Source organism: Paramormyrops kingsleyae, chromosome 4 (genome assembly GCF_048594095.1).
Source record: "Paramormyrops kingsleyae isolate MSU_618 chromosome 4, PKINGS_0.4, whole genome shotgun sequence".
In the NCBI taxonomy this organism is placed as follows: Eukaryota; Metazoa; Chordata; class Actinopteri; order Osteoglossiformes; family Mormyridae; genus Paramormyrops; species Paramormyrops kingsleyae.
The window spans coordinates 28,979,585-29,220,722 of NC_132800.1; the positions used below are offsets into that span (position 1 = coordinate 28,979,585).

The 241,138-nt window shown below is 46.6% G+C and overlaps 7 protein-coding genes, 1 long non-coding RNA gene and 1 other non-coding gene across 13 annotated transcripts; 3 read left to right on the forward strand and 6 right to left on the reverse strand.

The window, feature by feature from the left end:
• Positions 1-66,142: 66,142 nt before the first annotated feature.
• ccr12a (chemokine (C-C motif) receptor 12a) lies at positions 66,143-68,221 on the reverse strand. The gene is made up of 2 exons (XM_023792839.2): positions 68,106-68,221; positions 66,143-68,021 (listed from the first exon to the last, which is right to left on the reverse strand). Exons 1-2 carry the CDS (start codon positions 68,109-68,111, stop codon positions 66,954-66,956), a joined length of 1,074 nt encoding a protein of 357 aa, XP_023648607.2. The 5' UTR covers positions 68,112-68,221; the 3' UTR covers positions 66,143-66,953.
• A 1,781-nt stretch (positions 68,222-70,002) lies between these two features.
• Positions 70,003-106,057, reverse strand: LOC111833998 (uncharacterized). Its single transcript, XM_072711711.1, has 30 exons — positions 105,539-106,057; positions 98,622-98,717; positions 97,750-98,319; positions 95,726-95,891; positions 95,314-95,539; positions 94,492-94,665; positions 93,638-93,715; positions 93,249-93,260; positions 93,076-93,159; positions 92,568-92,621; positions 91,926-91,979; positions 91,772-91,825; positions 91,617-91,688; positions 91,185-91,244; positions 90,891-90,926; positions 90,655-90,681; positions 82,394-82,447; positions 80,877-80,921; positions 80,317-80,370; positions 78,859-78,912; positions 78,680-78,733; positions 76,733-76,804; positions 76,486-76,521; positions 75,931-75,975; positions 75,495-75,527; positions 75,039-75,185; positions 74,891-74,945; positions 72,517-72,708; positions 72,100-72,177; positions 70,003-71,156 (listed from the first exon to the last, which is right to left on the reverse strand). The coding sequence occupies exons 2-30, from the start codon at positions 98,701-98,703 to the stop codon at positions 70,966-70,968; spliced, it is 2,859 nt and encodes a 952-aa protein (XP_072567812.1). The 5' UTR covers positions 98,704-98,717; positions 105,539-106,057; the 3' UTR covers positions 70,003-70,965.
• Positions 106,058-111,126: 5,069 nt separating this feature from the next.
• On the forward strand, positions 111,127-117,129 carry LOC140588808 (uncharacterized). The gene is made up of 2 exons (XR_011990006.1): positions 111,127-112,215; positions 112,395-117,129. It is a non-coding gene; the product is annotated as an uncharacterized lncRNA (long non-coding RNA).
• A 7,058-nt stretch (positions 117,130-124,187) lies between these two features.
• Positions 124,188-151,585, forward strand: LOC111834003 (zinc finger CCHC domain-containing protein 2-like). 3 transcript variants are annotated; one of them, XM_023792849.2, is made up of 14 exons: positions 124,188-125,230; positions 127,930-128,041; positions 128,449-128,519; positions 138,026-138,097; positions 138,417-138,517; positions 139,842-139,936; positions 142,776-142,865; positions 144,514-144,574; positions 144,687-144,822; positions 145,276-145,346; positions 146,827-146,924; positions 147,538-147,648; positions 147,782-149,035; positions 149,503-151,585. In XM_023792849.2, exons 1-14 carry the CDS (start codon positions 124,433-124,435, stop codon positions 149,562-149,564), a joined length of 3,132 nt encoding a protein of 1,043 aa, XP_023648617.2. In that variant the 5' UTR covers positions 124,188-124,432; the 3' UTR covers positions 149,565-151,585. The 3 variants fall into 3 exon arrangements, with proteins under 3 accessions (XP_023648617.2, XP_023648615.2, XP_023648616.2); XM_023792847.2 differs by having other exon boundaries at positions 147,782-151,585; XM_023792848.2 differs by having other exon boundaries at positions 142,776-142,859; positions 147,782-151,585.
• Positions 151,586-152,226: 641 nt separating this feature from the next.
• pigm (phosphatidylinositol glycan anchor biosynthesis, class M) lies at positions 152,227-155,488 on the forward strand. Its single transcript, XM_023792851.2, has 5 exons — positions 152,227-152,873; positions 153,280-153,827; positions 154,065-154,323; positions 154,788-154,889; positions 155,137-155,488. The coding sequence occupies exons 1-5, from the start codon at positions 152,679-152,681 to the stop codon at positions 155,293-155,295; spliced, it is 1,263 nt and encodes a 420-aa protein (XP_023648619.2). The 5' UTR covers positions 152,227-152,678; the 3' UTR covers positions 155,296-155,488.
• Positions 155,489-156,338: 850 nt separating this feature from the next.
• On the reverse strand, positions 156,339-168,343 carry exoc3 (exocyst complex component 3). Its single transcript, XM_023792850.2, has 13 exons — positions 168,187-168,343; positions 167,028-167,183; positions 165,040-165,259; positions 161,840-162,521; positions 160,924-161,041; positions 160,612-160,737; positions 160,425-160,525; positions 159,794-159,904; positions 159,473-159,614; positions 158,055-158,177; positions 157,745-157,906; positions 157,108-157,229; positions 156,339-157,000 (listed from the first exon to the last, which is right to left on the reverse strand). Exons 2-13 carry the CDS (start codon positions 167,169-167,171, stop codon positions 156,820-156,822), a joined length of 2,232 nt encoding a protein of 743 aa, XP_023648618.2. The 5' UTR covers positions 167,172-167,183; positions 168,187-168,343; the 3' UTR covers positions 156,339-156,819.
• A 609-nt stretch (positions 168,344-168,952) lies between these two features.
• Positions 168,953-215,725, reverse strand: LOC111834002 (uncharacterized). The gene is made up of 9 exons (XM_023792845.2): positions 215,692-215,725; positions 211,708-211,800; positions 209,513-209,694; positions 177,318-177,418; positions 174,798-174,887; positions 173,009-173,141; positions 172,789-172,922; positions 171,690-171,889; positions 168,953-171,577 (listed from the first exon to the last, which is right to left on the reverse strand). The coding sequence occupies exons 2-9, from the start codon at positions 211,767-211,769 to the stop codon at positions 170,593-170,595; spliced, it is 1,887 nt and encodes a 628-aa protein (XP_023648613.2). The 5' UTR covers positions 211,770-211,800; positions 215,692-215,725; the 3' UTR covers positions 168,953-170,592.
• Positions 203,961-204,149, reverse strand: LOC111834013 (U2 spliceosomal RNA). Its single transcript, XR_002835882.1, has one exon. It is a non-coding gene; the product is annotated as a U2 spliceosomal RNA (small nuclear RNA).
• A 654-nt stretch (positions 215,726-216,379) lies between the features above and the next one.
• mcm6l (MCM6 minichromosome maintenance deficient 6, like) lies at positions 216,380-223,991 on the reverse strand. 3 transcript variants are annotated; one of them, XM_023792841.2, is made up of 17 exons: positions 223,757-223,991; positions 223,495-223,641; positions 223,197-223,307; positions 222,810-223,059; positions 222,141-222,306; positions 220,825-220,970; positions 220,466-220,616; positions 220,190-220,331; positions 219,908-220,049; positions 219,709-219,816; positions 219,206-219,361; positions 218,621-218,749; positions 217,702-217,863; positions 217,326-217,434; positions 217,010-217,180; positions 216,744-216,859; positions 216,380-216,640 (listed from the first exon to the last, which is right to left on the reverse strand). In XM_023792841.2, exons 1-17 carry the CDS (start codon positions 223,849-223,851, stop codon positions 216,518-216,520), a joined length of 2,424 nt encoding a protein of 807 aa, XP_023648609.2. In that variant the 5' UTR covers positions 223,852-223,991; the 3' UTR covers positions 216,380-216,517. The 3 variants fall into 3 exon arrangements, with proteins under 3 accessions (XP_023648609.2, XP_023648608.2, XP_072567162.1); XM_023792840.2 differs by having other exon boundaries at positions 216,720-216,859; XM_072711061.1 differs by lacking the exon at positions 217,702-217,863 and having other exon boundaries at positions 216,720-216,859.
• Between the last annotated feature and the right edge of the window lie 17,147 nt (positions 223,992-241,138).

Genomic DNA, 241,138 nt, shown 5'->3' on the forward strand with positions numbered 1-241,138 from the left:
GGGTGTAGAGGATGCCATCCTGTGCCTGCTAAAGGTGGGTGTAGAGGATGCCATCCTGTGCCTGCTTCACAGGGTGTACGCTCATGTACACGAGGAGAATGGTGCTGTGAGGACCACGTTCTGATTTCTCAAGCGTCTTCAATGCAATCCAGCCCCTGCTCCTGATAGACAAGCTAGCAGGGATGAGGGTGGACTCTCACCTGTGTCCTGGATTGCTGACTACCTTACAGGGAGACCACAGCTCCTCTGAGGCTGTGGTCACCAGCATGAGTGCCCCCCAAGGGACTGTGCTTTCCCCTGTCCTGCTAACCCTACGCACATCTGACTTCACCTACCACATGCAGAAGTTCTCGGATGACACAGCAGTAGTGGGGTGTATTCAGGATGGATGGTCTGGAGGGGGAGTACAGGAGCCTGGTGGAGCCCTGCATAGTTTTTGGTTCACCTTCATTTAACGCTCCTGATTCAACTCCTTGTGCTAATTACCACACAGCTCTTGAGCTGAATCATTTGTGGTAAAACAGAGAAAGAACTAAGCTACACTGGACTGGAGTCTGACATCCCTGCTCTGCAAGGAAGACCAAGGCAGACTCTATTCCCCAAGGAGGCTGGGGTCCTTCAACATCTGCAGGAGGCTGCTGCTAATGTTGTACCAGTCGGTCACGGCCAGCACCCTCTTCTATGCGGTGGTCTGCTGGGGACGCAGTATTAGGAAGAGAGACACCAAGCGACTGGACAGGCTGGTGAGGAGAGTTAGCTCTGTGGTTGACACTGAGCTGGACTCCATCCAATCAGTGGTAAAGAGAAGGACCCTAAACAAACTTCTGACCATCATGGACAATGTCAGTCACCCCCGGCAGAGGCGTCTGTTTAGTGGCAGACTGCACGGCACGGTCTCCAGGCAGAGGCGTCTGTTTAGTGACAGACTGCACGGCACGGTCTCCAGGCAGAGGCGTCTGTTTAGTGACAGACTGCACGGCACGGTCTCCAGGCAGAGGCGTCTGTTTAGTGACAGACTGCACGGCACGGTCTCCAGGCGGAGGCGTCTGTTTAGTGACAGACTGCACGGCACGGTCTCCAGGCGGAGGCGTCTGTTTAGTGGCAGACTGCACGGCACGGTCTCCAGGCGGAGGCGTCTGTTTAGTGACAGACTGCACGGCACGGTCTCCAGGCGGAGGCGTCTGTTTAGTGACAGACTGCACGGCACGGTCTCCAGGCGGAGGCGTCTGTTTAGTGACAGACTGCACGGCACGGTCTCCAGGCGGAGGCGTCTGTTTAGTGACAGACTGCACGGCACGGTCTCCAGGCGGAGGCGTCTGTTTAGTGGCAGACTGCACGGCACGGTCTCCAGGCGGAGGCGTCTGTTTAGTGACAGACTGCACGGCACGGTCTCCAGGCGGAGGCGTCTGTTTAGTGGCAGACTGCACGGCACGGTCTCCAGGCGGAGGCGTCTGTTTAGTGACAGACTGCACGGCACGGTCTCCAGGCGGAGGCGTCTGTTTAGTGACAGACTGCACGGCACGGTCTCCAGGCGGAGGCGTCTGTTTAGTGACAGACTGCACGGCACTGTCTCCAGGCGGAGGCGTCTGTTTAGTGACAGACTGCACGGCACGGTCTCCAGGCGGAGGCGTCTGTTTAGTGACAGACTGCACGGCACGGTCTCCAGGCGGAGGCGTCTGTTTAGTGACAGACTGCACGGCACTGTCTCCAGGCGGAGGCGTCTGTTTAGTGACAGACTGCACGGCACTGTCTCCAGGCGGAGGCGTCTGTTTAGTGACAGACTGCACGGCACTGTCTCCAGGCGGAGGCGTCTGTTTAGTGACAGACTGCACGGCACGGTCTCCAGGCGGAGGCGTCTGTTTAGTGACAGACTGCACGGCACTGTCTCCCGGCGGAGGCGTCTGTTTAGTGACAGACTGCACGGCACGGTCTCCAGGCGGAGGCGTCTGTTTAGTGACAGACTGCACGGCACGGTCTCCAGGCAGAGGCGTCTGTTTAGTGACAGACTGCACGGCACGGTCTCCAGGCGGAGGCGTCTGTTTAGTGACAGACTGCACGGCACGGTCTCCAGGCGGAGGCGTCTGTTTAGTGACAGACTGCACGGCACGGTCTCCAGACGGAGGCGTCTGTTTAGTGACAGACTGCACGGCACGGTCTCCAGGCGGAGGCGTCTGTTTAGTGACAGACTGCACGGCACGGTCTCCAGACGGAGGCGTCTGTTTAGTGACAGACTGCACGGCACGGTCTCCAGGCGGAGGCGTCTGTTTAGTGACAGACTGCACGGCACGGTCTCCAGGCGGAGGCGTCTGTTTAGTGACAGACTGCACGGCACGGTCTCCAGGCGGAGGCGTCTGTTTAGTGACAGACTGCACGGCACGGTCTCCAGGCGGAGGCGTCTGTTTAGTGACAGACTGCACGGCACGGTCTCCAGGCAGAGGCGTCTGTTTAGTGGCAGACTGCACGGCACGGTCTCCAGGCAGAGGCGTCTGTTTAGTGACAGACTGCACGGCACGGTCTCCAGGCAGAGGCGTCTGTTTAGTGACAGACTGCACGGCACGGTCTCCAGGCGGAGGCGTCTGTTTAGTGACAGACTGCACGGCACGGTCTCCAGGCGGAGGCGTCTGTTTAGTGACAGACTGCACGGCACGGTCTCCAGGCGGAGGCGTCTGTTTAGTGACAGACTGCACGGCACGGTCTCCAGGCGGAGGCGTCTGTTTAGTGGCAGACTGCACGGCACGGTCTCCAGGCGGAGGCGTCTGTTTAGTCGCAGACTGTGGTCACTGTCCTGCTCGACAGACAGACTGAGGAAGTCCTTTGTCCCCCAGGCCATACAGCTCTACAGCGCCTCACAGTGACGGAAGAGCGAATTTAGGCGTGAGTCTGCTACTGTGCTCCCTCTGCATTTCTATGAAAGTGTATTTGCATATCATGTTTAGCAATCTTACATCTATATTTGAAATTCATTTTTAATATATATGGTCTAAATAGTTTACAGGGTATGTGTATTTTATTTCTATATTTTTATACATGCATAATTATATTTCATTTACTTCATATACAGTATTTCATATATATCATACTATTTATTTTGTTTGTTTATTTAATCATCGGCGTGTGCGCACACACACACAAACACACACCTATATATATACAATATGTATATAATGTACAGTAGTATTATCAGTGTACATAGTCATCTATCTATCTATCTAATAAACAAACTGTTGTGTCTTTCTGCGAACAACAAACAGTGAAACATGGAGATTCCTAAAAAAACCACAGCTGCTGATTTCGCTTCCTTGTGCCGACACGGCTGAAGAGCAGTGAGGATGCAGCTGTTGAAAGGCAGCCTTCACCTGCATCCGTGTGTGTTTGCAGATGTTTGGGGTGGTCAGCCATTGCGTCTCAAGTCCTGTGGTCACATTCATGAAAACCAAAGTCCCACACAGTCACGGAGATAGTCGCTCTGCTTGTATGAAGCTGAGGGTAGACAGGACACACATTAGTGCCAGCTTTCCTGTTATGATGCCAAACATGAAAGCAAGTTTCTGAAGAGAAAAGAACAAGCACTTACAGTGCATCTTTGGGGTTGTTATGGACACATTTCATTTGCAGTTTGTCTGCAGTTACATCTTAATCAGCGATTACAGATAAACCAGCGCACATGAATAGCTGAAGCAGCGCTCCGTTTATATCCAAGCATTCGCTATGAGGTCGTTTCACATTTGTCCTGGAGACGGGGAGGCAAAGGCTGGGGAGGGTGGCAGCTCTGTGCCGGAAAGTCACTGGTTCGAGTCCTGCAGCTGGCGGAGGGATTTCAGCGGTTCCTGAGGCCCTAGCTTTCATTTGTACAGTGACAGGCTGAGTCTGCATTCTGATCCACGCTCACACATCTCTCTGGACAAAAGCTCATTCGAAATAAACGGCCGGGAATGTACAATGATATGTCCTAATCAGCACGTGCATTTAGAAATGCAATATGGATTGTTCTTTGTAAGAGCTTAATGTGTCAGTCCTCAGCAAAAACATCTCTGCTGCCTTTCGGCATTGTCACTGATTAACAAGACTGCGTTTAATTTGACTTCCGCAGGTTCAGTGATTGTCATTTACAGTGAATATTTCCAGGTATCGTCACCCATTTGAAGAGAATGTGCATTACTATTCACCCGGAAAATATTCACTATTTGCCCTTTTCACAGGTATGACTTCAAAAGAATCAAAATATAAAACTAAGCATGAATACAGAGCTTGGGATGCACCAATTAAATGGGGGGGGGGGGGGTGTCCTGACCCCTGGCCACTTTCTTCTTTGAAGGTCCAGTTGGACTTGGTGCCTGATGTAGCCCGATAAAGCTGAAATACTCTGCTTTGTGGTAACATTGCACTGTGACCCGCCTGGTTTCATTTCGCTGACGAGCACGGCTGGTTCCTTTATGCTAACGTGATCTGAGAAGAGAAGCATTGACTTTTCAAGGTAAATATTAACGCCTGGCATCTCAGTGCCATGTCCCGATTCCCCAGGTACCACCCCTATCAGACGGGGGGGCGGGGGGGGGGGGGCACTTTGCACCTTGGTCCATATCACAGAGCGTCAAGTGGAATTTTAATGCGGGCGCGTACCTTCAGGAAGACATTTTTCAAAAGATTAATAAAAATGAAACTACCCTTGCTGTCAGTTTTAGCCCCGTATCCTCGTTTGGTTGGATATCTCCCGTTTGTCAAGGTCTTTCGCATCCCACACGCTGCCTTATGTTAGACATTATCACTGCGGCTGCTGAACGTAGCGTTTCCGTAATCCTGCCGCTCTCGCCCTGGGCAGACGCCATCAGCAGAGGCGCACAGAGAGACAGCACGCCGCGAGCAAGCCCTGTGAGCGTTTGAGCGGGCGGCAGGAAGCGGCGCCTCGTCAGAGCTCACGCCAGAACCACTCGCTTTGGTCCTCAGGTAGCCGAAGCAAGAGGCTGCAGATCATTCCGTTAATAAGGCAAGTCGTTAGAAGGTCCGGGTAATAAGTTTCACGTCCACCCATCCATCGTCCAAGGCTGTTACAGGGTCACGGCTAAGCCTGCAGCCAATCCCATTAATCGGCCAGTTCCCAGACTGGAGACGCACTGCACTGGATGCTAGGCTGTTGCTGTATGCACATACATGCTGACACACCGTAAGCAAATCTGAGACTCGCCGACCTGTTTTTGGGTAAAACTGGAGTTCCATCGGGAGCCAGAAACTCCACACACAGATACGGCACTGGAATACTGGAATACTGGAATGCTGATTCCCTCGAATATGAATACATAAATCCCAGACGGATCTTTTCGTCCGGGTGGGGCTCTGTGTGTCGTTCTCAGGAGGCCTCTCCCCCCCCCCCCCCCCGCTGTTAAGAAGAGGAGGTGACACTGTACAATGGAGCAGGTCAGATGCAAGTCCGCCATTACAAATACATTATTCCAGACTGTGATGCTGAATGCCAGGCATCGGATGGCGGTGAGATTTCAAAGACTAGCAGAATGAGATTTTCACTAAATCAAATTACAATTGGGGGCGTTGGTATACTTTAACTGTCCCTGGGGATACTCTTCCGCAGCAGGTCAGCGTTCATACGGCAGAACAGTCACCCAGATATGTGACAGAATGCATTCTGGGATAGCAGCAGAACAGTGGCTCACACGGAAAGGACATTTCTTCCCGATGAAAGTGGACAGTGCTACTTCATCACATCGTGAAGCAAAAACAGAGGCACATGGCATATTCTGGGTGTTTCACTCAATAGAGGACAGAGGTTCTCCATGTCCTGTCCCCAGTGGTGTTTCAAGGGGCCCCAGTGGTGTTTCAAGGGGCCCCCCTTGCCTGCCTTGCCTGTCGAGTCCCCACAGTGCAGTGGGAGCTGCTGGCCTGTAGGCGGATACATGGCAGGCCTCCTTAGGCAGAGATCACAGGCCGTCTCCCAGCATGGGTCTCTCCGCAGGGTCAGCTGGCGTGGGACGTACCCCCACCACACGAAAACAGCGTTAGCCCTGGAACCTCGGGGCCAAACTAAAACGAAGCAGACGGCATTCGCAGAATCTTGTAATTACCACGCCTTGTAAAATATGTTTCGATGAGTAGGAATATTTCCAGTGCAGAACGACTAGGCAAGTTAATGTGTTTCCTGTCCCACAGCTATATCCTCTCAGTCACAAAGGGAATTACGAGAGTAAAGATTAATAAACAAGCACAGCTTGCATGTTTTGGAGACCAGCCTTAGAACAGATTACAGAGATAACAAAATATACTACAAAGTTCATTAACAATGTTAACATTTACTAGAAAAATTAAAACAGATTAAAACACTGAAGATATGATGAAAAAATAAAATTTAATTTAGAAATAATTGTGTGTTGGTATGAAATATAATGTATCACATGGACTGTATAAGAGCAAAGGTTATTTCATTTACCTGCTGGCAGGCATCGTGGAGTTTGAACAAACAGGCACATATCTTGCTCGTACTGTGCAGCTGCTGGTTGGACTGTGTTTCTAAATTAAAGACACAATCAAAAAACAGGAAGATAGAGGAACATATTTGCACCTCTGGCACTGCACAGGACAAGCAGGTATAGAAGATGGATGGATGGATGGATGGATGGATGGAGGAAGGCAGGGGAATGATGCCCCCGTGTGGTTGGTGTCCAGACCTGCCCTTTTCATACATTGTTCCTTTTACATCAGTTCTAAGTGTCAGATTTATACTACATGGGCCATAAAATGAAAGAAGTCAACTGGACAAGGAAACTCGGGTAAAGGCAGAGCTGTGAGCGTACAGTAACAAACACGTATCGCTTGTTTATATTTGATTTCCTAGGAAGCCTCTGTCCACCTGCTGTGAGGCGCAGGCAGCCGCTCTCGTATCCCGAGGAGCAGGAAGTGTGTAGCCGGCGCTCCGGCTGCATCTCATCGCCGCTTTGTGCTTTAATAAGCACCTGAGCGCTCAGGATACCGCTGGCCGCCCTCCAGTGCTGACGTGTTCATGAGCGTGTAAGCGTGTTCATCAGCGCGTAAGCGTGTTCATGTGCATGTGAGCGTGTTCATGAGCATGCGAGCGTTTTCATGAGCGTGTGAGCGTGTTCATGACTGTGTAAGCGTGTTCATGAGCGTGTAAGCATGTTCATGAGCGTGTAAGCGTGTTCATGTGCCTGTAAGTGTGTTCATGTGCATGTGAGCGTGTTCATGAGCGTGTAAGCGTGTTCATGTGCCTGTAAGTGTGTTCATGTGCATGTGAGCGTGTTCATGACCGTCTAAGCATGTTCATGTGCATGTACAGGTAAGCATGTTCGCGTGCCTTCAGAATGCAGGGTTTCCAACTTTGATTAGTTGGCTGGAGTGAAATTCGAGACAAGTCTGCACACACATTTTCATGTATGTAACAGTTTCATTAGTCTGTAGGGTTTGCAAGCTACCCCAGAGCTTTTGATGTAGCCAATTTTAGGTTTATAATGGAATAATATAGATTTGCCGTTTCTTGCTTGTGAGACTGAAAGCATGAGTGTCACACCGGATGCATGACGGTTGGCAGTCCTGAGCTTGTGTTTCCACATTAATCATTAAACATTCAGAAAAACACAGCTCTGAACAGCGCCCAGATGTGACATAATGGGAATTTAAATGAGCAGGATTAGCAGTGACAATGGCATGGTGATCTCCTCTGTGAGAACATTTCTGTCTGGACCCACTTTCGTGCTGTTCTGGGGGCACGTTCTAAAACATGGCATCTGGACCACATCTCCAGGAAATTTTGGAGCAACCTATCTTTTAAATTATATTAGCTCGATGTTCAGGTTAATTTGACCAACACTTGTTACAACGAGACAGTAAGAAAAGAGGAGGACACTCATATTTAACTTAGAAAACATGTTCAAAGATCATAACCAATGGTAAACTGTCAGTAGGAATTAGTCGGTAGGATCAGTAGTAGGTGTGTCTCCTCTTCTCTCCTCCCCTCTCCTCCCTCTCCTCCCCTCTCCTCTCACCTCCTCTGCTCTCCTCTCTTCCCCTCTCCTCTCCTCCCATCTCCTTGGGACCAGCCAAGTTAGAAAAAAAAAAAACAGATGAGCCACAGGATCGTCACACACTCTAATTAACCTTACACCCTTCCTGTACATGACTGACACCCTGAGTAATAAGATCAAACAGAGCCAGAAGCTACAGACGCGCCGCACAGACCACCCCGGCCCGCCGTGGGCGGTTTGCTGGGTCCCAGTTCCACCCCATCTGCACCCTCATTTGCCAGGTGATGATGTCCTAATGGGGGACCTGCAGCCTCGACCCGACAGCCAGGTGCGTCTCCTTGGCGATGTCTCCAAGACGAGGAATGCAGCAGGGGTTCAGAGCCGAGGCGTGTCCACACCAGCCCGGGTGTCAGCGCTGAGACATTCAGGCCTTCTGAGTGTTTGAAGTCTGCCGCTTAACTGGCTCGCGGTTCTCGCCCTCGTTCGCGTGTCCATGTGCAGCCGCTGGCGTGCAAGACTCTTGTTTACTATCTGCTAAGTTTATTGGCGTTCGGTTTAACTGCTGCCTCCGTTGTGCAGCTCAGCGCGACTCCCTCACCTGAAATCAGCCCCCTTAAAGTCACACAGGGAAGGAGCGTGCTGTCTGGTCCCCCTTCTACGGAGTAACGCCTGATGTTTACTAAGAGCTTCTCTCTGCGTCTATGGCAGTACCCCTTCCTCAGGCCTTCACAGATCCTGTGTCATACGAACCTGGTGCTGGTGAATGATCTTCCAGTCAAAGCACATGGTAAAATCGCACTGTGGTCTGCATCGTGGGGTGGTGGCACGCTCGCCGTCGCAGCGTAGATCCGGAGGCATTCGAAGGCGACACACGTGATGGGCGTGCAGTCTTCGTTCCCCACCCAAGCTTGGCAATTTCTCTCCATTTCACAGATAAGTGTGACACGAGTGTCTGTAGCTTATTGAGGGTGCAGAGGGTGTTTTCAAGTGAGAGCGAATCTGGCCGGAATCTGAAATGAGCATCTGTAATATCCCCGTCATTAATGGACGTTAGAAGTACGCAGTGCATTATGGGGAATCCTGCTACTGGCGTACACTATTATTGTGTGACAGAACTCCAGGGAACCACAAGGAGAAAATGGATTTCATTATCGTTTGGTCTGATTAAAATGTAAATTGATGTGTCCATTTATCATCCAATCAAGATGCAAGTGAGCTAATTTCTACAAAAAAGGGGGGAAAATTAACATGATTTTTAATTATTAATTTTAGGTGAATAATGCTTCTGTGTAAATGTCTTTCATTTCCTTTTCAGTGCCAATTATAATTTTGTACAGTTTTGTGCTGTGAAATCTATAAAATTCATATCATCCGCAGAAAATGTTCAAGAATTAATTTGGTATTCTGTTTTTACACAAAGCTTTTAATTTCCCACAAATGAAAGACAGAAATACCCCAAAATCACAGAAAACAGAAGTTAATCAACTGAAACGCCAGAATGTTTCCTTATTTCTTGAAAATGTAACATCTGTTACAAACCACACTGTAAAGAGCTGCCGCAGTGCAATGTAAGTGTCCGCCTCGAGGCACTGTGACGGAGACAAAGCGATTGAGATGTACATCAAACCATCAGCGTCATCCAGCTTGCACTGCCGTTGTAGAGCCCTGTTTGTTCAAACTCCAACATTAGCAACACCAACAGCGATAAGTAAGGGGCTAACCACAGTGAGGTGTGTGGTAGTATGAAAATAATCCACGACAGCATAGGGTAATAATCCACGACAACATAGGGTAATAATCCACGACAGCATAGGGTAATAATCCACGACAGCATAGGGTAATAATCCAAGAGAACATAGGGTAATAATCCACGACAATATAGGGTAATAATCCACGACAGCATAGGCTAATAATCCACGACAGCATAGGCTAATAATCAACGACAGCATAGGGTAATAATCCACGACAGCATAGGGTAATAATCCACGACAGCATAGGGTAATAATCCACGAGAACATAGGGTAATAATCCACGACAGCATAGGGTAATAATCCACGAGAACATAGGGTAATAATCCACGACAGCATAGGGTAATAATCCACGACAGCATAGGGTAATAATCCACGACAGCATAGGGTAATAATCCACGACAGCATAGGGTAATAATCCACGAGAACATAGGGTAATAATCCACGACAACATAGGGTAATAATCCACGACAACATAGGGTAATAATCCACGACAACATAGGGTAATAATCAAAGACATATAATCAATGATATATATAATTTTCGAATAACTGTACATTTGGAATTGGTTTATCTGCTTATATCATGGCAAATGAACAAAAAATAAAAAGTAGTCACTGTTCATTTTTCAGAAGAAAATTATTTCAATTATTTCAATTTCAATTCAGTTTCTCAATTATTAATAAAGGTAGAATGTACTGTTAAAAATATAGTCCTTAAAAAGATGGTCTGCTCAGGTCACTCATGGCTACTTATTACTGGAAAGGCAAGTCTGTTAAGTGACCATAGAAATCTTCAACATGTTTTTATACTAACGTCTAATAAAACATTAAAACGCAAAAACACAGAAGTGCTTTTAGGCAGCCGGAACTACTTGCGCAGTTACACAAAAAACAGCCTTGTGACATCTCAGGTATAATTTAGAATAATGCACCAACCCAGACTACACCTCAGACATCAGGCAGATCAGTCTCCCTCCAACCCAGACTACACCTCAGACACCACATCAGGCAGATCAGTCTCCCTCCAACCCAGACTACACCTCAGACACCAGATCAGGCAGATCAGTCTCCCTCCAACCCAGACTACACCTCAGACACCAGGCAGATCAGTCTCCCTCCAACCTGTTCTCCACATCGTGACACCTGCCACTGACAGTTAAGTAAAAAGTTTGTGTTTTTAGCTTTGATAGAATGTTTTCCACATCTTTTCTTTAACTCTTCCCCATACCAAATCCCTACATTCTGTCCGATTCCCTCTTATTATTAGCAACCCAAACAAGAACTTTTTAGGTGTATTTAGGTGGTAAATCCATCCAGTAGAAACTCGTAAGCGGCTGGTGTCAGCAGGTCACGGTGGCTTTGGCACTTCTGTAACCTGCCGTGTTCATAAAGCTGGAGGTAGGCCTTCAGACCTGGTCATGTGGGCATCCACCACATTTCCCAGCAGACCCAGGGGTCTTCTGTTTCTCGGAGTGTTGAAATCGGCCACGAATAGCATAGGCTGATCCTGGACTTAAACCGTTCTAACGGCACATGCAGTGAGTGCTAGGACTCCAGCAAGCACTTCTCACAGGGACTCAGCTGCCATTAAACTTTCACAGCAGGCCGGTGTACTATGCTAAGTCATTAATAACAATAATAAAAAATAAGAATCGCATCATCGCCATCTGATAGCTAAGCAGCCAGTGAAGTTGCCAGCTTCATAGTGCCTGGTGTAACCATGGCGTCCTGAGATCCAGCAGACCTACGACGGGAAGCGGCAGGGTGCTGAGCGCTGAGGGGGATCCCGTGCAGTATGACATACAGGCGACGGACCCTCACAGGAAGTATCAGGCCGTTTTCCATTTCCAAAGCGCTCAGGAGGAAAACGCCGCTTGGCGATAGGAAGGGGAAGCCGTCTCTGAGTGAGGCTGTCGGCACCGCTCCCTGAATACTGCTGATTTTGTGAGCGAAGCTTTGATGGTAAAAGTGGATTGAGCTTCAAATTAGTAAGCATTATAAATAATTCATCCGCGTCTTTCACACTTGCTTCGGCTCCTTAGTTGGCTGGTTCTTTTCTGCTGTGTTTAATTGCTCATTAAATGAGAAGAAGTTTGAGAAGTCAGCTCTGTGTTTCCTTATCAATCGTTGTTAATTAAAACACAGGAATAAAACAACTTATTTTTGATCATGAAATGTTGTGCGGCTATATTTGAAATTTTAAAAGCCTAATCTAATATTCGTCCCACATAATTTCTCCTCTGCCAGATGTAATTCATATCTATCACATGTAATTCATATCTATGGTGTAACATACAGATTTTCTTTTTTATATTAACTCAGGCTTACTAATGCAGTCAGTAGCCAACACATGTCTGGGAGTCGCATAATGATCAAGGAGGGGTGTGGGAAGTATATGCCAAGCAAAGACGCATTGAAACACAGATATATATACATACAAACACAGATATATATACATAAAAACACAGATATATATATACATACAAACACAGATATATATACATGCACACACAGATATATATATACATAAACACACAGACACACATAGACACATCTAAATGGGGACTTTTCTAAGGGAAAAACCCTAATCCCAATCACAACACCCTTATCCCCACACTGTGTATGTAGATGGAATGGTGAGCAGTATCATGGTTTCTGAACTGTGTATGTAGATGGAATGGTGAGCAGTATCATGGTTTCTGAACTGTGTATGTAGATGGAATGGTGAGCAGTATCATGGTTTCTGAACTGTGTATGTAGATGGAATGGTGAGCAGTATCGTGGTTTCTGCACAGTGTATGTAGATGGAATGGTGAGCAGTATCGTGGTCTCTGCGCAGTGTATGTAGATGGAATGGTGAGCAGTATCGTGGTTTCTGCACAGTGTATGTAAATGGAATGGTGAGCAGCATTGTGGTTTCTGCACTGTGTATGTAGATGGAATGGTGAGCAGCATTGTGGTTTCTGAACTGTGTATGTAGATGGAATGGTGAGCAGTATCGTGGTTTCTGCACAGTGTATGTAGATGGAATGGTGAGCAGTATCGTGGTTTCTGCACTGTGTATGTAGATGGAATGGTGAGCAGTATCGTGGTTTCTGCACAGTGTATGTAGATGGAATGGTGAGCAGTATCGTGGTTTCTGCACAGTGTATGTAGATGGAATGGTGAGCAGTATCGTGGTTTTTGAACTGTGTATGTAGATGGAATGGTGAGCAGTATTGTGGATTCTGAACTGTGCATGTAACATTTTATAGATATATAATGTTAGCTTCATATTTTTCCATTAAAAGGTATAAATCGATCTCTTCCTTCTATATATAATACCCATAGCCGTCAGAACAAAACGCAGCAAATAATTTTGTATTCTAAAAAGCCATCAGTGCCTTCCAATAATGTAAACATCAGTGTTTTTTTGTATTCCATTTTTCTATACTTCCGTGTAGCACAGAGAAGATCAATTCAATTCAAAACAGTCTGCATTATGTGCAAGATCTTGCTGCTGTTCCCTAATGGGGAATGTGCTTTTCATCAGGAATATTTAAAACTAGACTTTATTTGGCTGGATTTAATGGTCTGTATATTGTTTTACATAACAGTGAGATTACCCTGTGGACACTGTAAACACAAGGACAGAAAATCATGTTGTTCACTGGACTGGCAAACGTACTGATAATCTGACCTTGAGGAAACTTTGCTGTATTAGATTTGCAGATCCGCACCTTTCTGTGGGAAATCCATCTCAGGAAAATCTGAATTTCTGAAAGCCTTTTGGAATTCAGACCCTTTACCAATGACACTCGCAGGAGCCTTTCAATTTCCCAGCATAGTTGCTAAAGAGAAGCAGTGAACTTTTCATGTGGCTAAAATATTCACTTAGATATTCTACATGCTCAGAAGATACACTGAATATGTCAGGAAGTGAATAATCGAAAGGAGCTGCTCTTAATTTAAAGCCATGGTTACCGACGGCTCTCTCATGTCCTTCGTGCTCCAGAGAGCCTCGTCTCATATCAGCAGCTCGCATCACAGGCTCCTTGAACCCACCACAGTCACATAACTGACATTCTTGCACAGACTGTGCCCGCCCTGCTGTTTATATTTCACTTCTATGATATCTAATTGTCCCTGAAGGTCTTGTATTCCGCCTCTTTCACACGCCGCACTGGGGTTGTCAGGAATAAAACCACACCCTGTCATTCAGGCTAAAATTCAGGCCATTCTCTGCTCCCAGGGATTCCCGTTTCTCGTCAGATCTAAAGTGTGGCTAAGGTGTTTCCCCAAAAACACCAAATAAAATTATTATTTCATATTCATTCAGAATGGTTGTTTACTAATTTTTCCATCATCAAAAGAGGAAGATTATAGACACAGAAGCACAGATCTACACATCATCATACTGAACATGAGGCAGGCTGCATTTTATCTGACACAGATATTCAGGTGCATTATAGGCTGTAGATATGCAGGTGCATTCTAGGCTGCAGATATGCAGGTGCATTCTAGGCCCACTCACTCTGCTGATCCTCTGCCCTGCTTCTGATCGCAGTCTAAATTTCCTTCCTCTGTGTCATGGCCTTAGAAACCTATTATGCTGCAACAAGAAATAAAAAAGAAAAGTGGTAATGAAAGATAATGTGGGTTTGTGGTGTATTTCCTTGAGGTTGCTAGATACCCCAGAGCAAGCGAAACACGGCCTGATCTGTTCCAACATAGGGTCAGGGGCTGCATAGAGCCTATCATTGTGGCATAAGGCAGGGGGACTCCTGTCTGTCCCCAAGGTGGCGCTGTGCTGCTTTTTAATCATACTGGTGCTGATAATCCCTGTCTCACTAATGCATGACCATGCACACCATGTCCCGAAAAAACCTCAGGGTGGCCCGGTTATCTGGGGCAAGCAGGGGAATGTGCGCACACTGCAAAACAGCACCTTCGTTTCCCCCCCGAAATCAATCAGCACTGATAACAGACAAAGTGTAAAAGGATGACTGGCAAATCACCATTAGATTCTTCTAAACAGGCTACTCTGACTGTGCCGTGACTAATCTAAAAGGTACAGTATACATGTATAGCTAAGATCTGCCAGGTGTCACTGCATTGAATGGGAATGTCCTCTCGGTTCATGACGCTGTCCAGCTGGCTGGCTGATTGCACTGACATCGCACAAGAAAGACTTCTGTCCCAAAGTGAGCTTATCTCCCATAAAAGCTGCAAATGATGCAGACTTCCAAGTGGTGCGACTATCACTCTGCGAAAGTTTATCTATAGAGACGTACAGTTTTGTGCCTCTACAGCATAGCCTACACGAGCAGCACTCTCTGCTGCAGCTATGTCTGTACTGGGATTTGAGCCACCAGTATTAAGGTCATAAAACCATCACCTGCCCTCCAGGACCTGCTCTTATACCTGCTCCTGTGACTGCCCTCCAGTACCTGCTCCTATACCTGCCCTCCAGTACCTGCTCCTATACCTGACCTACAGTACCTGCTCCTATACCTGCTCCTGTACCTGCCCTCCAGTACCTGCTCCTATACCTGCCCTCCAATACCTGCTCTCCAGTACCTGCTCCTGTACCTGTCCTCCAGTACCTGCTCCTATACCTGCCCTCCAGTACCTGCTCCTATACCTGCCCTCCAGTACCTGCTCCTATACCTGCTCCTGTACCTGCTCCTATACCTGACCTACAGTACCTGCTCCTATACCTGCTCCTGTACCTGCCCTCCAGTACCTGCTCCCTACCTGCCCTCCAATACCTGCTCTCCAGTACCTGCTCCTATACCTGCTCCTGTACCTGCCCTCCAGTACCTGCTCCTATACATGCTCTTGTACCTGTCCTCCAGTACCTGCTCCAGTACCAGCTCCTGTACCTGCCCTCCAGTACCTGCTCCTATACCTGGCTCTCGTTCTTCCTCTGACAAACTAAAGAACCAATGAACCAATGAACAACGGTCGTTATATGACCAGTGCTTATTGGTTATTTGATTTTTCAAACAGTCCTCCATATACAAAAAGATCAATTTTCTAATCGAGACACACAAAACTCACACGTCCATTCTGAGCCGAAGATCTGAGGGATAAATCTATGATTAAAAGCAGATTATGTCACTATATGCACTTGTAAAACATTGTCCAGCTGGATCGTTAACTGAACCGTGTGTATGTGGATACAAGGATGAAATGGAGGCTTTTTGTGTACCGAATGCAAAATACAACACTTTTGGAAAAACCGGGTCTGGCCAAGAGGTCTGAGATAAAAAGTCTGTTTCTATGGCTGGTAAATATGCATGAGTGACTGACGGGCTCGTCACCTGACCTCTCTCCCATCTCATGCTCTAAAAGGATCTTTAATAGGACAAACAAGCTGTCAAACTGAGTAAACATGGATTTGTTGCCATGTATAGGCAAATTACTTGGTGTAGGAATTTTTATGCCAATAACTGATCTGGATGCTGAATGGCGGGAGGTGAGGCATTTAAGTGCAGTTTGATTCTCCAGTGATTTTTCCAGCCTGTCCTGGTGTCTGAGGGTAGGGGAGCAGGTAAGGTTTCTGCTGATAAGCGTATCTCTGCGTCTCCCCCATCGATCTTCATGTTATGCTGCATAATGAGAGTGGCATGTAAATATCCCAGCCCAGTCACAGGCTGTGCCACGCTTACGGAGTTCAGCCTCGCCGCATTTTCAGCTGATCGCAAACTAGTAACCTGACAGCAGTAAACCTCAAGTTACAAAATAAGTTTAAAAGGCAAAATTAAAGTAAAGATAGGCATACTAGAATAAATAATAAACAGTAAGGCAATTTTCATGTAAACAACTGTCTATTTCAAGTTTTATAAGAAACACTTGAATGCACTTTGACATGAAAATTAATTCTTGGCTAATTTATGTGTATTTCAGAATTTAAGGACAGGAGGTTATGGGTCTCCTCAGCTTCAGAATGTTGTCAAATGTATGGGTTCTGTGCCTTTAGTGAACTGAGAGCTCACAGTCATCCAGGGATATGCATAAATCATGTGACAAGGGGGAACAAACACAGAACCAGAGGCATCGATACCCTGGGGGACCCCAGCACATTATAGGGGACCCATAATATAAATCTGGGGGCCCGGTCACTCGAAAGAATGTACTAATGGAACCTAGTGTGACTTTTTGTCAGGGAGTCCAGAATTTACAGCTATTGCATAATTCTTTGGAGAAAACATGTACCACTACTGTAATCATACTGATAGACCATGATTATATATAAACAACCTCCTGGCTTGCTAAAATGGCTGGATTGTCCGGCGTATTCCATCAGCTGCTAACATGGTTCTGAGAATGTGAGGTGTGTTCCATACTCTGAGGTTGGGGATCAGTGGGTGCTGGACAGGGCCGTGCTTCCGATTGAATATTTTGTGCTTTTTATCTAATCGTTCTGATCAATCACTGCACTTAAAGGGTCTTTTTCATGGTCGTGCCACATCAACTCTTCCTCCAGGGCTTCAGATGATCCGCTTTTAAAATGTTAAAATGTTTAAAATCTTCATGAGCCCATCTACGCTATAGCTAGTGCGTATAAGTCCTCTAGTTGACCCAGAGGTGGGAATAAGTCATTAACTTTCAAGTAACAAACAAGTCTCAAGTCCTTTTACTCAAGTTTGAAGTCAAATGCCGAGTCAAAACAGGCAAGTCTCAAATCTAGTCTTAAGTCTAACACCAAACTCAGTCCTGAGTCAACAAACCAAAGTTTCGAGTAAAGTCTAAAGGTTCAAGTGAGTCCTAAGCTGCAATTCTGAATATAATATATTTTTTTCTAATTTAATACCACAGCAAAGTTATATAGTATACAGTAAAACCTTGGACTGCGAGTATAATTCGTTCCAGAAACGTGCTCGTAATCCAAAGCACTCGTAAATCAAAGCAAATTTTCCCATTAGAAATAATGGAAACTCAGATGATTCATTCCACAACCCAAAAATATCCATATAAAAATGATTAATACAAAATATAAAGTAAAAATACATAAAACAAATTAACCTGCACTTTAAATTTGAAAAGAATCATAGATGGTGTGAGGGAGACGAGAGAGGAGAAGAGGAGGGTAATTTTGTAGGACGACTCTCTATAACTAACGGAATCACTGCTATCTGTTTGCTCACTGGAATCTTTTTCTTTTTGTGCAACTTTAACAAGGAACCTATCCTATGACAGCTGCTTTTGCCTCCTTTTTGATTTCACGGAAATGTGGACATTGCATTGTCGTTAAACAGATTCATCGCTCGCACTGCTACACCCTTATTCAGGTGGTGCTTTTCTACTAAATTCTGACTATACAAGTGAGACACGCCGACTGAGACCAAGCTTTGGAAACGATTACCAACAATCCCACAGCGAGAGAGAGAGAGAGAGAAGAACCATCGGCTCAGTTGTGATTAGGTGAGGTTCGGCAGACAAAGGTTATACGTAATACTTGTATTGCAAGACCTCGCTCGTTTATCAAGTTACAATTTATTAAACATCTTTGCTCGTCTTGCAAAACACTTGCAAATCAAGTTACTCGCAATCTGAGGTTTGACTGTATATTGGTTATAGTATATAACTTCGACATGATATTATATTACTTCACTTGAGACTTGACTCGAGACACTGGTTTGTTGACTCAAGGATTGACTTGGTGTTAGACTATCTGAATTGAGACCTGCCTATTTTGACTTAGGACTTGATTTGGGACTTCAGACTTACTTGTTACTTGGAAGTCAATGACTTGTTCCCTCTGACAAGACCAGTGACCGTGTGGCTTCCCTGGTGAAGGCTGACAGAAGAACACTGGGTGATGTGTCATTCTGAGTCTCTCCAACCCTTGCTCACTCTAGTGGGTCACTACAGTGGAGCGTGATTACGAGCACCAGCACAGAGCAGCCCGTACCCCGTCATGAAGATGCACACCAATCAACTTCCTCTACAGATTACAACAGAGATCACCCATTGATTTGGGGGCGTTCTCAATGTAATAATCGAGATCAGAGATCCAAGTTCAGTTGTGGTTTAACGAATCGAAATTCAAAACATCTGGTTCAAATCATGATGCAAGAATCAAGGTCAAGAGACTGGCTCGGGTCTCCAATGAGCCAGAGTAATATGTTACCCAGCAACCAAATCACAGTCTATAAGCAGGATCTGAAGACATCCAGGAAACCAGACTGGACGCTGGTGCGGCACCAATGATAATCTTATGGAACACAAAATGCCGATGTTTTCAGTTTTAACTCTAAAGAAATGTAAACTGTTAAAGCAATAAAAAATCAAAATAAAGGGTTTATTTGATGATAGCAATCATAGTAATTAGAAGTATTACAAGGGAAAGACGAAAAGTTTTTTTAACACAAAGTTATTAAGAATAAAGGGAAATATTTTGAATGAAAATAACTCATAATTGTGGTTTCCCATTTATCTTAAAGAAAGCTGACTACGCTTCAGATGCATTTTCTTATTCATTATAAACAAAAAAGTCCACTATATCAAACAGCAAGATGAAACATCCTCCTGATCAATAAGGGCCGTGCAGAGAAGACCATCCTTCAAAGTAAACACAATTACCAATGGATGTGAATACACTGACAAGAGAGCTGTCTTTCAAATTCCTCCACATTCTCCTTCCAGCCAAAATGAATAAATCTATAAAAAAAATACTTGATATAGAAAACTTGTAGCATCAGTTAATTTATTTCATTATTCATTAAGAAATGAAGTGAAGAGAGAATTGTTACATAGGTATGTAAACCTCACTTTCATACTGAGAGCAGCCAAAGCCTAATAATTTGGGATGGGTACTTATGATCGGAAGGTTGCTGGATCAAATCTCTGCCCAGTAAGGTACTCTGTGCAATGTTCTGCTTCCTGGTACCGACTGGATTCATATAACATGTTTGTCCTGTAATGTATAATGTGTATAGTACTTAAATACGATGCTAATCATTGTGCATAACTAATATAACTAATATTCAACACAAAATCAACTTCACTAACAAAGGCAGTGCTTATATTTTAATCCTAACTTTCTTGTTTACTTTCTGATTTTTCTTTCTTAATTAGGATTTATTTTATTTTTAGATGTATCCTCTGGCTGCTGTTTTTTTTTATTAATATAATTTCAAAGAAATATTGTACAAAAAGCACTGTGCACCGGGGAATGGTTAGGCAGACCAAAAGTGAGTATCCCTTCCAATTCCTTCTTCCCCTTGTCACACACAAGATTGCAGTACATATGTTCTCTTGAACTTTGTTTTAATTAACATCCCTCAGACTTACCAGGACAAACTCAAACAAAAATACTGAAGCCCAACAAGATGTCTCCATATTGTGGAGTGTATTAACAGTGCTGAGCATGCTGGGAGATATTCTAATTAGCCCTTGTTTGTGTTATTGTACAAAGTTCCTGTGTTCCTGATTGTCATGTGTGCCATTGTCTGTGTCCTGTGTGAATCCCGTCTGATCCCCACGTATTTCCAGCTATTGTGTAAACTCCCCACCTTTTGTGTGTGTGTCTGTCCGTCCGTCAGACATCCCAGTGTTTCTTACGTGTGTTGGAGATGTGGTTGTTGTCTATGTTTAGGACTTATAAGGGCTACAATAAAAAAGTTTGTCTTGTCTGAGACCGCCTGGCCTGCCGCTGCGATGCCCGGGCCCACTGTGTTCTCCGTGACTTTGGCCTCCAGAAACTTCCTGTTACCCTGTGTCGCTCCAGGTGGACCTTTCTGTGTGATACTTTTCCTTTCTTTCTTTAAATAAAAAGAGTTTTACAGATTCCCACTTACTGGGAAATTGTCTCCAAAACAACTGTCAATTGTGGTATTTTTCCAAAGAAGGCTACCTCTCTTTGCTGTTTCCAGCAGGCAGATGTGTGCTTTGTATTCAGAAGCTATCTATGGTGAGGGTGGCCCTACCTTTACAATAAATATCTTAATATTGCAGCATGTTTATGAAGTTGAACGCATAAGTAATCAGTGGGCTGTTAACAGCGAGAGCAAAAAAATTTCAGAGAATATACATTTTATTCACCATTGATTTCCTATAAAAATCTGAACATAAATGTATTATGGAGTGTTTTCAGAAAACAAAATGCCAATTCTTTTTCCCCATGAAGTCCAAGTAGTAGCACTGGCAAATCACAGGTCCCCCTCTTCAATGTCCTGGGAAAAATTATTTTGTCTGGTGATGAACAATATAGCTGTTTTTGACATAAGGTGTAATAACAGAGAGATGAGGAGCAAAAGGGAACCAGTGACCCTGGAAAAGGGTGACCTTAGGAAAGGGTGACCCCAGGAAATGGTGACCCTAGGAAAGGGTGACCTTAGGAAAGGGTGACCCCAGGAAATGGTGACCCCAGGAAAGGGTGACCTTAGGAAAGGGTGACCCCAGGAAATGGTGACCTTAGGAAAGGGTGACCCCGGGAAATGGTGACCCTGGGACCCGGTGACCCTAGGAAAGGGTGACCCTGGGAAAGGGTGACCCCAGGAAATGGTGACCCTGGGAACTGGTGACCCTAGGAAAGGGTGACCCCAGGAAATGTTGACCCTGGGAACCGGTGACCCTAGGAAAGGGTGACCCCAGGAAATGGTGACCCTGGGAAAGGGTGACCCCGGGAAATGGTGACCCTGGGAACCGGAGACCCTAGGAAAGGGTGACCCCAGGGTGCTTCCCTTAGTTTAAGTTAAATGAGTTTTTAAATTGAAACATCTTCCTGAAATCCTTACATATCATAAAACCTTTGTTTTAAACTATAATTAGACCATTCCCTTGGCACCTCGTATTTCAAGAACCCAGTTAGAGCGCAACATTTTAGTACATAAATTTTGCTGATGTACTCTTCAAAGAGGTTTTCGAGACTATAATTGGGGACACCACTGTGGTACTATGTCACATGACCGTGGGTGTTCGTGATGCTTGTCAATTATTGACTAATGAACTAATTTACCCATTAAAAATACAATAACGTGTCCATAATAACAGGGATATCAAAAAATGTTATCAAAATATACTCCATGAACAAAATACCTGACCTGACAATAGCTTGATCTGACAATCATCCTTTTTGCCAAGGATGAATAAAAAGGTCCATCCATCCATCCTGCAAATATTTGGTCAGGGAGATTCTGGAAGTATAGGACACAAGGCAGGGGACACCCTACAGTAGGTGGGATGGCAGTCAGTAGCAGGGCACAGGGCAGGGGACACCCTGGATGGGATGCCAGTCCATAGCAGGGCACAGGGCAGGGGACACCCTGGATGGGATGCCAGTCCATAGCAGGGCACAGGACAGGGGACACCCTGGATGGGATGCCAGTCCATAGCAGGGCACAGGGCAGGGGACACCCTGGATGGGATGCCAGTCCATAGCAGGGCACACACTTTTGCTTATGCATTTCAAAATTATTTTTTTTTTTCAGATAAAAGATTCTTGACTCCATAATTTAGTAAATCAAAACCAACAAGCCTTCCAAATTGTACTGCATTAGACTGTCTCCCGTTCCGCTAACGGGTGTTTAACACGGTCATTCATACCCATTAGGCCACACAAATCCACACACTCTATGGTGACTTCTTCCTCAGGCGCCAGGATGGTATGGCAGACCGGCGGTGCAGAGAGGGCCTGTGTGCTCACTGCTGCCCCCTGCTGCTGCCTGCCTCTCCTGCACCACCTGGAGTGGAGCATGGGCCCAGGGCATTGGCTCTCTGAACATCCAATCAGAGGAGCAGCATGGTGCTGCTGAGGCAGCTCCATCTGAAGGAAGAGGCGCTGAGGTCTGGGCTTCTGGAAGCTCATTCTGATTCATATTGAGATGATGACAGATTCAGAAGAAAAAAACTAATTAAAGTAGTAACCTTAGGTGATACGGGGCTTCTAATAAAATCAGCCTTACCGACTGTTCAGATCGTCTCTAACTAGTGAACACCTTTATGGTGACTACCTCCCACTCATACAGTAACCTGTGAAACAGCCGATAACCAGCTATCCTAACCTTCAAAACAAATTAGCCTTTTCAAAATGCCGGTTTTCAGTAATATTTAGACCGCTGTGTTTACACCACAGATTACTATCACGGAAAATAAAGATGCTCTTTGGTTTTCACGTGGTATGTTTGTGTTTCACAGCAGAGCATATTTCATCATCACGTGAAAGGGCCGTGATTACAGGCGACCGACCAGCACAGGTGAGGACAAATTCAGAGTAGCTAAGCATCATGGGCAATGGTATCTGGTGTACATATCAACCAGGGACCCTACCAACCCCCCCCAGAGCTGACCCCTCAGGTCTGCATCATACGTGAACCCGGTCTTCATTTTGAGCATGTGATTAGAATTAACAGCTGAAAGATTTCATTAAAAAGTGAAATACAGACAGGGTCAAAAGTTTGCATCGACTCTACGTGGAAAGGAGACGGGACACTGGAAATACACTTCGTGAAAATTATGCTGCATAGTTCTCCAATAACTGGAGGATCAAAGTGATTTCATAAAAACTGAGGGACAAAATAACATGAAACTGCTATTCATAGGTTAGTCAAGAGCTAAAGGAAACGTTGAAAATACCTCTAAGTTAAGCAGTGATCTTTTGGCGGGACGCCATGCAGTCACTCAACCGGACTCTGAAACGGGATCAAAATCAGACTACAGTGGTACCTCAGAACTCGAATTTAATCTGTTCAGAACTGCGGATCGAATCCTAAAAAGTTCGAGTTGTGATCGAATTTAAACACAAAATGAGCTGCCACACAGCAAAGGAACCTGGTGATGTTTACGTTGTTTACATCTGTTCCTGTGAGCTCTCACGCATCTGGCGTTACACTCGCCCTTCCAGACTCTCACGCAAGGAGTCTTACGACAAATATATTATTCCGTTAAAGACCTATAATTAGCTACATCAAAACCCTACAGACTATTTATAGGGTAATAAAATTGTTACACACGTGTAAATATATCTGCATGTGTGTGCAGACTTGTCTCAAATTGCAAATCTCACTCCAGCCAACTGACCAAAGTTGACAAGCCTGCAGCACATTAGTAACAAAGTACACATTTGAAATTTGTTATAATCGCAGTCGTTTCAGGGGGTAGATCATAGTTACAGCACAATTAATTTTACTAAGGAAAATACAAGCTGACACCTTCCTCAAAAACACAATAGAAGAAACATTTTGAGACTCAATGTGCAACTCGTCACATTTACATTTCGCTGCCAGACTACAAATCAGCAACACACTGAATACATTTCCAAGCGACGTAAGTGACGTGCATTTATGTACATGCTGACACTGCATACGACTCTGCATTCTAGCATTTCAGAACTGAGAAGCAGCTCCATTCAGAGATTTGACTTTGACGTCTTTTTGCCCATTGCAACATCTTTAACAACTGCTTTACATGCTACTTAGCATACAGCTAAGGGTTTCAACAGCATCGAGAGGGAAAAAAACCTGAATGCTTTTTCCGAGTTCCAGAAACAAGAGCAGATTGCCAATTTAAAGTTCAGCTCTCTCTTCTTGCCAAGGCCTTCTGAGTCAGCGGGCACTAACCACTTAAATTAATGCCGCTTAATTTAGAGCGATCCGCCGGCTCTTTCCCTCCGCTGGTATCAGTCTGTTCACCAGCTTCCTGAAATAATTTAATTTCCCACATAGCCAAATTGGGAAACCAGTGTGGCTCCTGGTGGGAGACCATAACACAAGCTAACAAGGCCAGTGGGATTTTATTGAAATTGCAGTGTTCTGTCAGATTGTTGCTACTTGAGAACTAATTCATCTCTGTACAACACGACTTCCATGCAGAAGCCAAATCAGCTCTGCTATCACAAAACACTATAACATTATAAGGCATACACACTATAGCATTATAAGGCATACACACTATAGCATTATAAGGCATATACACTATAGCATTATAAGGCGTACACACTATAGCATTATAAGGCGTACACACTATAGCATTATAAGGCGTACACACTATAACATTATAAGGCGTACACACTATAACATTATAAGGCGTACACACTATAACATTATAAGGCGTACACACTATAACATTATAAGGCATACACACTATAGCATTATAAGGCGTACACACTATAACATTATAAGGCATACACACTATAGCATTATAAGGCGTACACACTATAGCATTATAAGGCATACACACTATAGCATTATAAGGCGTACACACTATAGCATTATAAGGCGTACACACTATAACATTATAAGGCGTACACACTATAACATTATAAGGCATACACACTATAGCATTATAAGGCGTACACACTATAACATTATAAGGCGTACACACTATAGCATTATAAGGCGTACACACTATAACATTATAAGGCGTACACACTATAACATTATAAGGCGTACACACTATAGCATTATAAGGCGTACACACTATAACATTATAAGGCGTACACACTATAGCATTATAAGGCGTACACACTATAGCATTATGAGACGTACACACTATAGCATTATGAGACGTACACACTATAGCATTATGAGGCGTACACACTATAGCATTATAAGGCGTACACACTATAGCATTATGAGACGTACACACTATAGCATTATGAGACGTACACACTATAGCATTATGAGGCGTACACACTATAACATTATAAGACGTACACACTATAACATTATAAGGCATACACACTATAGCATTATGAGGCGTACACACTATAACATTATAAGGCGTACACACTATAACATTATAAGGCGTACACACTATAGCATTATAAGGCGTACACACTATAACATTATAAGGCGTACACACTATAGCATTATAAGGCGTACACACTATAGCATTATAAGGCGTACACACTATAGCATTATAAGGCGTACACACTATAGCATTATAAGGCGTACACACTATAGCATTATAAGGCGTACACACTATAACATTATAAGGCATACACACTATAGCATTATAAGGCGTACACACTATAGCATTATAAGGCGTACACACTATAACATTATAAGGCGTACACACTATAGCATTATAAGGCGTACACACTATAACATTATAAGGCGTACACACTATAACATTATAAGGCGTACACACTATAGCATTATAAGGCGTACACACTATAACATTATAAGGCGTACACACTATAACATTATAAGGCGTACACACTATAACATTATAAGGCGTACACACTATAGCATTATAAGGCGTACACACTATAGCATTATAAGGCGTACACACTATAGCATTATAAGGCGTACACACTATAGCATTATAAGGCGTACACACTATAGCATTATAAGTCATACACACTATAGCATTATAAGTCATACATACTATAACATTATAAGGCGTACACACTATAGCATTATAAGTCATACACACTATAGCATTATAAGTCATACATACTATAACATTATAAGGCATGCATACTATAACATTATAAGTCATACATACTATAACATTATAAGTCATACACACTCTTAAGAACTAAGCAACACCAAGCTGAGTGACATCAATAACGTGCAAAATTTAAATCTTACCATTACCTCCAAAAAATATATTTTCTGAGGAAGCAATATTACTCCAGATTTATATCAATATATATACGGCTCTGGCCCAGAAAGGACATGCACATTAAAGAGCTCATTTTGAAAGGCTTTTCCTGCAATTTATCTTCTCTTTCTTGTATTTGCTTGAAGTGTTAAGTGCTGCCCCAGTTTGGGGGGCAAAACAACAGCGGGGCACAATTCACTGTTCTGCTGTATAACTGGCAAACCACAAGGGTCACATCAGAAACAGATGGGGTGGGGCTGTCAGGTACAGAGCGCAGGGGGGGGGGTCCTCAGTTAGCCTCTCTCAACATCAGATCATTAGTTATTATAGATATTTATAATCAATCTTATCGATGCACTATGTTCATTTGCCGGCATGTTCTGTTAAAACAGTACTGATGTTTTTGGTTTGATTGATGTGGATATAGTACATGTCTCTTGGTTACATAGTAACATTTTTTGAAACACAACATGTAAGTGAAACTTAAAAATGCACCAAAATGGCTTCAAGTAACATTCTTACTTATTCATTTGTAATGTCCTTGTGAAATTGCAATAAAACATCAAGTTATCACAGATTACTTCTTATACACATCATACCTCTAGCAGAGTTTAGCTACTAAGGGAAGTTTTGCAAACAACAAACTTGAGAAATTACGGCAAGTAATGAAAATTAGTATTAAAGCTGATGGAAAAACGTGATTTTTAGCGCATAACTAACCTTTTATTAAACCATTCACTTTGAATCTTTTACTAATTTTGGAAGTTTAAGAAAAAAAGGTTACCATTGAATGGGTGGAGCTGCACTCTGGCAAGGTGAGACTTGGACGTACGATGGTGGACCTGCGCGTATACCTGTATACCTGTATGCCTGTATACCTGTATGCCTGTATACCTGTATACCTGTATACCTGTATACCTGTATGCCTGTATACCTGTATGCCTGTATGCCTGTATGCCTGTATACCTGTATGCCTGTATACCTGTATACCTGTATACCTGTATACCTGTATGCCTGTATACCTGTATGCCTGTATGCCTGTATGCCTGTATGCCTGTATACCTGTATGCCTGTATGCCTGTATACCTGTATGCCTGTATACCTGTATGCCTGTATACCTGTATACCTGTATGCCTGTATACTTGTATGCCTGTATACTTGTATGCCTGTATACCTGTATACCTGTATGCCTGTATGCCTGTATACCTGTATGCCTGTATACCTGTATACCTGTATGCCTGTATACCTGTATACCTGTATGCCTGTATGCCTGTATACCTGTATGCCTGTATGCCTGTATACCTGTATACCTGTATGCCTGTATACCTGTATACCTGTATGCCTGTATACCTGTATACCTGTATGCCTGTATACCTGTATGCCTGTATACCTGTATGCCTGTATACCTGTATGCCTGTATACCTGTATACCTGTATGCCTGTATACCTGTATGCCTGTATGCCTGTATGCCTGTATGCCTGTATACCTGTATGCCTGTATGCCTGTATGCCTGTATACCTGTATGCCTGTATGCCTGTATGCCTGTATGCCTGTATACCTGTATGCCTGTATACCTGTATGCCTGTATGCCTGTATGCCTGTATGCCTGTATACCTGTATACCTGTATGCCTGTATACCTGTATGCCTGTATGCCTATATGCCTGTATGCCTATATGCCTGTATACCTGTATACCTGTATGCCTGTATGCCTGTATGCCTGTATACCTGTATGCCTGTATGCCTGTATGCCTGTATACCTGTATGCCTGTATACCTGTATGCCTGTATGCCTGTATACCTGACACAAAAATAACAACCAGAAATGGAACGGCAATGCTTTCAACTTGCACTTTTTCTACACTTTTTACCATCTTCCTTCCAGGTTCACGGTAATTTCATCATCATAGCAACCAAAACATCGGCAGGATGAAAGAATTTCAAAGCTGAGCAGCACTTTGTTAAAATATTCATGAGGAAGGGATGTGACTTAATTGTTCAAATATCAACACCATTGTGCAGTTTCACATCACCTCACATCACGGGTATGGCAGCATCCGAGATCAGCACACGTGTTCCTCCAGAGTGAATGGCTCTGTTTCAACGCAATACTGTATTTTCATGCAGAATAGCTTTGTGTGGATAGAACTGTTTGTTTAAAAGAGTCTTTCTTCATGAATGGTTTGGGGTTCAATACCGTAATCACTATGCTTACATGCACACTAAGAAAATAGAATTATTGTGTTAGTCTGACTTAAACCGGACTTTCAAAGTACATGTAAACATGTTAGTCTGACTTAAACCGGACTTTCAAAGTACATGTAAACATGTTAGTCTGACTTAAACCGGACTTTCAAAGTACATGTAAACATGTTAGTCTGACTGAAATTGTACCAAATTGACTTTCTCAAAGTCAGACTAATACACCCAGATAATGCGAATGGGAGTCGATTTACTCCTGCATGTAAATGTTCAATCAGACTCATTCTGGCCTAGGCGCTATGTGCATGCTCCAGTCCCCCTCCCGTGCACTATAACTGCAGCTCGACTTAGCTGTGCATGTAAACGTACTGAATGTAAAAAGCCCATCCCTGCTCTTATATAACCCAAAATCAATAGACGACAGCACACACCATTAGCACTGATCTTATGTCTTTTCAAAGCCTGAAATCAAAATGTTCTGATGATGGATAGAAGTTTTACTTCATAGTTTAGCGGAAACACGAGACCCTGCAAAGGTTGAAGTTGTGAAGTAACATCGTTTCCAGTTGCCTGCTGCTGTGTTCGTGGGGACCAAAGCTACCCCACCCCTGCCAGCCTTTCAGCCACCTGATGACTAAAGTGCCCTCGGCATGTTTTACTCTCTGGGACAACCATGACTGTTTTGTGTCTTCAACTCTTCAACTCTTCAACTCAAATCCCTCTGTATTGTACGGTACGGCAGCGGTCAGATAGCTAAGTACCGAGAACAATTTAAAAAGTCTGAAAAAAATGACTGAAAACTGCTTTGGTAAAAATGCAGTGAATCAGAGAGCGAAGGGGATCAGTTAGGATAATGGCGCCTGCTGAGCACTTTAATAATGCAACACTGTTACAAAGTAACAAAGCGTAAGACACCTGAGGGCCAGTGAGAACAAAGGAGCCTCTTTGGCTCACAGTGGCACCTGCAGCAGCCTCTTTTCCCATGATCCCTCTCTACCGACCGCCGCCAGCTTTCCAGCACGGCCTCCATTCAGAGGCGTGTCAAATGAAGCCAGGTGTGTGCTTCACTGGCACTGGAAGCAGTTCTTCTGTTTAGCGGGATCAAAATGAGGCCACTGACAAGGCAGCACACATCACCTTCTCCTAATATGGAGCCATGGAAAATGTGACAACATTCATATCTACTGGCAAAAGCTTGTGCGCTTTTATCCAAGACAGGAACTGAGAGGCGGCTAGAGATTGTCCAAGTACAGGGCACAGGGCAGGGGACACCCTGGACGGGATGCCAGTCTATCACAGGGCACAGGGCAGGGGACACCCTGGATGGGATGCCAGTCCATCACAGGGCACAGGGCAGGGGACACCCTGGACGGGATGCCAGTCTATCACAGGGCACAGGGCAGGGGACACCCTGGATGGGATGCCAGTCCATCACAGGGCACAGGGCAGGGGACACCCTGGACGGGATGCCAGTCTATCACAGGGCACAGGGCAGGGGACACCCTGGACGGGATGCCAGTCCATCACAGGGCACAGGGCAGGGGACACCCTGGAAGGGATGCCAGTCCGTCACAGGGCAAAGGGCAGGGGACACTCTGGAAGGGATGCCAGTCTATCACAGGGCACAGGGCAGGGGACACCCTGGATGGGATGCCAGTCCATCCTAAAATAGTCATACCAAGCTATGGAAAGACTACTTTTGCATATACGTTATCCTGTGGTTGCCACATTGTCGCTTGATGATATTCTGCATAATCCATCCCTTCATCCTTCCTTCCATCCGTCTGTAACTGCTTGTGCTATTCAGGGTCTTGGGTGTCTGGAGCCTATCCTGGGGGCTATGGATGCATTGCAGAGAGCAAAGCTGGACGAAAAACCAACCCATCGCAGGGCACACTCACACACCATTCACTCTCACACTCACACACCATTCACTCTCACACACACACACACCTACAGGCAATTTGGTAACTCCAATTAGCCTCAGCATGTTTTTGTACAGCGGGGGGGAAACCGGAGGAAAGCCCACGATGACATGGGGGGACATGCAAACTCCACCCACATGGAGCCGCGGCAAATACACGCAGTACAGTGCAAGCATTCCTGATTTGCGCTCTGCAGATACTTTTATGAATACATGCTACAAACAGGTTGGGAGATTTTACCCATGGGATTCCTTCATTTAAAGGCAGATTCATACATCTGCTACCTGGGGCAACTTTTGCTAGAAAGAGAGGAAGCTTTTTTTTCTGAAAACAAATAATTAATTTGCAAAACAGAACTAAATCATTTAGGACCAATATCAATTTATAGTACAATGAATTCTCAAAAGGAAGAACAATGCAGCAGTTACAAAATGTCAGGGGAGTGTAAGAAAAGGAAAACTGCAGCCTTCAAAAATATCTTATTTTATCAGTATATTTCAATATTGCACTGCACATTTTTCAGCCATATTAGCTGTATCCTGTTATTATTTTTATTATAATTATTACTATTAGTACTATTATTATCTATTTATTTGTTTGTTTGTTTTATTATTATTGGTGTTTATCTTTTGTATCGAGGTGTGAGTCAACAGTGCCAATCACTGCGCCGTAGTGCAACAAAAAAAATGTATATATGGCTGAAAAACAGTCTAGCACTGTAAACTGCAAACAGAAAATACAGAGAGAATAACTGCTGCAGTGCTGGTCTCACATTTTGACAGAGGAATGGAATGCATGTAACGGCCAATGGCTGAGCAGATACCTCAGACAAAGACTGAGGTGTGGAAACACTGAGAGAGGAACTACTGCAGTCAGTCCTGCTATAATGCGATTGTGTTCCTGAAAAACCTCGCATTCACTAAAATCACACGCTAAAATACACATATCCAATGGGGAAAATACGGTTATGGCAATGCGAATCCAACACTTATTAACTTACACCAAACAAAATGAATTAAATAATAACAGTAATACCAGCGGCCAATAATGTAATTATGTGCATTTAAAATTATTGTTGTACTGGTGAGATGGCTCAGAGTAATGGAGGCCATTTGCATAGCCCGGTGTGCTCGCCAGCTGTGTTAATAGCCCCTGTATGTAATGTTACTGAAGTACTTGTGTGTTTCCCAATCGTCGTCTGCGTCATATGTGACCCTTTAGCCATTGTATAAAATACCGCCTTATTGTCCGGCATCAGACCTCTCTATGTTCCCCCGTTATGTTTTGTCTGGGTTATGGTGACTGTTTGTGTTGGTTATTTTAAGGGCTACTATTAAAGATCACATTTTCTTTAAGTCAGTGTCATTTCTCTCATTTCTCTCATTCCTGCAGTGCAATGCCTGGGTCTACTAGTTATTACAATAATAATACATTAATAAATTATGTTATAACATCTCCTATGGGTCTTACAAGTCTCACAAAAATGGCACAGTAATTGATGCAACCGAACGTGCCGAACTCCCTAACTTGTCGATAGTCTGAAGTAGAGATGGCCAAACCGAAATTTCATGAACCATTTGCTGTATTTTCAGAACCCACTGTCCGCAACAGCAGGATCGTCACCGAGGCTACGAGCTGGGGTACTGAACCCAGGACAGCTGGATCGACACAGAGGCTACGAGCTGGGGTACTGAACCCAGGACAGCAGGATCGACACAGAGGCTACGAGCTGGGGTACTGGTCCCAGGACAGCTGGATCGACACCAGAGGCTACGAGCTGGGGTACTGGACATGCTATGCCTGATCACCAACCTTCACTTTCCAAGGTGGTCACAAGCCCCCCCCCCTCCCCCATAACACAAAGCCTCCACATCCAATAGGAAATTCATTAAGTTTATCTATTAAGAACGACTCATAATCTACAGCATAATCAACAAGAAAGAGCAAATATCCTTTTATAAACCACAATGAATGGTTATAAGTGTGTTTGAGCTCAAAGAGGCATTACTACAGTTTGTTTCTGCTTGAAATGCTGCATTTGTGTTAGATATTTTTGTGTCAGTCATCATGGTTTGTTGTTGACGCATGCGGCAATGAAACCGTCTCAAGTCTGATACTGCAATCAAACTGCCTCTCAGTGATGGAGTCTCTAGACACCACCAGAACACCGTAATAAGGCGTGAATCACACTACCTCTCTCACTCCCTTGCATCAAGGCAGCATACCTGAGCTCTGGGTGGCTTTGAAGTACTTCTTTGTGACACAAACAAAAACACAAACCATTTCATTCAATGAAACTATGAAAAATTCAAGTTCTTGCCTTCGTATTTCATAACAATTTGCTGACATGCATCAAACCGTATGTACCCATGGCCAACATACTGTAGCAGACAAAGAGTTTGACGTGGGATGGTTGACACCAAAACACTTTAAGACATTCTGAACTATTGCCACACACAAGCCAAGCTGAGCCAGTTACATGCTGCAGTAATACATGCTTATTAAATCTTTAATAGGATGCGCTAGTAGGACTTACCAGATCATTCTTTCACATAATCTGCACCTGTGTGTTTCCGCTCAGTGAAAAACCTGCTGGCACCTTTCACTTGCTAAAAGCACTGCCTGAACTTCCAAAAAGCACTGCATGCCGTCACACTGCACTAATCACACCGAGTCATGCCCTACAACTGACTGCTGTGTGATTCACTGGCTTTCTACAACAATGTTCACAGGCAGTGTTCTGGACCCCCCCCCCCCCCCCCCACATGACATATTCCAAGTTCCTTGAGCAGTTTGACCTGGGGGTTCATGTTGGGGAGGGCTTGCTCAAGGAACTAAACCTCTAAATAATCATTTACACTGCAAAGGCATAGAGGAGATCTACAATCAACAGACTGCAGTTTTCAGGTGCTCGTTTGGAGAACTGCCTAGCTATATTTTCATGCAATTTTCATACAGTTTTTATAAAATTAACAGCGTATTTGTTCTTGTAATTGTTAAGCTATCAATCACGAATTAATAACATTAGTTTTGTAATTAAGCAGCCCAATCTGCCATCCTTACAAGGTGGCCTTTCACGCCCAACCCCCCCGCCTTTGCAACACTGTGAGATTCGATTTCTTATTTCTAATCGATCGTCTTGCACGGTGCTGATCTTTCAAGGGAATGGAGACGAAGGGAAAGTTACAGATTTATCGGGTAGCTAAATCAAGGGCTGACCGCAGAACTTTTCTTATTGTCTAACAGTTACCAAATAGTACAGGCGAAAAAAAAATTAACTGTAATTATAATATTATAAAAATCACTACAATCTCAACTTGTGTTTTCATTCTTCGACATTTCATAAGAAGCGGAGAAAATTTTGCCAGAAGAAAAGATTAAGAATAGCACTTTCTGCACCAAAATAGTTTTTAGGAGATTCGCCGAATGACGCATGACGGATCCCCGTTTCCCGGTGGCTGTCGGGCTCGAATCCCGAGTGCGGGCTGCAGGCATCGCTTCTTATGCCAGATGCAGCCCCTGGCGCATCTCGCATCCTCTCAGGCATGTCCGAGGGCTTGATTTGAGGCGAGCATCTGCACCCCTGGTCCCTGACATTTCAATTACACCCTGCCTACCAGGACACTTGACAGCCAGTCGGCCAGCTATCGTTGCTGTTCCGCCTCGACAGATTAATTGCGTGCACAGCGCCTCGCGTCACCCGTCCCGGTAAAAAGTATGTGTATATGACACCTTGCAAATATGACATGCGAACGACCCAGGAGCAATGCAACGGATAAATCTGGATGCGGAGAGAAAAGGCTTACTGATGTGCATGTATTGTTTAAATCTGATATTTTACTGGGAAGCCGCAAACCTCAAAACATACGAATCGCCCTGCTGATTCACGCCGTATTTATACAGAGTCCTGCTCTGTATAAATACGGCGTGAATACAGTGTGGACTGTCGTTCTTAAAAGAGATGCAGCAACCCATATAATTGGAGTATAATAAATTGACGCATTTATAATTAAATAGTGAATAACTGAGCGGTTCTGTTCATGTAATGTCGCAGGTGGCGATGTGAAGATGATTTAATGTGGCGGCCGGGATCTATGTTTGCATTTAACATAAAACACAAAAGGTTATAGTAAAGAAAACAATTAGACACATTAGTATGAAAGGGATCATCTCTTTGTACACAGCAGCATTCATGCAGACATTCATCAAGTGCTGGGGCAATACACCAGTACATCGTTAGCTTTGGGAAGATTTTAACTATTTATGGTTGCGTGCCATCGCTATGCCGAAGGCACTGTCTGAAAGCGACAGGCGTACGTTAAACGAAAAACACGTAAGAACAGATAGCAAATAATCATTTGCATTTTCCTAACGTCGTGCAAAGCAGCTCTTCTGCATAAGGGATTATATACAAACTTTGGAATCTAAAAAAAAATTACAATGACAAAACATGGCTGGCAAAACAGACGCTGTTTAATAATGCTGGGATGCGAGCTTCCATCTTAAAGGGCAGCATCTTCCACAACAACGCTTCACCGTGGCGGCTTCATAAATGCTTTTTATAATTTTGTTGAAAAATCATGCGGCCGTAGATATGACAGTGGTGTGCACATCTGCAAGGATTCGGTATTTGGTTGTGAAGCGTTAATTGGCACCGTTCAGTGTTTAATAATTACTTATCTTGTACTTTGCGTCACATGATTTTGATTAATTAGATGAGAGATGAAATTTTACTTTTATTGATCCCTGGAGGAAACTTAGGAAATGAATAGTGGATCAATGGGGAACACAGTTGCCTCACAATTCCAGAGTGGGGAGTTTTAGTCCACTGAGATTTTGCAGTTTCTGCGCTCTTCCTGTGTCATGAGGCAGATGCTGAACGACTGATTCCGTCCGCAGCACTAACTGAATTATTAAGCAGCGAGGCTGGCTGTGATAGGCAACATCAGAAAGCGTCGACCACAGAGCTCCAACGCCTCCAGAAAAATTTCACAAACAACATGCTAGCAGTGATGATTTCTGCAAAACGATGCTGTTTTCACCAGACTTGTTTGCCTGTCTAGGAACCGAACAATTAACAATGTTTCAGAAATGTGTAAGCAGTGAAATGGAATAAGGTGGGATTCAGGCTAAAGTGGGAGCGGGAGAGCCCAAAGGCAAGTGTTTGGCATGTCCGCAGGCTTAGGTGTCCAGCTCCAATGTGTTCTGCTGCAAAGATGCCTGTAATTAAATTAGAAAGCTCCTTAGCTGTGTCACTGCATCTCCTGCAGGTTTAGGAGTGACAAGGCGAACAAACAGCTTGCATAAACAGTGCTTGTGTTTAATCCCTCTAGATGGGCCCTCTGTGCAGCTAAGCCAAAATCTGTCGATGGATTGTGCTTCAATGACGGCTGACAACACAAGGCAGAATCTGGCATCAGAGGAAGTTGTTTTTGATTGGGAATATTTGTAGGGTTTCTCAGATCGCATCTTCTTATGGGTCTGTTTCTCGTGCTGATTCTGCGAACACGGTAATACAAACAAATATCTCGTGAGTCATTAAAGAGTTCGGGGCCCCCTAGGATGCACGATTCGTTTGCCCCGCTTCTGCCCCCACTCCCCAAAATTATACAGCAATTAACTATAAAATTAGTAAGCATTATTAACTGTAAAATGATTTTTACAAAGTCAAAGAGAATGTGATGCTGTATCAAACAAGAACAATCACATGAGAAAAACAACAAACCGGCGAGATTACACTTTCACATCAGTCATTTGCAGCTACCAAAAAGAGCACAACAGAGACTCACTGAATAAACGCATCACAACATCGGTAACCTTAAAACTGTCGGGGTCAGCACCTGTTTGTCCCAGTCTTTCGTGTCTTCTCCCTGTTTGGCCAGCAGGTGTCACTGACCATCCTGTCCTCCCTGTAGACAAAGTCTTTAGTGTGTTTCTTCTGCTCCCCAAACTGCCTCATAGCTCAATGAGTTGAGTGTGTGGCTACCTGTAATTCTCTCAGTTGTGTATTCAAATCCTGCCTTCTCTCTTTTTATATTTTTGTAGATTTTGTTCCTTAGTGTTTCATTTGTATTAACTTGTATTCGGTTTTGGTTTCCTGTGCCTGTGCTTGTGTCTTTGTTCCCTTAGTGTTACATTCTGTCTCTTAGCTTCCCTGCTAGTTTCTGAGAGCCTTGATTTAATTAGTACTTTCACCTGTTGCCTGTTCTTGTGTTACCTGATTGCTCATTGTCCTGTATCCTCCATGATTGACTAATTGTCTCATGTCTCACTCCTGCTGCTTTGTTACCCGGTTCAGTTTCTGTATTTAAGTTCCTACCCTAGTTCAGTTCCCTAGTGGGTTGTTGTTGTATGTCGTGATATTTCATTTGGTGTATTTTATGTGTATTAGGTATGTTAGAAGGTCCCCAGTGCTGTTTATTTTTTGGTATTTTGATCCCTCCCTGCCTGCCTGCCTGCTCCTTGTTGCCCTGACCTTAATAGTTAGTCTTTGTTCCTATTTTGCTTTTGACTCCTTGTGGTCCTTTTTATTTAGTAGTATTCCCAGTTCTTTCTGTCCATGTAATAAAGCCTTGTGTTCCTGTGGTGCCGTAAGTGGACCGTCCACCTCCTTGTCTGCTTGCACCATGCCCTGTCCCTGTGCCACAAACCCTGGAGTCCATGACAAAAGCATTACAGTGTGATCCAGTGCGTGTCAACTGCATCCACAATGTGCACTCAATACACATTCACCATAGATAGCAAAGACCATAGATGACTTTAAGGAGATGGGCAAATTCAAACAGAATATAAAATGTGCCCCATTCAGTTTTAACCAATCACCAACTCACAAACAAACAAACAACCAATAATGGATCATTCCTCAATTAATATTTAAAAAACAAACGAGCCAGCCAGTAGGGGCCCCCTGATCACTCTGGGCCCCTGGGCTGCAGGCTAGGTGACCCTGTTCATTAATCCGCCCCTATTAAAAGCATAAGCTGCTACTTCAAGAACTATTCGGAACCATTTTGGATTTAGAGCAGGAGGTACGGTAACAAGTCTTGGCATTTCAGGCGCAGAAGTGCTACAAAGGCGAGGAGCTCCAAATGTCAAACTGACATGTGGACAATGCACACTTGTTCTTTTGTTAAGGGTTACTACTGGGAGACAATGTCAGAAAGCTCAATAAAGCTTTGATCACGTTAAAGAGAGATTTCATACTGAGGGTAGGGATCTTTCTTACAGTGCTGCTTATTTGAGGAGAACTGTGTCTAACGGATACCTCCGGATCCTTTTCCCATCTCCGTAATTCCACCTCCCAGGCTCTGTCCCATTTTGACTTACATCATTGTGAGGTATTCTGGGGGTCACACCGGGGACTCTGCACTCTGCGGGGTCCTGCACACACAGCTCAGCCCAGGCACTCAGAGGAAAAATGAATGTACTACTGGTCATGTGACTCACATGGGCAGTCACGATCTGAGGTATGCCTACTATATGCCTAATGTAATATTTTCCTTGCTATTTGGAGTCCTGTGTGGGCACACTGAAGGTTCATTCTGTGTTCACTAACATTGATCCTAACCTTTTCTGTATACAGATATCCAGAGTTTATTTAGGGGCAGATTAATAGCATTTTGTTTTATTCTGAATGTACTTACTGTGTTCTTACGACCACCATAACATATAGTATACAGTCATTAATATTTGTATGTCAGTCAATATATGTAACATAATTGAGAATGAGGATATTGTAAATGAGTTTAACGATTACAGGCTCTCCTCAGGTTACGATTGTGTTACGTTCTGATAAACCTATCTTAGGGCGAAAACATAGTAAGGCAAAAATGCATTTGAGTACACCTAACATAACAAACATCATAGCCTAGCCTACCTTAGCCTAGCCCACCTTAAACGTGCTTAGAACACTTACATTATCCTACAGTTGGGCAAAGTCATTAACACAAAGGCTATTTTCTAATAAAGTCTTAAATATCTCATTTAATTTATTGAATAATGTACTGAAAGTGAAAAACATTTACCCATTTTAAAGTCAAAATATCGTAACACGGACCATCATAACCCAGGGATCGTCTGGACTTCGCACAGGTATTTACTCAAGATGACATAAGCAATTCCAATTCGGTTCCACCTTTGACCAATATATGTATAACTGAAGCTGATGTGTTACATGGTCTGGCTAAACTCAAAATTAATAAACTCCATGGCACTGATGGCATCTTACCTGCATTCCAAAGAGAAGCATGTGACTATCTGTATGTGTATAGAATACCGTCTGTATGTGTACAGGATACCGTCTGTATGTGTACAGGATACCGTCTGTATGTGTATAGAATACCGTCTGTATGTGTACAGGATACCATCTGTATTACTCACCCCCCTGCACACCATGGCCTGCTTATTAACTATGTGCTCATTAAAATGTTTATAAAATATTTCACAAAAGTCGATCTGACAGGGATATTTGTCTCATCTGCGAAAGTAGGTGGAGACAAACCATGGGAGGCACATAGTAACTGAACATGTGTGTGTGTGTGTGTGTGTGTGTGTGTGTGTGTGTGTGTGTGTGTGTGTGTGTGTGTGTGTGTGTGTGTGTGTGTGTGTGGGGAGGGGCGCTCCAGGTACCTTTTCTCCATCCCCATAAGGGGAAATTCAATTATTATACTTATTATACTAACTTCCATGTCATTCATTCACCATTTAGTCAGCAGCTAAGCTAACTGCCAATCCATCCATTCACCATTTAGTCAGCAGCTAAGCTAACTGCCATTCCATCCATTCACCATTTAGTCAGCAGCTAAGCTAACTGCCAATCCATCCATTCACCATTTAGTCAGCAGCTAAGCTAACTGCCAATCCATCCATTCACCATTTAGTCAGCAGCTAAGCTAACTGCCAATCCATCCATTCACCATTTAGTCAGCAGCTAAGCTAACTGCCAATCCATCCATTCACCATTTAGTCAGCAGCTAAGCTAACTGCCATTCCATTCATTCACCATTTAGTCAGCAGCTAAGCTAACTGCCAATCCATCCATTCACCATTTAGTCAGCAGCTAAGCTAACTGCCATTCCATTCATTCACCATTTAGTCAGCAGCTAAGCTAACTGCCAATCCATCCATTCACCATTTAGTCAGCAGCTAAGCTAACTGCCAATCCATCCATTCACCATTTAGTCAGCAGCTAAGCTAACTGCCATTCCATTCATTCACCATTTAGTCAGCAGCTAAGCTAACTGCCATTCCATTCATTCACCATTTAGTCAGCAGCTAAGCTAACTGCCATTACATCCATTCACCATTTAGTCAGTAGTCTTCTCTATTTATATTTTTATGAATGAATGCTATTCATTCACCATTTAGTCAGCAGCTAAGCTAACTGCCATTCCATTCATTCACCATTTAGTCAGCAGCTAAGCTAACTGCCATTCCATTCATTCACCATTTAGTCAGCAGTCTTCTCTATTTATATTTTTATGTTATCTAATCTTTACATGTGTATATCTTTTGATGTCGAGCTCCGATCAAACAAATGACTAATTCAAACAGAGTTACGTTTGCACTGAATAGCTCGTCAAGGGTCCCCTGTCCATGCAGTTCTCTCTGTTTGCATGAATGGCCAGTTAATTAGCTAAATACCAGCAGTGTCTGCCAGTGGTGTCATGCAGGTCTCTGAAATCAAGGTGAATAGGGCTTTTTCTCTTTCATATTCACTCTGAGAGGCAGTTAAGTTTTGACCTGGGAAACAATATTATCATTTATTTGAAAAAAAAAAACCCAAAAACTTAATTTAATTCCAACTAATCAAATCTCCACTGTATAGCAGAAATTACTCCTTGATTCACTTTAAAGGCTTTGCAGCGAGTAGTTGGCATTTGAGCTTTAATTATTGATGAAGTGCCTCATACAAAGGAAAGGATTTATGTTTGATTGTGTTGAGAATGTCAGAAATGTTCCCGATCTCTGCCATGTGTTTGTTTCTGTGTTTTTCTGTCTCTCCTTTCCAGCAGGAGGTAGGGGCTGCCTTTGTGGTTGGCTGATGGGGAATGAAGCTAAGTATTGGTGGTAACATGACCTCCTCTTGGAATTCTGTGTGGCCGCTCAGCCTTTGAGCTGCTCCATGTAGCCGAGCCTCAGCACTTAGGGAGTGCAACTATGTTTCATGTAATATACACAGGCATGTAGCCGAGCCTCAGCACTTAGGGAATGCGACCACCTTTTGCGTGATATATACAGGCATGTAGCCGAGCCTCAGCACTTAGGGAGTCCAACTATGTTTCATGTAATATACACAGGCATGTAACCGAGCCTCAGCACTTAGGGAGCGCAACATATACACAGGCATGCATGTCAATAAACTGGGGAACTGAAAAATTCATGCACCTTTTCAACATCAGGCTTCAAAACCACAAACAATTTTTTTGTTTCTTTAGGGAACAGAAAACAGCACTGAAAACACAGCATCCTGCAGTGTCGATGTTCGGGTCTGACATGGACTGACTGGGGGTCCCGGGTTGCTGTCAGATTGTGCCGTAAATCACTGGTCTGCTTCTGGAAGGTCTGACTCCCGAACTCCCCATGTCAATATATACAGCAGCTCTCCCCCTCATCTTACATCAGAGGCTTCGTAACCCAAATTATCCCAACAAATTGAAAGTGTGTTTATCATCAGAAAGGCTTTTGAATGCCCATTCTGTCCCCGTCACGCCTGTTGGAAATGGCCCTGACGTGGCACGCGCTTTCGGATCGGGTGCGAGCTTTAGCGCGATGCCAGCTGTGTCTCACACAAAGCCCGGCTTCTCCGGGGGCTCCGTGGGTCATGGTCCCGCCTGATGCCACGCTGTAGGTCCAGCCTGTGCTGCCTTTCAGCCTGTGCTGCCTTTCAGCCTGTGCTGCTCCTATTCGAATCCTCAGGCTTCTCTCACTGGCCGTCACTCCTCTTTCAGATGACTCATTCATCAGGTCCACCAATCATGTTTATAGTGGTATGTATTGATTTGGGGTTTGACTGGCACAGCTGGAAGCATTGTACTGGAAGCCTCTTGATTGCCTGGGTTTTGAAGAGCAATTTCGCAGTTTCCCCTCGCCATTGGCGAGCAGCCTCACAATGCGGCCGTTGTTTCTGACGCCATGCTGACACGAACGCTCCCCACATGGATGCACATGGATGCACCACAGCTAGCAATCAATGTGTGTACGAACAGAGCCAGTACTATTTTGAAGAGTTGGTATCTCTGTAGTTTTTGAACTGAGATTGTCTTTGAATCAAACCAAGCTAATCATTTGGTACTATGCACGCATACGGCCTTAGTATTTTGCAATTAGCTATAAGTGAGGGTAGAGTCATGTTTCTCAAATTGTTGACCCAGTGCTATTTACCACATTGCTTTTTGCACTTTCCCTAAGCGCTACTGTGTTTCATTTCTCGTGATTATACTGTTCTGCAGTGTGGGTGTTTTCGACTCAGCTCCATCTATTAAGAATTACAAATGATTCTTAATTAAGATCAATATTGATACATATTCATGCATCTGAGCGGGTTATAAAGCAAGCCGCACCTTTTCATTAGCGCAGAGACACAGCGGACGTCTTCCACAAAATATGTACAGCAAAAACAGGCAAATGTCACATCCAATTAGTATTCAATCAACCACTCAATCTCGTAATTAAACCCTGCATGCAAAAGAATACTGTAGAAAAATAATCAGCTAGGATGTCATTCATTCATGAAAAAAGATTGTGTTTGCAAACCATTTAATTTAATTTTAATAGCAGATTAATCATAATAATCAACTGGATTCATAACTGCAATACGTTGATGGGTAAAACTAAATTAAGTAATAAATCTACTTATTTTATATTTGTTTACCGTGAAAAAGCTTTTCCTTGGCTGTAACAATACTCTAGCTACATACACCTATCACTGAACATGGTTTTTCTACTTTTCATTAACTCACTTTTGCCCTGCCGAAAATATGGCATGTGTCATTTTTCATGACCATAAATTGGGTACAGCCCTATTCATAATTAAACTCCTGATAGTGTATTACCTCTGATTGCTTAAACAACGGACACTCCAGAAATTCCAATCAAGTTAAACAAACATATTCCATCAGTCATTAAACTTAATGCTTCTGCGCTAATGAACTCACTCTCGTGGCACAGAGATTACTACCAAACGCACAAAACACAAACGGCGTTGTGTAACATGCCTAAAACCCGCACGCAAACACTCCTGGTCCCAAAGTAAATTACCTTAGGGTCAGTTTTAATGATTTTCATACAAGCTGCAAAAGCCTTGTAATGAGAGGACTCCAAGCCCATCCTACACGTGGGCAGTCTAGATAGAGGTGTGCTTCTTATGTCTATATATACACACACACACGCACTAGCAGGATAGTATATATACTAATGGGTTTTTGAAGACCTGTCTGTGAATATTTCTACAGCTCTCACAATGAATCAGCAAATATTACCTGGATTCACAAGCATAACATAAATGAGAAAAACAAACTAACAAAGCATTTCACGGAACAATGAGGGTGACACATTCCCCTTTACAGGTGACACATTCCCATTCCCCTTTACAGGTGACACATTCCCATTCCCCTTTACAGGGTGACACATTCCCCTTTACAGGTGACACATTCCCATTCCCCTTTACAGGTGACACATTCCCATTCCCCTTTACAGGGTGACACATTCCCCTTTACAGGTGACACATTCCCCTTTACAGGGTGACACATTCCCCTTTACAGGTGACACATTCCCATTCCCCTTTACAGGGTGACACATTCCCCTTTACAGGTGACACATTCCCATTCCCCTTTACAGGGTGACACATTCCCCTTTACAGGTGACACATTCCCCTTTACAGGTGACACATTCCCATTCCCCTTTACAGGTGACACATTCCCCTTTACAGGGTGACACATTCCCCTTTACAGGTGACACATTCCCATTCCCCTTTACAGGTGACACATTCCCCTTTACAGCTGGCTGTATGTGATCTGAATGAGGTGCATTGATCAGGTTTGCTGTCATGTCACACAAGAGCAGATGCTCACAGGAATCAGCACAGAGCTGGAGGAGGTTCCTGCTTCCTGTTCCCACCAGCTACATGCCTGCATGCACATCTCTTTGCCCAGAAAATTTCTCAAAGTCCAGCGACAGAAAGAGCTGAATGAGTTTTCCTGAATTGGGTCAGAATGCAGACATGCTTAAAAGGAAATCAGCCGAACACCAATGTGCGCACAAAGAACAGAATGTGCTTTCACAGTGCTTCTCTTCACGGTGCTTTCACGTTTATGACTTCCCAGGGTCTTTCCAAGCCAATAATTCTGCCAACTTAAGTCCAAGGAGAAAAGAAAAACAGCAGCCTAACAAAGAGATGTGGCTTAATGATGAAATACATAAAATGCTGTGTAATACCGCAAAGTCAGATAGTCATGAATTTTCACAAAATTATGATTTCGGGGTCATAAATAGTGCAACATGTCTGGGAGGATGGGCGTCTTTATCTACACATTATCAGGAAGTTTCATTTAAGGAAATCAGCTTAAGCACAATATCAAAGTGATAGGAAAATGATGTATTACGTGGGTCATGCTCCCTTGGAGATACAGCAAATGACTTGATTATAAATGATCTACGGTGGGAGACAAAACTGTGAGATCATCACAATTATCTCTCTTTCAGTGGGATATCTCTGTCTGTTAACAGGATTAGAGGTTGATCTTAAGGGATGTGAAATAGTTGAGTCCAAGTGGCACCTATTCATAAGAGCAGAGATCTACACCAGCTGGTGATCGTTACCAAACCCAACCAGTGCAGTTATCCTGGCATACATCTGACTGACGGTCTGTAATATAGATCTCTACTCTGCACCCAAATAGTGTAATACGTACATTTATCATATGATCTAGAAATGTAGCTAACATTTCAGAACCCTTTACTTAGACAAAGTGACATAGGAACAGACTGCAAAGTGACATAGGAACAGACTGCAAAGTGACATAGGAACAGACTGCAAAGTGACATAGGAACAGACTGCAAACTCTTTTTTAACTTCCGAGTTGTTAATGGTGTCAGATAAGAAAGTCAAGGTTCGAAATAATTTAACTTTATTTTTTTTATCATAAAATTGGACTGTGATAATGGCCCTCGAACCCTACAACAAATCAGGCTAAATGGTGGATTACAGTCAAGCTGTGACACTGATTGGAGAGGCTACAACATCAACCTGGAAGCCACTCTGTGGCGAGAAGAGCAGAAACGCGAGAATCATCACGAGCCCTGCGGAGTACAAGGGGCAGCGAGAGAGTTTACCGCAAAGATTTCACTTTACTTGACATTACTTGGGCAGTGTTACTGCTCTATAAAATGCCCAAGTTATTGTGATTCACGTCACGTGATCATCATCTGCACACTTCTAAGAGATATCCCTGCATAACAGGTATCACTTAAACATATTAGGCCCCTATTTGAATAAATAAATCTGCTATGCAAGTATATATTACATGTATTACAATGAATTACTAATTGGTGTGTATCCAACAGATGTAATTATTGGATTCATATTTGCATGATAGTATGTTTGCAATGAAGTTTTCTTATTGCATCATTTGCTGTCCTAATATGTGGCGTAATGAAGTGCTCAGACGAAGGAGCAAATGCGTCTAAATCTGACTGACATTTTAATCTTGCTCTCTTAATCTTCCCCTAATTCTTCAATTAGCTTTTCGAATGAAATAGGACTGTTTTCCTGACACAAAGATGAGATTCCCCCAAACCATCCCCTCATGCAGGGGATCTCAGTGAATGTGTTTAAGTTAACGTACACTTAATTTAGCTTTTATCAACATACTCTTGGTCGAGCCGAAGAGACATCACAAAATAGAAGTCTGTCACAGTATTATCTATGGGGTGGGACATTACCAGTTCTCATGCTTTCTAATTTTCCATGAAAATCAGTTGAATTGCACTATTAATTACAGGCTGAGGAAAGTACATCCATCTTGCCAGGGAGATACCAGCAATGACGTCTCTCTGACCTTAGTGATAGCAGTATTGGTAGTTAATGCTTAGACTCCATTCAAATGGCAGCATCGGTCCCTGTCCTATAGCTGTTCCCTCTTTGGCCAGCAGGTGTCACTGGCCATCCTGTGTCCCTAGCTCCTACCCTGTTCTCCTGCTCACTTGGCCACCATGTGGCTTAATAGACTGAGCGGTCAGCTGTGTCATCCAGGCTCCGTTTTTGTCACTGGTTCAACAAGTTTAATACTCAGCGTTTCTCGTTTTGGTTTATTTTTCTGTTATTTACTCCCATGTGGTTCCTTGTTTTTGCTGCCAGTTGCCCCCTGTTTGTAGTAATGTTTAGTTACCCTTGTTATCTATTCTCCCCTGGTGTTTGACCCTTTGTCTGTTGATTGCCCTCAGCCGTGCTTGTGTTCCTAGTGCTTCTCACTGCCTACACGTGCTTCTTGCTGATCCTCGTCATGTATTTAAGTGCCGGCCAGTTGGTCCTTGTGGATGTTCCTGAGTTTGCTCCCATTTAATTTCTGTGTTGCTGCTTTTGTTCCTGTGTTACTCCTTGATTTATTCCTGCCCATGTTTAAACCCCCCATGGCCTCTTTCCTTTTCTTTACTTGTCCGATCTGACTGACAAACCCCTGTTCTGGTAAGACCCAGAGTGGATTGTCCATCTTTCCTGTCTGCCCTTCCTTAACAGCAACTAAATAACATCAATAGATGCTTGGTGGAATCTGGCTACATGGAAAGGCTTGTTTTTGAGTCTAGGCCTCGTACTGAACAAAAAATAGTTACCACATCACAAAAGAAATACAAAGAGATTTTCAGATGCTTGCATTAGGTGAACCGGGTGAACTTTGCTTTTCATAAAAACACACCACTGAAGTTCACCGAGTCTGAAATCAAGGAGGGACGGCTAAGAAAGCAGCTCAGCATGACATGAAAAAGTTTTGTGGTTAAACCCCAGCACAGGAAGTGGATCTCAAACTGACCTCCAATCAGTACGTGCTGTAAGATGCAACAAATTAAAGTAATTAAAGTGCAGTTAAATACCATTTATTCAGACTTCAGAGTTGCTGTACTGTTCTGAATTTTACTTTGCTTAAAACATAATTGATGTGAACAAAACATCTTCCAGGTAGGAGTGACCATAAATGGGTACAAATTAGACTCGTGGAGCAACATGTAGTTTTTTGAGTGCTTTAGATGGAGGCTTCGAGCGTAAAGAAGACATTAGCAGTCATGGTAAGTATGTGCTTCTCCACTGAGCAGGTAGGCGGGGCTTATTGTGCATCACCCTCGGGGGGGGGGGCTCTGACAATGACCAGTGGCTATCTCCACCTCAACTAACATGTGAAGATAGCTTCACCCCTTCCTGGGGGTGTTGTGGCTCAGTGCCTTAGCACACCTTGCCTGGGGTCAGAAGGTCACTGGCTCGAATCCCCTGGCTGCCTGTCTGTTATTGCTTTCTCATTTGCACGGTGCTTTTGATAAAAGCACCTGTTGAATTAATAAAAGGTTCAAAATAAAAATATACTTAGAATTCTGAACATGATAGGACATTGGAACACCAAAACCATTCAAAAAAAGCAACCAGTACTTATAGAACAAGGGTAGATTATGAATTTTAGTCACATCTTATAGGGGTGTGATCACATGATCACACTTTGATCTTAGGCAGCTAAATATTCTTTTTAGGTAAAAAAAAAAAAAATCCCACATATGCATCATTATATATTTATGTGCTTTTCCAGAAAATCAAGTGAAAGCTGTGCATTTCTGCATTACCATAGAATAAATGTGACCATTTTCAGGTTTTCCTCTTATTAAACACCCCCAAAACACATCGACACCACCGCCCCCCCCCCCCACTCACTGGACTACCGTTACAGAAGCTGAGAAAGGAGACTTTTCATGTCATTTTTTAACAGAATCATATGTGGTCACATAATCAGTATTCACAGGAATCATTAACAACAGTCTATTCTCAGTAAATGTCTATTAAATAACGTTGAATTATGAATATCTGCATGTCTGTAATAACCTAACACTGTTTTGTTCAGATGTTTCATCTGGTTTGCAACATAAATAATGTTTTTTTGATAAAGTACCTAGTCAGGAATGCTGAGCATGTGGGTACAGATTGTGCTAAAACGTTACTGCTGTCTTGTGTTTTCATAGCTGAGTTGCCACGTCAACACAATGCAAAAAGTAAAAAAAAGAAAATTAGAATTTGCAACTTTTCTTCTCTTTATCGTGGCCCATGCTGAGTGTTTGCAGGTTGAAAGCCAGCTATTCCAAACGTGCACAGAGCAGATTCTGCCCGGGGGCATGGACAGCTCCCCACAGTGTCACTGCAGTGAGGCACTTTGTCCGGAGGCTTGTGCGTCAGGCAGGACCTGAAACAGCTAATTATCAGGGAAGATGAGAAGGGCTGGCAGCACCTTAAGGTAAGACGACTGCCGCACGATGACTGTTCTCGAGTTTCACAATTCTGACCGCATGAGGAAGCAAGCAGGAAAGCTTGTCATTCCTCTCTGACTCCTGAGCTATTTGGAAGATTTTAGACCCCAAATGTTCCTTACTACAGCAAGAAATCGTCCTTAGTTCCTTAATCTGACAAATGACGTGGTGATGATGCATTTCAGGAGACGTAAGCGATTGCGGCGACACGCCTTTGTGAAGACAGCTCATTTTCCACTGCACAATGGAGACATTGTGAGGACACCACACAATCACAGGCTCTGATATTATCCATATTATCCATATTATATGAGTAGTGCCTTTATTCCTAGACTAGTGTGAAAATGACTTTGGGCAGCTGTTAAGACCGTAAGAGACTGATGAGGAAGTGTCAACCTAGGAACTGTGACTTCACAGAGTATTGGCCAATCGCACTTCCTGCTTCCTGTCATATTGCGAGTGCACTGGGGGGCCGATTTCCTGCTCGGGTTGGCATGTTTGTGTGCTATGGCCGTGTCACAGAGGCACGTGCCCCTCAGGGCAAGCTGGGGGCCCGTGATAGCTTAGTTTGTCTGAGGGGCACGCTGACGGGGGGGACATTGTTAAAATACCTTGACTTCGAATTGTGTGAATAATTTATCTTTCCCGGGGCTGTTTATCCACATGGCTATTTTTGTTCCAATGTGAAAAGGGGAATTGTGAGAGAGTGGCCAGCCTCCTGGGGCTGCCATGATCTAATGATCCAATCCCCACTAAGGGAAGTGACATCGTGCAATAAGGGGCGGGGCTTCCTGTCAGCCGGCTCCATGGAAGGGGGCGGGGCACACACCCCAGTGGCCCGTGAGCCAAAACCAGCCGGACGGCCTTGCACATCTCTCCGTGTGCCTGTCTGGTAAACGCAGCCCATTGGACCAGGTACAGCTACACCCTCAGCAGGGCCAATCGTAGCCTTGGACATGAATCACTGCAGCAGAGACAAGCAGCATAGTGTGGGCGTGTGAGAGAAGCGGCTTGTAGGTGAATCCAATATGCAAACGTTAATTTCACCTAAAAGTCGAGTGAGCTTCACATTTGGGGCCCAGTTTGTAATGGGGTCAAACTTTCCTTGGCAAAATTCTATGAGTCTTGGACCTCCATTTGAAAAACTGAGAAGCATGCATTTCTACCAAACAAACTGGGCTAAAGCATTATTAGGAGTTTAGCCATATTTCACATCGATTTCATCTGTCTGCTTCATTGGCTACTTCATTATTCCAGTGCTGGATTTGACTGGATGTAAAAGGCCTCTTAATTCGACTTTGCAGAGTTGGCCTGGGCTTTGTGTTGTGAGTCTTTTGAACAGAAATACATTGAGGAAAAGTCTATCTAGATGTTAGGTAAGGGCTGTTTCGACCTGCATTAATCATTTATTTATTTGTTGCATTGTTTCATTTATTTTTTATTACATTTATTTGTCCAAAGTGACTTACGAAGGAGGAAGGCTCATGCTCAGAGATCCAGATCAGCCAGCATCCAGTGACCCAGGAGCAGTTGGGTTCTAGGCCCTTGCTGGAGGATATAATTTTTCCACTGGCCGCAGCATTCAACTCCATACAGACTTGGGCATCAAACCCCAACCCACTGAGCTACATACCACCCAATTGCAGGAGCTGGTGACAGTAAAAGACATTCAGCAATCCATCCATCCACCCACCCACCCATCCATACATTTTGTTCATAACCCCTTATAAAGAACGGGGTGACACTGGAGTCTATCTCAGGCAGTAGGCAGTGCCAGCGAATGGACACACAGGACAGGAGAATCAGGAGGAAACAGGAGGACCAGGAGCAATCAGGAGGATCAGGGGAAATCAGAAGGTTCAGGAGGAAACTGGAGGACCAGGAGGAAACAGAAGGATCAGGAGGAAACAGAAGAACCAGGGGAATCAGGAGGATGAGAAGGAAACAGAAGTAGTAAACAGACCAGTAGTAAACAGAGGGACCAGGAGGAAACAGGAGGACCAAGAGGAAACCCATGCAAATGCAGGGAGAACATACACAGCAATAGCTATGCCTGCTTAAACTATCCAGCATTTGTGAGCAAACGTGAATAATTTTCATGCAAATAAAAGCCTAAAATCTGACGTGAAATGAGAGCCATTGGTAGGCAGAGTTTCTAGGCAGGCCCCTTGGGCCCCCGCCACACAACACGCAGCCCTTGGGGGGCGCCGCTGGGCTCTGACGAGCAGCGAGAGGCGTGACCCCATCAGCGTTTCTCTTTGAGAGCACCAATCGCTGAGCCCTGGCCTTTGCTCCCTCCCATTCCTGCTGCTGGAGATTAGTAACCTCATTAAAATATCATGCAGAGAATACAGTATGAGGGCAGAGCGTGTGCCTGCTACGCCCCCGCAGGCGGAAATGTGCAGTGCGCGGCTGGGAGAGCACTGGCGGAAATGTGCAGTGCGCGGCTGGGAGAGCACTGGCGGAAATGTGCAGTGCGTGGCTGGGAGAGCACTGGCGGAAATGTGCAGTGCGTGGCTGGGAGAGCACTGCTCAGTCACGTTTCCCCTTAACATCATAAACGATTAATGATGGCTCTTTAAATTCATAGCCATTTCCCCCAATATCTATCTATCTATCTATCTATCTATCTATTTTACTTATTTGCACAAGGTCCAAATTTAGGTATTTAGGTCTAAGCGTTGCGATGCTGTGCCTATGCAGTGCCTATGCAGTGTCTATGCAGTGCCTATGCTGTGCCTATTACTCCAGGGATATCTGATCCTTTCTTTGACGAAGTTTAGCTTTATCCTCTTTATTTTTTCCACTTATTCTTGTTCCTGATATGTTGCCCATGGCCTGTTACACACCATCTGTGCTCGAGTCCAGAAGGTCATATCTTGTGGTCAGCAGTTTCCATATCGCCAATGGGCCCGTGAGCAAGGAGACGCTGGGTGATCTGATCTCATCCAGATTCTGTCAGCAAGGGTGGAAAAATACACAAAAAAAGCTAAAGGACAATAAGCATTGAAAGCAGGAAGTGGGAGTTCATTGCGTCCAAGGCCACTAGAGGCTGCAGTAAAATGTCCTTGTCCAGCAGATGGAGAGACGTGAAGCTGCTCTTCCAGCCCCCGTGGTCACAGACAGGTCTCTCTCGCTGCCTGCTGCTTTTCACTCAGCGCTCGAAAAGGCCCACATAGGCCATGCAAGCGCTTACTGCCGCAGGTGTCACATAAATCAGTTCTGACACCTTGGTGGATCGATGGCATTTGATTAAAGATGGAGATTAAGTGAGAAGCCCAGATTTAAAGACCTTGGTTTCCTTTCCTGCCATGTCTCTAAGTGTAAACGGGAAATGAGAAATTAGGAAATTAAATGGGCCAAAGGAATACGGCCTATGAAGAATAAAATGGGAAGTGTGGCGGGAAAGCAGCCGCTCCGCAGTTTCTGCGGCCAGCTCACGCCTGCAGCGTTGCGGGTTTGATCCTCGCATGTGGATTCTGCGCATTCTCCCCCGTTTGAGGGGCCCCACACCTGCAGCGTTGCAGGTTTGATCCTCGCATGTGGATTTCATGCTTTCCCCCCCGCTTGAGGGGCCCCACGCTCTTTCAGTGTCCTCTTCTGGGTAGCAAACAAGCAGCTGGATGAATGGATGTCTGCAAATCACACTCTGTAGTGGAGTGACATCGTCCAGGTCGCCCTCTGCCCTATGCTGCTTGCAGTAGTCTTTAGCCCACCTGCACTGCATAAATGCTTCTGGGGGAGAGACAGATGGAAAATCACCTGTTTAAGCTCATGGTAAGTTCTGACACAGATCTGCACGCTAATAGCAAGTGCATTTTCAAGCATTAGACTCTCTGAATGTTTGTACTCTTTCTGAGGGACAATGCCTTTGTATAGTGCTATGTTGAGTATTTCCTTCACTTCTCCCCTGCATGCTACATCGAAGCAGATCATTGGATATATGAAGAGGAAAGATAGCTGCTGTCTATTAAAGGGACGCTACTTTATTTTTGGGAATGTGGAAGCGAGACACTGTGTGGCACTGCATGACACTGTGGGACACTGCACAACACTGCGGGGGTTCTGTACAGTGCACTGCAAAGTACTCCAGGCACTGCAAGGCATTACGAGGCACTGCGCTCAACACTTTCCGGGGCGTGACACGCCTTGTAGCCGCTCGTGAGATTATGGTCCACTGAAGTGTCTCAGAGCAGTAACTCAAAGGGATGACTGTGGCTGCCTTAGAGTACACGCTTCACATAGCCAGATAAAATATGTGTAGTGCTCACCTGTGAATCAGGGCGTCCGGGGGCCCAGTCCGGGACAGCAGTGAGCCTTTGCAGGCTCAGAGAAGGGCAGTGTGACTTCAGACGTGCGGATGATCAGGAAGCTCTTTATGTACACAGTCACCAGTGCAGCAAGGAAGTGTTTCTCCTGGGAAACATCTCCAGAGAGACCAAGGCTTCATGACCAGGACAAACTGGTGGGAATGAAGCCCAGTCTGCTGCAGTTATGCTGTATGCCACTGCAACTTAATTCATGCCTTTTAATTATTTATTACGACATTTACTCCAGTCACAGGGGTGTGTGTGGGAGGGGGGCACCCTGGACAGACTCCCAGTAAATGTTACTACTCTAACCCTTAGAAGGAAACAGGGATGATGGGTCTTTGGGATTTCATTCTATTGGCAATCAGCACCCATTTTCCCCCAGATCACAGGGTGTGGGTGATTAAAACCTGAGTCATGGTGAAAAAAACAGCCCAAACCCTTCAAACTGATATTTACTCCCAGCATGTAAATTATTGTTCCTGAAAATCACATTTACCCTCCATCTAAGTAAATGCCTCAGTAGAGAAATTGTTCATTTAGTTAAATAATCACAGGTTGTTTTACAGCCTGGATGAAATGTGCCCCGATATGGCAGCATTCTGAGTTCCCACAGTAATTACTGTCCATTAAACGCGATCTTTCTTCGTGAAATTTTAAGGAAGTAACGTACAAAGACGGGCTATACAGCAACTGTTAGGTGCTGACAGAGCAAATTCATTTCAAGATGAGTCAAGAAAGCGGTTTGGTGTCACGAAATGTTATTTTTGATATTTCAAAAGCTATTTTTTTTTTTTTCGCTCAGCAGATGACAAGAGGTAGAAATTTTGTCAAATTACTAAGGTTAGGTAACATATGCGTTTAATTAACTGTGAATTCAACAACCCACTGAGTCACAGCGTATCGCCCATCACATAAGTAGGCAAGAAACAATCAGTGCCACTGTGCATAAATTAATCACAATGCATTCAGAGCTAATATGAAACTCTCACAGAGTTTCAAAGTGCTATAACGATGTCATGGCCTGTGCAATGCCAGGCTGCTCCCTGATAGCCAGCCACTCAAATATGTACGATGCATGATAAACAGCCGTCATCTGCAGATCTCCTCAAATAAAGGGGGCATCCTTTGTTTGACTTTGTCATTTGTATAAATTACATTCTTCTCTCCAAATCACTGCTTATGTTCTTAATTTTGTCCTATGGTAGCAGTGGGATTAACAGAGAGAAAGACTAATAGTCCATTATAGAGAAAGCCTAGAGGCAATATCCATCTCTGTAAAGCGCTTTAACTGGGATATATAAACTGTAATAGATTTCCAAGGGAATGATTATGTCATTCTTACAGGCTCAGTCACTAGCCGGTGGAGTAATAAGCATAATGATTGTAATAAAAATGCAGAACCATCTCTGAAATACATCTACGCATGTGTGTCTGGGCAAAATATGAATCAGTATCAGATGCTGCTGGTATTATACTGGCATTATACTGGTATTCTGTAAAGAGGTGCAGGTACTGGACAGACAGGATGCCAGGCCTAGTTGTATTTCTGTAGTGTTGCATGCCAGGCCTGGTTGCATTGCTGTCATGTTGCACGCTGGGTCTGTTTGCATTGCTGTCGTGTTGCACGCCGGGCCTGTTTGCATTGCTGTCGTGTTGCACGCTGGGCCTGGTTGCATTGCTGTCGTGTTGCACGCTGGGCCTGGTTGCATTGCTGTCGTGTTGCATGCCAGGCCTGGTTGCATTGCTGTCGTGTTGCACGCTGGGCCTGGTTGCATTGCTGTCATGTTGCACGCTGGGTCTGTTTGCATTGCTGTCGTGTTGCACGCCGGGCCTGTTTGCATTGCTGTCGTGTTGCACGCTGGGCCTGGTTGCATTGCTGTCATGTTGCACGCCGGGCCTGTTTGCATTGCTGTCGTGTTGCACGCCGGGCCTGTTTGCATTGCTGTCGTGTTGCACGCCGGGCCTGTTTGCATTGCTGTCGTGTTGCACGCCGGGCCTGGTTGCATTACTGTCGTGTTGCATGCCAGGCCTGTTTGCATTGCTGTCGTGTTGCACGCCGGGCCTGTTTGCATTGCTGTCGTGTTGCACGCCGGGCCTGTTTGCATTGCTGTCGTGTTGCACGCCGGGCCTGGTTGCATTGCTGTCGTGTTGCACGCTGGGCCTGTTTGCATTGCTGTCGTGTTGCACGCCGGGCCTGGTTGCATTGCTGTCGTGTTGCACGCCGGGCCTGGTTGCATTGCTGTCGTGTTGCACGCCGGGCCTGGTTGCATTGCTGTCGTGTTGCACGCTGGGCCTGGTTGCATTGCTGTCGTGTCATGCAGATGAGGGATACCCTGTCATACAGAAGCGCAGAGACAGCCCATCAGGACTTGTTCCAGCTCCTGTCGCCTCTTTGCTGCCTCATTGCCCCCGTTTCCATCCACTCTTTAATCCCAAATTGGAGCCCTAAGCCAGAAGTGCCCCCTATGTTCAGTATTGGGTAATGCTGCTGGTGTGTGATCTGTTAAGGGTGGGCATCCTGCACTGGGGGAGCCCCTTCACTGCGCCTTCCCTGGAATAAACTCCCAACAACACTGGATGATGGATGAATTGGTCACATTGCCTTTAAGCATCCATGGCTGAAATTTAATTACTTACTTACTTCGATGTTTTTAATTGAGCCTTTCACTCAGACATGTTAATGTCATGCTACATTCATGCCCCACAAGGCTGAGGGGGAAATCCAGCTGACACTGATCACCTGACCAGGGTGGCAGAAAAGCCCCTTACTTGGGAGATAAGCGGAAGTGCTGGGAAAAGAGAAGTAGTGGAGGAAAAATTGAGCAGATAATATTATAGTTGTATCTTAGTTACAGTAAATGCGTTTTTGCATGTGTGTCTCCATATTTCTGCATCGAAAAATTTATTCCATAACTGAAGTACTTCTGTGTAATATTTCTGGTGCCCAGAGTAAAACTTACCATCGTTTTTTTGTTTTATGAAACCGAAAGGTTTGCTAGCCAGATTTAATAATGAATTATAAACATCGCAGGCCATATAAATAAAATCATAAACTGACTGTCGGTCAGATAAATCAGTTGATCATCATTAATCGTATTCACTGGGTACTCCGAGTTGCAGGACCCTGTTCTAAGGAAGCGTTAGTTTCCTTCATTTATCATCATAAATTTAGCCATGTTGTAGTTAAGATACAGTCAGAGGCACCTTAAGGTTTTTCCTTACTTTAGTTCTTAAGGTCTTTATGTGTCAAGCTTTTAAGGGATTCCATAAGTATAAGACCAAGATAAGGGAAAAAACTTACATACTTCAGTGAACATTTTAGGGAAACCTTAAGAAGAAGACTTAAGGGTGTTTCGAGCAACCAACTTTATTTTAAGGAAACCTTATCTCGGACTTTAAGGAAAATATTAATATAAGGTGTTTTGTGCAACCAGCCCCTGCATTTCACTTAAGCAGTGAGTCCTTGCTGTGTGCTGATTGGTCAGTCTCCTATAATCATTCATGTGTCACTAATGTTAATGTGAAACAGCTGGATGAGACTTTTTAACAAGGAAACTAACCAGTTAAAGCATAAGATGAACCGAACTATTTAGCTGAGCACAGGAGCCTTTCAGCTTTAAAGTAGGTTGTAAAACCTGAAGTAGCTCATAATGCCCCCCCCCCCCCCCCCCCCCCGACATGGATTAGGTGGTCATCCTACCGCAGTGTGAATCACGCTCATGCAGGTCAAAGTGAGGAGCATGACTAGCCGTTTGGGACGCCGCCGCCGTGACGATGGCGTTAATGACTGCCTGTAACCTGGTGCCTTATCGCCTCGACTTCCCCTAAAGACATTCCCTACTCCCCATCGCCCGACGACGGTCCCTACTCCCCATCGCCCGACGACGGTCCCTACTCCCCATCGCCCGACGACGGTCCCTACTCCCCATCACCCGACGACGGTCCCTACTCCCCATCGTCCGACGACGGTCCCTACTCCCCATCGCCCGACGACGGTCACGCGCCCCATGGTACCATTGCTAATACACCACTTCTCAATTCACTTCTGAAAACACCCCCTTATTTCCCACACTGCACTGCATGTACTATAGTGTAGCAGACAGCCTCCGCATCACTGCCCAAGACTAATAACATCTATCATTGGCATGGGGGTGGGGGGGGAGGCATTCAGTAGATTGACTTCCAAGAGGGGCAGCGTAAAATGTAAAATACTGATGAACTCATGTCATTAAAGTGTGTTTCAGCACAGACAAGCTCCTCTGATTCTAAATGATAGATGGAAGGGGAGAGGAGAAGACAGAAAGGAGGGGATTGGAGGGGAGTGGAAGGAATAAGAGGGGATGGTAGAGGAGGGCAAGAGAGAGGAGAGGAGAAGTATGGAGAGAGAAGGGAGGAAGGAGCTAGGAGCTTATACCCTGAATCGCTTGGGTAGACCACCACCTGTGTGACTGCAGTGACCTCACACAGAGTCCCATGTGGCCCTGATGTCTGGCCATCTCATCGCATTCCATCATGCGTTTGTGTCGTTAGCAGCTGGGGGCGATCAGGTCCAGATTGTCGCATTCGATCATGCGTTTGTGTCGTTAGCAGCGGGGGGCGATCAGGTCCAGATTGTCGCATTCGATCATGCGTTTGTGTCGTTAGCAGCGGGGGGCGATCAGGTCCAGATTGTCGCATTCGATCATGCGTTTGTGTCGTTGGCAGCGGGGGGCGATCAGGTCCAGATTGTCGCATTCGATCATGCGTTTGTGTCATTGGCAGCGGGGGGCGATCAGGTCCAGATTGTCGCATTCGATCATGCGTTTGTGTCGTTAGCAGCGGGGGGCGATCAGGTCCAGATTGTCGCATTATGTGTTTATGTCGTTAGCAGCGGGGGGTGATCAGAATCATCTGGACCTGACCTTTCTCATCTTGTACATCTGTCATACATGGTCTTCCCATTCAGTTTTAGCCAATCACTAACTCACAAACAAACAAATGACCAATAAAGGATCATTTCTAAAAAATAATCATTAAAAAAAACAAATGAGCCAGCCAGTAGGGCCCCCCCTGATCACTCTGGGCCCCCAGACTGCAGCCTAAGCAAGCCTGATCATTAATCCGGCCCTGCTTGTGTAGGACCTATTCATTTTTGGTAAAATGACGTGATCATAACAACTAAATCTGTAGATAGTTGATTGTTTTGGATGCAGCCTTGCTTTCAAGACTTATTAATGATGTTGAGGGACATTCAAGTCAATAGAAATATTTAATCAGCTGCGAAATGAGGTGCAAGTGTTTAGCAGGCTTGATTCCTTGTTGGGGTCAGGAAGTGCGGTTTGCCCCGAAGTTCAAAACAACAGATTAAGAAAATGCAAAAGCACAGAGTAAATGCACAATGATAAAGAAACGCATAAACCGTGAGAAATCACAAAGACGATTGTATTTTATGAATGTTTTTTGCATTTTCTATGCATGTTGTGTTTTGCATTCGGGGGGGGACACACCATGCTAAAGTGGGCAAATGTGAGAGAAATACAGTCATGAAGAGGCTATATCATTACCAATGTGCAGCCCAGGGATTAATAAAAGGAGTGACAATGTTGTGAACACTTTTGGCAATTTCAGTTAAAAAAACGATGTCACTTTAAGGCAGCATATGTAAAGAACTTACTAAATGAGCTTATGAATAAATTATCTGGAGACCCCCAGTTTGGGAGCCTGTGGCCAAGAATCATGAACAATAGGAGCGGGAGAAGCAATAAGCTTCTCTTGGAAATCTGTCGGCCGTTTCCAAATAACAGCTTCAGAAACAGAACAGAACTATTCGTGAAGAAGATATAATCACAGTCTGTGTCATACACAAAAAACAGTTTCAGGAACAGCAACCATTTCATTAAAACATTTTGAAAAACCACATCGATCTGAGCATCTCACTTTCTTAGGCAGCTGTTCGAAGGGGACCCTTTGTGTTTCAAAGTGGTTTCTTATTTAGAAACATAATGCATCACTGGCAGGAGCCGTTCTTACTGATTTCATTTTTCATCTTGATTTCATTTCACAGAAATGTTTCATAATAGAAAACATTCAAATTAAGCAGTCTGATGAGGATCGAGAATAAGTTGTGAAACAATCTGCTTAGGGTCTACGGTCAGCTGGATGCCCGGTGTCAGGCAGCTATAGAGCAGCGTGATCTTGGGGTGTGCACCACATGAAGACCACATGAAGACCACATGAAGACCACATGAAGAGCACTGGGGCTGCCCTCGGTCTGCTTCTCAGCTTCTCACCAGCATTGCGGTGGCACTGTGGCTTCTGGGAAACAGGAGTTAGGTTGTCACAGTCATCTGCGGCCAGACAAGGGCCACGTCGGCCTGGAAGCTGCCGAGGTGCCTGGCTTGTGACCCTGCACCTTTGCATTTATTCGCTCATGATGATTGATGGTGATTATTGGCAGCAGTGATTGACAAACCAGGCCCCCCCTAAAGAATCTTCCATGTTCCCACACGGAGCTCGAATTATAGCCACTGTTATTCTGAGGGCTGCACTTGTGCCTATTGTGTTGTTAAAAGCTGAGCTCTGCATTAGTCGTGCACCATTATTCATCATTTGCAGCTGGGTGGTAAAGCCACAGCCCTAATGAAGAGCTATCTCAGACAGAATGGGATAATCCCTGCACAGCCAGCTCGCCCCCCCAGACTGATACGAGTTATCGCTGGACCGTGAGTCACACTTGACATGTTACTTAGTGAGTTGATACTGCAGAAGAAGCAGAAATTATTACAAGAAATGTAACTGTTCATCTTGAAATCGGCTTTGTAATTTCTCTGTCTACTTTTGTGGACTGCAACGCGTTAAGCTTGCTACACATCGGGATCGCTTTGGGGAATACAGGTTACCGAGGCCGTCAAACATCTAGGGTTTGTTTGTGGGATGGGCGGGGAAAAAATGATATAGAATATGACTTCGGATGGCTTCATTGCCTTTCTGCCTGTGGTACTAAGAATCACTGCTGCTGAAAATAAATGAACCTCAAAGACAGTTTGGGAAATGAGAAGGAAGGGTGGACTGGGCCCCCCACCTAAAGTGATGTGGCGAAAGGTGACCTTTTCAGTATCCTCTCAAAGACAGGTTGGGAAATGAGAAGGAAGGGTGGACTGGGCCCCCTGCCTAAAGTGATGTGGCGAAGGTGACCTTTTCAGTATCCTCTCAAAGACAGGTTGGGAAATGAGAAGGAAGGGTGGACTGGGCCCCCCGCCTAAAGTGATGTGGCGAAGGTGACCTTTTCAGTATCCTCTCTAAGATAGTTTGGGAAATGAGAAGGAAGGGTGGACTGGGCCCCCTGCCTAAAGTGATGTGGCGAAGGTGACCTTTTCAGTATCCTCTCAAAGACAGTTTGGGAAATGAGAAGGAAGGGTGGGCTGGGCCCCCTGCCTAAAGTGATGTGGCGAAGGTGACCTTTTCAGTATCCTCTCAAAGACAGGTTGGGAAATGAGAAGGAAGGGTGGGCTGGGCCCCCCGCCTAAAGTGATGTGGCGAAGGTGACCTTTTCAGTATCCTCTCATGAGTTTATTTTCTCTAAATCTCTCTTACCCACCCATGAAGACGGTTGTGAGCTGCCGCAACCTGTTACATCAGCATGGGTATCTAAGAAGAGAAATATCCAAATATATTTCAGAAGAATTGCAATGATTTTCCAGTAGTAATGAAAAGGTATATTGTTCATTATTAGTAGTATCACACATTGCGATTGATTGATGCATTCCGAAACTTGCAACTCGAAACTTGAAAATGTCCCACCTCCTACTTAAAAAATACTATACAAGAGCTGAATTGAATGAATTCGTAATGCAAATTTACGCAAGCACATCCTAATTCTACTACCATTTGATGCTAATATAAGACAGCAATTCTCACAGACTTGCTAGCGTAAATTAGCACACAGTAAATCATAATGTACACTGTGTGAACAGTAAATAATGATAACACTAATAATCTTAATAATAATAATAATTGCACACAGTCCATCACTGTCGCCCTCCAAATCTGACAAGGATTTTCCCGAGCCGACCCGTCTGCAGTGGAAAACCGAAGTGAGCTGGGCCCGCAGTGTAACTGGTGTCTCTTCTTCATACAGCTTGGTTCCTGGGTGCCAGTGGAAAAACACTGCATCTGTAACCAGATTAGCTGTCTCAGTTTCCCTGGAGAGCCCTTGTGAGAAACTATGACAAGGCAGAGAGCAGATAGCACTTTGGGTTTTCGTATAAAACATTTCAATTTGAATTCAGTCATGCCATGAAACATTCTGATTAACCACCATGAGCTTTGATTGAAGACGCCTTGCAGTCAAAGTATGACCTTGTACATTTTATGCATAAGACAACTGTCTTTGCTGTTACAAACGGCTCTTTAATCCATATATAGACATCTGTTTAATTAACATATGGCAGTAACGATTGCTTGTATAAGAATTATAAGATCCCTCTGGAAAGAGAATCTGCTTACTTAGAATTTACATTCCTCTGTGATGGGTTATAATTGCTCATGTAATTAAATGCTAATGAACTCAGCCATTCAGTAATTACATAGGTACAGACCTCTAAATATATCTCTTGGTGGAAAACACAAGTGTGGAAAGGAACACAAGCCAGTGCAAATAGCCACAGACACATACAAAAAAATGCTGCTACAGTCCTGCATTCGCATAAGGAATTCTCACTGCATTATGGTTTTTAGTTCGAAGTCTGACATTTTCCACATCACTTAGGTCATGCGTAGGTGCTGGTTTGACAGGGAACCATCACCTGCCCAGGTTCTGACCTTTAAATAGTTGTCCTTAGTAGAAACCATCACTATTAATATTTTTTTTTTGGGGGGGGGGGCTGGTGTACAGTGCCCAGAAAACTCTATCTGTCATAGTAGAGCTTGCGCTGAAGGCTGCATTTTTAGCCCTTGCCCTTGTATCTCACAGCATGTTGCCTTAACTTGCTACAATAAGCATATTAAGGCTCTCCAGTTAGAAATGACACTGGAATAATGCGGCTTAATTCATTCTAATGCACACAGCCCGGAATAATAAGCCCTTCTTAATACTGGGATCAGTAAGTGTGTATCTTAGACACAGTAAGTAATGAACCTTATGTCCACAATGTTTGGTGCTCAGCTACAATGGCTGATTACATCCTCTGATATTTCAGGATCTATGTAAGAACAGTGAAAGGCCAGATGCACGAAGCCGTCGGGAAGGAAAGCCATTTCACATCACGCTTCTGACACTCGCTCTGCGGGTTTTAACGCTGCTTGCAGGATAATGTCACGGAGCGCTTGCTGCAGGTTGGTTGCTGAGGTTGGGGGGTTAATTGCCTATAATTCCCCACAGGCTCTCAAAGGGCCGGGTTTCTAACAGCAGTGGGGACTGTAGCCTCAGCAAGTAACAAAGAAATACAAAGTATCTTTTATTGTTATATTTGAATTTTTTGGATCAAAATGAATGTATATCTTGGGGAAAACAATATAAAATTGTAAAGCCTTTGTTTTTTTTTCTCTTTGTTAATTGTGCCCCCATGAAAAAAAGAAAACTTGGAGATTCATGAAGTACAAAAACAATTTGAGTACCAGTACTTGAGAAATATGATTTTTGTATAAAATGCCAATACGAGGTAAATAGAAATGAAAACTGTGCAGCTATTTAAAGGAAACACATTCGGAGGGAATGCATAGACACGTGTGAGCTGAAAGCCCGCATTCATTCCTACTGCTAATCACACGCAGTCATGGGATTGCGTGCCTCTCTGCTGGTGTCACATTCATAAAGTGATGCTACCCACACGTCTCCCAAAAGCCCGTAACCTGAATCAGCGTGCAGGGCTCACAGCTGTCCATGAAAGATGTCACTGTAATTTGTCACTTAACGACTTAGAGGGTGCCTTGTATAACAATTACGAGTAAAGGTTAGTGTCTAATTAAGCTATTATTCCAGCAGGGACCTGACAGCACAGGAGAGACATAAGGCGTGACAGCTTGTGTTTTACGACGTTGGCAATAAATCGCCCTGCCTGGAAGGCAGGCTGCGGGTGTGGCAGTGCAGTGCGGGAGTGGCAGTGCGGCGCGGGAGTGGCAGTGCGGTGCGGGAGTGGCAGTGCGGCGCGGGAGTGGCAGTGCGGCGCGGGAGTGGCAGTGCGGTGCGAGTGTGGTAGTGTGGTGCGGAAGTGGCAGTGCGGTGCCCCGATTGGCAGGTCCCTGGTGGCCCTTGGGTGAGGCCCTTTAGCCCCGATTGGCAGGTCCCTGGTGGCCCTTGGGTGAGGCCCTTTAGCCCCGATTGGCAGGTCCCTGGTGGCCCTTGAGCGAAGCCCTTTAGCCCTGATTGGCAGGTCCCTGGTGGCCCTTGAGCGAAGCCCTTTAGCCCTGATTGGCAGGTCCCTGGTGGCGATTGACTGAGGCCCTTAAGCCTTGATTGCTCCAGGGATGCTGGCTGACCTGCTTTCTCAGGTATATGTTACTTTGGATAAAAGAATTTGCTAAATAAATGCTAAATTTTCTCCCACTGAACATCAGTGTAAAAGTTAAATTAGCAAAATTCGTTTTCATGCTAGAGTTTTACTAAGCATGACAAATTTCAGATGCTAAATGTTTTTTTTTTTTTTGGTTGTTCTCTACTTAATCTCAATTTTTTGCCAGAGTATTTAAAATTTCTTAATGTTTTACTGCTTAACAAAATCCCACGTGAATCAAAATCATTGTCAAATTGATGTGCTTACTTTGTGACATAAAATTCCCTAAAAAGACCAAAAGATGGCAGTATTATGAAGACAGGTAGATCACGTCATCCTTCGAAATGAAACGGTTTGTATGTTTTCAGAGCATATCGCTGTATTAGGAAAGCAAGGAAATAAAAGGAGACGGAAATGGAGAATTTGCTGGTGAGATAAGGAACCTTAACAGCGAGTAAAATGGTGTTATGAGGCAGCACCGCTCTGCATGACCTGTACGTTCTGCGGAATCTTTTAGCATAATTATAACAAATCGTCTTTGACCCGAATTCACACACATCAGTGTTTCTTATTGTGAGATGTTCTAGCCCCGTATTATTATAGAGCTGGGAGCTTTAGCCTGGATTTAAAGCTTTTCAGAGAGGCTGCTCCATAAAGGGGGGCTCACTAAGGCGGGGGGGGGGGGCACAGCAGAATTATTATCTGTAACAATCCCTGAAATCCTAAAGCTGGCTAAATGAGAGCCTTTCAGAAAAGAGGCTCTTCCGAGGCAGGAAGGAGCAAAAGAGGCAGGAAGGAGCAAAAGAGGCAGTAAGGAGCAAAAGAGGCAGGAAGGAGCAAAAGAGGCAGGAAGGAGCAAAGACCCACATTTTAATGTTCATGTTTATTGTTAATTTAAGTAAAATAACTGCAATTACGACCAAACTTTTTTTTTTTTGTTAAAAAAAGAACAATTATCATTGTAATCATTTCACTAAGCAGGGGCTGTCAAACTGCCTTATACATTCATTTAAACTCTCAAATAAAAACGAACAATCAGATATACACATTTGTAAAATCTGACAGATCGCAATGGGCTGATGAGGTGGAAAAGCAGACTGGAGAATCATTTTCTGAGGCACCGTGACCACAGCTGTTTTGTTTCACATATTCACCACTACATTCATATTATAACAGGATCATTAAACGTTTTCTGAAGTGTTAGTGATCCAAATTTCCTGAAACAATGGCCATTACGCTTTAGAATTGTCTAAAATGCCTTCGAAATGTTGACATAATGGGAAGACCCCATGGTGCTTTCAGTTCCTTTGGTTGCTGCTCTTACAACATCGACACGCATCACAGAGGAGAACCGACATTCCCAACCTCGTCTACCTTGGGTCCTGTACTCACAACTGTCATATCAATGATATCAATACTTAAACATTCAAAATCCATCCATCCTTCCATCTTCCAACTTTTTATCCTCTTCAGCTACATAAAAGAGATTTGAGAGCAAAAAAAAAAACGTACTGGAAACTATGACTGTGTCCAAATGGCGACAGAGAGGAGGGTTAGCATTGTGGGAAAGGCTAGTGCTCGGATGCTGTGGTGCAATGCGTCTCCCAAAGCACTGCGCACAACAGCGCACTGCATGGCTGTCCCGAAGTACATTCTCTCAAAGCACTGCACACAACAGTGCACTGCATGGCTGACCCTAAGTACATTCTCCCAAAGCACTGCGCACAACAGTGAGGTACCCTGAGCAAGGTACTGTCCCCAAGCACTGCTCCCCGGGCGCTGAATTAGCTGCCCTCTGCTATGTCACGAAAGTCACATATGGGTCAAATGCAGAGGTCACATTTCGTTGTTGCGCACTGTGTGCTGTGGTGTGTTGACAATGACCACTGATCACTAAATTCTAATTCTAAAATTCTAACAGCGCACTGCATGGCTGACCCTAAGTACATTCTCCCAAAGCACTGCGCACAACAGCGCACTGCATGGCTGACCCTAAGTACATTCTTCCAAAGCACTGCGCACAACAGCGCATTGCATGGCTGTCCCGAAGTGCATTCTCCCAAAGCACTGACCATAACAGCGCACTGCATTTGCATGAGACAGCAACCAAGCAGCAGTAGTGAAAATCATTTCAGAAAGGCAGAGTGTGTTCATGTTTTTGTTCATGTATTTAGTCATAAATCCATTTATTGGCATTCCGGTCATTCTTTCACTTACTCACACTCATTAATTCATTATATTTATGTACTAATTATATAACAAATACCTTTACAGTATAAAAATAATTATGGCAATATATTAATGTACCAAACCTTTCTTTAATGGACTTCTGAGCTATGAAATAATGATAAATGTTTTGTTAGTTAAATCCGAGAAATCAGTTCTGCCAACTCCTTCCATGGATAAACCGCCGTGTTTGTGGTTCCCATAAAAAAGCAGAAGCTCTTCATGTTATTCTTAGTTTCATTGTGATTACAAGAATCCATGCAGATATCCTGCAGTTATGCAACTGCGATGTTACTATATACTGCATTATCTATGGCTCGCTTTTATCTATCTATCTATCTATCTATCTATCTATCTATCTATCTATCTATCTATCTATCTAATGCCTGTCCATCCATCCGTTTGTCCATCGTCTAACATATGGCTACGGAAATCTTGTGTCCAGTTGCCAGTTGCCCTGCTTCTTCCATTCCACACTCAAATAGGTGATGTTCGCTGTCATTTTCTCCCTCCTGACAATGATTTATGGCCTAACATAGTTCTGCTTCTGCTTTACCCACAATCACATGCTCCATTTCCAGAGAGGTGTGGTGGCACTGATGCTGAAACGCAGCGATGGTCTGAAGTTACTGGCTTAGCTATAAGTGTCTACACTTTGAGCACAATACAGAAATTAAAAATCTTGAAATCTTAGAAAAGAACACCTGCTGTTAATAATTAAGTTGTTATTGTTTAAGTCTGACTGCTGTAAAAATTATGATCGAGTCAGATATTAAATATAAATGATGAAAGCAATATTGTACTAGGAATTGCAATTTTATGCGATGAAGAGTTTATTGCATTTATTTGATACAGTGCATATGATCTAATTATCCACATCTATTACTTTGCCCATCCATGGATCTCCTAAGCTTGGCAGGGTCGTGTAGGGGTCTTGCTTCTCTTCCACATGGTGCAGGACATGAGGCTGAGTTTCACCTTGCACTGTGGACCTAGACACCAGAGACTGGCAGACAGAGTGAGCACTAAGTCTTGTGCTGAAAGACAGACACGATTGAGAGCCAAGATTAAGCAGAGAGGTCCACCAGTGGTCAAGAGCAGGGCCCAATGACCTTGTTCAGCCACAAAGTCCTCAAGGTAGGGGGACCAGCTGGAGAAGACCTTGCAGATAACCAACTGCACATGTACATTTATGATATGTAGTGACCAATGTTTCAGCAGACGAGCTATAAACCAACACACATTTTCAAACACAAAGCCTGCAACTTTATTACCAATGAATTCAGAGCACATTCTATACATAAAAAAATTATAAAAAAAAAAATAATAAAAGCAACAATTTATACTTTGTACTTCTGATATGTATGTTACATTTGAACTTTAGGTTAACTGAGATGAACACAATGACATTGATCAAGACATCTGCTGCATGTTCTCACCGTGTTTGCTTTCGTCCCCCCAGGTACCACAGTCTGAAACACTCTGATGTGTGATTCTGAATGTACATCCTGCTGCACATGGCTATTACGGCCCCCTGAGGGGGGGGGGGGGCAGGCCTCCCACTAGCAAACGCTCGATAATGAAAAAGCAGAAAATAAAAGGTGCTCTTACAGGTACTATGCTACATAAGCGGCAGCGTGAGACCCATGTCTGCGCAGATTATTATGCAGATTTCAAACTGCTTTAACCCCCCTCCCAGTATGTAACCCCCACTGGTGAGAATTGACTATGCCTTTGATCCCATTCACAGTAAGTACAACATCTCCCGTCATTGAACTTCGTACCATAGTCTGTTTTCTGGGATGTCTCATATCAAAGCATAAAATAAGCATTTTTAAATCAGTTTGTCATTGTTGTTATAATAATCTGCATGAATTATTCGAAAATTAATCCTGCCACAACACTGGAATCACAGTTTTCATGAAAAAAAGATTATCCAGAGATTACACATATGTTGATATTTTTTTTAAAATAGCTACATAGCACATAACTCATCTTACAGGTAAAATAATTCAGTTTACACCGTTCAGCATTACTATGTCCTTTCAGATCTATTAGTATTCGTGCACGGTCGGCGGGCTCCTGTAAGATGTTGTTTTACTACTCTGACTTGTCGAGACGTATTCCTTTAAACAGGGAATGTGCTTCGCGAGCAGCCTCCGGAAATGGTTCCGGAACTTTTTACCCACGAACGTGTAGAAGACAGGGTTTACGCAGCAGTACAGGTAGGCGATATTGCGGGTGATATACAGGGCATAGTCAAGCTCGGAGGTACAGGAATCAAACTTGCTCGAGATTTGCTCAGCTCTCAACATAATGACGACATTGTAAGGTGTCCAGCAGATGAAAAACGCCACGATAATCACAAATATCAGCTTCACTGCTCTGCATTTCTCCCTCATTCGTGTGTGAATAATCCTGATGGTTATTCGAGTGTAACAGTACAGAACTACAGCCAGTGGGAAGAGAAAAAACAGCACAAACTGCTGATAGTACCCTACAAGCTGCCAAGTATTGAGAATGTGTTTCGAAAAGCCGGTCTCCTCGCAAAGCATGCCGCTCTGCTCATTCCTCTGCACATTGTACAGAACAAACTCCTTGACAGTAGCTAGAATGCTGACGCCCCAGACCACCAGAGAGGCCACGACGGCGTACGCGTTCCTCCGGCTCTTGGCAGAGGTGATGGCGTGAACCACCGCCAGGTACCTGTCCAAGGTCATGAGCGTCAAGAAGAGGATGGAGCTGTAGAATCCCACAAAGTAAAGGCCGCCCACCAGTTTGCAAAGTATCCTGCCAAAGATCCACTCTGAAGAGTGATATACGGCCCAGAAAGGGAGACTCAAGGAAAACACCAGATCAGAGATGACCAGGTTCAGCAGAAAGATGTTGGTGACCGTCTTCAGTTTCTCATATTTGTAGATGATATACAAGACCAGTCCATTTCCCAGTAAGCTCAGCATGAAGATGGTGTAATAGAAGGCTGGCAGGAGTTTTGCACCAAAACGGTTGACATCTTTCTTATCGCATAACAGCACAAAGTCATTTTTAATGTCATATTCCTCACCATAACCTGAGGTGTTGAAAAATTCAAAGAAATCTTCAGGGTCCATCTGTGACGAGTTCTGTCAACAGAGATTTACAGATTCTGAAAAAAATTGACAATTAAACGTGATTAAGCAACTTGTGAGAATGCGGCCCCCCCTTACCTTCATGCTCCCCCGAAGGTAGGTATAGATGTGACACAAGGATCTGTTCAGTCTGCCCTTTAAACTTTTCACGCCTCTAAGTTTTCCGAAAGCTTTTCTGGGTGCTCTGGTGACTCATAGTGGGTGTTACCGAAAAAAAAATGACACTTAGTGCTCCTGGTTTCAGTAATAGAACTTCAGTGGCAATTCGTTTGTATTTTATATAGTTGTCTTGGTACAAGTCTAATAATTTTTGCACATAGCCCTTTGCACATTGCCATTTGCACATTGTCTTGTTTTGTTTTTTATTGCAATAAGTTAATGTTTACACTGTGGTCCCTGAGCTTCGCCATTTCGTCTCTCTGTCTACTTGTATATGGTGGGGATGATCAATAAAGTTCACTTTGACTGTGAATTGTTATTTTTCTTTGTTAAATTAGAAGCAGAACAAAACGAGTTTGCCTCATGGGAAATATAGTAAAAAAAAAATCTTTTACATGCTATAAAAATTCAACATCATGGCTTAATTAAATCTTCAATGTCTTTTATATCTCCAATGGTAAGATGAAGATACATTTTGAAATAATCAAAAAATGTGCATGTTTTTTCCTTAAGTACAGTTTGGGAATGTTTAGGGATTTCATTAGAAATTCTCCACATGGTCAAATTGTTATGTGTCGTAAAACATACATTGACAGTAGCTGAGCTGCAGAAATGACAGCTAGTGTGTGATTTAGAGGAAGCTGGATTATCTGCCAGAAAATGACTGCAAAGCATATATTAATGAGACTAGTACCGTGCATTCAGCAATGAATCCACCTGCTTGATCTGATATATTGTCACTCAAACGTTCTGGAAACCTCAATATAAATAGTTTGATTTTGGTGACTATAATTGCAGATTTACTCCTGCCTTCTTGGTAGATTTATAATGTTTTTTTTTCTTTGCAAACAGATTATTTTCACGTCTCACTTTTCAGTTTCAGGATGAGACGTTGCAATAAGCTGATATTAGGTTTGAAGACAGCTGCTTTGCGGAAGTCTGTTTTTAACAGGTTTGAAGACAACAACAGAATTTGGCCAGGAAGCACTTTTGTGGTTTGGCCAAGTTAAACTGCGGTGTAGCTGCTAATATTTTTAAAGTTCTTAGCGAGAATCTCCACTTCTGAGAAATTAGCTGAGGCTGGGAGATGGGTTATGGCATTTTATTCTGAGTTTGTTTTCACCAAATAATTACTTTTAATTTACTTTTATGGAACAGATATATAGCAAAGACATCACAAGATATACTCAGACGTTGACAATGAACACCAACACCATCCATTATAATAGGAAGAACCTTAAAATAATTACCTAACATAACTGCCATATCTTCAGAATGTATGACATGTATACAATTTTATATGGAGCAATTTCTTTCAGTAACACAGAGATATCGGGCTTAGTTTCACTTAAACCAGTGTGGCCGAAACAGGTACAATGGCTGTGGTTTCGGGTGAGTGTGGCTGAACAGTGCAGGACAGCTGAGGTTTCCGGTTGAAGTGGGCAGAGCAGTCAAGGTTTCAGAGACCCACGTACACCTGCAAGGGCACTGTTGCCAGTGCTGCCTGTCACTGCAGCTTCACATCACTGCACATTTAAAGTCTGTCTTGCACCGCTGCACCTGTATTAAACAAAGGTTCCGTTTAATCCTGATAATTCTTAGAAAAAATGTACATATAGACGTTTTCCTTTGTAAGAAAAGAGAGATGACGCATAGTTTTAACAGAATACTGCAAAGCCACTGCAGGAAATCAGAGGGTGTCTTACAGGAAGCTAACAAAAGGCAAGGTGCTAAAGCAAACCTATGACTGGATGATAACGACACTGACACTGTCTTACCCCAGCTGAGCACAGGTCCCGTAAACACCCAACAAAAGAACGGTAATTCACATTTATTATATTACAGATTGATAATCTTAGAAGGGGATTCAGAGTTCACAAAAAACACCAAATACATATATATTTTCAGTGCCCATCTTTAGCTATATGCTTCCATTTCCCAGTGGAGAAATTCTCTCTTGCCCCCCCCTATCTTACTCTCCATGAGACACATATAGAAGTCAGAGTAAGTTTGGGGGTGACAGCACAGGGTCACCCAGCACCCCTCACTCAGGGGACCAGGCATGTAGCTATTCAGCAGAGGCCGGGGCTCGAACCAGCAACCTTCCGATCACAGGCACTAAGACCGAAGCGGGGGTGTGACACACGACCCCACCACAGCATCCCAAAGCACACACCTTACCAAACACCGTCATGAGGTAAGATTATATAAACCTCATCTATTCAAGGTATGCTTTACAATGTAATAAAAACATAGGCAATTAAACAATACTATGCACTTCTGGAAAAGTTCAGTGCTGCATAAATGAAGTAAATGGCAGGGGGGGGGGTCGCAATCCGGCAGGTTTAGGATGCTCGGCACTTGAGGGGTGGAAAACTTAAATGCGACATTAACTAAAATATCAAATAAATACATAAATTTCATAAATAGTGGACAATGTACATACACTACAAATATCTTTAAAACCCATGTATTTGATCTTATGGGAGGGCATGTATAGATACTCAGTTTAGGTCGGTAGACTTTAAATAAGAAAAACATATTTATATTATATGTAAGCCATTAAAAATAAGCGAGGTTTTATTTATCTACACACATCTGAATGTCTGGTGTCCAGCATAGAGGTAGCTTTCTAAGGTGATGCGTTTCTGATCGGAGGTGACATGCCACTTTATGTTTTTATCACTAAAATGCTCCATTTCAATCGTTGTCACATCTCATCCGGAGGAGCTGTTCTTCGGCTTTAGGTCTGAAAGCCCTCCAAGATGCTGCGGTGGGGCTAGGGACCAGGCCCCTTGCTGAAATGCTCGTCTCTCAGGCCGTAGGCTTGGTAGCAGAGTGCGACGTCGCAGGAGCCGGCTGGACCGGGCAGGCCTCGCTCCCCTTGGATTCCAGGAACCCCCACCTGGCCAGGGCAGCCTGGGGGCCCAGGCAAACCCTCCCCATCACTGCCCGGTGGTCCTGGAGGTCCTGAAAATCATATGGGAATAAGCTGGTGGTAGACATACTCACAGCCCTAAGCCAGTGGTAGAGATCCCTGCTGCCCCAGGCTAGTGGTATAGATCCCCGTGGCCCAAAGGCAGTGGTACAGATCCCCACAGCCCTAAGCTGGTGGTACAGATCCCCGCAGCCCTAAGCTGGTGGTATAGATCCTCGTGGCCCTAAGCTCGTGGTATAGATCCCCGCGGCATAAAGGCAGTGGTAGAGATCCCCATGGCCCTAAGCTGGTGGTATAGATCCTCGTGGCCCTAAGCTCGTGGTATAGATCCCCGCGGCATAAAGGCAGTGGTAGAGATCCCCATGGCCCTAAGCTGGTGGTATAGATCCTCGTGGCCCTAAGCTCGTGGTATAGATCCCCGCGGCATAAAGGCAGTGGTAGAGATCCCCATGGCCCTAAGCTGGTGGTATAGATCCCCGTGGGTCAAAGGCAGCGGTATAGATCCCCGCAGCCTAAAGGCAGTGGTATAGATCCCTGTGGCCCAAAGGCAGTGGTAGAGATCCCCATGGCTCTAAGCTGGTGGTATATATCCCCGTGGGCCTGAGCTGGTGGTAGTATTTACAGATCTTTAGGGGCTTTTGTGTATAATATAGCCATTCTGGTGCACTGGTCTCAACAATGCCAAAGAGACACACACACTATTCACCATTTTAAGACTTTAAGAAAGCCTGCTGGGGCCTGAACATCCAATCGGTTCAAGCACAAGGTTGGAAAGACAAATGAAAGAATGGTGAAAGAATTTGAGACAAAAGATCTTTGAATATAACCCGATGTATTTCGGTCCTTGAGCTGCTTTCTTCGGTAGTGATGGTACAGACATTGCTTAGGAGTATCATTCTGCGTTACAGTCTGCCGGAGTCAGGATGACCCCCTAACCATAAGCTGTAAGCTCTTGGAGAAGGTCTCTCAGCTTACCCACAGGGCCAGGAGGACCTGGGAGTCCTTCTTCTCCATCCCCTTTGGGTCCTTTTGGTCCCACTGGCCCGACATCACCTGAGCACATGACCGCACTCGTCACATTTCACATCTGAACATCACCTGAGCACATGACCGCACTCGTCACATTTCACATCTGAACATCACCTAAGCACATTACCACACTCGTCACATTTCACACCTCAGCATCACCTGAACACATGACAACACTCATCACATTTCACATCTCAACATCATCTGAGAACATGACCAAACACATCACATTTCACATCTCAACATCATCTGAGCACATGGCCGTACACATCACATTTCACATCTCAACATCATCTGAGCACATGTCCATACACATCACATTTCACTGTCTGTGTGGAACCAGCAGCCAATTGATTCTTGTACCTTTGATTCCTTGGGGTCCTTGTACACCGGGGGGGCCAGGGAAGCCCTGAGAGCCAGCACTTCCCGGGTAACCTGGGGCGCCACTTGTGCCCTTAGGCCCTGGGGGCCCCGGCTCGCCCGGGGGGCCTTGTTTTCCCACACAGGTCTGGCAGCTCGGAGGAGTCATTGTTAGCAAAAGCTGAGACAACTCATCTAAGACAGACGGAGGGAAATGACAGCAAGTCTTTCATTTATAAACTCCTTTGGAGAAGAGGAGCAGGTGCAGCTTCACTCCTCTGGAAGATGCATGTTTCCTGCATCAGTACCACTGATAATCCAGGCATAATTTGGTAATGTGTTCAAATATTTACGCTTTTCCTCTCCTTACATATGTAAATATCAAATAACGTAAATACAAATACACACAGCATGTCCTGTGCATTCTTTAATATAATGCTGTACTCATCTGCATCACATTTTATCCGCGCTATGTCTGGTGCTGAGTGTTTATATGCTTGTGCTCCTATAAGCACGACATTTACTTTGGGGTTCCCTTGCATTTTTACGTTTCTGTATTAGGGAGACACTTTACATGCAGCGTACTGCTGTCATGGAACCAACTAGGTACCTATGCAATTAGGCTGAGTTTCCAGTGAATGACCAGTAACAAGTATGAAGTTAGCGTCAGAGTGAGAGGTCGACATGCTACAAGAAACATAGCAAGAATCCAATAAGAGAGCAAATCTGGGCATATGGATCTCCTGACAATAAGCTCATGGCAGCTACCTACAGAAAAATGTTCTGGGGGCAGAACAAAAAATGATTGGTTCAGAGAGATGACCAATAAGATTGCATAGGAAGTGGGCCCAAGCATGGTCCCGCCTCCTCTAGTTGCTTGGGTCCACCTCCTCTGCAATAATTTTTTGTTCTGCCCCCGGAACATTTTTCTATATGTAAATCACACACAAGCTGACAATAAAGATCAACTGACTATAAGCAGCATGAAATCATCTCGATATTACTAAAAATACTTTTTAGTTAAAACAATGCAGTTAAATGGCATACACAAACACAACCTAACACCTCTCTCTATATGCATGCCGCTGTTCTTAATATTTAAGGGAACACTGCAAAAGTAATGGAAACACTGTTAGAGTCACCACCAATATACCAGAACTTCTATTCAGAGAAAATTGAGCAACACATTTCAGAAAATTCACCCTCCCCTTGAAAATGAAGAAATGAAAAATGCATTGGTTCCTATAGCATGCAAGGTGTTTCCATCTTGGGCTTAACTGAAGCAATGTGTGAAGCTGGTGATGCAATCAGACACACGGCCCCTACACACCATGTCCTTTAACTGACATTATATACCGTATAAGCAGCTATTAAGCACGGTGATCATGACACGGGGAGGCAAATTTTCATGATGCTTTAGAATTCCATGCTAATAAGATATACACCATATAATTACAGTAATATTGCTGTTAATGCACCACAAATGCAGCCTGCTTCACTCAGACTGCTACAGATATGGCAATATTGCTGATAATGTCCCAAAATCACAGCCTTGGAAGATTCACTTCTGCTCCATTAGAGAAGTTCCAGTCCTGGAGGACCAGTCTGCAGTCTGCAGTTTGCAGATCTCCCTGCTCAAACACACCTACTAAACCTGGAAAAAGCTGGTGAGCTGAATGAGGAGTGTTTCGTACAGGGAACTGTGTTGCAGATTGACCCTACAGGACTGCGAATGGGCAGCCTTGGCATAGAGGAAAGTGCCCTGTAAGTTGGCAGTGACAATGCCCCAACGACACCCAGCTGACAGTGAATTATTACTGTCAGCGGAAGACAATTGAGCTAACTCTCCCTCGGTGTTAAGGAGCACTTTCACATCACGGCAGGGAGAACAGAAGGATTCCTCTCTAACAGGCTGCATGAGCAGCATGCTGAGTAACCAGGATGTGTACTAAGAGTGCAGTCTGCCCTGTAACTGCTATAACTCCAGTAGTGCTATTGCTCATGTACTAAGAGTGCAGTCTGCCCTGTAACTGCTATAACTCCAGTAGTGTTATTGCTCATGTACTAAGAGTGCAGTCTGCCCTGTAACTGCTATAACTCCAGTAGTGTTATTGCTCATGTACTAAGAGTGCAGTCTGCCCTGTAACTGCTATAACTCCAGTAGTGTTATTGCTCATGTACTAAGAGTGCAGTCTGCCCTGTAACTGCTAATTCCAGTAGTGTTATTGCTCATGTACAAAAAGTGTAGTCTGCCCTGTAACTGCTAGAACTCTAGTAGTGTTGTTAATGTGCTAAAACTGTAACCTGTTCTATGGACACTTTTAACGGAAACTGCCAAAAAAAAAGGAAATGAGCACTGAGAATGAAATCAGCTTACTGTGTAGGACATTTCTGCACAGCTTCATCAAGTGCTCATCCGAGGGCGGCTTTCCCTGGAACATACAATAAAAAAATGACCCTGTTATCAACTGGAGGTTTCTCCTGTTATTGCATGGGGAAGTAAAAGAGAAAAAGGACAAACTCACAGGCTTTCCTGGATACCCAGGAGCGCCCGGATGTCCTGGTAATCCATCCGGGCCCGGAGACCCACGTGGCCCGGTGCCACCTGCAGGTCCCGTGTCTCCCTTTCTCCCCTCTGGACCCCGGAATCCAGAGTCTCCTGTCACTCCTTTCTGGGGGTGTAACAGAAGTGCAAGGGTTTGCAGAAAAATACCAAACGTGAAACCCAGTGAAATGGAATTTCAGCCACAAGGCTCTTATCACTACTGCATGCGCGTACTTCTTTGTAAAGACAGCATTGACACATCTGCACAACTGTGTACTTCTCCCTTAACATGGCACTGACACATCTGTGAAACGGCATACCTCTCCTGAAACATCTTCCGTCGTGCATGCGTGTGTGTGCTTGTGACCGTGTGCATGACGCCGTGTCCATGCATATACGTGCACCACTTACAGTACAATGATCAAGGTGCACCCACCTCGCCTTTAATTCCTCTGGGACCAGCATCACCCTGCAGAGAGCACACGTTAGACATGTCCAGTGCTGTGTGACAGTGCTGTGTGACAGTGCTGTGTGACAGTGCCTGCGTGTGTGTCTAACTCCGCCACTGCGATCCCAGGACATTTAACAGTGAAATATGCCCTCCAGCAGTGGTTCCGGAGGCTCAGTCAGAGATCTAAGCTGTTGTTTTTCTCTTTCCTGTGGCCAAACAAGCGAATGACCATAACAGTACGTGAAAATACTGGACAAGGTTGGGAAAGACTGAATTACAAGATGACTTGTAGACTTTGAATGGACATAGTGTATAAACCCTGGTTCTCCAGTAATATGCAGCCTCTATTCAGTTAATTAAACCACACGCACACTTGTGTGCTACACAGACACACACACACTGATGATCAACGTGAACTCACGGGTGCCCCTGGCCTCCCGGGTGGTCCGTCACCCCCCCGCTCACCCTGAAACAAAGGCCAAGTCAGAACAGCATCTCCCCCCCAAAGGACGACGTTAACTTTTGTAGTCAGACAATGTCCCTGAGAAGACCCTTGACAGGCACATGGTATGTACACGGTATGCAGCAGTGACACATATTATCTCCCCTGTTATTCATCTAACACACGCTGAAGGGTGCCTTTCCGTAATGGTGCCAGTGGTATTGAGCATCACCAGATATATTTATTGAATATTAATAATGAAGCAGCATCCCTGTTTGGGAGAGGTGTTGGTGCGCTGCATGATAATAAACAGATTGATTTCCGACTCTTCTTGTGATAATAATGTCATGTGAGGGCAGAGAGGGGTGCTGTAAGAGGGGGGGGGGGTGGAAGGGGGGAGCGATGATTCCAAAGGCCTAAAATGTTTAGCTGCGCTCCTGAGGACAGGGAGACCAAAGCTAGACTGGGAATAAAAATTGGGCCTGGTGAATTTTTCCAACTCACGGGGCTCGGGGGGGACAATTAGGCTATTACCTGACTCCCTTTTGGTCCCGGTTCCCCCACTTCACCCTGCAAAACACAGCATCGTTATTTAAGACACGAAAAAATCCTGTTTTGCCACTTAGAAATTTCAATAAGCTGTTTGCATTGCAAATCTACACTCACAGTGACGAGAACATGTGCATTCAAACACATCCAATGCAAACATGGTGTAAACATGGTGTTAACAGAGTTAAAACAGAGTTAATATAGGGGTAATGTAACAGGAGATCCAACCCACCTTGTGCCCTTTAAATCCTGGCATTCCCATGATTCCTGGTGACCCCTGAACCCCAGGCTCACCGGGTTCACCCTGCAGCAAATGTATAGCCTGTGTTCATTGATGCACTGTAGCATTAAAGCATCTTCTCAGTGTGTTGTACATAGTGATATGGTTCTCTCTGCTGGCCTGGTCCACCCAGACCCTGTGTGATGTGGTTCTCGCTGCTGGCCTGGTCCACCCAGACCCTGTGTGATGTGATTCTGTCTCTGGCCTGGTCCACCCAGACCCTGTGTGATGTGATTCTGTCTCTGGCCTGGTCCACCCATACCCTGTGTGATGTGATTTTGTCTCTGGCCTGGTCCTCCCAGGCCCTGTGTGATGTGATTCTGTCTCTGGCCTGGTCCACCCAGGCCATGTGTGATGTGATTCTGTCTATGCCCTGGTCCACCCAGGCCATGTGTGATGTGATTCTGTCTCTGGCCTGGTCCACCCAGACCCTGTGTGATGTGATTCTGTCTCTGGCCTGGTCCACCCAGGCCATGTGTGATGTGATTCTGTCTCTGGCCTGGTCCACCCAGGCCCTGTGTGATGTGATTCTGTCTCTGGCCTGGTTCTCCCAAGCCCTGTGTGATGTGATTTTGTCTGCTCTTACACCAGAAAGAAACTCACAGTGAGCTCTGCCTTTCCTGTTACACATTCCATACAAAAAAACCTGTATATCAATATAGCATAAAGGTAAGAGTTCCATTTTTTTCCATCTATCATGAGACATTTCTGAAAGTCTCATAGAAGGTTCTAAAAATATCTAAAAAAAATTCCCTGCAAGATCTTATCTCCACTTCAAACATCTCAGGTCAACATGAAGCACAACTGCAATAATATCTCAAGCACATTTTTTTAACCCCCGCCACCCATTTTACAGACTCACATCACTCACTAACCTTACATGCAGTGAGCTATTTCTCATGCTGTTTATTGCTCCAAAAGTAATTACATTAGGAAAAGCAAAGACAACAAAAGCACTTAAATCAGATGTAAATGAAGTTTTGTTCTAATAAATATTCAGTGTTTTTCAAGTAAAATAAAACAGCTTTATGCAAGATAATTTTCCTAATCAAGTTCATGCAGTTCAGCACCAAAGTGAAGCCATACAGTTCACAGATGAAGCTGCTGTTTTGGTTTTTAAGGGCCTGCAATTTTCAGAGGCTCAGAATCAGAAATACTACAAATTGTTATTATAGATGAAATGGCCTTTGGTCAATCTCTTTATGCTCTTTTTGTGTCGTGTGTGAAAGTACAGGCAGCCAGTCCAACATGAGTGAAACCGCGGAGCAGTGGTAGTGTCAGTGTAGACGGCGGCTGTGAATTCCCCTTCCACAGCTGCCGCTCTCGTTCAGCGAGCTTTTGTTTTCCCCGTCGCCTAACATCGTTATATCCCTTTCGGCACTATGCAGGTGATCTAATGATGCCAGATAACGAGGACACGCTTGCTGCTGCCTCATTCCACGCCTGCTTCACCTCCAAGAGCTTAAGTGGAACAGGAACAGTTGTGCTAACATAGATGACGTGCTGGTGCCGTTTCACCTCGCGCATGAGCACGTCCGTTTCCTTGGGCGAAGAGCGACATCGTAATAGCAGTCCGCCGTAAAACAAGCACCGCTGCCTTTTAAAGGTGAGGTGACTCGCCGTTCTTGTTAAGCCCAAAACACGGCAGTTACAAGACAGTTACAACAACCTTCTTGCGCTTTGTGTTGGCACAAAGACTGTTTTTTCCGGCGTCAAAATAGCAAAATGGATTTTGTACACGGCCATAGATGTCAGTTGCGTTTTGCATGTTACACTTTGTGTTACACCATCAAAACAGAGCCCACAGTATCAGTGTTAAACCTTACAGCAGTTGTCGTGTCACCATTAAACTGGGAAAGGTAAGAACCCAAGGCGGCGCTCCCAGAATCCCCTGCTCACCTTGGGTCCGAGAAATCCCTGAGGACCCGGTACTCCGCGATCCCCAGGACTCCCCTGCACATGAGCAAACAGAAACACTGTCAGCCTTGGTGGACAATGGGATGTATACGCAATCACAAAGCCACGAAACACACACCACACACACGCACAGCACAAGAGCCTGTCCCTGTGAAATGCACCTTGGAGCCTTTGAGGCCTTCAGTCCCCGGAGGGCCGGCAGAGCCAGGATGCCCCTGCAGGACAAAAGCAGACAGTCATTACGCTGAGCTTGGTGGATAAGGTATAAGGACAAAGTCACACCTGAGGAATGCTTCCTGGGGGTGGGCAGGTTACAAAGGCATCTACGCTGTTTGCACAGATCTCCACACTGTCTGTAGAGGCTTGTGCAGGAGAGTAGGTAGACAATCAGACACTGAAGGGGTGGAATTAAACAATGAAATGTCCGATTTTTAAGATTAAGATTGAATTTCCTGGGGGAAATTCTGCTGTATACACAAGCAAAAAAGTAGTGCACAGGCAAACATGCATAAAGTGCCAAACAGAAAGAGTGCAAATGCAGTTTTCATAGTGCAAACACAGCATGCATGGTGCAAACGTAGTATACATGGTGCAAATGTAGTATACATGCTGCAAACGCAGTATACATGGTGCAAACGCAGTATACATGCTGCAAACGCAGTATACATGCTGCAAACGCAGTATACATGGTGCAAACGCAGTATACATGGTGCAAACGCAGTATACATGCTGCAAACGCAGTATACATGGTGCAAACGCAGTATACATGGTGCAAATGCAGTATACATGGTGCAAACGCAGTACAGTCGGCCCTCGTTTATCGCAGTTAATCAGTCCTAGACGCTACCGCGATAAGTGAATTTCCGCAAAGTAGGATTCTTTATTTATAAATATTTTCATAGAGCATAGAAAGCCTGTTTACGACCTTCTAAATACGGTTCTTAACATTATTACAGCCCTCTAGACATTAAATAACACCCTTTAGTCACCATTACACTCGTATTACCCAATATATTAGACAAAATAAGAGAAAAGACATATTAGACATTACAAATATATTATTATTATTGTACATTTAATTACGCACATACACAGTTCTTACACACAACCACTAACCAATGAAATCCATGAAAAGCCATCATGGGGCTTAGATAAAAGTTCTCAGAAATCCCAAAGACAACACCAAAGATGCCCGATTACAGTTCTAAATTGTTTAATTCGATGTTAACTTAGACTCAGCAGAGTAATAAAGAACTTGGAAAAATGCCACACACTGAAATCTTACGATGATTAGACAGGCATTGCTGTTTGACTGTATGTGTACTGTGTCAATACTTCTGAACTCTAGCATATGTGATGTTTCATCTTTCCATGTAGAACTTCATGCAGCCAGGAGAGGGCAGCAACACAGCAGCTGAACATGGAAGTGTCTCGCGATCTCCACATTATCCTCTAATTCAGACCTACAAACCTGCCACGACCAGGCAGCATCCCCACGGCACCTGATAACTGATGTCTGAGTTGCTTCTGGTGGTTCAGTTGCTGGCATTGTTGCCTCACGCCTCTAAGGATGGGGTTTAAACGCTGCCCCCACTGTCACGATGCACACGGTCACCTACCGCCGGTCCCTTTGGTCCTGGCATTCCGGCGGATCCGGGAATTCCCTTTTCTCCCTGTCACAGACACCACGGAGAGAGCAGGAATTCTCACATCAGCAGCAGCCAGAAGCGCAGCCTCGCCGCCCCCCTCCCTATGCGGCATGTAACTGCACCTCAGCTGCACCCGCAGCCAGAAGCGCAGCCTCGCCGCCCCCCTCCCTATGCAGCATGTAGCTGAAGCTCAGCTGCACCCGCAGCCAGAAGCGCAGCCTCGCCGCCCCCCTCCCTATGCGGCATGTAACTGCACCTCAGCTGCACCCGCAGCCAGAAGCGCAGCCTCGCCGCCCCCCTCCCTATGCGGCACGTAGCTGAACCGCAGCTGCACCCGCATTTTCACCAGGCGCTCACCTGCCACTATTATCCTAAGAGACTGACATTTATACTCCTGCATAAAGGGGACATGTTTAAATATGCAGGTCAGGAAAAGCTACTATAGCCCTCCCTGGATACATGAGGTTACAGGGACCAAACAGTTACCCACTGTGGTACCATGGGGGGGGGGGGGGGGGGGGGGCGCTTACCTGAGGCCCGACGGGTCCCGTGTCACCAGGGAGGCCCTGCAACCCCTGTGAGCAACATGAAGCACAGACATCAAGTCAGCACAGGCTTCATAGTCAGGCCAGCACAGGCTTCACAGTCAGGCCAGCACAGGCTTCACAGTCAGGCCAGCACAGGCTTCACAGTCAGGCCAGCACAGGCTTCACAGTCAGGCCAGCACAGGCTTCACAGTCAGGCCAGCCATGCACAGGACCCCAGCATGCGACACGCGACAGAGGACAGCAGTCATTTCTGTACCATTATCAATAATTTAGGTGAGACAGACGGAGGACTACTGCCGGTCAACAGAACAGAACATAACAAACAAGCATGATCACACGGACAAACAGGTTCATCCTTCCCTCGGATCAGGTATTCTGCTAGTTTCCCTTGCGGTGAAGTCAGATATTACACACACATGACTAAAGTTACATTCTGAGGCTGTAAAACACACCAAGCTGGCATGTTTAGGGCTTATGAAGACACACAGGGCTACGATTATTATCCCGTCCACTTCCTACGCCCTGGGGACGCTAATATTAGGGCCAGTAGGTGTCAGACAGTGACGTGATGAAACACAGCCGCCGTCAGCCCTGTCTGTTTGAAAACCCCGGGCTGCCACATCACCAGCTCAAAGGCGTCTCTCCGCACGCAGCTTCGCAGTCCGTGGGCGTTGGCTGCGGCCCTGAGACTCAATAGACAACTTTGGATGCTTGAAATATTGGGTGTTATAAATTAGGGAAGGTAACCAATGAGGCATGTTATTCCAGCCTGTTCTGAGCCCCCCCCACCCCCCCACGAACCCCACCCCCCCAATGTCAACACAAGCAGCCCAGCTATTTCGAAGTAAATATCCGCGACTTATTTTAGCTGCCGTCACGGGCCGTGCAGGGAGAGCGTGAATGCCACAGGAATGAAAACAGAACCACACCGCTTCCGTATCAAAGTGCAGGTGCCGGCAGCTGGGGGGGGAGGGGGGGTACAAGGCAAAGGGGCCCTTCGGCTCGTACCGCGTATCTGCTTTTAATCTCAGCTGCCCACAATGAAAGTCACTGCAGGAGGAACAGCAGTCGGCATTCATGCTTTTCAACAATATCACGGGAGGAGACTGTTTCATTCAGTTTACTGACAGCTAAAACTGTCGAAAATAAAGGGATTTATTGTAGTACTGCTACAGAAAATTAGCAGAAAATGCCCTTCTTTTAAAATTAATTTCCAGTATGTTTATGGATGCACAATCTGTTTGAGGCACAAATCAAGGTAACTGTGAAAAATCTGATCACCGAGCTGGACAGGGGATTGGCTTCTACATGAGCAGGTATCGGCAAATGATTCTATACAGAAATATCCAGCAATACCTTTAATCCCGATACTACACACAGTAGATCATAATACAGTTGAAAATCACAGACTAAAACTGTGCCTTGGTCTTCAGCCAAGGCAGTGATGTCTGCTAGCTGCTGCGTTTCAGGGATGAGACATTTGCGCAGGTGTGACTCACCGGGTCGCCTCGGGGGCCTTCAGAACCAGGGAACCCAGGGTCACCTTTCTCACCCTGCAGACATATAAACAGACTCAGTAAATCCACAGCGATCATTGCATTAAGAGTTCTGGTGCTCTGTGGGTAACGATGCCTTGCCCATGATCAGAAGGTTGCTGGTTTAAATCCCTTGGCTAGCAGAGTGATGTCACAATTGGGCAAAGTCCTTAACCCTGTTGCTTAAGGCACTGGCTAACCTGCTCCCTCAGTCGTATGTTATTTTGGATGAAGTGTTCACGAAATAAATGTAATCTAATGTTAAGAAATTGGTCAAAATATGTATTTTTTCCAATCTTCCAACTGCTTATCATGATCAAGGTGGAGGGGGAGTGTGGAGCTGCTCTTGGGGACACCCTGGATGGGACAACAGTCCATCACAGGACACAAGGCAGGGGACAGTCCATTACAGGACATGGGACTCAATAGACATCTAATACTAAATCTATATTAATTGCGAATCCTGTAGGTCCCACGTCTCCGGCCAGTCTCTCTGAAGGCGGGCCTCACGTCTCCGGCCAGTCTCTCTGAAGTCAGGCCCCACGTCTCCGGCCAGTCTCTATGAAAGCGGGCCCCGCGTCTCAGGCCAGTCTCTCTGAAGTCAGGCCCCACGTCTCCGGCCAGTCTCTCTGAAGGCGGGCCCCACGTCTCCGGCCAGTCTCTCTGAAGGCGGGCCCCACGTCTCCGGCCAGTCTCTCTGACGTCGGGCCCCACGTCTCCGGCCAGTCTCTCTGAAGGCGGGCCCCACGTCTCCGGCCAGTCTCTCTGAAGTCGGGCCCCACGTCTCCGGCCAGTCTCTCTGAAGGCGGGCCCCACGTCTCCGGCCAGTCTCTCTGAAGTCGGGCCCCACGTCTCCGGCCAGTCTCTCTGAAGGCGGGCCCCACGTCTCCGGCCAGTCTCTCTGAAGTCGGGCCCCACGTCTCCGGCCAGTCTCTCTGAAGGCGGGCCCCACGTCTCCGGCCAGTCTCTCTGAAGTCGGGCCCCACGTCTCCGGCCAGTCTCTCTGAAGGCGGGCTCCACGTCTCCGGCCAGTCTCTCTGAAGTCGGGCCCCACAGCTCCGGCCAGTCTCTATGAAGGCGGGCCCCGCGTCTCCGGCCAGTCTCTCTGAAGGCGGGCCCCGCGTCTCCGGCCAGTCTCTCTGAAGGCGGGCCCCGCGTCTCCGGCCAGTCTCTCTGAAGGCGGGCCCCGCGTCTCCGGCCAGTCTCTCTGAAGGCGGGTCCCGCGTCTCCGGCCAGTCTCTCTAAAGGCGGGACGTGCATCTCCGGCCAGTCTCTCTGAAGGCGGGTCTCGCGTCTCCGGCCAGTCTCTCTGAAGGCGGGTCCCGCGTCTCCGGCCAGTCTCTCTGAAGGCGGGCCCCGCGTCTCCGGCCAGTCTCTCTGAAGGCGGGCCCCGCGTCTCCGGCCAGTCTCTCTGAAGGCGGGTCCCGCGTCTCCGGCCAGTCTCTCTAAAGGCGGGACGTGCATCTCCGGCCAGTCTCTCTGAAGGCGGGACGTGCATCTCCGGCCAGTCTCTCTAAAGGCGGGACGTGTATCTCCGGCCAGTCTCTCTAAAGGATTCTGCCTGCTGCTGCCAACTCTCCGCTAAATCCCTCAGCTTAGACATGCCCCCACCTCCTTTCCTGCTCTCTGCCTCCCTGTCTTTAATCCATCTCTGCCCTCTCCTCTCATTCCTCTTATTTCCCTCACTATTGAAAGAAACGCGGTGGCCTTTTGCATCCCTTCCATTTGGAAACAGTAGGCCTCTTTAATAACAAAGACTTTAACGAGATGTAGAGCACTTGACAAGTTTCCGAAAACAAAATACTGCCAGATTTCAAACACAAACACAGGCAACAATTATCTCACCTACAGTTATATTTACAATCCTTACTCATCAAAATGGCTCCACAGTCACATTTCTACAAGATAAAAACACAAATTCTTACGGGTTTCAGCTTACTGGGGGCATCTGGGTCTGAGGTGACAGACATCGATTTCATAAACAGGGGCTCGCCTCTTTGGGTGGTTACAGCGGGCGGTTAGGGGTGCGTTTTGGGTTTGAGTGGTATCCAATCAACACGCATACATAAAAGCAGCCATACCCAAAAACACACAATTTCAAAGATATAATTAGTCAGCTAGAGGGGGCGTGGCCTCTGGGGCGGGGCCTCAGCCGGATAATTTTTAACCAGATGTGAAACCGAAGTCGGCTGCTCCAGAAGTGGTTACATGATGGTGTAGATGGCAAATAAAATAACCAAAAAGTTTTATACATAAAGATCTGTATTATGTAGATGTGTCATTCACACATAATTGCACCGACGAGTGAAACCTGTAATTGAATTTTGCACTGGGCATCTTTAATTTTATTTTCTTATTTGAATCTGCCCCACAAGCTGTTTGTGGCCTGAGCTGGCCCCGTAATGCTCGTACTGGGTAAACTGGGCCGCTGAGCGGATAAGTCAGCAATGTTGCCATTGTGCCTCAGGATGAATCCTTCCCAAAAAGCTTGTGACACACAGTTTTGTTTTCAACAGACATCACATGATGATATACTTGATAAAAATGCTGGCAAAGGCACTTAAGCCACCATATATGTGAAAGGAATAAAGGAATAGAATCCTGGATTTAAAAGAAAGCACAGATATCCAGTAGGGCTATGAAATCATTATTTTCCATTATTCAGGATCAATAAACCATTTTCAAAAGTCCAACAATAACATGGAACTCAATTGTGCAGCGCAGCAGGCTGTAGAGCTGGGAACCGACTGCAGTGAAAGCACGTGCAAACTGGCGCTGCGAGAGTGCAGAGCGGAGCGATGTTCGAAGCGAGCTAGCTTCTTCGTATGAGCCCAATATACGCAATAAAGCCCCGACATGCTCTTCAGCGAAAGTATTCACATTTCGATTTAAAAAAAAATGCTAGACCAGCTCTTCTGAAATTATAATCACAAAAGCTGTTTGCTTGCATTGCTAAGTTTAAGTCACAGAGTAGAATCAGCAGCTCTGAGATCCGTTCCAAGATCAATTTTGAGGCAAGCAGAGGGAATCTGCTGACAGCTCCGATTCAATATTTATTCAAAAGGGTTATGTTCCATTAAGCTTCTGTCACACAGAAAAGCCATCCAAAATTAAGCAATTCATTATAAAACGCGTTCAGGTTGCGTGTGTGAAGTGGAAAGTGGAAATCACAACTAAATAAATTAAGATTTAAAAAAAACCCCACGACCGTATACACAAACAGAAATAGCTGTGGCCTTTTATGTTGGGAGTCACTGACAGAGGGGAATTTCACTCTGAAATAGCTGTAGCCTTTTATGTTGGGAGTCATTCGCAGAGGGAAATTTCACTCTTTGCTGAAACCTCATTTCTCATCCTGTTATGTCACTTGACTGCATTGCAAACATCCAAAGCTAATTCGCTTTTAATGTTCACTGAATGTCCATTTAAGTCTCTGTATACCAAAAGCTCAGTCCTACTGGCAGCCCTATTGTCTCTGCTGTGTGTGTGTGTGTGTCCGCGCGTGTGTGTGTATGTGTGTACGTGTGTGTGTGTGTGTGTGTGTCCTTACAGCCAGCTCACAGCCTGCGCAGCCGGGGTGTGTGTGTGCTGTCTTTTCGGTAGGCTCGACCCGAGGAGAGCGCCTGATTCCGACCTCACTGCCCACATCAAGCCCCCCCATAGTCAGCAGAAGGCTCCACATGCGGTTAAGGCTGCCGGTTCACATTCGGGGGGGTCGGAGCGCGGGCCAGGGCCCTTCTAATCCAAAATGGGAGGAAAACCCTGGAAAAGGTTCAAATAAGCTGTACAATCAAAGGCTTCTTATGCTATATAAATATACAGTCAGGCCGTTCTTGGAGACTGCAGGACCTGCATCGCCCGACCAGGAGGTGCATGATTTATGCAGGATCTGCATCGCCCGACCAAGAGGTGCATGATTTACACAGGTCCTGCATCGCCCGACCAAGAGGTGCATGATTTACACAGGTCCTGCATCGCCCGACCAAGAGGTGCATGATTTAAACAGGTCCTGCATCGCCCGACCAAGAGGTGCATGATTTACACAGGTCCTGCATCGCTCAACCAGGAGGTGCATGATTCCTTACGCATGGTGTATATATGCAACCTTTAATGACTTAAAATTTACAAAACTTGACTTAATCAGTCAGTGCAACATAAGCGGGGAAGGTCCATTTCCCTCAGGGTGAGCTGCAGGCCCGGTATCGGGCAGGGAAGGTCCATTTCCCTCATGGTGAGCTGCAGGCCCGGTATCGGGCAGGGAAGGTCCATTTCCCTCAGGGTGAGCTGCAGGCCCGGTATCGGGCAGGGAAGGTCCATTTCCCTCATGGTGAGCTGCAGGCCCGGTACTGAGCGGGGAAGGTCCATTTCCCACAGGATGAGCTGCAGGCCCGGTATCGGGCAGGGAAGGTCCATTTCCCTCATGGTGAGCTGCAGGCCCGGTATCGGGCAGGGAAGGTCCATTTCCCTCAGGGTGAGCTGCAGGCCCGGTATCGGGCAGGGAAGGTCCATTTCCCTCATGGTGAGCTGCAGGCCCGGTATCGGGCAGGGAAGGTCCATTTCCCACAGGATGAGCTGTGGACCCAGTACCGGGTGAGAAACGTCCATTTCCCTCAGGCTAAGGTCTAAACAGCTCTACACAAGCCAAGGTCCCTTGCCTGACATTTGAATGTCAGTTTCGCATGAGTGCTTAGAAAAGGTCCAGGAGAACCACGTTACTAAGGATCACACATCGGTTCTGGCTGTGCTCCAAGAACAAGCTGCATGGATGAAACTCTGCACTCATTTAACATATTTCTTGTTTCCCATCTTTGTGTAACACTGAGTTTTCCTTTCTCTCCCAGTAAATGTGCTCTCCTCCTGCGGTGCCTCCGCTGTGGCCCTTTCTGCTGCTCCCTGCTGCTTGGGTGACACACGTTTCCACTGCCAGGCCCAAATAAAGTCCCTGTTCCTGCCTCCGAAAGGAACCAGTGATCAAGAAGGCTGCAGCTGCTCACACATCGCTTACAGTATAAATGTGACGTCGCATTACGGCGGCGCACGAGCTAAACAGGCCCAGTTCCTCGCAGATTTGTGGCGCCAGCAGCTGTCTGTGCCCGGGGCCCCGCGGGGGGGTCGCTCTGCGCCAATCAGATTAAAAAAATAACTCAAGAGATTCCAAACCTTTTTCTCATCCGCTCATCAGCTACTTAAAATGCCAATTTCTAATATCAGGAATTCTATTGCACCTACGAGTAGCTTTGTAACTGAATTATAACGAGCTACGGCTGCATTTCTGATCTCAGAAATTGGATTTTCAACTAGTTAAAATCCTATTTCTGGTATCAGTCATTGGCACTTTGACTAGTTAAAACTGAATTCCTGTTATTAGAAACTGGCATTTTATCTAGTTCCAAATAAATAAATGAAATAATTGAGAAAAACGTTTTGAGGCTCACCAGCTAAAATAGAATTTCCAATATCAAGAATTGGCATTTTAATTAGTTAAAACTGAATTTCTGATATAAACAATACACATTTTACCTAGTTAGAACTGAATTCGTGTCGTCTTCTAGAATGAATTAAAGCGGACACAGCTTGCCTTACACACGCGGGTCTGTGCCGAGGACTAACTGAGGGCCAGTCGGTCCAATCGCCACTGACCATTTCCGGTGGAAGTAGCTCTGACTTCCTGATAAGTGCACTTCCTTACCATCCATCCATCCTTCCATCCATCCATCCATCATCTGCCGCTTGTCCGGGGTTCGGGTCGCGGGGGCAGCAGCTCTACCAGCGACCTGCACTTCCTTACCATTGTCCCCAAGGCCGGCTGGAAAACTGCAGTGGTTCACTGGGTCTTATATAACTTCTAAAGTATATATGTGTGTGTGAGGCTGTCAATGTGGAGGTGAGATTAAATCATATTTAGACGTGCTAGCTTTCTCCAAAGAAACGCGCGAATGCTATCCTCAGCGCCATACCTTCCGGCTCTTTCTAGGCGGCTGCACCCTGGCTGCTCGCCGGCTCACGCCCTCTGCCCGCTGCTGCCCTCCGCCCGCCCACGCCCTCCGCCCGCCCACGCCCTCCGCCCACTGCCCCCGTCAGCCTTTATGACAGGAGGCCCTACCCTCTCTCCCACGGGTACATGTACGAATGACGAGCGAAGCCACAAATATCAACTGCTGGAAAACTTTTCCCACGGGAGCGAAGGCAAGTTCTCCACCCAAACTGGAATAGATGTCAGCCTTCTGTGCTGTCAGATACTGTGTGACAGAGTACAGTGTCTCTTTCATACGTCTTCGTGAATGCAGTGCATTTCCTCTGTACTAATGCCACTCTTACGCTTAAGGTTTGAACCATCTCGCCTAGTTTTAATCTATTCTTATTACCCAATCAGAATTCAGAAGCAGACACTAAAAATGACTTTTTAGTGTGAAGTGCTGATGCGTATGGTACAAAACTTCTAACTTCATTCTAACTTTATTTTTTTATTATTTATTAGTTTGCTGCAAGTCTTATGGTTCTCACCAGTTAACAAGATGAGATAGGACCGGTAGGTATCATGGCTGATTCTAGGACTTCGTAAGGACTTTAAAGGGGCCATAATTCATACAGTGGGGTCAAACTTATCATTAGCCAATGATGTGCTTGGAATTGGTGAGTGACAGGGGAGGTGGAACTCCGGGGCCAATCAGCTTTCAGCTGGGGGCAGTGCCCCTGTGGCCCCACCCCTGTACATGCCACTGGTAAGTGTGCAGAATGAGATCACTTAGGGGCTTTCGGTTTAGCCACGCCAGTTCGAATGTACTACCACTCCTCACCATCGGGAGGAGCTCTGTCAAACCCGACACAGAAACAGCCGTTAGGCCAGCTAGGGAACATGTGAAGGATCAGACCACCGCTGGGGGCGAGCAGGGCGGGCTGGGGGGTCACGGAGGACCACACAGGCGTCCTGGGGGTGTCCCCCTCTGATCTCAGCGTGAAATCTGGCAGCACGCTGATGATCTGATGATCTGCCGACAGGCCGAGCGGCTAGAACACTGCCATTGTGCAGTGGCAGGGGAGATAAAGCGACGAAGCGAGACTCAGACCTCGGCCCGGCGGGACGGGTCACGGGGAGCAGGGGACGGGTCACGGGGTATCTAAGACATCAAAGGGCCACCAAGAGTGAGCGGCCCTCTGTCACGCCTTCGTTACCCACCGCTACATCCTGCCTGTCGATCTCAGGAGCTGTCAGCCATAGCACGAGCACGAGCACGAGCACAGCCCCTCTGCTCCGCAACTCTCATCTCGAGGACCCTTAAAGGGCTCCCTGCTACCTACTGAACACAACATTCAATCGATGCCCATTTCCCTCACGCTACCTGATTTTATTTAGCCCTTAGTGATAAAATATAAATATGCATAAATAAACATGCAAAAATACGAAAGCAGAGAAGTAAGTAAAACATTCAGAACTGAGCATCTGACAGCAGAATATTTAGATTTAAAGATTACTAGGTATCATGAGCACGTTCTTGGAAGTTCCGCATTTCAGTGGCGTGCAGTCAGGTCTGGGAGTGAGTGCAGCTTTTCCTGATAACAAACGGAATCATTTACGCTGGCAAGCTGGCTCTCTGTGCTGGAACACAAAAAACACTTCTGTGTGATATGGGGTCAGGCGGGCGGAGAAACACGCGTCTGGCTTTTGCATGTACTGTAAACACCGTCAGAGTTTTGACTCCCTGACCTTCCTATCGCTGTTCATAACAGAAGCATAACCGTCTCTCAGCAGCTCTGGCTTCATTTCAAAGGCAGGCCTGCTCTAGAGAGCCGCTGGCGTGTGTAATGTTCCCTGACACGGTAGGCCTGCTCTAGAGAGCCGCTTGTGTGTGTAATGTTCCCTGACACGGATGCCTTTTGTAGATCGGCTGATTAGCGTATCTCCATCAAGCCGCTTTTGAGTGAATCTATCTCACAGGCTCTTATCTGCGTTTGACACCTTTCACTGCATTCAGATGTTACTCAGATACCCACCGACCCACAGACACTCAGATACCCACCGACCCACAGACACCCACTATTATAACACGAGTTGTAGCAGCAGTAGAGATCACTACCGTGTGCATTACAAAAACAGAAAAAAATGTACATTTTTAAGGTGTGAGAAAATAAAATGAACTGAGGGGTGGCCTCAGTAGTGCCTGAATGCAAATGAGCATTTCAGTGCAGTGGGGAGTGCAGCTTCTGAAGGTGTACGGCAGGCTCACCTTCTGGCCCTCCGCGCCCGGCGTGCCCTGTGGGGAGAGGGAGGACACTGAGGGTTACGCTGGGGAGGCACCGCAGGGGGCCTGACGCGGGAGGCAGTCGCCGCCAGACGGCCGCACGGCTCAGAAATCCGCAGCCCGGAAGTCGGGGAGCTCCAGTGCGTCTGTCTGAGAGGCCCAGTGAGCATCCATATCTGTATGAGGCCTGTCCAATCACTGAACACACGCCGAACACTTACGATTGGTCCGGGCAGGCCGGTCTCCCCTGGGCTTCCCTAGGAGACAGGAAGGAAGCACGTCTTCCAGTTACTTCATGAGAATTTAGCGTTGATTATTATAAAGTCCACACAGACACCAACGCACGGTTTACGATGCTCTTTGCTTCATTTAATGTAAAATAAACCCACAAGTCATCCTTGGCTGACTTTGTCAGAAAGACTGTTTCAATTTCTGCCTTTATAACAGAAAGTTCAGAAAATTCCAAAGTCTCGGGTGATACATAATAGCTTAAAGGTTTGTTTCCTCTCCGGTACCTTTTTCCAGTGGTGCGCCATGGCGGCTAAGTTTAATCGCGTCACACCTGGCCCTTTAGTCTGAAAGAAAGCAATGTAACAGAAGCAATGTTCCTTTCACTCTCTTCCATCTGCATGCATGTGTTCCTTCCTAAAAGTTACGTTACAGCAGCTATAGCAGCTTGTAGCATTTACACAGTTTGTTTCCCTTTCCATCTGTTCCATCTGCTTTAATTTCATTTTACAATGAATGTCATAAATACTCGTATCGACTTCTTGCGGCAGAGGCCTGTGATGCTGAATATCAATGAGATGCACATATTTCGGGGAGAAACCAGCTCGCTACAGAGGACAGAAATGTGCCATTAGCCAGCAGAGAAAACATAGCAGTGCCCGACTTTTACTGCATTACAGACTCGCGGGCAAGCGGGCTGGCTGAGCACAGGGCCTCACCACGGGTCCCGGGGGCCCGGTCCTCCCTGGGGGCCCGGTCCTCCCTGGGGGCCCCTGCAGTCCTCCATCACCCTGCGCACACAAAATTATGAGATTGTCTCACACCGAACACCGGACTGCCTTTCCCTCGTTCCCAGCAGGATGGGGGGGCTTGCCTTCAGTCCTGGGGGTCCGGGATATCCTCTTGGTCCTGGCGATGCCGGTTCACCCTGTCACACGGGCAGAGGGACAGACCCTGGGTGTTATTTAAGGGGCTCGATGTCACGCCACCGCCTTTATGGGAGCGAGTGTATTCTGGGCGCCATTCACCTTCTGCCCAGCCGGACCTGCTTCTCCGGGAGCTCCTGTCTGGCCCGGCTTCCCCTTCAGAAAGACAGGCTTGTCACACGCCCAGCGAGGAAATCCCCCCCAGCTCCATGCTGATACGCCACTGATACGCTCGCAGAAGATAATTAGTTACAGTCGGATGATGCGTGAAATGTGACCCTGGGATGCTGTGCGTCTCTGTGGGGTAAGACTCCGTAACCAGGTGGTAACCAGGTGGTCGCTGGTTCCAGACTCATACCCCGTTTGGCCCAGTGCGGGTCCTGCACACTGGCTGAGCTCCTGCTCTGACACAAACCTGCTCTCGCCTCTTTATACAGCTTTGGGTTTTATGGAGAACAAGATGGGTTATGAGAAAATGACTCATATTCCCCATGGAGATGAGTGAAGTATCGCTATTATTACATCAAAAATGTACATTGTGCGACATTTGAAATGCAGACGATGCATGGTCGCAGCGCAAACACACGTGTTAATAAGCTTCAGCATTTGATGAAGCTTATTAACTTCAGCACAGAAACCTCAGCAGCGGTTAAGGGGATTCGGTCAGTTTGACGCTTGTCACCAAAGTTCCACCAAAGGTGTGTGGGTGGAGAGAGACATGGCGGGGGGGGGGGAGGTACTCACAGGCTTACCGTCAGGGCCGGGGGGGCCTTCGCGGCCCTTCAGTCCATGGAGGCCCTGCAGGGACAGAATATATGCAGCCACATTGGCGCTGTGCAGGCCGGATTTTAACGGCTACGGGTCGGAAGGAGCAATGACTGTACATGACTTTAACAACTCTGAGCTATTAGTTAAGTTCTCCCCAAACGAGCTTGATGGGCCGAATGGCCTCCTCTCGTTTGTAAATTTCTTATGTTCTTATGACTGCCGGTGTATATATATATATATAGATATATATATGTTTGAAAAGTAGACTGTTCAAGGTTACTGGGGGTGTTTTTAAATGTTCATGACAAAAATGCGGAGTTTGTTAAATGGTTTGGCTAAATTTCTGTGTTGTACCGCGTGCAGGAGAGCCGACTCCAGAGGGTTAAGGTCCATTTTCAACTGGCAAACCCAACTGAAAAGCAGCAGTCATAGATATTCACGTAGCAGAAGGACTGCGATTTAGGCTGGGGGTGGGGATGCTTACCATGGGCCCCGGAGGGCCAGGGGGGCCTGGATACCCGCGGGGGCAGTGACAGTGCGCCGCACTGGGGGCTCGGTCTGCAGGGCACTGAGTAGGGCGAGACACAGCACCTGCTGACTGGCACAGACTGGCAGACACGCGTGGCACACGCACAGCTGCAAGGACCGGCAACTCACCCTGCTGTCCACCTGTGCAGAGAAAGATGTAGAGAATGAGTCGACAGCGGCATGCTCACGCCGCACTGACAGCCGAGTGGCTGGCAAGCGAGCAGAGGGCAGACAGGCAGACAGACAGACAGGCAGGCGGGCGAGCGGCTGGCAGGCAGACAGACAGACAGACAGGCAGGCAGGCAGGCGAGCGGCTGGCAGACAGACAGACAGGTAGGTGGGCGAGCGGCTGGCAGACAGACAGACAGACAGACAGACAGGCAGGTGGGCGAGCGGCTGGCAGACAGACAGACAGACAGACAGACAGACAGACAGGCAGACAGACAGACAGGCAGGCGAGCGGCTGGCAGACAGACAGACAGACAGACGACAGGCAGGCGAGCTGCTGGCAGACTCACCACGGAGACGATCTCACACGCCGCCTCTCTCTCCACCTGCTGTGGGTCACAGTACAGCCTCAGCTTCTGCACCTCGATCTGAAAGGGAGGGAAGCAGAGAAGCACACAGAGGTGACTCACGCTGGCTTTCTTGCCCGCTTCCATTACCCAATTACGCCGCAGCAGAGAGGTCCTTCACTTTAGAAACACCTGAGGAGCTCTAGGGCAGCGGGGGGAATCCTGGCTCTGGCTTCAAAGCTAACAGCATTAGCACTGAGAGGGACCACAGACTGACATAAATTACAAATGAGATTAGTCAAACTGAATGCTTCAGCGCTTAGTCAGAATGAAAATCTGCATAGCGCTCTGCCTAGTGGAACCTGACCCGCGCCGTGGGCCTCTCTCTCCTCTGCAGAGCACAGGGGGCCCTGACATAACCAGTAGTGATGAGTCTGGTGATTAACAGGCGGACCAAAGCACTTTGCAGCTGGGGAGGCGGGCACATCTGTCAATACAATCACCTAACCACTGGTGATTGACAGTGTTATTAACCTATAATATGCAAGAAGAACACTGGATATTTTTCCTAGGGAAAAATAAATATGATCATACTGTAAGAGCCCTAAACCAGTGTTTCCCAATCCAGTCCTTGGGGACCTGCATACAGTCCATGTTTTTGCTCCTTTTTTTGGAGCTGGGAGGGAGCAAAAATGTGGACCATCTGCTGGTGTTGGTCCCCACATGCCGGGTTGGGAAACACTGCCCTAAACTGTGAGGAAGCGATTAAATATAAAATCACTGAGAACAAACTCTGCCCAAAAATGTCCCTTTTAGCCGATGACACGGATGGAGACGCGACTCTCTGGCCGACCCACCGGGACGCTGACTCCTGTCCTGGTTGCCTTGGCGACCTGTGTCCGGCCGTTGATGTAGATGGGCATGACCTGGTCCAGAAGCCTCTCCGCCACCAGCACGTTGTCCAGGAAGCAGGCGACGCCGCGGGGCTGAACCTGCAGCTTCAGGTGGTGCCAGTCGCCATCGAACAGCCTCTGTGGATGAGCCGAGCTCAGCACGACACCCGCAAGCTCAGCGCGACACCCCCGAGCTCAGCACGACACCCCTCAGCTCAGCACGATACCCCCAAGCTCAGCACGATACCCACAAGCTCAGCGTGACACCCGCAAGCTCAGCGCGACACCCCCGAGCTCAGCACGACACCCCTAAGCTCAGCACGACACCCCCAAGCTCAGCGCGACACCCCTAAGCTCAGCACGACACCCCCGAGCTCAGCGTGACACCCCCACACCCTTCCCACGACAGCTATTGCACTTTATCTGAAGTGAGAGGTGAGAGTTACTGTAATCTGTGGGCGTAAATGATGGGGGCCTGGGGGGGGGGGGTGGCAGTAAAGGTCTTTTGATCGTGAGTGTGAAAGCATCACTCCACGCACCAGGAGCCCCGCTACAACTCTTTGCAGATAATTTGTCCAAACTGAATGCAGCATTTTCTCATTCATTCTGGCCCTGACCTACAGACTGCCAAGAACTGCCTAATTCTATAGTATATCTGAAAGCGTAGTAAGGTCACCATCCAACTCTGTGTTTTATATCTCTGCCCCTTTCCTGCTGTGTTTTCGGGCCGGTCCCCTGTTCTCCGCTTGCACACTTTGCATGTGTTTTTTAGCCCCTTCAACAGACCTTAATGGCCCCCTCGCTGAAGCGAGCCGATTGCAGCTGGCTCTTGGTGCTGGTGGTGCTGAACGCGACGGATCCGCTTTTGCCGTCGAGCGTCACGGCGACCTGCGTGGTGCCGTCCCTGGACAGGATCCTCCACAGGTCGAACGCTTCCCGGTCGGTGGGCTCCTTCAGCCTCAGCGTGGCCACGAACACGTAGGCCGGGGGCAGGCCCTCGGGGAAGACCCCCCTGCAGACAGCGACATGTACCAGGAGGAGATAAGAGTCAAACCCACCCCAGGCTGTGAATATGAGCAAGGAGGCAGGTCTTGGCCTGCAGGAGCATGTCAGACACCACAACTTTCCAAACACACATCGACTCTATCGCAGTGATAGCCTATGGGGGTCAGTGTGGGCCAGACAGAGGGTCACCCACCTGGTGCTCTCCGTGATGTCCACCGCGTGGCTCAGCATGTAGGCCCCCTCCGACTCCAGAGAGCCCGGCACCTTCGCGGCCTTCCGGTCAATCCTCATTCCCGATATCAGCTCGAATCCCTTCTCGTGTTTCGAACCCACAGGGATTTGCGCTGGACAAACAGACTCTGAAGGGTTAAAAATAACAGAAGATTAAAGTTAGCTCAAGTCCTAAAAGAACTGGGTCACTCAGTGATAGGTATTAATAAACCTAAATAAGTAGCAATAATAATAATATTACATTTATATAGCGCCTTTCACAACAACCAAGGTCGCTTTATAAGGAGGAGAAAAGAAAAGCTATACAGGGAGAGTAACGTTCATCAAACAGGAACGATTTTAAGTGGAACTTGTAATAAATGCAAACAAGATTAGAGAAAAATTTCATTTTACAAAAAATTCTTCGGAGTCAGTAATATGAGTAACGAGTAACAGAAGGTACTGCTAAATCTGAGCCGCTCTGTCTAATTATCAAATGCTCCAGAACATTCCGGCTGCCTTGTGGTCACATCTGCTTCTCACATGTGTAAGAGCCTCCGTGAGGCTGCTGCTGTCCACTCGACTCCCTGACCTGCTTCTGTGAGATGGGGTGCACATTGTAGCCCCCCCCCCAGCTCCCTGCGAGACACGGACTGTCCAGGTGTTCCCGAGAAGCAGACTGAGAAACATCACTCTTTATAAATCAGCGTCTCAGTCGATGGCGATATTTAAGGAGTAACACAGCTTATCGGCATTCTCAGTCTTACAGTATTATAAGGCAGAAAATGTCAAAGTGCACTTTCCACTGGCTCAGCTTTGTAGGTGATTATCTCACTTCCTGTTATTTCTTCAGCGTGCGCGGGAGCAGAGGTTTCGGTGGCTTGGAGATGACACCCCCCTCCCCCCACGAGAACAGAGGTTTTGGTGGCTCAGAGTCCCCCCCCCCCCCTCCACCACCACACGACCAAAGCCATTTTTATTGAAAACCACCTTCTCTGCTTCACTTGGCTACGTGGAGAAAAAAAGCAGAGTGATGAGTCGTCCTGCTTCTTTAAGCACCACCCGCCACGCCTGTGCTCTGTACAGCGATGAGTCGTCCTGCTTCTTTAAGCACCACCCGCCGCGCCTGTGCTCTGTAGAGCGATGAGTCGTCCTGCTTCTTTAAGCACCACCCGCCGCGCCTGTGCTCTGTACAGCGATGAGTCGTCCTGCTTCTTTAAGCACCACCCGCCGCGCCTGTGCTCTGTAGAGCGATGAGTCGTCCTGCTTCTTTAAGCACCACCCGCCGCGCCTGTGCTCTGTAGAGCGATGAGTCGTCCTGCTTCTTTAAGCACCACCCGCCTCGCCTGTGCTCTGTAGAGCGATGAGTCGTCCTGCTTCTTTAAGCACCACCCGCCGCGCCTGTGCTCTGTAGAGCGATGAGTCGTCCTGCTTCTTTAAGCACCACCCGCCGCGCCTGTGCTCTGTAGAGCGATGAGTCGTCCTGCTTATTTAAGCACCACCCGCCGCGCCTGTGCTCTGTAGAGCGATGAGTCGTCCTGCTTCTTTAAGCACCACCCGCCGCGCCTGTGCTCTGTAGAGCGATGAGTCGTCCTGCTTCTTTAAGCACCACCCGCCGCGCCTGTGCTCTGTAGAGCGATGAGTCGTCCTGCTTATTTAAGCACCACCCGCCGCGCCTGTGCTCTGTAGAGCGATGAGTCGTCCTGCTTCTTTAAGCACTACCCGCCTCACCTGTGCTCTGTTTTGGACAAAAGCATCCACTAAGTAAACAAAAGCTGACATGAATGCTGTAGTATGACACTGTCGACCGTAAAGGTGATTATACACACCACAATGTTGCCAGGCAACAGCCAAACAGGTGAGACAAAAGAGATCTCATCCGAATCTGGATGATATTGAAAAGTTGCCCGCTGCCAATGAAAGTTTTTCAAATAAAACCCTGGTGCCCAGTATTAATGTGAAAGTAGCTTGAGCAGCATTGGTGTATCGTCTCCCTAAGAGCCTCACCCTCACACAGCTTCTGCTGCATGGCACCCAGGATGTGCCCAATGGTGGTGTAGTCCTTTGCGTACAGCACGTACGCGGACGAGGGCCTGTTGGCAAAGGAAACCAGCTCGGAGCTGGCCACCTCGCTGCCCACACCCACGGCGAACAGCACGATGTTCTGGGCTCGGGCTTCCAGAGCGGCATCCACCACATCATCCTGCGACTTGCCGTCTGTCACCACCACGGCGATGCGGTGCCGGGCCGGCCTCGGGGACGAGGCACTCGAGGGCGGGGGGAAGACGTGCTCGCTGGCAAACCTGATGGCACGCCCCGACTGAGTGTTGCCACCCAGGTAGCTTATGGCGCCGATGGCCCGGATGAGGTCTTGAGCGCTCTGGTGCAAACCCAGCGGGACCTCTAGCCGTGGCGTGTCGCTGTACTGGACCACCGCTGCTCGTGTGTACTGGGGGCCCACCAGGAAGCTGCTGGTGACGTTGATGAGCCACCGCTTGGCCGTGTCGAAATCGGAAACACCCACGCTGGAAGAGCCGTCGAGGATGTAGACCAGGTCCATGGCTGCCGTGCTACAGCCTGCGAGAAGGACACCAACCTCAACCACGGGGATCATCTATACGCCAGCAGGCACTCTCAGGAGCATTATAGAGCAATATAATCATAATATTCATATGCAAATTAACCTTCCATCCACGTTCACTTAACCTACTGTGTCCTCTACCCTTCTAAGGCATAGAGTACCAGCTCCTGGGCTACACAGGAGAGGCACAGAATACCAGGTACAGAGTACCAGGTACAGAGTACCAGGCACAGAGTACCAGGCACAGAGTACCACGCATAGAACATCAGCTCCTGGGCTCCACAGAGGAGGTCCTTACCAGCACGGTTTTCCACCTGCGTCGGCTGGGCATGCTGCAGCAGCAGGAACATTAGAGTCCACCCCAGCATCCATGTCTTCATTGTATCTCAGCAAGCTTCCCAATATAAAATAAAAAGAGATGTTTACATTCTTCAGCAGACTCTTTTATCCAAAGCTATGAACGTTTATGAGAAGGCAGGTTCAGTCAGTCCCTGGAGCAATAGGGTAACAGTGGGCCCAACAGTGACATCACCATGCCCACCCAGGGATTAGACCCAGGAAGCGTCCAGTCACAGGCACAGCATCCCAGCGCGCTGAGCCACACACCCATTAATGAAAGCATTTGGTTACGGAAAACATGCCTTTGCATTCTCTGTTACTGAAAATAGGACACGTGGTGAACATGAGATGCACAAGTGCAGAGGAGACTGGAAGAAGGATTTGCTGTCCTGCACAATTCTTCAAGAAGGAAACGAATCCATGAGAAAATCTGAGTCTTACTGTCCAAAGAACATACAGCAGCTGTCAGCCCTTCCACGCACATGGGGCTCAGGTCGCCCCGACTGCGGCTGCGCCAGGACAGAGCCAGGGGCCGATTCCTTCGCTCAGGCTCTGAAGGCAGACGCTCTGAAGGCAGACGGACGCTCAGGTTTCCCAGACTGCGGCTGTGCCAGGACAGAGCCAGGGGCCGATTCCTTAGGTCAGGTTCTGAAGGCAGACGGACGCTCAGGTCTCCCAGACTGCGGCTGCGCCAGGACAGAACCAGGGGCCGATTCCTTGGGTCAGGCTCTGAAGGCAGACGGACGCTCAGGTCTCCCAGACTGCGGCTGCGCCAGGACAGAACCAGGGGCCGATTCCTTGGGTCAGGCTCTGAAGGCAGACGGACGCTCAGGTCTCCCAGACTGCGGCTGCGCCGGGACAGAGCCAGGGGCCGATTCCTTTGGTCTGGCTCTGAAGGCAGACGGACGCTCAGGTCTCCCCGACTGCGGCTGCGCCGGGACAGAGCCAGGGGCCGATTCCTTTGGTCAGGCTCTGAAGGCAGACGGACGCTCAGGTCTCCCCGACTGCGGCTGCGCCGGGACAGAGCCAGGGGCCGATTCCTTTGGTCAGGCTCTGAAGGCAGACGGACGCTCAGGTCTCCCCGACTGCGGCTGCGCCGGGACAGAGCCAGGGGCCGATTTCTTTGGTCAGGCTCTGAAGGCAGACGCTCTGAAGGCAGACGCTCTGAAGGCAGACGTTCTGAAGGCAGACGGACGCTCATGTCGCCCAGACAGCGGCTGCGCCAGGACACAGCCAGGGGCCGATTCCTTTGGTCAGGCTCTGAAGGCAGACGCTCTGAAGGCAGACGCTCAGCAACTATGGGCAGCATCTCAGAAAGCTGCAGAAAAGGCTTCTCCTGTGTTTGCTGGTGTCCATTAATTTAGGCTGAGCAAATGTAACAAGCACCCCCCCCAAAACCCCCCCCCCGCCCCGCCCCACCCACGCCACCTCCTCAGTTATTGGTTATTAATATCAACATGTCCTGCCCATAATTTAAAAAATCTGACTGCAGCAGCTTAGATTAGTTTTTAAAGAACGGAAAGATAAATGGTAAACAGGAATTTGCAAGGTAGTACCTGTGACTATTTCCCACACTTTGGTATCTCGTGCGACAACGACATGTGGGAGGGGGGGGGCAGTGGGGGCTTTCACAATCTCACATCTCAGATGTAACACCTCTAATTTCACAGACACATCTGTAGCAGGTTCTACAAAAATCTTGTAACATTATGTGAAAACAAGCTGTCCACGCAGCAGATAGTCACAGCGAATGCAGCTTTGACGGAGAGCAGCAACCCTGATAGGCATTCGGTCTCGTAACAAGTACACTGTTCACCACAGTTCTGCAGCACTTCATGGACAGGGGTCTAGCACTTCTGTGCGTTTCTTGTTTCATCTCTTGCACTACATCAATACCTGCAAGCTCCATCAAAAACATCCACTGCAATAATAAAGCTTCACTGCACTGATAAATAGTGCACTGAATGAAACAATTATATTCACTGCAACGAATTCCATATTTACTGCACTGATTTCACATCATGGACATTAGGCAATACAAAAGGACGGACTGGCAAACAAAAACTGGCAGTTGATTCAGAAAGCAGAGTGTAACCCATCACTGGCTCGGCAAGCCATCCCCTATCACCATACAGAGCTTATGCGAGGTCTGTGATCAGGTCACTGGGCACTTATCTCGACCTGCACTGCAACTCTGCTGCCAGTCAATCATTTCACAAAATGATACACTGGGTTAAGCTATTCGGCAAGCCGTCACCTATCACCATACAGAGCTTATGCGAGGTCTGTGATCAGGTCACTGGGCATTTATCTCGACCTGCACTGCAACTCTGCTGCCAGTCAATCATTTCACAAAATACATTGGGAGAAGCAGGCACTTCTTGTGATATTTCCGATTTTCTTTACTTCAGTTTCATTGCGGCGCCAGTGACAGTGCAATTAACAAAGCAGCTTATAACTGCAGGCAGCAGCACCGAAATAACTAATGAGATGGGTGAGTGAAAGGGCAAGGTACGCCCTGAGATGGGTGAGTGAAAGGGCAAGGTAAGCCCTGAGATGGGTGAGTGAAAGGGCAAGGTACACCCTGAGACGGGTGAGTGAAAGGGCAAGGTACGCCCTGAGATGGGTGAGTGAAAGGGCAAGGTAAGCCCTGAGATGGGTGAGTGAAAGGGCAAGGTAAGCCCTAAGATGGGTGAGTGAAAGGGCAAGGTGCGCCCTGAGATGGGTGAGTGAAAGGGCAAGGTACGCCCTGAGATGGGTGAGTGAAAGGGCAAGGTACACCCTGAGATGGGTGACTGAAAGGGCCAGGTATGCCCTGAGATGGGTGAGTGAAAGGGCAAGGTAAGCCCTGAGATGGGTGAGTGAAAGGGAAAGGTACGCCCTGAGATGGGTGAGTGTAAGTGAAAGGACAAGGTACGCCCTGAGATGGGTGAGTGAAAGGGCAAGGTACGCCCTGAGATGGGTGAGTGTGAGTGAAAGGGCAAGGTACGCCCTGAGACGGGTGAGTGAAAGGGCAAGGTACGCCCTGAGATGGGTGAGTGAAAGGGCAAGGTACGCCCTGAGATGGGTGAGTGTGAGTGAAAGGGCAAGGTACGCACTGAGATGGGTGAGTGAATGGGCAAGGTAAGCCCTGAGATGGGTGAGTGAAAGGGCAAGGTACACCCTGAGATGGGTGACTGAAAGGGCAAGGTAAGCCCTGAGATGGGTGAGTGAAAGGGCAAGGTATGCCCTGAGATGGGTGAGTGAAAGGGCAAGGTACGCCCTGAGATGGGTGAGTGAAAGGGCAAGGTATGCCCTGAGATGGGTGAGTGAAAGGGCAAGGTAAGCCCTGAGATGGGTGAGTGAAAGGGCAAGGTACGCCCTCCCTCTCCCTGCCATCGCCAGCCTCTCCTTGGCAAATATTATTTTCCTTCTTGCCACTTCGTTTAAAGTAACGAAGGAATCAGACGTCAATCTCTCAGCTGGGCGGCTCCCCGCCGAGCTAAACTGGCTGTTCATTAGCACGGAGAACGGGGTATGGAGTTCTGCACAGGGCCGGAGGAAGGCGAGATCTGAGGCCCTGACTATGTGACCATTACAAATGAGAGTGATTAGTCAATTGAGTAATAATGCAAGGCTGTAGGTCTGTACAGTCACACAGAAATGTAGCCAGCATTCCAGTAAGCTGGACCGCTTCTTCACACAGAGCTGTCATTATCTGACTCGCGGCGTCATGTTTAATTTCTATACCTTCCCTAATTACATCTTATGGGAGCATTACAACGATTTAAACGGGAGAAAAAGCAGCGAGCAGAGTCCATTAATTGAATTAAAAACTCGAGGACCGGAATGCCACCATAGACCTAAAACAGAGAACAAGCGCCTGTGCGGGTTTGTTCTAACCCCACCCACTGTCCACGATTGGCTGACGAAAATATGACGCCACTGGGTTGGTCAGCAAGAATAATTATGCAGTATACTATGCACTGCGTCGCACTTATCTCTAAACAGTGTAAATATGAGTATTTGTGTATTTATGTTTTAAATAGTAAACGTCGTACCCGTGTAATGCGTGCGTTTCGTTAGCGTGTAACACGGAGTGTCGTGTGAATTGTTGGATACTCTCTCTGTGCCGCTGCTCGTACTAGAGCAACAGTGGCTGTTAATAAAGAGAGTAACCTCCATTTCGGAATAGCTGGCATCTCCTGTGTTTTAAAGAGTCACACGGCCGCCATAATCCGTTTTATTACGCCCTGTATGTGGGTCTGCTGCATCGAAAACATTCTGCGCCTATCTATGGTTCTGGAGTTTGTAACACTGACTAATGTACCCATCCCCCGCCCCGCCCCGCCCCGCCCCCATAATAAATCAGATTATTCGATTATCAAAATAAAACTGCACAAGGTCCCACTTGTGACCAGGTTCTGTTTTAACAGTGAGCTGGTTAACTTTTTAACTTCTTATATGTTCTAAAAATATATATTTAAAAAGGTAAAGATCAAGTATTCCAAAACCTGTTTTTCCAAAAGTAGTTGCTGAAAAAGTGCCGGGTCGGCTTATAATCACGACTGTCTAATATTCTAACCAAAACGGTAATAAATTCATCACATCTGGCTCACACACCATCTCCTATTAAGACATCTGTTGCATTCTCTTGTTATTTTTATTAAACTGTCAACAACTGCCGTCTACAACCTCGGCTGGCTGGTTATCATTAAACCACAAGCGCCATCTGGCGGACAGCAGTAATATTTTGTGCAACAGTGGCGTGCCGCATATTTATTTTCTGTCTGTTTCTTTGCCTGCTTATTACCTCACAGAAAAGAAGAAAAAAAAAAACATGTTACGACAGCAGTTTACACTTTGGTAATCTTAGAGATGCCAGTCAGCCTGAACTTCAGACTACCGGAGGGACCCTGTGTGACATGGGAAGAACATGCAAACACCACACACATGCTGAACAATGGCAAGATGCTAACCCACAGCAATGGAGGCCTACTGACATTGCTACCCACTGAGCAACTATCTCACAACAGGCCTGCCTCTCAAAAGGCCTGATATGAATAATTAACAAGTATTAAAGATTATTTGAAAACATTTTCCTATTAATATCATCCATGAATAACACATATATGCCTACATTTCCCCTCCCTGTGCTGTATATGCCATATAAGTAATTAAGGACCATATTCCTGCATGGATCCTATGTATGTTTCACTTGTGAATACAGTCACGATAAAACAGATACTCAGCCTCTCCACATGCTTGGGCAACAGCGCGAAAAAGTCTGTCAAAGAACATTTATTATTCAACTGAATTCTGGCAGGATCTGATAAGAAAGTAGTCTGAAGTAAATTGTCAGTATTTCGAAGCTCAGTGACTGTTTTGGGTCACAAAGAGTTCATTTTTGCGTGTCCATAGCTAAGCACAGAGTAAAATTTTACTGTCAAAGATGTATTTTTAATTGCTTAAGCAAAGGTCTAAGTTTCTAATTTTTAAGTCTTTGTTCTGTTAATCTAAATTTAAAAAAAAATGCTTCTAGAGAGACAGAAAAAAGAGACAATCGAAAAGAGGCAGCGACGAGTCACATGGGGAGATAATTGAGGTTATGAGTTATATGATTAGTGGGGGTGAAGAGAAGCTGAGGTTTTTCAGTCATCCGTCTGAAGGTATCGGGAGCCATTCGAAGTAGAGATAAGTCAGACTTTTCCAGATCCATTTTTTTACATCCAACCAAAGCACATGCAAGATTTTCAATGATGATTCCTCACAAGAAAAAAAAAATTAAGAAATATATCAAGTTCCATCTTCATATTGCAGCAGGCTTATTGCTGACTAAAAATTCAAAGAGAAACGTGGTCCATGCTTCTCCTTGACAATGCTGCTGAGGTGCTAAATTATCAGTGACATTACAGAGAATCCACAGCCTGCATATCCATCCCTACATGATACCATGGAAACACTAGCTTTCGAATGGCACCAGCAAGCCTAATAGTTTGTATACATCAGAACATACAGGGTTCGGTCATGTCACTGTAACCACAAGGTTGTCTGTTCAGATCCCCAGAGGGCAGTTACTGCAGTAACCCTGAATAATCTGACCCGCTCCAGCAATCCACTCCAATTACTGAAACTTTCACTGCTCACTCGTGGTCGATGTCAGTGTGAACGACCACATGGGCCCGAGCCGTCTTCCGGAAAGCTCTCTGGAGCCACACGGAAGAGCAGGCAAGCCGACTGTGGCGCTACCTGCCTCTGCGTCACAGGTAGCTTCCATAATGGTCACTGCAGGGTGGCACGTCATGTGGGACGCGGCGGCCAATGGGAATCCGCCACACCCCCAGAGTGACCAGCACCACGCATGTGGACCCGGAGGCCGCTAATGGCCAAGCCAGAGCCCCGCCGTACAGGGATCGGACCTCAGCTGGACTCCGGTGTGTCGGTGGCTCTGTGCCTGTCCTTTCAGGGGAAGAGGTGCTTCACCCCGAATACGTGTCCACAGCCCCTTCATCGCCACAGCACTCCCTAAATATCACCCCTCGGGGGTGCTTGTCCAGGGCCTGGCCTTGCAGCACACATGCAAGACAGGTACCGTACTGGGAAGCTGGCAGCTTCTGAAGATTCTGGAAACTGCATTGGGGGTCACCCAAAAGGGCAAGTAAGTCCCAGGGCCAGAATGTCCCCTGGCACCACTGCCAGCTGTAACGGTACAGCCGTACTCAGTAATAGTTTGGAAAATAAAAATTTTAAAAATTAAACATATATATATATATATATATATATATATATATATATAAACACACTTGTAGGTATTTGTCATATTCTGTTTGCTGTTCTGCATTATTTGGTAATAATATAAAAATATCTTACTTTAAAAATGTAAATTTTGTTACATACCTCTATTCCAAATGCCAAATTAATATATTCGCTCGCGAAGAGAATATCAAAAGCGGCTGTAGTAGGACTGACACATAAAACTTACAGGAGCGCAGGGTTTGATTCGCAGCCAGGAGGAGAAGCGCGTTTTATACTGAACCATCTGGTGACGTAGTTCTTCACGGGAGTTACTCCCTCTGTTATGAATGAGGGAGGAGATAAAAAAGAACGAAAGTATATTTTTCTCCACCTGTAAAATACCGTGTCGTACACATTCCCGTTAAACCGAATGAGCCTGGCATCAGATATAAAATATTTTAGAAATATTAATGAATTTGTATGTTGGGAGTATACTGATTATCCTGAATATTATTAGTTTTCTCATATACAGTAACAATTTAATTTCCGTATTTGTCTAAAGAAGTATAGCAACACTTATTCCTGCACATATAAAGTGTAATTAACATATATTTCCTTATTCCTGCACCTACAGTGGCCCGCGTCTCGGGCGCCTTTACTGCGTGCTATCGCTGAAACGGTCCTTCGGTCTCGCTCGTGCGGCGCAGCGCGCGCGCAGGCGCGCGAGGCAGACAGCGAGGCACGCCACCGAGCGTCCACGCCCACGCACGCAACCGCGGCGGGCACAAACCCCAGAATTAGCGCGACTATTTTTGATCAAAGGCACCGCAAGACATGTGTAACCGTTTCCAAAAATGAACACGGAGAAGACAAGAAGACAAAGCCACATCAGAGGTGGTTGGAGGTGACTGCTGAAAGTGAACCCCGAGAAAGCGCCTGTAATTAATACCGCCACTTTCTTTAGAATACCGTAGTCCTCACGGTACGATTGCATGGCAGTAGACCTACATTTCCTTCTCCCTCTGATCCATAATTGATATGCAGTCCCATTGCTTTGTAATTAAGCAGAGCTTTATATGCATTCGCTGTAGTGTAGTATTCCGTTTCATTTCAGATACAAATATGTTTGGGACATGAATGTATTACTGGAGTACACGGGACGAAACATTTAGCCTAATTTTAAAGAAACGGGCTCATAATCTGTTAAATGTTTATTAAAAGTGCAGTGCTTTGCTGGATATTTTCTCTTTAATCTCCCTGCGGCCTGGTTAGTGCGAGTCGGGGGGCTTGTGTTGACATGTTACCCTTTAATTCTCTGAGGAAGTGTAGTTAGTGATGATTAACGGTAATTAGAGTTCATTTAAAAAATAATTATAACAACAAGTAAATTATCCGCGTTTCACATGCAAAGAGGGGCGTTTTGCATTTTATGGTGTACAAAAATATCACCAGGGCCATATGTACACGTGCTTCATATTGCTACACCTCAACTTAAATAAAAGGCCAGGAATAGATTGGTATGAATTGACACTGTGGTGAGTATATCCTGTGCATTAGGCCAATATAAACATGTGTTCCCCATGTTTTAACAGCAAAAGCGTTTCTTCAGAATGATGTGTGTTTTTTAGTGGAAAATGGTGAAAAATTTGGGGGAAAATCTTACCTAGTAGATGGTATTTATAAGACTGGTCCTAGTATTTATGGATTCCTGTTGGTTCAGTGCCAGAAAAACAAACATGAACAAAAGAGGAACATTGTTTGAGAACTTTCAGTTGGCATGACCCAGCCGTCATTCGGGGAATTCTTGAAAACCTTCAAAAATATTTCTTACTGAGAGAAAATTCAATTAAATTTTATACATTTTAATATAGTGCCTTTCACAACAGAGTCGCCCCAAGGTGCTTTACATGGATGTGTTGTGATACATTGAGCATCATTAGAGAGAGTAATACAGAATGGGGAAAAAGGAAGGAAAGAAATGAAATAATGAAAGCCAGATGACAACGGAGGAGAGAAACCAAAAACTCACAAGTGGGGCAACGAGGCACATTTTTTGTATTTTGTATTAACGGAGATTTTTAAATTAGGAGAGGTAAATTAATGAAAATATTTTTTTCAATTCAACTCTAGAGTGCTGAACGGTTCAAATAAATCATTAAAAGCCCAAAATTAATATGATTTTCATGCCCCTGAAGAGTGTATGTAAACTTCTGACCACAACTGTATTGTCAAAAATGTGTGGTTGGTACCCCAGTTAGTTCTGATCCTAGTGATCTTGTCTGTTGAAAATAAATGTCAAACCAAAATTTTACCATTGTGTGTAATCCTGCTGTTTGTACATGAACAATAAAGAGCAAGGGAGTAAAATCTGTGAATCATGGAGAAAATGTACAATAATAATATTGAGTATCATATGAGAAATTACCTAGTAACATAAAAGAAATGCTTACTGAACACATACTCACTTCATATGAAAAAAAATAATATATTATAAAATAAGAACAGTATTTTCTAATCTGAAACAGGAAAACGTACAAGAAATGTATTAAAAATGTATCATATCCCTACATTAATATGGTGTTACATGTGCATTTCACATAAAATTAATATGGTACAATATAAAGAAGTATTAGAAACTTTTTATTCTATTAATGTAAGCACAAGAATCCCATGTAAATTTCATGTGGGATTTTTTTGTATGGATGCAGCCATAATTATATAAGAAAACGCACTGTTGTAGGGAACTTATAAAAACATACAAAGTAGTCATACTAGAGATGTGTAAGAAAACATTCTGCTAACCATATATGAACCATTCAGTTTTTTTAATGGGCTGTATGTTACAAAAAAAATGCCTTTGTGTGTGTGTATGTGTGGATTAGGTTTATATTACATTGCCTGGACGAAATAAACCCCACAATGTAATAAAAGCCTGTTATTTTGACATTGTGGGGACGATGTTTCAGGTCCCCACAAGGATCTGTGAATACAATCAAAAAAGTTAAAATGCCAAAAGTCTTGTATTTTGTTTGGGTTACTTATGGTTAAGGTTAAGGCTGGGTAGGGGTTAGGGTTGTCATGTTGGGATTAGAGTTTTCCCTATAAAAATGAATGGAGAGTCCCCACAAAGGTATAATTACAAACCTGTGTACACGTGTGTTTGTGTGTGTGTGCTTGTGCATGACAGACAGCATAGCCTGGAAAGGCCAAATTTCGCTCTAGGCCCAAATTTTTCATAGAATTACTGGTTTTAAATATTCATAAAAATTGAGGAAGCAAAAACTTGCAAATGACGAACAATTGGGAAAGTTGTGGGTGGCGAAGACTGTTTGCAGTGGTCCATATATCACAGGAATCATTGGCACATTTCTGGAGCTGTGACATTTTAAAGTGGGACCACTATAGTGCCCCTTTTCGTTTCCAGTGTCAAAGCTGCGGGAAATCAAAAGCTTTTTGAAGTTTTCCAAAGCCTACACTCACCAGATTGGTCTGTCTGGTGTTATTCTGCATGTTGAATTTGCATTTTCCTCTTCTGAGAGTAAGTATCTGTTTTTGCCAATCTCGTACCCGGGCCCTGGGGACTGCTTGGCATTATTCCTAATATCCATCCGTATTCATATAGCACTGTTTTAACCACAGGGTTTACATAGTGTTTTACGGACATTTTAAAAGAAGAACGGAAATGTAAAACACAGATGAGAATGAGCACAAAAAATAAAATAGATGTAGAAAATAAATGAATACAATAACTGAAATGACTGAAAATGAATGAATACAATAACTGAAATGACTGAAAATAAATGAATACAATAACTGAAATGACTGAAAAATTCGATCAGAACTCGAACTTTTTAGGATTCGATTCGGAGTCCGGAACGGATTAAGTTCGAGAACCGAGGTACCACTGTACTCAGAAATAGTGTATTACACGTACTAAAAATTATGTAAATAGTGAAAATAAGATTTCTTTAATATCTGATATTTTTTGTCAAAATTTTACAATAATTTGTTGCATGTCATCAACACCAAAGAAGTCCAAGTACCTAATGCTAGTCTTTCCCAGATAAATGGTTGAGCCTGTGCTCAGGCCGCAATCTTCACTGTCAACTGTGTCCAGATCTCAAAGGCGAAAAGATGGGATATGTGAAAAGAAGCATTCCGATGTGCTCATGCAAATGGCAAATGAAGCATTGTTTCATTTCACCAGTGTGTAACTTGGTGGGAATTTCACCAAAGGCCAGTGTGACCTCAGCACCCATCTCAGCCATCGCATTTGGAATGAAAACCTCTGAATCACCATCTATAATCAAATTTGAATCCCCTAATTAGAACATGGCTAGGAAACTGAGTTCTGTGTCATATGTACAAAACAATTCCTTTAATTATTCTGTTTTTTTTGAAAGGCTGCATATCTGAAAGTCTGACCTGTATGTTTGAGCTAAAAAAAATGTCAATAGGAGGAATAAAACTCACCGACCACTTAGCATGTAAGTCAACAGTACTCTTTATTTTTGCTTTCATAGCCCTTTCATTATGAACATACATGAGGCTGGTGTCTGGGCTGCCCCTGTCCTCAACATACATCTCACGGCTCTGTTCTACAGTTCTGTCATGGCTGGACTCTACTCAGTCTGACCTTGTCGGTCTCACCAGTTCCATGTCAGACTTCGTGTACATTGGGAAGGGTCTTCTCCTGTTAAACTGCCTCATAGGCCTTCTCCTCTGCTTCTCCGGGGCTTCCCTCAAATCACTTTCTGATTTGGTTTTTCTCATGTCCAGTCTGGCTCTCAGCCGCTGCATGTTGTCTGGCTGCTTTGACACGATGCTCCTGCCCAGCCTGCTCCTCACAATCCTGTGTCGAAGCTGCTCTCCATCATCTTTCTCTTTCACCACAGAGTCAGCCCTGGCCGGTGGGCTGCTCACCTGCTGATTTTCTTCTTGATTCTCAGCAGCGGGACAATCATTGGCCATGTCATGGCTCACTTCATCCATGTTAACCATGTCTCCCTCTCTTGGCCTAGTCCTTCTCAACTTCCTGCAGAAACTGAGAAGACAACACTTCTTCTTTGGGGTCTGAACATTTTCATGTTCGAGGTCCTGCACCTTTGTGCAACTTAAGCCCATAGTGACAGAAATTATGCAAACGAAATAGCTGAGCTTCTGATTCATTAGTGCTTTCTTTGAGATAGTCTCTAAGAATGAAATGTGAAGGTGAAAGGGCCCTCCATATACGGCATCTCATTTCATTGTTTATACTAGTACAGGGTTGCTGATTGGTTAAAAAAATATTACATCATTACTTAGAAAAAAATTGATGTGTGATGTTTTTTTTTTTTTTTTAAATATTAATAATGAACAATATTATAACATTCAGTAGCTGCCACCAATAGAATTACATAAATAGTTTGGGACAACATTCCAGAGGCTATTCTGATTCTTAATATATTATCCATTTAATCTTAAATGAATTATTAAGTAAACCAAAATCTATAGTTTCTAATCCTCCATGTTCTATTTGTAGGGACCTCTAGACTAGAATATCGGTATTATTGCTGTATTAACTCCATTTACCAGCATGCTTTGGGGTTCAATTGACGTCACTGTTGACCAATCATAATTGTTCTTACCGGTAATTTTTTTTTTAATTAGTTATCCACCAATTATACGGAGCAATGTCTAATGCCCGCGAAATCGCGACCGCGCGGAGAGTCTCGCGTCTGAGGAGAGGAGAGTAAGGTGGCGGTTTTTTTTTTCGGTTATGGTTGGCAGGTGAAGAAGGACGGAAGTTTTAAGCCCTGGAGTGCGACAGTCGAAGGCGCATAAATTGTTTGAGGAACTCCGGTGTGGTTCCTGTGGTAAAGTTTTTTTTTTACTGGCGATAGCTAACTTAGCTGCCGGCGCTAGCTAAGTTAGCTTGCGTGAGGACTCGCTGAATCCGTTCACCGGGTTGGTTGGCTGGCTGAGCACCGCTAGCCTAGCTCTACCGCTAACTTTCCCGCTGTCTCGCAAAGATATCGACATTTTTGTAATGGACGCTGTAGGAGAGAGGAATAATGTCATGGGAGAGACAAAAAGTGATTAAAACCACCCCAGACACGTTTAGAACTTTCTTCTGTCGATTTTTATATATATTTTTTTTATTATATATCATAATTCCAAACCTTCTTCTTTATCCGGGCTCAGGACTGGCAAAAGGGACCCCAAAGAGACACTCTGGCAGAGTTACTTTTTTAAAGTTTGCTTAAGTGTACAAGTCACAGTAAACAAGTGAACAGTTAACATTTTTACCCATAACATTTTTTGTATAAAATCTACATTAACAATCTAACCGGACCAAAAAAGGATAATTGAAAAAAACTGTCAATGGCAATGTAAGAAGATGATGCACATCTCCTGCTATGACTACAGCTGGGCGGGGCTGCTGTGGGAGGACTGGCCGCCTATGAGTGCTGTGGGATAGGAGAGGAGCCCACGGCAGCACCCGCTGCTCAGTGAGAAGAGTAAGAACGATACACGCGTGCTTTGTGTCTGTGAAGATTCTCAGTCAACCAGGTCATGGTTATCTCAAAAATAGGTTACTCAGTGGCAACTGGACTTGTTTAGTTCCTTGAAGATGTTTCACCCTTCATTCCAGAGGGCTTTCTCGTCAGAGTCTCCAATAACACCAGAAAAAGTTGCTGGATTTGTCGCTAGACGCTTTTGAAAACAAGTCGCTAGAAGGTTCTAAAAACTTGCTAAATATAGTGACAAAGTCGCTAAGTTGGCAACACTGGCTGGATGAGGACTGAGACCAAATCCCTGGAGAACACCCAGAAAGCACTGGAGGGCTGGCTCCCAAGGTGAGGCTGCGGGGGAAGGGCCACGGGGACTGCCCGTGTCCCCGAACAGTAACTATTCCAGAACTATTATTATCATTATCATTATTATATCATCATTACTGTGCTTGACCTCACGATTTCAGTTGTCACTCAATGGCATTCTGCCACTTGGCCTCTTCACCCTCCTGTCCGCCTCTCAGCAGGCTGACCCAGCCCTCTGTGCGCCCCCTACAGACAGTTGTGGAGCGAGGTTAACTGGCTGCTAGTGGGCTTCGGCTGCGACGGGGCAGTAGAGGCACACCAGCCTCTGGTAAAGTAGAGCCTGATCTTCCCTGAGCTGAGGTCTCTATATCCCTACTTTCCTAAGGAGGGAAAAGGTCGCTTAAGTTGTCTGAGACCAGAGTGGCATGCGTTCCCCAGGAACTGCGGCCGGAGGACAACCCCCGTTCTTGCTGCAGAGGTGCTGCTGTGACACACTGCTTACTGATGCCTTGTCTTGTATTTTGTTGGGTTACTTATGGTTAAGGTTAGGGCTGGGTAGGGGTTAGGGTCGTCATGTTGCGATTAGAGTTTTCCCTATAAATATGAATGGAGAGTCCCCACAAAGGTATAATTACAAACCTGTGTACACGTGTGTGTGTGTGTGTGTGTGCTTGTGCATGACAGACAGCATAGTCTGGAAAGGCCAAATTTCGCTCTAGGCCCAAATTTTTCATAGAATTACTGGTTTTAAATATTCATAAAAATTGAGGAAGCAAAAACTTGCAAATGGCAAACAATTGGGAAAGTTGTGGGTAATGAAGACTGTTTGCAGTGGTCCATATATCACAGGAATCATTGGCACGTTTCTGGAGCTGTGACATTTTAAAGTGGGACCACTATAGTGCCCCTTTTCGTTTCCAGTGTCGAAGCTGCGGGAAATCAAAAGCTTTTTGAAGTTTTCCAAAGCCTACACTCACCAGATTGGTCTGTCTGGTGTTATTCTGCATATTGAATTTGCTTTTTCCTCTTCTGAGAGTAAGTATCTGTTTTTGCCAACCTCGTACCCGGGCCCTGGGGACTGCTTGGCATTATTCCTAATATCCATCCGTATTCATATAGCATTGTTTTAACCACAGGGTTTACATAGTGTTTTACGGACATTTTAAAAGAAGAACGGAAATGTAAAACACAGATGAGAATGAGCACAAAAAATGAAATAGATGTAGAAAATGAATGAATACAATAACTGAAATTACTGAAAATAAATGAATACAATAACTGAAATGACTGACAAATTCGATCAGAACTCGAACTTTTTAGGATTCGATCCGGAGTCCGGAACGGATTAAGTTCGAGAACCGAGGTACCACTGTACTCAGAAATAGTGTATTACAAGTACTAAAAATTATGTAAATAGTGAAAATAAGATTTCTTTAATATCTGATATTTTTTGTCAAAATTTAACAATAATTTGTTGTATGTCATCAACACCAAAGAAGTCCAAGTACCTAATGCTAGTCTTTCCCAGATAAATGGTTGAGCCTGTGCTCAGGCCGCAATCTTCACTGTCAACTGTGTCCAGATCTCAAAGGCGAAAAGATGGGATATGTCAAAAGAAGCATTCCGATGTGCTCGTGCAAATGGCAAATGAAGCATTGTTTCATTTCACCAGTGTGTAACTTAGTGGGAATCTCACTAAAGGCCAGTGTGACCTCAGCACCCATCTCACCCATCGCATTTGGAATGAAAACCTCTGAATCACCATCTATAATCAAATTTGAATCCCCTAATTAGAACATGGCTAGGAAACTGAGTTCTGTGTCATATGTACAACACAATTCCTTTAATGATTCTGTTTTTTTTGAAAGGCTGCATATCTGAAAGTCTGACCTGTATGTTTGAGCTAAAATAAATGTCAATAGGAGGAATAAAACTCACCGACCACTTAGCATGTAAGTCAACAGTACTCTTTATTTTTGCTTTCATAGCCCTTTCATTATGAACATACATGAGGCTGGTGTCTGGGCTGCCCCTGTCCTCAACATACATCTCACGGCTCTGTTCTACAGTTCTGTCATGGCTGGACTCTACTCAGTCTGACCTTGTCGGTCTCACCAGTTCCATGTCAGACTTCGTGTACATTGGGACAGGTCTTCTCCTGTTAAACTGCCTCATAGGCCTTCTCCTCTGCTTCTCCGGGGCTTCCCTCAAATCACTTTCTGATTTGGTTTTTCTCATGTCCAGTCTGGCTCTCAGCCGCTGCATGTTGTCTGGCTGCTTTGACACGATGCTCCTGCCCAGCCTGCTCCTCACAATCCTGTGTCGAAGCTGCTCTCCATCATCTTTCTCTTTCACCACAGAGTCAGCCCTGGCCGGTGGGCTGCTCACCTGCTGATTTTCTTCTTGATTCTCAGCAGCGGGACAATCATTGGCCATGTCATGGCTCACTTCATCCAAGTTAACCATGTCTCCCTCTCTTGGCCTAGTCCTTCTCAGCTTCCTGCAGAAACTGAGAAGACAACACTTCTTCTTTGGGGTCTGAACATTTTCATGTTCGAGGTCCTGCACCTTTGTGCAACTTAAACCCATAGTGACAGAAATTATGCAAACGAAATAGCTGAGCTTCTGATTCACTAGTGCTTTCTTTGAGATAGTCTCTAAGAATGAAATGTGAAGGTGAAAGGGCCCTCCATATACGGCATCTCATTTCATTGTTTATACTAGTACAGGGTTGCTGATTGGTAAAAAAAAAATATTACATCATTACTTAGAAAAAATTTGATCTGTGTGTGATGTTTTTTTTTTTTTAAATATTAATAATGAACAATATTATAACATTCAGTAGCTGCCACCAATAGAATTACATAAATAGTTTGGGACAACATTCCAGAGGCTATTCTGATTCTTAATATATTATCCATTTAATCTTAAATGAATTAAGTAAACCAAAATCTATAGCTTCTAATCCTCCATGTTCTATTTGTAGGGACCTCTAGTCTACAATATCGGTATTATTGCTGTATTAACTCCATTTGCCAGCATGCTTTGGGGTTCAATTGACGTCACTGTTGACCAATCATAATTGTTCTTACCGGTAATTTTTTTTAAATTAGTTATCCACCAATGATACGGAGCAATGTCTAATGTCCGCGAAATCGCGACCGCGCGGAGAGTGTCGCGTCTGAGTAGGGGAGAGTAAGGTGGCGGTTTTTTTTTCCGGTTATGGTTGACAGGTGAAGAAGGACGGAAGTTTTAAGCCCTGGAGTGCGACAGTCGAAGGCGCATAAATTGTGTGAACTCAGGTGTGGTTCCTGTGGTAAAGTTTTTTTTTTTTACTGGCGATAGTAACTTAGCTGCTGGCGCTAGCTAAGTTCGCTTGCGTCAGGACTCGCTGAATCCGTTCACCGGGTTGGTTGGCTGAGCACCGCTAGCCTAGCTCTACCGCTAACTTTCCCGCTGTCTCGCAAAGCCATCGACATTTCAGCGGATCTACTGTGCCGTCGGGATGACGCCGTCGCTAGTCGCTTTTTTGAAAACGAGTCGCTAGAAGGGTTTAAAAAGTCGCTAAACTGGCAACACTGAGCTCTGGGTCAGTGCTTCTATACAAACCATCTGCGCACAGCAGCCCAACCGCTTCTAGCTCAGTGCCCAACCCGCAGCCTTGGCGCACTTTTCAAATCGCGCCACTGATCTTCGGTTTGAACAGCCGCTCTTATGCGTTTGACGGCGAGTAACGTACGCTGCCCACCCGCATATCCACGGTAAGATCTTCAGTGCCTTTTAAGGAAAACTGAAAACGTGAATTCAGTAGAAATTTTCCTAACACTATACGTTGTGTATTGTTAGATAAATACACTAGAATATTCACATTTTGTAAATGTACAAAAGTATTCACATTATACACATTAAGACGTGGTGGCTCTGACATTATCCCCTTTGCAACTTCACAATTGTATTCAGGTCCGTATCTCACCTATACGATCACAGGCTGTTATATTTTTTAACACTGCATGTAACGAAGTTACACACTGGTGAAATGAGAACAGAACCTTCGTCCTGTTAGCTTTCTGTTCCTATCCCTTATGTTAAACGGGTCAAATCAGCCATAAAATACCCTCAAAACAATTATTTATCATCCAACTTGCTTCTTACCTCTTGGTTAGGCTTTCTTATCCATGAAAATATTGGTTTTAATATTTCTGGTGTGGCTTTCTGGATCTCTTTTGACAGCATACCTCTCGTTTTCAATAATAAAATAAAGGTAAAATAAACCAAGACAATATTATAAATTATATAAAGAAACTGAATTGGTCTCATCTCGGGTAGCCTCCTCTACCTGCTGTCCATATCCTCTTTTCCAAGTGGGAAACCGAAAAAATCTCGTGTGGTGGTCCACCTTTCTGCCATTTGTACCATGTGATTTAGTATGACAGCCTTTCACACAACACGAGTGTCCCATCTTACCAAAAATAATGCTGCACGCAAATGTTCGCTCTAGCGTTGTATACAACCAAAATGGTGATTTGACCCACAATACAGTGTGGCTAAAGCGAGTGTGACGTCAGCTGACAAAGACCGATTGTGGGGCTTTTTTGCCGCCGTGATGGTCTTTAATTTTTCTTCTTAGAGGTCTTGAATGCATAACAGTGTTGAGCCAATTTAGCTGCCTTTCTTAAATGGACAGAAAGTTCATTAATAAAAACCGTTAATGTCTTTAAAATTTACAATCTATTTCTGTCTGGTTTTTCGGAATAAAGCTTGTGAACGCCTAAGTTAGTCTGTTTTCACTTTGACATTAAAGGTTTTTTTTTTGTCAAAAAAAGCCAAATTATGTTGATTATGATTGATTTATAAAAGCAATAAAATGGTAAAACATCCAAGGGGGTGAATACTTTTTATATGCACTGTATATGTTCAGTTCTATGTCACATGACAATAAATATTGTCAATGTTTTTGAATTGTACTGAATTAATTTGATTTGACAGTCAGGTATTGATTACATGCAATGTTGATACAACTAATAGGCTACTTAAATATATATCACACTAAATAGTGATTATGATCTTCCGGACCTTTGCTTCAAGAAATTCTCTCTAACTGGAATTTTAGTTGAATATCCCTGATGTAAAATAATTTTTTTTATCATGATTTGTCCTGTGTTGTGTTTGATTTTATATGGAGTTATGCATAAATAGAGGCAGTGTGTTAGTTCAGTTTGATTTGGCACATAAGCACAGATACACACTAACCCAAAGTGGGAGACCATATGACCATTAGACTGTCAGGCAGCTACAGCAGACACAGGCAGAGGGGAAACAGCCTGAAAGCTGATTAATACTTCTGCGTAGAACCTACGTTGTAGGTAGCCGCACAGCCGCATACCCTACACTGTGGTCTGGCGCTGTAGACCTTCCCAGAAACGTAAGTACAGGAATCAGGTGAAGGTGTAGCGTGCACGACAACCTACAGCATAGATTCTACTCAGAGGTATAAAACTGTCTGAAAGTGAGGACCCCACTCTGTGAAAGGCGGCATGCAGTCAAAGGAATGACTGCAGTCACTCAGGGCCACTCCCCCCAGGAGGGTGTGAAATTCACAGCAGGGGGTGTGACGGTGATGCTCCAGCTGACTCACCCTTTTTGTATCCCTGCATGTATATGAAAACAGAGAGGTGCATGCAGAGCAGAGCTGCAGTTACAGTGACCACTGGGATCCACAGATATAGTTGCATGCAAACACAGTGTGGCACATGTGGAGCCACCTGGAGGGAAGGCAGGAGAAGTACATTAAGCTAGATGCTTTACCGCATGAACCCCATCACAATATGGTGACAGGAATCACTAGGGGGCACTGTTGAGCAAATCGACATGTAACATGATTTTGCCGATGTCTCAGTGAAGCACCAGGGTCTTAGAAATGGCTTCCCAACCTTCTTCAGAGTAATAGATAAAAACAAGCTTGGTGTTCAGGAAATGATTTTGATCACATCATGATCTGTGTGCTCACAACTCCCTCTGTTGGTAATAGAGTTACTGGAATATTCACTGGACAATGCTAGTCCAAATCAGGACAAAATATTCAAACAAGTGAATCAAATGATCTACACACTTTGATTTTCTTAAATTTGGGGTTTAATAAATGTTTCACCTTTGATTACCATGTGAACAAACTAATGGAAAGAGCAACAAATTTATTGTGGATGTCAATATTCTATTGACAAAAGATATGACCAAATGTGAAAACATCCTTAGCATTAACATACTTTTAGGGTTTATGTACTGTGTAATTGTTTTATATTTAAAAGTATTTACCATGACAGAAATGGAACGATCAGAAAGATTCAGCACCTAATTAATTTTTCTTGTTTAGTAATATAAATATATTAGTGTAAATATTATTTTGTATTATTATATGTATTTTCACTTATGAGTAAAAAAGTATAAAACAAGAATGAAAAATAAAAAAGAAATGAGAATGTTTTCTAACGATATCCATTATATTTAGCTTTTAAATATACGGTTGAATAACTTTTGTTATTGTTCATAATATATTATTTCATTCTTTTAAATTTTTCCCAGATTAACATGAATGGACTGTCCATGTACATCATATGCATGCATGTAAATATATAGCCTTTGTTACTTGTTTCCCTATTATGGTAACTGAGAGTTGTATAAGAAAATTAGCATGAATAAAAGAGTAATACCTGTGATGGGTTGGTGCCCCCTACTGGGTTGTTCCCTGACTGACGCCCGTAGCCTCTGGGAGATGGTCCGGACTGCTCACAACCCTGAATAGGACAAGCGGTTAAAGAAAATGGATGGATGGAGAAGGTAATAAATTAATTTTTAGATTTTTAGAGGCACTAAGGCCCTCTGGCTTGACCCTGCTCTGTTTTTGGACTGGTCTGGACTTTTCAGTTAATGGTCTGTACAGTATATTTGTAACGGCTTCTTTGTTAATCCTTTTTTGCTGCCTTATTAGATGTTGTTACCGGTAGAAGGAGTTTGTTACCAGTAGATGGGTTTCTCGCCGATTACGTCATAAGCAGGAGGGGGTGTATCCCTTTATTCTGATTAGTCCAGGGGTTATACCCAGATATGCTTGCGCCACGTGTTGCATTTAAGGGGGCCATATGGTTTGGGGGGGAGGGGTCATTAAACTTTAATAGAACATAGAATATAGCAGGATGAATGTAAGCTTGCCCGGTATGCGCCTGTCTACTCCTAACAGTATGGCTAGCTTACATTCATCCTGCTATATGCTTTATTATTCCTTAAAACGTAGCTAAAAATAACACATGAATAAATATATCAACAATACAACAATCAGTAAAATATATAGAGTACTTGCAATTATACAGCCATTGTGGGCTTTAAAAAAAATTAAATACTGAAAAATATTTCATAGATAAGACAGATAACATCATATCTATACAATATTTCTCAGTTGTATTATTTTCAATTAGGCGTATTTGTTTTGACAGATATGAATATTTTTTAATGTAGGTACTGACAAACTTATGCAATTATTGTGGCATTTGTTTATTTAATTGTGTTTTTTACTAGCAATTTCAGTTTAAGTCTAGGTGTATGTAAACTATCAGCTCCCCCTTAGTGTAGGCTATTTTGACAGTCTGCATACATAGCTGAATCTAAATAAGATTAAGCATTCCGTGCAATGCAGCCCTATCATTTGTTTTGCCCCTGTGTATTTTATATTGTTTGTAGATGATTCCCCAAGAGCAGCAACGCTCACAAGATGCCTGGCAGAGATGATTGTGAAGGACCTCCAGCCTCTGTCCATAGTGGAGAACCAAGGTCTCCAGAGCTTAGTGAGGGCTCTTGACCTAAAATATAAACTCCCAGGAAGGAAAAAAACTGACAGTCTCATCTTGTAAATATGTTTGATGAATGCAAAGGCAAAGTAAGGGCATCTTTGCAAAATGCTTCTAGGGTCGTACTTACCACTGATACGTGGACCTCAGTATCCACAGAGGCATATTTGACCGTAACATGTCATCTTGTTGAAAACTGGCAAATGAGGGAATTTGTTTTGGAAACCCACACTTTCCATGGGCAGCATACAGCAGATAATATCACCTTAGTGCTTAAGCAAATCACAGAAGAATGGGGCATAACTGAGAAGGTGGTTGCAGTTGTGACAGACAATGGTGCAAATATGGTTGGATGGAGGCATCATCCATGGATAAATGCAGTGCGATTGTATCCTTTTTTCACCACAGCACAAAGGCCACAGAGAAGCTTGGGGATATTCAACAACAGCTGAAAGTGGCAGAACACAAGCTAATTCAGTCAGTAGATACCCGCTGGAGCTCTGTCTTTTACATTCTGGGGAGGCTCTGTGAGCAAAATGAAGCTGTGACCATAGCCCTCTGACTTTTGGGGGAAAATGTGGGAGAATTATCCCTCATCAAGCAAACAGTTGATGCACTACGGCCGTTTGAAGAAGTAACACGGGAACTTTCCTCTGAAAAACATGTTTCAGTCTCCAAAGTGATTCCACTCGTGTCGCTCATTCACAGGGCTGTAGCAGCCTGTGAATGTCAGGGCAGCTCCCTAGCCAGTGCAGATTCAGGGGTATTGAGAGCATTCACTGTCTAGCTGCCAGTACATTTCTGGATGTTAGCTTTAGGCACCTTTGTTTTCGTGACAAAGACAATGTTGAGGTAATGAAAAAACATCTCCACACTGAAATGCAGGAAGTCTATCAGACAGGACAGTCAGCTCCCACTCTAACTCTAAGCTCAACACCTACTGTTAGCTCTACATCAGGGCTTTCTACTTCAGGGTCTAACCGGAGTCCTGGTCAGATTTTGACATGCAGGTTTTGTCAGGCCAACATCACTGGTGCTAACAATCAGCTGCTAATAATGTACTCATTGAAATACGCTGGTACTCAGAGGAAAAATTGATTCCCTGAGATAAGGATCCACTGGTTTTGTGGCAAGAGCATGAAAAAACCTTCCCAGCCCTAAGCAGACTTGCAATGAGTTATCTGAGAATTGTTGCTTCTTCTGTACCTGCAGAGAGAATATTTTCAAAGCCAGGAGACTTAAAGGGAAAAATGTAAATATGCTGTTGTTCCTAAACAAAAGCCTGGGAATGGGGGAAAGTGTGAAGTTTTTTGTTGAAATGTTCAGGCAAGTATTTACATGTTAAATGGTAAGATATACATGTTCAAATAGCATAATTAACATGTAACTTTTCAGTTTTTACTTGTATGATAATTCTTCATAACAATAAGAACATGTTTATTGTATTCATTATGAAGCTGTAATTTGAAATACACTTTTATTTTGATTTTCCAAACACCTTAAGTTTTTGTACAAAGTATCGGTATCAGATCAGTATCGTCAACACCAACCTGAATTTTACTTGGTATCGGATCGGAAAGGAAATCATCGGTATCACACATCACTAGTTTTAATCTTGTTAAATAAATTGTGTGTCTGTGTGTGTGTGAGAGAGAGAGTGAGTGTGTGGGGAAATTGAGGAGGGATATCTACTATGGTTTAGTGTGGAAAGTGGGTGGTTTATCGGGGAATGTTTTATGTATTGAGTATTTAACCCAGTAATTATCCTTTTAAGAGTGACTGTTTGCTGTATGGGAGGTATTTTCTGCAAAAAATAAAATGAAAATGATAAAAAGAAAATACAATCTCCACTTTGCCATTTCGTTCCCAATATCTGCGCAAAAATCCTGCAAAAATTAAAATGAAATAGCACCATTTGCATTTCAATTTTCCACTCGTGAGTCAGATGTGAAAAATTAAAAAAATAAAATTAAAAACCCTTTTTGTCTTTTCATTTTCCAGTTTGACTTTTCATTTTCCAATTTGAATTTCCAATACAATGATTCAATTTTTGTTATTTTTAGGCCTTTAGTTTGTAGTCATCATTGTAATTGTTAATTGTAATTGTTATTAAAGTTTTTATGCCTTCTCAAAATAATTTGCCTATTGAATCTCAGATGATATCTATAGGAAAAATGCAATGTTGAAATGATTAATTACAACTAGAACATTAAATTGAGTTTCTACATTATATCCAATTTTGATGCTCACTTGACATCAGCAAGATCTGGTTCATAATCTGTATCAGAATCAGAATCCTTTTTATTAGCCAAATACAATATGTATCCATACGAGGAATTTGCCTTGGTGGTGCTTTTAGAAGACATTACAAAGAACATACAACAATTAGCAAAGGTATGTATAGAAAAGTAATAAACACTAGATTGGCAATTGGTAATGCGATAATTATATGGTAATTAATTTTAACAGTAGCAGTAATGATGATAAACATGTAATTATGTAAGTGTATGTATGTACATAGTAATAATTGTAGTATAAATGCAATGTTGAAATGATTAATTACAACTAGAACATTAAGTTGTGGTATATGTGTACGTGTAGGTACAGTTTCTTACATGTTTTGGCATTAGGCAACACATTCTATTTTTTTGGCATTCAAGTTCATTGGCGTTCAAACTGTAATTTAAACTACTAATCATGATGCAAACTTGGTACCAAAACATACAAGTTTAGCAACTGATATTTACATTACTTGAAAAAGGAATCCTGACATAAAGCAGCCCTCTGTATCTGTCTAACTGTCGGTCACTCCATAAAACACTGTGATTCAGGGGAACCTATACAATTGGATGTCCATTTTCCAGCAAAATTCAAAGGGGGTGCATTTCCCGGCAGGTACCCTGCCGTAAATGGCACCCCCCCTGTATCTTTGTCTTAGATGATCATATCATAATTTTTTTTGATAATACACACAATGGACCTAAAGTTGTTATCTGAGCAAGCTTCGCAGATTCAGTTTCAGTGCAGCTAGACTTGAAAACGGTGCATACACTTATGCATAAGGACGCACCCCGACACCCCTGCATGTTCCTGTCAGCTGATCTTCTCCTAACATGCTTTTCATAAATCTACTCAATAGACCAACATCAATAAACAGTGCGAACTTTGTTTGTGTGTGTGTGTGTGTGTGTGTGAGAGAGAGATTTGGTAAAACTTTTTTCTAAAAATAGTTGCCAAAAAGTGGGGGGTCGTCTTACATTCAGCCCAATACAGTATACAGGTTGTTCTTTTCATTTAAATGTGTGTTTTGTTTTCTTATGTCGTGACATTATATGGTGACTAGATCGATGCACATCCTTGGAACTGCTCTGCAAATTTCATTGTGCAAAAAATGTGCAATGACAATATAAAGACAATCTACTCTTCTAATGTATTCTATTCTAGTTTAATCATTGATTGCCAGCAGATGGCAGTGTATGTTAACGCTATCATAATTAGAAGAATGCTCTCACTATTACTTACGTTACTGTTATAACACAGTCCTGCAAATGGAGACACTGATATTTCATTCTGAATTTTCTAGCTTTATACCTTAATTATTGCCTTCTCTTTAAAATTAATGAGGACTGGGCGCTCTGAGAACTCAAAATTTCTCCCATTTCATGTTTTTCCACTTATAGTTCTAATAAACAGATAGTATTTCTTCACGTGAAATTAAAACGGAGAGCTCATCGATTCAATTATTTCAAGAACAACACGGATTACGACCACAATCGTCAAGTTGTTACTGCTTTGTATTGTAGCGCGTTTGTGTTTATAACAGAGACTTAATTAAATCTAATTACTTTTTCACATCAGTCCAGGGCATCCATTTTATACAGTTTAGCATAAAATCTATGTACTCTGACCCACAGTACCTATGGACTACGCGCTTTGGGAGTACGTATTTAGAGTACTACGCAATATGGGTTACGCATTCGGGATAGTTAACAGACTACGTATTCAGGCTAGATTACGTGCGTTGAGCACCCGGGGTACTTTACGCACTTTACGTTGGCAGCCTAGATTATTAACTCAGGGTAGTTTGCGCACATGTACTACGCAAAAGGGGTAGTTTAGGCACTTTGCGCACTGAGGGTTGTTTAGGACCCGGCGGTTCAGATAGAAAGGGGAGGAGCCGCTTCCTCGATTGACGTGAATTTGGAAAGCAAAGCAGACTCCCTGATCGAGTAAACTAGTAAGCTGGCTATAGCCATAACGCCGAGTGTCACTGTGATTTTTTTGGGTACCAGTTGTCGGGGGGAAAAAAAAAAAAACTTTCCCGTCGATTTAGCTCTGTGATACAAAGGAGAGAGTAGTGCGAATGATGTGCTTATATTCTTGATAGTCGCTTTATTGGCGATCCCGCAGAGTTGATAATGTTTAAAATGAAGCTGCCCGGGAGAACGGCGGAGGAAGGAGCGGGGAACGCGGCCGAGAACGTGCAGGATGTGACCGGCGGTGGTCTGCACATCCCCGGGTCCGCTCCGCACACGCCTTCCAACAGGTCGGAGGACGCCGCACGAAGGCTGGCATGCCCCTTGCTCCAGCTGGATAAGGAGGCGGTCTTCGAGTGGTTCGGCTTGCACCTGAGTCCAGCCAGGCGGATCGAGTTCATGTGCGGTCTGCTGCACATGTGCCAGCCGCTGGAACTCCGATTCTTGGGCTCTTGTCTGGAGGACCTGGCGCGGAAGGACTTTCACGTCCTCCGGGACTTCGAGATCAGGGCGAACAGCCTGGGCGAGCTGGGCCTCCTGGCGGACATCGGCGACCCGGTGGTGCGCTCCAAGCTGCTGGTCTCCCTCTCCCTCTTGGGATCTGAGAACCGGGAGTGCGCCGGGATACTCTTTCGCATTTTGAGCCATGTGGATGCGGCGCTGAGCTGCAAAAGCTACGGCCTCACCGTGCCGTCCTGCCGGGACTCCCAGCATTCCCACATTCGTCCTTCGTGCGACGACGGCAGCGGCGCCGACTCGGGCAGAGCGGAGCCCTGCTGCGGGCCTAAGCCGGAGGCGGGGTACGGTGCTCCGGAGCAGCTGGCGCTGCTTTTTACCATGGCCTCCCTGCACCCGGCGTTCCCGTTTCACCAGAGGGAGACTATCAGGGTTCAGCTGGATAAAGTGGAGAAAGTGATGGAAGAGGAGCGGAGAGACCGCCAGCAGGGTGCCAACGCTCGGGTAATGGGCGATCGCCGCTCCGCTATGTCTGACACGTTTGGGCATGCGGGCTAGTGGCCGCGTAATGCTGCGCTCCGCATCGCCTTTAGCGGGGCTGTAACCGGCTCGCAGGGTGTCAGATCGATTATGAAACGTCATTGCCAGCCTGTGGTGGGTAGCACTGGGGTAGGCCTGGGGTATATCCGGTGACTGCCCCGTGCCCAGTGAGGTGTCTCTGCCTTACACGGGGCTTAATGGGTATTTCGGGAATGCCTACATCGGCGGGTGGCTCTGCCCTGGGGGTTCTGGCCGGCCGTAGCTGCCACGATCGGCGGGATTTAGGCCAGATTAAGGCAAATTTAAAAATGCCAAATCCCTTGTTGACTGGTTTATTATGTATTTATGCGAAAATCAATATTAAATAATGATACTCCCGTTTGGCTTTCGCAGGGCTTCTCTCGTGTGGGCGGCCAGTCAATCCGAGATTGCAATTTAAATAATGGGCGTTAGCATTTTTGTGAGTCGGGCCAATCAGTGCAAAGCTTCTGCGCGATTGACAGCTCACGGGAGAAGGCCTGGGTCGAAACATCAAAGTGTCACTTGAACGCTCAACCAATGACGATCGCGGTCTGTGAGAATGGGTGCCGCCCTGCGAATTTCATTCCTGATTATTTAAAATGCAAGTATTCCGGAGGTGGCTATTTTCGGCAGGGGTTCCTCTGGAAAGGGACAGAATCTGCACCTTGGTATCTTTAGATAGCGTTCGGCAAGAACAGTTCTTCATCCATTGTTGCTGGTTCTTCTGTTATGACCAGTATGTGCAATACTGCTCATGCCAGATTCGGTTAAGCTCTATACCTGTATTTTTTTGTGGTAAGGTGTTAATACCGAAACCCAAATGTCAGGTGACTTGATAATAAACATGTAATATGTGACCAACTAGCTAAAAACGCCCAGAGCAAAAATATGTAAGGGTAGGTTAGAAGTCTGAAACTGGGGGGTATTCATACTTTCCTGATAGTTTTGTGTCAGTGCTATCAAGTCTCAGGCACTACATCTTATTCCGAATAACTGGACTTTCCGTTTGTAAATGTAGTTACTCTGTGGGGGCTGTGGGTCTCCGCCGGATGTTTTCTCGGGGAAGCAGGCCATTCTCACGTACTCTCTGCCGGCGTCCTCCAGCCCCCAAAGTGAGATGTTGTCATTTGTATTTATCGTCGCTGGCCGTTTGAGTCGTCTTCCTGAGCTCATCTCTGGAGTATTCTAGCTGACGCCCGTTTGTGATGCATTTTCTGGAACACTTTCCCTGCTGCTTCCTCTAATGACCGTCTGCTGTAAGGCCCCTTCGGCTGCATCCGCCGTCTCCTTACCCTGCTTAATGTCATCCACATTAGCGCTGCTCTGCTGTGGATGGTTTGTGCCTGTCACTCTCCTCTTTCTCTCCACCTTCATCTCTATTCAGGATGCCCCAGGTCCATGCTCTACTCTGTGTTTGGTAGTTAGCACTTTACTCCTAAATAGGGGGCTGCTGTTCTCATCTATTGTTGGTCTGGAATTGATTCTCAACGTCCATCCATTTCACTGTGATGTCCCTGCTGGTTCTGTATTTTCCAGTAGTTTCCGCTTATTTCCTGTCTGTCAGCCAGAAGCTGACAAACCACAGGGCGTTTGGTAAAGGGTGGATTATGGAAACACCCCTGATGACTGCTTATGTCAGTCGCTAATCACTGACGTCCGTGAACTTATGTTCAATATCAATGAAGATCAAAACTATGGCATGTATAATTCAGGAATCTGACATAGTTCTATTTAATAATTGAACTGTTGATTGGTGTTTAAGTAAACACAACTATTTTTTTTGTCTGTTTGTATTGGTGGGTTATTTAGTTAATTTAGCCCTTTGGCTATACATTTGATATGACTTTGTGAGCTAAGCCAGAACAGGTTTGCTAATCGCTGTCTGCATAACGAGGAGTTGTCGCACATGAAGATTGTTGACTTTGGGCTGTGGCTTGTAACCTTCTGTCGTAGATGTAACTGCATAGTGGAAGTCCTGGTGTGCATCTTAGGTGTGGTTGCACATCACGTTAACCATAGCTTGAGTTATTCAGCCTCTTTTGGTCTGTCTCAGGCTGGTACAGATGCTGTGTGGAGATCACAGAGATCACAGAGCGACTGGCTGCGTGGTGGCCGGCCAGGAGACTAGTGCTGGATGGGTGGCCGTTGGCCGCCTTTCCCTGCAGTCACGTCAGCAGCAGTCATCAGTGTGGGCGATTGACTGTGGTGGGGACTGTCTGTAGCCTAATCCCCCCTGCTGTGCTTAAAGGGCCCGTAAGCACACTACTGTCCTCTGCTTAATCCTGCTCCTGTGAATAGAGGCGACCCCCAACCCCCTCTGCCCCTCCGAGAGAGAGTCTGCTGCTTCTGGGGTCGCCTGGCTCCCCCGTACGTGACACCCTTTGGGCAGAAGTTGCCCTGTGCTGACCTGCTGTCCCACTGCTGTCAGATCTGATTGTTTTTTTCACTCTAATGAGCATGGGGGATGTTTCTAGAAGCATGTCCCCCCCCCCGAGAGAGGTGGGCTTACGAGGGTCTCTTTCCAGTCTCCTGACTGTTGTGGTCGCCCCCCCGCTTCCAGGTTTGACGCGTGTTACTCTATCTGATCAGCCGTGTGACTCTGACGTATTCCCCCCCCACCCCCCCTCCCCTTTCCTCTACAGAATAAGCTTCCAAAACGGGATTACCTCTCCTCCGGCACTGAGACCAGAATGACCAGTAGAGCTCAGTCACCCAGACCTGGCCAGCCTCCGGCAAGGAGCTACCAAAAAGAAGGTAAAGCCCTTGCCTAGTAGGCACTGTCATCATGTGGTGAAGCAGCACATCCCCACCCACAGGGCACTGTCACTGTACAGTGAAACTTCACATCCACCCACGGGGCACTGTCACTGTACAGTGAAACTGCACGTCCCCACCCACGGGGCACTGTCACTGTATGGTGAAACAACATATCCCTGCTCATGGGACACCGTCACTGTACAGTGAAACAGCACTTCCCCTCCTGCAAGGCACCATCACCATACAGTGAAGCAGTGCATCCCCGCCTGTTTGACGCCGTCACTGTAGAGCGATGCAGCACGTCCCACATGGTACCTGAATATTGAGGCTGCCTGTAGACATGCCGGCTCTCATCCCTGACCCCCTGTGTGTGTTTCCTCCCTCTTCTCTCCATGTGCCTTCAGCCGTGTACATCGAGAAGATCGTGCTGAGGGGGGTGTCACGTGGCAGGACCGAGAGGGAGTACAGCTTTGTGGTATGTTTGCTCCCCCCCCCCCCCCCCCCCCTCTGCTCTGGATGTCACCGTAAACGGTGTGTGGGTAGGGAGAGGTACCTTCTGGGTCCTAAGCAGGGAAATTACTTTCCGTGGCAGGTATGGGGACATGCAGCAAGTTTTATAACTACACAAGTCAGGATAAATACGTAATGCATCATCTTATGAGCGGAGATGCCGTTGGAGCAGCCTAGAGTCTGCTGGCGTACGCTGACCTGCTGGGAGAGCTGGCTTTCCGATGGACCCTGACTGTCACACAGTGCACACCTGGCTTTTATTAAAGTAGCCTCATCCTACAATGTTAGCATGCCGGGGGGGGGGGGGGGGGTTCATCTTGGACCCCCAGAGGTTTATTTTCTCCTTACTTGAGTTTTTGGTTCATCTGTCTGTCTCTTTTTTTCTTTTCTTTTCTCCTTTCTCTCTCTCTCTTCCCTGTTTCATGCATCATTTTATATAAATGATGTACTAATAGTTTGCCACAAACTTCTTGGAGTGTTATGAGTTATAAGTGTCAGAATAATGAAATGAATAATGTCTGCAATTAATAAATGCAGTGTGATGCAAAAGGTACAGTCATACAGCGTAAGGCCACCTGACAGTTACTTGGGGGTGTGGCTTCTCAAACTGCAGCCCACGACCTCCACAGTTAGTGTTAGAGACCCGCGGCCTCTGTTTCGGCAACTGGTGGGGGGGGGCACGCGCTTGTCCCCCACAGTAGTAGTCCCTCGCCATTAGGGTACGTTAGCAGGGTATGGTTAAAATGGACTCTGTCACATTCTTAAAATTTTATACATGCTTTCTGGAAATTGTCTAGGGCCCCCCTTTCCCACCCCCCCCACCCCCCACGCTTTGAGGACACCAACATCACCAACAACCAGCAGGGAAATCTGAGTTGGCTAATGGCAAATTTATACGTAGTGTGTAAACAGCACCTAACCCCCTTCACTACAGTGACATCGCGGTGACATCGCTGGCACAGTGGCACTAAGCGGCCGGGACACTTCTTCGATTACGGCGTATTTTAAGTACCTGCGCTAATGAACTGGACACCGCGCTCTGACACATGTTTGTCTACTTAAGCGCATTCTGGACTGTTTTGGGAAACGAAAATGAGCGATATCGAGGTCATTCTCATCCCCCAGATTGCCGATTGCTGGGTGTCTGAGTGAGTCTTCATACGGCAGGAGTCTGACTGGGGAGACGTCAGCGGCCGGGTGGGGCGAGGTGGGTGGGGCAGGGCGAGGGGGCGGGGTGAGGCAGCGGGGTGAGGCGGCGGGGAGGGGTGAGGTGGGGCAACGGGGCGAGGCAGCGGGGTGAGGCGGCGGGGTGGGGTGAGGCGGCAGGGTGAGGCATGCTCCAGGAAACGGGGGCAGTAGGATCTTGGTTGTGACGGGACGGGTTTGACTGCGAGACTCGTAGCAAGAGCCCAAGGATGTGGCCAACTTGATAATTTTATCTGTTTATCTGTTCAGTTGAAAGTACAGTGTTGGTTACTGTCGCCCAAAGTGTTACAAATACAGTTGTTGATAAAATATAGTTTTGGAGCATTTCAGCCAGTCAGAAACACAGCTGCCCTGGCCAGTCGGTGTGGCTCTTCCATTTATTGTGAAGTGCTTCATGGACCAGACAGGCCATGACTCCATCTCCCGGGTGTCGGGGTGTAAGGGAGTACCCCCCCCCCCCCACGCTCCGGAGCGTGAGGCTCCCCGCCGAGTGATGGTCACGCTAATCCTTACAGGCATGTTCTTTCCTTTGAGTCTCGCTGGGGCGGGGAGAGTGGGGGGGCGGGGGGGGAGGACAGCCGGGCCATGGGACCTCACTCCCTTTCTGTCAGTGGTCTTCATTCTGTCCACGTAGAGACCTGGAATGAGAGCGAGTTCCCGAATCGCCCCTGGCTTCGTTTCGGGAGTCATGCCAGGCTTAAACAGTCCAGTTTTATCTTTTAAAAGGAGACTGGCTGTGGGGTTGGGGGGGGGCAGGCCCCTGTCGGGCCCTGGGGGCGCCAGGGTGTCCGCTTGTCCTTCCCAGCCTGCTCGCTCCAGCTGGACGGAAATGCAGTGGCGACTCTGTGTGGCTGATCCAAAGCTGGGGGGGGGGGGGGGGGGGGCTCTCGGCTCGGCCTGTGTCTGTCTACCGCCAGTAACAGGAGTATGACGCACTCTCCGTACACGAGGGACCCCCGGAAAACCCACTCACGTTTGTCCGTAGGCATGCCATCGTCATAGAAACCAGTGCTGCTCACACTGGAAGGAAAAAGTGACATAATGTCAAGCTAAATTGGCTAATGGGGAGATTATTTCGGCTCCGTTTCCAGGGCACGTTCCGGGACCGTGCCGATTGGCTGCCATAGATCGCCTCGCCAAAACTTTCAGCACATAATTAATGAGTGACGAGCAGAAGGACACAACTTATCTGAGCCAACATGTGCTGGTGGATTTTTGTTTCCTTTTGTAAATATTTGGCACCCCAGAGTTGTCTGTGATCTGCACAGCCGCTTTTGAGCCATTGAATGACATGGCTGGTAGGTTATTTAGACACTAGACGTGCACCACTACCAGTCAGAGGTGTGTGCACCACTACCAGTCAGAGGTGTGTGCACCACTACCAGTCAGAGGTGTGTGCACCACTACCAGTCAGAGGTGTGTGCACCACTACCAGTCAGAGGTGTGTGCACCACTACCAGTCAGAGGTGTGTGCACCACTACCAGTCAGAGGTGTGTGCACCACTACCAGTCAGAGGTGTGTGCACACCACAGGTTTTTATCACTTTTCAATTCAAACTGAAGATTTTTTTTATTCTTGTTAAGCATCGGAAAGTTGAGTGAACAATTAAAAATATGTCAAATAAAACAAGTTTCCTTTATAACATGGAAAGAGTGTGTAACAGCACAAACAGTGTCTATTAACTGGTTGTGTGGTGATGTCATAGTCAAATTCTAGGCTGTCCTTTGACTTTAACAGCCATTACCCTGTGCCGAAGTTTGCTGTGTATCGCGCCGCAGAATGAGTAACTTAGGAGGGACGAGGGAGGACTCGCGTCACACGGTGAAAAAGAAACTAAGTACGTCACCCTCAGTTACATTTTTACTGATACTCCAGTCAGAGAAACATACAGTCACAATCCGTTAATACGATAGCAGTTTGTGTTACAGGTTCACTCCGAATGAACGGTAAAGTATTATACCGGTAATAACCAAGGAGGAAAATGCTGTTTAATTTACCGTTTTTTTGCACCATGTTATATAAAACTTAACGGTTTTTGTCAGCTCCAAAGGATCACGACGGAGGCACATATGGCGCTTAAATGCACTAGTGAACCATTTCACCCCATTTCACCCCATGAAACGGAGCAGCATTTAATCTCCCTTGTAGAAAGAATGCCCTGAATTTTCTCTGCTGTTATAAGTGCTAGAGGAGGTTACTTTCATGAATCAAAGGTATGACATTTTCTTGCTAATAAAGGTACTCAAATGGTGAACATACTGTGACTTTGTTAGCAAAGAATACCGAGTATATTTTTAGTAAATATTAAGTGAGTAACATGCAAATGTAGAAAATCTAACTGTGTGCAAAAACCATTGACTAGTGGTGCATGTGCATTCCTGGTTATAAAATATAGTGCTCTGTGACTAGTATGTCGGGGTTTATTGTCTTACCGAAAAATAAATACTTTTTCATGTCTTTGTAATTAAAATAAAATTTATTTGGGTGGAGTGTCTTTATTTAAGCAGAACGTCCCAAACAATCAGTATCAGATTTTGAAATCATCGGCTATCAGTATCGGCCAGAAATTTCCTTATCGGTGCATCACTGTTAAAAACCAAGAGAAATGCTAAGATTGACGATTGATTGTGGCGTAGTATAGTCATATATGGTAGCTAATTTTCTGTGTGCGGAAAAATGTAAATATTTGCACCTGTTGCAGTCCTGAACAGGCAAAATCATTACTGCGGCTGTATTCTCTGAGAATATTTGAATAATTTGAGGAAGTCCAGGCATATCCAGCATTCGGCATTTTATGTGATAAAGAATCGTAAAGAATCATAAAATCGGGCGACCCTAACCCGACTCTGCATTTCATACGATGCTCTCCGGTCCCTTCACCGCCGGCGGCTGCCCTGAGTTGGGCTCACAGGCAGTTGGGCACTTTTCAGCTCACTTTGTGAGAGACATGCTTGCCCCGATGTGTCCCAGTGGGGGGTGCACTGTCATTTCATCACTGTGCACACTGTCTGCGGTGGATTGATGGCACCCATTGGGCCGTTGCTGCGGAGACGGGAGGCGGGTTTTCCACTTCTGTCCAGCGAGCGCATCAAAGGAGCAGAGTGCTTGCTTGCGACAGGAGGAGGAGCAGAGCGATCAGAGACCGTCTCGGGGCAGAAGGTGCTGCCTGGGCACCACTATACCGATGCTGTCCACAGGGGGGCATCTTCAGGTGTGCATGGTAGCGTTAGGATTAGGACATGGCCACCAGGACTGGGAATTATAGCCAGAGCTTTTTGAATGGAGCATCTCTGCGCCTGGCTCCCACCCCCCCCCCCCATTCCGCATCTGTGCCACAGGCCGGGAAGCACATGATTTTTACGCGTGCCTGTCTGTCTGCGTGTGCGTCTGTCTGTCTGTGCGTCTGCCTGCCTGTCTGTCTGTCTGTCTGTGCGTCTGCCTGCCTGTCTATGTCTGCAGTTCAGGCCGCCTCCTTGACTCCAGCTTTGACCTTGGGCTGTGGCAGTCGCTGTAGATGGGGCATTTCGCTGGGTCACATGTGCGCTGCGTCTGGTAGGCGGCTAGTCAGGGTGGGAGTGACAGCGGCTGAACAGTGCTGGCCCGTACTACTGTCAGGTGGTTTGTGGTTGGTGTCGATGTGTCCCACCGATTTTGCTCCTCAATCCCAGCAGAGCCTGACGGGGCTCGTGGCTCCCCAGTGCAAGAGCCCCCCCCTGTGGAGGTAAAGAACCTCAGTGACATGGGTGCTGTGCTCACTGTGACATGGAGTATAAATGTTATCGCTGTGGCACTACTTGCCACATCAGATCCGTGTCGTAATGAAAAAGAGGGTGATGCTCTTCAGTGCAGTGGAAACATAAAGCCAGTCACCTGGTAATTCTCCATTTCTCCCACAGACCATCTGGCACAGTCTTAAACTTTCTCTTGGCCTTTCGACAGGAAGAAGTCGGCATCTGTTTTCTGCATAGTATACCGAAATTAATTTCTGAAATGTGTCTTAGGAAGGCGTTTCAGGGAGCAGAGCAGAGCTCCACATTTAGTATATTCAGAGCAAAGGTTTTCGCCTTGGGGTCTCTGATCCCCCATGTGCCGTAGCGAACTCGGAGGAGCTCTGCAGAAAGCCGTCGTAAACGGACGAAATGTCGGAGTGATCGTTCTGTTTAGCCGACGTTGGAAATGGTGACCACCAGCCCAGGACCTTAGTTCCTAGTTATGAATCTGTACTAATGGCTTAATTTCACTGCTCTGTCAGCATCTGGGGCTCCCTGGTTTAATTTGATTTCTGTGTTATTGCCTGTTTTTCCAGTGAACGCTCAGCTGTGCTTTTCCGCGATACAGCTGCCTCTGCTCCTGTAGCTTACAGAGCAGCAGGCTGCTGTTCTGACCTCATGTGACAGATCAGCATCAGGCTGCTCCAGACCCATGTCGGTCTGTCTGCTAACTGTGGCCAAAAACTCAACATGGTGCCCTGCACTTTCTGCAGCAAAGACCATGATAAGTAGTTTTAAGATGTTTATTCCATATTTTGCCGGGGGGTGGGGAATGCCGAGCTGGACCATGGGCCACTGAGTCCTTGGGCATGAAGGTGATAGGAAGTTACTGCCGATTGGGCAGATTGGGTCCAGGTCGTACCAACAGGTCTGCCGGGGGGTGGGGAATGCCGAGCTGGAACGTGGGTCACTGTGGCCTTGGGCATGAAGGTGATAGGAAGTGACAAGCTGGCCTTCCTGGCTCTCATAAGCTTCTCTTGTCCTACCAAAGGCATGTTCTCTCCTGCTCAGGCGGCGGTCGGAGCTCCTTACTTTGCCTTGTCTGTGGTTTTTGTATTTTTTGTTTTATTTGTATTGCCTGTTGCAGTGAGTTTTTGTACTCATTGCTCCCTCTGGACAGAATCACGCACTGGAAACGGCGTGAATGCACTGTGCTTTATTTGGGTGTGTTATATAACGGCTGCCTCCAGAGTTACATGCCCCTGTTGACTTTGTTAGAGACACTGGCAGTGACCCAAGTGGATATTTGGATATCTTTGGGTTTTGTGTGTTGATGTTCCTCAGCCACAGCGCCCCACTGGCTGATGCCCTCAGGTTAAGCGTGGCCTCATACGTGTCATGATATGAATATTAATGCAAGCTAATGCAGGTTTTGAGTTTTAGGCTAGCAGATCTTGCCATCTTTTTCCGCCGCTGTAGGTCTTGTTCACAGGCAGTCCTGAATGACAGCATGGAGTTATTTAAGCCATGAAGGAGCTGCTTGTTCCCCAGATCCTTCTGCGGATTATGAGGGCTTGACGCTGGCCTCCCGCTGGCCTCCATGATAAACAGGAAGTTCCCCAGTCAGCTGGTCCACACCCACTTTTGTCTATGAAGTTTTTCTTGGTTTTTTTTCCCTAAGCCTCCTTTTCATGTGTCCGCATTCCTCTAGCAGAACCTCATTTGCATGTGCTCATCTCTGGTCCACAGAAGGCGAAGATGTTCATTGACTCAACTGGGCACGGTCTGTGTGTTGTTGAGGTCCAGGAGGTACTCAAACACAATAATGCTTTAAAAGGGTCGATTGCTTGTTCAGATGATGGACGTGTCACTTTGACTGACTGCAGGATATGTTGCGATGTGGCCTGGTATTGCACTCGGAACGTGCCTCTGCATAATCAACCAAAGCTGGTCTGCTGCAAGGGAGAGGATGTTCTCTCTACATTGTTCTGTGGAAGAGTATTTGGAAAGCTTTGGCTTTGTAGGCAGTGTTGTGTGCAGTGTTGTGTGCAGTGTTGTGTGCAGTGTTGTGTGCAGTGTTGTGTGCAGTGTTGTGTGCAGTGGAGTCCGCTGAGACTTGGTGCTGTCGATTTATCTGCAGTGTTTACGTTGGGAGCAGCTTAGTGGAATAGCGCTCTTCAGTAGAGCCTTCCTGCGATTATGGCCACTTTAGGCTTGAGTTGCTGTTATAGATCTACCAAGGGATTTATAAATGGTTTGGACAGCCTTCCTGACTGGGATATTATCCTTTTTTATGAAACAACTTGATATCTACTTCATTTCAAATTTTGTATTCAGGCTGCTTGAGAAATACAGAGGATGGAAGATTTTCGCAGGTCGTGTGCTCCAAGAGCTTTGACCAAAGAAGGTGTGGTTTTTGAATTCCAGTGTGTCACTGTTGCGCCAGTTTATAGATCTCGATTAGTCCTGAGCTATTGACCGCACTGGACCGACTATTTGCTTCTGCGTTTCTGCAGGGTGGTAGCTGCTCTTGCTGGTTAAGTGGTGGGTGATTCATAGACATTGACTGTATAGGAAGAGATGATCACAAAATTCAATGTCAGCTGTAATACTCTTGACCCTACTAAGAGGAAGTATATTTCAGAGCTTTCATAGGGCGTCCTCATCACCCTGACCAACCCAGAGCCTTTTCCAAGGTGATTTCAAAGTGTTTAATAACCCACTGCCTGTCCTCTGATTTGTCACCCTAACCCACTGCTTGCCCTGTTATTGGTCAATCTACCCACTGACTGCCTTCTGATTGGTCACTCTAACCCACTGCTTGTCCTCTGATTGGTCCCCCAAAACCTCCTCCATTATGTGTATCTGAAACCCATCAAACGTCGGCCACCTCTTAAGATTCCTCTAACAGCCTTACTATATCTTCTGTACGACTCCTCTATGTTCTCCTGGTTTTCTGGCAGGATTCTTCTGAATGCTCTTGAGCTGCCCGTACTGCCCTGGGACTCGCCTGCTTATCACGGTCTTCTGGAAGTCGCCCACACGGTCTATTGGGATGCTTGTGATCCAAAAATCACTTCCCTACATAAACACAAAAGATGATACAAAGAAAATAATTGGTGTGTTTTCTTTGGTTAATGGACTTAGTCTTTGTTGATAGTTGTGTCTGCACTTCAAAGCTTCACGCCGGTTTCCCTCATGCAAATATACTCTGGTGCATTTCGGCAAATCCTAACTGAAGCCTGGATGAGGTCCTGCTGCAAAACATGATCTTATCTTTTCTTTTAGTCTCATTCATGAAATATTTTGACGTTTTACAAGGGCGTAGAGTCTAAAATCTCCTTCTGTGAAACTTCAATTGTCTGGTAATATTAGAAACATTTAATATGTTGACATTATAAGGAAGTAACCAGCAGTTAAAAATCTGGTACAGCAATCCGGGAGATGCAGTAATACTTTGCTTATTTGTTCATGAAATAACTTGCGTCAAGACGCGCTACGTTTCTAAGAACGCCGGATCTAGGAATGTGTCAGGATCTCATGATCATGGTGATGCGTCTGGTACAATAAAAAGTTACAATAAAAAGCTGATTTTCTAAATAAAATAACATGGTTGTTACAGATGCAAAGCGTGGTTGTTAAGGATATAAAGGCTCTGAAAGTGTGTGAGGTGGTCAGAATCATCCCTGGAAATGTGTCGGGATGGCTGAGCCGCTGAAAGGTTGTTAGGTTCTGTTTAACACCAGCCACACGGACGGGTCCCCTGTGCTCGGTGTTCCCCTGCTTTATAGCAAGTCAAACATATCTGATGTCTGGCTTTATTAGGTGTTTATTGTTGCTGGGAATATCTCCAAGTGCGTCTCCATTCCGGCACAAAACAGAGCTTGTGCTGGTTGCTAAGCGACTGCAGATGCCGGGAGGGGTGGGGGTTGGGGGCCAGAACTTCACCGGACTGAGCTGTGACTCATTTTTCCAGAAGCAGTCTTAACCCCCCCCCCCCCCCCCCCCGGCCCATATGTACACACCCAGGTCAGGATGACCTCCCCTCCCCCACCTTTTGTTTGTCCGTTTGGTTGGTTCGTTTGTTCGTTCGTTCGGCAGCCGCCATGGTCCTATCTGACTGTTCACGTGTGATTCACAGAGCCAGTGCCGTTATGCATTGTAACAATGTTGAAGGTCAGCAAACATGTCTTTGGTTGGCTGACTTTGTAATTTGTTGGAAGTTTACTCTCTTTGGCTTTAAGGCTTTGGAATCCCCTCTGAACATCCCCTGAAATGGCTGTTCTTATGTTTCATCTCGGACTAGTTTTGTTGAGTTCCTGTCGGTTCCCATTAAACTCCATGAATGCCGCACATGTCTGGCACTTAAAGCAGACCTTTGGTGTTGGGTTCCTTTAGATAGACTGCTCTTCTCGGGGGAGCTGCTTGTTCCAGCTTTATAAACAATCAACTTGCCATTTTATTATTCTGTTCCATTATGTTTTCTGTTAAAACGTCTGGAGGACTAAAATTAAAAATCTGAGTTCTAAGGATATTGTTTTTTCCTCCCCTTAGTTGAAGTGGTCTGATTCCACATCAAGCAACGTAACGAAAACTCATCTTGAACTGGAGAACTTCTTGTTAAAGGTAAGGAACGTTTTGAGAGCATGTCCGCTTCTCGGCTCGGTGTTTTAGGATCGAGCTCGAGTTTTTGGGTCAGGGGCTCAGCTCCGAGTTCGCATGCTCTCCTGCTTTCATGGGGGCTCCGTCACTTCCGTCAACCTCAGCCCCGAAAGATGTGCTGTTCTGGTTAATGTGTCTGCATTGTCTCTTGGGTACATGGCTACGTAACGTTAGAAGGTGTCCTGCCTCTCCTAGAGGTAGCTGGTGCTTCCTGCCTTGGTGCGGTTCTCCTTGGGTAGGTCTAACATCTAACCCATCACTCCTGCTGACCTCTGAAACGCAGCTTCCAAAGGAGCAGGCTGTGGACTCCTTTGAGAAGGCCATCTTGAGGTTACTCAGCCAGGGGGACGCGCTGGAGGGCAGGGAGCTGGAGGGGACACTGAGGTGGGTATCACTGCTCTCTCCCTCCTTTACTGGCAAGGTGACCTTAGCCAGTGACAGCAGGCCGAACAGCTTGAGTGTGAGAGCCGTGACATTGCAAGGAGTGTTATTTCTGTAATCTCTTAAAAATGTTTGTTTTCTTACTGGTTTATGGCGTTGATAGTAGTTTTTATAGAATTTGTTGTTATTGTGCTCTGTGTGTGTGTGTGCGTGTGTGTGAGATGTATATAATATTGTGGAGACCAGATGTCCCCACTGTGTGATAGAAACCTGTTATTTTGCCTTTGTGGGTCAATTTTAATAAAAAACTGTGACTGCAGTCAAAAAACTAAAAAATTCTTGCGTTTTGTTTAGTTACTTAGGGTTAAGTTTAGGGCTGGGTAGGGGGCTTGTTGTTGCAATTAGGGTTTTTCCCCATAGAAATGAATGGTCAGTCTCCACACAAATAGGAATACAAACATGTCTGTGTGTGTGTTTCTGCTGTGAGTGTGTTACTGTGTGATATCCTGGCTTCCTGAATGAAACTCGGCCCTGTAGCCCAGTGTCACTGGAGTTGCCCATATTTGGAGTTGGTGCAGTGTGAACATCAGCCAGGCTGCTCTTCCGATGGCTCCCAAAGGCAACAATACCACCGTCTGGAAGCCAGCAGGGCTCGGCCTGCGCTCTGCCGTTTCGTTTTCTGCAAAACGAAACCATTCCGCCAGCAGTGCCCTGGGGGGAGGCAGGGCTTCAGTTCATGTGCGCTGTCCGGACCCCTCCCCCCAAAACAAATAAGATGCACGTGGAATTTTAACATCTGTGTGACCCAGGCTATGCAGTTTCATTCTTAATGCATGACCCCCCCCAGGAGGGCAATTTTGCAGAATAAATTATCGATTCAAGGGGACCAGATTCCTGTTTGTTGCATCGCATTTTTTAAGCAGATATTGCTACACGCCACAGTCGTTGCCTGCAGTGGTGCTTGATGTGAGCGGAAGTGCCCGGTGGTTCCAAGCTGCGTGCTTCTTAGCGAGGGTCTCGCGTCGTAGAAATGGAAAGTTTCCTTTTTAAAGCACAACTCCCGCTTTCGGTATGTAGGTCAGCGTCGCTGATGTCATTGCCTTGGGCTTTCGTCTTCCTCTGCCGCTTCTGAACGGCTCCGTATCCATTCAGGTTCTCCGTTCGTTATTACTCTGTGTCTGGCTTCTCTCTCTAAAGCATGAAAACCTTTATTTAAGCTGTAATTACTGGTACCGTATCGCTGGTGTTGCTCGAGTGACCCGGAAGGGCCCATGTTGGGAGACTGGCCTCTAACCTGCTATGTCTGTCCCGTTTCTGTGTGCTACAGGGAGAGGTTCCTGTCCACGCCGCCTGCTTTTCGGAAGTCTGCCAAGGTCTGTAGCTTCTTTCTGACGGACTCGTCCAGTCCAGGCTGCAGCCACTGTGAGTACCTACAGGCCGTCTGCACTGTAAAGGGGGCTGGGGCTGGTATACAGTCCTCCAATGAGACGGCTGCTCTCGCGTCAGCCCGCTTAATGAAGCCGCATGAGGGCTCCACCCCGGCGCACGGTCCCGGTCCACAGTCCCGGTCCTCAGCCAAACAGTGACGTTTCCCACGGGGGGTGTGAGGTGTCCTGTTCTGATTGCTAAAGATGTTCTCAAATGGAAATGACACTTTCACTTCAAGCCATTGGCTCCCTGTGCCCCCCCCCCACACACACACCTCAGCCATTGGCTCCCTGTGCCCACACACACACACACACACACACACACCTCAGCCATTGGCTCCCTGTGCCCCCACACACACACACACACACACACACCTCAGCCATTGGCTCCCTGTGCCCCCCCCCCCACACACACACCTCAGCCATTGGCTCCCTGTGCCCCCCCCCCCACACACACACCTCAGCCATTGGCTCCCTGTGCCCCCACACACACACACACACACACCTCAGCCATTGGCTCCCTGTGCCCCCACACACACACACACACACCTCAGCCATTGGCTCCCTGTGCCCCCACACACACACACACACACACCTCAGCCATTGGCTCCCTGTGCCCCCACACACACACCTCAGCCATTGGCTCCCTGTGCCCCCCCCCCCCACACACACACCTCAGCCATTGGCTCCCTGTGCCCCCACACACACACACACACACACCTCAGCCATTGGCTCCCTGTGCCCCCCCCCCCCCACACACACACCTCAGCCATTGGCTCCCTGTGCCCCCACACACACACACTTTAGCCATTGGCTCCCTGTGCCCCCACACACACACACCTCAGCCATTGGCTCCCTGTGCCCCCCCCCCCCCCACACACACACACACACACACACACACACCTCAGCCATTGGCTCCCTGTGCCCCCCCCCCCCACACACACACACACACACACACACACCTCAGCCATTGGCTCCCAGTGCCCCCCCCCCCCCCCACACACACACACACACTTCAGACATTGGCTCCCTGTGCCCCCACACACACACACCTCAGCCATTGGCTCCCTGTGCCCTGATTATTATTTTGTGTGATTTGTGCACAGTGTAAATATTTTCATGGTCGTTAAATTGCATTAGTGAGCATAACACCGAGTGCAATATCCCTGCTTCCTCAGCCACAGTGCGTGTAATCAGCTTAACATGGGCGGTTTATAAATACAGAACGAGTTTCCTGCTTTCATATCGGCATCTCCAATTGCCTCTCATTAAAGCTAATGAGAAATTCTGAATTAAAAGAAATTAGCTTTGGTTATCATCCATGGTATAAAAACCAGTGTGAGATGTAATTCCCCATTGTTCTTCCAGTTAAGTACGTTTTTGTTTGCTTGTTGATTTTATTTGCTCTTTACCTCAAAATTTATTAGTACTGCAGAGGAATCCTTACCAGAAAATAAATGGTGGTGATCAATGAAAACCAGGAATGGAAAGTCATTTTTTGAGAAGGAATGGCCGGAAGAACTCTGTATTTTCAGAGGCAAGAGAGAAAATATTATTGTGTCACTCTGTGTACAGTGACTGTGACACACTAATAAGACATAAGTGATAATAAACAGTATATAACTACAGCATTCACTTCTGCTGATGAAGGGAGCAGCCATCTTCAATTCTGAGGTCGGGGTTGTAGAGGTTCCTCTAACTTTCCGAGTCGGAATTCCGACTTCAGGGGGGGCGTGTCTATTGGAATTTCCGACCAGGAACTTGGAAATTCCGACTTCCCAGTTCAAATGGAACATAGCATAAATCACAGGAGGATGGAGTGGTGCATTGTGGGATAAGAGCAGACAGAGTGTGACACCTCCAACCACGGCTGGTGCGGGCGGCTGTGTCAGGAGGAGGCCGCTCTGTGTCTCTCCCTGCTGTGTTTATGAGGATACAAAGCAGGGGAGTATTTATCAAATGTTTTTGTTTTACCGAGAGCCCAGAAACCAAATATATCCCGGCTGTGGAGGGTGACATTCCAAGTGCTATCCTACCAGTGCTGGTGGGCTTGGTTCTGTGAGGTCCTTGGGCTCTCTGATGTTCTGCAGTCCCCAAACACTTATGTTTGAAGGCACAGTACCAATGTTTCAGTCCACAGGCTGCGCTTAGATTGGGGGCGACTTGTGTGTATTGAGGAGATATCATGCTTTATGTGTAGCAATACGTCTGCCCTCTGCTGGTCTGGTGGAGTATCACTGCTGTGTGCATGTCCCGACCACAACCATGCACCTCCGCAGCTACATGCAGACCGTCCCCAGCCCAAAACATGCAAAAGTGAAGTATGTGTCACTAGGCTTCAAGTACACTCAAGCTGATTTCTGTTATTCTGAGTATTTTTAACACAAAAGGCAGAAGTCAGAGGGTTTTCACACTCAGAAAATGGGAACATTGACGGGTTTGCTGAATTATAGAAATACTGTGGTTGAGATGCATCTTTTAGACCTGAGAAAAAGTTTGTAATGTTGGTGATTCACCTGAAAATATCGGAAAGTACAGACTGATCATCAGCAGGTTAATGCAAGGCGGGGAGGGGAGCATAAATTTATGTGCATATTTCTGTTTCTTTTGAAATAGCCGTCACTTCGATGTAAACAGCACCTTCGTGCTCCGATCATAGCACAGTGGTTTTGCCTTCATGTGGTTGAACATCCAGCTGCTCTTCTGTTAGAAGCCATCCTGGTGAACACACACCAGAGCACAATGGCTGTGCGATTCTAGTGCTCCTGGTGCTCAGGCCCTAGCCGGACACCTTCGCCCCTCACGGCCCCGGCCGCTGTCATCTCCTTCTGCAGGTACAGCGCCCTCCCTGGGGAAGCCTGCTACAGCAGGCGAGCACTTCGTGGAGGACGGTTCCGAGGCCTCGAGCCAGGAGGAAGGTGCGCGTGAGTACTACCTCTGCCACTCCAAACACGGAGTGAACCACCCTACACAGTGGGAAGGGGGTTAGGGTCTGTGTGTCACCACATGACTGTGATCAGCCTCCATCTAATGCTTCTGAGATGGCGTGAACCACCTTACACAGTGGGAGGGGGCTTCAGGGTCTGTGTGTCACCACATGACTGTGATCAGCCTCCATCTAATGCTTCTGAGATGGCATGAACCACCTTACACAGTGGGAGGGGGGTTCAGGGTCTGTGTGTCACCACATGACTGTGATCAGCCTCCATCTAATGCTTCTGAGATACCGTGCTGTCCTATTACATTATACAAAATACTTTCTTTCTTTTCATGCTATCCTGATCTCTGGTTCTTCCGACCAGATCGCAGTTTAGGCTTGGGTCACTTCATTTGTCCATGCATCTATTATTATTATTATTATTATTATTATTATTATTATTATTTGACCTTGTTTATCGTTATTTTCTAAGTTCACGACTGCTTTCAAGACGCTGATTATATTGCGTTTCAGAGGCAGGCTATTTGCATAACCGTTCGACAAAGAAAGCGTTTCAAGTCCCACCCCAAAGTACCAAAAAATTACCCATCTGACCCTTTTGTTGATGGAACATTTGGTCTGGCTGTCTTGGTTGCCCTAATCGAATGGCCAGTTGAGTGTTTCTTTTCTGTTGTCAGGAGTTGATATGCTGGTCCTGGATCAGTCACACGTTTGGCACAGTCATGTTTTGTTGTTTCCTTCTGCAGTTTGAGCGCAATAAATGTTAAAATTTAAGAACAAAAAATTGTTACAGAGAATCTAATTCTGAGGAAAACAATCATGATTCACCCTTTTTGTCAGAATCGCGCAGCCCTACACAGGCCAAGGCGCTATATAAGCACTTCTAGACACAGAAACAGTAAAGCTTTTAAAAGCACAGCTCATTACTGTGTGTTTAAATAAAGCTCTTTGTACCATAACGCTGCTTCCCGTGCCTGATTACGGTGCTTAACGCAGCCTGAGACGTTCTCTGCTCGCTAATTACCGCTGGCGCAGCATGGCATGTGCCGCACTCCCAGATTTCACCCCTGCCAACCCCCATTTTCCCAAATTAATCTGCGTCGGAGAGTGGCGCACACGCTCTTTCATCATGTACATTTTTATTAGATAAACTGTAATTATGAAGCGAGGTTTAAACCTTGTCCCCAGTGACTGCCTGCAGTGAGTAAGCTCAAGCAAACCTCTCTCTCCCAGGGACCGAAGGAAGCAGACGTTTCGCTGTGTGTGTTTTTCTTTCACAATTGTTCATTTCAAACGAGACTTGATTGATTTAAATGATCAGTTCAAGCTGCAAACACTGGAAATCCTGTAACGGAATAGTGCTGCTTGTACTGTAGTTGTTGTACTACTCGTGTTATTGCAAATGTATGGGCTCTATGTGGACTAAACACTAAAACGATTCCGTAAATCTGATATGGATGCCTCTGCACAGCCGGAGCGGGACAGGAAATGAGAGCTGGGCATTCTTGCTCTCTGAAGGAATGTCCCAGGCTGCCGTTTCCCCAGCGACCTGTGGGAGGCGGTGTGACGGCCACGCTCACTCTGCTCATGAGTTCCTCTCTTCCTCCCCCCCCCCCCCCCCCCCCCCCCGCCAGACATGGAGTCTTTCATTCTTGGGTACCGCAAGAAGCCTGGAAGCAAGAGCCCGGGCCTGGGGTGAGCCTGCAGGGGGCAGCACCGTGCCGCTGCTTACTCTGCTCATAGCTTGGCTTGTGCTGAGGGTCAGTGTCCCCCATATACTAATGGCCCCTCCCTGTCCCCCTCAAAGCCTCCAGGGTGTAAGGAGCCCACAGACTGACAGTCGGAGGCCCCCCCACCCAGAGCTGAATGGAGTGACAGACTGGATGAGGAAGAATCCTGTGCAGAAGTCTGGCCCGGATCCCTGTGGGGCGGGACCACAGAAGGTATGTGAGGTTAGGATGGGCCGGGCATACAGGTGTGTGCAGGTCAGAACCGGCTGGGCCCCAGCTTGCTACACACGGGTCAGAACTGTGTGCGGGTCAGAACCGGCCGGACAGAGACCTCAGCCTGGCATTATGGAATGGGGGGAGCCTGCTGGTCATTGCCATTTTCTGCCACCCCCTTGTATTTTCACCTGCGTTTATTCTTCCTTTGCCATGTGTGCTTTGTGGACCCCCCTCCCATCAGTTTAGCTGATGGAGATGGATGATGGTCCAGTGGGTGGTAATGGCAGGTAGCGTGAGGGGGCTTTACTCCAGGTTCAGGGATGTGGTAGGAGCGGCGAATCCAGAAGTGGGTCTCCTGCTTCCTCAGTGCTCAGACCCTGAGGAACCCCCCCCCCCCCGTGCGTCAGCTGGCTTGTGTCCATGGCTCCTGAGTCTGTCTTCCGTCAACAGCACCCCGGCGATGAGAAACGAGCCGGGCCACCAGCCAACAAGAGCAAAGTGAGAGCTTCGGCAGCAGACCGGTAAGGAGCATCACACTGGGGGCCGTGGGCCAGCGGGACAGCTGGTCACTCAATTAGGGGAAACGGCACAAAGTGGGCCATTGTTACCTGGTTAACCCATGGTTTAGTAACCCAGGGGAGCATTCCAGCATGGTAACCTGGTTTGGGCAGCTGCCACAGGTTCCCCAGAGGACCTGAATTGCTGGTGGTGGTGTCAGAGGGAGAAGGGTCTGGCTGCAGACACGCAGTGAGGCAGATTCTCGGTAAGGCAGAAGCGCAGTGAGGCAGATTCTCGGTAAGGCAGAAGCGCAGTGAGGCAGATTCTTGGTGAGGCAGATTCTTGGTAAGGTAGAAGCGCAGTGAGGCAGATTCTCGGTAAGGCAGAAGCGCAGTGAGGCAGATTCTCAGAGATCTTCCATGAGTTATATCTTCTGTGAGGCAGACACCTTGTGAGGGAGATCCTCTGTGCGGTATATTCAAGGTGAGGCAAACACGCTTTGAGGGAGATCCTCTGTGAGGCAAACACGCTTTGAGGGAGATCCTCTGTGAGGCAAACACGCTTTGAGGGAGATCCTCTGTGAGGCAAACACGCTTTGAGGGAGATCCTCTGTGAGGCAAACACGCTTTGAGGGAGATCCTCTGTGAGGCAAACACGCTTTGAGGGAGACCCTCTGTGAGGCAAACACGCTTTGAGGGAGACCCTCTGTGAGGCAAACACGCTTTGAGGGAGATCCTCTGTGAGGCAAACACGCTTTGAGGGAGATCCTCTGTGAGGCAGACCTGCTGACAGACCGGAAGTCCACTGTGGTCCCAGTACTGTTTTATTTTCATTCAATATGGAGAATTTTTTTGTTATCTGCTACATTGTAATTGATGATGTGCACTATTTAAAATGTAATTCTTACAGCTATTGTTTTGTGTTGGATATATAGAAAAACTACACCAATTAATGTTTGAGTTTTAAATAACGTACCGTTAAGGAATGATTTCTCAAAGGACAATATTTCCTTCTGTGCAAGTTATGCTGCTGCTGTATAATGTCTGTATAACTGAAATTTCTCAGACAACGCTAAATCTTAATGGTAAGGGTTACGATAAACACGCGCTATTCAAAATAAAAAGTTTGTTTTGAGTCAGGCTGACTTACACTTAATGTATATATGTATGTGTATAACACTATTCAATAGACCAGAGCAATCTACACATGATAGTGAATTAAACTATTAACCAAATGCAGTTACCTAAACACAATTTGTTTTATAGCAGTCAAAAAACAAAAACCATCCCCATACTTATAGCAAATAAAACCATTCCACTTCTAAACAGAAGTGACGTCACTTCCGTCAATACCGCGGAATTTCAGAATAAGTCTCATGTGGATCTAACGTCCCACAGTGGATCAGCCACGTAGTAGATCTGCAGCCATATTCTTGTCAGAGGGGCAGGGTCTGTGCGCCTGGCCCCATGGTGACATGTGACAGCCCCCTGTTTGTCTCCTCAGGGAGAAGCTGAAGAAGCCAGAGGCCAAGGCGGCCTCTGCCTCTAATGGGGTGGGCAGACTGGGCCCTCCGCAGCTCACGCGGCAGCCGGGCGGAAAAGGTAAAGGTCGCGAGCCCCTTGTGAGGGCAGGCTGGGCCCTCGGCAGCCAGATGGCAAAGGTAAAGGTCGCGAGCCCCTAGGGAGGGCAGGCCGGGTACTCTGCAGCTCACGTGGCAGCCGGGCGGCAAAGGTAAAGGTGTGAGCCCCTCGGGAGGGCAGGCCGGGTACTCCGCAGCTCATGTAGCAGCTGGATGGCAAAGGTAAAGGTCGTGAGCCCCTCAGGAGGGCAGGCCGGGCTGTAGCCATTGTGAGCTCCTCTTCATTCTCTGCGCAGGCGGCTGCTGCTGTTCCTGCCAGCTTGGATTGGGCCGGGCATGGGCGGGGCAGTCCAGGGCTGGGAAGGGTGGGGCGAGGCATGGGGAAGGGTGGGACCTGGCAGGGCCAGGCATGTTGGCGTCTCCACACTAATACTCACCAGCTGCCAGGTTTCGTTGCAGATACATTCTTGTTTAATTAACTTTCACTTAACTGTCAGTAGGAAAGAGCCATACAATCCAGACCTCGCCATGCCGAGCACTGTCGATCGTTCTGTAGCTGAGGAAGAGCCTTACATAAGGGGCAGTTGTCTTGATTTAAACTCCCATATGTGAATGTGCTGTGCTTGTGGCCACAGGGCTGGGCCCAGATGCCTATGGGGAGACGTCCTCGGAGAGCTACAGCTCCCCCTCCAGTCCGCAGCATGATGGGCGGGAGAGCCTGGAGAGCGAGGACGAGAAGGACAGAGGTGGGCGTGTCTCCCGCAGTTGGTGCTCGCGGTTAATGCACACCAGGGCGGCGCCGTTAAATCTGCACCCTGGTGCCTTCCTGAAGATGTCGGCCCTTCATGATGAAGCTCTGCATTCTGATCCTTCCCGCAGAAACGGACAGTAACTCCGACGACTCCAGTAAAGGCAGAGCAGACAGCATCCTGCTCGGCAAGCCTGTAGGGGGCGCCGTCGTGGCCACCGTGCGACCCATGCCGCCCGGAGCGCAGCGGGATGGGCCCCCGGCTCCTCCCGAGCTCCCCCCGATGGCCTTCATGCAGCCTGTGGCATTTGTGGTGCCGAACGGCACCAGCAGGACAGAGAAGCCAGCCGGGGGTGTGATGCTGCCGCTGCCCGCCGCCTTCCGCGAGCCCCTCCCCACGGGGCCCCTAGGGGACGTCGAGAAGCTTCCGCCGGCACCCCCCTCGCAGCTGGGCCTGCTGCCCCCCATCAGCACGGTCAACCAGCCCCTGGTTCAGCGCTTCAAGACTGCCCCCATCCCCAGCCCCGCTCCTGGCCCTCCCATCTCTGATGGCGGGGCCTCCGCCACAGTGCACCAGCCACCAATGGGCGCCATCAGCGTGATCCCGCCCAGCCCCGCCTACGTGTCCCCCCTGCAGGCAGCCTTCCCCAGCACCGAGCCTTCCCTGCCGGAGCCCCATCACAAAGCCCCAGGGATGTCTCTGCCGTCCGCCCTGCCCTCGCCCTACAGCCTCGCCACCCCCACGCTGACCGGGCCCCCCGCTTCCTTCGGCACCTCCACGCCAGGCCAGTCGCAGGCCGCCGCGGTGCCCACGCATGTTCCTGGCCCCGCCCCCACGCCGAGCCCCGCCCTGACGCACAGCACCGCCCAGAGCGACGGCACCTCCTTCATCAACGGCCCCGCCCCTCAGCAGCCGCAGCCCGGCCCTCCTCAGCCAGCGGGCTGCGGTGCCTGCGGCTGCCGCGGCAGCTGCGGAAACATGCACCCGCCCAGCTACTGCTATGCACCCCAGATGGCGCAGCAGGCATTCAGCATGCAGCCCTTCCTGCACCTGACGTCGCTCTGCGGCGGTGGGGGCGGTGCCTACCTCAGCCAGGGGGCCGGGAGCTCCGGCGCCACCCAGCTGCCCTTCTTCCCAGCGGCGCCCTCGCCCTACGGCAGCAGGCTGCCACTGTACACATCCTCCGAGCCCGTGCTGGGGGCCCAGGCCGGCTACGGCCTGCAGCACCTGGCCGCCTTCGGCCGCATTTACCAGCCGCTCTTCCCGTCGGTGGGATTGCTGCCCGGCCTGAAGAAGGGCACCGGCGCGTCCTGCTACAACTGTGGGGTCAGTGGGCACTATGCACAGGATTGCAAACAGCCCTCCATTGACGCAGCGCAGCAAGGTAATGTTACCACAGTCAGGGGGAGGGACTGGAGAGGACCCCTACTAACCCTGCCGTTCCCCCCCAAGTGAGAAGAGCCTCCGAGCTGCCTCCCCCCCGCACAGTCAATGCTTAGGTGCGCAAGGTTGACTTTTCCCTGCGGGGGGCGCCCTCCACCAGCCTACAAGACTTTAACAGGAGGAAGGGGCTGTACAGTGGTACAGCAGCACGCCCCCCCCACCCCCGTTGACGCCCAAACTGTGGGGTCTTTTTTCCCCCCTTCCTTTATTTATATATCTGAAAAGAACCCCGAGCTGAAGCGGTGTAACTGCGCGGGACTGGCTGTCTGTAGGCGCCCATGTGGAGTTAGGGCCCGTAGAGCCTTCCGTTTTTGCCTCATTTTTTTTTTCCATTTTTCTCCTTCCTGCCATGGTCTCTCCATGTCTCCTGGCATGTGAAGTGATCCTCCCTCCCTCTCTGTCTTTCAGGTGGCTTTCGGCTGAAGATCGTCGGCCCTCATGCTTCAGACGGACTGGACAAAGCCGACTGAAGAGCACTGCAGCTCCAGTTCAGCCACAAAAAAATATTCCAGAGGCCTGTAGTTTTTAAGGGTCTGTTTTGTTTTTTGTTTTTTTTTTTTTAAATCCTACCACCTTTTAGAATGTGCTTTGGGGGATTGGAGAACCTGTAAACATTTTGTGCCTGAAACTCGCCTCTGCCAAGGTGAGAGGAAGCCCTCGCTGAAGGCGGACTCTCCTCCGCGGCCCCCGGGACTTTGCACTGAAGGCCGGCGAGTGACACCTGACACCTGTTTACAAAGTTATTTTCTTAAATTGTAAAAATCACCATGTCTCTTAAAGGAGTATGAAGGCCTGGAGATTTGATCTTATTCAGGGGGTGCAGGGGAATTCTATTAGGGTTTGGTTTGTGTGAGGGAGACTTTTATCATTGTATATGTCTGCTTCCTGTTCTCCGGTTCTTTCTGTATGAACAACTGCAGTCTTTGTATCTATCGCTACAGGTCCGATGTCAGCTCATAGTTCAGACAGATTTCATTAACATCTCAATGCACAATTTGCTTATTAAAAAAAAAAAAGAAGAGAAAAACTCTAAAACAGAACCACGAATGACTGTGTTGTATCTGTGCCCTGTGCCTCTTGGAAAGAATGGGTATGTTAAATTACAGATGCGGAGCTGTTTGAAAGGTGGGAATGCAAAGGAGGGAAGGAAAACTATCAAGGACTGTTACAGCAGCTAATTGTCTAAAAATGCAACTTTTATATTTATTTAAAGTACAATGTGTAAATGTTTAAGGATATGGTTTGTATGGACTTCTTTGCATACCGCACACATGTCCTGTGTTCCGGAATTTCTTTGGAAACAGTTTTGAATGTACAATGTTTTATTTGAATTTCATACTTTTCTGGCAGTTTCTTGATGTTACAAAGTAATTGTTTCAAAAGCATCTGCAACTTGATAAAATGTGAAGCGTATATTAAGGAGTTAATCGTCATGTGTACGTCACGTCATTACGTTTAATGCTGCTCTGTTGTAATTGTCAATATGCACTATAGCTACTTGGAGTTAATCCCCTTGGTCCGTAAGTGCACTGAGGCAGCCCTGCTCGGTGTGGGGGCGCTGCTGCCTACCCACGTCGCCGTTATGCATTCAGTATACCTTTTGGACATTATGCACTCCCGATGTGGCCAGAAGAGGGCGTAGTTCAGAGGCGTCATTGATTTCCATGCGAGCGTATTTGCAGTGTCTGTGGCGAGCCGACCGTAGCCTCTGTTGTGGTCACCCTGGATGCAAATTAGATTATTATTCTCTTTTTGTTGTTTTCTTTTCTTTTTTCCCCTCCAGCGGCTCTGTCCGGCATGCTTCGTGTACTTATGCACGTGTTCACATATGTTGAGGCACACACACTAAAGCATAAGACACGTCCAGGCTGGAGAGGATTTCTGAAATTTGCAGGAACATTCGAGAAGCACATCTGTGTTTACTCTGTGGTGGGGAATATACACGTCCTGTTTGCTTGATTCTAGCCAGTTCCAAGAAAATGGGATTTTCTTTTTTTTCTTTCTTGGAGGTCTCTGACCGATTGTCGGAGAGAACTACTTTATCGTTAGTTTCTTTAAAATGGTGAAAATGGTTTTTAAAGTATTTCTTAACACTCCCGAGTTGCGCGTACAAGTCCTTCATTTTGTAATGGCGAAAACTGTCATTTATATTGACGTAAAATGAACAGTGGGGTGATGTGGAATTTATTTTGATTAAAATCGCAGTAATGCATTAAAAAATAAGGAAGAATAAATGTGGACTAGGTATTTGAGCTGAGTGACCTACGTGATTATATAGACTACATCGGAACCTCCCGTTTGTTACATTTCTACGAAGGATTGAAATGCTGTGTTACAAGGAGGGCATATTACCTCCAGTCTGTTTACTGTACTTTGATATTTAAATGTTGTGTACTAACTAGTAAGGTAAATATTTCTAAAGCAAAGTTGACTTTTATGCAAATTGACCCCCTCCCCCAAGATTTTTCAGCAATAAATAAAATTTATCACACTCTGACTTTGTATGTCACTAATCACATGCGATCGATAGACCGTCTCTTGCTTGTTTGTTTCGCTGTTTTGTGCTTGGTGACAAACATTTCTTACAAGGTCCAAGCGGCGCAGTGCGGCTTATGCTTAGCCGGTGCGCCATGTATCTGTAATGTGCAAGGGAGTAGTGTATGTCCATTTAAGTAATCATATAACAGGCGTTCGGAACTACACCACTCCATTCTTTAAAAAGGAAAATACGTAAGACCAAGTAGGCAACTGATTTAACGCGTTTTGAGTCGCTTCATACTAAGGAATAATGTCAGTCATGAGCTTTTACGGCGCCAGTGGGCGCTCATTCTGAAGGTTCGTTGCAGATTATTCCTGATTATTTTTCAGACAGAAAATGTGCGTTTTATACAACACCATAATTTGGAAAACCTCATTACTCAAGGCGACACCGCAGAATGGCAATGGAGGTTATCCGTCCGCTCCCTACTTGTGGGGCTTGACAGGAGCGATAAGTCAGCTGCATCCTCGCCGAACGAGACCAATCCCATGCTTTTCTTCGTCTTTGGTATTGAGACTCACCCCAGCATCCGGGGACTTTTACCGTCCTCTGCAAGTATTGAAACTGGTCTTCGGCCAGGGAAGATGACGTCAAACGGGTACGCGAGGAAAAACACCAGGTTTCCACAATAATCTCTCCCATTTTAAAGAAAATAGCAGGCCCACATTTTCCCTAAACATGTGGGTGTCGTCGCCAGCGTCTGTCCGTACATGCGGCTCATGTCTCGCTCCATATTAAAGCACTGACGCGCGGAAAAGCGACGGAGAACCACTTTCGGGGTCGCAGGCTTCCTGCTTAAAGCCATTGGCGCACTCATACGGAAGTGAAGGCGTCTTGGCGAATCGCAGGCTGGGGGCCCGGCTGGCGTCAGGACACCCCTGTTTAGGTTTTTTCTTACGGCGCATCGGAGCGGAGGGCTAGCTGTCTGTGTTGTGTATGGTTATAGTTATGATAGGTGAGGGATGTAGCGGCTTAAGGGACGCAGTGTCATAGCAGCATGCACGGCGTGCATCACCTTTAGGCTTATAGGTGCGGGTCAGGAGCCATGAACACAGTCACGGTCCCCGCCATGGACCGGGCGGGCGCCGTCCTGACCGGGAAGCGGCTGTTATTCGCTTCGGCGCTTCTGATGCGAATTCTCATGACTTTCTTTGGGATGTATCAGGATGAAACTATGGAGGTGAAATACACAGACATCGACTACCACGTATTCACAGATGCATCCAGATTCGTCACACAGGTTGGTTACGTCTGGTTAAATTCTGTATTCTGGCGCTTTATAAATACGTTCTGTGGCTTGTGATATTGCACAAAATCTGTATATTGCATGCAGTTCTAAGAGAAATCACAATGAACGTGTTCTTGCAGTCGTTATATTGTTTGTCAATATGCAGAGCAATCGATTGTTGTGACAGCTCACGCATCTGCACTAATATGACAAGAAATTATCGTGCATTTTAATCTTTATATACTGATTCGTCTTCCATTTGCGGTATAAAGGTAAAAATGCACGGTATTTTCTCGTCACAGCAGTGCAAATACACATAAAATATGTATGCGCTGTTTTACCAATCGAATGCCGCACATTTCGCTTTTTAAGGTGAATGCGGACTTACGTGCATCCCTGCCTATGTGACGTTTAATAGGGCGCGTCGCCGTACAGGAGATCCACTTACCGCTACACCCCCCTGCTGGCCTGGATGCTGGCCCCTAACATCTACCTGAGCGTGCACTTTGGGAAGCTGCTCTTCATGGCATGTGACCTCATCTCTGGCTACCTGACGTACAGCATCCTGCGCCGGCGGGGGATGCCGTGTCAGCTGGCCTGTCGGTACTGCTCCCTGTGGTTGCTGAACCCCCTGCCCGCTGGCGTCTCCAGCCGGGGGAACGCGGAGGGCCTGCTGGCCGCCCTGGTGCTCGCCACGCTGGCCTGCCTGGAGGATGGGCACCCGGCCCGAGCAGGCGCCTTCTACGGGCTCTCGGTGCACATGAAGATTTACCCGGTGACCTACGCCCTGCCCATCGCCCTGTCACTCCGGGCCGCCCCGGGACGCGGCACCTCGGTCACGGTACCACCCCACTGTGGAGGAAAGCTGGTGAAAGCCCTCCGGAGGTTCTTAAACAGGGACCTGCTTGTGTTTGCCGCTGTTTCCGGATCGGTCTTCTGCGGATTTACTTTACTGTTCTACCAGATGTAAGTGAACCTGGCAGAAAGGAACGAACCCGTCAGTCGGGCAGTTATACGCAGCATTTTGGGGGCAGCCGTGGTTTATATTTTGGAGGGAACCATAAGCCATGCTAAGCCATGCATCTCCATTTGAAGCTTCCTCCTGCTTCATTTGAGCTTGAAGTTTCTGCCGTCGATGATGAGGCTTATCTGCCGGCCTGGGTCCTGCTCGGCTGTGATCCTCCTTGTCTTTCCTTGGCAAAGGTACGGCTGGGAATTCCTGCAGGAAACTTACCTCTACCACCTGACCAGGAGGGACATCCGGCATAACTTCTCTGCCTACTTCTACATGCTGTACCTGACCGCGGAGAGCTCCTGGAGCCTGGCGCTGGGCCTGGCCGCATTCCTGCCCCAGCTAGCGCTGCTCCTGCTCACCTCACTGGCCTACCACTCTGACCTGGCCTTCTGCTGCTTCCTGAACACGGCCATCTTTGTCTGCTTCAATAAAGTGTGCACGTCCCAGGTACCAGCCCCCGCTCCATGTCTGTAGCCCATAGAAGTACCTTGAAATTCATAATGATCAAGTCAAAATAAATTGTCTCACGCAAATAATTGTGATAGGAGAATATTATTCCAGTGAACGTTGTTGCGGGAGATAATGGATTGATGGATGGATGGACGTTGTTGCTTCCAGCCAAAATACATATAGTTATAAAAAACGTACTGAGCTGCAGGTTGATGCACAGATTGACTTGTGTGCTGTCTGTTACAGTGCTTCCTGTGGCACCGTTAACCCTGCTTCCTGTCTGTTACAGTGCTTCCTGTGGCACCGTTAACCCTGCTTCCTGTCTGTTACAGTGCTTCCTGTGGCACCGTTAACCCTGCTTCCTGTCTGTTACAGTGCTTCCTGTGGCACCGTTAACCCTGCTTCCTGTCTGTTACAGTGCTTCCTGTGGCACCGTTAACCCTGCTTCCTGTCTGTTACAGTACTTCCTGTGGTACCTGTGCCTCATGCCGCTAGTCCTCCCTCGGCTCGCCATGTCACTCAGGAGGGGACTGGCTCTCCTGGTGCTTTGGTTCGCTGGACAGGTAACTCCGGTTCGGCACTGGCTGTGATTTACCAGCCACGTAATAGACGTACAAGACGCTGCACTGCAGTTATTTACATACTTCAGGAAACTGCTAGATTTCAGCACAACTCCCCAAAACATTTGTCCTGGACATATCCATTCAGCCGTGTTTTTGGCCGTAGGGCATCATTCAAAGTCCTGTGACAGACAGTGGATAGATGAGGAATGTTTATCCTGACAGTCGTGTTGTTGGCTTTGTCTCCCAGGCGGTGTGGTTAGCCCCAGCATACCTCTTGGAGTTTGAGGGACAGAATACCTTTGTGCTCGTCTGGCTGGCCGGCCTGCTCTTCCTGCTCATAAACACATATGTCCTGGTGGAGATCATTTGCCATTATAAGCCAGAGCAGAGGACTAAACTGGATTAACGGGAGGACAGAGTGTATCACTCATACTCCCAACTTAATCACAGCTGCTTCAGTGTCCAGATATGCTGACAGCCCCAGTGCAAGTTTATATAAATTATTTTTTTGTTAATCTTTGGCTAGAGTATAACTGCATTCCTAGAGCAAGCAGGCAGAAGAGCACTTATTAAAAATAAAATATTGGAAGTTTGTTGTAGTTCCTGAATTTGTCTCATAATTCGTTTGTGAATGAATGTACCTGAGCATACCTTTAAAAATCACAAATATATATATATAAAAAAAATGCACTTCAGTGTAGCGTATAAATTGCATATATTAAATTATCCAGAAGGGGGCAGTATTAGACAAGTACAGTGATGTAAGGGTGTTTTCCATCGCTTTCATCACTCTGAAAGCCAACTGCAGGATGGCCTCTTTCCAGCAGAGTTCATTCATTAGGCTTGATCCATCTATTAAGTGAATTACGGTAAACAAATCATCAATCCAGGATTCCGCTCCATAGCGTAAAGGGTGCTGCTTCACCTGGCCACACGTGCGTGAATGAGCACACGACTGCCCCTTCTTAGCCTGACCTACCTCGCCAGTCCGGTTCTGCCCTTCCCAGTCTTCCCAGACCTTCCATTACATTATAAAAAACAGTAGGTCCTATTTCCAAGCAAACTGCCAAGACTAAAACGGAGCGGATCATTGATTCACGGGTTTAAAACAGTATCAGTGGCTGCTATCTGAGTCACTTTCCATGTTAGACCAAACAGGATCAGAATAACAACAACAATTAGCAGAGGTCACGCAACTCAGTGCCCGACAGCTGCCTTGCTACAGCTGTCGGTACCGTCACAGCGCCCCCACCTGGCCGCTGGCTAGATTGCGGCTTTAAAATCAACTGCCACAGGGCTTTATTTTTACAACCTGACAGAAAGAGGAACAGCAGCTCTGCGAAACAAGGACAAAGCAACATGCAGCCTTTCAATACTGCAGGGTGGGAACTAGACCTTTGAATGTTACAGAGGAAATCCAAGGATGTTCACCATCTATTTCACACACCATTCCATACTGACAAGTGTTATTTTATTAAATATTCACAACGACAACAATCCTCCGGCTGAGCCAGGTGGTTCGGGTCCAGGGAGTACAAGTCCAGACCGAGATTTTGTTTCAGCCAACCAGTTGAGTATAAAGAGTCACAGTCAGAGAGTAATGAACTGGTTGGTTGAAACAGAATCTTGGTCTGGACGTAGGAAGCAGGCAGATGATAAACTGTGAGTTTTAATAAAAGATTAAATACTTTCCGAAGCTGTTAAACCCACTGACCAGAGTTAAGCCACTGCCCGCATTCAGGTGGATTAGCACGGCTCCGAGCACGGAGGGTCTCTGTCCTTCAGATGATTCGCTTTGACTCGTCGCCACGTCGTGCCACCCGGGTATCAGACCCTCCTGCAGATCGTCAGTCAGCTGCTCCCTCAGGAGATACCCGCTTTTAGGGAGGGCACGTCCATGCAGATACCGGGCACGGCGCCGCACCCACACCTACTTCAGCAGCTTGGGCACGGCCATGGAGGTGGTGGAGGACACGGTGATGTCCTTGAAGATGGGCTGCGCGGTGGCTGGCAGCGAGGACTTGCTCTGGGTCAGCGTCTCGATTATGGTCTGCCTCATGTCCCTGGAGGCGTCCCCGCGTACGGCCAGCAGGGCCACCACGTGCTCGTCCCTGAGGGAGCGCAGACCATCAGACGCTCCTCGGGGAATCGTGTTACCCATCATGCAATGGGGGCCAACGTCAAAGTCCTGATCACTTCGGGGGGGGGGGGGTCTCACCTGATGTCAGGGTACTTGGAGACCAGGGTGGAGACTTCTAGGCAGAGAAGAGAGGGGTCCGTCAGCTTGAAGACCTCAGCGATGGCGGCTATGCTGTCACAGAGACGGTCGGTGTCCTCCCCCTGAAATGCATCAGGAGAGCTTTCAGTGCAGGGCTACTCAAGTCACGGTCCTCAGGGTCCGAGCCCTGCTGAGTTTCCAGCCTTCCTTTACCTGTGAGCCAGCTGTGAAGCCTCTGGCCAATCAGAATCAGCCATTAGTAAACTAAGTACATGGCAGAAGTGAGAACGCGGACTGGAACTGGAATCGAGGTCCAGATTTGAAGCTCCCTGACTTAGTGCCTCTGTCTCAGTGGAAGCGGGCCACCTAGTGGCTTCAGGGACTTGCAAACGAAAGAGCTTCAGGTTTTAGTCTGAGAACAGGCCCTGCCACTGAACAATTATGCCAAGGACACCCATCTGTGAAGTAGCTATTAGAGGTAAAGATAGAACGAATGTGAGGAATGAGCACACACACACACGCGCGCACTACGCACACACACACGGTCCCAGAGAACTCTGTGAACCTGACACAGACATGACGAAGACGATGGTGAGATTCCAGGTTAAGGGCACGTGAGGAAGGCGGGGCTACTTGCAGCGGAGAGCTTCCTGAAGAGGGACTTGAACTGCTCCGCCTCCTTGATCATGCGCTCGGCGCCCTCCCGCCGCTCGTCGGCGTTCTTGAAGGTGACGCGTTTCTGCAGCACGGCCTTGAGGTACTCCTGCACCACCCTGCGGTGCGCCTCGCGCGTCATGTCCTGCAGGGCGGCGTGCACAGCCTTGGTCACATCTCATGGGGGAACCATCAGGTGCAGGGCTCTCGTCATCTGGGCATGGCGCCCCAGAGCAGCCTCACGCAGAAGCCCGCGTCGGGCCCGGTGCCGCGCTCCGCCTTACGCGACCTACCTGGCTGTAGGGCTTCTTGATCTTGGAGAAGTCGTTGAAGTAGTCCTCCAAGGTGACACAGATGGTGTCCACGGCATGAGAGCCACCCAGCCACTTCCTGGTCAGGAGCTCGCTGAGGTGATGCTGGGAAGAGGAAAAGGTCCATGAGCAGCCACAGTGCCAGGCCTGGACAACAGAAGATGAGAGGAGCCAGGCTCTGCTCCACAGACAAGCGGGTTCTGGGGCCAGGGTCTGCTCCACAGACAAGCGGGTTCTGGGGCCAGGGTCTGCTCCACAGACAAGCGGGTTCTGGGGCCAGGGTCTGCTCCACAGACAAGCGGGTTCTGGGGCCAGGGTCTGCTCCACAGACAAGCGGGTTCTGGAGCCTGGCCAGGGCATACAGGACTTCGGAATGATTACCTATCACATCCCAGACAGAAGTCCCCATTTTTGGAATTCCTCAAACGTTAGACTATTAATTTAGCCCTTATTAAACGTGGAACATGAACAGCGACACCTCTGGAAGTAGAACGTTACAGTGAGGGTGTAATAGGGAGGAAATTCATAAAAGCTGCTCAGTGACCTTGAAAAACGCATTAAAAAGTCACGCTGCAGATTAAAGATTCCTGTTCTGTGAATATTAAACTTATTGCACCCTTATTGCACCATTTTATATTCCATTCGATTTTGTGCTTCACCCTAATACTTCATAACGTATTGAAGTACCTTAAGCTCAATACTGTCACATTCAATGGGACTTTAACCTCAATTTACGGGATTCTCTGCATTTCCTACGAGGCACCTGATGGAAATGCAGGACAGTCACACTGACGGTGTCACGGGGTGCTGGCATGGTCTCCGGTCATCTCTTCTCAGACCACAACTTCAATATCACAGAAACACCCCCTCTGTGGCCACACCCACAAGGCCACACACCCTGTGGCCACATCCACAAGGTCTCACATCCTTTGTGGCCACACCCACAATGTCACACACCCTGTGGCCACACCCACAAGCTCTCACATCCTCTGTGGCCACACCCACAATGTCTCACATCCTCTGTGGCCACACCCACAATGTCACACATCCTGTGGCCACACCCACAATGTCACACATCCTGTGGCCACACCCACAATGTCACACATCCTGTGGCCACACCCACAATGTCACACACCCTGTGGCCACATCCACAAGGTCTCACATCCTCTGTGGCCACACCCACATGGCAACACATCCTCTGTGGCCACACCCACAAGGCCACACCTCTCCTCTTGCCCCAGCTCACATCTATACGTTCCGGGTAACTGCCGCCTGCCCATACGTTCCGGGTAACCGCCGCCTGCCCATACGTTCCGGGTAACCGCCGCCTGCCCATACGTTCCGGGTAACCGCCGCCTGTCCATACGTTCCGGGTAACCGCCGCCTGCCAGCATTCCTACCTCCAAGTCCAGGAAGACCTCATCCAGCAGGAACTGGCAGCCCTCCCTGGCCACCTCGCTCAGCGTCCCCTCGATGGCAGCGTCGTGCTGCGTTGGCTCCGTTTTAAGGGTGTACTTCTTCTTTAAGCTATTAATTGACTCCCTGGCGGAGAGGCAGAAAGTTATTTTCATTAATATGCAAAAACTCACCATATTACGAAAAAGCACCTAGGATGTACCTGCCCTGCATCAGCTAAATGACACAGATATAACGAGCTCTTGGAGGCTGACACACCCCGGCAGCCACCATCCCTCACGCGGGACCCTGCAGCACCGACTCACTTGAACGTCTGGCAGTTGTTGATGACGGCGATCATGTACTGAACGTAACACTGCGGCTGCTGGCGATCCTTCAGGTGGTCGTTCTTATAGGCGACCGCTTCTTCTTGGTACCTAAACCAGTTCATATCAACGGAACTTAACGTCCACAACCAGGACTGTCTGCAAGGACATTTACAAGTCAGAGATTTACGGAATAAGCCAGATAATCCCTGTATAGGTGAAAGTAAAGAGTAACGCTTTACATTAACTACACCTTCATAATGTCTTTATAATACATTAATAGAACATTCAGTTTAATACACACTAATAGGCAACATTATATGATAACAACAAACATTATAATCACACAATTGGTTTATGTTTGTTAATAGTGCACATTACAGCTGTTAAGGTAAGTTAGGATACTTACATGCTGCTTATGAATGTTCTATGAATGCATTATAAAGGCATTATGAAGGTGCTGTTAATGTAAAGCATGAAGTTACACAGGTTGTACTATATAAGCACATATGGGTAAGATACAGATAACGGGCTTTTTAGCGGTAGCCTGTGTGTGATGCCAAGCTGGCAGCCCCAGCTGAAGCGCGACCCCCCCCCCCCAAACGCTAACCCCCCCTCCAGGCCCCCTCACCTTAGGAGGAAGGAGCCCATCTGCTTCAGGCACAGATGCAGCACCTGCTCCTTGAATGTCTTGTTTATCTGGGCGGCCACCTGCAGATTCTGCTCGAACATCTAGGGGGACACGGCGGGTCTGTGTAAGCGTCAGCGCCTGGTCTGGGTCCGATGCTCCGGCGCCGGCCGGCGAGGCGGCGGCGTACCTGGAAGACGATGGCAGGGAGCGAGGTCTGGTAGTAGCCGTCCTGGTCGGCTTCGGGTTCTGTGTCCTTCTGCCAGTCTTTCCTGTCGGTCTCCAGGGCTTTGCCAAGCCAGCCTGTGATGTTCGACTGGGACGGCAAAGCCGGACAGACAGACGCTCAGTGCCAGAGTGATGGTAAAACACAACTATCCACGTAAACCTAATTCAGGACTAGAGTCTTGTGGAAATATCGGCCAATCACCAAAGGCCTCACCAAGCCTGAATTAATCTGACCTCCACTGGTTATGGTGACACACGGGGAACTTGGACTCACGGTGATGGTCTGGATGTACTTGCTGAGCAGCTCGTCTACAACGTCCTGAGTCAGCAAGGGCTCCAACTGGTTGATGTCGCACTCGGTGGCCAGTTCGGGGTCGCCCATCATTTCCTCGCTGCAAAAACAGGGTGTTCATGGCCCAAAGGACAGTTGGGGACCCAGGACAGGCCCGTGCCTGGCCGTAGGCTTTCTATTCCAGCATGCATGGATCAGGAGTCAGGATCACGCCTTCCTAAGCTTGGATTTACTGCACTGATCCCCCAGTAATCCCTGGTTAACCTCTACAATTACTGAATTAGTACAACCGAGTAAACACAACAAAGAATCATAAATTGTGTTATAAACTGTGATTTAAAGTCCTACAACCAAACTTTTAATGCAGACAAACAAATCTGCAGAAAAGAGGCTCATCTGAAAAACTAAGGAAGGAGGGGTCGCCTGGACCTCGTGAGAAACACAAAGTCCGACCAGCAGCACAAGACGGGAATGAGGCGGACGCTCATCGCACTGAAGAGAGCGCCGCCTCGGGCGCCCAACCTGCAGCCGCTCACCGCCACCATTTCCACCGACCGTAATTTCACTCAGATCGGCCTGAGAGCCCCTGCCACACTTCCAGAGTCACGTGACAACATTCCAAGCTCCTGTTCCGAAGGCAGACGGTGGTTGTTCTGCTTAATATTCATATATAAAATAAACACTCCCTTAAATACCTGCAGAGTGCTTTGGTGGGTTTATTTTTATGAAGCAAGCAAAAAGGACTGAATGTAAAGACCTACTTCAGCAAACTAGTGAAGACCTACTTCAGCAAACCAGTGAAGACCTACTTCAGCAAACCAGTGAAGACCTACTTCAGCAAACCAGTGAAGAGCTACGTCAGCAGCAGCAGGGATCAGGCAGGGCGGAACCCAAATACCTGCTGTACGTGTTGAGCACCCAGGTGAGCAGAGTGACAATCTCATTGGCCTCCAGCTCCTCGGCGGCCAGCTCCTGCACCCTCACCGAGACGGCATTGTGGTACAGGTCGAAGAAGATGCGGAACGTGTTGTAATGCGGAGGGAAGCACTGCACCATCAGGTTCTTCACCACCAGCAGGTCATCCAGCACGTATTTGCGCGTGATCTCCAGCAGCCGCACCAGCCACATCTTGTCGAGCTCGCGGGTCTCGGCCTGCGTGCTCTCGATGCGCACGCTCACCGTGCCCTCCAACACCGCGAACATGCGCTCCTTCCAGCGTTTGGGCCGCCCCGGGGGCAGGAAGCCGGTCTGCCGCTCGCGGTCCAGCATGCGGCGGTCCACCTTCTCCTCGCGCTCGATGATGCGCACGGCCGACACCAGCATGGTGGGGTCGCGCCTCACCGTCACTATGGCGCGCTGCAGCACCATCCACAGCTGCTTGCCCAGCTCCTCAGAGAGCACCTGTACCTCGTCAAAGTAGCTGCGGATCAGGTTCATGTCGTGCACGTTCTTGCTGTCCACGCGGTACTGCTCGTACATGAGGTCGTCGCGAGAGCACTCCAGGTCCATGAGCCTGCGGTGGGCCTGCAGCAGCTGGGCTTGCTCGATCAACTCCTGGGTCTCCTGCACAATCTCGGGCACTGCAGGAGAGGGGTGAGGAGAAGGGTCAACAAGAAGCTTTATGTTTCACATCACATGCAGGATCTCAAACCTGTTCGGAAAACGGGACTGAAGTGGTGAATTCCAGGCCTCAATACCTGCTGGTCCACACCTGTCATTCAATACATATCAGTAAGTACCTAACCGAAGCCAACAACCAGCCACACCTGGGGTCACATCTCCAGATGTGAGGAGGGCTGCAGCTCAGCACCCCTCCTCTGCAGCAGGACGAGCCGTGGATGAAGGCAGCACAGAGGCGACCCCGGCAGAGCCTGCCCAAACCCCTTCAGGGTATCGGCGGCCCATCACGACCGCAAGCGGATTACGGAACCATCCGGAGTGCCGGTTTTCTCCTTAAAGGGCACAGTACCCGTTTTCTAGGGTGACGCATTTTCCGTTTGCTTAACCGGAGCCCAGGAAAGCCAGATATCAAGCCCGTGCTGTTACTTAATTCAGCGATTCGGACCCCACTGGTTGCCATTTTCATGCTGAGGATTTGCTTGCCGGTCCCGGACAGGGTGGTCCGCTCTTTCCTCCACAGCAGGATAAACAATTCAGCAGCTGCCAGGCTCATTCCGACATCTATTGGTGATTTATTTCAGGGGTCGAATTAAGCCGTAACAATTAGAATTAACCCCCCGTTTCCTTACGCAAAACGGTCACGTAATGTTTACAATGAAGCATTGGTGCCCCACCAAGAGAGTTTCTCAGAGCAGCAACGGCGGAACATTCTGAATGTGCATCGCCTGAGGCAGCGGGAGCGCTGTCAAGCCGGCCGGCTCGCCTACACCCGCCTACAGCGGGCACAGGAACGGGGCTGACGCAAGCAGCTGAAAGAGCGAGAGGAACCAGAGAAGGAAGCAGACAGGGCAGGAAGGAGGAGACTCAAAACGAGTATCAAAGGGAGCAAGATTAAGGCGGGAGAGAGCGTCCATCGCCCGGGCTTTACGGCGGGAGAGAGAGTCCATCGCCCGGGCTTTACGGCGGGAGAGAGAGTCCATCGCCCGGGCTTTACGGCGGGAGAGAGCGTCCATCGCCCGGGCTTTACGGCGGGAGAGAGCGTCCATCGCCCGGGCTTTACGGCGGGAGAGAGAGTCCATCGCCCGGGCTTTACGGCGGGAGAGAGCGTCCATCGCCCGGGCTTTACGGCGGGAGAGAGCGTCCATCGCCCGGGCTTTACGGCGGGAGAGAGCGTCCATCGCCCGGGCTTTATGGCGGGAGAGAGCGTCCATCGCCCGGGCTTTACGGCGGGAGAGAGAGTCCATCGCCCGGGCTTTACGGCGGGAGAGAGCGTCCATCGCCCGGGCTTTATGGCGGGAGAGAGCGTCCATCGCCCGGGCTTTACGGCGGGAGAGAGCGTCCATCGCCCGGGCTTTACGGCGGGAGAGAGCGTCCATCGCCCGGGCTTTATGGCGGGAGAGAGTGTCCATCGCCCGGCATTACGCCGGGAGAGAGCCAATTGTGATAAATTTACCAAGGAGGACCCCCCTCCCCCAATATTTCATGGAGCAAAGTGGGGGTCACGGGTCTCTGGCACTGTCATTTTCGGAGTCGTAGGCTGAAAGGTTTGGAAACCCACGATGTAATGGATAGAGAATTTACAAAATTCAGAAGGTAAAAAGCAGCTTGTGTGAGCAGAGCTGCATTAGAGGTCAGCAGCTCCTCAGTCAAACTCTAAGCAAAGGTGGGTTTGATACTATGGTTACACTCCAATGGTTGTGAAATAAGCTTAGAAACAATACAAATCATTTCTGTGCAATTAGCCGCGGATTGTTCCGTGTCACTGTAGTACTGCTACATACTAACAACTACATTGCAGGTAAATGGGGACCTGAACACTGGGCTGCTTTATGAGAACTTAACACCCAAACATCAAGGCTGCTTCAGCGTTTTCCTCTAAAGCAACAGGCCAGGTCTTAGGGGCATTAAGCAAAGACTGTTAACTTACACAGAATCAGTTATGTGCAGTAAATCATACTAAAATACTACAGATTATAAAATATTACAAATAATATCAAAGTATAAAACTCTTTATGAAAGATAGTCTGTGGATGAAATGTTATGTTGCAGGTGTCATAGCAAATCTTCCAAGAAATATTGAAACAGGAAACATTTCATGAAGTTCATTAACATCGCATGCAGCAATCCGTGATTAAGGGTTCTGGTTTCAGAAAGATACAAAGATACCAAAACTGTGAAAAACTACTGCTACAATCACCGTACATCATCCAGAGTGGATCTGTGACCCTGCTCCCCAGTGCAAGCCACTGGCATCTCTGTACTGCCTACTATCCCATCAGCAGCTCATCCGCCACCCAGTTCAGCAGGACCCCCTTTGCGCCACGGTGAAATGAAAAAGGTCTTACGTGCACATCTGCAGTCCTCAGTGTTTCTACACCACAGTGCAACCGAAGATCAAGAGACCTTCTGTAAGTGAGTTTAAGGTGTGCTGTCACGGAAACCCCCACCCGTCCCATAAAGACCGGCCCAGTACGCCACCTGAGAAGATGTTCTTCAGGTTCTCCACAGCCGACGCCAGCTGGCTGTGCTGCACCACCGCCTCCTTCACGTCCTTCAGGTTCTCGATGGTGTTGATGCTTTGTCTCCAGTCCTTGCTGACGTCGGCCAGGGAGCCCTGGATGGCTTTGACTTCGTTCAGGGCATTGTGGAGCTGGAGGAGGCCTGTTCGGACCCCGTCCAGCTGGGACTGGATGGCCGCCTGACAGAGGAGGAACGGGGATGAGATCCTACTGTGAGAATGCGGTGAACTGCGCCTTCACAGAAAATGCACAAGCCCAGATCTCTGCAATCCCTTTCCCCCTATAACCAGTGCAGTCTGCTCTCACCCACTGCCATCCAAAGGGAGATCAACCACGGTGTCAGAGTCACATGACCACGAAATGCCACCGCTGATCCTTCATTACTGATGGATAAGGAACCGGGCCATCAATGCATTCACAGGAACATATTCAGTGTTTAGATACATAGAGGGGTATCACGATCATTACATTTTAGTTGACGACTATTTGTGGTCAGCCAAATAATTGCGATTAACAAATTGTCTTTGTTCATTTTATAATACTATTATATGGTTAGCCTAATCATAGTTTAATTATACGCATACATACACCTTATAAAGAAACTATTTATTGGCATTAAATACTGGAATATATAAATAAAAATTGCATTGGCATTTTAAGCTTTGTGTACAAAAATTGTACAGGGCAGATATGACAGAAATAATTAAAAAGATAAGTCCTGGAGCTGAAGAGTCAGTGTTGTCATGGCCGATCTGTCCCGCCTGCCTGATTTACACCTCGCAGGTCTGCGCATGCGCAGAATGCTCAGGCACACGTACACCGCGTTCCGCCACGGCCCCGTCGGTTCACCCCGCCATTTTACGGCAAACCATATCGTCTGCATTTACAGCAAACTACGGTGGTCGTTTTATTGAGAGAAGAACTGGGGTCCGTATCGTGAAGCAGGATTTCTTGCTTAGCCAGATAACTTGTCAAAGAAACAAAATGCTGTAGAAGAAAGTGGTAAAAACCGGGGACCGTTGTAAAGTACGTGAGGTACGTACACATACGGCAGGCGGTACATGTCGCTACCCGAGCCGTACAGCCTATCTATACCCGATCTATACCTGGTCTGTGGAAACAGTGACATTCTGTTTCATCCAGCAGTTTTTATACAGATGAACACTGAACACTGAACACTGCAGCCAAGCCCTGGCGGTGATCTGCAGTAAGAGCAGTAGAGCCTACACTGCAGTCAAGAGAATAACAAGGTTCAGGGCTGCCTGTATCACACTCTGTTCTCAAAGCGAGTGAGTGACACACCCAGCAGCTGGGAATGGGACAGCACAAAGGGCCGCTGTCACGCACGGCAACTGGGACCAGACCGCAACAGTACTGGAAGGCTTACAAGATCCATCACACTAAACCGAGCATTGTGCGTGCTGAGGAAAACAGCAGGGCTGGCCACAAAGGACACATGCAACATTACTTCCAGAAAATTCTTCTACACCCATTACAGCAAGTACCTGCCAGCAGAGTGGATATGGCGTATGTCTGTACAACATAACTATAGAGAAAGAAAAGTATAATGTGCATATTATACAACTTAACAACTTATAAGCCGAACGGATCATCGGTGCCCCCCTGCCTGTACACTTCTAGAAAAAGGAAAAGGGCAGGAAAAATCATCACTGGCCCATCACACCCTGGACAGTCTCTTTGATCTCCTCCCCTCTGGCAGACCAGGACCAGTCGCCACAGGAACAGTTTCTTCCCTCGAGCCATCACCCTTACAAACATCTGACCTGCTACACCAACCTACACCTGTTTCCCTGACTGCTGCACCCTGCTCCACTCACAACACACCACTGAACTTTGTTTGCACTTCATGTACATTTGTTTATGTCTGTCTATAAATAAGATAAATAAGCGAGGCAGCGACGTGAAGGAGGGCTGAGCCCCGCCTACCTTCAGCCTGGCCTCCACCGACGCCTTCTTCCTGGCCTCCCGCCTCCTGTACTGCTCCACTTTGTCCAGCTGATCTGAGCGCTGCAGCATGCCGGCGACTCTCTGTACCGCCGTGGCAACGGCCTCACGGTCAGTCTCCTCCATGGCGACAGCGAGCTGAAACCAACAAGAAGAATCATTCAATAAGACAGCTAAGCAAAACAGTTCATTTTTAAAAGAGAAGTCCAAATTATGCTAAGAGTTAAGTTTAAGGCGTTTATTTTACTTACAGTTATAACTAACGTTAAAGGAGACCATTTACATAACTGCCGGCTTTATTCGTTAAAATTTATCAGAGCTCGTTTTATTTTATTACACACGCCCAAACGGTTAATGTAATATAAGGGACAAAGGTAATTCTTATGGTTGAATTACCGTCGCGTACTGCAATCAAAATTGGCAAAATTGTGTTTAAACGGCCAAATTTGCTTGCTAGTTTTTAAAGCAAACAAATTAAAGCTCAGTAAGTCAGCTCTTGATGTGACAGCATTGCATTACTGAATGATTAATTTTGCCATTTTAAATGACAGATGGAATAACCCAAGCTGGGGCTGCGCTCGCGGCATCTCGCGGACACTGGAGCCACGAGCCGGAGCCGATCCATGTGACGTCACACGGCCTAGCGGACACTGTAGCCACGCGCCGGTGCCGATCCCTGTGACATCACACCGCATAGCGGTTTCTGCCCCGCGCCTATTTCCAGCCTCACTGACCTACATAACCTCCGATGCTCACTGAGACCTACGTGCCACCTCGCCTACTCGATTTAGCCATAGACGCGAATACTATTCTTTTATATCCATAAAGCCAACCGATAAATAAACGACGTATTCAAACCGCATTGTGTCTAACGCCGCCATCCAGTTGCGGTTACAGTGTCTCTGTATAATTTCCGCAGTTACCGCTTATCTAGCGTATGGCATACCGCACTATGTAAACAGCTGACTAATACTATCCCAATTCATTATTTGCATTTCGTGCATGTCACTGGCGGCTACTTAATTACAAAAACACTAAATATAACAGTCACAGCATAATAAAAATAGGGCCTCGTTACAGGCAGCAATGCATTTTCTCTTAGACAAGAAACCTTAATAAAAAGACAATATTATAATCCTACCTGTGCAAAATAATCCGATTTTATCAACAATTCACTGAAAACATTGGGGGAACAGTTACGTATTATATAATAGCGGAGAGAAGCCGTCCCCGGTGGTTGATGTCTTCTGCAGCGCCCGAGAGCGGCAGCAGCTGACCGCTGCAGGCTGATCAGACCGGCTGCATTATGGGATTTGTAGTTTTCACATCACCCGCATGCGCACGTTAACGATACTGTAAGCACGATGCAAGCGCATTGGCATTTCAGTATTTTAAACGGCAAAAACAGTATATATAAAACACGACATCGTAAAAGTTTAAAATTCAAATATGTCAATACAGATAGAAGTAGAGCATTTAATTGCGTGTCCTGCTCTCACGATACATGGTTTTCATTAGAGCTGAACTGTTTATTAGTATTAATGTAGAAAGTATCATTTAAATACATTTCTGTTAACGCTTAGTAATTAAGTGTTTACCTAGCAACAGCAGAGTGCCAAAGCCATGGTTCAGAAACAACAAAGTAATGGAATAAAGTTCTAGGACCTGGTATGTGTCATATTTAGCAAACACCAGCAATAAACAATGCAAGTGGCTTGCTATGTAAAAAGACCTTTAATGCACTGTAGGAATTAAGCCCGTTAGTGAGCTCTAGGGCCTCAAGGCGCAACATTTATAGTGCAAGCTAAACAGTATGACCTTCAAACACAACACAAGCTGACTGCCAGGGGCCACGATCTGGCCCCGTCCTGCACATGTAAACACAGATGTAAAGAAAAAATGACACATTTAAGGAAAGTTTGTATTTTTATTATTACCCCAAATTTATGAAAATACACAGAAAAACGTAGAGAAAATGCTGAAATAGACATTGGCTGCTTCGCAGCTACAAAATCGGCCAAGAGCCAGTGAGCTTTTCCTGCTGATGCTTTCTTATGTACTACAGAAAATAAACCAAAGCACATTTCCCTAAAGCAGTCCATTTACACATACAGGTCTGCTCTTGGTGACAATAAATATGACAATGTAGATATATATTATTAATTTCTACATGACTTTACTGTCTACAAAAAAAGAATACCAAATGGATATTAGCCAGCCTATAAATGAAGGCAATGACCCAAATTGAAAGTGCAAAGACATCTGGCTGTAATGCACAATAAATCGACTTCTATATCAGATGTTAACTCTCAAGCACAGCTTAAAAATTCACACCAGTAATGATCTGGCAACACCGAATCAGATCCATACAGTATAGAACATTTCACACTCCTTCCCTCATACTATTCCTCACACAGATAGTCAAATTAAGCACTAACATATTTGTTTTATTCTAATACATTTTTCACAATCTGTTTCCAAAATATTAAGGCACATCCAGTGGCCGGTGACGGCCGCGCAGTGACGCCCGACTCTGCCGCGCAGTGATGCCCGACTCCCAGTGTCACACAGTCATACTGGGCCCTGTCCGTCGATACCTTCATTTGGACGTCTTTCGTTTTCCTCTGAGCGGGTACTGGTCTCCATCTTCCAAAACCAGTATCAGTAATGGGAATAAGCTCAGCGTGATTACCCGGTGAATCCTGAAGGACGTATATAAAATGGAGCTATTATTTTAAATATTTGTGTAAAATAACTTTTTTATTTTTATTTGAAATTTAAAAGGTAAAAATCAGGGGATAATATGTTTTTGTAAACCTCGTTTCACGCATAGCAGAATAAAGCAGGACCTTTAACTGGTAAGTGTATGTGGCTGAGCTGCCTTTCAGGAAGGTGGGGGGGGGGGGCTCATTTTGGCTTGAAGAATACGGTCCTTATCTGACCACCACAAGCCTCTCGCGCTCTGTCTCTCTCTCTCTCTAAGTCTCCCTCTCTTTCTCTCTCCCACTCTCTCCCACTCTCTCCCTCCCGCTCTCTGTCTCTCTCTCTCTCTCTAAGTCTCCCTCTCTTTCTGTCTTTCTTTGTCTCTCTCCCACTCTCTCTCTCTCTCTGTCTCCTTGCACTGTATTGTGCTCATTTTTACCCTGTGTGCAACTTAATGACTAACACAACAAAAGCTTTACCCATAACACAACAAAATAACAGGAAATTGATCTAAAACAGTGTTAAGCAGTGATGTGCACAGATGGGGGGGGTGGGGTGGCGGTGCTCAAACTCCCACAGATTCCATTTTTGCGATCAGAGGTGGGGGGCCATCGGTTATCAAAAAAGGGCACTTGTAAGGGCAAAGGGGGGGTGCTCTCCTGTGTGTGTAGAGTCACAGTGAGTCTGGGTGCTCTCCTGTGTGTGTAGAGTCACAGTGAGTCTGGGTATTATTCCAGGAAGTCCAGGACATGAAGGACGGGACACCCAGGATCTGATACTAGTTCATCACGGAGTGTAAATAGTAACAGACACTGTAAGGTTTAAATAGAAAAGTCAGCTATACCTATTGCATGTACACATATGGGTTTGACTTGTTGGCCACTGCATTCATAAACATATCTGGGACACCATTTCGCAGTGGGAACACTTGGCCAAAATGCTGATGGCTGTCAGGCCAAGGCGGGGAGTCGGCAGGCTCGCACTTGATGGCGTGGAGCAGACCGTGACTCCTGCACGTAGACTTGTAGCCAAGCTCCACGTAGTCTCTGTCCTCCACTGACAGGTTGCCGTAAAGGTGACTCCCCGTGCCATTCCTGGCCTGGCCGTCTGGGTATGAAAAGCACTGCACACTGAACTGGGGCACTTTTGCTGAAGGACACTTCTCCGGCCTGTGCCCCCCCCTTGCTGCTTGGTAGAACCCGTCACACGGAGCACCGGTGCCGGCTCTAGCCGTCTGGCACGGTGTGTAAACACTGCAGCTATACTCCCTCTTGATCGGAAGGCTCAGCCCGTAGCCCATATCACAGTTCTGCTCCGAGAGCCCCTTGCTCATCCACGTTTCACCGGGGGGCATCCCATAGATATCACAGCCGGTGTCTGAGTCCGAGTCCGGCTCCACCTTGATGGGCATGTCCTGCAGTATTCGGCTGCCGTAACACTCGCCTTGCAGGCTCAAGCCGCTCTCTTCCTTAATGCCACCTGAGCAGAAGCTCTCCTGCTCTGTGGTCTGCATGTTATTGTACAGTGTGGCCAGCTGGGCATCATCCTGGTAGGACCCGGCCTTTCCGAAATGGCCCACTTTGCCGGGCCGGTTTGTAAGGTGGCTGCAGTTCTGGCCCAGCATCAGTGCCCCTGGAGATGTGTGTGCTCTCCACACACTCTCATGTCCAAGAGCTTTCTGCACATCCACAGCAGGTCTGCAAAATTTCAAGGGCTCCTCACTGACGTAAAGGCCCTCGTTCCTTGATGGAGGTGTCCAGGGGGTGTGGTTTACAAGCTGTGTCTCCTCGCTGAACACCTTACCCCCAGCACCTAGAAGCCTTTTCTCACTGTAGGAGACATACCACGAGTTATCATACATCAAGCCGTTCAGAGCGTGGACACAGTAATCCATGTATAGTGTATATGCAGCACCAGTCACTGTCCACAGGGGGCGCTCACCTGTGTTCCAGAACAGACAGAGCTGAACTCCTGAGTTTGCTCCTCACCACGGCGCCCCGGGACTTGACCCCAGCAATGGGAGGCAACTGCAAGGGCGTGACCATGCAGAAGAGAGCCAGCTGGGGGGGCATGGGGGAGCCCAAGGCCGTCTTCCGCTTCTGCCCCTGGAGGAGCTTCAGGCGGCCCTGGAACTGCACCGCCTGGAAGCAGCATGAGCATTGCTTTGCTGAATGCAACCCGAGCCCCATGACAGTGTGTGACGTGCAGTTCCAACATCAAGAATCACGCTGCACTGTGAGGTGCAGCTCCAATATCAAGAATCACACTGCACTGTGAGGTGCAGCTCAAACATGAAGAATCACACTGCACTGTGAGGTGCAGCTCCAACATCAAGAATCACGCTGCACTGTGAGGTGCAGCTGCAACATCAAGACTCACGCTGCACTGTGAGGTGCAGCTCCAACATCAAGAATCACGCTGCACTGTGAGGTGCAGCTGCAACATCAAGACTCACGCTGCACTGTGAGGTGCAGCTCCAACATCAAGAATCACGCTGCACTGTGAGGTGCAGCTGCAACATCAAGACTCACGCTGCACTGTGAGGTGCAGCTCCAACATCAAGAATCACGCTACACTGTGATGTGCAGCTCCAACATCAAGTGTATCAGTGTGCCCTGAGATGTGCAGTGATGATGAAACAGCGCGAATCGGTGTGCCCTGAGATGTGCAGTGATGATGAAACAGCGTGAATCGGTGTGCCCTGAGATGTGCAGTGATGATGAAACAGCGTGAATCGGTGTACCCTGAGATGTGCAGTGATGATGAAACAACGTGAATCGGTGTGCCCTGAGATGTGCAGTGATGATGAAACAGCGTGAATCGGTGTGCCCTGAGATGTGCAGTGATGATGAAACAGCGTAAATCTTGTGTTACTTAATTAAGAACATTCTGAAGAATTTAAACAGCTTATTTTTTCAATTTGTTGATCTAATAGATTAATAGATACAAAGCACTTTCGTGGCCAAAGCCGTCACTGATTCGCTGTCACTGTTGGGTGGTCAGATGGGAGGAGCCTCCCTGTGCCCCGCCCCCTACTCACCAGGAAGCCAGAGGTGCTGTCCAGCAGGCACCGCATCCGCACGGCAAAGCAGCGCTGCAAGAACACCTGGAATTCGGGGGGGATGAAGTCATAGTCCTGGGAGCCGAAGAGGGAGCCGACCACGAAGTCCTCACCTGCGTACACACACACACACATGTAGATATGTACACACACACATATGAATACACACACGCACACACATATAAATATGGGCTCCCACCTGCCCCCGCGGCCGGCTGCGGCTCCAGGCCGCCCTTCAGTGACGGCTTCATGGCCCAGTGCAGCTGCCGCCTCAGCTCCCGTCGGTCCTCCAGATGGATGTAATCGAAGACATTCTGGTGCATGACGTCAGTCTAACCAAGAAATGAGGCGTCAGCATCTGACTGACCAGCTCTGCCCCCCCCCCGTCCAGCTCGACTTGTCCAGCCAGTGCCCAGCATGCAGTCACCAAGGCCTAAACCCGCCAGACGCACAGTAAAAACGTGCAGGAAACATGGGGAGCGGCACAGCGAGGGCTCTCCCCTCGCCCTGCGCGGCCCAGCACCGGCCAGACCTGCTCCCACGCGCCCCCGGAGGCTCACATGTGTTATTACAGCTATTCTCCTCATCGTGGCCCTATCGGTGAAATTCACCACCACCATTTTCCCGGCTTTTGTAACCCCCCTTTCCAGCTTGGCTTCTGCTTGGCTGCTCTGGGAAATGTCTATTTTCTCCAGTTTCCCACCTGAGAGTCTTTGGGTCCCACAGCCATATCCCCAGTAACGACAGCATGCCACCCTTAAGGATCCCACTGAACATATTAACATCAAAGGAAGGCCCATTATCTGATCTTTGCTGCATTAAATATAATTTATTCTTTTGTTTCTTATCCACTTTGCTCTGAAAGATTTGAATCATCCATCGGAAAATTAAACGATTAATTCTGAAAAACAATTAATTGTTTTCATTGTTAATCATTATCAGATACTTCAGACATGGTCTTCCTAACTGCAAAACCCATTTTGGATTTAACCTTCAATGATTCCAAGCAGAGGTTTTGGGGTCCAGGAAAGTGTTTCATATTGGGCCCCCTACCCAGCCAATGCAGTTATGTTCCATTATGTCACTCAGGGCCCCCAGAAAGGTCCTACTATAACTTCCTCCCCCTTAATGGCGCCCCTGACTTCAAGGACAATGATACTGTCACACCTGAGTTTATCTAAGATGTCTTTTTGCATTCAGGTTATCCCAGTGGCTGTTTACAGAGACCATGTGACCAAAAGACCATGTGACTTGCAGAGACCATGTGACTGAAAGGTGGTCGGTACTTAGCATAACGCATCCTAACAGAGCAGAAGCAATCCTGAGCTTGCAGACGCTGCTCTCAGCTCACGCGGCCACAGAGTGCATAGTCAGAAACAGAAAACATGCGGCCTAAATAGCAATTCGCCCCGGAGAGGAAATGCTCTCTGCAGCCATAAGGGACCATCGGGAACAAAAACACAGAGAAGCTGTGACACACTTCAAAGGCATGAAGAACAACAAAATACCTCTGTGGCAAATACATATTGTTTTGTACTGATTAATGACATCAGTATGGGAGCAAGCGACACAATGAGAGCTCAGCCATAAAGCTAGACTCTGTCGACCAGACTGGGGCCATCGTGTTCGGGGGGGGGGGGGGCGGGGGGCGAATGTTTTAATGATCATTCTCATGCGTCAGTAATGGACACGTCAGATTTTACTAAGTATTTATTCACTAATTCACGGAATGATTTGCAATCATATGTTTGAAAATAAAGCATTACCCTGATTGGGCTCAATGCAAATTTCTCATATGCAGAATAATATTTGTAATATGTATAATATTATGAATATTACGTGGTTGATGTTTATCACTAGCCAAACCATTACTGGGAATAAACCGTAAACAGTCTGGCACTGTAATGCAGATACAATCCCGCTGAGCCTGAGGTCATGTGACCGTGACCTCACCCCGCTGAGCCTGAGGTCATGTGACCGTGACGTACCTGATGGAAGCCCAGGCACTTCGCTATGGTGGGTGAGACGTAGAAGATCATGCCGTCGGTGCTGACCACCAGCGCAAATCCAGGCAAGGACTGTAACAGACAGCCGCAAAGGTTGGCCTCCATTTTTTACACGCCGACACAAACAGCAGAGTGTGTCCCATAGCCGGCCATATGTACATTCTGGACCCTTGTGGGCAGTGGTGGCTTAATGGTTAGGGAAGTGTACTTGTAATTGAAAGATTGGCACCACTGAGGTACCCTGAGCAAGGTGCCGCCCCCAAGCACTGTTCCCCGGGCGCTGAATTAGCTGCCCCCTGCTATGTCACATATGGGTTAACCCCGGGGAACCCACTGAGTCATATACGACCCTTCCTTTCATGTCTGCCTTACATTCAACCCACTCATCAAACTTGAGAATTTTTTTTCGCTTTACAGCCCATTGTACCATATACGACCCAGTAACAGTCACATTTAGTGGTTACTGACTGAATTAACCAGATTTTTTTCCACAATAAATATGGCCCCCAATGCGTTTGAGGTTGTTGCTGTACATGCTGCAAAGATTCACCTGTCAAGCTGTGAATAGGTAAGTGGCAGAAATTTTGCATCATCAGTTATAATGTTTAGATGTTATAGAACATGTACAACTAGGTTTTGGATGTTTTGAAACTTTTCTGGCAACTGTGATGATCATGTTCCATGTGTTCAACACCAGCCTCAGACAAAAACAGAGGGAATACAGGTGTTGCACCAGACCTTACAACCCACCACAAGTAAACTCTCTGTGTGTAGTACACCTTTTGGCAGGTCTGTTCACTTGACCTGTTTCTTGATGGGTTGGCGTGTTTGAAGCATGTGTTTTATTGCCAGCACATGGTGACTGATGAAAAGGAAAACTCAATAAATGCATTTTGAAAATGAGAATGTTGCAAAGATTTGGTTTTTCCTTCTTTTCTGTCCTTATTTCATAGGTGAAATGAACAAGTTGGAACAGCATGAACAGTCCAGTGGGTCGTATATGGCACATTCATAACATGGACTGGGAAAGGGTTATTTTTACAAAACACCTGTTTTTGATTTCACTGGGTCTGTATGATCATTTTAGCCAATGGACATATTTTTCCTATAATGATAAGGTGGGCTGGCTTCCCCAGGGATAAACATGTTTTTAGAATATGAAAAAAGAATTACATGCTAAATATACTAAATAATAACACACAAGTATAAACATATTTCTTGAACTATATTTGCAATATTTATTTGCGTAATTGGGGAAGTGACAAAAGATTAACTGTATTATTAGAATTTTTAAAAAAAGGTTGTAAAATGTAGGATGTGGGTTTGCTGAACATTTCCTGCCACCTCGCTGTTTTCTCAGAGTCCCGGCAGGATCACACGGACATCAAAGCAGGCCGGCGCCTCACGGCGTCTTTCACACGCCTCGCGTGTCTTGGCCTTCGCCCAAATAACGTAAAGCTGGCATCCCTGCGCCTGCTGGGACCTGGGGAGCCTGATGAATGGGCGCAGGGCCCGAGTCACGCCATGCCTGCAGTAGCTGCAGCGGTTGCGTTGAGGCCTGCGACCTTCTGCTGTCACTGCGACCTCTTTTGTTTATTGTTTATACAGCGAGGGCAACGCAGGGGCCAAGCATTCTCTCACGCTCTCACACACTCTCTCACGCTCTCACACACTCTCATGTGGTCTCACGTGCTCTCACACACCTTACTCACTCATACACACTCTCACATACTCCCTCACGCTCTCACACACTCTCAAGTGCTCTCACACGCTCGCATGCATACACACTCTCACATGCTCTTTCACGCTCTCACACACTCTCATGTGCTCTCATGTGCTCTCATACACTCTCACGCATTCTCTCACACTCTCACACACTCTCATGTGCTCTCACTCGCTCTCACATGCTCAGAAACGCTCACTCACTCATAGTGAGTGATGGATTAAATCATTCAAATATTTTTGAGCTTTGTTGGTCTTGATGATTTAACTTATCACCAGATCTAATGCATTATTAGTGAGAGGCTATCTGTATTAATTCATGCTCATTCACATCATTTTCACACCTTCTGCTTCTCCTGGCAGTGAACTAACCATTTACCGCTCATTTTCTTTGGAAGGTCTCTACACTGTGATGATGATTTTGGGATCCTTTACGTCACATATCCTGCATCTCATTGACAGCTCCACCACCACTACTGAGAGACTTACCACACTCACACTGCTGAGAGACTTACCACACTCACACTGCAGAGACTTACCAGACTCACACTGCTGAGAGACTTACCACACTCACACTGCAGAGACTTACCACACTCACACTGCTGAGAGACTTACCAGACTCACACTGCTGAGACTTACCATACTCACACTGCAGAGAGACTTACCACACTCACACTGCAGAGAGACTTACCATACTCACACTGCAGAGAGACTGACCACACTCACACTGCAGAGGGAGCCACCCCTACCCCCAGACCCAGCAGCCAGTGCTCCCCGTACCTCCAGTAACATCTCGCTCTCCATGGCGGTGGGCATCTCCAGCAAGGCCTCCTTCCTGGCTGGCTCAGAGTCGCTCTCTCCGGCCGCTTTCTCCTGGATGGCTGCCAGCCAAGATAAACAACCAAAAGATGGTTATTCACCTGAACATGTGACGGCTGAACTGCAATCAATTCAGTTATGGATCCATCATGGGAACAAACGATCTTGCCATGTAAACAGAAAATCAAGGCCCACGAACCCCTGGCAGAAGTGAGGTGAGATATATGAGGAAAGTGTAAGCTCCCTGAAATCATTTCAGCAAACATCGTGGCTGATTTAATCTGTTTATTTGGTTATTAAATCTACATGTGGCCAAAATGAATAACTGCATGTATAAACATCAAAAATTTGCCAAGGGCAAATTTACATGCTGATATGCAACAGAAACCAATGGCAACACAGGCAAAATGCAGACCAGGGTTCAGGAAAGGTTCGGCTGTACTCAAAAACTCTTAATTCTCCTTCATAAAAGTATTCCAGGTACACTAAATCTTTGGGCAAGCTAATAATGTCGCCTAAGACTTTCTAATGAAAAATGAAATATGAAAGTTTATAATGGAAAGTTAATCGAATTATTAGACCTTGAGATTTTGTATCACTGGATAATGAAATGTTTTGTTACTGAATTAAACAAGTGACTGGAAAGTGGCCAAACGCGCAGGTAGCAACCCAGCACTGGATGAGTGGCGGGAAGATGGACAGATGGACGGACGGATGGATGGACAGATGGGTGGATGGATGGATGAACAGATGGGTGCATGGATGGATGGATGGATGGACAGATGGACGGATGGATGGATAAAGATCAATTTACGTCAGTTCCATGGTTATTTATATTATATGAATTGCAGGCTGTGGGTCAGACTGATAAAAGCTAAGGGCCGCACGTGTTTCTCTGTGCTGTGGACAGTTATGCGGCAGTGCACATGTGTTTCTCTGTGCTGTGGACAGTTATGCGGCAGTGCACATGTGTTTCTCTGTGCTGTGGACAGTTATGCGGCAGTGCACATGTGTTTCTCTGTGCTGTGGACAGTTATGCGGCAGTGCACATGTGTTTCTCTGTGCTGTGGACAGTTATGCGGCAGTGCACATGTGTTTCTCTGTGCTGTGGACAGTTATGCGGCAGTGCACATGTGTTTCTCTGTGCTGTGGACAGTTATGCGGCAGTGCACATGTGTTTCTCTGTGCTGTGGACAGTTATGCGGCAGTGCACATGTGTTTCTCTGTGCTGTGGACAGTTATGCCGCAGTGCTGTGTGGTTACATTTCTGTTTTTGAGACGGGCACAAACTATTCTAGACCAAGGCGATAACTTTTAATGGTCTTTAAGTGATGTAACTGCCTTTTATGACAACGACCCTGCAGTGTGACTGGTTTTATATGCTCCTTATTTCAATATACAGAGTAACTTTCATACAGAATAACTAGCAATCATTAAAAAAAAAAAACTTCAGCCATTTATTATGTCCAGCCAGCGCTGTAAGTGCTTCTCCAGTGGGGGGGCGACGGCGAGCGGCCCTGAATCAGCATTTGGATAAGCTGTAGGAGGGAGCTGCAGGCCCCCTGCGCTGCGGTGCGAGCCTTCAGCAGAGAGGCAGAGGTGGGGGGGCGTGTGCCCGCGTTTGGGTTATCACTCTCACGCTGACTGCACATGTACTGGTGTTATTGCCGAACACATGCGAAAAGCGCCACCTGTGATTGGCCGGACAGAATCACATGACCGGGGCTCTGGAACACCCTTATGTCACCTGGTAGCAGGATGGAGGCCGGGGAGGCCAGCCCACCAGCCGGGAGATCACATGACTCCCTGTGAATACTGGGAAGTGTCTCTGCCGTGTGATTCGGAGGGGCCCGATACAGGTGCAGGTCCCACGGCATGTGTCAGATGGCCAACGTCCAGCTCCCCCAGCCGCAATACAGCTCCCTGCTGCCCCCCATGCAGCCTCGGGGCCCAGACCCCACAAACATCCGGTGTGAGTGAGACCTACTCAGGCTGCGGCCGTTTAAACGCCGCTGGTCCTCATCAGTGCTGCGACTCACCGCTGTCAGTACATAAATCCGGCCTCATCCCATGTTCCACACAAGGAATGCAGCCCCCCTCCCCCCCACAAGAGGAAATTACTGCGCGCCATTTTACGAGCACATCACAGCATCTGCAGGTCTGTGACGGACTTTTATGGGTCAGATGCCTCCTTTCATGTTTACAAACCACTTCCTTTCCGCAATGCGCTTCTCTGTGATGTTCTGCAGCTCCGTGTCTGCTCAGAGTGCCCTGGAGTGACACGCGCCTCGTCCCCGTGTTTGTCACCATCAGCACACGTCTCTGGTGTGTGTCAGTCAATGCGGGGCAGCTTTTCCACCTCATCAGCCACATTCACTGGAGTTTTGCTGAAAAGCACGAGTGGCTGTGGGTGTGGCTCCAAGCCTTAGCCCCGCCTCTTATGCTATGCCCCGCCCCCTGGCCCACTCTGTCACGCGAGTGTCGCCCGGCCTGGCCTCACTTCAGAGCCTCGCGTGCAAACCCACAGGCCGCATTAGACTATAAAGAATGACATAATAAGAGCCGCCGTTAAATATCGATAACTGCTGGCGAGAAGCGCGGGCACTCCGCGGGGGGGGCGAGAGTGAGTGTCGCCATGGAAACCCGCTGCTATTAAACGCGCTCACGTCGTGGACGCAGACGTCTCATTTTCGTGAAAATCATGAAGTTACACGCTGAAAGAAAAAGGCTGTCATTTTATGTGAAAAGACAACAAAAGCCGTAAGTGATATCTGCACCGGCGTATGTCACACATCGGCGCTGCTGCGTATCAGGTTTCCTGCTTGGAATGGTAATTATGTTAGATATATAGCCATGGATTACATTACATTTATTACATCTATGTATGTCAGTACCAGTTACTTTGTATTGAATACGCTATGGACATACTGAAACATTCCGGGGGGGGGGTACCGCTTCGCTGGGGGAGTCAGGTGACCAGGGGACGCCGGCAGGCTGATTGCTTCCACCTGCCGCTCGTCCTTTCGCCTCTTTTTTATGGTCCCTGCTGAGAGGTCAGTCTTCCTTTTGTCTTTTCCTGGTGCCTGTCGTTAGTCCCAAGCCAACAGGCACCATCCGCCCCCCCAAACCCCAGTCCTGCTCCCTGCCCATGTGGTTCTGCTTGCGGTCGCGTCCTGAGGCGCTTTCACGCCATGCATCCCCTCAAAACCACGGGGATGCAAACTGCACACGTGTACAGCTGTCCTGCTCCTTGGGCGTGAGGCACCATCGGCCCGGCTCCTCATTGTACTTGTATATTGTACGTTTACTCATTTATTTTCACTTGCACATAGTAAATAAGGTCAGTTTTGTTCATTTACAGTATGCCTGCTTACTAGTCTGTTCACACAAACTTTTAAAACAGTCGGCGTTTTGAGCCTAAAACGACCTGGATACCGAGTGTCCCTTGAGTTACAGTGACTGTTTTCTGATTCCATTAGCGACAAATGCACTCAGTCCCCACATGACATGTCGACCTGCTTTGGTGATCCCACTGCTGTCCACTACATCAAAACCGAACGTCTACAGCATCATGGAGGGATTTTTTAAAAGCCACCTCAGTCTTCTGTTGACATCACTAAATGCATTATGGGTAATGTCCGGCCAAATTTCAACCCGTGCTTACCTCTGGTGGGACAGTGAGACACTGGCATTCTCTATGTACACGGAGGACACTGCTGCAAGTGTCCTGAAGGGGGCAGGGTTCCTCATGTGGCGTTCAGCCTTAAGATTACAGGGCTAATGAAATGTCAGAAACTTCCTGTTTACAGTCCTGCTGTTATCGAGCACATGTGAGTAAGTGATTTTCTTGCCTGATTTACTTAACACACTGTGCTTGGAGGGGTAACATTTCCAGCTAACTGAGGTTTCCAGTGGCATCGTCCAAACGGTGAGACGAGCTGGGCCAGGGGAGTTTCCAGCTATCGAAAAGAGTCAAATTTACCTGGGGCTTCACTTACTTCTTTTTTGAAAGAGGATTGGCTTTGGGGCGAAATACTCAGGGCTATAGCCCATAATGATCAGACCTCAGGAGGCCCACGAGCTCAGGAGGGCCAGGGGAATTTCTTATCCACATTCCAAAAGTCCGAAAGACACTTTGCTCCTCTGCAGCGCCCCCTGCCTACCTTCAAAGGCAACTGATATAGGTAATGATTAAATTAAATGATAAATCCTTTATGAGCCATTTGCACAAATACATTGGAATTCTAGTCAAACACCACAACAGACAGGAATATGCAGGTGAGGACGTGATCATTGCTGTCAGACCCGGTCCGCTGCAGCAGGCCTCGTACCGTTGCCACGTGCTGATTGACTGACATTACACTGGATATTTATTTATTGATGTTAATGCAGTGAGCTGTTCCGAGTTAATAAGTTCATTGACGAGCCGTCTCATTGGGTGCTTTTTAATTAGTAAAACCTTTGCAATAACACTAAGCACCAAATGTTTTTCTTTGGCATCCCTCTGGGGAGCAATTAATAGCAAAACTGCAAAAAGAGAATTGAGTCAGTCAAAAAAATTACTAAATTACTACAAAGAAAATGGCTGTGCAGAGGATATGTGCAGTTATGTTAGACACTGCTTGTTTGCTGTGAGACCCATAAATCTGCAACATTTTTAGAGGGTTAAGTAAGCGTCCAAAGACTTTCTGTGAGCTCTGTATATAGGTTACTGGGATGATGGCCGTACACAGGGGTGTCACTGTGTTTTCAGTGCTGGGGGGGCAGGGACGTCGTATACTGTACCAATGCATAGGCTACCTGTCAGCAGGCAAAGCAGCTGGACAGAACGTCAGACAAGCAGCTGGACAAAGTCCACAACTGAACGCACGTCTGTGTTGTCAAACACTGAATGCTGGGCATTTGTCACACAGTGTTGTCTGCATTTTCCAAGGGAAATACTCTGTAAGGACGTCATCAGAACATCCGGGACATTACAATGCAGGGTTTCAGGCGACTGTTCCAACATTACCAGAGGTATCAGAGCTATGAAGTCCATCAATTCTGACCAAAGGTTGCGTGTCACACAGCTGCTGCAATCAAACCGACCTTTTTAAATGTCCGGAGTGGCTGCAGTTGCCTGACAGCGATACAACCAATCACAGCAGGGTAGCGTTTAGATCGTCCCTCCCCGAGTCCCAGTCTAGTGACACTATCCCCACAATCCCTTTCACTGGTAAACGCTGGCGTAGATATTTACGCATGTGCGACTAATATCGTCGGCTAAAAGTGTTTCGTCTTGGTCAGTAGGTTAGATGAGAAATGAATTCTCCTGACAAGTTTATTCATATTTTTAATAGCGGGACAAACATCCAGTGTAATATCAGGCAGGCCATCAACACAGCCTTGAAATTGTTAATCCTTCATCAATCACCAAATTATTCATAACTGATTTTATCACAACAATATTTAAAACATATTTTATCTATTTTGTTGTTTACTTATTAAATATTAAGTGAGCATTAAAACTTTGTTTATTAGAGAATAACAACTATAAATCCTACAAGCGGACGTGGTCACTAGGCGCAGTTCCACTCACACGAAGATATGAAACAGCTTTCTGGGAAGCGGTGAGACTCGGGGGGCTGCTTTGGTCAGAACAATCCACCAAGAAAAAAGCGCGTTTCATTAATCAGCTGGCATGCAGAAGCGTGAGTAAGAGGCGGAGACCGCAGACACGCGTACAGAGGTGCACTGCGTGTGAGAAGGAGACACGCAGCCGGCCATGGTGAGAGGACGCGGCGAGCAGGTGCCCTGCTGTCACCTGACCACCGCACTCATGTGATCGCCACTCCTGGATCTATAGGGCACCATGTGCAGTGGGCAGACGGCACAAGCTCATTGGCCCTCAGTGAGGAGAGCCAAAACCTCATTGGCCCTCAGTGAGGAGAGCCCGAAGCTCATTGGCCCTCAGTGCGGAGAGCCCGAACCTCATTGGCCCTTAGTGAGGAGAGCCTGAACCTCATTGGCCCTCAGTGCGGAGAGCCCGAACCTCATTGGCCCTTAGTGAGGAGAGCCTGAACCTCATTGGCCCTTAGTGAGGAGAGCCTGAACCTCATTGGCCCTCAGTGAGGAGAGCCCGAACCTCATTGGCCCTCAGTGAGGAGAGCCCGAACCTCATTGGCCATCAGTGAGGAGAGCCCGAACCTCATTGGCCCTCAGTGAGGAGAGCCGGACCCAGACGCCAAGAGCTGAAGGTCACTGCTCTGAGTCCCATGTTCAGCAGAGTAGCCACATCTCCACTAGGACCTTGAGCGAGGCCCTTAATCCCTGAAATGCTCTAGGGGCTCTGAGTAAATGGCTGACCTTGTGTTCAGACCCTAGGGTGCACTCTCACCTCTACGTGTGTGAGGGGTGTGTGTGTATCTTTGTCTGTGTGTATCTGTGTGTGTGTGTGTGTGTGTGTGTGTGTCTGTGTTTGTCTCTGTGTATCTGTGTGTGTCTGGGTGTGTGTGTGTGTGTTTGTGTGTCTGTGTGTGAATCTGTGTTTGTCTCTGTGTGTCTGTGTGTCTGGGCTCCTTCCCTCAGTCTTATTCCCATCCATTGCTGGGCAGCACTGCCGAGCCTCGTTGAAATGTGCCTGTTTGTGAAATGTGCCTGTTTGTGCACCACACTGAAGATGCTCACATGGTCTCTCCCCGGCTAATCACAGGCCACCTCATCACACCGCCTATCCTGGCCGGGATCACATCCTCTGGGTAAGGAGGGATTCCCTGGTAGCTTTCCACTGATTGGTGCTGCTGCTCATGACAGTAGCATGGACAGAATACACACACATACACACACACTCACGGAGAGGTTACCAAAGCTATGTAAAGTCAAAATTGTGCAAGCTTACTTCACTTACAGGTTGTAGAGTCCAGTACGGTTTGATACCAAAAAGAGAGTCAACTTTCACTCAGCGAACAGCCTTATAACCACATGTCCGGAAACTGCCCAAAACCTGCCGACGGGTTTGGCTCACGCCCCGTGCCTCATGAGCATTCCGCTCTTCACGGACACCCTGCCCTGCAGTCACATGCTGAAAGTGGGCAGCTCTCCGGGCCACATGGTGCCTGCCGGGTTTCAACAGCAAGACCCGGCTCCTTCCCTTGAGTCACAGCTTCCGTTTCCGTTTGTGGAAAACTGCAGACAATAATCCTAGTGGGACGTCATCTCCTGGGAAGACTGGGAAAGGCTCCCTGGGAAGACTGGGAAAGGCTCCATGTGGATTCATAGGAAAAAGCTCAGTGAAATGACACTGTCTCACATGGAGGACTGAGACTGGAGAAAAAGGCGTGTGAGTGTTCATGTCACTCACTGGGATGCAGACTGATCCATGCAGGGTGGCATGGGCACACGTGCAGATCACTAGAGGGCGAAGCCGGGTGGCATGGGCACACGTGCAGATCACTAGAGGGCGAAGCCGGGTGGCATGGGCACACGTGCAGATCACTAGAGGGCGAAGCCGGGTGGCATGGGCACACGTGCAGATCACTAGAGGGCGAAGCCGGGTGGCATGGGCACACGTGCAGATCACTAGAGGGCGAAGCCGGGTGGCATGGGCACACGTGCAGATCACTAGAGGGCGAAGCCGGGTGGCATGGGCACACGTGCAGATCACTAGAGGGCGAAGCTGTCTATGGAAGCATCAGGCAGCCAGACGACACGGATGAGTCAGTCAAATCTGAAGCCTGACATAATTCAAAAGCCAACATGTTAAAATATAATCTTGTGCATTTGCATGAAGATGTGGGCCAAGTTCCTTTATTTGACTGTAAAGATATGACTTTGGGAACGTTCCCACACTACAATGGGATCAGTGATTTCCTCTCTGCTGACTGGAAACACTGCAGCAGCCTAGAAACCAAAACGTTTGTTTATGCTACAGACCATAAACAACTTATCGCCCCCACCAAACAGGCAAATCACATTGGAAAGTTATCATGGTTCCACTGGGGCTAGAACCCAAAACCTGCAGCACATAAAGCAGACATGACAACCACTACACCATAGAGCCAAGCACAAAAAAACAAACCTCATCACTGTTATTATTCTCTGCTCTATAGTTCACAGCATACAACAGAAGCCTTCAAAATTTATACGCACACAAATGACTATTTATAATCTATTCTTTATGAATTTGGAAAGTTCTGATATGTCATGCCTGCTTCATAAAATGCCCAGTGTTATCAGCCTGGGAGCTGGTAACAGACTCTGAACAGCTAACTCTCACTCTCTGACAGCAGGGGGACCACTGTCCCTGTGCAACCACTGTGTTCACTGGCAGAGGGACATCCACAGCCAGTCGCTCTCATTCTCTGACAGCGGGGGACCACTGTCCCTGTGCAACCACTGTGTTCACTGGCAGAGGGACATCCACAGCCAGTCGCTCTCACTCTCTGACAGCAGGGGGACCACTGTCCCTGTGCAACCACTGTGTTCACTGGCAGAGGGACATCCACAGCCAGTCGCTCTCATTCTCTGACAGCGGGGGACCACTGTCCCTGTGCAACCACTGTGTTCACTGGCAGAGGGACATCCACAGCCAGTCGCTCTCATTCTCTGACAGCGGGGGACCACTGTCCCTGTGCAACCACTGTGTTCACTGGCAGAGGGACATCCACAGCCAGTCGCTCTCATTCTCTGACAGCGGGGGACCACTGTCCCTGTGCAACCACTGTGTTCACTGGCAGAGGGACATCCACAGCCAGTCGCTCTCACTCTCTGACAGCGGGGGACCACTATCCATGTGCAACCACTGTGTTCACTGGCAGAGGGACATCCACAGCCAGTCGCTCTCATTCTCTGACAGCGGGGGACCACTGTCCATGTGCAACCACTGTGTTCACTGGCAGAGGGACATCCACAGCCAGTCGCTCTCATTCTCTGACAGCGGGGGACCACTGTCCATGTGCAACCACTGTGTTCACTGGCAGAGGGACATCCACAGCCAGTCGCTCTCACTCTCTGACAGCAGGGGGACCACTGTCCATGTGCAACCACTGTGTTCACTGGCAGAGGAACATCCAGAGCCAGTCACTCTCATTCTCTGACAGCGGGGGACCACTGTCCCAGTGCAACCACTGTGTTCACTGGCAGAGGGACATCCACAGCCAGTCGCTCTCATTCTCTGACAGCAGGGGGACCACTGTCCCTGTGCAACCACTGTGTTCACTGGCAGAGGGACATCCACAGCCAGTCACTCTCACTCTCTGACAGCAGGGGGACCACTGTCCCTGTGCAACCACTGTGTTCACTGGCATTAGAACAACCACAGCCAGTCGCTCTCATTCTCCGACTGCCTGAGAGTCCCCAGCGGGGGACCACTGTCCCTGCGCAACCACTGTATCCACTGGTGGAAGAACATCCACAGGCAGTCACTCTCATGTAGCTTGAATGTGAAAATGAGAGTCTGACAGCGGCCCGGTGCCCCCACGAGAGTCTGACAGCGGTACCGGCCCGGTGCCCCATGAAACTTGCAGCTATATTTCTGCTGATAGGAAAAGTACAGCCTGCTGCCTGTGATTCCCAGAGGCTGCATAGTTTTTATTTGTGTTTGAGTCACCTGAAAACCATCAGTGTAAAACAATCTCAGCTGAGTGGGGATCTTCACTTGTTTGCACCAGGAGGCAGGAACCACGGTGGTTACAGACATGAAGGGTGGTGGCTGATGGATGCTGGCCCCACATAGTCGCGTTTCAGGTCATCACTCAGTACAGTTCTGATTGGTCACTGACCAGCGGTGGAAAGCGATACATTCACACTTCAGCTCCTGCCCTTAGGAGTTCCTGCGGCACAGCGTCTGCGGTAAACCATAGCCCGTCTGCGTCTCTGTTTCTGCTTTTGAGAGTTCCCAGCATGCATTTCTGTGGTTTCAGCCATTGCACACAGGCCACTGTGAGCTGACGCTGAAATTTACTGGAAAGCGAGTATAGGGAGTACAAGGACTTCATATAAACAAACATAGACTAGGGTGATCAGATAATCCATGTCAGGGAGGACACTTTGAGATACTTCGGGTTTTACAAACTACTTTCAAACTGAAAGGCTCCTGTGCTCGGCTAAATAGTTCAGCTCTTCTTGTGCTTTGACTGGTTTGTTTCCTTGACTGAAAGACTCATCCAGCTGTTTCACATTAGCATTAGTGACACATGCATGATTATAGGAGACTGACCAATCAGCACACAGCAAGAACTCAGTGCTAAAGTGAAATCCAAGTCCTTTAAATTGAAATGGTAATTTACAATTCCTGTCGTAGCTCAAAGTGTCCTCCCTGACATGGATTATCTGGTCACCCTAACATAGACAGATAGACAGACAGATAGATAGAGCAACAAACAAACAATCAAATAAATAAATGAATACATAAATTTTCACCTACACATACGTGAAAAATGTGAAATGTGCCTGTTTGTGCACCACACTGAAGATGCTCACATGGTCTCTCCCCGGCCAATCACAGGCCACCTCATCACACCGCCTATCCTGGCCGGGATCACATCCTCTGGGTAAGGAGGGATTCCCTGGTAGCTTTCCACTGACTGGTGCTGCTGCTCATGACAGTAGCATGGACAGAATACACACACACACACACACACTAACGGAGAGGTTACCAAAGCTATGTAAAGTCAAAATTGTGCAAGCTTACTTCACTTACAGGTTGTAGAGTCCAGTACGGTTTGATACCGAAATGAGAATCAACTTTCATTCGGTGAACAGCCTTAGAACCACATGTCCGGAAACTGCCCAAAACCTGCCGACATTTCACAGATCTTTCTGGATTTTTTTATATTTTGGTAACACTTTACTTGATGGGGCAGAAATCCCTAGTAATAATTCGGTTATTACTGAAGTACAAATCATGAACAAATATAGTTTGATATAAGATGTGTCATGATTCATTAACGATGAACAAACATGAGATCAGTATTTCACTTGTGTTATTCATGACTTGTTCCTTCAGTAGTTCACAGAGATTTGCAGAATTAAATATCGTAACTGCTTGAGATACAAGATTCATCACGACTCATTAATGATAAATCAACATGAGATTCGTATGTAACTAAAATAAGATTTAGTTTGTGGTTAATTAATTAATAAGAAATAGCATAATACTGTATTATTTGTGTGCCGTCAAGTGTTTTTACATCACTCGCCTAAGCCAACTTGATACGGCAGCTGGCAAACCGCCAGCGCTCTTGCTAAAGGCTCATTTGCCGTTTTTTTTCTTAACTCTTAACTGCTCATTGACACACGCGCCTGCTGTTTTGTTCACAAAGGAGAGGAAGCCAGCGATCTACGGGGAGAAAAGCCGTATTCATCCTGCAAGCATGCTGCGTAATAACAGAACGCAACGCCTCCATGCAAATCATGACCACACGCAAATCCGGTGTTTTAAGTGAAACGAGGGGTCTGAGAGGGCAAGGCTCTCAATTTTACTCACTTCACAGGCAAAATTTCACGTCTTTATGACATATTACAAGAAGCAGGCGAAGTGCTGATGTTGGTAAGGAGGTAAATACTGTCTGGGATGAGCGTGGAAGACTTTGCATGACGTGTCGATACCGGCGGCGATTGAGTTTGCTGGCTTTCACGCTGTCCTGCCTGCTAATAATGCTCATCCAGACAGAATATCTAACATCATGTTTAATCGTATTTAAATTATTGAAATCTGCGTTATGTAGGCAACACTACCGTGTCGTCATCTTATATTTGAAACCTTCGTCATTAAACCAAAAATAAGTGTTTTTTTCTTCACTGAATTGTCGCTAAATTAGTAACAAATGCAAATAAGAAGCAGGAGCCGATATTTCAGGGAAGGGAAACGTTCCTGCAGACCGGAGCGTGGAGACGGAGGGCCGTCAGCTGTAACGTCTCGCTCCTTGATGTCGTTGCTCGCCGCATTTATGACGATTTCGGCCCCTGGGGGGACAGTGTGGCAGACGAGAGCTCCTCTGTGCGACTGTCCTTTACAAAGAGGCTTTCACACAGGTTTCATGCTGCATTTGCTCGGCATGTGGAAGAGCACAGCTGATGAAAGTGCCAGTAATATGCCTTCATGCAGGCGTCTTCGCCGTACATCTGGATGGGCCAGATGCAATAACGTTCGGATGCCAGCAGGGGGCTTCCTGCTGCGCGGTACTCGGTTTGATTGCCAGTATGAAAATATACTACTACTACTAAAAGTAATAATAATAATAATGATTATAATAATCATTATTATTATATAAAGTTAAAAGTCCAATGGGCTGGATTTTGAGAAGCATTTAAAAGGGAAAATTTTGCTGTAGCATTGAAAACAAAGGTGGGGGCAATTTCAAGATCAAATAAAAATTCCAGAGAAAAACCTGCGGCCCTAAAATTCCCCAGCGTAAGAACGACGGCCCTGCATCGGCGCCTGGGCAGGTCTCACACGACGCATTACAGGTAATCAAAGTGCACACGGCAGCCATTTGGCCCTGAGTGCCAGATCAAAGGGGCCCGGTCTCCGGCGACTTTCTGATAATCACGTCTGTTTTGTAGCAAGGTGGGAGGCTGGCGTGCAAGCTTACGAAACCACAGCGCAAATTTCAGCCAGCCAGCACCGCCCGCCCCCCCACCCTACAGAAGCCTTCATATCTGGGTCAGAGACAGCGGGCGCAGACTGGGGGGGTGTATTCTGGGGCCCGCACATCCCGGAAAAATTGCGGCCGCATCCTCCTCAGCGACACCCGCATCCATGCACTCGGCGGCCGCGATGCGCGGGTGCCATCCTCAGCGACGCCCGCCGCCGCCTCCTGTCTCCCCGGTAGCTGCCAGACGCGTGAGCCTGAGCGATAACAGCCCCAGCGGCCCAGGGGGCGTAAATCAGATTATATCCAAAAAAAAATATGGAGACAGCTGACAGAGGAAGGTAAATAAATGTCTAGGGGCTGGGGGGCCGTGAACGACCTTCATGAACATCACCGTCACCTTGTCACCAGTATGCACGTCCTCGCAATGGGGGGGGGGGAGGGGGGAGATACTGCAGAGCATGTGACGTAAAGGGGCCGCTGGGGGATCTCATTTAGCAGTCCCTCCCCCTCCCACCCTGAGCATGTGAGCCCCCCCTTTATTTGAATGTAAGCTGCTAGGTGGGGTACCCCACTCTGCTGGATGATAGTCAATGAAAGTGTCTAGTCTGACCAGCAAAGGTTGATGTTTATGATCCCTGTAGTGAATAATAATCTGGTCACATGACTGGGGGGGTGGGGGGGGGCTGTGACTCCAGAGAGCAGGGCGTCCGTGACCAATGCGCTGTAGATATTATGAAATCATACAGGAGGACCTTCTGCTACCTTCTGACCTGCCACGGCTCTTCAGCTTTACCTGAGATTAATGACAGGAAATGCTGGCCTTGTATAAACACAGGCATTTTATAAATGTATACCATGTATTCTGAGAAATGCCCGTGTGTATCTGCATGTTCATATCTCAGCGGCTTCTGCAGTGTGTATCTTTCCTAAGTGTGTTTGCATGCTCATGCGTCCATGTGGCTTTTACGTGTGTCTGTGTGTCTGTGTGTGTGTGTCTGTGTCTGTGTGTGTGTGTCTGTGTGTGTGTGTGTCTGTGCGCGTGTGTGTCTGTGTCTGTCTGTGTGTGTCTGTGCGCGTGTGTGTCTGTGCGCGTGTGTCTGTGTGTGTGTGTCTGTGTCTGTGCGCGTGTGTGTCTGTGTCTGTGTGTCTGTGTCTGTGCGCGTGTGTGTCTGTGCGCGTGTGTCTGTGTGTGTGTGTCTGTGTGTGTGTGTGTCTGTGTGTGTGTGTGTCTGTGTCTGTGCGCGTGTGTGTCTGTGTCTGTGAGTGTCTGTGTGTGTGTGTCTGTGCCTGTGTGTGTGTCTGTGTCTGTGCGCGTGTGTGTCTGTCTGTGTGTGTGTCTGTGTCTGTATCTGTGTGTGTGTGTGTGTGTGTGTCTGTGTCAGTGTGTGTATCTGTGGAGCGGATGTGTTTCCTCCCTCGGGGACAGGGCTACCCTGACTGTGCACCACAGAGGAAGCCAGCTCATTTGTCCCCGCCTGGCCTCCCCTGCTCCTCTGATCGACAGATCATTTTCATAACCACTTCTCTGAGGTCAGAGCCCAGTCTGCTGCAGTCACGCAACGGCCTGCCTGCCTGGCCGGCTTTACCGCGGCCTGCCGACGCGAGCGGCTCTTAAAGGGACAGCGCACGGCACCTAGCCCCGAAAGCCTGCCTGACCTTTGACGTGTGACTGCTGCACGTGGTGATTGCCCAGGGGCCAAAGGCTTTGCACAAAGAGGATTTTCCAGTTACGATCAGACAGGAGCAAATACTCAAAGTGAAAGCACTGTTTCTTAATATTTTATTTATAATGGATGAACAATATTTCTGTATATTACATACAGAGATTTTGTTTCAATCTACTAGTTGAGTATAAAGGGTCACAGTCACAACTCAGCTGGTTGGTTGAAACAAAGCCTTTTTCTGGATTTGAACATTTTGGACCTGAACTCCCCACCTCTGCAAGATAGCGTGTGTCTGCGGGTATGTCTGTGCCAAATGATAGACTGGCATCCCGTCCGATGTGTGCCCCGGCCCTGTGCCGTACGCGGCCTGAGAGGGGCTCCAGGCCCACCTGCCCCGGCCCTGTGCCGTACGCGGCCTGAGAGGGGCTCCAGGCCCACCTGCCCCGGACCACAGTAAGCAATTTTTGCATTACATACTTAAAATAATCTGGTTACATATGTATAGTAGCGAATTAAAAAGCCAATCACATTCACTAAATCAGCATATATATATATATGCGTCACCGCCTTTACACACTGTGCGTGGTAAAGGCACAACTGCCCAGTAATAAACCTAAAATTAGCTACATCGAACGTGTTTGGGTTGTTCGCAAACGCTACAGAGCATTTGAAAGGTAAAAAATCTATTACATGCATGTAAATGCGTGTGCATTTGTCTTGACTTGAAAATCTCACCCCAGATAGCTGACCAGAGCTGGAAACATTTGAAATGTAAAATGCACCGTTTTCAGCTCAAACCGCTTGTTATTCCCTTTGCGACAAATATAAAACAAATATGAGGAAGCATCACCTATGTCACTTTTTAAATCATTGCGAAATAAAACCTTCCATACCCAACTCTAATTAAAGTGTAAATTAGCTAATCAATTGCACTTAATATGTTATAAAATATTTCTTTTAATTTACATAAAGGGACAGAACTTCGAAAAGAGTAATTTGGTGATATAATACCGTCACCTTTCAAAAAGTGAAAATACCGTGGTGATAATTTGAGGCCACATCGCCCTCGCCGATATGAAACCCATGTCCTGTGACTCTGACCCCCGAGCTGCACGTCTCAGGGGTGGCTACCCCAATCCCACACACCTCCACGGCAGATAGAGCACTCCCCTGCACCTCCTCCTCCCCTCCAGCTCCTGCAGAAAGCGCAGCATCTTCAGCCAGCAGGGGGCGCCCTCCCAGAGCAGCCGGCCTGCGGGACACCCATGTGTGAGTCAGCCCTCATCAAAGAGCAAGCCTGCATGTCTGACACGTAGGAGACGGTGCAGCGGAGAGCGGCTTCTGCTGGGCTCCCAGACGAGGAACTTCGGTACGGGGCTAATAAGTCAGTTAGAAACGTAACCAACATTACCATACTGGGTAGCTGTGATGGGAGACAGAGATCCAAAGAAGAACCACTTCCTGTTTGTGCTGGAGATGCAAGTGCAGTGCATGTGTGCAAAATTTTTATACTTTTTATACATGTATCTGTCTTATTTAGTTATGGTAATACAAATCACTGCCTTTACGACTGCCATTAAGTTTTCTTTAAAATGTGCGTGCGTACGTTAGCTGTAGCCGCATAATACAATACAACACAGATATAGACATAAATTAGATATAATGCGTAACGCTGGGTATTTTGTCATTAGGCCTGATTTAGAGAAGCTTCAGCGTTGTGACCACACTTGTTGCATAATGTTGAATAATTCTGTGACGAGTTAAAGTCATACCGAAATGACAGATATTGTCACATATCTGCCACCAATCTGATCATTTCTGGAGTATGAAAACGCCCGCAGTACAAACCGCGGTCTGTCTCAGCGCACGGACACCACTGCAGCACCTCTGCAGCACCGCCTGCCTCCTCAGTTAGTTCCTCAGTAAGTAATTCATCCAATTTGTGAAAGTCTGCGCAGCGGGAAATAAAATTAACCTCACGATTCCTCATGAAATCTGCTTCCTACAGCCGAAAGTGCACATATGGAATAAGGTCGGATATACAGGGATTAAACAGAATAAAATAGAATAAAAAAAAAACACTGCATGATATATTCTGATGAAAGGTAACCAAAGTTACAAACCAGCTATAGCTGTAGTCTGCCAATTGGCACTTTGATATGTGAATTTTCAGGGCAACAACAGGCAACTAACCTCTTCCAAACAGGCCAAACAGGCAGGAGCAGCAGCACTGGTGTCAAAGGAAACAATCTCTAAACGGTAACAAAACCTAACAGCACAGAGGAACCATCATTATAAACAAGGCTGACTGGCATGAATTGGCCAATACGTAACAGGACAATAAATGCCACAGAGTAGCCTTAAAAATACCATACCGTACCGTACCACTGTATTTATACAGCACTTTAACACAACAAGCGCTGAACAAAGTGCTGCACAAAGAGCCAACATAAGAGCCATTCAGGCCAAACAAATAAAAGAAAGAAAACACCGAGGAGTTTTATAATACTAATAAAAATTATAGCAGAAATGAATCAGCAGCTCTGTGAATGAGCATAACTGCAGACTGAATAAGAGTAACTGCACACTGTGAATGAGCATAACTGCACATTGTCAATGAGTATAACTGCAGATTGTGAATGAGCATAACTGCACACTGTGAATGAGCATAACTGCACACTGTGAAACAGCATAACTGCACACTGTGAATGAGCATAACTGCACACTGTGAGCTCCGTGCTCAGTCGCCGGCTCTGTTAAGCGTAGCTCTCTGTGGGCAGTGTGCCTCGCCGCGCTCCGTGCTCAGTCACGTTAAGCCAGGGCTCTGCAGACGGGTGTGAGAACCATATGCTGCACGCTTGTGTTTCTGCCAGGAGACACACCTAAGCACGTTATTTTTGTTGTGGCTCAAACCTGACAGAGCATAAAATCCACTTCCAGTCACGATTACTGCCACTTCCTGTGCCAGTGGCTCTGCAGTGAAAAGCTTCATGAATGGTTAGAGCCTTCTGTCTTTCTCAAAAATATAAACCAACATTTGAATAAACAAATACAGTGCGTGGGACAGCCACTTTTCAGCACGTCTAATTCACAGTGAAATTCAGGCTGGTATAACTCTTCCGGCCTGACAGGCCGTACCCCCCAGTCCCTGTACCCCCCAGTCCCTGTACCCCCCAGCCTCCGGCCCGACAGTCTGTACCCCCCAGTCCCTGTACTATTTTGATCGGTGGTAGGTTAGCCTGGTGACGATGCAGTGTGTAATCGCTCAGTCTGCTTACTTATATTCTGGCAGGAGGGGCTCATGTGACACTTAAATGTGAGAGAGATGGAAAAGTCCCCCCCCCCCCCCCACCAGTTCAGGTAATTCCAGATGTACATAGAGAGCTGGTGAGATTAAGTTCATATCTAAGGGTATCTGTGCTCTGTTGAATAAAGTTGGAAGCTGGGTACATAATTAGCACAAATCTGCTTCTTTTAGCTGCATTAGACAGTGCATCAAATTATCACGGCAATTTCAAAGATTCGTGATACTGCACTAGCTAAAGAATTACACAGAAAGGACTACAATGGCCAATATTAATATGTTTAATTAACCAAAGCCCACACACAAGCAGTGACCTCACCGCCGAACCTGCAGCCAAAGTCCTGCCTGAAATCAAACCGCATAATTATTCAAAGCGCTTATCTCACTGGAAGTGACTTAAACTTTCTGTAACTATAATTACTTTAAGAATATTATTTTTTTCTGAAATCCATGACCTCTGCAAAGCCTATTACTACGAAGGTAATGTGATTACAGTGGAACTAATTAGTTTTTTTTTTTTAATGAACACTTGCATAATAGTGTTGATATGCGTATTGTGAATGAAATCTCCTTAAACTTCAGATTGTGCTTCACTACTGCGTGATTCTCTCTGACCAGTGCACCAGTGGTCAGTTCAGAATATTCCTCCGAAATAGTTTTATAACCAAAATGTTTATTGCAAATACACCAATAGGTATGGTAACAGGAAACCAGCAACGCTCAAAAACAAACTGGTATCAGGGCGTCGTGCACAGCGTTAGAACTGGTTTGCCTGGTTCACGCTAATCCCCAGACTCATTTGTGGCCTGATATCTGCTGGCATGCTAGCGATCCCTCTGCTATTATGAAATAGATTAAGAAAAGGTCTGTTTAACAACAATCTAGAGGGTAATGGATAGCAAAGGGCACAAACAGGTTAGCAAAGCCGCAGCAGATGCAGAATGAGAGCCGGCGCTTGCCAAGGGGAGGAGTGTGTGGGCGGGGGGCGGGGGGGGGTTGGGCGGCCTGCATGCGGAGACGAGTCAGAGATCAGAGTCGTTTTTCCTAGCTGACACACCATCGCGTGCAAGCGCATGGGAATGCAGTGGCACATACAAAGTGTCCTTCTCCGCGGAAACACTGCCCGGGAGTGACGGGAAAGTCACAGACTGAACTCTCCCCAAATGGGCGGATCTTAAGCAGCTTCGGGACTCTGCACTGTAACATGACGGGCTCTGCAAGGCCACTGCGCTGCTTCATGCTGATACCCCTCACTGGAGATGAATGAATGTGTTTCTGTGCGTTGGAAGGCTTCTGTGCAGAGGAGAGATGTTTGTTCCTGCTTAACAGCAAATGATCGCAAGGGCTCACTTTAAACTACCCCCCCCCCCCCCAACACATATCAACGGAAAGAGGTTCTTTAGGTGCCTGTTATAACATATTAAGGTCAGATCTGAGAAATAGTGCCACAATAAATGCATCCACTCACAAAGTCCAACCCGAAGCTTCATAACATCCATTCATCCATCTTCAAAATGCTTATCCTGGACAGGGTGATGCTTCATAAACAATAACTGCCAAAACATTATGTTTTGTTAAATAATTAACTCAAATGGCTTCTGAAATCACAACTAAAATATATTTTGATTTATACAGTAGACGCTTTTATCCACAGCGACATACAGTTTTAGCAGAAAATGCACAGCATATAGCTGACAAGGAGTCAACTTGGAAACCAGTGCTGCCAGCCTGAGTTCCCAGTGAGTGAGCAGTGATAAGTGCACTGCCAGCCTGAGCTCCTAGTGAGTGAGCAGTGAATAGGAGCAATGCAAAAACCCCATTAGGACTTCACACTTTAACACTAAAAATCTATTATTTGTGTCTGTAGAGTATAATTTCTTGACTAGCATAATGCACACTTAAATCATGTGATCTGATGCAAACAAACAGTAATGGTGTTTTGTTTGTTGTAAAAGCCAGTGGACATTAACCTAAAAAGAGACCTATTTAAACATGATACTCTGGGCTAAAGGAGAATCACTCACTTCTCCATTTGTGTCGCACTTCCTAGTAATGTCTATAAAATATAAGCCAATAAAATCGCTTAAAGGGAAATTCAACACTGAACAAACAAGTCAGCAGTCAATCTTTGATGTCCCAACCATAAGCGATCCCTTCAGAGAAGAGCCGTTCCCTTCATGAATGAAATAGAGATGTGAGGACAGGAACACGTCACTATCAACAAAAGTCTGATTACAGCATTTGCGTTCTTTCCAGGAATCGGCCTTTTCTCTAACAGAATCACTCATTGTTGTTCTATATGGCAGTATTTAGTAGCGAGTTCCCCTTCGGGGTTCTACCATTGCTGTATTTTGAGTTATGCGGGAGTATGCAAGCAAGCCCCGCCCCCTGCTTGACCAAGAAAGTACGGCCAACAGCAAGCTTCAGTTTCACAGGGAGTCTGAGAGAGTAGCACACAAGAGGAAAAATGAAGAAGACCTCGGGGCCGCTAGCGGAACCACCAAAGCACCAGCCAGGATATTATTAGCTCATTTATTTATTGATAGATTACATGCTATTTATAAGCAAAAACAATCAAACAGGCATTACAATAGTTTATATCTTACAAATCATCTTAATGCATTCTGATAATGACAAGATAACTGTGACTAACAGGCCTTTGTGAAAAAGGATTTCTGTTCTGTTTGCAAAAAGGATTTAAAGGTTGTGAAGAAAAGTCCAGTAATTACCAGAGAAATCCAACCCGTTACTGACCGCACTGCCAAATCATTTATCCCGTTACTGACAGCACTACCAAATCATTCATCCCGCTACTGACAGCACTGCCAAATCATTCATCCCGTTACTGACAGCACTGTCAAATCATTCATCCCGTTACTGACAGCACTGCCAAATCATTCATCCCGTTACTGACAGCACTGCCAAATCATTCATCCCGTTACAGACAGCACTGCCAAATCATTCATCCCGTTACTGACAGCACTGCCAAATCATTCATCCCGTTACTGACAGCACTGCCAAATCATTCATCCCGTTACTGACAGCACTGCCAAATCATTCATCCCGTTACTGACAGCACTGCCAAATCATTCATCCCGTTACAGACAGCACTGCCAAATCATTCATCCCGTTACAGACAGCACTGCCAAATCATTCATCCCGTTACTGACAGCACTGCCAAATCATTCATCCCGTTACTGACAGCACTGCCAAATCATTCATCCCGTTACTGACAGCACTGCCAAATCATTCATCCCGTTACTGACAGCACTGCCAAATCATTCATCCCGTTACAGACAGCACTGCCAAATCATTCATCCCGTTACTGACAGCACTGCCAAATCATTCATCCCGTTACAAACAGCACTGCCAAATCATTCATCCCGTTACTGACAGCACTGTCAAATCATTCATTCCATTCCGTCAATTGCAAAGTGCCCCAGGGGCTTAATCCTGTGTTGTTTGATAAGTAGAACAAAAATGAAAGAATCAACATGACTGCCAAGCTTCAAATGATATTTGAAGGGAAAATTACTTTGAGCAGCTTTTTAAAACTGACCCTCCGGCTAGGATGTTGGACATCTCTGGGTCCACAGTTCTCAAGGCTGATGCTCCGGTCAGCTATAAACCACCCAGTCTCACTGAGATTGCACGGGTGCTGAATCAGCTGGGGACAGGGAAGGCTGCAGGGATCTGTGGTATCCGGGGTGAACTTCTCCAGGCTGGTGGTAAGGCTGTCCTCCTGTCATTGCAGGCAATCTTTGCTTCCATTTGGGAGTCTGGAAATCCCTATCTACTGCCTATATACTCTGTCTCATGAGAGAATCCTTGGGTACCGCTGGTTTGACTTTGTGTGGATTGAGCGGTTGCTAGAGGACTCCTGAATGAGGCATATTACCTGCATTGTGAGGGAGCGTCAGTTACGGCACTACGGCCATGTGGCGCGTTTCCCTGATCCGGCTCGCAGGATCCCCATTGCTGGGGACCCGAGCGGCTTGACCAGGCAGAGGGGACGCCCACGTAACACCCGGCTGTGGCAGATGGATGGTCATTTCCGGAGGGTGGGACTGAACCGTGTATCTACATGGAGGGTCACCAGGCGGGATCTTGAGGAGTTTCGTTATGTAGTGGGTGTGGCAACACGCTGATCTGACCTTACTAACCTCCATCCATCCATCCATCCATCGTCTAACAATGTACCTTGAGGAAGGTTGCTGTGAGCCTATACCAGGCAGCAGTGACCCAAGAATCCACATCATATTGGGCCCCCTACCCAGCCAATGCAATTATGTCCCACACTTTTGAAGGCCCCCTCTTGGAATCGCCATAACGTTCCATCTTCACAGTGCTCCTGAGTGAGGCACCTTATAATTATAAAAGTTATAATGTTAAACTCACCAATGTCAGTCACATTTTATAAGGATGTAACAGTATAACTAACGAATGCAGTAAATACACCACATTCTCTACTTTTTTTTTGCATTTTCGTGCATCTTTGGCCTCATGACCTTAAAGTCTTGAGTCTGAAATACTAAATAACAGAATTTGCATTCTGCCCACACATAATGACGGTTCTGCCACCCCCCTCTCTCCCCCCCCCCCCCCAATTTTCACTGCTGGAACTTCAAACCCAGTGGCTCTTGTCACGCACAGCGAAGCACTGGGCATGAGCCGCCGTGTTTACAGTACGGCACACAGGGCTTGCCTGTCTCCTCTCTGCTCTTCATGCTATTTATGGACCCAGAGCGCCTGGCAGGCAGCAGTCACGCAACATTCGGGAAGAACAAGTCCTTCATTCATCTCTCACTACCGTTCCCCGCCGCGTCACACTGCCGCTCATTACTCCGTCAGAGTCCACGATCGCCGTGTGCGCAGTGCCGCTCATTACTCCGTCAGAGTCCACGATCGCCGTGTGCGCAGTGCCGCTCATTACTCCGTCAGAGTCCACGATCGCCGTGTGCGCAGTGCCGCTGTTAATGGCAACTTCCTCTGTTTTCCATATCCATGTGATGAACGCAAAGAAAATCACGAGCCGTCCATACATCCACAGTGCATTCTAACACAACAGAATGATTTCTTTGAATTTCTTCGAATGGAGACTTCCACTGAGCTAAATTGAAATGATGTTTTTTTTAAATAACCCAGGCATATAGCAAAAAAACAACCAGGCTTTAATATCATTGTCTTTGTCAATCCAGTGCATACTTGAATTCTGGACAAACACGTAAATGCCAGGGCAAATCACCAGCAAAAGGGAAAGCAGGTGAGAGAAGCACAGAGAACAGACTTCAGTGTCCAGTGACGGTGAAGCACAGAGAATAGACTTCAGTGTCCAGTGACGGTGAGGCACAGAGAAGACACTTCAGTGTCCAGTGATGGTGAAGCACAGAGAATAGACTTCAGTGTCCAGTGACGGTGAGGCACAGAGAATAGACTTCAGTGACGGTGAGGCACAGAGAATAGACTTCAGTGTCCAGTGACGGTGAAGCACAGAGAATAGACTTCATTGGCTTTGGCTAAATTTACATTCCCGTCCTGGGGGGACAGAGAACCAGCTCCCTCTTTTATTTATGTCACACTCCCCAGCTTCCCTTTCCATCGCAAAAACGGGAACAGAGACAGTAAAACATCTCGTTTCTCCATCTGAACCATTCAGCGTCTTTTTAATATGATTTTTAGTTGGGGTTTTAGTGAAAGTTTTATCTTCAAGAAAATATCAGTGCTTTCCCACTGCCACCAAGAACCAAGCTGTCATTTTCCGAACCGTACCAGAGCCGTACCCGTGCCGACACGGCCCTGCTTGCTAGCAGCACCGAAAGCGTGACCAATCGGAGCTGGCTGCGTCACCACCATCTGATTGGTCAAAATGCACAGGGATACCAGTGTTCTAGGCATGGATTATCTGAATGAAAAAGCGTATATTCTGTTATTATTCATTATTATAACTATTGCACATCACAACGTACCGGCGCATTCCTGATAACTCGGAACTTAAAAATTTCCAACCTCCTGCTTGGTATGCAGGTATGAGTGTGTGTGTGTGTGTGTGTGTCTCTGTCTGTAAATATGGGTGTAAATTCTGTGGGGAGTGGGGGTTGTACCCCCCCCCCCCCCCAACTAATCAAAACCAGCCAGTGCAACCCCCTGGACCCCCTTAAATGGGTGGAGAATTCACCCCCCTGTGCTTAACCCAAAGTTATGCCCTTATATGTAAACATGCCCTGGGATAGAAGAGCTTCCTGTCCAGGGTGCCCTGCCTGTCAGTACCGGGTGACAGCTACTATTTTATACTGGATTCGATCCTGTAATTTTCAGCCACAACATATGACAGATTATGAGAGAATGCATTTTGTTGCTATGGTTACATAAGGTCACAATGAGGCCCCGAGGGTCGAGTGTATAAACCCACAGCAAACCCACAGCACACGGGGGTATCAGGTCACAATGAGGCCCCAAGGGTGGAGTGTATAAACCCACAGCAAACCCACAGCACACGGGGGTATAAGGTCACAATGAGGCCCCGAGGGTCGAGTGTATAAACCCACAGCAAGCCCACAGCACACGGGGGTATAAGGTCACAATGAGGCCCCGAGGGTCGAGTGTATAAACCCACAGCAAACCCACAGCAGACGGGGGTATAAGGTCACAATGAGGCCCCGAGGGTCGAGTGTATAAACCCACAGCAAGCCCACAGCACACGGGGGAATAAGGTCACAATGAGGCCCCGAGGGTCGAGTGTATAAACCCACAGCAAACCCACAGCACACGGGGGTATCAGGTCACAATGAGGCCCCAAGGGTGGAGTGTATAAACCCACAGCAAACCCACAGCACACGGGGGTATAAGGTCACAATGAGGCCCCGAGGGTCGAGTGTATAAACCCACAGCAAGCCCACAGCACACGGGGGTATAAGGTCACAATGAGGCCCCGAGGGTCGAGTGTATAAACCCACAGCAAGCCCACAGCACACGGGGGTATAAGGTCACAATGAGGCCCCGAGGGTTGAGTGTATAAACCCACAGCAAGCCCACAGCACATGGGGGTATAAGGTCACAATGAGGCCCCGAGATACAAGAATGTAAACCACACCAAGACTGCCACACACAGGTGTGTAACACCACAGTGTTTGAGCATATAAGACCACAATGCATGGGTGGATTAGACCACAAGATGCAATAAAATGAAACCACAAAAATATTGTAATAAAAGCACAATAAGCAGTAAACCTCTATTTACCTAAATGTAAGCAGAACTCCTGGCTCATCATAGCACCTGATGAACTTGGGTAAAATTGAAGAAAGTTTGACCAGGAGTTTCTCAAAGTGGCAAAAGGAATTGAGTGCAGTGATACACAGATCTGGTCCTCAGTGAGTGCAGTGATACACAGATCTGGTCCTCAGAGTGCAGTGATAAACAGATCTGCTCCTCAGTGAGTGCAGTGATACACAGATCTGGTCTTCAGTGAGTGCAGTGATACACAGATCTGCTCCTCAGTGAGTGCAGTGATACACAGATCTGGTCCTCAGAGTGCAGTGATACACAGATATGGTCCTCAGTGTCTATGGGATGCAGGAGTTCCACTCTGGCTTAACTGAAATGAATTAAATGCAGTGGGATGCTTCAGGTGTTATTTACACATGCATTCATGCGCAGCACTGGCTTAGGCGCCTGCAGGAGGCGCCGTTAGACATAAGCGTGATGCAGATTCACAGAATGTGCTTTAAACATCCAAGCCAGGCAGCTGTCACAGAAGTGGAGGGGTGGTGATCTAACAGCTTCGTGTGGAAGAGCTAAAATAACCCTCAGACAAACCACCGTCTGATCTGCGGCAGACCTGGCCAATTGAGGAAGAGCACGCTGAGGGCGGCAAGTGGGACGGCCAATCAGGAAAATGACGGCGGGGCTTCCCGGTCAGCGCCGTGGCAACAGAATGAAATGGTTAAGACAGACTTAAAAGCTGCAGTCAGACTTGTAAGGAAGGACAGGATGTGGAAGCGCATTCAGGTCTTCGATACATCCTGTTCTGACAGCACAGTCATCTTCAGAACGACACCCAGCCATTGGTGTGTGAGCACTGCTCATGACCTCACGCACTGCAAACTCCAGCATTAAAGATGGGCAAGAAACATTCACCCACGAGGCAATGACAGATAATGGCCAAGGGGTTTCTCTGAAGGCGTGGGCTCAAGTCTGTCGTCTTGTCTTAGACAGTCAAATGCATTATCATGTCTGTTTTATGTGGATTCAACTCTGTAGCCTGAGCGGTGAAACAAGACAAAAATCAAAGGATTTGGTCACGCTCTAAGTATCACAGGAACAAAGAAAAAGCTTTTCAGCTCGCATTCTGGTGAGCAAAAAGGAGCTATTTGATCACTTAAAAAATTTTGTTGAACTTGGAGAGTCATATTTCATCATAACTCAGAATATATTTCCCCTGAGAAGCATTCAGAAGCTTATAACAAATGAATATAATTAGCTGAACGGAGGAAGGGGGCGTTCCTGTTATGAAATACTGAATGAAAGCGACGTCTTTCCATATTTATGGGGGTCTGTTCATTCATGTTTTCTTACAGCCAGCAATTATAAGCATAAAAATGTAAAAACGTAATATAAAAATGTAAAATAGGGGTGCCTTTGAAAGGTCCAAGGACTGCTGCACAATAAAAGTAAGTCACGTCAGCACAGCGATCACGCACATGGGGGAAACAAATCAAGGAAGAACGGCACCCTGAAGCCAGGCTCATCCTCTGCCACAGTTCTCTGTCCTGACACTGGGGGTGCTGTGCCTATGTGAATTCAGAATTAGCTGATCAGTGGTCATTGTTGACACACCACAGCACACAACAACGAAATGCATCCTCTACATTTAATCCATGTGTGACATCGTGACATAGCAGGGGGCAGCTAATTCAGCACCCGGACAGTAGTGCTTGGGGGTGGTACCGTGCTCAGGGTACCTCAGTGATGCCTTGCTGGTCGGGGATTCGAACCTGCAATCTTTCAGTTACAAGTGCGCTTACCTAACCATTAAGCCACCACTGCCCATAAAACTATCCCCGATAGGGGGGCACCGTTCCTGCAGATACTGCAATACCAGGTCGACGCGTGGGTTGGACAGAGCAAGCCCCTATTCCATCTCCCTCTTCCAAAAATAAATTTAGTATATGGCCCCCAGACAGGGGACGTATCAGATATTAAATTGATAAGAACAGATACTACACTTGATCTTAGCCAAGGCTGAGAAGCGATCGGTGTATGGTGTATGGTGTATGGTGTACGGTGTATGGTGTATGGTGTATGATGTATGATGCATGGTGTACGGTGTACGGTGTATGGTGTATGGTGTATGGTGTATGATGTATGATGCATGGTGTATGGTGTACGGTGTATGGTGTACGGTGTACGATGTACGATGCATGGTGTACGGTGTACGGTGTACGGTGTATGATGCATGGTGTATGGTGTACGGTGTATGGTGTACGGTGTACGATGTATGATGCATGGTGTACGGTGTACGGTGTACGGTGTATGATGCATGGTGTATGGTGTACGGTGTATGGTGTACGGTGTATGATGTATGATGCATGGTGTACGGTGTATGATGTATGATGCATGGTGTACGGTGTACGGTGTATGGTGTATGATGTATGATGCATGGTGTACGGTGTACGGTGTATGATGTATGATGCATGGTGTATGGTGTATGATGTATGGTGTATGGTGTATAATGTACTGGCATTCTAACCAGGCTGTACCCTGAGCCTCCTGGGTTCTCTGTTACCCTGACCGGGATTAGAAGTAGTAAGATGGAAGGATGGATGTATTAACTAATGCTTTTTGATATTTTTATTTTCATGTCACCTAAACTTACATGTATATTATGAGGTATGCATGTGGAGAAAGTTTCCAAATGAATTCATATTCGGTTAACTTGTGCAACACTAACTCCAGAGTTAAACTTGGTGTTAAGACATTACACATCCTGTGCATGGGGGTGTCATTGTGACACGGGTGCCTGCATGACAGCTCTGACATGCGTTATGAAAGCAGGGTTGGGACATCACTCAGCGCAGCAATGGCGGGTCGCAGGACTGCTGCCCAGGTGAGAACCGGCCCATCGCTTAGCACAGCCTCAGAAATGGAGCTCGCACATTTTCTGGAAATAATAATGACTTTTCACCTACTGCAGCGGTGCCCATGGAGCTGGGGGGGCGAGGGGCCCATGGAGCTGGGGGGCAAGGGGCCCATGGAGCTGGGGGGCAAGGGGCCCACACACGTGGCCATCGTGCCCAGGCCGGCCTTCAAACGACACCCTCCCGATCACAAGCACACAGGCTTAGCCCACTGCGCCACACGCCAGCGTCATCCTCAGCCCGGCCCGGTCTGCCTCATGCACCGGCAGTCTGCGGTCAGTCCCGAGGGATGTTAGACGGTTAAGTCAGAGCGACCTGCCTCAAAGCCTGAGAGACTTAAAAAGCAAAATATCAAACATACGCTCCATCATCAGTGTATAACGCTGCCGTATTGTTCCATATGATATGATTAAATGTGCAAAAAAACTACCTTCCCATTACTGTTTTGCATGAATTAACTACCCATAAATGCAGCCCCCCCAGCCAGAAGTGAATTTCAGTGGGGGCCTGCCAAATTTTAACTAGGGGTTCAGGCTCGTTATTTTCCTAACCGGCTTTGTGTCTGTATAAGAGCGTCCTGTAAGTTCCAGAATTCTGCACTGGAAGCTGCAGTGAAACGTAAGTCAGACAGTGAAAAGCACACGGCCGACAGCTGTGGGCGGCCGATAGGCGCCTATTCCGTCACCCTGCTGCCGTTCAGATGACACAGCAGAACAGCGAGAATGACTGCTTAAAAATGTCATGCTACAGGGGGGGAAATCTGCCAAAACGACTTTGGTTTCGTAATAAAAGTCTTCTGCGGGAAGTTCATACTATCGGTACGACCCTTGAAGATTCAGCTTGTGGGCAGCCGGTTGAGAAACTGAAGTTTGAGGAAGAGAGACTGAGCATCTGGACAGAAGGAAGAGGCAGCCATGCTCTTCAACAAGGCACTAAAGCTAATCTCTGTAAACACACTTTGTTGCAGAATAGAGATCTAAGTGTTTTTAATCCACGCTCTACGCCTCAGCATTTCAGCAAACCATCTCAGCTGCTATCGAATGGTTTTGTGCATGTTTATCAAATTTCCTTTCCATTAATGATCTCTGCCTGCTCACTCGGCGCTTGTTACAGTAGATGCAGGTTTGTCATCGTCCCCCTAGTGGTTTCAGGAAATATGTCGCCAGTCGCTCCTGAGGACGGCTTTCAGAGCTAACGAGTGTTTTAGGAAAGGCTGCTGCAGCACATTTCTTAGGAAGGAACTCCATGAACGTCCTTTATTGTTCTGCTTCCACAGGTTTCATCTTTAATTAAGCAGGAAAATTAATTAATAAACCTTCAACTTTATTGTATTCAGTACAACATTATTAATATGAAATCATACCAAAACAGACAATTAAATCCTGTTAAATTGTACTTCGTTCTTGTTTTTTTTTCCAGCCAAAATAAAAGACGACAATGCAGTGGGAATCACAGGAGAAACATCACAGTTACACACTCTGGGAAAGTTTAGGACACTGAGCCACATGTTTGTGGACTGTGAGAAAAGCTGGCAGAAAGCCACAATGCCACTGGCTGCAAGCTGATTGGGTGTCGAGCCACAGGCAGAGCTAGACTGCCGCCAATCACGCTGCTCACCTGTCTCTCACTGACTGATCACTCAGCCAATCAGATGCCATCTGCGACACACCTCCAAGTGTCAGTCCTCAGGATAAACACCTGACAACAAGCTCTGAAATCTCCTTTAATCCACCAGCCGCCGGCCATGGAGACATATACGCAAATGGGAATAAAGATAAAGAATATCACCGTAACAAGTATATGCACCAAAAGGAAATTATCTTCACAAACTATGCTCAGGTGTACATTTCCCCATCGATTCCGCATCTTATTTTCATACTGCACTGCAGTTCCTTGCTGGAGAACGTTTTGTATTTTTTCATCGACGTGCCTCATGTATAATCAAAAACAGCAGTTGAGGTATTATGGTGTGATTAGAGAAGTAATGTCTGACAGCGGAGTGTATTACCTAATTATCTGGGGGGGGGGGGGGGGAGCTCAAGCTACAGCTCATAGTCTGTATTACATACGGCTCTTCTCATTTAAATAAACAGTGAAAACTAAAAGTGATGTTTAATATTGTCATTATTACCCTCCCTTCAGCCAATATTTGTCTTTCCAGATCACATAAGGTCCTTCGCATCTACACACTGGATTTACAGGCCTAGATCGTAAATTAGAAATCAACATTAAAACTGCAATACAGCTCCCACTGTGTGTGTGTGTGAGGGGGGGGGGGCTGCTAGAAATTCTGGGCCCCATGAAATAGAATCATTTTCGACTCTCAACCCAGAACAATCCAATTACGTTTGACCGTTTTTAGGGGTACCTCTTTATGGCGCCCCTGTGTGTATCTGTGTGTGTGTGTGTGTGTGTGTGTGTGTGTCTTAAGCATCTGCTGCCACTGACATGAAAAAAGGACAAAGACAACAGAAAAAGGCTAAATACACACGAAATGTATACAGCCAATAAAACAGAAGAAGCAGCATTTTTACGGAGCGTCATCATACCTGCTGGTATCAGACCCAAAGCCGGTTGCAGCTGACAGAGCCCATGGGCGACGTCAAAGGCCACAATGCTACTAACATACTACACAGACTGAAGCATAGCGAAGTATCAGCTGTCTGACTGCGAGATCAGATACAGATACAGTCAAGTCTGTTTATTAGAAATATATGGACTTGGGGGGAAAAGTGACACTGTTTTTAAACTACCAAAACATGTCCTTGTGACACAGTTTTTATAACCGGAGGGGTAAATGTCAGAAATTAAGAGGCATTTTCCATATGACTCACGTCAGAAGAAAAAAATACCAGAAAACAAAACTAGGCAAAGATATGGAGTGTGACCTTAGATGGCGATCAGGAAAGTGAGGATGACGGATGTATAAAGGAACATTCCTCAGCCTTAGGGCTGGATTCATTTGAATATATCCCTGAAAAATAAACCTATGAAACTCACAATGGAGGAAAAGATCAAAGAAATATCATCTAACCGACGTTTTCCTCAACTGACGACCAAAATATCTCAGCGGCTTGTGGATTGCCGTATTATTGACAGGCAGGTAAAGAAACTTGCTTCTGCAAAGTGTGAGATCACAAAACGCGTCGGGACCCCAAACTGCCAGGACAAAAGCCCCCAAACATGACACTGGGGGGCATCTGGGCTGTAATGACACCAGCTGGTGTTCTGGAAGCTCTTCATGAAAGGCCTGTATGGAAATAGGCAGCCCCCATATTTTCATTATTGCAAGATTGTCCACGAGACATCTAGTGTTACCAAACACTGGTCGCAATTTAACCGTTTTGTTTACCAGTGTTCGCAAGACAGTGTATGCGGGTATCACAATAAGGCCAGGCTCAGTGTATCAACAGCGAGGGGCGTCTGGGGAGGGGTATCAACCACAAGGGGTATCAACAGCGAGGGGTGTCCAGGCAGGGGTATCAACAGCGAGGGGTGTCCAGGGAGGGGTATCAACAGCGATGGGTGTCCAGGGAGAGGTATCAACAGCGAGGGGTGTCCGGGGAGGGGTATCAACAGCGAGGGGTGTCCAAGGAGGGGTATCAACAGCAAGGGGTGTCCGGGGAGGGGTATCAACAGCGAGGGGTGTCCAGGGAGGGGTATCAACAGCGAGGGGTGTCCAGGGAGGGGTATCAACAGCAAGGGGTGTCCAGGCAGGGGTATCAACAGCGAGGGGTGTCCAGGCAGGGGTATCAACAGCGAGGGGTGTCCGGGGAGGGGTATCAACAGCGAGGGGTGTCCAGGGAGGGGTATCAACAGCAAGGGGTGTCCGGGGAGGGGTATCAACAGCGAGGGGTATCAACAGGGAGGGGTGTCCGGGGAGGGGTATCAACAGCGAGGGGTGTCCAGGGAGGGGTATCAACAGCAAGGGGTGTCCGGGGAGGGGTATCAACAGCGAGGGGTGTCCGGGGAGGGGTATCAACAGCGAGGGGTGTCCAAGGAGGGGTATCAACAGCAAGGGGTGTCCGGGGAGGGGTATCAACAGCGAGGGGTGTCCGGGGAGGGGTATCAACAGCGAGGGGTGTCCAGGGAGGGGTATCAACAGCAAGGGGTGTCCAGGGAGGGGTATCAACAGCAAGGGGTGTCCGGGGAGGGGTATCAACCTCAAGGGGTGTCTGGGGAGGGATATCCAGAGCAAGGGGTGTCCGGGGAGGGGTTTCAACCACAAGGGGTGTCTGGGGAGGGGTATCAACAGCAAGGGGTGTCCAGGGAGGGGTTTCAACCACAAGGGGTGTCCAGGGAGGTGACCATCAGAGGGTCGCTGGTTCAAATCCTGCGCTAAGCAGAGTGATTTCACCACTAGGCCCTTGCGCACGGCCCTAAACCCCCAGGGGACTCTGGCTGACTGTGCTCTCCCAAAATGCACGCGTCACTTTGGACAAGACTGTCAGCGAAATAAGTCAGTACACAGACACCTACCTTGGAAGAAGCTCTTGACCCGGAGGTAGCTGACACTGAGCCGTAGGACGGACAGCTTGTCCAGCTTGGAGATGACGTCGGGGGGGAAGGGCAGCAGGCCGGCCAGGCGATCCAGCTCGGCGTTCAGCCGGTCGCGGTGCCTCTTCGACGGGTTGGACTTCTGACTTCCTGCTTGCGGCTTCCTGCCGGTAGAAGCAGCGAAAGCCGGTTGGCGACCACAGCCCCTCTTGGCACAATAAGAGCACGTGGTGCTGAGACACGGTCAGGGGCATCCCAGCATCCTCCAGGCTGCGTCCCATCACAGCAGCCAACAGAAGCAGGCCAGACGGTGACCTTTAACATTTCACAGCTGGGAAATTATCCGGAATTTTATGCTATTTTAATTATATGTGGGCACAACCCCATTGTTCCAAACACATCTTTTTAAACAAAAGCCACACATGCCAGCCAATTACGTAGTTGTGAGTTACTTTGAGCACCACTTAGTAATTACTGTAAATGACCTATTTAATAGACCTTAACAGATCAGGTTGCTTCCAGCATGAATGACATGAGTAATTCCCCGTTTAAAGTGGAAAAAAATCATATCCAGCTAGTAATCAGAAAGCTGGCTGGTCCACACTGGATCTAACCAGCCTGATCTGTCCACTGGTGCAAAATGCAACTGTTACGGACGGCATTCAGGGAAGCAGCACAGATTGCCGTGAAGTCGGGGAAATAGGGGTTTAATCGGGGGAAATCACCAAAACACAGGGCAGAAACGCAAGCATGAACGTCAATGACCGGACAGTGGTAAGACAGACTCAGAAGCACTTCATACACAGAATCAATTAACAACAACTAGACACAGCTGAGGACACCAGGATTCCACACGAGGTAGTGAGGGGGCATGGCACACGGGAAGATCGCACAAGCGGGTCACGAGAGCAACTCCTAAACAGCTCCAGTCAGAGAAATACCAGCAGTGAAAATCACTTTGCATCTGTGAGGACCAACAAATAAGCAAAACTTATTCTGAAAGCTGTTTAAAGGGGTGTAACTGCATGCGAAGCAGCTTCCACACCATCCTGACGACGCCACAGAAACCATCAGTCCTCCCAGTGCAGCACCAGTACGGCTCGAACACAGCGGCCCTGATCCTCCAGGGACGGTTTCCCCCAGCTAGCCATAGTGACCCCCCCCCCGTCTTTAAATAAACTGGGAGTGTGACTTTCATTTCCGGGCTCTGGTGTCTGCAGGTCCAACTGTCAGCCCATTTCATCTTTTTGTAGTATCTTCACATGCGAGAGACGGCCACCTAATCGCACACCGTCATTTTATCTAAATAAAATGAGCCATTCAGATGAAGATACTCTAAAATGTCTTAACTCACCATCAGAATACAGCATCTTCTATTTCCACTAAAATGATATAGCTGTGACTTTTCTTCCATTTCTAGAGCCTTGTTAATATTGAACTGATGCTTTTATTTGGAACGCTATAACGTTAAACGTGAAAACAAACAATTACATTACATGCTCCTTGGTGTAAAAAGTGAAACACATTTTATCTGGTTTTCTTACCACTGTTTTCATTTTCCAGTTATTTAGATATTTATTTGCAAATAAAAACAGCCAGTGTCATATATTAAATTACAACATGAAGTCACATCAAGGTATTCAACAGTGAAATACATATCAATTTGAAAATATTTTAGGCATAAGACCATTTTATATTGCAGTTCAGTTAAACAGGCTACCATTGAGTTATCTGCAGTTAGAAACTTTAACTTGTTCAGAATTATGCAAATTTAGTCTACATCTGAAAATGATTACATAAATCACTTTAACATCGTGGATTACACAGGCGAGTGGCACCAAATTTCACCAAAAATTCGAAAATATTTAAGTTATACTTGAAATAAACCTGGTTAATTTATAAAACAAAACTGTGGAATGAGGAGTACTTTTATCCACAAATATAGAACAAAAATATGCACTTACTAAAATGAATTTAAATAATTTATTGAATATCTTGAGAAATGTAGCCGGAGTATCTTTGTTTAGGAATAACTCAATAAATCTTAGGCGATTGAGTTAATTTGATAAAGTTGATGATTTTTTTTTTTAATTGCAGCTGTGTTGATTTGAAATTAATTGTAATGATTGAATCGTTATTTGTAATGATGATATAGGGTAATTTCATGGATACTTAACTGTTTCTGAACCGGCTTGCGTCGCTTGCGGCCGGCGTACATGCAGTCTCCCGGCGGGATCATGCTCTCGCGCTCAGGGGGGGTGACAGGTGCCCTAAAGCCGGTAAATGAGAAATATTTTAACAGGAAAAAAACAAAGTCGGCGGGCCTTTCACACTTTTGTAAAGGCAACAGGCAATACCGTCTAAAAGGAGGACTCAGAGACAGCCATGCTTGTGTCTATTAGCTAAATCACTAGCAAAAAAAAATATATTGAATGCATGAAAATATTAATATCTTAGTCCAATACATTTAAAAAGCATGTGGACTGCGTGTTAACCATTATTTACCAACAGCACCAATAGCAATTTCACAGACGGTACGAATACCGTCATACTGACATGCAGACGTATTAGAATAGTACAGTTAAATCGGCAGTTATAAATATACTACAGACTCCGCATGGCACTTCCCAAAAACATTAGCTATGGATAACGCACGTAACAAAGCACTTACCTAAAAGCTCTATTAATGTTTATCTGTCCCTGTGCACTTTCAATGTTTCAGTGTGAATTTACAGGAATGTTTTTGGTTGGTTAAAATAAAAACTCGAAGTGAGTATTTCTGCTTCGTGTCAGACGGCAGATGTGCTGGATGCTTTATAGCAGCCCGGGTCGCCTCCACTTCCTTGTGTTTCAGGTGGCGGATTCCTCTGAATGACAAGGCGAGCTCTTCGCACGCAACTCGGCCGGCCTCGCAAACGGGGGCGCGCGCACACACACACACACAGAGACACACACCCACAGACACAAACACACACGCGGGGTCGCGATCGAGGGGCGGAATCGCAGGCAACCCCGTCCACTACGAACGCCGGGGGGGGGGGGGGTGCATGGCCGGCATACGTTCTTTGGGGGGGTTATTTGAAGTTTTCCCTACAGTAAACAGAATACACGTGGAATGGCGTTTTACCTTGGAGAGAAATGCGTGCGTTACTATTTAAGTTCCCTTAAAGTCCGATCCACGTATGACATTAGAGTACAAAGGCAGATGGAGTTCCGGATTTCTTTGCTTGGGTTTCCTAGAGCCCATAGCATAATATTTGGTGAAAATGAACCCAAGTTACAGACGAGTCTGCAAGGAAAACAAAGCGATGAAACGTATTGGCACAACTGAAGTAAGTCAGTGTCTTAAGGCATTGAAGCATTATGCAATATGCTGATTAAGGGAAACAAACGGATATTATCACCAATATTGCATAATGAATTGTTACATCTTCAGTAAGGTTGGAGATCGATATCACCATTACACAAGTAATTTTGATTTAATTATTTCGAAATGAGGCTGAATGGGCAATTAGAATAGTAGCGTAAGCAATTTCATAAACATTACGGTTCGCTTTAGCTGGCTGGTACTGATCCAATTCATCTGCCGTTTCAAGTAACGGCAAGTGTAGTTTCGACCCACTATTTGTGCTGTCATCCATAATAATTTCGATGCGATAATTAGTCGGAATATGGGAAAGTGGATGTAGGTACTCGTGAGTACTGGGATTTAGATCCACACCAGTAGGCTACTTACCCTGACCAAGTTAAAACTAACGGCATCTTTAAAAAAATTTGAATGGCTGGCAAGTTCTTTGGTGGGAAACCGCTACAAATTTCATATTAAGAGAATCATTTCTTTGTGATAGGCCTATTTGTCTTCGTGCGGATTTCGCTGACGCCTTTTCCCGCTGTTTGTCTCGGGGTTACATCGTTTCACAAAGGCTATTGTCACCGATCATACTTCACTAAACCTTAAATGGAGGGTAAACATATTGCTTTCACAAATATTAAAAGTTGACCAAGACTTTTTTCCAAGTTAATGCTTGAACAGTAGAGCGCTTAACTACCCTTTAAGCTCATTTTGCCTCATGTTAACACACTATATCGGTACCAAATCTACAACATTATCTAACGTAATTATTTTTATATTTAACGCACTTTGGCTACAAGTACTTCTGTTGCATACACTTAAACATTATAAATAATATTTACCTGTAAACTTCTTCATATGAATTTAGTTTACAATTTATAAGATTAAGAATTTTTAATCGCAGGTTAATAATAACAATTCAACATATTGCAAAATAGAAACACATTTTTACCGAAAAACTTTAAAAATTAAATGTTGTAAAAATGTGTTATATATGTTTTTCTATCGCAAAAACTATTCAGTCACACTTAACATCAGCTATTGAGACATATTAAGACTGTTAACTTAAGTGCATTTACTTTAAAACTGAACTGTTTTGCCAGATTAGTCCATAACTTTCTAAAACCGAAGATCCTGCTTTTTAACAATTTTCAAAAAGTTTCTTAAAAAGTCTTAAAAAGTTTCAGCTGACAAAACAGTTCGGTCTGAAGTGTGAATCAGTAAGAAAGTGACAGTTGCTGAAAAATGATAAAACATATGATGATTTTGCCCTGCAGGTAAATATGTCAAGTAATAATAATAAAAAAATAACTAATTTCTAAAATGCTACAATATTATACTGTACACAGAGCATTTAGTACAATAGGCCTATAACACAGCCAGATATAGTCCGTGTGGTTTTGGAGTATGATAAAATATTTAGGCCATGCCTTGTAAAGAGGAATACTGCTTCATTAGGGACATGCGAATAGATCCGAGGTGTGACTGCATGGAGGAGAGAGGGGTCTCCTTTATAGCATTGGAAGGAACCATCGGCCCACTGGCAATGCAGAACAATCCAGAACAATGCCCAGTGACACCACTTCATGGCACACGGACCCGATGTGCGGATTTCTTTTTTGCCAAATCTAATTACTGCAGTAATTCAGTTTCTTTCATGGGGCTTACTTACCGAAGGCACTTATCAGAAATATACTGGTGAAAAAAACTGCGAACTAAATTCACTGATACTTAATATATTTTTGTATAAAACCAAGGAGCTGGAAAGCAGAAGCATCCTTAGGAAGTGATTTTTCTCCCTGCTCGGCGCTGCTGGAATTCAGTGCAAATACTTCATTCAGGTTATTGCATCACTCGTGTGGAAAACGACGTGACGATTACTTGGGCTGTGTGACTCCTGACGGACAGGACGGGACCGGTATTAACACTCCGTTCAGATATCTTCAGCGGGCGATTGGAGCTCTGATACGTCAAAAGGGTTCTGTCCGCCCGCCGAACCCAGATAATTGACAGCCGGCCAGACGGGGTATGTAACCTACCAGGACCGCACATCCAGCAGGTAGGAAAGGAAGTCAGGAATCCACGTGTTTATAGATAACACATCCGAGGATCCGTTCACTGAGTGGCCGGGAAATGCCAGCACGTCCTCACTACACACGAATGGGGGTTATTTTAATACTCGCTGCACGAGGCTCCCTGCAAAGGCCAGGGCACCGGCCGGGTGCTTCGCGGACAGAGCGCCGGTCCGTGCCAGGGCACCGGCCGGATGCTTAGCGGACAGAGCGCCAGTCCGTGTCAGGGCACCGGCCAGGTGCTTCGCGGACAGAGCGCCAGTCCGTGCCAGGGCACCGGCCGGGTGCTTAGAGGACAAAGCGCCGGTCAGTCCCAGGAAGAAGGTCCGAACATGGGATTAAATGGCAAGCCGATGACTCACTCGGGGGCGGACAGCACATCCTGCGTGACTCATGTTTTCTGTTTTGGCCGTAGTTTTAGTGGTAGCAATATTTCTCAAAATAAGCAGAAAATAAACCCAAACAAAGGCTGTGTTTAGATTTCATTATTAAGCAGCACAACAATTCCTAGAGAATCGCGTTGATATTACTGACTGAGCTTTGTTATGAAGCAATCAGAGAAAGTGAAACACATGATTACAGGATGTAGGCCTATTAACAGGTCGGAATAATGTGCCAAGTCGCATTTCAGGCTCCCCTCCTTTTTGACATTCATATTTAACCGTATATTTAGTACCTTACTTAAAAACAACGTGAACACAGGACCTATATACAGCTTGGGACATTACGTTACTCACACCTCCGTAGAAGAGGTCCGATATAAATTGAGTTTCTGTGGTACAACCAAGCAAACCAGGAAGTAAATGAACAAAAAGCAATTTTCTACACAAATTTTTAATATGTCAACGAATACTAATCATACACCAATACAAGGCCATAGCCATGGTGTAAACACTGGGGGCCCAAGGCCGTAATTATATATTTGGCAGGGGGGGGGGGTATTGTGAGCACATCTAAATATTCAATATGTAATTACGGCCTTATACTAATAGTTATGCAATAAAACTAAAAGTACTTTACGCATCGGCAACACAGTACTATCATAGGCTCAAGCTGCCATCTAGTGGACGCCAGAGAAGCTGTTTCAGCTGTCGGAACAGCCTACGTGTCCAAAACACACAAAACCTGAGAACACAAAAAACTAAACAGTAAAACAATAAATAGCAAATCACTGTATACATCATACGCCAATTAATAATACAGGCGAAAATCACGACCTAGAGCAGTTACCCTCGGCGGCGCGTGCAGCGAGGCGAGAGCGGCATCGATTCCTTAGGCAGGTTATTCTCACGCTTCCTTGGTTTACAGGGAAATCGGCTCCATAACGCCGACTGCTAAATATGAGGCAGTAAGTAAACTTTTTAAAGCCCTTTCCAAAGTGCAGTGTAACGCATACAAAACCCAAAGAAACACAGACACGCCGGGTATGCAAAAATACATTTATTGTGCTACTACCCCAGACATAGATATTTAGCATTTAATAGAGAATCTTCAACCAGCACAGCTGCCACCTGCATGTAGGACTCTAGTCTACTTATGCACATCATAGATTTACGTCTGCAGTTAGTCTTCAAGCACGTAATTAGGATTGACGACTAAGAGAGGGTCCTCTTCTATGACGGGCTCCTCGCCCCCCTTGTCCATCTTCTTCAGCCCCGTCTTTGTCAGCTCTATGATGATGTGGTCCTGATGGGGATGGAGGGAATGGAGACACCGCGATGGGAACAGAAAGGCCCAGTTCGCCGTTTGGCCGAGCCGCACTTACATAGTGAACGAGCCGGTGAATGACCTTCTCCGCCAGGTTCTTCTTGGCGATGAGCTCGGACTCGGACTCGATCTCGCCCTCCATCTCCTTCAGGTACCAGTTGACCAGCTCGCTCCTCTTCAGGGAGGACTCCTCATTAACTGAAAAGGACCATTTCCAACTCCGTACCGACGCTGAAGCATTTGCGGACATTTTATCATCATCATGCTAACATGTGGCTCTGCTGTACGGCTGGTGGGACCCTCAGTGCCCCCCCCCACGGGCCCCCGTCACCTCCTGGGGACACTCACGCTCCTCCATCCTCTGCATGTGCAGCACCAGCAGGTTGGAGACCTTCTTGTAGTCTGCGAAGGACATCCTGAGGGCGGGCTTGGGAACGCCGGCCTTCCGGAGCTCGTCGGGTCGGGCCGGTGCCGGGACTGTGGCCGGTCTCACATCCTCCTCTTCCATGTCATTCTGATCTGAGGGGAGCAGAGACGCCCATCAGTGGGACCAAAGAGCCCGGTACACGGTGCAGACCACCTCAAAATCACGGCATCATGGATGGGACTGAGGCTGTAACAGATTGGACGCCCGGCGCCCACACAGACGCGGGAAGACGCTCACCGCTCTCATCCGCTTCCGGCTCCTGATCGAAGTTGACATCGGGGGAATCCACACGGATGATGGATTTATTTAAGAGCCTAAAAGCCTCCTTCACATGCTTGGGTTGCACCTTGCAGGGACGAGAAACGCATGTAAGAGCAGAACTGTAGATGTACCTTTATAAACTGCAGTTACATTTATAGTTATGTATAAAGCTATAATTCTATATAATGTTAAAATGAACAGACCAGACCCAGTCACTGCTGAGAATTCTTGTATGAAAACCACTTAAACCACTGTTAATTAAGGCACTCGCAGATTATATTATACTATAATAATACACACACACCCCATGTGTCCCAGGCAGAGAGCGCCCCCCTGTGGTCACAGCCCTAACCTCGTCAGAGCAGTACATGCGGGCCATGGCCTCAGACAGCCGCAACATGCTCTCCAGCTGCCGGACGGTGATGCGCCAGGCCGACTTGGTGGCGCCGCTGCTGTCTCTCTGCCGAAGGCGCTTATACTGATCCACCACGAACTCCTCCGCCTCCCTGGTGATCTGGGCCCGCAGTGCCAGCCGGCACAGACAGGGGGAGCCAGAGCCCAGGACACGGCATCAGCTAGAAGCTCTACCACATGCAATGTCGCCAAACCCATGCTTTCAAGTTTTTATTTGGCAAAAGGCTACTGTGCAGACCACCCACAATGCATAGGGGCACAGGAAGTTCCTCAAATAAGATCTTATAGGTCTCCAGCACAACTGACTTCACATAAGATTGGTGATGATTCATCCATCCATCCATCCATCATTCCTCATCTACCGACCATCAGAAAGCATGAGTTGAGTCAGAATATTGATGCAAAGGTCCACTTATTGACGGTCACTGCCAGTTTCAGCTTGTTTAGAAAAGCATGCAGAGCTGAATCAAATTCTTTTATAACTTCAAATAAATAACAAGCACAAAATATCAAATAAGCAGCACAGGATCCTGTACAGGGTAAGCAACTGCAAGACGCTGGAACGGAATGGGAGGTACTGCAGTTAAAATGGCCTCTTCTGCTTAATGCCTGCATCACTGCAGGGGGATCCGGCATAAAACACGCCGCTCTCTGCACAGGAACGCGGTATTTTGTCCATCCCGTCATTCCTTCCCCACAGCAGCGATTTGTAATTTACAAAAAGCAAAACGACCATAATAATAGGTAAAGCTGGAAAATGACAGGATGGTTTGTGGCTTTGAAGTCAAGGTAACATGATGATCACTGTAAGCAAGACGGCACTGTAAGCAAGACGGCGGAGAGCCCGACTCGCTCACCTTGGGCTGGAACTGGCGAGCGAAGAGAATGTACCTCTGTATCTCGTCAGGGCTGTAAACCCTCTCCACAGACTCAATGTTCCTGGAGTGCAGGTCGACGATGCGCCGTGCGATCGCGTAATCTGTAACCTGAGCCACAGAGCTGACATTTTACTACTAGTCAAGCTAATGTTGCGCTAAGTGCATAGAGCAAATTACACTTACACAGCCTACCTGGTTAAACTCTAGCCACAAAATAATGAGTCTGAACGCAATTATTTTGACCAGCTGTGACCAGACAGCAGCCTCAACACAAGTCAAAAATGTTATGTGGAATCAGGAAATCTTAGATATGAGGCGGAAATTAAGCCAAAGTTATGCGGTAGACACAGTATCACGGCCGTTAGCGAAGAAGCAAATCAAGGATACAAGATCTGAGAAAAAAACTGATGCGCTACTCTCACTATTCATGGTTTAGAATATTTCCCAAGTCTATATTCCGCGATTTCTACACTTCGCATTTATAATTATATTTTTAAGATGTTACTGCACATCTTGATAGACTGAGTTAAACTGAAGAGAGCACTGCTTTCAGATGGCACGCACCTCATTGCACTCATCCACCAGAATAAAGAAGAGGTCGAATCTCGACATGATGGGGGCGGACATGTTCACGTTCTGCTTCAGAGACTTTGATCTGTTGTACCGGCCATCGATCGGGTTCGCAGCTGCCAAGATCGACGTCCTCGCGTTCAGCGTCGCCTGCAGACAGTCGCCGTAAAGCCATTAGTCTCTGCCCGAGGTGCCTTCAACAGGCGTGATTCCAAACCTCCAAAAACAGCCATAAACAGACATATATCGCCTATTGACAAAGAGGCAACGAGCTACAGGTAAAACAACCTCCACTTAAGTGAATGAAACCAATGGAGTTGGATATAAACACCAAACCAAGCCAGCAGTGAATGGATTGGAAACATTCAATTACCAGACTGCTGACTTTAGCAGGAAAACCTGCTCTGCACATGTACGGGGACCAGCAGCCTGGACATACTTGTTTTAGGAGGAACACTAAACATCCGCGTCAGGTTTCACTGCGAAGGCCCCCCTACCTTGACCCCCGCCTTGGTGATTGAGATGGTCTGCTGCTCCATGGCTTCATGAATGGCCACCTGGTCTTTGAGATCCATCTTGTCGAACTCATCGATGCAGCAGACGCCCTGTGAAGGACACGGGCCTGTAGTAAAGCTGGCGTGAGTAACCACGGTAACCAGGGAGCCCCCCCCCCATCCCCCCCGGTCGTGCTCTTACATTGTCGGCCAGCATGAGGGCGCCAGCCTCGATGACGAACTCATGGGACTCCTCGTCTTTCACCACCGCGGCCGTGAGCCCGGCGGCGCTGCTAGCCTTCCCGCTGGTGTAGACGGCCCGGGGGGCGAAGTCCTCCACATGTCTGCAGGAGGAGGATATACTGTATGGAGGACACTGACTACTGAAATCGCCAGGAAGGACTGAACTGACTTTGCCGAGCTAGACAACACGATAAAACCATAAAGGTTTACGGGCCGGTTACAGGGTCGGGCCGGTGCTCACTTGAGGAACTGACTCTTGGACGTGCTGGGATCTCCTACGATGCACACGTTGATGTCCCCTCGTAGGGACGTCCCCTCCATGGTTGTCTTGGCAACGCCACCAAACAGCATGAGTAATATTCCCCTTTTAATTTCATCATTTCCTGCAATCAAACACCATGAGAAGCTGACTAAGGTGCCACCAAGGTGAAGACTAACGGGTGGATTATATAATCAGTATCAGACGTGTTTAGGTTACGGGCAGCGACTCTCTTACAGAAGCACGGCCCCAGCTCACCATGGATGGTGGGGAACAGACTGGTGCACAGGTTGTGGTAGAGGTTCTTGTCTTGGCTCATCTCAAAGACCTTCTCCCACTCCTGGACAGTCATCTGGTTCTTGACGCTTTCAGCCGTCTGGTCCTCCTGACGGAGCTCTTTCCCGCCAAACTAGGAAACGGCCATTAATCCTTCCAGCAGCGAACGACACACTTTCACTGCTTAAAAAGAATTCCAATGTACTTGTACTGACCTGTACCTGTGTAAATGCCAATAAAGATCTACCTACCTACCTACTAGATACTTCAGGGCTTAAACTTCCTGCATGAGTATTATTATTCCCCTCCTCGTCATCACTACAGCCCCCCCCTCCGCTCACCCGGGGGTTGGTGGGAGCCACGTGACACGCCAGGAAGGCCAGCCGGTAGGAAAGATCTCGCACACCCAAGGCCTTCAAGCCCTGGACGCCATCGGCCTCAAAGCCCTCCTTGCCGGTGACCCGGCTGCTGGTCTCGGCCCGAGTGCCTAGGAGTGCGGAAAGAAGGTCAGTCAGCGGCAAGCCATGGTGCCCCCATTCCCCCAGCCTCCCGCGGCGCCGCCATTCCCTCAGCCTCCCCATCACTTACAATTATGTATAATCAAACAGAACGTCGCCTTGAGCATGTTAGGGAAGGGGCTCTTAGGCTCTCTGATAAACTATACAACAAACCTCCCTACGCCTACTCCAGCGGTAACCCGTCTGGGTATTAAAGGACCACTACACATTGGTACAAGCACTTCAGGACTTAAACTAACTAGCTAAGCTGGGCTCAGCACAGACACACAGACAGAGGTGACACCCTCCCTGCCACACTAAAAACACTAACAAAATCACATCCTCATACAAGCAACACCAAGACAAACTGACTCAAACAGAACATGATTCAGTGAGCTGAAGGAAAAATAAAGGAAAACAAATTTAAGCCACTACACAAACAAATGTTAACAGAAATAATAAAGGAAAAGAGACCCAAGACGTTTTGAAAGGCATGATCACTCATACTGATGAGGAAACCACTATTCGTAAAATATTCTCAGACGGAGGCCAGTAACCAACTGGCACTTTGCTGTACATGCAGGGGCTGCGGAAAACAGCTAGTCAGCATTCAGAGCAAAGACTGCAGTGTAAATGCAGTGTGGGTACAGAACTCATTCCTTCCTCATTTACTATATGCCTCAGTTGAAATATTGGACTTGAAACTGAGAAAGAATAGCATCAGTGATCAATGTTACCCTCCGACTCTGCTGATAGACCAAACGAAACGATCATATTAACAATGATGTGAGCACATCAATAGAGGACCTGACGACGCGTGATGGTTAGAAAGTAAATCAGCCCCGAGGCTGCAGTGAAACACTGACGTAGCGGCGGCATTTTAACTTACGGCAAATTCATTTTTTTAGGGTCGATCCTTAAACCAATAACAGCACAAATATTTTTTACAGGAAATACTGTTTAAACTGTATGTAAATGTAATATTCTAAGCCTCATAAGTCAACACACACGATGTTGACGTACGTGAGTTTCACCCCAAACTCAAGCAAACATTTTCAGTCTAAAGGTCTAGTATGGAACCTGAACATTAATATTCAAGCCCCCGCCTGTGATCTGAACCTGAAATGAGGGTAAATGCACGGGGCTCTCCGACGAGATACCTGCGACTGCCAGGGCCGACACGTCGGGCACCACGATGAGCGTGCCGGTGAAGTCGCAGCGGTCGCCGGCCTGCGCCGCCTCCACGGCCTCGGCGCGCAGGATGACCTCCACGCTGCGGGGGATGGACCCGCGCGGCAGCTCCGCCTGCGTCTCCTGGATCCGCACCTTGCGGGGACACGACGTACAGCAAGCGGCGTGACGGAGACAAAGCTAAACGAAAGCAGTCTTAGGACTATTCATTATTCTGTCCGCAGAATTTAAGTGTGACATTAAGTGCATTTTTGGAAATGACTGCTAATTTACAATCATCATAAACCTCCGCGCTGCCGTCTTATCAATTTGTAATGTTCTTCCTAAAGGGCAATATTAAAATACAGCATGAACCATGAGTATGTGTGTTTATTGACAGGCAAGTCCTCCTCATTAGCAAGCCAGGACAGTCTGACATAGTGGATGCAATTTTCCTTCATCTCCCAAAGAAGCACTCAAAGATCAAACAGTAAAATACATTGTAAATCATTGCTATCTCAGCCAGTTCATCTTTATTGCTTGTCTTTCCCCAGCACGAATTCCCATTTTAATAAACAGCAAATATCTGCGGGGTGTTAGAAAAGTCCGTTAGAAGCTGTATACCGTAATACCCGTATACGGTTTGCTCCTCAGCTCACCTTCTGAAAGTCCACAAAGCGGGACCTGTCGGTGTCCAGCATGAAGCGGCGCCGGTTCGCGCACACCGGGTTCCTGCAGATGGCCGGCTGGGTGTATCTGAACTGCTGCTCCACGTCCTTGACGACGGACTGGCAGTCGAGGCAGAGGAAGGTGCCGCTGACCAGCTCGGGGTGCACGGGGTGAGTGCGGACCACCTGGCCGCTGATGCGCAGCAGGGCGCCGATGCGGGCTGCGGACAGCTCCCGGATCCTGGCGGGGCACCATTATTACACAGTAAAAGGCTGCAATCAGAACGACATGTACAACTTTCTCATTGCTGCATCTCTTAAATCATATAATTACTACGCGAAAAAGGTTCAAACTGAAATGTGCATCGGACACGTTACTTGTGCCTGGTGGGGAAATCGGAAAAGGCCACGTAGAACTCTTTGGACTGGGGGATGTTGCCGTGGTCGCGGGCGAAGTGGCGCACAGCCCGGCAGAGGTAGGGGTACACCCTGCAAGACACCGCATATTACCAGGTACCAAGCCAGAGCATCGAATGATCATCTCACACAAGACGACACGGCGTGACAAACCCGGCATTTATAAACACGCGGTTAATGCAGCAAACATTATTTTAAGAGAAGCTGTCGCAGCAGAAGGAACATGTGACGCTGACGTTAATATTATGAGTTTTGGTACCGGTAGTATTCCTCCTGGATCGTAGTAGCGAGCTGTTGGTTGTACTGCTCTATGTTGGTGAAGCTCACGGCCAGGGTGTTCCTTTCTGGTCGGATTAATTCCTCCGCGTCGGGTAAGTATAATATGTCCCCGTTCTGGTTCTGAAATCTGTTTATAAGCACAGAAACTGATCATGCATTTTACAAAACAACCATGGAAGATCGTCTGCAAAGTTTATATTGATCCTATGTGTGCAATCAAACGCAACGATTATTCAACGTACTCCTCCAGAAACTCCACGAATAACTTCTGGCACTTCTCAGAAAGGTCATCCTTCACTTGCACCCCCGCAGAAGCGGTTTCGGCCGCGGGATCCATTCGGAAACGCAATAAATAAGATGCCGGGGTAAGAAACAAACGCGGGGCCGCCGCCTTATCTGATCTGGGCTCCCCCAAGCAGAAGGCCGCAATGACCCCGGAAATATAACGCTGACCAGCGGCGACCTGTGGAACACGCTTCCAAAAGCTTCATAAACTAGATCTCGGCCTTATTCATTGGCTATAAGGTTGTGATTTTAAAATAAATTCTAAACAGTGTAATGAGAAACTTAAACGCCATAATGCTATTGAAATGTTTTTAACAATTGCTTGGTTTAATTTCCTTTGATGTGCACTTAACAGAAGTTTTACCCCTTTAAAATGAATTTGTAAGGACAATAAAAATGTAACAAATATTTCTCAGAAAATTATGCATAGTATGTTATCTGTGGAAAGAGAGTGTTTGTTTTCAAATAGAGAAATTATGCATCTAATTCACATTTTTCTGATGTGAGATGAGCAGTGGCCATGAAAACAGGTACGTCACCCGCCTCTAGCTCGCACCAAATACCACTCAGCTGTAACGTCTGCTAGAGAACATGATCACTGATCGTTCTGCAACAGTTCAGAATCAGAAGCATTTCCTTGCGAGCCCTTTTGGGTTCCATGCCTAAATCCTTCTGACAGACCAAAGCTAACTTCCACATTCAGACGCCTCCAGATCAGTCGATGAACTGCAGTGCTGCAGAGGATTGGACTTGACACTTTAAACAGCTGAATGGGTTTTATGGCATCATCTGACCTGTTCATTTAGGGTATATGATGGTCAGCTCCCAATTATCTGAAGCCTCATAAAGTATGACCTTTAATTTGGTTAATTAAACTTTGTCACTCAACAGTCTTTTGAAATGTTACAGTGTAACTTCAAACTTGCTGTGACTCCAAAATTGGCTTTTCCAGGCGCGGCGGAAAATGTCCTAAACTACAAAATGACATAGAAAAATTGCTAGAACATTCTACCACCAGATGTTAAAGGCAGACCGTGGCTGTGACTGCAGACTGATGGGGATGGAATGTCAGTCCATCACCGCGGGGCGTCACTGCCGAGCGTGATTGGCCAGGGATAATGTAAAGCCCGTTACGTTGTGAAAATGCGCTGTGCAAATGAAATTGAATTGAACGGAACTGAATTTATCTCCTTGAGCTGAGAACTCCGTCTCCAGTCTGTAGCAGGTTTCGTTCGTCTCTTACAGCCCCTCATTCAGGCTGGCTGAGTCGCTCCAGCCTTAATGATCTAACGGTTATACTGTAAACAGCCTTCATCCGGCTCATTACACCATCTTTGTTCTTGATTGCCGGTCTGCTTTGCATGGAATGGTCAAATTTCCCTGAAATTACCAAGAACATAAAAATTTTGAAAAATTACAGTTTAATCAAAGATGCGTCATTACGGGAGAGAAAAGCGGTGTGTTTTCTGTTTCACGTTTAAAATACACACAGCACATTGAAAAATTTAGAGGCAAATTAGCCTAACTGCACGTCCTTGGGATACAGATGGACTGTTACATAACCTGTGGAGAGCATGCAGACTCCACGCACACAGAGGAAAGATGGGATTCAAACTGGCAACCTGCTGGTGTGAACTTTCAGCTGAAAAAGCTGTCATGTCATGTGACAAAAACAATAAATGGTGTGAGACGATAATGTGACATGAAAAATACAAGAAGGAAGCCATTTGTGTGACTTATGTGCTGATTATGCAGTTAATGTCTGCCTTGTTATGCAGCGTAAGACATTGCAGTTCCGTGTAGGTAAAAACCTTAATATTTACAAGTGAATCTTCTGCTTTAAAAAGTTGTTCTCATCTTTGTCTTGTACCTGCCTGTGTCCTCCCTGTCATGGCCCTAACAAGCCACACCTATCCCGCTCATCTCGCCTCTTCTTCCTGGAAATCACTCCCAGCTGCCTCTTGTTAGCTCCCTCCTTAATCCCATACATACATGCTTCCCAGTCCTGTGTTCCCCAGTCCAGTCGTTGACAATGAACTTTCCTGTTGGTTGTGCCCTTCCTGGATGCCAGTCCTCCCATTGGTGATCCCATGCGATCCAGTTTGTTTCCAGTCTCTGTTCATTTGTTTCATTAACCCCCTTTTGCTTCACCACAATGCCTCCCCTTGAGTCCTTCATCCCTCAAGTCACGACAATCATCAGAGTGATGTGCTCTAATTCAAATCTCACCAGGGTCAGATCTCCCAAGCCGGACTCTGGCAGGATATGCTCCAATTACCACCTGATCTGCTACCCGAACAAAGGCTTTGTGATGAATGGCGGTAAAGCCTGTAGCCACATGCCCCCCCAGGACTGAGGCTCTGATACTGGAGACCAGCTTCCGTTGCTTCAGCCTGGAGTTTCGCCCTGCTCTGCGGCACACACGTCAAAGGAGATAATAGCCAGAAGCTAAATGCAGTTTGACATACGCGATGTGTCAAAACTTTACTGCTTTTAGCCACAGGTCTGAATAAGCATTTAGTTTTGGTCAGCATGCCATCGTTTTATTATGAACGACATCGTGATGTTCTGCTCCGTCCGAAACGATGCGTATCGCCCTCAGAAACCAGAAGAAGAGATGCTCAGATGTATCACCCAGTACCTTCTGCATAGAAATACTTTGATAAGACTGCAATTTATGTTTGTGTGCAAGAAATGCTTTAAATGTAGTGATTATTATTCATGGACGAACTCTATTATATTTTCACTCGGTATCAGGTAATTATAGTTCATATCGAGTAGTAACTGCAGGACAGTGATAATGTGTAGCAGCTGAGTAAGGATCATACATGCACCTGCGATTCATGTACACAGACAGTGATTATTACCCCGCATTCGCACAGTCCTTTTAGTTTTGCAGTTTGTATCTCATGCCTGCAGCTCGTCTCTGACTAGGCCACGCTTGACATTATTGGGCTTCCACAGAGAAGCTGGAAGGAAGCTGAATCAGGTCAGTGGGGACACCAGGGGTCAGAGGTCATTGAGGCTTTGCAGAGGGGTGGGGCCCCGGACCCTCAGCCCCGGGGGGCTCATGTGTGGCATTTAACGAGAAACGTTTCACACTGGCTGCCTGTTTCAGGGTGAGTTAGACCAGAATTATAACTTACTGTAGCGTCAGTGTGTATTTGCTATCAAAAAATATTTCATATTATAACCCGACTCATTATCCAAAAGGGAAAATGACTGGAAAAAACACTAGTGACTGTGGACAGGTTTCCATTAATGACGACGTTACTGTTAATCTGAGTATATTATTAAAATACACCGTATTTCATTTTTTATTTCATTCTGCTTGTACCCTGTAATGATATTTTTTTGTGGTCTTTCACAATAAACATGAGTTTTCTACCACCCAGTTATTACATGATATCTTTGTTATATATTTTGCTGTCCTCCTTAATTTATTATAACAGCAGCAGAACTCTTAATGAGAAAGTAATGAGAAAATGGCATTAAGCTGAATTCATTAATCATGGTTAAGGGCCATACGGTATAGTGGATTAATTTAATTTTAGATTAACTTATCAACATAAGTGTGGTTATTAAAAACAAAAGAAAAAACACTTTGGTCCTTGTGTACCGCTGGTTTGACTTTGTGTGGAATGAGCGGTTGCTAGAGGAGCCCCGAATGAGGCACATTACCTGCATTGTGAGGGAGTCCCGAATGAGGCACATTACCTGCATTGTGAGGGAGTCCCGAATGAGGCACATTACCTGCATTGTGAGGGAGTCCCGAATGAGGCACATTACCTGCATTGTGAGGGAGCCCCGAATGAGGCACATTACCTGCATGATGAGGGAGTCCCGAATGAGGCACATTACCTGCATGATGAGGGAGTCCCGAATGAGGCACATTACCTGCATTGTGAGGGAGTCCCAAATGAGGCACATTACCTGCATTGTGAGGGAGCCCCGAATGAGGCACATTACCTGCATGATGAGGGAGTCCAGAATGAGGCACATTACCTGCATTGTGAGGGAGTCCCGAATGAGGCACATTACCTGCATGGTGAGGGAGCGTCAGTTACGGCACTACGGCCATGTGGCGCGTTTCCCTGACGGTAATCCGGCTCGCAGGATCCTCGTTGCTGACGACCCGAGTGGCTGGACCAGGCAGAGGGGATGCCCACGTAACACCCGGCTGTGGCAGATGGCCATTTCTGGAGGGTGGGAATGGGCCGCATGGGCGGCCTGGGGGGCCGCTGGTGTGACAACGTGCTGCATCAGCTCCCCAGCCTGGCCTGTCCTAAACAAACTATCTATGTACCTGAAAACAAAACATATATTAGCCTCCAAAATGGGTGTGAAGGTGAATGTAAATGTCATAATAGTTGTACCCATTAAAACCTGTTTGTTCCTATTAGAATCTACATTAAGCAAATTTAAGAGCTCTATTCTGGCATCGACATGAACTTTTAAGACCTTCAATGCCCCCCATGTGGACAATTTCTTCATTTTATAATCAGAATTAAATTAAAACGAGGCCTGTAAACAGAGTATAATTAGATAACTTTGTACACATCCCTTATTAAGGTGTGCATGATGACAGACGCTGATGCAATATGCTCATTTATAACGGTGAAACGTTTAAACAAGTCACAAGATAAATTTTCCCATCCTGGTCCCTGTGTGCAGCTATTTTTCCAGATTAATTAACTAGGTAATAAGCCAACCAGCTTATCAAATTGTTTCTGAACTTTTTCTGCAGAAATTTTCGAACGTGCGGAGGACCCAGGGGAAGCCCACGTGACATGGGAAGACCCTGCAAACCACACACACAGGGTGGGGGCAGGACTCCGAGTACCTGTACCGTGTGAGTCACTGTGCTATCCACTGAGCACCTGTACCGTGAGTCACTGTGCTATCCACTGAGCACCTGTACCGTGAGTCACTGTGCTATCCACTGAGCACCTGTACCGTGAGTCACTGTACTATCCACTGAGCACCTGTACCGTGAGTCACTGTGCTATCCACTGAGAACCTGTACCGTGAGTCACTGTGCTAGCCACTGAGCACCTGTACCGTGAGTCACTGTGCTATCTACTGAGCACCTGTACCGTGAGTCACTGTACAAAGATCAGATTCTTCACTGAGATCAATAATTTATTAAATTCTGTTAAATGGTGGATCAAATGATTTATTAAAGTTGATGTTATTTTGGTGGTTCGAAAAGGTTATTGTCTTGCCCCCCCCCTTGCATTAGAGCTGTTTTCATCACTGGAATGAGGGCTTGCAGAACATGTCTGGTTAGATAAAGTGGCCCCGTAAAAGAGGGACAGAGTCTCTCAGACCCACCAATGTCTTGATCATTCTCTTAGCTGTTGCTAGGGGCTACGGCATCCCATTATTGGCAAACAGTGTGCAAAGTTAAGCAAATGATTAATTTTAAATTGCCGTATCTCTGGTATAAGGATAAGAATTAGACTTTAATGTAATAAAATTGGCACATTACACTACAGGTGTAACACTTCCTGAAGAACCTTCTCTCTGATAACTGAAATAATGATCTTATTTACACGTTTGCCTGCCCCTAATTTGAATTCTCTTTAATATGCATATTAGCAACTAGCAGGCAGCAAATATCTGTTTTCATCTTGGATGCAAGTAATGAGCAGTATGACAAGGAAGAAAAAAGTAAGACAAAACCCTAATGCTGCTGTCGGTGAGTAGATGCCGGGGCAGACAGTCATTGTTCTGTCTGAAAGCGGCGTGCGGCTTCCAGGGGGTCAGAAAACAGGGAAATGGCCAAGGAAAATATTTTTGTGCGGCTTTCTCTGTCTTTGCTCTTTGAAATTGAATTTTGTTTCATAGGGAGGATCAGAAGAAGTTAGATGCTTAGATGCTGCAGACCTCATTCCATCATTTGAAGAACAGCATGGATTAGAGCTATTAGCCATCATAGCTGCAGCAGTAGCTCCTGGATTAAGGAGTGAACATGTTTATGATTTGTGGTACAGAAACACCTTGTTCTTCTGTGACAGAAGAGACCTCGTGGACTTGGGGAGGAGGACATCTTCAAAGGTAGCGATACTGGGCTCCGTTTGCTGTACGTAACTCCCTTTCCCCACCGAAAAACTCTGCACAAGGATCATGCACAGTGGAGTTCTGAACTGGGGAAAAGTCATTCACCCTTCATTCGTCACTGGTAGCGATTATCAGCAGCATCTTATTCCAAACCCAAGACGTTAATATGAAGATGGACGTGCCTTTGGTGCTGAAATAGCCTCTGCTGTCCTGACAGAAAGTCTCAAGAGATGTTGGAACTCTGCTGGCAGGATTCACTGCCATTCAGCTTGGATATTGATGTTGGGTGATCGGGTCCCTTTCTGTGAGCTTGTGGGCCTGAACGTGCTTCCAGACAGTTTTACCTTCACAGTCATGCCACACTGGCCTGGGCAGAAATTTGGTGAATTGACTTGCTGGAAAGATGGCGCGCTATGGCGTGGTAACTGAAATGCCAGTGAGCTGTTCTGTACAACCACCCAGTCCGCTGCTAATGGTTGTTACAGGAAATCATGTCACTTTTGTGCTTAATTAGGCATCTGTTATTAGACTTGAGTAAGACAGATATTGGGGGGAAAAGTTGAAACCAGCAACACAGAAAACGTCCCGTATCGCTCAAGAATCTTCCAGAAACCTGCCAATGGGTTGGCACCTTCTGGCCAGGAGCATTTTCTGTGACCATGGTTACCTTTAAATCTCTGTCTATCTTTGCTTAAAGGCTTACAGACTTTCTGGGGCTGAATCCCATGCTGGGAGGCTGTAAGTCCACAGCATTTCTCACATCTGGGGGGACACATAATATTCCGTGTTTCCGGCCCTTAACCAATGGCCAGTCTGCGAGCTGATGAATCATTTGTTTATAATATCGAGCGCGGAGTTATTGTCCCCGTTCCCCATGAACAGAAGCCAATCAGAGGCCGCGAGAGGCCCACTGGCTGATTAATGCCTTTATTTAGCAAGTGGAATTATTCCTGAGCCAAGCAATTTCTCCCTTTCAGCTGCACTGAAGGTTACCGGTTATTAGTTACACCCATTGATTAGCACTTCATGGTCAAGCAGAATCCAAGCTGAATGTTGAATTGCTGAATTCCAAGAATTCTGTAGATGATAGTTTGGTACGACAATGAGGACAGTGAGTGGGAGTAGAATTGGGGCTGAATATTATTTATAAATAATTATATTAACTGATGGCCTTCACTAAATGTCTGATATTGGTATTAATGTAATTTGGTGCTGATTTGATTTTTCTGAACACAAACCATTTTTCTCAGCCAAATGAAATAGTGATGAAATAAGATCCTTTCCATGATTCCATTGACCCATCTTCTGCAGCCAGTTACTCGGCACTGGGTCATGAGGTGTGACAGACTTTGCCAGGAGTAGCTACAGAAACCCCGATTGCTGCTGCACTGTAATGGCAATAACAGCCATTTTAGACTTTTACGGCCGGTTTGTAACATGATAAATTAATTGCATATATTGTTGCATAAGTGTAGCTTTAGTGTTATGGTCTAAAGGTTTTAATCTTCCTCTAAGGGCTGTTTTCTCGTTGTATGTGTTACTTATGTGTCGAGTTCCTGTCCCGTTTCCGTGGTGATCGGCTTCTATGCTGCCATCAGACAAACCTGGGGCATGAGATCAGGCCGTCGCTCTGGTTCCCATGGCAACGTGGCACAGCAAAAGTTTGTAAACGCTACATACTTATCCCCCAAAATAAGGTCCCCGAGTCATTTGCAGTCTTTTTCCCGAAGCATAACAGGAAACGCAGTCCCTCTGGGATCCGCCTTTCGTCTTTCATCGGCACACGGCTCCGTAATTATTGTGGATTGTTTCCTCTTCCATTGTTTACTCTCCTGAGGTTTGACGCTCTAATATTCCTTTATCCTTTTACTCTCTGCACACGTATCTGTAGGTTAAAGGGCCTCGTTTGATCTCAGTTTTTCTTGCATCATTCTGGTTACTCCTCATGACAGAGAAAAACAGAGAAAAACATACTGAACCTGCCTGAAAATGTGAAGGATCCCGAAACAGCGGGACCCCTCTTGACACCTAGAAGTTAGCAGCAAAATGCCTTTCTGGGGCTAAATCGGCATAAAATCAGTTCCTTTCCTGTTATAGCTGCAAAAGGGGGACCAGCTCCATATTGATGCCTATGGATTTAGAATGGGACGTCATAAAAGTTCCTGTGGGTGTAATGGCCTGGTGTCCCAATACATTTGTCTGTGCGGTATATGGAAGTCTAGAATGACTACAGATACTAGAGCTGTATCTAAATTAGGCATTGAAAGTGCTAGCATGTGAAAAGTTTCCTTCAGTCTGTTGAGCCACCTGCACCTGAAGCAGTAAAACTGTGTGTGATGTTACTGCCTATGAATGCGGAGTAAATGCAGAGTAAATGCAGAGTAAATGCGGAGTAAGACAGAGTTGTTTCTGAGCTAATCGGTGCTGTTCAAGCTAGCCAGGCAAACGCAGAGAGCGACGGACAGCTCTGTAACTGGTAACCTAGATATCTGATGTTAATCCCACCGCAGGGACGGCCACGGAGAGCAGCCTCCCCTTGTAAATGAAGGATCTAGCATAAATTATGAGTTTCATTCAGGTAAATTTGAGCCTGGCAGAAGTGAAGCAAGTTGCATTATATCGTGCCTGCAGTGAAACCTTCCATCCTTCTTTTTCTGAGCAACAGAAGGTTTTTTTAAAGGACCCAGAGGACAGGAGAATTTCTTTGGCTCAGTGCTTTGGGGGTTAAGCCCATAAACAAGTCACATGTCATGGGAACCTTATGCCAAACAGCTTCCTGTTTTACTCGATGCCTTATTACTCAATTAAAAACCAAATACAGGCTGTTCCTCAACATCCTTTAGTTGAACCTTGTGACACTGGTGTCATGTGGTAAGTCACAGAAAACCAATAAAAAGCAGATCAAATTAAGAGTCTCTCACCGTCAGCACGCAAGTCTGAGTAAGACACCCAAACAAGCCAGAAAATGCTACAAATCCTAAAATGGAAATCGAACGTTGTTTGGTCCAATGGGTACTGATGGCCAACACGTAATGCAGAAGAAAAGACAATTATCCTGTGATAGCAAAGTTTGACTGTGATGGGTCGGCCCCCCCGTCCTGGGTAGTTCCCTGCCCCGGGCCGGTTTTGTTCAGGGTGGGCTCATGGTCTGGATCCTTGATTCCCCAGTCCATGATTTCCCAGTTGCAGGCTGCTGGATGGTGGTCTTTACAGGGTCTCCCCCAATCGGCTGGAGGAAAGCACCAGGCCCCCTGCTGTCCATCCAGCCGTACAGCAGCACGGCTACAATTCAGGTGACAGTATTTACGATGCTCTAAAGCAGGCATCCTCAAACAAAGGTCCGCATCAGATTTTTGTTAAGAGTCAGAGGCCTGGAATAATTTTCAATAACAAAACTGCATTAAAGGAACTTAAATGAATTATCAATAACCTTCGATATAGACATGAGTAAAAATGGGGAACTTTTTTATACAAGCAAACAAAAACAAACAAAATACAAGACTTCTGGCATTTTTAGTTTTCTGATTGCAATCATAGATTTTAATAAAAATGAGTTTCCTCTTACAGAGATTGAAAAAATGGTCCCCACAACATCAAAATAATGAATTTTCATCATATTGTGGGGAGATTTGGTCCCCACAATGTAATCTATACATGACCCCTGTCACGCCCTGCATGCGTCTTTCCCCCGTGTTCCCTGTGGTGTGGCACTAACGAGCCACACCTGTTCCTCGTTTAACCCTGCCTCTCGTTTAAGCCCTCATGTGGATGATCCCAGGTGCCTCTCGTTTCAACCCTCTTGTGGATGATCCCAGGTGCCTCTCGTTTCAACCCTCTTGTGGATGATCCCAGGTGCCTCGTGTGGATGATCCCAGGTGCCTCGTGTGGATGATCCCAGGTGCCTCGTGTGGATGATCCCAGGTGCCTCTCGTTTCAGCCCTCGTGTGGATGATCCCAGGTGCCTCTCATTTCAGCCCTCGTGTGGATGATCCCAGGTGCCTCTCGTTTCAGCCCTCGTGTGGATGATCCCAGGTGCCTCTCATTTCAGCCCTCGTGTGGATGATCCCAGGTGCCTCTCGTTTCAGCCCTCTTGTGGATGATCCCAGGTGCCTCTCGTTTCAGCCCTCGTGTAAATGATCCCAGGCGCCTCTCATCTGCTCCCTCATCTGTGGTGTATATAGCGCCTCCTCGTCCTGAGCTCCCCGGTCTGGTCATTGTATTGTTGCGTGTGTGATCCTGCTGACTGCCTGTGCCCCTCTGTTTACCCTTCGCCTCGTGTTTCTCCCCTGCTCTCCCTGCCTTGTTTTGACCCCTCGCGGTCTGTTTCCTTTGGCTTTTTTGTGTTGTGTTTTGGTTGGAATAAAACCCCTTTTGTTTTCCCCAATGCCTGCCTTTGCCTCCATCCTTCCCGAACCGTAACACCCAACAACATACACTGTGCTTTGGCAAAAGACAGTGTATTGTTAGTAGACAGTGCTTTGATAATAAACATAATAAATATGTAAATATTTTAAGAAAAAAACTGTGTTTTGATAATAGGCAGTGCTTTGGTAGGAGGCTGTGCTTTGATAATAAACAGTGCTTTGGTAATAGACAGTGTTTTGATAATAAACAGTGCTTTTGCAATAGACAGTGTTTTGGTAGTAGGCGATGCTTTGGTAATAGACAGTGTTTTGGTAGTAGGCAGTGCTTTCGTAATAGTGTTTTGGTAATAGACAGTGCTTTGGTAAAAGTGTTTTGGTAATAGACAGTGTTTTGGTAACAGAGACATTAAAGAAATTTGGCTGTTTGTGTGGTTTGTAACTTGGTTCCTTCAGATCTCTGTTCTGTGTCTTTACTTTTGTTTTGTCAAATATGCTTTTTACTTAGAATTGATTTTTTTTTTCATATGTAAGTATCTTGTTATCTTCACTTCTTTTGAAACAGTTTTATACCCAGAAATTTGTTCTTCTGAGAATTCTTGGTTTATGCTGTTTGGATGCAGTGTGGCTTCTGTGAAGAGCATTGTTTCTGCACCAGAATTCGCCAGGATGAAACGTTCTGGAGCAGCGTGTGTTCTGCTATGCCAGAGGCTTGTGGCTTCACCCCCCCTGAAGAATGTTAGATAGCAGTGGATCCCCTTCAGCCTGAGTTGGTTTTGTTAACCTTAGTGAAAGGATTTGAAGCAGATCAGTCAGACCTGCACCCTTGAGAAGCTGCTTCACAAAGATAAAAATGGGTGTTTTAATGCTTATTTCTTATTTTATTAAAGCTAGGCTTTTTCTAGCTTCGAACTGTTGTGGGTTGAGCATATAAAGGTTCTCTTCCCCATCCAGATTTAAATTGTGCATTTATACATAAACGACCACCCTCTTCAGACACCCTGTAATCATTATGGACTGTGTATATGCCAGTTTTGTTTGTTTTGCAGTATTTAGTTTTAAAAAAAAAAAAACAGTTTTCATCCATCTTCGACCTACTTATCCTGGTTAAGGTAACAGAAGAACATGGAGTCTATCCCAGGCAGCACAGGGCAGGGGACACCCTGAATGGGATGCCAGTCCATCACAGGGCACAGGGCAGGGGACACCCTGGATAGAATGCCAGTCCATCACAGGGCACAGGGCAGGGGACACCCTGGACGGGATGCCAGTCCATCACAGGGCACAGGGCAGGGGACACCCTGGACGGGATGCCAGTCCATCACAGGGCACATATATAATCATGTCATAAGGGCACTTTATAGCCAGCAGTTAGCCTGACCACATGACTTTGGGAGGTGTGGGGAGAGCAGGCACACTGCACAGTGAACCTTTCTAAGGCAGTAATGCTAGGATTAATAGTGCTGAGGTGGCTTCAGCCCCGCTTGTCTCATCCATGAAAAACAGCATCTCGCAGTGGCTCAGAGGCGACTTTGCGATGATTCCTACAAAAAGACGACCGTCATTAGCAGTTTGTAGCTAGTGATGATGCAAAAGAACTTCAGCAGAGTCTATTTGTCGTTCCGACCTTCAGCACCCTGAGTACAAAATGTCTTCCTGCGCCTGTGGGTTGAGGACAGTTACTATAATGATGTGTCGTGCAGAGTCAGTCTCGCAGAAGTGGAATACAGGTGAAGCTGTGTGCCATGGAGAGCTCTCATGCCCTAACTTCTGGGCATGCTCAGCAAGCACTCCATCTAGTGGCCGGGAGGTGCAGGTGTGTCGGTGGCTGGTGTCCAGCATCATCCACGTTCCAGTGACAGAACAATAAAAAAGAAAATAAATGAATCTCATTATGAGGCATTGATAAGCAACCAAAACCATTAATAAGATTTAAAAAAAATATTTTGTTAAACCACTGGGCTGTTACCAATAAATTATGTCTCTCCGACTTCCCAAATATTTGCTTTCAAGATAATATTCATTCACAGTACTCTGAAGTTCAAAAGGAAATAAACAAACAAAAGGCATTTCTTAGCCCTCAGAGAGGCTCCACATGGAAGCCAAAGAGCTGAATCATCAGGCCTTTAGATGACAGTCGGCATGCAGCCTGGCGAGTCTGTGTCTGTCCCGACCCAAAGGGGCTCTGACAGACAGGCTTTTGGACCACGATTTACCCACTGATGGTAAAATCACAGAGCAATTCGTTTTTCAAGGTGATGTTGTGGATAGAACATCATCATCCTTCTATCCATCCATCCATCCTTTGATCTATTCATCTGTCCATCATCCATCCATTCTTTCATCCATCCATCTGTCCGTCCATCTGTTCATCCATCCATCCATCCGTCCGTCCATCTGTGGATACGACATCATCATCCATCTATCCATCCATCCATCCTTTGATCTATTCATCCGTCCATCATCCATCCATTCATCCATCCATTCGTTCATCCATCCATCTATCCATCCATCTGTTCATCCATCCATCCGTCCATCCATCCATCCATCTGTGGATAGGACATCCTCATCCATCTATCCATCCTTTGATCTATCTGTCTGTCTGTCCGCCTGTCCATCCATCCATCCATCCATCCATCCATCCATCCATCCATCCAGGATGCCTCTTTTTTATTATTCTAGAGTGTGAGTTTTCAGGCTGTGCTCAGCTTACCAGCCCTCTGGGAGAATACTGTACATCACCTGCTCTGAGAAACCTGCCCCCCCCCCCCCGTCCCCCCCCCCCCCATTCTGCAAAGCAGAGCATTCCAGCCACTGCCAGCCCAGGTACCTTTACAATGCTCTGTCATGAAAGCCTGAGTGGCCATTTGCCAGTATGGATGGGTGTCCTGCCGCTAAATGTACAAGCCTGCAGGTCGAAGGCCTCACTGGTTTCTGGGATAGATAAACTGCAGATGGAAGAGAAAAGTATTTACATGTACTGTCAAGAACTGTGCTTAAGTTCACAAAGGGTAGTTTTGAGATTCCACCAAGAAAACAAGCTACTATACCATAAGTGGAGAAGTAATGTATATTTCAATAGCTCCTGAGTGTAAAGGACAAAAGGAGATGCAAAGTTAGAAAAAAAGAAAAGAAAAATGAGCTTTTAAAGTCATTTGATCATGTTTAAAGTGTATCAGGAGAAGGTTGGAATGAGCGAAACTTTAATGTAGGCATTGATGCTATTGTACATTATGTATCCATTATTGTGCAAAAGGTCCTCTTCAATGCCTATATGTTGTAAAATAAATATCACATCACTATAATGATCAAACTGCGTGAGTTCAGTGCCGTTAGCATCAGTGCTAAATGGTGCGTGATTATATTACAAAATGTGGGGTGGATTTATGGACAAACCATCAAACATCAATGGCCTGGAACAATGAAGCCCTTTGCAAATCAGCTCCTCCCTTATCCTGGGTCTTTTATACTTACAGAGAGAATATTCGTCCTTTTGAATCCGCTGCCTGGTTTCATGAGGATATTTTATAGGTTTTGCCAGGTGAGAGTGCGAGAGGATACAATCCCACTTCTCACAAAATTTCACAAAGAGCCACCGTGTGCCTTAGCTTAGCCAACAGAACCCTGGCAGCAATCAGATTTAATAAAGGCATAAGTTTAATAAAGGCATAAGTTTAATAAAGGCATAAGTTTAATAAAGGCACGCTCGCTAATCTCATGGCAGTGTTTTGTATGAGATTTTATTTCTGAATTACTTTTTCATATCTCCTCTTACATCTTTCAGAACAACAACGGCTCTATACAAATGCAACACTGCAGGCCCTAGCGAGGTTAATAAAAAGTGCATCTCCGGGTAGTTAATTTTAACAGCACATTGACTGCAGACCTTCTTATTACTGTAATATACCTCCATAAAAACTTGTTATTCCAACATTTCCTTCTTGAGGAATCCAGGGATGGCAGGATAAATCCAGGGACGCCACGAGGAATCCAGGGGCGCCACGAGGAATCCAGGGACGCCACGAGGAATCCAGGGATGGCAGGAGGAATCATGTACTGGAAATGGAGACATGTTGGGCCAGTAGGGAACTGTGAAGTCAATCAGGGAGGGGCTGTAAGCATCAGACTATTACATGATGGATGGGAAGGGGGTGAAGTTCTTTCAGCTGTATTACAGGGACAAATCCTACACTGGAGAGGAGAGGCATCCTGTACAAAGTCTCCCCTGCAACCTGCAGCAGATGCAGGGTTCTGGGAGATGGATGGATGGACATTGTAGGGTTGTGGAAGGTTGTCAAGATGTTTTCAGCAAACATTGCTGAGGCCCCTTGAAAGCTTCTCAAAAATGTTTTCCATCCTGACGGATGGATGGATGGATGGATGGACGAGCAGACAGACAGACAGATGGATGGACAGACGGATGGATGGATGAGCAGACAGACAGACAGATGGATGGACAGACGGATGGATGGATGAGCAGACAGACAGACAGATGGATGGACAGACAGATGGATAGAAGGATGATGTTCTATCCACAACATCACCTTGAAAAACGAATCGCCCTGTGATTTTACCATCAGTGGGTAAATCATGGTCCAAAAGCCTGTCTGTCAGAGCCCCTTTGGGTCGGGATAGACACAGACCCGCCAGGCTGCATGCCGACTGTCATCTAAAGGCCTGATGATTCATCGCTTTAGCTTCCATGTGGAGCCTCTCTGAGGCTAGGAAGTGCTTTCCTTTTGTTTTTTTCAACTTCAGAGTACTTTGTTTGAATATTATCTTGAAAGCAAATATTCTGAGAAGTAGGAGAGACATAATGGCTTTGTATAAATAACCCGGTGGAGTAGTTAACAAAAACTTTTTTTTTCTTATTTTCCTACTGGTTTCGGTTGCTTGGCGACGCCTCATAAAGAGCTCGATTTGCTTATTTATTTTCCTTTTTATTGTTTTGTTATTTGGGAAAGGATGTCAGTTCAAGATCAAGTCAGACTCCTACATTACTGTCCCTGGATGTGTGGAAGCTGTAAGCCTTCCAGCATAAACGTCACGTGGGTTTAGGTGACACACTGGCCTCCTGCCTCCAGGGTGCGCTGTTCCAATCCAGCCTCTGGCCTGTGCTGCTTGGGAGAGGCTCCAGCACTCTGCAGTCCTTTACTGGATAAGAAGGATGGGGATTCACCCCAAGCTAATGGCTAACCCCAAGCTAACGGCTAACCCCAAGCCACCCTGTCTGTTGTAGGATACTGTACATGTGGAAACTGTTTCCCAAAACAGAAAATAAATGCATATGGTTGGAGACAATAGACACTGTATATCTGTTTTTACTTAATTTGCTTAAATAGCATTGAATTTACTATGCAGCTACAGATTTGTTTAAAGTCAATATGCATGGAAATTGCATCTTGGAGTCAACTGTATTTAGGAAAGTGCAGGTCACTTAGGGTGGCCGGATAATCCATTTTAGGGGGGACAGTTTGAGCTACTTCAGGTTTTACAAACTACTTTCAAAGCTGAAAGGCTCCTGTGCTCAGCTAAATAGTTCAGCTCTTCTTGTACTTTTACTGGTTTATTTCCTTGATTGAAAGACTCATCCAGCCGTTTCACATTGACATTACTGGCACATGCAAGAACTCTTAGCTTAAGTGAAATCCAGGTCCTTTCAATTGAATTGGTTTGCAAACCCTGCCCTGGCCCACAGTCTCCTCCCCGACGCGGCTTCTCTCCTCACCCTAATCATTCTCATTTTTCTTCTTCCCTTTACTTTCGTCACAGTTGGGAACAGGAGCCAGGATGAAATATCATGTTTTAATGTGTGTCGAGAATATTATTACTTTGTTTTTCCCACATGCAAACAGGCCCAACATAAAGGAATCCAGTCGCTGTACTCGTCTCTGCTGAAACAGTTTTGCTGGGCGTGATGCGTGGTGACTCTGCCTGAGGCCTTCAGCAAGTGATGAGGAGGAGGCGCTGAAAGGATGAAGCTCGGCCGGCATTTGCGCATGTCATGACGCCGTTCTCAGTGATCCATGTGCTGGTGAGGCTGATAGCAGCAGGTATGATTCAGGGCTGCCACCTTCGGTCAGCTAGCTGGATGCAAGTCTGCACGCACGTTTATATGTATGTAGCAGTTTTCCTACCTTGTAAATAGTCTGTAGGTTTTGAAAACAACCCCAAAGACTTTGACGTAGGTAATTTCAGGTTTAAAATGGAATAATATAGATTTGCTGTAAGATTTGTTGCGTGAGAGTCTGAAATCATGGAGTTCTGTTATACAGAATATGTTCAATTTGCATTAATAATAGATGGCTGAAAATGTACATCCCAGATCAATACTGTCCCCCGGCAGCCTGTTGTATATAAAGAGTTAGGAGCCAGATTTACATCTGTAATGGACTAAGACTGTAACTTTGACTTGATGCTCGAGTCCTTAATCTGAAAGTTCCAGAAGCTACTTCTATTAATAGTTATTATTTTAGCTGAAGAGCTCCAAGCGCTTGACGTGGTTTCTGAGCACACAAAAGCAGATGCTGTTTTTTTACATGCCTCCGTTTCTGAAACAGGAAGCAAACGGGACGTGGCGGATGATGTGTGCGCCGGTTATGCTGTTAGTATTTCGGCCGCATTGATGAAAAACAAGGAAACGCGAGTGGAGAGCTCCGTTCGCTTCTTGGCAGTCGCGGTCCGTGCGCTTCCTCCGATTCTTTGCCTGCCCAAGGAAAGAATCTTATATCCTTCCTGTAGATCATCTTCACGTCCATAAGAAACCAGCCTTAAACCTCTGTGAAGATGTGTCTTCAAACAGTGGTTTTGTTTTTTTTGTACCGTGCCATAGATGTACCATCCATAGGGGTTGGGGGGGGGGGGGGGGTGGGCAGTGGGTGTTCTGGGTTGGGGGAAAATCCAGTGACAGGTGTT

Bases quoted from the DNA above. Each gene is read 5' to 3' on its own strand.
- LOC111833998 (XM_072711711.1), bottom strand. From the start codon at position 98,703: ATGAAGACATGGATGCTGGGGTGGACTCTAATGTTCCTGCTGCTGCAG. The intron at 91,245-91,616 runs GTGAGGCCCTGT...GCTTTCTTTCAG, and splicing joins CCGGGCCCCCGGGACCCGTG to ACTAAAGGGCCAGGTGTGAC. The intron at 78,734-78,858 runs GTGCATTTCACA...GCTCATGTGCAG, and splicing joins AAGGCCTCAAAGGCTCCAAG to GGGAGTCCTGGGGATCGCGG.
- LOC111834003 (XM_023792847.2), top strand. From the start codon at position 124,433: ATGTTTAAAATGAAGCTGCCCGGGAGAACGGCGGAGGAAGGAGCGGGG. The intron at 125,231-127,929 runs GTAATGGGCGAT...TTTCCTCTACAG, and splicing joins AGCAGGGTGCCAACGCTCGG to AATAAGCTTCCAAAACGGGA. The intron at 138,098-138,416 runs GTAAGGAACGTT...TCTGAAACGCAG, and splicing joins TGGAGAACTTCTTGTTAAAG to CTTCCAAAGGAGCAGGCTGT.
- pigm (XM_023792851.2), top strand. From the start codon at position 152,679: ATGAACACAGTCACGGTCCCCGCCATGGACCGGGCGGGCGCCGTCCTG. The intron at 153,828-154,064 runs GTAAGTGAACCT...TCCTTGGCAAAG, and splicing joins ACTTTACTGTTCTACCAGAT to GTACGGCTGGGAATTCCTGC. The intron at 154,324-154,787 runs GTACCAGCCCCC...TGTCTGTTACAG, and splicing joins ATAAAGTGTGCACGTCCCAG to TACTTCCTGTGGTACCTGTG.
- exoc3 (XM_023792850.2), bottom strand. From the start codon at position 167,171: ATGGAGGAGACTGACCGTGAGGCCGTTGCCACGGCGGTACAGAGAGTC. The intron at 165,260-167,027 runs GTAGGCGGGGCT...CTCCTCTGTCAG, and splicing joins CGGTGGAGGCCAGGCTGAAG to GCGGCCATCCAGTCCCAGCT. The intron at 158,178-159,472 runs GTAGGAATGCTG...TCCTCTTCCCAG, and splicing joins AGGTCTTCCTGGACTTGGAG to CATCACCTCAGCGAGCTCCT.
- LOC111834002 (XM_023792845.2), bottom strand. From the start codon at position 211,769: ATGATCCCGCCGGGAGACTGCATGTACGCCGGCCGCAAGCGACGCAAG. The intron at 174,888-177,317 runs GTACGGGGAGCA...TGTCTGTTACAG, and splicing joins AGAGCGAGATGTTACTGGAG to TCCTTGCCTGGATTTGCGCT. The intron at 173,142-174,797 runs GTACGTCACGGT...TTTCTTGGTTAG, and splicing joins AGTGCCTGGGCTTCCATCAG to ACTGACGTCATGCACCAGAA.
- mcm6l (XM_023792840.2), bottom strand. From the start codon at position 223,851: ATGGATCCCGCGGCCGAAACCGCTTCTGCGGGGGTGCAAGTGAAGGAT. The intron at 223,308-223,494 runs GTACCAAAACTC...GGTGTCTTGCAG, and splicing joins ATCCAGGAGGAATACTACCG to GGTGTACCCCTACCTCTGCC. The intron at 220,617-220,824 runs GTGAGCGGAGGG...GCCGTTTCCTAG, and splicing joins TGGCTCCCACCAACCCCCGG to TTTGGCGGGAAAGAGCTCCG.